Below are 275638 nucleotides of genomic sequence, written 5' to 3'. Positions count from 1 at the left end.
AAGACAATCAAAGACTTTGAGCAGTAATATTAGTCCTCCTCAACCCAACGGCAACCAAACACTTACACCTGGAAAAACACTCTGAATATATTGCTTATTTTGAACTACGTAAATTATACAAAATATATTACATCCTACAAAGTTCTTTGCAGTAATGACAATAGATACTATTTTTGAAGGTTTCTTATGGGGGCGCCTGGGTGGCTCAGTGGGTTAAGGCCTCTGCCTTCAGCTCAGGTCATGATCCTAGAGTCCTGGAATGGAGCCCCACATCGGGCTTTCTGCTCTGCGGGGAGCCTGCTTCCCCCTCTCTCTGCCTGCCTCTCTGCAAACTTGTGATCTCTGTGAACTTGTGATCTCTGTCAAATAAATAAATAAAATAAAATAAAAAAGGTTTCTTATGAGCTATTTGCCCTTTATTTAATATGTAAGCCCCTACCTCCTCTCAGAAAATCAAAGCTGGGAGGGATTTCCTAATTTGGGTAATGTTGCATAGCTACCGGATGTTAGTCAGAATCACTATCTCTTTTTGACTTCAAAATATGATCTCTATTGTTACATAATGCATCCTTGACAAAGGTTGAAGCAACTGCTTCATTTTTTTCTAGGATTTTATTTATTCATCAGAGAGACAGAGAGAGACAAAGAGATTGAGAAGCAGGCTTCCCGCTGAGCAGGGAGCCCAATGTGGGGCTCAATCCCAGGACCCTGGGATCATGACCTGAGCCAAAGGCAGACACTTAACTGACTGAGCTGCCTAGGCATCCCTGAAACAACTGTTTTAATGTGATCAATGCTGGAACCGTCCCAATTGAAGGAAGATAAAAGGAAAAAGAAGGTTATTATTTTTCTCCTTTAGGTGAAGGGGCATAAGGGGCTGATCAATGTGGAAGAAAAACATTAAAATCCTAAAAATGGAGAAATGCATCAAAGGTAATTTTGATGTTTTAGAAGAAAAGATGAATAAGGAGACAATTATATCTACTTCAGGGCTTTCCAAAATTTCTTTTTCAAAAGTAAACATAATTGAGCCACCTGGGTGGCTCAGTTGTTGGGTGTCTGTCTGCCTTTGGCTCCGGTCATGATCGCAGGATCCTGGGACCCAGCCCCACATCCGGCTCCCTATTCAGCAGAGGGCCTGCTTCTCCCTCTCCCATTCCCCCTGCTTGTGTTCCCTCTCTTGCTATGTCTCTGTCAAATTAATTAATTATTTTAAAAAATTTAAAAAGTAAACATAATTAAGTTTGAGCATGAAAATGAATAGGCAGTGTACTATAAACAGTGGATGGTTAAACAAATTCTATGCTTAACCTCATTCAAAATGAACATACATAAATTAAAGTATTTTTAAGATTTCCACTTTCCAGATGGTCATAGTTAGAAATTTTATAATGCCAGCAATTGAAGATGTTGGGGAAAATAGGCGTTTTCTATACCAATGATTTCTAGGAAAATATTTATAGAAGGGCTATTTGGGAATAACTATCAATAACTATATAGCTTTTGGCTCAACAATTCCCCTTCTATAGTTTATCTGACTGATAGGCTTACTCACAAATATCCCGAGATATACTGGCAAGGATGTTCACGGTGACATTGTAAAAATAATGACATTGTAAAAATAACAAATGGAAATACCTAAACTTCCATCAAAGGGAGGATATATGAATTTGATCACATACCTCTCAACTAAAGAAAAAAAAATAGGTGTATATGGTTCTGAATGGAACAAATATGGTGTATATGGGCTAATGAAAGTCTGCAAGATATATTTTAAGGTTTAAAAGGGACACCTGGGTGGCTCGGTTGGTTGGGCAGCTGCCTTCGGCTCAGGTCATGATCCCAGGGTCCTGGGATCGAGTCCCACATCGGGCTCCTTGCTTGGCAGGGAGCCTGCTTCTCCCTCTGCTTCTGCCTGCCACTCTGTCTGCCTGTGCTCGCTCACTCTTTCTCCCTCTGTCTCTGACAAATAAATAAAATCTTTAAAAAAACAAAACAAAACAAAACAAAACAAAAAAAAGCAACTTGAGAGAGGATTTATATAGATTTTATGCATGCAAAGACAGAGACAAAGACTGACATACAGAGATGCAGTCTATGTAAAACACATTTCTACGTATGTAAATGAACTTTAAAGCAGTTTCTCCTGGGAAGTAAAAGTTGGAACTTTGGAAAGTAGCACATAGATAATGGGTGTAATAGAGCAAAGGCCAGAGATGAATACTTCTACATTACACTTGTTCTAACTTTTGATTTTCTTTCACCATTAGCCTGCATTCATTTATAACAATTAGCTTTAAAAAAAATCACTGAAAGTTCACATAATTACATTGTACTAAGAAGGAAGAATTCATCTGGTCCATTTCATCTGTCTACAGGAAAACACTAGACTTCACTCAAGAGATCTGAGATCTAGTTCCAGCTTTATTACAGTTAGAGCACCTCTCTGAATGACCCTTTAGTTTTCTAGGAGTCTACCTTTCATGATTTTAAGAAAGAGTAATGTATATATATTTTTAAATACACTCCATGCCCAGCGTGGGGCTTGATGAGGGGCATGAACTCATTACCCTGAGAGCAAGACCTGAAGTGAGATCAAGAGTTGAACATTTAATGGACTGAGCCACTCAGGTAACTCAGCCCCTTAATTTTTTTTTTTAAGATTTATGATTTTAAATAGTTTGAGTAACATTCCAAATCAGTGGTGAAGTGAAAAATGGCCAACTGAGGAATGTTGACCAGTTGGTAGCTAATACCTTGAATACTAAACTGGAAAGGGTTTGGAAGGAAAGCAGGTGATTGATAAATTTGCGTCAAGGGTCTTAAAGAAGGGTGGGTCCATTCACTCACACCAGATCAGGCACAGCTTGGCCTAACCGGTTCACTAATAGTCACTTAAGAGAGTTATTTGTCAGTGAAGAATTTTAACATATTAAAGTAAGTCTGTTAATGGTCTACTTGTGGAACTCTTGTTTCTATCTGCTTGGTTTTTTTCGTTTTTTTTTTTTTTTATATCACTGCAGTGCTTCCTCTTAACCATATTCTGCCCACTTTCCAAAACAAAGGTCTCCACCCATCTATGTGCTGCCTAGAGAGGCTCACTTCAGATTTAAAGACACATGCAGAATGAAAATGAAGGGACAGAAAAACATTTACCATGCAGATGGCAGTGAAAAGAAAGCTGGGATAGGAATTCATATTGGACAAAATGGACTTTAAAACAAAGACTGTAATGAGACAAAGAAGGACACTACAAAAAAATAAGAACAATCCAACAAAAGGCTATAACAATTGTAAATATTTATGCTTGCAACATGTGAGAACCCAAGCACATAAAGCAACTATCAACAGATAATAAAGGAAGAAGTTAATAGTAATACAGTAATAGTAGGGACTTTAACGTCTCATTTACATCAAGAGATAGACCATCCAGACAGAAAATCAATAAGGAAACAGGGTTTGAATGACACATTAAGACCAGATGGACCTAACAGATAAATTCAGAACACTGAATTTTTCATTTGTTCCATTCAGAACAAATGGAACAATATTCTATATTCATGGATTGGAAGAACTAATATTGTTAAGATGTCCATACTACTTAAAGTAATCCACAGACTTAATGTAATCCCTATCACAATATCCCTATCAAAACCAACATTTTTCACAGAACTAGAATAAATGATACTAAAATGTGTATGGAAAAAACAAAAGACAAATAGCCAAAGACCCCAAATAGCCAACGCAGTCTTGAAAAAGAAGAACAAAGCTGGAGGTATCACAATCCCAGATTTCACGGTTTACTTTAAAGCTACAGTAATCAAAATAGTATGGTACTGGCACAAAAACAGACACATAGATCAATGGAACAAAATAGAGAATCCAGAAATAAACCGATGTTTTATGGTCAATTAATCTACAACAAAGGAGGTAAGAATATACAATAGGGATGCCTGGTGGCTGTCAGTTAAGCATCTGCCTTCTGCTCAGGTCATGATCCCAGGGTCCTGGGAGTGAGTCCCATAGTGGGCTCCTTGCTTAGCAGGGAGGCTGCTTCTCCCTCCATCACTCCCTCTGCTTGTGCTCACTCTCTCTCTCTCTCTGACAAATATATAAATAAAATCTTGAAAAAAAGAATATGCAAAAGAAAAAAGACAGTTTCTTCAAAAAATGGTGCTGGGAAAACTGGACAGCTACATGAAAAGAATTAAACCGAACCATTTTCTTACGCCATACATAAATATAAACTCAAAGTGGATTAAAGACCTAAATGTGAGACACAAAATTCTTTTTTTTTTTAAAAGATTTTATTTATTCATTTGAGAGAGAGAGAGTGAGAAAGAGCATGAGCGAGGTGAAGGTCAGAGGGAGAAGCAGACTCCCCATGGAGCTGGGAGCCCAATGCGGGACTCGATCCCGGAACTCCGGGATCACGACCCGAGCCGAAGGCAGTCGTCCAACCAACCGAGCCACCCAGGCGTCCCGAGACATAAAATTCTTAAAAGAAAACATTAAGCAGTAATCTCTTTGACATCAGCCATAGAAACATTTTTCTAGATAGGTCCCCTCTGGCAAGGGAAACAAAAGCAAAATTAAACTACTGGGACTACACCAAAATAAAAAGCTATTGTACCACAAAGAAAACCATCAACAAAACAAAAATGCAGCCTATTGAATGGGAGATGTTGGCAAATGATGTATCTGATAAGGAGTCAATATCCAAAATACATAAGTAACTTATATAACCCAACACCAAAAAAACCAAATAAACCAATGAAAAATGGGCATTAAGACTTGAATAGACATTTTTCCAAAGATGAAACACAGATGGCCATCAAAAGATTCTCACTGGGCACCTTGGTGGCTCAGTGGGTTAAGCCTCTGCCTTCAGCTCAGGTCATGGGATCAAGTTCCGCATCGGGCTCTCTGCTTGGCAGGGAGTCTGCTTCCTCCTCTCTCTCTGCCTGCCTCTCTGCCTACTTGTGATCTCTGTCAAATAAATAAATAAATAATCTTAAAAAAAAAAAAAAGATGCTATCAGTAATCATCAGGCAAATGCAAATTAAAACATCACTTTACACCCGTCAGAATGGCTAAAGTAAAACACACAGACACACACACATAAACACACACAAATATACAGAATAACAAGTCTCCCCAAAGATGGGGAGAAAAAGAAACCCTTGTATGCTGTTTGTGGAAATGCAAACTGGTGCAGCCATTGTAGAAAAAAGACTCCTCAAAAAATGAAAACATTATTATGGAATGATCTAGTAATCCTACTACTGGGCCTTTACCAAAGAAAATGAAAACACCAATTTGAAAAGATAATATGTACCCCTATGTTTACTGCAGCATTATTTACAATAGCAAAGATATACAAACAACCCAAGTATTTACTGACAGATGAGTGGATGAAGAAGAGGTGATATATATATATATATATATATATATATATATATGCATATATGTGTGTGTGTATATATGTGTGTGTGTGAAATGGAATATTTTATAATATATATAAATAATACATATTATATATGTATGTGATGGAATATTAGTCTTAAAAAATGAAATCTTGCATTTGTAGTAACACAGATGAACTTAGTTGGTATTATTTTTACTAATAATTTTACTATTTTTACTAATTTTATTATTTTTACTAATAATAAAAGTGAAATAAGTGAAGTAAGTCAGGCAGAGAAAGACAAATAGGATACAATTTCACTCATATGTGGAAGCTAAGACAAAAAAAGAAAAGAAGAGACAAAATTAAAATAAATAAATACGGAGAACAAACTGGTGGTTGCAGAGAGGAAGTGGATGGGGGATGGGAGAAATAAAGGGTATAGAGTACACTAATCTTGATGAGAACTGAGAAATGTACAGACTTCTTCTATCACTATATTGCACACCTCACAAACTAATATGTAACACTATATATTAACTATACTTGAATAACAAAAAACAAATACAGTCTCAGTTATCTACATTAATCATTTTGGGATAAAAATGTCCACTACTTAGCAGTCCTCAAAGCAACCTTTTCTAGCTTTTTAAAATATACACAAACCAAAAAATGAAAACTCACAATACCATCACCAACACACTACAATCTAGAAAGAAGTTTAACCAAGTATAGGGCAGAAGGAGCTGGACTGAGAAAAAGCTGTGATGGCTGCTTCTCTGTATAACCAGTCCTAGCTCTGAAGAAAACGCACAAGTACTTTTACTGGGAAACCAATAATATAGTTCAGACAGTTGTCTTAATTTAGAGGTAGACTAAACAGTTGCTCTTACGAAATTCAGAAGAAAGCACAGAAAGGAAACAATGGGAAAATATATGGAGAATTCACAGAAGAGTGTCATAGGCTAGAAGACAAATGTAGATGGAGAGGGAGTTTAAGTTCAGTGATAGTGAGACCACTTGAAAGGAATCCCAAGAGCAAAATGCTAAAAAAGAAGGTCCAGGTTCAAGCTCTTTTTCTTTGGGTATATCACTTTACCCCAAGTGCAGTTTTCTGAAGGCCTGTGCAGACCCTCACTGGCTGCCATCTGTTTTAAAAAGTGCAGCCCACATCACCAAGACATCTAAATGATATTCTTCCTCCTCCTTCTCACATCTGCTTGCTGAAAAGCAAGTTTCATTTCACTGTTACTGAGTATCATTTGTCAATCTAGATCCTCCAACTTCTCTCCTTTCTGATTAATTCTGGCCTTTCAAAATTGTCTAACTCTACCCTTTTACTTTTCCTCTAAAGTCAGTAATTTGGCAACTTCATTGCTCATTATTGCAGGCAAGTTGCACAATTTCGTTTACATTTCATACAATGTGACAGTGCTTAATAAAGAGAATCAGAAGTTTGGAAATCTTAGCGGGTTCCACTTAAAACAAGAACAACTGAATTTTGATGCCTACCATGTTTCCTTCCTCAATCTAAGATTCTATGATGCTGGTGGATAAGCAAAGCAAAACAAAAGAAAATAACCTTACCAGGTGTGACAGAGAGGCTCAGATGGGATGATTTTGTGTTATTTTTAATGCCATAACTTAATTCCTTTATCTAAATGCTAATCGGTTGTCCAAGCACAACCTTCTAGTGGCAGAATCAATTTCAATAATGATGCTGATAGCTGCAATATGATCAACTGAAGCTTCTGCCACTTGGTACAAAAGAAGTTGAAATGATAGGCAGCTCATTAATCATTTATCCCAGAGATGAATGTGTTCAGTTGCTGATACGGGGCTGTGGGTGAATGCTGCCAAAATGAGAAATGTCAATTGTCAGGCCTCATGCATAATAACAGTGGAGCTATTTTTAAGCTTCTTTGAAGATGAAAGTTATGCTCTTTTCCCCTACAGTTCCGTCACATATGCTTGGCAATTTTTTTCTATGAGAATTCATTTTCATTCTGCTCAGATGTCTCTGCTTCAGAAAATATATACCACTCAAAATCTAGCATGAGATATTTGAAAAGTTATTTAGAAATCTGTAGAATTCCACACATCGGGAATGAACTCTAAAAGAATAGATAAGCACAAGAGGCAAACCAAGAGTTACGGAGTAACTTTTTGGCTATTTTTTCCCCCATAGCATATTTTTTATCAGCAAGGATGATACATGATTTTAATTTCTCAGCTCCCCAGAAAGAACATATTCTATAACTGATACGCTTCTGAAGACAGAGATAACAGGATTCAATAAACTAAATTTAAAAAGTATTTGTTTACTAAGTTAGGTGAACAGTGTTACCAAAAGAATTGTCCTACTGAATGACCTCAAGAATCTGCCCCAGCTTATTTGTCTTCAATTTGTCTAATCCTTCCAGGGGAAAATAATGTTTCCAGCTTGGAGCAGTATTCTTTTCTGGAAGCCAGCAGTATCTTAGCATTTGCTGAGAGAGTCATGCTCACTTTTCCAAGAGGAATTTTACATATTTCAGAACTCTATCCATCTTTAAAAAAAAAAATGGTAATTTGTTTGAAGAGTCCCAACTGACCCTACATTCCATTTTTGAAGACTGGGAGCGAAAGATAAGATTTAAGATGCAAAAATGTATTACATTTAAAAGAGACACTTTTCTCAAATCTATTAGGTTGCTGAACGTTTTGCTCCATTAATTACACATCTTCATCTATTTGGGGAACATATATTTATCATAAAGATACATACCCCTAGTTTAGCTAACAAATATTAAGTGTACCTGCTTAATACATAAAACAAATTTTTAAACTGATAGAGAAAATAATATACATAGTACAAGAACTTTGTACCATTCAAATTTTTACTATGAGATAGTTATCAAATTACTTGCTGCTAAAAGGACAATACTAAAAAGGAGAGTTTCACATTTGACACTGGCAACTTCTTAAACTGTCATCTGCAAAATATGTGGCTGCAATGTGATATAATCTGAATAACCATGATTTTTGACATTTGCTATTTCCAGCTCCAGACTTTCTTGCATATACACCCATGCACATCCCCACCTCACACCTATGTTTGTATATGTAAATGAAATAAAAAGATGTACATCCAAATAAAAAGATGTAAGACCAACAGAGTTCTTGAGTTCTTACACAAATGTCTTTTCAAGTTTCTGAGACATTAATGTCTTCAAATGCTCCAGACTGCCCTGTCTTTATGACTTCATATTTTAAGAGCCCAACTAGTTAGATTCCTACATCTGAATTTCCAGTTATGAAATTATGTCAAGTCCACGTGCTCTTCATAAATTGTACTGAATTACCATTATTGTTGTTACCTCTGACACATCATAAAATTACACACATTATCAAACTATAAGAACTTAGAAAAGATGCAAGGTGTCTTTCCTTTCTGTGTGTGGAACCAGCAGTTACAGTATCCTTGTTTTATTCCTGTTTATAACTTTAATCCTAAAGTTATGTTTTTAGTAGGCATTTCAAAACTTTGGACTATTAACAGATCAGTAAGAAAATTACATTTTTAAAAAATGCTATATAGATAAACTCTAATTCATAAAATTATTTCTAACTAGACAACAGTTTTTGAAAGTCCAAAATTGGAAAACTAAGTAAACCTCTTTTTTGTCTTGTAGAGATATTAAACGATAGTTTCCAGCAATGATAAATATTAACCTTAATAGATTTGCATCTGTTGAAAACTATGTCTATGTCTATCTCTTTCATTAGACATACAGCTCCTCCAAGGCAACTTATGGTGTCCATCAATCCTTTGAAATCATAACCTTTCACAGTGTCTGGTACACTGAGGCACACAAATTCTTGCTGGTTAGAGGCATGGACAAGCAGGTGGTTCAGAATTATCACTTAAATATAGGTTATTTGTTAAATTACTGGAAATCAGTAAAACTTACTCTACACTGAATTGGACAATAACCAACTAAGTTCTAAACATAGAGGAGAGGTTTCCTGCCACAGGCCCAGAGCCAAAACAAAGGAGCTAGGAAATCTCAAGAGAAAGATCTAGGAGGGAAAATACTGAAATAGTTATTAATTATGTATCACTACCTCAGGGAAATCAGAATTATTTTATGGGTCTATTTCCCAATGTGTTAAACGGAGGACAAAATGCACTATTTTCAAATATTATGAGAGAGAAATTAAGAGAAATGTCCACATCTTATTATTCCTAAATAATTACTATAAAATAGAAAATCTAGAAAAATGTTTTCCAACTAGTTTTCAGTACTCATTTTCCTAATATCTTGTAGCAAGTTTCTTTACCTCACAGAATAATTCCCAACATTTGATTGTTCATTATCATAACAAGATACCACATTATGGGTAACTTCTGTAAGTCAGTAATGTGTGATATGCACATCCATTTATTTGTACATTTATCATTATTACAGGAAAACTAGGGGATACAGGTAAGTGTCACTTAAAATCTCACTCTTGAGTGATGATTACAGTTAAAATATTTGTAAATATTCCAGTGTTCCATACAAATATGTCTATATGCTATACATAACCTGCTTTTTCCTCCGTTCATTAATATATCATGAATCTTCCTTTGTCAATAAAAATATCTATACTTTTTTGAAGTTTGTTAGTATTCCACTGGAAATAACCATTTCTTTACTCTTATTTACTAGTATTTAGGTTTCCAAGTTTTCATTATAAACAATGCTATGATGAATCACTTCCTAGAAACCTGCATTTTTGTGCACCCATCTGTCTCTCAGAAAATACTCCCAATAATCTGTGTCAAAGGGTCTGAACCTTTTTAAGGGTTTTGATACGTATTGCTCCCAAGTCCTCAAGGACTCCTTACTGATATATACTTTCACAAGTCGTTATCTCAGCAAGCTTCTTTCCAACATCCAGGAAAATGCATATTATTCTTTTTAATCTTCGCAGGCAAGTGAACAGTATCCTATTGTTTTAATCAGCATTAGTTCCTGATTTCACATTTATTCTAATTGGCCATTTTAATTTATTTTCTTTCTACAATTCCTGATCAATATTATCTATTGGTTGTGACTTTTCTTTATGGATTTGAGAATGTTCTTTGTGAGTTAAGGGTATTTGTCATGCATGTTGTAGGTCATCGGTTTATCTGCCTTTAATTGTTGATGGCATTTTTGTAACATGAAACTTAAAGGATTTGGAAAAGCAGCAAGGTGTGTCTCCTGCTTTCTTCTTCTGCACTGCTGTGTGCAAAACCAGTGCTAACAAAGGATCGTTGTTTTATTCTTGCCCATAAATAAGAAGGATTTTACTATTTCTCCACTAGGCACCATGCCAACTGTTTGAGAGTGATAGTGAAATAGCAGCCAGATAATGGAGGAAAGACACTTCCTTTGCATAGTAACTGAATCTAAAAAACAAATTCAAACGCCTTTTACATCCAGTGAGCTATTAACATAGTTTTTCTCTTTTGATGTATTAGTACTAAATATAGTAAACCTTTCTTTGTCATAGTGGATTTTCTAACATACAGCCCATAAACTAGTACACTTAAGTATAAAACAGTAGTTAAAAGTACAGACTGGGAAGTCAGATGACTGGTAGCTCAATCTTTCTTCTGGTATTGGCTAGCTATGTAACCGTGAGTGAGCATGTCATGTCCCTACACCACGACTGCCTCATGTACAGAATGGGAATGGGAATGGTATACCTGCCCCACAGGGCTACTGTGGGGATCAAATGGGATACTGTGCATGGTACTTGGCACATAATAAGCACCAACAGTAATTATTATATATTTTTTTAAGATTTTATTTATTCATTTAAGATTTTATTTATTCATTTTATTTATTCATTTGACTCACAGATCACAAGTAGGTGGAGAGGCAGGCAGAGAGAGAGGAGGAAGCAGGCTCCCCGCTGAGCAGAGAGCCCGATGTGGGGCTCAATCCCAGGACCCTGGGATCACCACCCGAGCCGAAGGCAGAGGCTTTAACCCACTGAGCCACCCAGGTGCCCCCAACAGTAACTATTATTAAAACACTGTTGGGCTTGATATTCATTTTACTTATGAATTTACCAGGTATATTCCCAAGTGAAATCAGTTCTTTGTTCTGGCAATCCATGTTATTTGGTATTTGGGTTACATTAGCTTTTAGGAACTTTTGGGAGGCTTTCTTTCTTTCCAGATACCTGGAAAAATTTATATTTTACAGAAACTAATATTTTTGTAAAGTGCTGCTTTTTCTAATCAGCCAAAAGATCTACAAAATTTTCAGGCAAGAGGGAGAACAAGCAGGTGATGTGATGGGAGAATTAGAGGGGTAGACAGATCAGCTGTCCAGGGAGCCCCATCTCTGCTATAGCCATGTGGATCACAAGCACTTCATGTGAGGACGCTGAACTAAAACTAACATGTCTCTCCCAACTCTATGATGCCTCTGAGCGATGTTTGACATGTAGAACTAATTTGTGTCCAAGTTGTTTTACTTACAGCTATGCCAAGGGAGAAAAAACTCACAGGATGCTTCCTTTCTATTATTACTACTACCACTCCAACATTTTAACTGAAATGAACATCTAGTGTAATGAAATTAAAAAAATGGATTACATAGCAATAATGTTGGATATGTTCTCCTAGAAAAGTAATGACCTGGATTTAAGAGTTGAGTATGGATACAAAAACCTCAAGTTTTCAAGAGTTACTATTCAACTGTCCAGATGCGCTGAAAATTTAATTTTAATCCTTGTGTTCACTCCTCTATCACATCAAACTCCTAGATGGTTGTTTGGAGGATTTCAGCCTAGAGCAAAAAGTAAGTATTATTCTAAAATTAGGATAAACAAGGTAGTTAAGCCCTACCTCAAAAACAAAACAAAACAAAACAAAACCATAATTTATCCAAATTTTGGAAAATAAGCTCTTGGGAAATTTTCACTCATTGGACAAATGTAAATCCTTTGTTTAAATTATAACATATTCAGTTAGAAAGTACTGACAGATGAGCACCAATAAAGATTAAGGCAACAACTAATAACCACTACATTACTTATTATGTGATAGGGATATAGTACTTCCTGTTCATTTCATCACTTAACATTTCTTACTACCCTCTGAGGTTTATTTCTATACTTTTTAACATATGAGGAAATTGAAGCCCACAAAGGTCAGATTACTTGGCCACTGTACTGGGGCTAAGATTACAATTTAAATGTCAAGGCCCATACTTCTAATATTTGCAGTCAAATGAGTAGCTGAAACTAAATGTGGCCATATAATTACATTCAGAACTTTATCCCTTCTAACTCTAGTATCACTGACAATGGAAAATTACTTTTAAAATATACCATTTAAAGAATAACCATTCTGGAAAGCATATTAAACTAAAAAAGAGCCTTAAAAATGTTACTTAGATGTCAAATTTGTCATCAAAATAAGTACTAATATTAGTTTACTGGATTATTTGTCGAGGAGTCAAAGATAATTTTTAAATCAGACATGTGACTGCAACCCAAATTTATTCAATTTTTAAAAAAATAATAAAAACACTTTTATCAAACACTTCTGTTGAACATGTTTAGGTAAAATAACTTGAGTTTATAATCCCAAATATCAGACTAGTAATAAAAATGGAAAAATAATTTGAATCTATTTTCATGGTCCACATACACTGAAATGTAAAACAAATAAAACAGACATCTTATACGACTATTTGGGCTTCAGAGAAAATATCAGGAAGCTAACACATAGGCATAAACAATCTTAAAAATGTCACCCTTTATGAATACAAACAAGCAAATTATATTCTAGACTTTGTTTTTACTATTTCCCAAATTATAAATATTTTAGATATAACCCTATTATAAATATAAATTCAATAATTTTATCAAACTTCAGCTAAGGAGAAATGAGAATGTATTATGATAGTCTGATATCACTTAAAGCTGAGTTTTCATATTTAAGACATAGAAAATTTGAAAGGAACACTTTAACTGAGGCAATTTTAAAGGTAAAGATAAAGGTTCTATTTTAGTAAAATGAAGTCAGGAAGATTCACTTAAAAGAAAACTGGAAAAAAGTCCCCTTTATAGCAATCTTTGTTAAAAAAAAAAAATTCTAACTATTCCAAATTCTTTCAACTTAAAAGAAGACTGCCATCTAGGTGAGATGTTTACAGTAGATATGCAATAGACAGATACACAATGTTTCCCCTGAAAAGTGCTTTTCACATCAGATCTTAAAGTAAAAATAAATTGAATCCACTTTTGCATTTAGGTCACACCTCAAACTAATGTAATTGATATTCTACCGAGTAAAACTGCTAACATGAAAGCTCTTAAAATTATTTAGCTTAAGATATTTCTTTCTCCAAAATCTATACAATAATTTTTATGCTTCCTTTTATTTTATCTATAAATACAACTTCAACTATGAAATTCAGTTCAATACTCTATATATGTCAGGTAACAGAGAAGCATGCCACGAATCCTTTGTATTTCTCTCCTACTTAGCTGTGAAAAGGGAAAAGAATAAAATTTTTAAACAAAGTTCCTGAATTGGCCCAAATATACTTACTTTTAGAAACTTACATTTAAAGCATAACTGTCTCCAAAGTGACCCTGTTCTCCCCAACAGCTCCCAGGTTACCTTCGAAAACAGAGTATTCCACACTATGAGGGAATCTGAGAGTAGGACACACTGATGCAGGTTCAGCTGAATGGTTAGTCCCCTATAATCTTGCATAGGCTTTGTGTTCAGGAAGATGCTCTGAGATGATGCGTGTAAGATGATGAATTAATGGGGAAAGAAAGCTTTGAAGACAAATGAAGACACTGGAAAACAAAAGGCTGAAAAACTGAAAATTTTATAACATGTTCCCCTGAAATGATACATAGCTTTCTCCTCAGAACAGAAGAAGTATTAAGATACATTCTCAATTTTGGCTTTTCTTAGGAAGACAATAATGATCTGTGCCAAAAGATTTCTCATCTTGAAATGAAAGTGTATTAAGAAATTTATACCAACCATACCTTGATGAAATTTATTCCAGTGTGGGGTAGAAGTTCTCCAGTTCTAAAGGTAAAAAACTGGTCATTTTATTCTACTTTAAAAGGCATACAGATTTTACTGAAAAGATAGCCAATTTCAGCTTAGAAGATACAGGTTCAAGGTCTGTTCTTGGTTATTCCAGAAACTCTGCTTGCATAGTGTTCATAATTTCAACAAGCCCTATAAAACTCTTCCAAAATGAACTTTTCAACCTACTGAACAGAATTCATGCCCACACGCTGATGTTCACTTCAGCAGCATTTGTCTCTGTGAAGCACATCAAAATCACTCAAACATCAAATTGCTGATTTGATAGAATGATTTATTTTCCCATTACAGGAAAGTCATGAGTGACTTGCTCTGAGGTACGTTTTTGAGCTATGAAGGACATCTATTAGAAAGCTCCACACTTGAAGGTTTCTCTTTAGATGATAACATTTTATGGCTGGACAGTCTCTGCAGGTACCAGATTTCCTGTCGTATCCAACTGCATACATTTACAAGTGCATGCAGAAACGGGACACTCTGCATGGTCCCTAAAAAAAATAGGTCAAGTAACAGTTAAAAATCTAAATTAAGCATATACATACATACATTTACCTATATACCTATCTCTATGCAGAATGCAATGTTCAAAATGGTATTTGAAAAAAATACAGAAATTAAAACCCAAAGACAAAAAGCATGAAAAGAATTAAATAAAAAATGACTGACAAACTGAATTGGGGAGAAAGTTACTGAAAAGTAAATAGTTTTACCTTTTAAATACATAACAAGATACCTGATCTATAGCTAGGAAAGTGACAGGGATGTGCTTGAAGTTTTAATTAAAATGAACATGACAAACTGGGCATAAAAGTTATAGCAACGAGGAGTAAAGTACCACTAGCACTACTTAAAACAGAACTAAATATGGCTTGAGTCTCTATTGCATGAAGTGCTTACTTACTATACAAGAAGTTTATTTAGATGATAACTGATACAGTTGTTTGGTAAGTATTCGCCATCATTTAATTTCTAATTTCAATTACATACTATGATAGGATATTAGGCTAGTTGTAAAAAAACAAATTAAATATATCCTCTCTCCAAATAATGCTATTCAAACATTTAGCCCATACATAATATTTAAACTATTTCTTCTATATAAGTATTAATTTTATACTTTAAGAATACATTGGATATTTAATGACAGAAATGGTGACACCACCTTTGTGAACTCAAGTGACAGCAAAAAAGAAATTTATTCTTTGGCTGTATACAAATGAACTATTTAAAAGACCATCTGCTCTACCTCCTCCAACTCCAAGCCTATTAAAGAAGAAATGTACTGATTACCTGAACCAACTAAGCATATGACCAGCATGTCCACCATGCCTGCAATTGTGACACCATGTGAACCAGTTGTTAAATTGAGCTAATTTTTTATCCTTGCTCAAGTCTACTTTTTCATCTGATTTGGATCCTCCTATGGGTTAAAGAAAATTATCTTCATTAACTGTCAAAATATTTTATTCAAAGCTTCTTAAAAGGTATTTCTAAAACTACATCAAAATACAAATCACACATCATACTGAAATAGCAATGTTAATGCCATGATCTAGTTTAGTTTGAAAAACCACTGGATAACAGGAGTTTCCTTACATTTTTAAGTCAATAAAAAATGGAAAAATCTCAGTTATCAAATCCAGTAAGAAGCAATCTGAATTAACAACCTTGGAAAAACAATCAGTTTAAAATCTTCCCACAGAGAAAATACCATGTCCAGTTTATAGCTGAGTTCTACCAAACCAAACCCTGAAGGAACAGGTAATTTTCATCTATACAAATTTCTTCAAAAAAACATTGGGGAAAATGCCCCAATGCACTTACGAAGGCTGGCATCACTTGAATAACAAAAGCAGACAAAGATAATATGAGAAAAGTCAGATTATAGGCTAATCTCTCTCCTTGAACAGACATAAAAATCCAAAGGAAAACATGAGCAAACAGTATTATTTAGTAATTTTACTTCTAGGTACATACCACTAGAGAAAATTTTATACGTGCTAAAAGGATTCATATGCAGAAATGTTCACAAGAATATTGTTCATAACATTAAAAATCTGTAAACAACCAAAGTGTCCACAACCATAGCAGAGAGGAAAAAACTGTGTTACAGCCCTGAATGGAATACCAAATACTGGAGTGCTTGGATGGCACAGTTGTTAAGCGTTTGCCTTTGGCTCAGATCATGATCCCAGGATCCTGGGATCAAGTTCTACATTGGACTCCCTAACTCAGTGGGAAGCCTGCTTCTCCCTCTCCCACTCCCCCAGCTTGTGTTCCCTCTCTCCATGTTGCTGTCAAATAAATAAATAAATAAAATATTTTTAAAATTGGGGGGGGATACCAAATACTAATGAAATATGAATAAACTACAGCTACATTCATCAGCATCATTAAAAGTAAAAGAACCCAAAATCAATGTTGAGCAGAAAAAGGTAAGCCAAAGGATATATTCCGTAAGATTCATTCATATGAAACTTAAAACACAGACAAAACTAAATGTGACATAACTATACAGATAATCAAGGAACCAAATAACACCCAATTTAGGGCAGTAATAATCTCTGGGAAAGAGGAAAGAGGTAGTAGTAGGCAGGGAATAATGAGCAAAGGCACTGGTACAGCCAATGTTATCTTAACCAGGACAGAGGCTTCATTGATGTTTGATTTATCATAGTACCTGGTATATATATTCCTGTCTGTATTACAGTTCACCAAGAAGTTAAGGAAAAATGTGTTATTACACATTCATGTTTATATGTGTGTATATTCACATTTATATTTCTATTTAGTGCTCAAAAAACGCTCATTCTATTAATTGTGGCTATCTTAATATGTTTTCTTTTGTTCTAAACCAGACCAATTTAAATATTTTAAAATCATATGTAATTAGGGACAGGAATAGAAAAATGAGTAAGTAAAATATTAAGTTTATTAAGCACATGTATGCCTATTAACACATGATGCTGTGTTCAAAATTTTACCTAGACAATTCCTGGTCATAATTTAAAGACTACAAGGATAGTCTTACAGCATTTTTTTTTAAATACCCATTTGTTTTTGCTAATGATAGTAAAGGATTTATGGGTGATGGAAGATGTAATATGTATAGGTGGTTAAGATGTAAATACACTGAAATTCTTATTAAAAGCTTCATAAAAATGATTCACAATGAAAGGGAAAAGGAAGAAAACAGAAAATACAGACCTTTTAAAGAGGAACTATTTTATATTGTATAGAACTCACTAAGTGATTTTCACTTTGTTTTTTTAACTTCTAACTTTACGAAAAACGGACTGGATCCAGGACAGTTTACTCCTTATGTTTCTCTGATGAAGCTGAAAATATTAAGGTCTACCTCACTGCCACATGAAAAAGGCTTTTTAAAGATCAAAGAGCTTTAGCAAATGATATATCTGATAAGGAGCTAATAACCAAAATATTATATAAAAAACTTACATAACTCAACAAATACATACAAATGGCTCAGACACACGAAGAGATATATATCACTAATCATCACGGAAATACAAGTCAAAACCATAATGAGATATCACCTGACCCCTGTCAGAATGGGTAGAATCAAAAAGACAAGAAACAACACGTGTTGGCAAGGATATGGAGAAAAAGGAACTCTTATGAAGTGTGGGGAATGCAAAGAGAGCAGCCACTGTGGAAAACAATATGAAGGTTCCTCAAGAAATTAAAAACAGAATTACTATATGATTCAGTAATTCCAATATTGGGTATTTACTCAGAGAAAATGAAAACACTAACTCAAAAAGGTATATGCACCCCTATGTTTATTGCAACATTATTTACAATAGCCACGACATGAAAGCAACCTAAGTCTTCATCAATAGACAAATGGATAAGGAAAATGTGGTATACATATACAAGTAATATTACAAAGCCATAAAAAGGATGAGATTGTGTCATTTGAGACAACATGGAAGGACCTAGAGGGTATCATGCTAAATGAAATTAGTCAGACTGTAAAGGACAAATACCATACAATTCCATTCATAAATGGAATTTTTAAAAAACAGACAAAAAGCAGATCAGACCCATAAATACAGAGAACAAACTGATTGATGGTTGCCGGAGGGAAGATGTTGTGGGTTAAGCAAAATGGGTGAAGGGGAGAGGGAAATATAGGCCTCCAATTACGGAATGAGTAAGTAACAAAAGGCAGAGCATAAGGAATACAGTCAATGATACTGTAATAGTGATGTAATAGGACAAATGGTAGCTACACTTGTGGTGAACAAGGCATAGTGTATCAACTTGTCAAATTATTAAGATGTACACCTGAAACTTATGTAACATTGTGTGTCAACTACACTCAAAAAAGTTTAAATAGTTTTAACTTTCATTTTTTAAATTTTAGATAGTTTTAACTTTTAAAAGATTCATACTGAATTACAAAGGTAAGTGCTATAGAACAGTTGAAGGACACTAGGGTTTCATGTGGTCAGTACCTACTACTATACTACTACTACTATTACTGGTACTACTACTACTACTACAAGTAAGAAGGAAACCAGTACATTATCTAACTCTAAAAAAGGCATCACTCCTTTACATTAAGGGCAGGGGTTTTTGTCTGTTTTGTTCACTGTAACATTCCTAGCACGTAGAACAATAGGTGCTAGATACTTGTTGAATAAATAATGTATAAAATGCTAAATATGTTGGGTGGCTCAGTTGGTTAAGCAACTGCCTTCGGCTCAGGTCATGATCCTGGAGTCCTGGGATCGAGTTCCACATCCAGCTCCCTGCTCAGGAGGGAGATTGCTTCTCCCACTGACCTCTCTCCTCTCATGCTCTCTCTCATTCTCTCTCTCTCTCAAATAAATAAATAAAATCTTTTAAAAAACAAAAACGAACAAACAAAAAAAGATTTAAAATGCTAAATATTTATAACAAGCATTATAGTTATAATTATTTATAAATAATTACAAACATTAATAGTTATAAACATTATTTTCAACAGAATTCCAATCTTTAAAGCACAATTGTATAAAAATATGCAACACTCAGTTAAATAAGCTTATGGAAATCCTGGCCATTTGGATCATGAACCATGATGGATGGATGACATCTCTAATTGCAGACAAAGAATCAGGGGGGTTTGATCACCTGCTTTAAACTGTTTCAAGCTAGCATTTTATTTCTATTAGGTCCTGTCTTATTTTGGAACTCAGAACCTCCTGATTTTATATATTAAAAAAGAATACATTTATTACAGCTAACCACTGAAGAACGAGTTTGAACTGTGTGGATCTGCTTGCGTGTGGATTTTCTGCAGTATGGTACTATAAATATATTTTCTTTTCCTTATGATTTTCTTAATATTTTATTTTTCCTAGCTTACTTTAACACAAGAATATAGTATTTAAATACACAAAATATACAATACATGTTAATCAACTGTTTATGTTATTAGTAAGGCTTCAAGTAAACAGCAAACTACTAGTAGTTAAATTTTGGAGGAGTCAAGAGTTATACCTAGATTTTTGACTATTCAGAGGTTGGTGCCACTAATCCTCATGTTATTCAAGGGTAACTGTATTTCACAATTAAGTCAGCTCAGTAATCCTTTAAAGATTATACACAGGTTTCCCTAATTTTCCTAATAAATTTATTTCCTGATAGTCTACTTTCCTAGGCCTTGTCACACCTGGTAGTTCCCATACACTCTCTGTACTTACATTCACCAATCTCTACCCTAGTTCATGCCTTTTATTCCTTGTCCACACCTAGAAAGGCTTCTCTAAAATCTTCACTCCCAAACTTTTTTAAAGGACCTGCTTAAACAGCATCTTCTTTCTGAAGTTATCCAGATATCCTTCAAAAAGAAGTAATGTTTCCCTCTTTCAAATTTCCTGCTACTTTCTTTATACAATATTCCTTATTCACCTCAGGGAGCTAAACATGTTTCAGAATACAGAATGTTTGGGATTTTAGAGAAATAAAGAGCAAATACAACAATTCCAGGAAAGTCTAAGGCAGCATTCTGTAATCAAAGGCCTTAATGTCAATTCTGAACAGGATTTTTGTTTGTTTTTGATCATAGAATTTTCAGATCTTTTTAGAGATTCTGGAATGGCAGGTTAAGGGATTCCAGACCACTAAACATATCATTTCTTATCTTATCCATGCTCATTTTATACTATAAGCTTCACAAGGATCTTTGATTCATCTCAGCATTTCAGTCTTATCTTAACAAGCATTCATATACACAAAAAATTATTACTGAAGCAAATTTCAATAAAATTTCTGAAGCAAATATGAAAAAATGTTAACACTTTATAAACCTGAGTATTGAATATTCATTCATTAACAGCCTCTATAACAGAGAGGTTGAAATGTTTTGTTTTTTCTTCAAATTTTAGAAAACGGATTTTCTCTTTTTTTAACCTATTTTAAAAATAAAAAAGATTGAAAAGTTAAAATCTAGCAAAAAAAGAATAGCACTCAGGCCACTATAGCTTCCTGGGGCTTATGGTCTGAAAGATGTCTTGAATCCAACTATTTTTATGTATCACAGTACATATATAACTTATTTATGCAATATTTTGTCTTTTTCTTTTCCTATAGCAGATTTTTATTCCAAATTATTTTCTATTTACTAGTATCAGGACCATAAAAGTGATCAACATGCAATATATAAAATGCAAATGAAAATTCTTGATTAAAATTTAAATGAGAACTAATAAATAAACTTGAAAACATTACAAATTGCCTTTGTTAAAAAAGGGTATCAAACTTGAAAAATAATTATTCAGGTATAATTATATAATTATATATAATACACAGTATAGTATTATATTATAGTGTATAATATATATTATATAACAAATATTCAGGTGTAATTATTCAGGTATCCAATGATACCAGCAAACCTCCTTCACAGATGTTAATATAATAAAACAAACTATTGATATGAACCAACTGCAGAACAGAATTATAAAATTACATAATTAAAAAGAATCTCCCTCTAACACCTTATATAAATGAGTGCTAAAGTAACTCTGTGTTACAGACTGAATGTCACAGAGCTAGAACTAATACAATAGGCATTCTCACACCATACCAGCTCTTGATTATACCAGTATGCTAAATTCTCAAATATTTTCAATTAAAATTTCTGCCACAGTGTAATTTTCAAGTTAAATAAATAACTCAAATATTTCTAGCCACTGGATAACATTATATTCAACTATCTACTGTTCTCAGAATTTTTTTCTATATGCACCATAAGCAGTAAACAATAATCCTAATATTTCTAACCATTAAAAAAATACGTATATTCACTACATAACTGACAAATATAGAAAAAAGCAGCACCAAAATTTGGAAGTAAAGGGATGTGATTTCTAGACTAACACTTTCTGTACATATTCACAGGTAGATTTTGAAGATTAAAAAAGAGAATATGAAAGTGCTTTGAGAACCAAAAGCTCTTTATGCGTACAAGGTATTTGTTAATAAATGAGGGTGCATTGACTTTTAAACAAAAAACCTGAGGGATCTCCTCTTAGAAAAAGTGGTAAGAAAATAGTGTAGTATAGGATTACTTCATATTTAAGATCTTTTCACAAACTTTAAATGGACTATCATTGTGAGGTTACTTGTGATATCATGAATACAGACTTTACTTTTAATGTATAGATTTTTACAAATTCCAGGAAATACAAAATCTCTGAGCCAGCAGAGTGGCTTATTCTTAGAAATAATATAAACCCAACCTTGTAAGTCTTCTACTGACAACATTAAATCAGTTATGTCGGAACAATTTCAGCTCAGAAAATATATTATAGAATTATGTCATACCGGGACAGCTAGAAACAGGTGTTCCCATATTAATGAGGCAAAGTGCGCATCGAGGAAGGGGTTTTCGACAGCCAGGGCAACTTGTGACTTTAGATTTTGTTGGTGACCCACTGACACCATACTGACTAAAACCTCTGCCCTGATGAGGCACAGTTGAACAGCTGTAGGAGATCGACTTGCCACAAAAATTGCAACTCACAAACACCTATACAACAAATAAAAGGAGGAGTAAGAATAATGCAAACTTTATAAATAAAATTCAAAGTCTGATCCTAACAAACTGTTTTTAAATAATTTTTAAGGTTTACTTTATATTATAAAATAATTTGTTATCTGCTAAATTTGACTAGCTTTCATCTAGGATTTCCACTTAGCAGTGACATTGAGTACTTCTTCTCTGTTACCTCTGTTTAGTTATATCCTTTCTAACACCACTGACATCTGTAGAAAAACTTGGAAACATTAGATAACAACATTTCAGAAATAATAAAGACTTTAGAATTCACACTGGAATATTACAAAATAACCCAGTGTAAGTTCTGATCCAAAGTTCAATGATTGCATCTCCTTGACAAAATTTTCTTATAAAGAAAGCCTTCATTTCCTAAGACAAAAAGGAGTTAAGGACCCTATAATGTCAAATAGCTAGAATTTTAGAATAATAGTAATAGAAAATGTTCATTTTGCTTTTATATTAAATTCCTGGGCTCTTAAACACATACAGATGAATAACAAATATTATCATGTAACGCTATTTTATGAAAACTCAGGTTGTTTTAAAATAATTACTAATTCCTCAACTTTCTAAAACAAGAAAACAGCACCATCCAGTGCTCACATTGAGGATAGACTCGGTATTTAACGTCCAAATTTAGATACAGTGATCTCATGTCGTGTTTCATGTGATAACTGAGCTCATGTTTTTTAAATAGTAAAACAATTTCCATAGTTAATTAGACATATAGTTAGAGAAAAAAAAATCCTGCCTTATTACACCTAAATAATGCAGAAAAATTTAATACATAAATGGGATTTATAAGATAATATAATAGTTTGGATTTGGAAAGGGCTTGGAATAAACTAGAAAAGAACTCTAAGATTGATTTTGGTTTGCCGAAGACCCTCTGGGCCTGCTATTGTTTGCTCTAGCTCAGACTCAAGCGTAAGCCACTGAGATGATTGTTAGGAAGTTGCAGGATTAAAAAAACAAGATGGACAATGATGGAATGACATCTGGGATAAATAAAGACATTAACAGCTACTCATAATCAAAAGGATGAGCTAATAATAATTTATTAAATTGAGCTCTAAATTTACCCAATATAACATGCTGCAAACACTTCTCTTTGAGCTACATTAAACATATGTTACAATTTGATTCTCCAAAATAATGTGCGTACTTACCTGTGCTAAAGGCTTAGAACTGGGATCCAACTTACTCCTATGAATATCAAACTCAGCTCGTTTGTGCCAAAACCTCCAGGCATCTAATAAATTTCTATAATTCTCAATCCAGTACTGAACTCTTTCATCTTTAAGAACATCTAAAGGAGAACCCTAAAAAAGAAAATATGAATTAATACAGTTGTTTAAAATTTTTCTGGCTGAGCCACAGGATTCCAGGTAACATATGAGTCACACAGAAGAAAAAGGCTTCCTTTTTGCCAAAAGCTGATGAGGACAGAGATAAAAAAATGAAGGTAAAAAGATAAAATGAGGATAAAGATAAAATAATTGATGGACGCTTCTGTAATTTCTTTAAGCTGGCCTCTACTAATGACATAAATATGTACTATATATATTATCATTAATCCTGGCCAGGAAAGTATAATTCTCTATCCCTTATTTAAATTAAGGACCCAAGAGTAAACAATTCACTTTCCTACTTGAATACAACAAAAAGTAATGTGAATACTTTGTCCCCAAAATTAAAAACCCTGCATTCATAAAATCTGGTTACTATTTAATAAAAATGCATACCAAAATTACTTCATCGCATTTAAAATAATACTGAACCTCATTCTTTGTGTCTAGCATGTACTGTGAATGGGGATGATCTTTTTGTATATATATTTATCTGAAAGTTAAACCTGTTTATTCTCTCTTTTGCCCTCAACTAAAACATTTATTTATTACCTTAAAAATTAAACTAAAAACAAAAGCAAAAAACAACCCCAAAACCAAAATGTTCTTTCATTTTTTTATCCCTAGGACACAATGAAAAGCAACAATTTCTTTACCTTAAGCTTACTTTAGATTTCTTCCCAATAAGAACTTCAATTTCTTGCCAGTAAGGCTCTTCCTAGAGGTGTATTTTCCCTGGCAGCTGTGACATTTCACATTTCACCTGCACTTGCTTTTGGTTTTCACAGATTGCTTTTATCCCTGTCCAAGATATCTTCCTTAAGTTCACATGATAGAGAAAGTCTCAACTCCCAATGATTCCATGGGCATCAATATGAAGCCCAGTTTTGGGGAACCAGACAGAAAAGTAAAATGTTAGAACTTAATGTGTATCACTTACGGAAAGGGAAGAAACCTGTAATAGCTAACAGACTATCTTTAGACATTCTATCAAAACAGAAGCTTATCTTTCCCCTATTAATTAGGTATTCATTTCTGTTATCAGAGGTAAATCCAGCTAAAAGAACATGTGGAAAACTCATAGCTGATAATTTCACTTCTTAAAAAAAACAAACATCTCTTCTAGTTCTGATAATGACCAACTAGCCAGAACTAAGTATTGAAGTAGAATATAACCCCCGTTTAAAAATTCAAAGAAAAAAAGGAGAAATTTTCATATCCCACCCTTTCTCCTTCCATGGCAGTAAGATAAACTCAGAAAGAATTTGGTCAATTCACATTTGATAAATCTTCCTAGATCTACCCCTAAATAAACCTAAAATTAAGCTGCAACAAAATCTACAGGGGAAAACAGTTCAGAGATCAAGACTGGAAAGGCTTGGGAAATAACTTGGGCTGCCCATAGATCCACAGTAACAAAACTTTAAGACCAAAGTGAGCAGCAACTAACTGAACTTCCAAAAGCATTAACCAACATTCTTCAGAAAAGGGTAAAAGACCCCAGATCTCTATAATGTACTATACATGACATCCAGTTTTTCATTCAAATGAAAAACTATGAGACACAAACAGGTAAATATAGTTGAAAGTCAAGGAAAAAAGGCAGTCAACAGAAACTAAGTCTAAAATAGCCCATGTTAGAGTTAGCAGGTAAAATCCTGAATGCAGCTATTGACATATGCTCAGTCAGTGTGCAGATAGGGATCTGAGTGAAAAATGTAAACTATAAAAAAAACTGAGATTCTAAAACTAAATTGTACAAGAGCTGAAATTAAGAATGTGCAGAGGGGCACGTGGGTGGCTCAGTGGGTTAAAGCCTCTGCCTTTGGCTCAGGTCATGATCTCAGAGTCCTGGGATTGAGCCCCACATCAGGCTCTCTGCTCAGCAGGGAGCCTGCTTCCTTCTCACTCTCTGCCTGCCTCTCTGCCTACCTGTAATCTCTGTCTGTCAAATAAATAAATAAATTCTTAAAAAAAAAAAAAGAATGTGCTGAAAAACTCAACGTCATATGACATAAGAGTCAATGAACAAATCAACAGCATTTGACCAATTTGAAGAACAGAGGAAAAAAGGATGGAAAGAAAACGAGCAAAACCTCAGATACCTATGAACACTATTAAATGGTTTAATATATATGTAATATGAGCCCAAAAGAGAAGCGAATGAGATTGAAACAGAAAATATATATATAAAGAAGAAATAATACACCCAAACTTTGAAAAACTAATGAAAACCACTGACTTGCAGATCCAAGAAGCTCCGTGAACCACAAACAAGGCAGAAAGAAGTACAAGGCATTGAGGGTAAACTGCTGAAAATCAAAAGCAGAAAAGGGAAAATGAAACATTACATAGGAAGACAATAATTATAATAGCTGACTTCTCTCCATAAACAATATAAGGCCACTTGCACTCTGTAGCCACATATCCACAGTTTGATTTAATAGATGCAACTTCATTTCAGTAAGAAAAAAATGATATACTTTATTACAGAATGGGCAGTGGCCTGGTAAGTTGCTAGGTTTATACTGTGGCTCATGGGTCAGGATCTATATTTATTCATAAGAAGGTAGGGTTGGAGGGGGCATTTTACTATGTTTACCCAGTACAGAGCATGCTATCAAGTGTTTGAAAGGAAGGGGATAGAAAAGAGGATACCACGAAAGGAAGGATTAGCTGGAGGGCTATAGGAAATCTCAGCGAAATGTTCTAAATTTTCACCATATTTCTATCAAAAATAAAGAAGGGAACCTTTGTCAGAAATCTCTTTTTAACTGCTGGACAGTAAGAACTAAGAGTAAATTGATGAACTGGTTACCCCAATTCATAAAAAGGGAAAATGAGAGTGAAGAAAATTGCGGTATAACTTGCTTTCCGCACTTCAAGTGAGACTTAGTTCAGATCAGGGAAAGGTAATCTCTGGTAGAAGGTAAAGTTTTGTGAACTGGACAAATTAGAGAGAGGTTCCTCTGCTCTGTTTGAGCTTTATATAAGTTTAAAATAACAATTCCCAAAATGAAAGGAAAAACTGGATAACCCAGTGCAGGAGGCTGATGGACAGTAAGAGAATGTAGAAGACTGCTACAGCTCAACTGATAAGGTTGAAGTTAAATGCCTTCCAATCCAAAGCAATCTACACATTTAATGCATTCCCTATCAAAATACCATCAGCATTTTTCACAGAGCTAGAACAGACAATCCTAAAATTTGTATGGAACCACAAAAGACACTTATATAGAGAAAACAATTCTGAAAAAGAAAAACAAAACTGGAAGCATTACAATTCTAGATTTCAAACTACATTACAAAGCGGTAATCATCAAGACAGTATGGTACTGGCACAAAAACAGACACATAGATCAATGGAACAGAAAACAAAATCCAAAATTGAACCCACAATTATATGGTCAACTAATCTTCAACAAAGCAGGAAAGAATATCCAATGGGAAAAAGACAATTTAACAAATCGTGTCTGGATAGCTATATCGAAAAGAATGAAACTGGACCACTTTCTTATACGATACACAAAAAACAATTCAAAATGGATAAAAGACCTAAATGTAAGACCATCAAAATCCTAGAGGAAAACACAGGCAGAAACCTCTGACCTCAGCCACAGCAACTTCTTACTAGACACGTCTCCTGAGGCAAGGGAAACAAAACCAAAGATACACTGGGACTTCATCAAGATAAAAAAAAGTTTCTGCACAGCAAATGAAACAATCAACAAAACTAAAAGGCAGCCTACAGAATGGGAGAAGATATTTGCAAATGCCTTATCAGATAAAGGGTTGGTATCCAAAAATCTACTAAGAACTTAACAAACTCGATCCCCAAAAAACCAAATAATCCAGTTAAGAAATAGGCAGAAAACATGAATAGACACTTTTCAAAAAAAAAAAAAAAATCCAGATGGCTAAAGACACACGAAAAGATGCTCAACATCACACAGCATCACAAAAATACAAATCAAAACCACAATGAAATACCATCTCATACCTGTCAGGATGGCTAAAATTAACAACACAAGAAATCAGAGGTGTTGGTGAGGATGAGGAGAAAGGGGAATCCTCTTACACTGCTGGTAGGAATGCAAACTGATACAGCCACTCTGGAGAACAGTATGGAGGTTCCCCCGAAAGTTAAAAATAGAATTACCTTATGATCCAGCAATTGCACTACTAGGTATTTACCCAAAGAATACAAAAATACAGATTCAAAGGGACACATGCACCCCAATGTCTATAGCAGCAATTCCACAACCGCTCAACAATGGAAGAGAGCCCAAATGTCCATCGACTGATGAGTGAAGATGTGCTCTTTACAATGGAACATTACTCAACCAGCAAAAGAATGAAATTGTGTCACTTGCCATGACATGGATGGAGCTAGAGTGTACTATGTCAAGTGAAATAAGTCAGCCAGAGAAAGACAAATGCCATTATGATCTCACTTATATGGGGAATTTATGAAAGAAAACAGATGAACTTGTGGGAATGGAGAAGAAAAAAAGGAGAGAGGGAAACAAGCTGTAAGAGACTCTTAAAGGTAGAGAAATGAGGGTTGATGGAGGGACGTGGGTGGGGGATGTGCGTTAAGGAGGGCACTTGTTATGAATAGCACTGGGTGTCATACATAAGTGATGAATCACTGAATTCCTCTAGAAACCAATATTGCACTATATGTTAATTACCTAAAATTTAAATTAAAAAATTAAATTAAATGCTTCCTAGAGATCCTAAGGAAGCAAAAGGCATACCCACGCAATGAAGGAAGAAGGTGGTTAACCACTGTTTTTCTTTAAGTTGCTGCCACACTGCACTAACCTGCAACATGCAGTAACTTGCTGTTTGGACATCTCCAGTTCTATCGACATAACTCTCCATTAAGTCCACTCCATCTTTAGTAAGACCTGTAAGCAGTATTCCTTCCAAATTTCCAGCCTCTTTCATTTCGTTGGTCAACTTTTCAATATATCTATTCAACTAGAAAATTCAAAGTGATTTTTATGAAGCAAACTATTTCACTACATACTCTGTACTTCCAAAACTTATACTTTAGGAAGAGTTTCATTTTTATAGAAAACATTTTAAAATACAGCCCTTGCAAAAAGATCTCTTAAGAAATCTGTATCTATCATAAATTACAATGCAGTATCTGTGATTATTTAAAATATTTTTTAAAAGGCATTTATTATATTTTATTATTCTATAAAATAAGTATAGAGGGTTGACTATTTAAATTTAAAGAGAACTGTCCGTCAGTATTCACAAAGTTCTTGCTATTAAAAGAATCACAGAATTTGAGATGAATGGGAACTTGAAGATTATCAAAAAACAATCACCTCTTGGTAAGGTCTCTGACTTCACTGGACCCCAACCTCTAGCCAAGAGTCCTCAGTGTTCCCCCAGCACTTCCTCATTATTACAGCCCTTAGCACCTTGTATTACAGGTGGTTTCTGGGAATTCCTTTCTCACATACACACAGAATACGCATTCAATACTTTTACTGAATTAAGAAATGAAGGAATTCTTTTATAGCATTGCAAAGGGGTGAGTTCAATGCCTTTATCTGTACACCACAAGCAGAAATAAACTAAAATATTAAGTCAGGATTCTTAAATAATTCTGGTTATGATACACAAGTCTACAGTACCTTGATCTAACAAATTATTACTTTACTTTTTTAGAAGAACTTATATATAAATGTTACATATACATATTTGTACATAAAGAATAGTTGCTTAATCAAGTAAGAGGAACTATTAATTACTTTGAATACAAAATTAAGTTAGTTTTTACCTGACTATCACTAAGGAATTTACAGGCAAATGCCACTCTGTCACGTACGGCAACTTTATTTTCATACTGAAAAGAAGAGCAAGAAATTACTTGTAGATACTATGAGTTTTAAATTCTTGCAGACTACTTTACATACTTAATACACAATTTTATTTTCAAAAGTATTAGTAACATTATTGTGTATATACTGGCAGAGCCACTGGATGCCTAAGATGCCTTTCTTAATGTAACCCTCTAAAAAACTCAGTGCTCAGGTTATTCTTGCAAAGTAAAAATCTACATCTTAAATACTGACCAATTCAGTTTAAAAACACTCCAGTTCAGTCTTATGTAACTGCAACAAAAAATATAAGCAGTGATTTATGTATTTATTTATGTATCAACAGATTTAGATGCCTTCCATCACAGAAATTAATTTTGAGGAAACTGAGAAAATCTTTTCTGGGATGCTAAGTTAATCAGCAAATCCAAGAAATCTGTGAATTATCAGTGAATATACCAGTGTGAACATACCAATACAGAATTTGGAAAAACTGTCAATGCATGTCTGTAAATAGAAAGTTTAAGTCTTAAAATAGACCCTTATAGACACAACTTTTGTGGCTATAGTAAAATACAGTTAAATAGGTGGTTTGCAACAAAATTTTCAGAGGTATTGTGATTAAATTTTTGTAGACCTTTCAATATTGTAAAATAGTATTTTGAATTTCTATAAATGTACAAAGGTAATTAATTTTGTGGTAAGTAATCAACAGTCATAAGGTGGAAAAAAGATTGTATTTCCATTGAAGTCATTCTATGAAAGAGTCTCCCTACTCTAAATGTAAGATCACTTCCCTTGGTACCTATCCTAGCATGTTTTCTCAATTATAAAATATGGTTCTGCCCTTAAGAGGAAACATGTTTGGTACAAATTAGATTTAACTCTTTAGGTTCAGGCAGAGGTGTTACTATTTTGATGGGGAAAGGGTTATAAGTATTAGCTCAGAAAATATTAGCTGTATAGAAAATATTAGAAATAATAGCTGTAAAAATACAGCTCAGAAAACTAAAACCCAAAAAAGTTAACTAGCCAACTGAAGTAACTAAACTGGAGCAAGGACTCAGACCTTCAATCTTCTGATTTCCCAAATGGGTACTTTTCATTAGATTACTACAGCTTAACAATTTTTAACAAAGGATATGTTAATTATAATTATTTACATAATATATAATTAAGTACACTCTCAAGGCAGTTTAAAAATATGAACTTCCTACTCAAGGTAATATATACCTTACCTAATAACCCAAATTTAGGTATAAGAAAATGACGGTATTTATAGTAGGTCATTTAATTTAAAATACAGAAATTAAAAATTTAAAGAATACTTCTCTATCAATTTAAAATTTGAACAATCCACTTCTTTTTCTAGTCTTCACCATACTTTACTACTTCCTGAAAATAATATTTTATTCCTTCAAAATGCAACACTTAAAGTCTTCCATTTAACAAAAGAGTAATAACAGTAAAAACAAAAACACAACATACTCTTGGATATTAGAAAGTTTCTAACTTGGTTAGAAAGTTCAACAGTTCATTTACTAAAAGACAAAATAAACTAAGGAATTGTTAAAATGGACACTAATAACATTTATTAAAATCTTCATTAAGGTATCTCAATAAAATACATTTTTTACAAATTCTTAGGGACTGACACTTAAATTCATTACTCAAGCAATGTGTTTTTTATATTAAGTGCTATAATGGCAAACACAAATGAATTTCATGTTAGAAAGCTCTTCTCAGGTAGAAAGAGGTCCAACAATGCAAAGAAAGTTGTAGTACTAACATGAAGCTTAAAACCCAGTAACTGAAATTTACATCTCATTTTATTCTTCCTTACCCCACTTTGTGATAAAGAACCTATCTGGTGATGTGCTTATAGGTGGTTAAAGCAGGAGAGGTAAAGCAATGAAAGACCAAATGAAAAAAAAAAAAAAAAGAAATAGTTCACTGTAAGTAGAATGATCATACATCTTCCAAACTGGTAAATGTCTGAGAATACAAATACTAACTTGGACAAAATATATAGTCATTCTGATCATAACTGATCATGTATTTGTTTACTTAACTAAAACCCAAATATTTACTTTAAAAAAATTACAGTTTAATATAAAACTTACGCTTATATAGTTGTAGAATTCTAGAGCTGCTCTTAAGCTAAAGGATAAATCCTATGCTGTTTATATTTGTAAATTATATTGTTCAAACTATTTTAAAAATCAAGTTTATTATCAGCTAACTGTAAAATGACATTCAAGAAGAGCTGCTCAAAAATATTTAAGATACTTTCTTTTAATGCAAAATACATAAAAATTTAACCATATTTTATGCAACAGACACTTGAAAATTTTAACAAGGTTAGGTAAAAACGCCTAACTTAAAAGGAGTCTTCTCAAACAGAAATTAGCTTACCAATACTCCATCATAAGATCCTGTCTCACTTGTCAGAAATGCAAACATGACACACAGATATGGGTTATTTAACTGTAGTCGTAGAGTGCTGCACATTTCTCTCCAAAGGGAGTTTTTCTCATCCGTATATCCCGATAAAGCCATTGCCACAACATTGAGATTCAGATCACCTGCACATTAAAAACACTAGGCTGGTCAAAGTGAGCAAAAGCTCAATACTTCCTCTTCCAGTTCTAAACCACAAACAAACATCAGAGGGTGACATTTACCTACAGAAAAATAAGCACACTAGAATTAAGGGTTTTGATCCAGATTGGAAAACTTGGCAAGGACCACAAGCAAAAATTTCCATTCTTATAAAACTTTTGTCCATATTGCTAACCCTGTGCAAGACAAGCACATCTTTAAATTTTCAAGTTCTCATTCCAGGCAGTTCCTATACAGTGTTATTGTTTAGGGCCTAAATGAAGTGAAGTGAAGCCATACCACCAGAATCACTGTCAGCCTTATTAAGTTCACTTATGTTGACATATTTCAAAGCAATGGCAGTAAATAATACAGTATTTCAGTGCTATAACTTTCAAAATTATTTTGTTTTCCTATTCCTAAGTATATAATGCTCATACTTAAGTATATGTTCTGATAACCAGTATTTCAGCATTCTTTTAATAGTTTAACACTTCTAATTTTTCTGGGACAAAATTAACTATCAGCATTCCCAGAGCATTGTATATGGACACATTTGCAACAAAGTATTTGTTATCAATAGTTTTTTTTTTTAATCAATAGTTTTTTAAACATCGGTTTTTAGCAGTCTATATAGTCACTGATAAACTGCTAACCTGACAGTTGGCCCTATGGACTGGCTAGCCTCCTAACATAAGTTCACTTCAAGAAAAAACTAATTTTACTTTTAACTTTTACTCTTAAGTATTTTATACATTTATTATAACAGTTTTCTTATTCTGTTCCTGGATCTTAATCACTTTCTTTCCCAAATAAAAACAGCATTTCCCACTTCCTTATTAAATAGCCTTGTTCTTCATTTCTATAAACACTTTCCCCAAGTTGCTTTGTGCTTGCTTCTTCTGCTTATTCTATTAAATTGGGTTAAAGTCTGTTAAGATTAACAACCACCACCACCACAAAACAGTATCTCCCAAATTCCTGCTCAAAACAATTTGTGTCCAAGTGGAAGGAAGGCTGGATTCAGGGAAATCTTCTCTTTAATCCTTAAAGTTATTGAAATCACTGGAAAGAGAGTTTTCCCCTACTGATAGTATAGGTGTTCAAATCTAAAACTGAACTTTCCAGGTATACATGACAGGGAAGTATCATGTCCCCACGTTGTAGCAAAATTATAATTAGAAATGGCTTTAAATATCAAACTCTTTTTCATCGCCACATTATCTTCTATTGTATTCTCAAATGGGGAAAACTTAAATTAGAGCAAAAGTGAAAGAAAAAAGGCCAATCTGGGCAAAACATTAGCTTTTTCAGCTTTTTTACTGCAAGGAAATATATTACAGTTAATTTCGTGTTTTTCTGTATGGTACAACAGAAGTGTAACAGTTTCAAAATGGACCAGCAAGTGAGAATTAAGTCTTCTGAATACCAGAAATAATTTGCTAGGTGCTTTAAAAATCAATAGCTACATACATCTTACTTATTTTTAAGTGAAATATTCCTGATAAGAAAAAAAAAAAATAAACCTGAATTTCTGGATTGAATTCATTTGCCTGAGTATTCTCTTGCAAAAAATGTAAGAGTAAAAACTTTATTACATTTCATTTTTTCTTTTAAAATAAATATCAAATGGAAACTATGCTTAAATCACCAGACTCAAGTAGAAGCATTTTTGCAGCTCAAAATGATTTTTATAAAACTCTGTATTAGTCTAACTAAAAGTGTCAGTTTCCTAAAAGCCAACCAATAACCATCCAAACGACAAAATAAAAATACTCTCAAATATTTTCCATAAGAATGCTTGCAAACAAACAACAAAAGAATGCTTGCAAATTGAAGCAGTCCTATCTTCAAGAAAATACATTTTTTTAAAAATGTGAATGTCTTTTAAAGAAAAAGCATTAAGACAGATGCATTTGAGCATTCACTGTAATATTATTAGAATGGTACTGAAGACACATTTTGTCTTTAGACACATTATGATCTTTACAGACATAAACCAAGGCACAAACAAAAGGGATTGGGCTAATACTTTAATAGATACATTTATGTGTTCTCTTTCAAAAGAATTTACACAAATATACTGTCTAAATACTTGAAAGTTATCAGTGTCTTCTCTTCAAAGGACTCTACGAACTACGATTATCCTTGACTATAACCTAATACCTTTTTCTGAAGATGCCCCTTCATTCAGGATTTGGATTGCTCGTCGAATATCCAAGTTGAACAATGCCACAGCAGCAGCTCTCTCCCACTCCCCTTCTTGTACAAGGGAATTCAAAAATGGCCCTACATCTATATCCGTTCCTTTCTTTATCCACCCACAAAGCTGTAAAGCTAAGATTCTCTCTTCATTTAAATTTTGAATATCACTTTGCTTATCCAAACTGCTCCAATTATGTCTGCTGCTTTCCACCATTCCTAAAAAGAGAAGTATTTTTATATTAGTTGTTTATTATTTTTTGAAATATATTTAGAAAATAAGTCCATTTTACAAAGATTATCTCAATGTCATATTTTGGATATTTGACTTTTTTTAAAAGATTTTATTTATTTATTTGACAGACAGAAATCACAATTAGGCAGAGAGGCAGGCAGAGAGAGAGGAGGAAGCAGGCTCCCCGCTGAGCAGAAAGCCTGATGCGGGGCTCGATCCCAGGATCCTGGGATCATGACCTGAGCTGAAGGCAGAGGCTTTAACCCACTGAGCCACCCAGGCGCCCCAGATATTTGACTTCTTAACTACAAATTCATGACAGCATAAATGCAAAATATGCCACAAACAAAACATACTTTACATGTTGTTAAGTTAAATAATTCCTTGAGTATCAAAAAGAGCTACAGGAAGAAAGATTAATGTTTGCTAACAGTAAGTTTGACTCCCTGCTTCAGAGCACTTCTCTGACTACCAAATCTAAGAGTGCCATTTTTTACTATCTGCTGTGAAACCGTTTCCTCCATTTCCTCTAGATCTAATGTAAGCTCCCATATTTCATTAATTTTCAGACTTATCTCTTCTCCTGCTAGAACATATGCTCCAAACGGGCAAGCATCTTGTTTCTATTTGAGAGGTTATCCCCAGTGCTTAAGACCCAATACACTCTCTCTCCATCTTCTGTTTTTTCTTTGTATGTATATACAAGAAAAAATGAAATAAATATAAAAGTACTTCAAAAGTTTAAATACTAGGGATGCCTGGGTGGCTCAGTTGGTTAAGCGGCTGCCTTCGGCTCAGGACATGATCCCAGGGTCCTGGGATCGAGTCCTACATGAGGCTCCTTGCTGGACAGGGAGCCTACTTCTCCCTCTGCCTCTGCCTGTCTCTCTGTCTGCCTGTGCTCGCTCGCTCGCTCTCCCTCTGTCTCTGACAAATAAATAAATAAAATCTTTTAAAAAAAAAAAGTTTAAATACTAAAGCTAATACACAATGGCAATGATTTAAGGTTTCTTCCTCTTCACTAAGTCAGAAGACATTACATTCTCATTCTTTTTTTGTAAGGAATCTAATTCATCCAGCATTAGATTGCAATCAAGGTAGATGATCCTAATGGTACTAAATTAAGGTAAAACAAAGATGAAACTTGACTCAATTATAACTCAAATTCTTAAATGTTCTACAAAGTTTTACCATCAAAACTGTCATTGTAGAATTATGTGTTGTTATTTTAACAAAAAGGATTTTCAGAATAAACTAAATTATGAATTAGGCAGCAACAAGGTCCAACATTACAAACATCTTTTATTCGGAGTAACTTACAGTAATTCTATGTTTATCTACTTATATGTAATACAGTAATTATACCTTTATAAATAACTAGATCAATAATAAATGGGTTTTAAGAAATAATTCAACTTGTCTAGGATTGTATAATGGGCTCCATGATTCTAGCCCTCTAGTAACCACACCCTTCATAATCCTCTTCCCTTGAGTACAGGTGAAATCTGTGACTTGCTTCTAAATAATACAAGATTGTACAAGCGAAAGCATTTTGGAGATATAACTAAGGTTGTTATTCCATTGCTCATACTTAATCAAAGGGAAATTATACTGTGTGGGCCTGCTATAACCAGGTGACACCTTTAAAGGAGTCTGGAGGAATGAGAAAGAGTCTCCAGCTGGACTGGAAGTAAAAGCTTTGTTTTGAGACGGTTATGTGGCAAGGAAGCATGCAGCCTCTATGAGGGCAGCCCCTGGTAACAGGCAGGAAGGACACATCTGTCCTGTGGGACAGAAAGAACCAATTCTGTTAACAACCATATGAGCTGGGAAGAGTACTCACATCTTCATTTTAGCAATGTGAGACCCCGAGCAAAAGATCCATGAAGGTATGCCAAGACTCCAGACCATGGAAATGATGGTAATAAATGCATTAATATAAAACTAATATACTGCCCAAAGTTGACTTTAACTATACTCATCGGATAAAGGTATTAAATAAATGAACACAAGCAAAATTGAGAAAATATTAAAAACTGAATCGGGCACCTAGGTAGCTCAGTCAGTTAAGCACCCCACTCTTGATTTCAGCTCAGGCCACGATCTCATGGTTGTGAGATCCAGACTGGCTTCCGGCTCCATGCTCAGCATGAAGTCTACTTAAGCTTCTCTCTCTCCCTCTGCCCCCCCCCCACATGCATGCTCTCTCTCTCCCTCTCTAAATAAAATCTTTTAAAAAACCCAACTGAATCAGTTGTCATTTACAAATCAAATATACACATTTGTAAATAATGCAAAACTAGTTTTTTATTTCTTAAAGTCCATTTATTCTAAATACATGGGTAGAGTAAAATTAGTACATAGCCAAAGTCTAAACTCACCAAACCTAATTCACACTTTCATTTACTTATTAATTTTTTTATTTAAAGATTTTTATTTATTTATTTGACAGACAGAGAGAGAGAGATCACAAGTAGGCAGAGAGGCAGACAGAGAAAGAGGGGGAAGCAGGCTCCCTGCTGAGCAGAGAGCCCGATGAAGGGCTCAATCCCAGGACCCTGACTGAGATCATGACCTGAGCCGAAGGCAGAGGCTTTAACCCACTGAGCCACCCTGGTGCCCCTAATTCGCACTTTTAAATAAACTGTTTCATTATATGATGTTAGGCTACAGCAAAGACCTACAATATTATTCATGTTAGGACATATTTTAAGCTATATATCACTGCTTTATGAAAAGTTTCAAGATGAGTTATTTGTAAAATTCTGGAAATTTAATAAACAGTTAAATAATTACACTTGAAAGTACTTATTTTTAACCCTACTGTTGGAAACTCTTGCCATTTAGGTCAAGGGCTCAGGATGAGACTTCTGACATTTTCTTTCCTTAAGAGAACCACCTGCCCTTTGAAAAGAGGAAGCAAGCTGCTCTGTTTGCAACCATGAGGAAAGTTAGTCACGAAAAATCACTTTTAGCTTTCAAAAGTGAAATTTTAAGAACTATTAGAAAATTCTGAATAATGATTAAGTTAAAACATGTATGTTAAAAAATAAATACATTACTTTTCTGAATAACAAATTTAAATTTAGATAGAATGTACGTATTACATTTCAAGTAGAACAGGCTGTCAATGTATCATAAGGTATTTATTTTTGTATCTCCCCTGTAAGTTTTGGATTCAATGCTGAGGATACTAAAAGGTAAAAATAACAATTTTAAACAGCTGAACAAAAAGCAGCATTTTCAAACAATTCCTCTTAATTTAATAAGATTCCAGTTTCTTAAGAGTTTTTATTTTACAGAAAGTGTGTCATGGAATAAAGATCAATACATATGACTCCAAAGAGTTCATTACTAAGAGATGGAAAATACCCTCTAAGTGAAATACCTGGATATTGTGTCATGTATTTTGGTTGTCTAGAGGCCTTCTTACAGGTTGAGGACTGTATGACAGGTTAATTAGGGTTATCAAATAAGCAATATGACATTGTGCATTTCTAAGTGTATAGTCATTATTTTTAACATGTGGGAATTTTAAAATACACGATTTTAACTACCTCTGAAAAAAATTAAAATCTATTTAAGCATGTTATGCAATACTAAAGTGACAAAACTGTACCCCTTAAGTATGAGATTGCACTACATATAAATAATAGAATTGACATTTTACTGACAGGTGTGAGAGAAACAAGTTCATGTGGAAATTAAAAAACATTTTTCTAAAAAATTGGTTTCAAATACTACACCAAGCAATCAGACATTATGCTATCTGTAGATATTAATTTGTTGCATTTTTACATCTATATAACAAAGCAGTACAATTATACAGTGTATATAAGAACATTTTGTTGTTAAAAACATTAAGTCCTACCTATTCGGTCTATTAAAGTAGTTCCGAATAGACAAGTTCTCTAGATCAGAATTTATCCCTGAAGTATAAAAATATTTTCATCCTATCGGATGGACGGCTGACCAACGTTTATTATGCAATTTTTTGCCACCCTAAAAGGAAAGAACTATAATACTAACAACATTATGAACACTTTCCACAAGACTGTACAAGACATTCCCTTAGAGCATGCATTCTCTTCCTGGTTGACTTTAATACTTGGTCCACCCAATAAACTAGTCTCTCTGTTCCTTTGCTTCCTTATCTCCATTTCACCCACTCCTTTCATAACCTCATAGCCTTCCAGAAATCTCACTTCTAAATTTTTCAAACTCGCAATCTCTTGGTCCCTCATATTTTTATCTATCAGTCTTCTGTCATTTCCCTCCCCAAAACAGCAAATGAATCATTCTCTTCCCAGTGTCCTAATTTTCTCAGCCCACTGTCCTTTATTTTATCTTCGGTAAAACAACACTGTCCCACAATCCTCCCATATTTCTCAAGCTAACCCTGGCTCCTCTTCTGTGTCTCCTCCTCCCTATAGCCTTCCTGGTCCTTCTCAATAAGCAAACCCACTACATTGAAAAAAGAGCCATCAGGGGGAAGCTCCTCAGCCTCCAGTCATCGAACCTTACACAACCTGCATACCTTTCCCCTTCCCCGCTGGCTGGTATGGAGAAACTGTACATTCTCCTACTATTTAATGCTAGTCTTTTCACCTGTGCTCTGGATCCCGTTCTCTCATATTCCTAGGAATTTTGCTCTTCACTATTCCCTTTTTTCTGCATCTCAACCTCTTTGTATGGGCTTCCTCACATTAGCATTTAAGCTAGCTTAAATCAATCCTATGTTAATAACAAAAACAAAGAAACACAAAAACCCTCTTATGATTCCAGATCCACTTGCTGCTTTTACTATATATTCTTTGTGCTCCTTCATTTAGTCAAATTTCTTGGAAGAATTATTTAAAATGGATGACTTTCCTTCTTCAACCTACTCTAAACTTCTTGCCTACTGCACATCTCCACCTAACTATCTCAAAATCAACTTTCTCCAAAACAAACTTTTTTCCTTCTCAAAAGCTCTCTTCCTAAGTTAACCTACATAATTAACTGGTACTGGTATTAATGTACTTTCTTAAGCTATATATATGTGTGTGTGCTGTTTTTCACTCTTCCTTCCCCTCCATCTCCTGTATTCAATCATTACATTTTGTCACACTCTAATTACCCACATTTTTTCTAGCTCCTCTGCCACTAACCTTGATAGGAACACCTTCATGTCTTGCCTAATTACTGTGGCTTTTATTTTAAAAACATTTTATTTATTCATTTGAGAAAGAGAAAGATGTTCAAGCGCACAAGCAGGGGGGAGGGGCAAAGAGAGAAGGAGAAGCAGACTCACCATTGAGCAGGGAGCCGGCCTAGGGGATCGATCCCAGGACCCCGAGATCACTACCTGAGCCGAAGGCAGACACTTGACTGAGCAACCCAGGTGCCCTTAATTACTGTGGCTTTTATCTGAGGTCCCTGTTTGAGCCTCTCCAATTCATTCCATACATAGCAACAGCTCTAAAACACAAATCTAATTCTGTTAATACTCTTTAAAATCTTTCCTTGGTTTCCCTTTGCTACAGGATAAATCTCCCTAAATTCTTCCCATGATTTCTAAGTCCTGAGTTACTTACCCCACTGCTTACCTTTCTAGTCTCCATTCTTCCCTCATTTCCTTTCTCACACTCTGTTCCAACAATACTAAAATGTGCTATGCTCCCTCTCCTCTGGGTTAATTGCATATGCGGCTCCCTGTCTGGACCTTCCTTGCCTTTGTTTTTACCTCTTCCAGGGAACCCTCTTTAATCCTTACACCCAGATTAGGATTCTTCTATACATAATCGTTAGTTCTTCCTCATAGTAAATTGCCGAGTTACTTGTCCATATTCTGAACGAGAATGTAAACCTCCCAAGAACATGGGTAATATCCACCTTCTTCATTCTCTATAAGGGAAGAGACTTAGATTGTTGACAGTTATATATTATTCCAAGAACAATTCTTAGCACATAATAAACAAATAATAAATATTGGCTGAATAAATAAATTTACCTCATATTGTAAGAATTAAAAAATGTAACATGGGGAAAGCAACTAGAATGACATCTAATACACAGTATGCACTCAGTATATATTATTTATCACCAAAGTTAAAATTTCACTGTGTGCTATATAATACAGTGAGTAAGATGGCTCAATGAGTTGACTATATGTTGAATCATAAGAAAGACAATTAAAGAAGTTTGGCCAGATAAAAAACTGAATGACACGTGTGCCATCTTTGACAGTTATTTCTCTACTTTTCACTTTGGGACTGTAGAAACAAAAGTATCAAAACCAAAACAAACAAAAAGCTGAAAGTCTAGCAATGAGGAAATCTTTCTAATGTAGTTTTTAATCTGGGTAAAGACTACTCTTAAGTCAAAACGTTCAGTTTCTCTCTACTACAGTAGAAATATAAAGATATTCTATTTGTCCTCTTGCTTTTCCTCAGAGGCAGTTTGTAGGTTTGCCCCTAAAATATATCAAAATACAACAAAAACAATAATACACCTCAGAATAACTGAGAACATAATGTGGCCTGACCTGCTATATAGCAAAAATACTAAAAATTCTATAAACTGTTTAAATCTTTGCAGTGGCAATTCTGAAGTCATGAGCAGGCTCATTTATAGGGATATTACAGTGTTATCTGCCCTTTTACTTACATTAATAAAATGGAAGTTTCTAATTGGATCCATGTATTTTATTTCTAATAAATTTATTTGTAATAAAATTTACTTTTTTAGTGGAGAGCTAGTGAGAAAATACCAAAATGAAATCTATCAAAGAGTGTCTAGTATAGCAATGTGGAACAAGGTAATAATGCAAAAAGTCCTTTAATTTTTTTAAAAATAGTATCAACAGTTCAATTGAAATACTTAACTTATTCTTATTAAATTAGTATTTTTTATATTTTGTATTATTCGTATAGTACCTACGAAAATCCTATTAAAGACCAAGTTGAATTTATTACTTGAACTGCCATTCTTTGACTAAATATAAACTACTTTTCTAGCAGCTTAACTTGGGCCCAAATTTGACTGCTTTCAAAAGCTAGATACTGAAGGGCGCCTGGGTGGCTCAGTGGGTTAAGGCCTCTGCCTTCAGCTCAGGTCATGATCCCAGGGTCCTGGGATTGAGCCCCGCATCAGGCTTTTTGCTCAGCGGAAAGCCTGCCTCCCCCGCTCTCTCTACCTGCCTCTCTGCTTACTTGTGATCTCTGTCTGTCAAATAAACAAATAAATAAAATCTTTATTAAAAAAAAAAAAAGCTAGATACTGAATCCTAGGTTGGGTAAAGGATTATAGTAAAACGCACAATTTCATTTCAATAAAAAACAGTTAAGAGGGGCGCGTGGGTGGCTCAGTGGGTTGAGCCTCTGCCTTCGGCTCAGGTCATGATCCCAGGGTTCTGGGATCGAGTCCCGCATCGGGCTCTCTGCTCAGTGGAGAGCCTGCTTCCTCCTCTCTTTCTCTCTCTGCCTGCTTGTGATCTCTCTCTGTCAAATAAATAAAATCTTCAAAAAAAAAAAAAAAAAACAGTTAAGAATAACTGCTCAGTGACAAACTAAGTTTGGCTCTTTTGTCATATTTATTCTTAAATAGTTGGTCAATTTCAACCCTGCATTAACTCATACATTCATTTAATCATCAATGACTCAGGTAAGGCTCCTTCAGTTAAGGCCATACTTCATGACATAGTTACCCAGACCTTGCCATTAAATAGCTAAGTGAAAGCATTTAGGCAGCACAATAAAGAGAGATCTCCTTCAATTATGTCATCTTATTTAGCTTTTATAAAAGCAAAATACTGTGATATAACCCAAACAGCCAGGATCCTATAAATCATCTAATGCAAACCTCTCAAAGTGGGTCTTCAAAAAAAAAAAAAAAAATAGCAGTGAATAAATGAATAGATTAGAAAGACTCTATCACTTCAATGAGTCAAGACCCCCTGAAAAAGAATTTTGGATATAAAATATGCATTTAACAATTCACTAAAAGTATCTAACCGGAAACCCTCTAAAATAACAAAAAAAATTTAGGCACATCTATTCTGAAGTAATTAAATGATGGGGATAAAGGGAGAAAAATAAGAGTACAAAAATTATACTTTAGAAAATAAAATATAGAATTTTCTTACCCAAAGAGGATTTTACAATTGATTTAATTCCTGCATAAACCAATGATCCTTTGTTTCCTGGAGATTTCTGATCCATATCTTCTGTATACTGCTTCATAAGTATTTAAATGCATAGGAAATATTAATGATGATGCATAATAACATATTTCAAAGCTAAATTTATTTTGATTTGGAGTGAATTCATAATAGGTATCAGCCAAAGTGAGATGGTCCTACTTTATTGCAGATAAACTTTTCTTCCTTCTACACAATCTGTAAAGCAGTATTTCAAGTTCAACAGTTTTAAATAATTTTACTTTACAATTTTAGCATTATGTAACTGCATTTGCATATAAAACATTCAGAATAAAATTTAGACTGATCTTTCAGCAAACTTTAAGAACAGTTTTACCTGATTCATCTCATGAAATTCATAATAAAAGGATATAGTGCAGGGTATACCAGAGGGACTTGAGCTGTGGATCTTCATTTCCAGCTAAAATATGGTTTCTCCACACCTGTTCTGTATCAAGTCCGTACCTGGATAAAGCCCGAAGGCGCATCTTTGTTGCTATATCTTTTTCTAAAGAATTATCATTTTCTTCTTCTGCACATTCATACAAATGACGACCACAAGCCCACATTAAAGATGTAATTGGGCTCCAGGCAAGAGATATCCTCTCAAAAACAGTGAAGTCAGACATTGTTCGGTTGGGAGTTACAACTATCATTCTATTTTGACTTGTTGGATGCCAAGCAAAGGAAGCAATGTAATTGTCGCAAGGTTGCACACTTCTTTCAATTATTGTGGGTTCAGTTTCATCTCCAATGGGAGTGGGTGTGTGCTGCATATCATATAATCTAATAATGTTACTATCCCTTGTCAAAGTGGCCAGCAAACCAGTCCTAGTTGGACACCATGCTACTTTTGTTAAGGGCTTTGGTTGCTCGGTCAAAGTCAAAACTGGCTTCTCAAATTTCCTTAGATCCCATATGGCAACCTGACCTTCATAGAAGGAAGCAACACGATCATGGAAGTAGGGGTCTACTGTCACCCCCTGAACAGCTTTTGTATTTACAAACATCTTTTGGCTTGTATTCCGAAGATCAAATATGGCTAAGTTACGATGCATACCAGCAAGGAGAAGTTTCTGGTCTCGTGGAAGCCAACAAAGAGAGAGACAAGCATCATTTTGTCCTAATTCATAAAGAGGTTTTGTTACTAATAATGTTGTTTCAGTTTCACCTGCTGAAAGTCTCACTTTCTCCATGGGAACGATATCAGGAGTATATTTGCTGCAAATATCCCAAATCAGCACTGAAAAATCAGCTCTGTGTTTATCAAGCCCAGCAGCAAGCCAGTTACTATCCAATGGATTCCACGCAAGTGTATTACATTGTCGTGCATGTTTTGGAACAAATTCTTTTCCTATCAAATCTTTGAATTTTGAGTTATGATCCTGACCAAGACTTGTAAGTACAACTCGACCATTTGCTTGTCCAACTGCTAGAAGACATTCAGGATCATAATTGAGATACCAGGCAACACATTTCATATATGGCGTATCTGAATTTATTGATAGTAATGTAGCCGCAGAGTCTTCAGATAAACGTAAAGATCCAGCTTTGAGTTCTGAATTCACAGTAGATTCCACATGATAAAGGCTCAGTTCAGAGTCACATACAACAAATCTATCCACCTGGTGTGGTGCCCACAATATATCAGGTTTGGTACCGCTCATGTTTATTGATGTGCTCAAAGAGTCCAGTCAGGTCCATTCACTGAAAATCTGTTTAAAAATAAAGTTTTAAAATCTTAACGAAATATAATTGTAAGATGAATAAACTATTAAGAAAATCAGGAAATCCTCTATTCGAGACTCTCTTTCAATATATTTCTTCTAACTGCTATGAATTCATGACAATATTTATTGATTAAAAAGGGAAAAAGAACTTCCCCCCAATAAGATGAGGTGGTGAGATTCTGAGAAATACATTTTGGCCTTACTTCCCATGATCAATTATTTTAATTGCACTGTTGTTAGTACCTTCATTAACCTTAGGGCTAACAGAACTTCAGTACAGTGAGCAAATTAATAAGCATCATCTCTTTGAAGGGGGTAAAACTTTAAAGGGTTATGAAACATGCTTTTGTGTGTGTGTGGTTTTTTAAGATTTATTTATTTATTTATTTGACATACAGAAATAGCACAAGTTGGGGAGTGGCAGGCAGAGTGAGAAGCAGACCCTCTGCTGAGCAGGGAGCCTAATGTGGGACTTGATCCCAGGATCCTGGGATCATGATCTGAGCTGAAGGCAGACACTTAACCAACTGAGCCACACAGGTGTCCCACGAATCATGTTTTTAAGCAACAGTTTACACCAAAACTATTCAACAGAACTTTCGGCAGTGATAGAAATGTTCTCTGGCTGTACTGTCTACCAGGATAACTACTTGCCACATGTGGCTAACCAAGCACAAGAAATGTTAACTAGTACAAATTTTAAATCTTATTTACTTTTCATTTATTTTTAATATAAATAGCCACATGTGGCCACCAAAACAGAAAATGAAGATTTAAAGTACAATGCCGCTATTAAGACAGAGGTCTCTTCCTCAAGTTTCAAGAATAAGCAGCAGCCCTGTATAGCAGAATAAACAATAACATGGACTGAACAGAGTTAACTTCTATTCCTAGCTCTGACATATATTAGCTATACACCACAGAAGGGCCTTTGTGATTAGGGGTCCTTTTGTTTTCTCACCTACATAACTGAAGAGTTGGTTTAGAGTACTGTTTCCCAAACTTCATTCATGTACCACTTATTTTATTCAATATTTTTATTTAAAGTGACTATTTTTAAAATCAGAAAATTGATCTTAATTTCATCATGAAGTCCATGAATCACAGGTTAAGGTATGCTTAATATTTTTTCTAAGACACATTAAAATAAATATGTAACTATTAAAATGTTTAGTATGTTTTTTAGAAGGTTTTATTTATTTGTGAGAGAGACAAAGAACATGAGAGGTGGGGAGGGGCAGACGGAGAGGGAGAAGCAGGCTCCCCACTGAACAGGGAGCCCAACATGGTGCTCCATCCCAGGGCCCGGGGGATCATGATCTGAGCAAAAGGCAGACACTTAACTTACTGAGCCACCCAGGTGCCCCTAAAATGTTTGATATGTTACTTATATTGGAATTAAAAAAAAATGCTTGATTATGTTTTACCTAAAATCATCCTGTTTACGACCAGTAGTACACACACTGCATTTGGGAAACTGAATTAAGTGATCATTAAAGGCTTTTACAGTTTTTAATTCTATGAACTTTGATTAATACTGACATGGACTTTTGGAAAGATGATAGTTGTTTAAACACAAACGAAAAATAGCCATGTTAAAAATGGTATTTTAGGGACGCCTGGGTGGCTCTTTTGGTTAAAGTGACTAACTCTTGGTTTTGGCTCAGGCCATGATATCATGGGTCATGAGATCAAGTCCCTCTTCAGGCTCCACACTCAGGGGGACATCTGCTTGAAGATTCTCTCCCTCTGCCCCTCACCATACTCACATGTATGTCCATGCACATACTGTCTCTCAAATAAATACATTTTTTTTTAAATTAAAAGAAATGCTATGTTAAGAGCAAAAGCTACTTAACAAAAATTTAAATGTCTGTTTCTAACCAATTCTGGCTAGTGGTTAAAGTCTGGATTTAAAAAGGCAAAAAGTACTTGGAATCTTCATGGCAATTAGAATCCGTACAGCCATGCTGTCAGTACTTAAAAGGTGAAGCTATGATTCATTCACCCCCTGATCCCCTATACCAGATGTAGAGCCAGGCACAGACTCCTAATATAGATACACTAAATAAAATCAGCTCAAACATATTTGTTTTACTTTTTGACCTTGTAAAACTTTCAGTCAGGAATTGTCAGGAATTATCAGTCTAGAATTCAATATACTCATACAACTTTGCAGTCTAATGCTCTACTATATATATATAGTATATATAGCTATACCCCTCACTCGTACAATTTTGTTGACTGGGAAAGACCTCTAAGAATTCTTACACTGGTTTATTTCCTTACTTAAGAGGTCTGATGCACACGATCATCATTTCTATTACATTTCTACTAGACCCTCAATTTCTTCACTTCTTTGCTGTTTTAAGCTTGCCTTCCCCAAGCCTAGATCAACCCAATTATTTTCTCTTCTTTCCTCCACTCAGGCTGCCAAGTCTCACAGCTCTGAGGACTGATTCTGTAAGAAATTAAGGTATGCAACATGCTTAGCCTATGGTGTTGATTTAGCAATTCTTTTACTCATCTGTATATTCAGGCCCTTATGAAATTCATCTTTATGTAATACAACTTGTACATACAGGGACCTTTCTAAAACGCAAAACTAGCCAGGTCATACAATGCCTACTTAAAACCCTCTAATGGTTTCCAACTGCTCTTAGTAGAGAGTTCCAAATATTCAATATAACCTATAAAATCCTAAATGCTTTGGTCTCTACCAACTGCTTTGGCATCAAGGCACACCATTTTCCACCCTGCTGTGTTCTATCTAAACTGTTCTTCTTTTTGGTTCCTAGAATGTAATCTTCCTCTGCCCCCATCCCCATCACCACTACTTTGCAAATGCTGTTTTCTCTCGATGGAGCATTCTTCCCTCCCTTCTAGGCCAAGTTAACACATGCTTGACCATCTCTGAACCATCATGGTCTGAGGCTGACATCAAATATCCCCTATCCCCTTCCTGGTCTGTCAGTTTATTTAGATAGTACTCTCAGTGAACAGTATTCCTTCCTTTGAACACCCTGTCTCTCCTAAATTATAAAAGTTTTAAGAGCAAGAAAAGTATCTTTGCTTTCCATTTATACCTCCAATACCCAGCCTAGGCCTAAACACTTAGTAGATACTTAATAATTATTTATTAAATGCTCCACCTGACATTTCTTACACTGCTCTATCCAAGTTTTACCCATCTCCTCATTCTTCCATGCCTTATCCTTCCTAGTAGAGACTGGCTTCAACCAAGAATGAAGTACCCACTGTTAGGGTTCCAATGATGGGCAAGAGCCCACAGTGAGCCACCCTAAGGGAGGGTCACTCTAATACCTGCCTTTCATTTATTCTGTAAATATTTAGTGTATGTGGTAGAAACTGTTCTAAATGCTAAGAACACGGTAGTGAACAAAGAAAGACAAGCTCCCTGGTTGCTATAATCTAAATTGCTCCCCCCATTCAGGTTGAAACCCTAATCCCCAATGTGACAGTATTAAAGACCCTTTAAGGGGGTGATTAGAGTTAAATGAGATAATGAGGATAGAGTGCTAATCTGACAGAAATGGTGCCCTTATAAAAAGAGGAAGAGACAATAGAGTTCTCTCCCCACCATGAGAACCCAGTGAGAAGGCAGCTACGTACAAGCCAAGAAAAGAACTTTCACCAGAACCAGACCACACTGGAACCCTGATTTTGGACTTCCAACCTTTGAGAACTGTGAGAAAATAAATTTCTGTTATTTAAGCCACCTACTCTGTGATCTTTTACTATGGCAGCCAAAGCAGACTAGTAAACTAATCTAATAAAGACTGCATTCTAATGCTGATATTCAATTTTAAAGAGAATTTAAAAATTCATGAATGAGAAGAGGCACCTCATACAATAGGACATAGCTAAGACAACAAAAAGAAGGAACAGATACTGCCAAGTAAGGGTGCACACTCATGTCTTCACAGAGGAAACCTCCTAAATGGAGGTATCTGGAGATCTGGCCTATCTTCTTATCTTATCAAAAGATAAACACTCAAATAATCACACTTTCAGGCGCCTGGGTGGCTCAGTGGGTTAAGCCACGGCCTTCCGCTCAGGTCATGATCTCAGGGTCCTGGGATCCAGGCCCTCATCGGGCTCTCTGCTCAGCAGGGAGCCTGCTTCCCTCTCTCTCTCTGCCTGCCTCTCCATCTACTTGTGATTTCTCTCTGTTAAATAAATAAATAAAATCTAAAAAAATAAAAATTTAAAAAAAATCACACTTTCAATATAGGCCTCCATCCTATTATCATATTCTTTACATGGATGATCCATAAAAAAATTGGTGGCATGTGGAAAAATCCACCATAAAAAAAATCAAGTACTACTATAGTTTAAAAAATCTTTGATTTGCATAACTCTCAATGGAGGACTGTTAGCATTTCTCCTGATTGTAACTACGTTTGTACAATATTTTATTACTAGCCACAAAATCTGATTACAGTAATTCATACAGAATCACAAAACTGGAGAGAGACTGGCATGCCTCTCACATTTCATAAAGGAGTAAAGTGAAGACCAGGTGATTTAGTTCTTGTCCAACACTTCCCAACTCCCATCCTAGATTACTGCAGAAAAATCACCTACATTATTTGCAAGTTCCAGTGCAAAATGAAAATACAGGGCCCCCTGCCCCCAGTATTTGGGCCTTATACGATGGCATAGGTTGCAAAACACAAAGCTGGCCCTGAATAGAGAGGTACATCCATAAACACCCTTTTAAGAAATGTCTTTCTTTACAGTCCAACACACAATACAGATGGATCTTGGCTCATGAACACAGATGACGAGGAATATGGTGAAGAGCAAAGGAAACAACCTGGAGTCAGAGGACCTCCAACCACTCACTGGCTAGACTCAACTAAGTCTGTTAATACACCACAACTATAAAATAAGAGTAAGAACCCACCCTACCTCCATCTCACAAAGTTGTGAGAAACTGGGTTATTCGCATCACACAGCTATTCGTATCACTATGATTTCCTTCAGCAGCCCTGAAGTTAATGTTCTCAAATGCTGGAGACACTGGAAAGTGGGAGGAGTAGGGGTGAAATCTGCAATAATTAAAGCTTACATTTTACATCCTCACCTTCAAGTGTAACAAGGGTTCACTTCCCATCAAAGGTTTCTGAGCAAAGGAAAGCCATGTTGATTCTGTATTCTTCACCAGAGTATCTGTAACAGCACTGTCTGACAGAAACACTGTGTTAGCCATGATTTAAAAGTTTCTAGTAGCCACATTGCAAAAGAGATGAAATTAAACAATGTTATTTTATTCAACCAAACATCAAAAAAAAATACCCTTTTCCACATAAAACTGATATAAAAAATATTGAGGATTTTTTTTCTTTGGTGCCAAGTCTTGTAAATTCAATGTGTATTTTACATTTACAGCACAGCTCAACCCCGTGGGGCTACTGGACAGTGAAGAGCCATAATACTAAGTATACAAGGTACCCGACTACTCAACTTTCACATCCTTTTGTTGTTGTCTTCTACTTTTCTATGACAGTAACAACAGTACTTTAAAGACATTTTCAGCCTCACCATATTCAAGGAGAGGCACTGCATAAATTTCCTTTAAAATTATATACTTGCTCCTCCTCCCTCTCTACCTGCCTCGTGATCTCTCTCTGTCAAATAAATAAAATTTTTTCTAAAAGATAAAAATATAGCTATACAAAAGGCCTGCAAATGCAGTCATTTGCTAAGCAATTTAGCAATGCTCGTGGCACACGGGAAAGGCTTTATTCATCCTTACACGGAATGTGCACTGGCCCTACAAGAAGAAAGCACAGCTAACCCGGTGACAGGCCCTTCAGGAAATATTAGTAGAGTACAGCTAGAGAGCGTGACTCGTTGCTATTGCTGCAAGTCAGGAACCTGAGGACCACTCCCACGCTCGGCACCTGGCTGACCCTCCCGTCCAACGCCAGGACACCGGGTTCCACACGAACTCTCCGCGCGTGTAGCTGCAGCGCGGATCCAGCGCCCCCGAGGGGTTTCGCCCGCAGCCCCAAGGCTGCCTGCTAGGCCCGGCCCGCGGCCCGACGCGGTTATCCCGCAGCACGAAACGCTACGACCCGCGCCACCACTCCGAGGAGGCCCTCGCGTCGGCCCCGGCCCGGGCCTTTTAACTGGGCTTCCCGGGGCCCCTCACGGCGGCCCCCGCACTCCCGAGCCCGCGCATGGGGGGCCTCCGCATCGGGAATGCTTAGACGCTACCGGAGCCACAACTCACTGACCTGAAGAGGCAGCGCGGCCGTCGCACAGCCACTTCCGGCCTGGTCACCGCCCCTCCCTCCCTGGGAGTCCGCACGCGGGCAAGATGGCGGCCGCGGCGGCGGGGCCGGCAATCTGGGCCACCCGGCCGGGACCCAACACCCCAACACCCCGCGCCTCCGGGACGCGCGGACGCGTCTCGGTCTTGGAAGTTCCCCACCCGTGAGCCCCGCCTTTCGGTCGCCCGGGAGTAGCACCGCCCCGGGGCGGGGCCACTGCTCTGGAGGCCCCGCCTTCCGCCCCCAGCGCTCCTGTGCACCCCCCGGAGGCCCCGCCCCTGCGGCCTGCGGGAGGTATCCCGGGCACGCGCACCTGCGGGAGGTTTCCCGGGCAAGGCCTGTCGGAAATGCGTTGTCTCTAGCACTACAGACGCTTTACCTCATTCGATCACTTTAAATTTCCATTAACAATTTATTGCAGGTTATCGATGTAGTAGAAATTCCAGGGTATGGTTCACGATTTATTCATTCCTTTGCTCATTCCACAAACACATCTTGAGTGTCTGTTGGGTACCTAGCGCCTTGCTGGAATGCTGGGGACACTGGAGTGAACAATAAAGACACGGTACCGGCAGAAAACAGTGATGCCTTGTTAGGACTAATCCAGCGCTCCACCGGAGGGGCGCCCCCTTAGTGTTGGGAGGTCAGGAACGCTTTCTTGTGAATCACTAGGCTGACCCCAGGAAGGATGAATACGGTATTAGATGGGAAAGGGAACAGCGGAGGAGGCTGGGAGAGAAGAGCCCTCCAAGGCAGAGGAAGATCAAGGTCAGGTTGAGGAGGGATTGCATCTCAGAGGGGAAGCTGTGAAGTAGGGATGGATGAGCAGGGGAAGTGGGGAGTGATCAAGATGCTCTGTCAGAAAGGCATTTGGAAACGAGGCTGGTGAGTCTGGGTGAACTTTTTCCTAAAGGCAATGGTGCAGTCATGGAAGGTTTTTAACTAGGCAGGTAGTGTGATCAGTTTTTCAGGAAGAAAAGGGAAGGGCAGGGTAAGTATCCCAGCAAGAGGTCATGGTAATCCGAACTACCATTTGGTATGTGGTCTGGTGAGTGGGGGGTGGGAGGTGGGGCGTGGTGTGTGTGGAGAAGATTTAGAAGATGGAATAAACAGAGCTTGACAATTGACTTAAGAGAGTGAAGGAGAAAGAGGATTCTAGGGTTTTGGTTCCCATAATTCATTCCACCTTCGGAAAAGTGGAGCCCGAAGAAAGTGCTTGTACTGCAGGGAGATACCAGAAGATTCATCACTTCATACACTATCTTCCCAAGCTTCTCAATGGTTCAGGCCCTGGCCCCAAATTTCCAGATCAATACAAGTCTCTTCCTTATCTGTTCTACCATATACATAGTCTGTCCTCAGGAGATGACATTGCTTCCTACTTCAGAAAGAATTTAAGTTATTAGGTAGGAATTCCCCACAACCTCCTACTATTTTCTCTTTCCTGTCCCCAACATCATCATTCATTCCCATTCTCACCTTCTTCTCCTTGACACAGAGGAAGAGGAGGGACCCTATATGTTTCTCATCTTCTGGGACCTTGCACGGTCGATTTCTCCTTTTCTGTGTATCTTAAACCTCTCCATTTCTACTGCTTGTTTACCTTCAATGTATGTTCAAGTCGCTCTCATTTTCCTTCTCAAAGGAGAAGGCCATGCTAGCTCTCTCTCATCCTACATCCTCCTATTTTCCCCTGAATTTACTCTTCTCAGGCTTCATGCCACCTCTTCTCCGAAACTGTTCTTTACTTGCCTATAGTTGTCTTCCCCTTCTCGAATATATGCTCTACATCAACAGTTTTCATTCCATTATACCTCCACCCCTCAATGTTAGCAAGGCACTTGGTGACCCAGTTAGAGAGGACAATTCCTTAAAAGGCCTCCCTTTCAGCTAGGGGCAGCTATATCAAAAAGTTGTGAGCAATGAGATATGAACAGAAACAGATCCTGTCCCTTAAAAGAGAAGCTGCTTGTCATTTACTTCCTCTTCCTCCTTCCAGCTGTCTGGAAAATGACAAAAAGAAACAAGGTATAGAAATGGAGGCCATGTATTATGGGAGACAAAACTGCCCCATCAGTCCAAGCTTCAGTCTAATTGAGAAAGCTGAGCTGCCTCCTCCCCTGGATCAACCATAGACTTCTGGGCCATTACACAAGAGAAGATAAACTGTGTTGTTTAAAAATTGCTCTTTGTGGGGACCTGTTAGAACACCTTGGCCTATTCTCTAATACACAGGGACTCTATCTGTTTTATTCTCTGCTTAATCTCCAGAACCTAAAACAGCACATAGCACAGGTATGCACTCAATAAAAATTTGTTGGATGAATCCTAAAACAATTGTCTTTCTTGACACTCTCCTCCAGCAAATATATTTTCCTCTCCTTCCTTTTCCATCTAAGCTTTTGTGAAAGTGCATTCTTCTGATGGCATCACAAGTTCCTTGCACTCTAGAGTCCCTTGAGCAATAAGTGACACTTTTCTCAGTCTCCTTGGAAATCCATTCCCCTTCTGCACTAAACAGTGTTCCTTGTTAGTCAACCTAGATTCCGTAGAAGAGAAGCTCCTTGCCATTCACTTCCTCTTCTCCCTTTCCCCTGTCTGGAAAATGGCACCTTGTGAGTAGTGAGCTTTTAGTATAGAACTCTGGATTTCCTATAGCTCCTGCTGCATAATATGTATTCAAAAATAGTTACTGAGTGGAAGAGTATATTCTACTTTTTAGAAGACTAAACTGTGTCACAGAACTTAACACACTGCTCTGAGGTTACACTACTTGTCTTTATCAAACGTGCATTTTGTAATGGATGCCAGAGTTGTGTAGTTCAGTCTCATGGTTTTTTGTTTTGTTTTGTTTTTTAATTTAAACTTTTGTGTCATTAACAAGATATTGTTCTTTCTGAGTTCCTTCACGTATGTTGTAGTGATCCAGAATAAGATGTTTGTTGTGGTTTAAAACCAATAAAGGACAACAGCTGAAGAACTGCTATTTCCTTCTTATTTACTGCTGCCTTTAGCAGTAGCTCAGTTTCTATTGGAACATTCTGTAGAGTCCAAACTCCCTTTATTTCCACAAAATCAGGCTGCACAAAATCAGTGTAACTATGAGAGCAAGTTTTGCTTTTAAGCATCAAGGGGAAATTAGGGCCCTGGAAAAATGTTTTATGGCTTAGGTAATCTTTTTAAAAGGTTAGGGTAAGAAGATCTGAGATATCTTAAGATAGTGGTCTTCAAAAAGTATTCAAGCATACTCCCAAATTAGTTTTGTAAATCAGTATACTTATTCATATATTTTGGAGAAATACATCTAACATTGTCGTAATAAATTTACATAGTTCCAAGGATATGATTTTTAATAATTTTAAATACTTAAATTGTAAACAAAACTATTGCATCACACTTTAAATGTAGTTCTTGAAATTTAGATACTTTAGCGAGAGTTTCTTACAATCATTCATTTAAAACTTTTGTGACTAAGCTATTCTTTAATTGTAGGAAATTTCATGTTATTCTCTTTTTCTTCTTGATCTTGTATTTCCATTTTACTTTCTCCCAGAAGTATCTATCTGTTCGATAAGAAACAATTACATAGCATTTGCTATTCCCAGATGCTTTACAACATTGGCTCATTTAATACTGTCTCGGGTTGGGTGCCCTGGAAACATATTTCAAGATGGAGATTGAGAGTAGGATACTTATGAGGGAGGGTTGGGATCAACACCAGTGAGAGGAAGGAAGAAGATGCAGGTCAGGGCAGAGGGAGGAGCTGAGGTGTGATTCATTACCAACAAAGGCCTCAGCCAATCCACGAGAAACTTTGAAACTGGATTGGCCCTCTCGAGTTGTCTTGGGTAGGGACAAGGGATTCAGGACTTCGTACTACCCCACTGATGTGGCTAGGTCACTAATGTGACCTGTCCCTTGAAAAACAAGTGGCTTTGAGTGAGGCCGTTTTCTCTGCCAAGACAGTCCCCAAAGATGGCTGACAGCTGCAGGCCATCTGCTGACAACTTTCCCAGCAGCTGAAGGACTAAACCATTCATTACTGAAGGGGAACACTGGGGAGGTACATCATGGACTTCACGTCTTCATCAATTTTATGAGGATGATACTGTTATTTTTCCCCTTTTACAAATGAGAAAATTGAGGCACAGAAGTGTTAAATAAATTGCCCGAGATCTCGCTTTTTTTTTTTCTTTTTAGAGAGGGAATGGGGCAGGGGCATAGGGAGGAATGAAGGGATAGGCAAAGAGAGTGGGAGAGAGAATCTCTCTCTCTTTTTTTTTTAAGATTTTATTTATTTACTTGAGAGAGAGAGAGAGAGAGAGAGCAAGCACAGGCAGGGGGAGGAGCAGAGGGAGGAAGAGGAAGGAGACTCCAGGCTGAGTAGAGAGCTCAGTGTGGGGCTCTGTCCCAGGATCCCAGGTTCCTGAGCTGAAGGCAGATGCTTCACTGACTGAGCCACCAGGTGCCCCAGAGGGAGAGTATTTTAAGCAGGCTCCACAGCCAACGTGGAGTCCAATGCTGGGCTCTGTCTCCCAACCCTGAGATCATGACCTGAGCCAAAATCAAAAGCCCGATTGAGTGGCTCAGTGGGTTAAGCCGCTGCCTTCGGCTCAGGTCATGATCTCAGGGTCCTGGGATCGAGTCCCGCATCGGGCTCTCTGCTCAGCAGGGAGCCTGCTTCCTCCTCTCTCTCTCTGCCTGCCTCTCTGCCTACTTGTAATCTCTCTCTGTCAAATAAATAAATAAAATCTTTAAAAAAAAAAAAAAAAAGCCGGATTGAGCAACTACGTAACCGGCTGAACCACCCCGGCGCCCCGCCCCAGATACCTCTTAAGTGGTGGAGCAAGGTTAGGTACACAGACCATGTGACCCCAACATTGTGCTTGTAACTATTGAATGGTAGCCACTTGATGTAGTTTTAAGTGTTATTAAAATGATCTTTTAAACAGGAGTTGGCAAACTTGTTTTGTGAAGGGCCAGATGGTAAATATTCCCCGCCTTTCAGGTTTTACTGCCTTGATGACCACTCCTCCCTTCTGCTGTCCTATTACAAAACCAGTCGTCGACATGACATATGCAAAGGAAAACTTTGTTTCTAGAAACAGGTGGCAGGTTGGATTATCGGCTAAACTCTGTTTTAGAAAAAAGCATTTAAAGATACAGGAAACACTCGTGTTTTATGTTATAGGAATAAAATAGTACCGAAAGGAATAAACATCATAATTCTAATCTTATTTTTCAAAGATGGGAAGGAATAATGGTGCTATTTTCTTAGTAGTTTCCCATGTGTGGTAGGTTTAAAAGTGATCATTATTTTCTTCATTACATTCTATGTTTTCTAAAATAAAAATGTAAAAAAGTTTTAATGAGGAAAAAGGTCCAATGAGTATTATTTTAAATAGTATATTTGGAGGAATTGGGATGCTTAATTCCATAATGATGGACAGACACATCATAATCCTGTACCTACGGAGTTAAGGCAGAAATAATGGGGTTTAAGCAGCATCCTAAATGCTTCAGTAACTGGAACTGTTCTAGGATGCTAACATTTCCTGCTTTGCTCATTCCTTCTTCACAGGGTCTCTTTCATTTGTGGGTAACTTGGTGTTATGGATGAATGTGTGTGTTCCCTCCCTCCCAAATTGATATGTTGAAATCCTGCCACCCTATGTGATGATATGAAGAGATGGGGCCTCATATCTTATCATGTGATAAGAGCACATGAATGTGACCTCCGCCCTCATGAGTGGGAGTAATGCCCTCATAAAAGGGACCCCGGAGAGCTCTTGCAGCCCTTTCCTGTCATACATGTGGACATAATGAAGTCGGCAGTCTGAAATCCAGAAGAGGGTCCTCATCAGGACTCCACCATGCTGGCACCCTGATCTCAGACTTCCAGCCTCCAGAACTACGAGAAATAAATGCCTGTTGTTTACAAGCCGTGCCGTCTCTGGTAATTTGTTATAGCATCCTGAACTGACTACGAAACCTGGCTCATCCTTTCTGATGGGTGCTGAAGAAGTAAATCAGCAACCATCAAAATACTATCAGATCAGCACTGTTAATCCTAGTGAAACACAGGCTGTCTTGCTGCCTGGTCTCTTCTCCGTGGATGGGATTTGAAAAAATCACATTTGGGCTTTTGAAACAGACGATGTGGCTAAATTCTGCTAATCTCTCTGTTCCCACAGCCATTGCCCCAGTTTCGGTCTTAATTACTGCTCACCCACACAGCAGTCTCCCAACTGGCCTCTGATTCCCCTGTTCCTACCTTTTCCCTCTAAGCCATCTCCTCTGTGTGGCCAGATTGATCTTCCAGAGCACATCTCAAGTGACCGTCTTAGGTAAGACTCTTCCTTGGTTCATGTTGCCTACAGACCAACAATCAAACTCCTCAGACTGCAGTTAAGATGTCAATGCTGTACGTCTTAACAGTCAATGAGAAAGAAGACTTAAGTTTTCAATGGATCAAATTAATTTTAGAGTTACTTAAAGCAGACAAAGCCCAAAGCAGTTGTAAAGATAGGCTTCTCTTGGTAATAAGATGAGAAAAAGTTTCCTAGAACCACCGCTGGAACTTAGACAGATATCTAACTATGAAGGCGATACATTCAGAATCCGTGCTATTTGAGCCAAAGACCAGGTCCCAGAAAAACCAAAGCATATCTGATTGGCCCAGTCAATGATTTGGAAAGCTTCTAAAGTAATGGGCAATGTGTGACTACAAAATCTTCACATGGATAATAGATTTGATTCTCATGTTCAAGATCTTGGACCATCAGCAGTTTATTTGAGAAGCTAAGCCTGACTTTGTTAGTAAGTGTAATTGCAACCCCAGGAAGACATTCAAGATGTAAGAAATCAGAGGCAGAAAGAGAATCAGAGTTAGAATCAGGATAGAAGTGATAAGGAAACAAATTTACTTCCTAAGCTCTAACCCTTTTGGAACTTTTGAATCAGTCAGTTCTACAATTGCACCGTGGAGTGTATTTTATCTAAAAACATTTTAATTTTATTTTATTTATTTATTTGACAGAGAGAGATCACAAGTAGGCAGAGAGGCAGGCAGAGAGAGAGGGGGAAGCAGGCTCCCCACGGAGCAGAGAGCCCGATACGGGGTTCAATCCCAAAACTCTCGGATCATGACCTGAGCTGAAGGCAGAGGCTTTAATCCACTGAGCCACCCAGGCACCCCAACTGAAAAACATTTAGAGAAATCTGCTACTCTAAACTTGAGAAGAAGTATTTAGTTTGCAACAATGTTTATGAGTTTGAGGAAATCTAGCTTATTAAATTAACACATATTCAAAGTACTCATTGTATAAATGAAGTAAAATATATATATATATATTTTTATGAAGTAAAATATATATTAATGATTTAAAGATTAATCAATAAAATACAATGGTGGATATTCCTTTCCATGTAACATGCACAAAACTTCTGGAATATAAAAAAGAAAGTTATCAACATGAGGATGTCCCCATTCTGGTCCAATATGTTTTCCCACTTGATCCCTTAACCCATGCACAATAATATACTGTGATAATTCTATTACCTATTATATTGCAATATACTTAAATGGTTTGTGAATTTCTCGAGGCTGGGATACGTGTTACAGTCATCATTGTTCTCCTCATTAGTTGTTGAATCAAAGTAAGGAATGCGCAATAAAAAATTACACAAATATATGAATGCTTCCATTCCAACTCAAAATTTCAAATATTATTGTAAGAACATTGAAGGAAATGTTTTAAAATACAGGTAGTCCTACATGCACAACTGTTTTCATTTCTCTGTTCCTCTTTCAGGATTTATCCATGCTCATATAAGATATTTGTTTGAGTAATAAGAGATTAAAATTAGAACTGGCTGTGTCTAACAACGGGCCAAATCCCCACTAGACTGAAACAGGACAATAGGTGATGAATATTTCCATGTTCCAAAGTGAGAAGCTACCATCTGCGGAGCTGGAACAGACTTTGTAGCCTGAAGACCCCAAGCGTTCCTAGAGGGGGTTCTGAACTGAAGTATCTAAGAGGGATTTCTTTGGAGAAATTCATTTCCAGAGTCTTTTTTTTCCCCTTCATTTCCAGAGAGTCTTACTCCTAATCCCCCAGGAGACATCTAAGGGCACTGCTGCCCTGAAGAGCTTGATCTGTGCAAATGGGAACAGAGACATGGGCAGAGACCTTGTTGGTCTGCTGTCTGAGTCGTGCCTGAAAACTTGGAAGGCCAGCTGGTTGTTTTGAAGGTCAAAAGGTGAGAGGTGCATCTGTTGGGAAAACCTTCACTCCTGGGGTTTGTCAGGACAAACGATGTGGCATGCCCTGTGGACAGGATGAGGGCCACAAGCGTGAGAGGCAGCACAGCATAGTCAAATAAGTAGATTTTCTGGCAGATTGAGTTGACTGAGCTGAGAGACCCTGGTGGTGTTCCATTGGTAAGAGGCTGGGGTCAGAGAAGGTGGAGTTGGACACCCGCCAGAGAAGAGACCTGGCTGGCTTAAAAAAAAAAAAAAACATGGGATGAGAGCTCGCCAGGGACGCAGTCTCCAATGAACGAGGGAGAGCTCCAAGGTGGAGAAAGAGATCACTTTAATACATTTCAAAACCAGAACAAGGCGGTTTACTTATGTCGTTCTTTCCTGCTGGTCTTCCTGGAAGAGTCAGACACTTCTTCATGAGTGTGCGAAAGGAAGAGTGGCCCTTTTCCCACTGCAGGAAATTCCAGCCTGAAGGAAGCCCCAGCTGCGGAGGGGAGAATCTTTGAGCTCAGAGTCCTGGCTGTTACATGGGAATAGACATTTTGATGGTAGGAAACACATAGATTTTATGATTAAGTGTGAAAAAGTGATTTTTATGCAAAAGACTGATCCAAGGAATCATGGCACCTGCCTGGGATATCATCCAAGTGGGAAAAAAAAATCCTGCCCTCAAAAATCAAAACAAAAGGACAGTGGGGAGTAAAATAAAGTTTTATAATGCATCCTATGGGGTCCTGTGTCCTGTGTTTTCAATGGATTGACGACATTGACATGAAATCAGAATGAGCAAAATATTGTATGTAACTGAAATTTCTAGCCATTAATAAGTTAACACAAATAATAAAATGTAATAATGAATTACAAAGAAGATTTTGCAACTTTATACCAAAATGTTAATTGCATGAACAGTGTGATACACAGGGCTGAAGCCGACAGTTCTGCGGGTTGTGCATTAAATGCCTGCAGAAGAGTGATCGGCATTGTGATTATTCTAACAGTTGTCAGGCAGTAAAAGCCTTGAGAACAAGGCTTTTATAATATGGGGTATGGTAGTGTATGTTACATGTATAATACTGTAAAGGGAATGATGATAGCATCATTCATATATGTATATATATGTATATTCATATATATATATATATATACATCATGAGGAGCGTGCATGTATAACATGGTGTATAAATTTAGTAAATGCTCAGACTTAAAATCTTATTTTGTGATGATGGATGTTGGGACAGGAAACATGGACCAATGGTTGTTACACTATTATCCCCGTCATTCAGGATAAATCCAATTCCTCCTCCTATGGGGACGTGTGAATTATGGGAGGAAAGAGATACCAAAAGTTATGGACGAACATAAGTACCATAGAGATATGACAACAAGGGCATACTTGCTTGTTAAAGAAAATGGAATTATCAGTCCGCATCCCTGTCAGAACTCCAGTCACGTATCAGCTGCAACCAGAGACTGAGTAAGAATACAAGGATTTGGCAAAAATAAATGAAAACATTCTGTGAGAATCAACTTGGTATGTGGAATTTATAATACAGAAAATTGTATGTGTTGTTTTATCTGTAAATTGCATACCACACACTCTATCAGCGCACTTATAATAAACTTATATAAACCAGTGAACACACACACCTTCTTCCAGAGAACCAATTGTTAAATACTCTTCAGCAAACCACTGGATACTGTGCTTCTTCATTTCCTTCCCTTTCCTAGGCCAGTTAGGTCCTAAGCTCTTTGATTCTGCTTCCTCAGTATTTTTCGAAATTGTTCACTTCTTTCCATCCCCACTGCCGGTACATGAGAGTCTTATCTCTTACTGGTATTTTGCTACATTTGCTAATAGGTCTCTCAGTCTCCAGGCTTGCTTCTCTGCAATTAATTCTCCACATAGTCACAGAGTGATTTTCCTAAAATAAAAACGTGATCATGTGACTCCTCTGCTTAAAACTGTTCAGTGGCTCCTTGGTTTTTTCAAGATAAAGTCTACACCCTTTAACATGGCATTAAAGAATGCCTAATTGTCTTGTGCTCCCTGCATTTCCAGCTTCCATGTCACTGTCTGGACTGGGTACCCACTTCACAGATCTCTTTTATAGATACTATCGCACTACATTGTCATTACCTGGTGGGTTTTTTTTTTTTTTTTGGCCAATATTTTGTTATGAAAAATTTCAAACGTACAAAAAAGTTGACAGAATTATAAACTTATTACCTACCAACTAGTCCGGCTAACATTTGATCTATAACTGATATATTTGTTTTCTCATATATCTATCCGTCTACCCAGGACTTTACCCATCTTCATATATATATATATATATATATATATATATATATATATGTTTCTTTCTTTCTTTTTTTTTTTAAAGGAGTTTTATTTATTTATTTATTTGCAAGAAAGAGAGAGAGAGACAGAGAGAGACAGAGATAGCAAGAGAGCCTGAGCAGGGAGAAGGGAGAAGCAGGCTCTCTGCTGAGCAGGGCGCCCTACAAAAGGCTGGATCGCTGGATCCCAGGATCCCAGGACCACGACCCGAGCTGAAGGCAGACACTTAACCAACTGAGCCACCCAGGTGCCCCTCATGTGATGCACTTAAAACTAGGCTGCAGGTAACTACACTTTTCTTCCAAACACAATAGCATAGTATCATTAACTGGCATTTGTCATTTGATTACTTAAAAAAATATTTTTGGTAAAGTTTGCCATTGTCTTTTACTTCCTTATCTTTTTCACTGGGCTGAAGTGACTGGATCTCATTTGTTTTCTTTCCAATGCCTCACACATAATAGGAGCTATATGTGCATTAATACTTGTTAAATAAATGCATTTGAGATTTCATCAGATGTTAGTTTCTTGATTCGTATATAAGAGTAATTTTGCAGAGCACCTGGGTGGCTCAGTGGGTTAAAGCCTCTGCCTTCAGCTCAGGTCATGATCCCAGGGTCCTGGGATCAAGCCCCACGTCGGGCTCTCTGCTCTGCAGGGAACCTGCTTTCTCCCCTCTCTCTGCCTGCCTCTCTGCCTACTTGTGATTTTTCTCTCTCTGTCAAATAAATAAAATCTTTAAAAAAAAAGAGTAATTTTGCCACCCCCTTTGGCTTATCCTCTTATTCCCCTACCCAGAAAATTTTGTAGAAAGAAATTTACTTTCTACTTGTTCAGAATCATGGGCCGTTAAGAATTTTAAACTGTTAATGATAGTAGACAAGTAGACACTCTCACACTGTGTCTTTCCACAAAGATCCACGGGGTGGTGCCAAAATATCTTTTTTCAACCAATAGTTCCTGAGGACCCAGGGTCAGTCCTAATTTGATTACTTGGCATTTCTGAATTTGGTCAATTAACATAACGGAAATTATATAATTAAATAAAAATTACTTACATTAAAAATTGTATGCATGTAATTTCAGAAGCTACAGTTCTGGATATAAACAATAAATAATGATTATAATAAGGACCTTATATTTGTGTAGAGTTTTATGTTATTAAAAGAGTTCTCATATCCCAAGATAGAAAAAATATTAATTCACCTCAGGTTTCTTTCACTGTAAACTTTGTCCATGAATAGTTTACTTTTAGTAAAGAATTTGTAAAAAGGCAGAAGAAACAACCTATTGCCCAGGAGAAACTATATAATTTAGATGTAACTCAAAAAGCAGATGACTCTCTTACCTCAATTAGGGACAATGTTGTATAAACCAGAGTTGTAATGGGTTGATATAATGTGGGATAATAAGTTACTTAATGTTCTTAAAAACATTTTACTTCCAGAAATTTGATAGTTATTTTAAATTTTTCTTTTGGATATTCTTATTAAATCCCAAATGAACTGACTAGAATATTCAAATGGGTATTGAGTTTCTGAAACTTATTCACACAGATGATGATATCTTCTTATATTACCGGCTATATTTTGATCAGTTATCAATAATATGCATCGGCCACAGATATCTGTGTAATAATCCTCAGCTACCCAGGCAAACCAACCTAAACCTAAAGGAGAAATTTCTTCAACTCAGGGTTCTAGCAATTGGTGTACACTGCCTTTGATGGCCCAGGCATTATAGTGAGATGTGACACTCTTGAAGTGCAGGAATTTAGCCCGTGATAATCTTCCTGAGCCATTTGTCCCTAAAGTAAATCTTCTTTTTCAAGCATAAATTGTTGGCCATAGACCAGCCTCCTTTTTCTCTTGGTATGTGGAATTTACCAAGCCCAGATGGTGTAAAGGCCAAGAATCTTTCTGGGGGTTTTAGAGTTAAGGAAAGATGCCCAGCTGCCTCACGAAGATAAATTCTATTCCCTCACGGACTCATGGCATGGCCTTTGGGTGGTCCTTAACATCAGCCCTCTAGTTTCTCATCTGCAAAATGGAAGAATCAAACAAAAGTATTGTCTAAGTTTTCTTTCAGTTCTGAGATTCCATTCTTTGCCCCCCATATAAGAAAAGCTTAAATACCATCTGGTGGGGGAAATCAATTCACCCAAATACAGTACAACACTTTCTAATACCTGAAAGTAAATTCAACTGAATGAAAAATAGAAAATATTTTCCCTATTAAAACAGTTTGGTCGGGACGCCTGGGTGGCGCAGTTGGTTAAACGACTGCCTCCGGCTCAGGGCGTGATCCTGGAGTCCCGGGATCGAGTCCCACATCAGGCTCCCAGCTCCATGGGGAGTCTGCTTCGCTCTCTGACCTTCTCCTCGCTCATTCTCTCTCTCACTGTCTCTCTCTCTCAAATAAATAAAAAAAAAATAAAAAAAAAAATAAAAAAAAAAATAAAACAGTTTGGTCAAGGCTCATAGAGAGCCAACCTTTGCTTTATGGTGGACTCTGCAGGAAAAGGTTAGGACTACCCTATCCACTGACTCAAAGGAAAAATTTAAAAGAGAAAAAGCCCGAACATTCAAATTTCTTTAAAGAAACGTTTTAGTGATCCTAAGATCGGTACAGTGAGCTGTCACCGTGGTCCAGGCCATTGCATGTTGCATTTGGGATATGATTATTCAAGCTGGGGACCAAACGACAACGAAGCAAGACAGGCAGTAAACAATACAAACACAAGTGAGAGAGGCAAGTGGAACAATCAGCTCAATCAGAATTTGGCTAGGGGAGGGGCCCTGTAGTTACGCTGCTCCAGACTGAAGCAATGCCACAGTGCCTACCTTTTATGATCAGTGATGATTTTCACTCCCTCTTGTCTTTGAATGTTCTCAGTCCTTCCCTTAGTTGATAAATAGGGCCAAATCCAATTTGGCGGTCTTCTCATTTTCTGATGAATGAGGAGAGAGAAGGTCCAAGTCATCCTGCTGGAGCCAAGAAGGGTGGTAAATACAGAACTTTGGAGCTTTGGGAAAGATGTTAGAAATTTTTTTTTTTTTAACTACTATATTAAGATTTTGTACTGAAAAAAAATATATAAGAGGACCTTTAATGACAGATATTTTCCAAGTTGGGTAAAAAAGGTCTTTGATTTCTTTCACAGTTGATAACGTTCTTTTCTATTTGGGTCGGCACTGAGAAAGGGGGCCAAAATTGGGAAGGGAATGTGAAACATTGCCTTCTACCTTGGTCTTGATCCAGGTGTATAACTTCCACTCAAGTTCGAACTGATATGTTACTAGCATTTTAGTATTAAATACTAGTATTTTATAGTATTATTTCTATAGTATAGAAATTATTTAGTATTTCTATACTAGTATTTAATATTTCTATAACCTCATGCAGATAAAACCTTGTGGTATATACAAATCATCCCAGACTTAGATTACTTTTAAATGTCTCTAGACCCCCAAATACCTTCACTATTGAAATGAAGATCTTGGCACTGGTACCAAAACAAATAAAGCCAACATAGACTCTACTATGGTAGAGTAAAATTTTTGAAAAAGTCAAAAAACAGATTTCTTGTCTAGCAGTGCTTTGGAAGAGAGCAACCTAATGTATCACGGTTCTCAAGTGATTGATGAATACTAAAAAATTACTTCGAATAATCACTCATTTCATAAATATTTATTAAGAGATCACTCTAGGACATTACAGTAATAATAGAAAAATAGCGTGCTTCTTTCTTCTATAAAGACTGTGCTACAGCCAGCACTGTGCACTGCATGTAATAAAAACATTAGAGATATTAAGGTAGATATTGTCAAGTGGGTGTATAAAGGAAGTAGGGCCCCTATAAGCAATAATAAAGACATAGTGAAAACTCTAAGCAAAAAACCAAGACTTTGCTACAGAACAACTGTCAGAGGGCATGGGCTCCAAGTTGACTTTTCTAGCCATCACTGTTCTCCATGCACTCTAATTCGGACTGTGTATGTCCAGCTGCGCACTAATTCAAGACCATCCATTAGGATTAAGACTGCAGTCTTCACCCATGGCATCCTGTTTCTCTGGGCAAAGCAAATTGCCTTATATACATGGAGAGGACACAGGATTTTCTTCGGAGTCATCTACCCAATCAACTTAGTGCTGATGGCCACGTCTGGGACTGAAAGGCAGCAAACCCTGTGTCCGGGTTTCTCTACTTGACTTTGGGGGATGGAAGGACAGGGATGAGCAGGCAGGACTCCAACCTGTCCGTGACTTCAGTCAGAACAGTTCTGAAGCAGGGGGGCTTCAGGGTTATCATTTGTTTGCTGCTTATAGGTATATTATTATTCAACAGTGATCATCTGTTTGCTGCTTATAGGTATATTATTCTCTACCCCAGAAAAAAGGGAGGCGACCTTCTGAAAAAAAATGCCACTTCCTTGTCCCCTGAGTCTGAGCTCAGTCAAGCATGGCTGACATCTACAGACGATTTAAGGTATATTTGTGGTTACATCTTGGGAAATTTCATTTGTCCTTCTTCACGGTGCCCCCTGTTTCTTCTCTCTGTTACCAAAGCCTCACAAAACTTCAGTTCTTCAAAAACTGCTTTGTGGTGCAGAGACAATGAAAACACGAACATTCACACAGGTGTGTAACTTAATGATGCAGTAGTTGGTATAAGTGAGGCTCTGGGGTCAGCTACATCTGAGTTGAGATATCGTTCGGGCATTCTCTAGCACTGGTAAGACCACCTCTGCCCCAACATCCACATCCTCAAATGTGTAAAAAACATGTAAACGTGTAAAAATGTGGAAAAAACATGTAAATGTGTAAAACCATATAAACGTGTAAAAACATGTAAACGTGTAAAATCTCCGCATGTCCTGTCCCTCAGTGGTGGCTCCGTGGCAGGGGTAAGTGCCGTAAGGTGTGTGAAGCGCGTAGCACAAGGCCCTGCACCTGGTAAAGTATTTGTGAAAGGGAAGCTATTATTGTTACAGTAAGCAGATTTGTAAATATCAAATGCCTTCCTAAGAAAGCTGGCTGATTTTAAATTATTGGGACGTGAACATTTATATTGCCATCTCTGGTCATTGTGATACTCTCTATCTCTGTGGCAGTTTGTTGAGAAGCCTGACTGTTCATTGTCTAGGAGTCGAGTGGCTTCTTGGCAATAGGTTTTGCACTCAAAATGGGTCATAACTGCAAGGTAAAAACCAGGAAAAAAGAGAATGGACCCACTTGAGTAACTATGTTTTCTGGGACAGAGTGCTCAGAATATTGACCACTGTAAACCTAGCTCTTGTGTTACAGTTTGGATGGATCTCGATCGCTAATTAAATTTACTCCCTCATTTCATAAATGGGAAGCTGAGGTCCCCATAGGAGAGACAGAACCAGGACTAAATTCAGATCACTTTTCCACTGAAGATTATATTGACATTTTACTATGAAAATCTTCAAAAATCCCAGATGTAGAAAAGCTACTGTAATAAACTTCTCTCTACTCTTCATTCAGCTTCAAGAATTATCGATCCATTGCCTCTCCTGAAAAGCCAGTTTTGAGTCTGAGTGTGTTGTCACTTATGCTGCCTGACAAAACTGTTCAGAACCACTAACACACAGAGCACACCCCAGGCAGAGAAAGGAGAAACAGAAGGAGGACATGGTATGAGAAACAGCAGGCTGTCCCTAAATGCCTAAAATGTAGAAAATCTGCTCAAGTGATTTTTATAACAGTCTGGAGAACACAGACTTGTTCTGAGAGGACACTGTTCCTTTAAATGACTTCCTGATCCCACCCAGATCTTGCACCCTGGCTAAATGCCTGACCACTCTTGCTTTAACCTAGGCTAATAAACACAAATGAAAGATTGCAAAACTTCCAAGACCAAAACCATTTTTTATTCCCACAGAACAGAACAATATCAAATAGCCAACTCCATCCCAACCATGGTCCTTGCTGTTGGCATTTGCTTAATCAGTCTTTAATTCCTGTTTGACAAACTTTATAAGGTAAGACATAACTGTTTTATTTTAATCACTTGAAATCAGATGGGACCATCTAGGCACTGTGGAAGACTAAGGGGTTTGCCTATTTTTTATGTGAAGAAAGCTTATCCAAATTTTCTATCCTCTGCCATGGCTCTAAATTAATTATTAGAAAAATAAAAATAATTGTTAAAATGCCAACATTTAAAATTTATTTCAAAGTTTAAAATTGATTTTTAATTTGCAGTCTACTACCTAGCATTGCAATGATGTTAATACCTTTTGGGACCTCTTTTTCTTAACATGGAACATATTTTTATAACTCAGTATTAATTACAGAATATTTTATAATTTGGCTGGTTTGACCATTTGAATAAAGTCTTCTTTTGGTATTTTATCATTCTGTGCAAAAAAGGAGCTGCAAACACTCTGGATACAATTGGCAGACTGTGCTGAAAGTATTCATTTTTGAAATATCACAAAATATACAGTCTCTTGGATTTATTGATTCTGATATTTACCCAAAATAAATTTTAGGCAAAAAAGGCAAATGTATGGCATTTAGTTAAAGATAATCATTGTTTCTGCATTTATAAAATACAAATTATAGTGAACATACAGATTTATGTTTCTTTTATTTAGTTAATGGCATTTCCCCCCAAAACCTATTTTACTTGTTTATGGTATCTAAATGAGAGAAAAGCAAAAATTATTTTTAAAAATGAGGCAGAATAAAACATGGTAAAAATGGTTAGAAATGGGTGTACTCTTAAGATGCCAAACTAATAAGTGAAATAAGTCAAGCGGAGAAAGACAACTATCATATGATCTCCCTGATATGAGGAAGTGGTGATGCAACGTGGGGGCTTAAGTGGGTAGAAGAATCAATGAAACAAGATGGGATTGGGAGGGAGACAAACCATAAGTGACTCTTAATCTCACAAAACAAACTGAGGGTTGCTGGGGGGAGGGGGGTTGGGAGAAGGGGGGGGATTATGGACATTGGGGAGGGTATGTGCTTTGGTGAGTGCTGTGAAGTGTGTAAACCTGGCGATTCACAGACCTGTACCCCTGGGGATAAAAATATATGTTTATAGTAAATAAAAATTTTTTTAAAAAAAAGATGCCAAACTAATAAAAAAAAAAAAGAGAGAGAGATTTTAGGAAGGTAGTGGCACTAAAAATCCAAACGTAGAAGTGTGTGGTCTGGTTAACGTCAGTAAAGAGAAGGGACTAGCAAGACTGCTTTGGGGGTGCTGGGTAAAAAAATACCAGCGCAAACAGTAATGAAATATGAGACATACTGATGAGTGGTAAGGAGTAAGTGTGATAGTGAATGGTGGATATACAAAGCTTCAGGTAAGCATTCATGATTATATCCCCCCTCAAAAAAACCTGTAGGCTCTGGTGCTTCGTTTTAGGAAAGACAAGTGTTTATTTATTTATTTTTAAAATTTTTTATAAAGTTTTTTTGTTTTGTTTTGTTTTGTGTGTTTTTAAAGATTTTATTTATTTATTTGACAGACAGAGATCACAAGTAGGCAGAGAGGCAAGCAGAGAGAGAGAGGAGGAAGCAGGTTCCCCACTGAGCAGAGAGCCTGATGCAGGGCCCCATCCCAGGACCCTGGAATCATGACCTGAGCCGAAGGCAGAGACTTTAACCCACTGAGCCACCCAGGTGCCCCAAGTGTTCATTTAAAGACAACATTTCTAAAGCCCAAAGTGTGGCCTACAAATGAGGGGAATGTGGTTTCCTGCTCAGGATCCTGCAGGGGAATCACCTTCTTTAGATTTTTGAAGAGTTGATCATGGAGCTTGTAAAATCTCTCTTATTTTCAGTGAAATTAAATTCTCAGCCTCTTATTTCCAGAATAGCGGAGACACTTTTTGCAGTATGGGCTCAACAGAAGAGACAGGTTATATGTAATACCAGGGACACGGTGGTTTTCCGCCTGCCTCCCCTCGCACCCCAACCCCGAGAATGCTACATAGCAGCTGTGTTTTGCTACATAGCCTTATTCTTACGCTAGTCTTCAGAGTTAAATGTGTACGTCCTTCTGTATTCTTCTCTTCGGTTAACAAGGAATTACTTTGGGGAGGGATGTCCTTGATGTGTTTTATTTCCTCAGCAAACACCTTGTTCTTTTGTAATGCCCAGGTGTCGTCATGTCTTAGCACACCTTGTCTGAAGAACAGTTGACATTGGTCAATTGCCCCTGATGCCTTTGCCTTGCCCAGAGGTGTTTGGCCCTACTGATACAGAGTCAGCTTCATACATTTCCTGTTAGACGATGTCAGCTGAGGAGCAGATGATGGCGTAGAGCCATCCTTTGGTTCATCCTCAGCCCAACAGCTTTGATTCCTTTTTGGTTTTCTCCATCTGGCATGTATGAAAGGAGCCAGTCATCCATTCCCTTTCTCACTGCCTGTGCGTATATTTCTACCCCCTACTTGAGCCTGGAAAAATCGTGCTCATGATTTCCCAGTTCCCATTCCCTGAAGGCAAAGTGAAGGAAAATGTGACTTCCTTTTCCAGAACTTTTGAAGTCAGTATGGTTTAAGAAAAAAAGCATTTTCAAACTATGCAGAACATTGGTTCAGAAAAAGCTTTCGTGTTCCTTCTCAAGTATACTGGGCTAGCCCCACATGATTCTTCTCTTGCCAGGGAGGCCCATGGGTTTAAAAGTCATTTAGTGTACAGCTGGGCATATTGAGACATGAAGATGGCTGTAGATTTTAAGACAGGATTAGATTTTTCATTGTTAATCTACCCAGAAAAATAGTTCCACAGGAATGGTCAGAGGAAGTGCTTCCTGATTTTAAGTCTTGTTTCTGTCCATCAGTTTTTCACTAGAAGAACAGTGTTGCTGAGCAACTCTATTATTTTTGCTCTCATACTCTCTTGATTCACTGGATATGCATGCAGCCGTAGTGCAGCTTGGATCTCGGTTGTAGATGAAGTTTCCAAGTAAGAGTACAAAAAAGAAGTGGTGTTCTATGGGAATTGGAAGGGCGATTTCATTTTTGACTTGGCTTTTGAGCTAACTGAAGTTGTACATGTAATATTAAGACTGAAATGATGGTGGTTCTCTACTATCCTGTAAAACTATTGAGATTATCAGGAATTAGTTATAATGAAACAACCAAGTAGCAATCTGATATCACCTTGAAGAATGTGACAATTTCGAAACAGACTCTGTATTTGAGCCATTGTCATCATATAGAGTAGGACTAAAGTGTTTTTAAATGGTTTTCACTACTCTCTGCTCCCCATAATAAAACGGGAAATTCAGATTACTTGGATGTAATTCTTTGACTATATAGAAACATTCGCTAATAAATGTTTGGTAGTGGTGCCATGATTTACTTGGATTTGAATCTTTTAAAATCTCGATATAGATGTTTTTCTGTAAATATGAATGAAAATCCTTTGCCCCTGTCACAAGCCAGTTTTCAATTCTGCTGGCTTAAAATTAGAAATAGCAAACACTGTATTTTACGGAAGTATTTACAACTGATTTTTCTATTAAAGGTGTTACAAGACAGATAACTTTCCACCATCTACCATAATGTGGAACAGAAATTTTGTCTTCTCTCTCCTGCTTTTGCCAGCTTTCATGAGTCAAACAATGTATGGACAAAGAAAGAAAGGATCAAAGTCCAACTCACTTGCAAGGAAAAATAATCTCCTGGGTAAAAAAAAAAAAATTTTGGTTTTGTTTTTAATGATTAGTTTTAGCCTGTTAAAACACTAATATGAATTTTTCCAAATAGCAGTTGATGTAAATAACAAACCATATATATAAACATATATGTATCATCCTATTTTAATATACTTACATTATGATAATAATATACCCTCTATACTTATAGAGCGTACTTACAGAAACATCGGGTGTTTCAGAACCCTCGTATATTTATTATCTCATTTGAGCCTCACAGTAGCTTTGTAAAATAGGAGTGACAGAGACTGCCACTGTCATAGATACAAGAAATTGAGGCCCAGAGACGTTAAGTGGTGCATCCAAGGCCATTGGCAAATTAACTAGTAAAAGCTAGAATTCAAACTTAAGTTCTTTGCTTTTATGTTTCTTTCCCCCTCATTGCTACAATGTGATGTGTGTAGTCATTTTCTCCCTTGATTTTAAAAGAAGCTACAAACAAAAAAACCACCCACCCAAAACAAGATAGGATCTCACCAATGTGACACACAACCTGAGAATCAGGCAGAGCATTATTTACTTCTAAAAACTTTTGCCTAATATTTGTTGAATTTTGGGGGTGCCTGGGTGGCTCAATTGGTAAAGCGTCTGACCCTTCATTTTGGTTCAGGTCATGATCTCAGGATCGTGAGACTGAGCCCCATGTCATAAGATCAAGCCCCATGTCTGGCTTCCGGTTCAGTGTGGAATCTGCTTGACATTCTCTCTCCTTCTGCCTCTGCCCCTTCCCCCCACATCTCTCTTTAAGTAAATAAATAAAATTTTGAAAGTATATATTTGTTGATTTTTTTAGACAGTTGGAAAATACTCAAAATAGAATTTTGCTTATTTGTTTGCTTCTGACTTGCATGATTTTACAAGAGGCAAAGAATTTATAGATCTGGAAAGAGATTTAGTACTTTACAACTTAAACCTTACCTGCAAGATGCCTCTTTTCCACTCCCCTCTCCTGTCAGAACAAAACAAAAACAAAAACCCCCGAAGCCCCAAAACCCCCCAAAACAATAAAACAACAGCAAACACATACACATCACACTACACCAGGGCTTTCCTGATGCTAAGTCATTTCATGAGGAGGAACAAATATTTTGCCTAACTTCTTTGTTCTATTTCAGACTCTACTTGCTTCATAGATGTTGTCTTCATTGTGGACAGCTCCGAAAGTTCTAAAATTATTCTCTTCGATAAACAGAAAGATTTTGTGGCTAGACTGAGTGACGAGGTTTTCCAGTTGACCCCGGTTGGCGCCTTGAAATATGACATCAAACTGGCAGCGCTTCAGTTTAGCAGCTCTGTCCAAATTGATCCACCTTTTTCTTCTTGGAAGGATCTGCAGACGTTTAAACAGAGGGTCAAGTCTATGAATTTCATTGGGCAAGGCACCTTCTCTTACTATGCCATCTCCAATGCCACTGGGCTACTTACGAGAGAAGGGCGTAAAGATGGTGTGAAGGTGGCTCTGCTGATGACTGATGGCATTGACCATCCGAAGAATCCAGATGTTCAGAGTCTTTCTGAAGATGCCAGAACTGCAGGAATATTGTTTATCACCATTGGACTTTCGACTGTAGTCAATGAAGCCAAACTTCGTTTGATATCTGGGGATTCATCCCGTGAACCCATTCCACTGTTAAGTGATCCAACCCTTGTAGATAAAATTCGAGATCGCCTGGTAGGTACCAAATGAATTGGTTATATGTATATATTCCCGATCATAATATTGATACCTTACTTACAAATTCTGTAAGGATAGATACTGGGTCAGAAGGATGAAGGAAAAACAATCCACCTGGAAAATAGGTAGGAGAATCTTCCCGAATCTCTCTTTACTTCCTTGATAGTTTAAACCAGATAAACTGGGAGAGAACAAGGCTCATGCTCTGGAATTGCATTCCTAACTTCATCACTAGCCAAATGCTGAGGATTTTGGAAGAATTACTTTCCATTCGTACACTTCAGGATCCTGTTTATACATCCTGGGATCATGAACACTGCTGACTTATATTCAATTTGTGGTCAACTTGTGGTCTGCTATATTTGTACTAAGTTGGTTTTTTTCCCATTTAACATCTGCAGAAATATTTTGACTTGATGTCTTATACCGCTATATTATTCTACTCAAGCAAATTTCATAGACTTCCAATTTTTTTTTATTATGTCCTTGTTCTTAGGTATTAGCAGGCCCACCCATTAAAATCACCTGCAGTCACTCAGTGGTTTCTCCATGCAGATCAATGAGTACCATTTGATTGGTCTGATTAGTCATGTCAACGCTTTTCTTTGTTGATCAGCTGTGTGTGAGATTCTTTTCTTTCTGCTTGGGAAAACACAAGGCAAAGCCATCAAAATAAAATCTCTCTTCACAGTGTTTCTCAAGAAAACTCCCGGAGAAAAAGTGGTTAATTTGTTAAGTGTTAAAAATTGATTTTTCTTAAAAATATTGATTTTTTTTTTCTTTAGAAGAGAGCAGGGCAAATTTGTCCTTTATGGACCGAACATCTCATGTGGCTGTTTTCTATAGGCTGCAAAAAACCCTCACCCTTGTTTTAGAGATTGTTTTGGCCCTTTTGTCCCTTCCCGCAATCCTTTTCCTAACATTATTCTTTTAACTTACAAGTCAATATAAACTATAAGATAATAACTAATAAGTTATTATTATAACTGTTGTTTTCAGCATAAGACATTGACTTTTTGAAAAATCTAAATAATAGTTACCACACCTTGAGTGCTCTGTGTATTAAGCATTTTTCTAAGCACTTTACAGATTTTATTTTATTCAATGTTTACAACAATCTTATGATGTAAGTAATAGTATCCTCATTTTAGAGTTGAAAATGTAAGGACAGGCAAAGGTCCTGGGGTCTTCCTGCTTAATCCTGTGAAGCTATATTGGAAGGGGAAAATAGTTACTGTGTTTTAAGGTTTTCTCAGTCAGAGCTGCCTTGAAACCGTTAAGCAACAACTCTCTTCCAAAGTTCTATTGTTTCTAGCATCTTTTCGTTGGCATTGGGGGTAGATAGGGAGAGCTCTGCCTAGGCTTGAGATGACGAATTTGGCCCCTTGGGGACATAGAATGAGGGTTCATCCTGAGCATCTCTCTCTCTCTTTAAAGATTTTATTTATTTATTTGACAGGAGAGAGACAGCTAGAGAGCGAACACAAGCAGGGGGAGGGGGTGAGGGAGAAGCAGGCTTCACACCGAGTAGGCAGCCTGATGCAGGGCTCAATCCCAGGACTCTGGGATCATGACCCGAGCTGAAGATAGAAGCTTAATGACTGAGCCACCCAGGCACCCCCTGAACATCACTTTTGCATAGAAGGGAAATGTGCAGGGGTGCCTGGTTACCTACCTACCGCTGCCTATGCCATAATTTAAGCAGTCCTGACCACTGAACCCAAAACAGAGGATTCCAGATGTGTAACAGAGAACCTTGGAGTTGAGATAACGAGTCACCAGTTGCTGACTGTAGAAGATACAGGATAGGCAGCTCCTTGTTTGGCCAGTGGTGTAGGCTGAGGAGGTTCCTACTGCTTCCCGATACATCCGCCTCACAGAGAGCTCCTGCCCAACCCAGAACACAGGATCTTGGCAGTACACGTGAAGCAGGACTATTTGTTCGTTTCTGAGGAAACCAGAGAATGACCAAGTGTCCCCACGACCCTGCTCTTCCTTAGCATCCTGTGATTTCAGCTTGTTTGTTCAGATGGAAGCTCTATGAACAAGCCACTTCTTAGGAGAGGCTGCTTTCTAAACACTTTCAACATCCAAAGGGCTTATTAGGCCCTTCAGAGAACAATATACTGTTTCAGTGTTTCAAATCGTCTCTGTGTAGGAGGCAGAACTTGATTCCTGATCAGGCCATTGGAAAAATTCCTCATCTTATCTAGTACATCATTAGGTGAATTCCTAAACTTTTCATTTTGAAATAATTATGTAGTTGACTTTTAACAATAAGTTCATTAGGTATAATTTAAGTACAAAACTGCATCTACTTAAGGTACACAGTTCTCTGAGTTTTGATAGACATATACATTCATGAACCTACCAACGCGGGTAGGATACGGAACATGTCCGTCACCCCCAAACTTCTTCATGCCTCTTTGCAAGACATCCTTCCCTGGCCTCTTAGCTCCTAATCTGATTTTGGCCACTTCAGATTAGTGTACACACTCTAGGCTTGTATGCAAATAAGCTTATGCAGTGTGTACTATGTTTCTGTCACTTCTTACTCCCGGCATAATGATTTTTGGAATTCAGCTGGGCTGTTTTTTTGCATCAGCAATTTATTTTTTGTTGTTGTGGAGTAGACTTCAGTTGAATTTTAATGGACATGAGTGCCTGCAATGAATAGATCTTGCAGGATCCAAGACAAATCAAGAAATCATTCCCAACTCCTTGGCATCTCTAGGAAAAAGGATCATGTAAGAACCCCATGAAAACACTTCAGCTCTGAATAGCCTCAGAGAGACTTGATGACTCCACACTGAAGAGGATATAGACAATGTTTTAATACTATTTTAAAAGTATTTTAGTGTTTTAATACTATTTAGTATTTAACAGTGTTTTAACACTATTATGATTTATGTAACACTATTGAAACCAAAGAAACTGTTTCAACCCAATGTCCATATATATTAGGTGGTCTTTTAGAGGAGATTTATGGAAGCTATGTGGCTACTACGCTAAGCTGCAAATATCTTTTTGTCAAAGAGTTAGTCATCCCCACCTGTTAAGTTCTTTATTCTCATCCCATTTGCTATTGTACCAATGACTTTGACACCTTCCTTACGTTTCCTCTGTCCCTTTCTCATAGCATTGACCTCATACTCATTCACAAAATTGGCAATTCCATTCTAGCCTTCTGCCATTCTTCCTTCATTGATAACATGCACCTTCTTTTGCTTTGGGGAGGTCTTGTCTATTTGTCCTTTCCATTTAGACTGTGGTGTCCACCTAGGTCCTCACTGAACGTGCCCTTCCCTATGCCTTTGACCATGTTCTCCCAGCTGTCCTCCACAAAACCTGCCTCTCTGCTTAAGTAAAAGCACTCACTTCATCCCAAGGTGTACGGCTCTGTCCACACGGGCCCTTTTTGTCTATTCTTTTTAAGCATCCCTCCTCACTGCTTCTTTTGTCTTCCTGCTCACACTGACCTTTATGATTTTTTCCCTCATGACCTTTGATATATAGAACTGCATTCCATCAATGAGTTGGTCCTTTGCATTCTGCTCTTGGAAATTATCCAGAAAACCCACCTATTTCAAGAAAATGTCTTGTTACCCACCTCCCCACCCAGTCTGGGATCTCCTTCCCACGCTGCTTGTTGTGTGCTGTTTTCTGTCACTGGAGCTTATAGACTATAAGTGCCCTTAGGGATAGAGCTTTGTTTTTTGTTTGAAACAATCTTATCTATTGTGAGTCTTGGGTCTGTTTTTGTTTCCATAGGAATACAAATACCAGCAAACACAAAATCAAATGAGTTTCAAAATTAGTTAGTTATGTTGTTATGGTTTTAAGCCCCATGACGCATGTTTTTAAAGAGTTAATATGGCAAAGCAGAAATTAAATTTTCAAAGGAAAGGTTGAAAAATGTATCAAATTATACATCAGGGAAAATAGCTAAATTCATGAGTTTAAAAATTGATATTGGATAATAGAAAAGTGTTGCTTATTATAAAAGATTGTAAGGTAACAAAACTTTGGATTTTTATTTCATCAGTTTTTTTAAAAATATTACAATTTGACTTGAATTATTAGTTGTTTATTGTCTCTTGAACTCTTTTCAAATTCCTTTTTCTCTCTCTCCCTCCTAGAGAAACTAAATGTGTTTAAAATATTTTTAAAATTTGGATCATATTCTATATATCCATCTGCAACTAGCTTTTTCACTTAGTATCTTTGGAAAATTTTTTGTGTTGAAATATGTAGATCCAATGCATTCACCAGAACCACTGAATAATATTTCATTTATTGATCCATTCTATCTTTTTTTTAAAGATTTTGTTTATTTATTTGACAGAGAGAAATCACGAGTAGGCAGAGAGGCAGGCAGAGAGACAGAAAGGGAAGGAGGCCTCCCGCTGAGCAGAAAGCCAGACGCGGGACTCGATCCCAGGACCCTGAGATCATGACCCGAGCCAAAGGCAGCGGCTTAACCCACTGAGCCACCCAGACACCCCTCCTGATCCATTCTAATATTGATGGATATTATTTCCAAATTCCAAAATTATTTCCAAATTTTCACTATTAAAAATAATGACTGCTGAAATATACAGGATCTGCAAGAATTTCCCTAAGACTTGTCTGCAAGGAATGTCAGAATAATAGGTGGGAGCAAGGACATGTCTTGAGCAGCCTAGAAGTAAAGCAAACACATCTTCAGGTTTCTAGGCACGGCCAAATGTTCTGGAGAGGGTAAATGCCATTTTACTCCAAAACTGTCATTATTTCTGAATTCCCACTTCTTCCCATGACCTGCTAGTTCATAAAGATACAAGTATCTCAACTGTGTTCTGCCTGGATTTACATTGGCTGGAACTTTTAAATCACTGGGGTGGGGAGTGGCTGGGAGGGATAGGAGGACAGAGGGCAGGAGGTACGACTCTGAATTTTGTAGACAGGCCCTGTAGCCAGAGTTTTACAACTCCTGAGACCACATAGCCAAACTTTCTTGTTTTTCATGTATGTGGAAAATGACCTTCATGGATTATAGGACTTGCCCAAGGCCACACAGCTAGTTAACAGTGGACACAGGATGAAAACCCTGGATGACACTTAATTCCCAGCCTAATTTTTCCTCCCAATGCATCACAAGGACCACTTAAAGCATTTTGTTGAATCTTTTTTCTGTATTATTAGTTTGTATGGAAATAAAGGTAACGTAAAAATAAAACTAAAGGGATGTGAGGTCCTCCCTAAGGTACAATTCTGACTTCTCTTTAACTTCCTCATTACAACTTTCATTTTTAGTATCTTGCAACAAATATTCTAGTGCTTTTTCCTCCCACTTTTATTTTATCACATGCAAATGAGTCCTTTGGATTCCATCATAAGGCATCAATCTGATCCACAGGTTTTACGTTATGGAAGCAATAATTCTATCTGTAAGCCTAGGTTAATTCCTTTCCTATGATATTTGGCTTCAGACACGGCCCTCAGGACACTTGTCAGAAAATGCCCCACTAAGCCGAAATAGGGTAGGGAGGCTGGCACGTTAGACAAAAACCAGATTGTGAGTTTCTAATTTAAAGGAGTTTTGAAAAAAAATTCTGCTTAATTCATTTCTGTGTGAGTATAACGTAGCACTTTATCTTGGTTAGGTGGTTCAGCCCAGTGTATGACCTTGGGCAAGTCACAGCCTTGAAGACCCACGTTTCCCTAGAGGAAGATGAAAGGTTGAACCTCATTGACTTCAAAAGCTTATTGATATTTCATAAAAAGATCACTCTGAAATTAATGTTTTTTTAAAAGATTTTATTTATTTATTTGACAGAGAGAGATCACAAGTAGACAGAGGGGCAGGCAGAGAGAGAGAGGAGAAAACAGGCTCCCTGCTGAGCAGAGAGCCTGATGCGGGCCTCGATCCCAGGACCCTGAGATCATGACCTAAGCCGAAGGCAGAGGCTTTAACCCACTGAGCCACCCAGGCACCCTGAAATTAATGTTTTAATGCTGAAAAACAAATGCATGCATGTATAGAGATGGAAAAGCAAAAGATGAGAAAACACAATTTTGTATCCTGGCTAAGTCTTTGTACGTAAATGTAAGAAATTTTTATTATGGCTGATTAAGTTTATAGCCAAATTATAGAGTTTAGAGAGCTGATAGACAGAAAGATAGAACATAGGATGCAACAGGATGAAATTCCTAGAAAACAGAATAATTTTTAATGTTAGTGCCCTTCACGTCTCTTATTATATGGCTCAGAGTGTTCCTTGGGTGCTTAGCAGGTAGGCTCTATTGCTTTTACAAGGTTAAAAAGCTGAACTGCTATCCTTCTTGAAAATTGCATATCCCATAGGGAATAATTAAGACTAATAAGAAGCTGGAAGCAGAACTATGAATCGAGTTAATGTTTTACTCTTTTTTTCTCTCCTAGGATATCTTATTCGAAGAGAAGGTAAGCACCACATGCTTTGATTACTATGAATTAACTCTCAAAGTCTGCATAATCAAGTCAGCATTTAATTCGCATTAGAAGATAAGGTGCGTCTACATAGAAATGCTTAATACCTTTAAAAATGAACCACTCTATTCTTTATGTTGCTAGGTCTACTACAGGTTTCAAAATCTGGAAAAAGTAGAAAATATTTTAATATGATTTTAAAGAGTAATTTTAGAAATCATTGATAACCAAATAGCATAGTTGTTTTGTTTTTTAAGATTCTGTTTTTAAGTAACCTCTAACCCAGGCAGGGTTCTAACTCACAACTCCGAGATCAAGAGCTGCACACTCCCCTGAGTCAGCCAGGCACCCCACAAAAGGTGTCGTTTGTGCTTATTTTGATATGACTTCCTTTGTTCTAAGCATGTCTCTGACACCAGCTCCTGATAGGGGCCCTCCACTTCGGGAGGTATGCCTGGGTTTGGCCAGGATCCCTGGCCAAGAGAGATAGCTCAGAGTCTTGCGCTGCTGCCTGGTGACTTGACTTTAAGCTCATTCTCCTTGATGGTAGCAAGCAAACCAAGTAGCAGAGGAAGCTGGCCAGTATCTGTTGGATGGTGCTTAGCACAATAGATGACCACCAGGTTACCAAGGACTTCTATACTGGACGTGTGTTTCTTAAAACAGAGTTTGGAACATGCAAACGTTGTTGGATCAGCTGCTGGTTAAACATCAGGAAATTTACAAGGAGAATTGCATAAAATAATAGGAGCCAATCAAACCCTGCAGAGCACCATGCTTCCTCAAATGGTCAGATGCAATATTACTTTAAGTTCCATTGAGACAGGAAAAGACCCTGCCAATTAAACTATGATATAGCACCTTCTCGTAAGTGACAATTCTTGATTTTATACTTATGGTAAGAGTCCCTTTCGATTTATTTAGATATAGATTGTTAAACCCTCTATCACTTCTGTATATACACATACAGGACAACTGAGGCAAACTAAATTGGTCATTTCTAAAACGTCTTCGCATTCAGAATCTGAATCTTCTGAATCACTTTTTGGCTCTGATGCCCTTCCTACCCCCACCCCCCTCACCCCCTGTCCCCAGTATCGGCTTCTGGGCCATCAAAAACACTGGTGCTACAGCTTTTCTTGAGTGTGCTCCAGGAGCATCTCTGGGGTTTTCTTCCATTCCATTCTGTGAGTTTTGAAGTACATGGACAGATAATAACAACTTTATTATGATCAGGCCTGATTCAAAAAAGACTCATTCTTGATTTTAGACATGTTAAAATAAGGACAAATATATGTCCTAGAATTGATAAGATGTGGTGTGTCACAATGTTTTCCTTTAGGATTAAAGGAGTAGTTGATATTTGTATATTGAGCTTTGATGTGCCGTAGAGAAGAGAAAAAGCAGAAGTTCCCCAAATCCACTGAAAATAGTTATTTTCCCTTTTCACTGGCAACTAGATGTCATACATACATTTTCGATGGGAGGTCTATTTTATCTAACCATGGCAATGTTGACTAGCTTAGATCTGAGGTAGCCTAGAAGAATTGAAAAGGGAGAACAAAACCTCCGTAATTTGAAGGTAAAATTTCATCAGGAGTGTTCTATCTAGTTACATACTGAATAAGATTTGAAATGCTGCATTTTGTTGTGTGTTAATATTGGATTTCATTCTTCATGCAGTGCGAACACAAGATTTGTGAATGTGAAAAGGGGGATCCAGGCGACCCAGGGCCTCCTGTGAGTACATTTCCACTTTGAACGGAAGGTCAAGTCAGGAACCCTAGTCACGATTGTTCTACTTGCCTTGGAAATGCCAGGGCTGGTTTGCGCAGCTCAACCAGTCGTGTGCAAAGAGCAGCAAACAGGGAAATGCTGTTTCTTTCTTTTATTCCTAAAGGGATACACTCTATCCTTAGGAATAAGCCTGGGATTTTGCTGACTGAGCAGAGGGCAGATTTGGTTTAAAATGATGAAATTGTTCTCATAAAGGTAGTTCCAGCATCCCTTCTGATGTGACAATTGGGGCCAGAATTTCTCAACACTGAAGCGAAAGTATAGGAAAAGAGATCATACAAACCCTTGGTGCTTTAGGGAAAGCTTTAGCCTACCCCGCCTAGAAAGAAGTGACACAGACCTCCTCGCTAGAAGCTGGAAGTGTGTGTGTCTTCACATGTATCCAAGAACAACACCAGGTGGCCTCTCGGGGAGGAAGCTGGTGAGAAAGCTTTGGGGATTAGTGTGAATTCTGTGAAATGGAACTTGGCAACTAAAGGTTAAAGGCAGGATTTATTACGATGACTCAACTCTTGATAAAATAATCCCCAAAGAAGTGCTTCCTTTATATTCTGGTCTAACATCTGGGAGGAGCCATGTATGCACTGGGAAGGTACTTGCAACAGCATTGCCGTGACTGGAGATACTGTATATTTCTCTAACATATATCATGAAAGGCATCCATGCTGCTTAGTCAGTATTCCATTTACTTATATGGTTTCAAACCCTATAGGCCAAAAGCCCAGTGGATATATTTCACAAAAATTGTGGATACAGTTTTTGAACAAATGTTTGTATTTGGGCACAGAGAAGAGATTGTGTACTATGAATTTCTTAGACTATGCCACATTTTCTCTTGAGACTCAGGTCCAAAGACTATACTTTTCAAACCATTCTACCAATTAGGGCATTAGAAAGTGGGGATGTTTGTCTTTTTTTCCCTTTTCTTAAAATGTTTCGTTAGATACTTTACAGAACAGTGAGGCAGCCAGTTGAAGCTGATTATGGCTAAATTAAAGTTTTAACGTTCCCTTCTTATAAAGTCTTAATTTATATTTCTTACACCAAGAAATTGCTGGGTGGGAAGGTTTACTTGGGATATTCAATTGTGTTTTAGGATAAACAGTAAGAAAATTCACAGTTGCTGAGCTAATCTGACAATTTCAGTCACTCAGTATTGTTTGAGATTAGTTTAGCACTTTCAAAGTAATATATATATATTTTTTTTTAAAAAGATTTTATATATTTATTAGAAAGAGAGAGAGAGAGCATAGGAGTGGGGAAGAGGAGTAGCAGGAGAAGGAAAGCAGGCTCCCTGCTTACCAGGAAGCAAAATGTGGGGCTCGATCCCAGGACCCTAGGATCATGACCAGAGCCAGAGGCAAACATTTAACCACACGGACACACCAAACGTATCATTTTTTTTTTTTAAGATTTTATTTATTTATTCTAGAGAGAGACAGAGGGAGAGCCCAAGCATGGGGAGGGACTGAGGGAAAGAGAGAATCTCAAGCAAATGCCCTACCGAATAAGGAACCCAACACGGGTCTCAATCCCAGGACCCGGAAATCATGACCTCAGCTGAAATCAAGATTCGGTTGCTTGACCAACTGAGCCACCCAGGCATTTTGCCATATCTTTTTTTAAACCGAAATATAGTGGACACACAATGCTATATTAATTTCAGGTGTTCAACATACTGACTATACAAGTTTATATGTTATGCTGTGTTCCCCCCGAGTGGAGCTACCCTCTGTCACTGAGCAGTGCGATTACAATACCATTGACTCTATTCCCTATGCTGCACCATACTATGTTTGAACTGGAATAGACATAAAACTAGCATTTACTGGGGCACCTGGGTGGCTCAGTGGGTTGAAGCATCTGCCTTCAGCTCAGGTCATGATCCCAGAGTCATGGGATCGAGCCCCGCATCGGGCTCTCTGCTCAGCGGGGAGCCTGCTTCCCTTCCTCTCTCTCTGCCTACCTCTCTGCCTACTTGTAGTCTCTGTCTGTCAAATAAATAAATAAAATTCTTTAATAAAAAAACAAAAACAACAACAAAAACCTAGCATTTACTGCGTGTCCCTAAAACCAGTTCTCAGAAAAGCCAGGTTCCTGGGGTCTGAGAGTTGGAAAACATAACACCTTTCTGGAACAGGACTGGAACACTCTCTTCTCTCATCTTGAAAAGATCCTTTGGATATCAGGCAAAGACAGTATCCTCTTTTGAGCAAATCTTGAGAATTTACCTGTTCAAGACAGTGCAGTCTTCCTGGTGTGTAGTAAAGGAGAGAATACAGTTGATTCTCTGCTTGGCAGGTTAAGTCTGTTTACAGTCTTCACGCCTTTTATGGGATGAAGCTGATCAGAAATTATTATAATGTGTAAAAAACCAATAGGATGTGAGCTCAGTATAATCTTTTTCCCCTTTGCCTTCAGGGTACACATGGAAACCCAGGTATCAAAGGTGAACGAGGACCAAAAGGAAACCCGGTAAGTGAACAGCTTTCTTTATAAACCACTGTATCTCTTTCTAGATTTATTTAAAGAACAAAAATGAAGAAAACAAAGAGCACTTTAGTTTATGTCAATGCCAAAAATACGATGATTTCTGTGAAGATTATAGGAAGCTTACTTCCTGTATTTTCTAATTGGGTTGTTTTAGCTTGCAAATCCTAAGTAATATATGACCATTTTAGTCAATAAGTCTAGGAAACCTAGGAATACCGAACAAATTGCAATCGTACTTAAATAGCATTGGCTCAAATTGATTGCTACAATGTTCCATGAATTACTAATACATAGTTCATATCAGATTGACAATGACACTTAATGTTTTTTATGGATCCATTTTATGGAAAGCTATCAGACCATCTTCAGGCATTTTCCCAATTCTTTTCTTTGTGTACCCATAAAAAAAAAAAAAAAGATTAATTCTAAAAAAATCAGATAATATTTCAGATGATGATCTTCCAAGTTCAAGAGTGACTAAAAGAATCATAGGGGAGACAGATAACTATGTGAAAGATTTATGGCGGAATTCTATGTAATGAAAAATAATAATTAAAATAAAGAGGAAAACAGAAATATTTGCATCAAATACAATGAACATTGGTTAATTTATATAGTATATAAAGACTCTATAAAATGGATGAGAAAATATCAAGCTGCTAATAGTCAGTTGGTCAAAGGACCCAAACAATTTTCAAGAGAGGAAATAAAACCAGTAAATAAAGAAATAGAAAAACACTTAATTTCACTAGATAATTACTGAAATTTAGATAAGGAAAATGAGATACCCTTCAATACTAATTATTCACACTTTAGAAACTTTGTAGTCCAGGATTGTTGGGTGGTTTTTTGCATGGGGAGGGGAGCGGTTTTCTAGTTCACATAGTTTGGATTTTTTTGTGCATGTGTATGCTTCAGATTTTTTTTTAAAAAATGACCGTTTTTGGTAGCAGTTAACAGCAATAACATGAAAGCAATAATAATCAGTGAGAGCAATGAGGTGGTGAAACTGGTTTGCTCTTCATTGCAAAGGTAACTTGGTGCAAACATTTTGGAAAGCAATTAGACATTACATAAGAAGTATTCAAATATTCAAATTTTAACCCAATAGCTTCTCCTCTGAAACTGTGCTTAGGGAGGTAATGAAAAACAGAATAAGTTAGATGCATGAAAGTATTTTATTTATTTATTTTTAAAGATTTTATTTATTTATTTGACAGAGAGAGATCACAAGTAGGCAGAGAGGCAGGCAGAGAGAGAGAGAGAGGAGGAAGCAGGCTCCCCGCTGAGCAGAGGGACCGACGTGGGACTTGATCCCAGGATCCCGAGATCATGACCCGAGCCGAAGGCAGCGGCTCAACCCACTGAGCCACCCAGGCGCCCCGCATGAAAGTATTTTAGATCCATGAAAGCCAATTGCTTGCTTGCCAAAGAAAAGGAATATGATGCATCCTTGGGTGTCCTTACAATACAAACACACACAATCCTACCCACTCATTGTTTAGGTCCAAACTGATGCCATCATGTCTTCTTTTTTGTTTTGTTAAATACCTGTTTTGAATCTAAGTTTACATTTCATTTATTTAGCTTGTAATTTTGGGCCACATAATATATTTTCCTAAGTCTTGCTGAAATCAAGCAATTACTCTTAAGAACATTTTGGAAAACATTCCAAAACCCCTTGGAGGAAAGCCAAAATGGCTGGCTCTGATGGGGTACAAGGCTGTATTTGAGAACAATGGCTGTGTTGTTAAACTGGGATGCAAAACTTGTCCTAAGCTGAGCAAATATACCTGGATCGTGCTGTACACATCCAGCTTCGTTTCAAAGGGCAAAGGCTATCTGAGCTGCTATTTTCTTCTCTAGATGGCATGGTGAAATGTCAATGGTAAAGGCCAAAGATTTTTTTTCCCCATGGGGTTAACCTGTTAATCTGGGAATTCTGAATTATGCATTTTATTGAACAGTCACTGTGCAAGCTGTGGAATTTTGACTGAGTTTCATTTGTTTATTTGTCTCAGGGTGATGCTCAAAAAGGGGAACCTGGAGAAAGAGGCCCAGGGGTATGTATACAACTGGAATGTCATCCTAAGGAAGTAATCCAAGATGCTAGGATTCTGTAATTGATCATTGTGATCCCTGTAGCGCGAGTGCAAAAATGATTTCTATGTACCTGTGCTCTCGATGGCTCAGACAGGCAATCAGACAGATAGGATCTTAGAACTGGAGATGTGGGGAGAGAATGCTCTGCGCAGCAGGAGTGAAGACAGACCGGGAAGTCAACCACAGGACGTTCTCTGATGCTTAAGTGAGATTTGTGGGAGACTCAAATAAGAAAAATATCTTTCTTTGTGTCTTGTGGTTTTTTTTTTTCCAATAAAGAATGATTTAAAAATTCTGTGAGCACAGAATTATATAATCTAAACTATGCTTCTGTAAATTGGATCCACAGACCCCCCCCAAAAGCCATCATTCTAGCTGATTTATTATTTTTAAAATTAGAAGATGTTAGAGATTGTCTGAGAAATAGTCACAGTAAATTTCTTCTTTTGCATTTTTCTGGGCAGTTTCAGTAAAGCAGCAAAGAGTAGGGAAGCATGTACGATGAATTTTTTTTAAAAAGGCCATGTCACATTGTTCCTCCTGGCTGTCCCCTTTGTGAAAGCCCAGGGGTTGGACCCAGAGGTTTTAAAAACTGATCTCTTGGTGTTTTTAATCAACTTTATGAACAATGGAAATTCATTCAGAAATGTTAGCTATTCATTTAGGAAATATTTCTTATGGGAAGCATATTATTATTATTTATTAAAATAAAATTAAGACAAAATGCTTATTTTTTCAAAAAGTTTATTATGGGAGAGATTAAGATATTTAAAATAGCTACAATATTGGTTGCCAGAAGGGAGGCGGGAGGGGTAGGCAAATGGGTGAAGGGGAGTAAGAGATACAGGCGTCCAGTTATGGAATGAGTAAGTCACCAGGATAAAAGGTACAACATACAAACCATAAAAGACTCTCAATCACAAAAAAACAAACTGAGGGTTGCCAGTGGGAGAGAGGTAGGGAAAGGGTGGTGGGGTTATGGACATTGGGGAGGGTATGTGCTGTGGTGAGTGCTGTGAACTGTGTAAACCTGGTGATTCACAGACCTGTACCCCTGGGGCTAATAATACATTATATGTTAACAAATAGAATTTTGAAAACTTGTATGTGCTATCATGAACTTTTTTGATGAGTCTGGTGGCGATATTATTGAATGTGCTTCTAAAAATAGTATTGTATAATAAAATCTGTTAAAATTGGAAGGAAAAAAAGGTACAGCATAGGGACTATAGTCAATGGTATTGTAATAGGGCTGTGGGGAGACAGATTATAGCTACACTTGTGGCGAACAGAACATAATGTAGAGAGAAATTGAATCACTATGCTTATACCTGAAACAAATGTAACATTGTGTATCAAGTATACCTTAATTAAAAAAATAGCTACACTATGAGGCAGAATGTAAAAATATTATAAATATTGCATGCACAAATTATTATAGGCACTCAGAAGATAGTGAAACCAGGGTAGGTTTTACAGGATGACTCCTGGCGAGTGAAGGACCGTGACAGGCAAGGACAGAACAGAAGGGTGGAAGACAACAGGCATTGCAGCTAGACGGTGTCATGAGCAGTGACCTGCGGGAAGGCAATGTGTTGGAAAATGGTGAGGGGGGATGCCTGAAGATGAGTGTTGCCAGAAACAGTTGAAGGTCAAAGTGGGTGTTCCATGCTCTGCTAGGTGAGCGATTTATATGAGATGAAGCTCACAACCCAAGAGCCGTGTACTTGGAAGATTAATCTGGCATGACTAAAGCAGAAATTGAAGGGGGAATAAGCAGAAGAAAGGAGCACTTAGAAGGTTTTCTGTTACAGTTTGTATAAGAACAGGGACCCTGGCTAAGGCTGCTCTGGACACTGTGAAAGTCTCTAGCCATATGTGATCACTGAATGGCTAGCCTGAATGGGGGTGTGCTGTAGGAGTAAAATACACAATGAATTTTGATGACTTAGTGCCAAAGAAAATGTAAAATATTTCAGTAATAACTTTTATACTGTTCATATGTTGAAACGTATTTCAGAACTATGGGAATCAGTAAAAAATATTATTATTGTTGTTGTTGTTGTTGTTGTTGTTTTAGAGAGAGTGCATATGCATGCGAGAGTTGGAGGGAGGGGAAGGGGCAGAGGAGAGAGGGAATCTTAAGCAGGCTCCATGCCCAGCACAGAGCCGGACGTGGGGCTCAATCTCACAACTCTGAGATCATGACCTGAGCCAAAATCAGGCGTGGGACACTTAACCTGCTGAACCACCCAGGGAGTCCCTCAGTAAAATATATTGTTAAAAATTTGTTTCCACTTGTTCATTGTTGCTTTTTTAATGTGGCTATTAAGGAATTAAATTACATATGAGGCTCACATTCTATTGGACAGAATTGGGCACAGTGATGATAGAATAGAAAAGAGACCATTGTAAGAGCCATGAAAAGGCTTTGGGGACTGACTCTGATTCATATAGTCAGCAAACATTTATTGAGCACGTGCTATATGCTCGGCCCTCTGCTTCACTCCTGGGGAGACCAGAGTGAGCAAAATAGTTCCTATTTCATACAGTCTTCTAGCAGGGGGAGCAATAAACATGCGGACAAATGAGATTTCGTTAGTGAGTGTGTTCTGGAAACATAAAACAAGGTCATGAGAGTGTTCTAGGCCAAGAGAGCAGTAGGTACAAAGACTCTTGAGTGGGAATAAGCCTGGCAGCCTGGAGAAAAGGAAAAAAAGCCAGGACTTGGCAGAGTGGTGGTAGACAGGTTATGGAGATAGGCAGGGGTGGGTTACGGAGGGCCCTACTGACTGACAGGGGTAGGTAGGATGGATTTAAAACTAAATGCAGTGAAAGCTGATGGAGAATTTTAACTGGTTGGATTAGAGGAATGCAAGGAGCAGGTAGAGAGAAAAGATAATTACAAACTTTTGATTCTGTGTGATTTCAAATACGATGGTACCATTAATAGAAACAGGAAAGTCAGAAGAAAATTTGGCAGACTGATGAGTTCAGTTTTGGATATTTTAAATTTGAATGGTTTAGAACTAGTAATTAAGATGTCCTGAAAGGCAGGAAGGAGGCTGATAGCCACCAAACAGTAAATTGACCAGAGATTTCAGAAAGAAAAATGGGGAAGGGGGGAAGAGGAGCTATAAAAAAATAGGGTTTCTAGGCACCCCAAGTCTATACTTTTTTTAAAGTTTTAAACTTGCCTCTATTGACTTAAAATGTTTTAAACCTGAAAAAAAGAGTAAGGTTTCTACTCATAAGCTATGTTGTCTCCTTCCTACATACAGTCTGAACTCTTTTAACATAAAATAATGACAGGATTTTAGCATAGTTGTGTGCCGTCAGGGTTGGAGTTCCTGAGGCCAGAAGTCTAGCATTTCTTAGTTGCTGCGAATGTAAGTTGTCTTCATAAAGAACCCCAATTTGGCTGTCTATAATGTGGCCTTTAATTTTAAGCCCAGGACGAAAACTCAAACCCTTTCTGCTAATAAATATTTCCAAGATGAATTAAATTATAGTGTAACAATATTTTTGACTGTAGTTCTATTTTTATGTCCCATTTCTCAGTGACCACTCATTTGGAGAGACATGTTAGTTCCTTCCCCAAGGTTTTCCTTTTTTGCCTTTTGTAAGAAAAGTCACACAAAACAGAATTCTCTAGTCTGACACGTGTAACTGCGATAATAGCTTATTTATCCCGTTGGTTTCTGCAGCTCACTTAAACTATGTCTTACAATTCTATTTTCATACTTAAAAGCTATTGTTGTAGGAGAAAAACATGACACCCTATTTGGAAAAGGCTTGCTGTTGCTGAAAGTTGGTAATTTCGCAGTTCACTTAATATTTAGTAGCGTATTACTTAGAGGGCTCTTGGGCAGGGACACAATGGAGGAGGCTGTGTGGGATTCCCCGGAGTGACACAGAAGAGGAGCAGAGGCACCGGCCCTGTAGTTAGCGGGAGATAAAATATAGGAACTTAAAGGTCACTGTCTCATTAGCGTTGATAAAGGAACCATTTATTTCGTTGATGCTCTATATTCCAGGCCGAATTTGAAAGGAGGACCATAATGGATATAAATATTTATATACATTGGAAAGGCCATTATCTTAGCTCATTTTCAAAGCCCATTTCTCCAACAGCCTCTGTGGAACATTCTCAGCTGGGATGGTTCGTAGTTTAAAAGTCAATACAACAATTCTGAAAGGAGCATTATCGGTTGTCCCTTCTGCAACAAGTTTCAGTGTCTAGTTTCTCCTTCAGCTGTGGGCCCAAGGGTAAGGAACCGGGTTTGAAAAAAATATGTGGAACTGAGAATAGAATGTAATTAAGGGAAAAGTGGGTTCTTTTCTTCTCCCTTGTGTCAGTGCACATTCCCTAAGCTCAAAGAGAAGGAACATCGCTTAACATTTCTGTATGTGGTCTTAGTTTCCTTGACTTAAAAATGTGCTTTGTTATACTTTGTAAATGAAAAATATAAAATACTCCCTCCAACAATGTCTTCTAATATGTTTTACTCTTTCTTTTTTCAACTAGGGAATTCCTGGGTACAAGGGTGAGAAGGTAAGTTGGTAACAGCCAATAGGGAGACCAGGATTTCAGAAAGAAAAAGAAACCTAACTGTATTTATGTACTTAATAGAAGTTGTTTTCCTTTATTTTTGTAAGTCTGGATTCCCTAAGTCCTAGATGTACTCAACTCTGTTAATACAAAATAAGAGTAGAACTTAAGGTACAGGACATATTGTAGGGGTGAAAGGCACCCTAAGATTCTTGAGATCAGGATCCAGTCTCTTTCAGCTCTGCAAACATGAGAACCCCAATCTAACAGGCATGCAACACAGATATCCAGACTCCAAGTTTCTACATACACATGGATTCAGCAACATGATGGTTAGGTTTCTTTCATGCTGCCTCACTTCCTACAACATCTAGACACCAGACCCTCTCACAGAATCAAGAAGATTTATCCTGGAGAAGAAATTAGGAACTGCTTATTTCATAAAGTCAGACATCTGGGTAGAGCTGGGTAGGGGTCTTGTAGGCTGGGGCGTAAATTTGACAAACAAATAAAAGTTATGGGCTGATAGGTTATTTTAGGATTCTTTGCCAATTACAGGTTTGGAAACTGGAGGGGGAGCTCCAGAACCTTTGAGTGTGTTCAATGGTTCGTTCATAGGTTCATGCTACTGTTCGGTTAGCAGATTGTCTATCTGAAAGCAGAGTGTGCCTCTCTTCTTCAGTCTGTCTACAACCTCAGACCCGGGCCAGTGATCTTGCTCTGGGTCTCCTCTGGCCCAGCCCCCATTGGAGCCAGGAAGTTGTAGGGCAAGAGACTTGTGCCCCCTTGAATCTAGATCATGTGTTAGGTAACCAAGATCCCAGAAGTCCCTGCAAAATGGCCTGGGCCTGCTTTGAAGGTAGATACAAACTTCTTTCCTCTGTCTATCTTTTTTCTGGGTCTGGGGGGAAACAAAATGCAAGTTGTTTGTTGAGGCTGGAGGGGGCCCTGGTGGGAGCTTTGTCATACTGCTGCCTGGGGCACCTTCGTGTGCATCGGTTCCACCTATGGTGGAGGAAACCAGAAGTGGGGTGGAGTCAAGTGGGAGCAGGGCTGTAGGCTGTGGGCATGGGGCTCTACTTGCACATGGACCTCTGAAGAACATAAAAACTCTTTCATTTTGTATTCCTTTTGAAGGTATATTTGTTGAAAGGGAAGTTAGAACATTAGTCATTTACTAGCTTCATATATAGCTTTCAACAGTTTTGATACAGAGTATGTAGGCCTTTCCTTGCACTCTTGCCCTGGGCCCTGCATATATTAGAGGGGGGGTCTACATGCAGGCAAATAAATACATCCCCAGTCACTGGGCAGGTTAAGTGCCCGTTCCTTCATCTACATAGAACTGGATTAATGTAGGCTTCCTGAGTTTACAAGGTAGTTGGAGAATCAAATGGAATTATGGATGCAACAATGTATTATAAACTCTTTTCTGGTCTATAAATGTAAGGTACTATTACGAAGAAGCAGGGAACAAATGTTAATAAAGGAGAGTCACGAATGTTTCAGGACCATAAAATTGTCCTCTATACAGCTGGAGAAAATTATCCAGGTCCTCCCATCTTGATTTATAATGTGAGTTACCCACAAACACTATATATCTCACACACACACACACACACACACACACACATTCATGTATATTTGTATATATGAAAAAACTTGTTTAACCTTCTGGGAAATTACAGAATCACTGGTGGGGTTCTCATTTGGATAATACAAGCTGTCAGAGTAAAGTGACCCTGAACCATTGACATTCAAACCAGAATTTGACCAGGAAAAGCAGCATCAGAAATCGGAGGCTGGAAACAGAGCTGATCTGTTCATAGCTTTCTGAAGCACTTGCTCTCTGAAACTGTGTAATTGTGGCCATTCCACAGGGATTACTGAGCCCACCAAAAAAGAAAACGCCTTTGCAGAGGCAAATAACATGAGTACAATATTTTCATTGATGGAAGTCTGCCCCCAAAACAAATGCTGGTCCTCAGGACCCTATAGCTAACAAATCTGTCTGGACAAATGGAATGTGAATCCAGGCCAAAAGAATTTTGAGTGTATTTATGGTACTTTTCTGCTTTATATTTTGGTGCTTGACTCATTTTATTCCCATCCAACATTATTAAATTAATTGCTTTCTAACGGATTCTTTAAGAGTGATTTTCCATTTGCATTCAGAAATAAATGTTCAACTTGTTCTAAGTGAAAGCTCAGGTTTTCCTGGGTCAGATTGACTCAGTTTGATGTGCCGAGAGAGCAGATTGCTTTTGAACAGAGGCATAGCTGGATCGAGGAATTGCACCTCCTTCTTTCCTGCTCCTGATGCCAGCAACACCCCATGGTTCCACTACCCTAGGCTAGTGGAAAGTAACTTGCAGACCACGGCAGGGTGGTTGATGAACACGGACCTGGGAATCTAACAGACTCAAGCCTGTGATCATGGGCAAGCTATTTAATCTCTCTGAATATCCTTTGCCTCTTTCTCTCTCTCTCTCTCTAATCTAAAATAATCTGTTATGGGGATTAGCAGTAATGTAAAGGCTTTGGACTTGGACCCCTGGTTGGTGTTTACAATTGCTATTTCCCTTCTTTAGAGCAGTACTATTCCAAGTGTGGTCTGCCCGCATGTTGTTGGTCTGTGAACTGCTTGCTGGTATATTGTAATGAGATAAAGCTTGCATCAGAATAGAAATCCACTGTATCACTAAATACACTCTTCAGCTGACATGCATTTTTCACCGTGTGAATCCTTTAATGGAGGCAGGGCACTGATGTTCACTGAGTCCAAGCTTCTTATGTCACGGTGTGGTGGCGCTTTGCGTAGCGTGCCTTATGGCTTGTGGACTCTACAGCAGCAGCAGAAAGACAGTAGTGAGGGCACTAGACTAGGAGTCACTGGCTGGCATGTACATGTAAGTAACTCATCTAACCTCTCCAGCTGAGTTGCCAGAGCTTAAAGATATGTATTGCTTTTAGGCAACAGGGTCAGTGATATTGTAATAGTGTCGTATGGTTACAGATAGTCACTACATGGGGGTGAGCACCGTGTCCTATATAGAGAAGTTGAATCACCGTGATGTACACCTGAAACCAATGTAACCCTGTGTGTCAGTTATGCTCAGATAAAAGAAGATTTTAAAAGGAATTGCTTTGAGGTTCAGAAAAAAAAATGTGAAAGCAGTTGAACATTCTATCTTTAGTTGTTTTTCTAATTGCCTTTTATACCTTTTAGTTCTAATTACTCAAAGTCTTAGAAGTCTGATACAATGGATTGGTATTCAGAGGTCCCAATTCTCATTCTACATGAGCAAGTTACTTAACCTTTGGAATCACAAATTCTCAGTCTATAAACTTGGGCTAATAATAGCTACGTCAGACAGTTAATGGCAGCTTAACCGAGATAAGGTCTGCAAAATAACATTGATCATAAACCGCAAAACATAATTTAAATGTTAGTTCTTTTTTCCATCGCTATTCCAGGAAAGGCAGGACTGGAGAGTGAGATGATGGGAAGTAACAGCGTGCTGGCCACGCTGCCTGTCCCCTCTTGTTAATTCCTCATGGCTCCTTTTCTCACCAACCCATGGCATGGTCTCAGGACCTTGCTCTTACTACTAACTGATCAAAGTTGGTACTCAGGATGGGGTATCATGTTGTGGAAAAAAACAGGGACTGTGAGTCTGAGCTACTTGATAGAGGGAAGTCATCTTGTTGAGCCTAAATTTTCTCATCTCCAAAACAAAAGTGTAAACGGATCTCACTGAGCTGTGATATGGACTCAGTTAAATCACACATGCAAAGAGCGTATGTTAGATGCTCAGTAAACCTTAGTTTCTGTCCTTTTAATTTCATCCACCACTCCACAACGTTAAGCCTCACTAGGTGGTGTCATGGATTTGATTCTGTTGAGTTAAGGATGACTCCTGGGTAAAACTTTTCAGAGGGCAATGCCCAAACAACCCACAATTGAGGATAAACATGCGTATGACCCAGCAAAGTGCTTATGTCACAAGAAATCTTTTTTAAAAATCCTAACCCTGAATGACTGCAAATGTCCTCTTATTTATTTCATTTATTTATTTTTCAGGGAGAAAGTGGACAATGTGGCAAACCAGGAATAAAAGGCGACAAAGTAAGGAACAAGTTTTTAAAATACTAACAACTGATCCCTTTGGGTCTGAGTTTCCTTAAGAGGAAATTCCTGGGATTCATTACCTTGCTCTCACTACTGGAGTTGCAAAGTCATTGGTTCCATTTTCAAATCTGTAAAACGTGAAGCAGAAAACAAAGCCATACCTAACGTTAGCTAATGGAGCCCCCACATGCCTTTCTTAGGGACCTTTAAGACCTTGCTTTGTGGCCCCCTAACCTTTAAGGCCAGACCTACAGAACGTTTTGGGGAAAAGAATAATTTAACCTGCAAAGTCAACCCAAGCTCCAATCTGGTTTAAGTGGAATTGTTTTTCAGATGTAAACACTGACAGCAAGCACTTTCCAAAATAGAGAGAAGAACTCTATGGTATAAGTTAATGAAATAATTATAAATAATGTGGCAGAACTAGGTAAGGCAGGGGTTTGAAATTTTGAAATTGCAGCAAGCCACAAGCAATTGGAATGGTATTTACCTTTCGCTAAAAAATGAATATGAATAAAGTATTTAAACTGGATACAACATTAAATATGGTAAGCAGTTCCTTAATGGACCAGAAATATACAGAGAGCACTTTGAAATGTAATGACAAAGGATCCAAAAATGTACAGAGTAAAAAAAATTTTCATTATAGTTAAGAACTATGAACAGCATGCTACCAAGACACTCAACTCTTTCAATATCTGTAACTTAATTACGGGAGAAAGACAAGGGGGAAAAATGGGCAAAAGGTGAAAAGCAGAGAATAAGATAATGACACCGGCCTATGTAACTAACCATTTTAAATAGCCTGAGACTTTGTGAAAGCTTTTAAAGTACTATGGAGTTAAAGGCCAGATGGATCTGAAAAATGTAGCCTTGGTAATTATCTCTGGGCAAAATGAAACTGTAGTAATGAATAGATTCTGCCCAGAGGATAATTGAAAATGGGAGACAGACATGGACTTGAAAGTATAAAAGGAGGGACACAGAAGAACAAAAATGAGAATGAAACAGTAACCATGAAAACTATTTGAAATGAAAATGGCTGAAAAAGAGTTAATATCATATTTCGTTGACTAAGATGTCAGGGATTGTTAAATGTCCTATTATTTTCTGTGCCAAAAAGAAGGAAAAAGTGCTGTCAATTATAAACAGAAGACGGAATTGATGGTAAGACACATCTTAGTGTCAGAGATGTAAAAATCTGGAAAAAAAAAAAAAAGGCATGACTAGAGTCAGGGAAATAGTGTCCTTGACATGAGGAGTTCATATAAGTTCATAAGTCAAACATGCAAAGAACTTGAAGAGACATAAACGAAGGAATATAAATGAAAAAAAAATCCAAATATATTAGCCATCAAATAAGTGAAATTAACACATGAAAATATTATTTCACTTATCAAACTAGCCAACCCTGAGACAATACATAATACTCAGCACTGATGGGGAGTGTGTAAGGTGAAGACATACGTTCTCTACTCAGGGAGTAAGAATGGAAATCTGAACAAACTCTGTGGAGGGAAGTTTTGCTTTATCTTTCCATGTGTGGTGCGAGACATAAAAGAGAATGAGAGAGCCTTGAATGTGCTCATTGTCTCTGTGTCTGTCATCCTCTTCCAGAACATCATCTTTAGGAATCCATCAGAAGAGGGACATGACTTATATACAAAGATGTTCGTTAAAATATTATTTAAAATAGTAATCATCAGAAACAATTTTAATGTCAATACTAGGGAAATGAGTAAGTAAAGTGTGATAGATTCATATTCTTGAATATTAGTACATTACGTTTTTAATGACATGGAAAAATATTTTTGATACAGTGGAAGACCAGATAAGAACGACACAAAGTTGCATATGCCCTTCAATTAAATTATTTAAAGAAACGTAATTATTGCATAGATGGCCTAAAAAGTTAACGGCGGTTGCTTCTATGTGATTTTTCCTCCCCTGTTTCTTTGCTTTTTTCTATAATTGCTAAGGTTCATCTGTTATGAACAGGTTATATTTTGGTAAGAAAAAAAAAGTGAGAAAAGAGAAACTAGACTTTATTATATTCTCATAAAAATAAATTTTAAAGGGGTTCCTAGTTATGGAACATATCAAAATACTTTCCATTAAAAGAGGGTTGAGTATAAACACTGTTCTGTTAAGTTGCATGTCTTGAAGATGGGCAGAAGAGTGATCTTATGGGGAAACTTACTACATTGTTAGTTGAACTGACTTCGCCTTGTTGGAAAGAAACAATATTCCACTAAGTGTACTGCTTTCTAAAGAATCTTAAGAAATAAATTCTTTACTCTGATCAAATTTTCAATATACAGGTGAAGGACTTACATCTAAAATTGTGTTTTCATGGAGTTTACTAAAGGGAAACTTGACCTCAAGTTGATCCTATTAATTAGGATCATTTTGTTAATAATGCATCTGCATCTGTTGGCTTTCCTGTTTGGTTAATCTGGGAAGATTGGCCATTACTGAGAACACAGTCCCTTCTCCTCCACCTAAAATCATTGCAGTTTGATGATGGATATTTAGAGCAACTTGCCATTCATTTTATTCCACAGGGATCCTTAGGACCACATGGACCAAAGGGACCCAGAGGACTTCAGGTAAGTCTGCGTTTGATTAGATTAGATTAAAATAATAGGATTAGAATCACCAGGGAAGCTCTTAAAACCCACTGTGGGGGTTTGCTGTCTCTGATAATTCAATCAGAATGTCTAGGGATTGAAGCCAGGCATCGGTAGTTTTAAAGATTCCCAGGTGATTCCAATGTTTAACAAAATTTGGCAATCACTGCCCTAATGTTGTGAATAACTAATTCAGGTTCTCCAAAGATAGGTACCAGCAGATGGCTTTACTTAGTAGAGGGATAAAAGTGTAAAAATTTGGGTCTAGGAATACTGATAAATCCAAAGCAATTAAAAACAGGATGTAACTATTTTTGCCTTGCTGCTGCAATATAGTTGGAAGAACTATGCATTTTATTTACATTACAGTATTTGTTCTGTTCCATCTTTATAAGTACTTAATGCTCGATAACATGGAAAAATTATTTAAGGCATTTATTTAAGTTAAATATATTCCAAGGATTTCGAAAAATAATTTAGATCAGATTTTTTGTTTTTGTTCTTGTTTTTAACCCCAGTCTGGGTAGTGACCTGCTCTAAAGTTTTGATGGGGTGAGGGTATGTGTTAATTGCAGTATTTCAAAAAGTCTTCTAAAAATTATAACTTGACCCAAAATTTTCTAGACAGCATCTAGTTAACCATCAACTCCTTTGCTTTGGCCTAGAATTGTCTTGGGGCAGGGCAGTAACTCTGGTTATCCTGGAGTCATTAGAAACTCCAACTTTCAGTTATAAACTGAATTTTTATTTATATTGAATATTAATATTTAAAAATATTTTTTAAAGTATTCATTCAAAATTTTTTGAAAAGAGTGTCCAGTAAGGTTGGCAACACAGAAAGCAAACACCTCGTGAATAAATGTTCGCTCTGAGCTTAAGTACTATTTTAGAAACAGCCTATAAGACATGAGCAATTTTATCTCATTCCACTTCCCAGTCACATGCAACCCCAAGGTAACCAGATCTATAGTCTGACTTCTAACTTCAGCATTCCTAGGGACCCTAATGAACAATTCCTTCCTGGTTGGCTTTTTGTATACAGAACTAATTCCTGGTTTTCACCTTGGAGCAGGGCATTAGTGGACCTCCAGGGGAACCAGGCCCGAAGGGATTTCAAGGCAATAAGGTAATCATACCCTTTGATTAAAGACAGGCAGAGTTCCTTTCCCCTAGTGAGCTATAGGGGTGTGTGTTTTTATTAAGCAGAAGGTAATGGGCTCTTTGAGGATGTATCTTTGGCAATTAGAATGACCTGTAGGTGTAGACACAGAATTGGGTTCAAGTACATGCAGAAAAGTCAGTGGCATAGATTTATCTATTATTATGTTACTCAAAGGTGCATTTATTAAATACGAGCCATTATTAAGAATCTTTGCAGTATTTCCTTCTTACTCCTGCTTTTCAGTCATTTTATGGTTCACTAGAAACTGAAAAGCAGTAACAAATAACCAGTTCAAATCACTGTTTTTCCCCATATTTGATGTCAACTCAATATATAGTTTATAAAAGAAGGAAATTTGTAAGGGTCATGCCAACAAAAATCAAGCTTTTAGAAATCTTTACAGGAGTGTAACCTCAACCATCAGTACTGGGCTTGTGATGTCATTCCACAGATAAGCAGGCGAGATAGCAGAAGGGGTTGAGGAAGAGCCAAATAGAACCCAAAGATGGTATGCCTGGAATATTTAACAGATCTAGTTATAAGGCTCTGGTTTTTAATGAGGGTGGTCATTAATTTGCTGAAAACAAGCTTTTTAGTATCTTTTAAACTCTTCTCAGTGCTCAGTAAATTTCATGGATATAGTAAATATCCAATAGTGTTGTTAGTGACCAGAGATCTGTGGAATTTGTGGCACCAAGAACAGCAGAAGGTGCCCTCCCCAGTGGACACTAGATAGAGCCAGTCTTTTAAGGGGGCTGTCAGATGGAAGCTGTGGGAAGCAGCTGGGCTACTTGCGTGTTCTTTTTCCAGAGAGAGGAAAGAGAGTGACAAGTATAGCATTTTTAATGAGATAACGATAATGTGTGATTTCCCAGGCCACTTTTAATTGGCAAATTAAAATAGAATGAGCTTCTCAGTGGGAGTGTGCTTAAGCTTCATCTGGGGAAACTGCCTTTTCCAGTCCTTGCCTATGATTAATTCTCTCTGGGGAAAAGAAATGTATCTCTTGAATACTGAGTAGAAGTTTTTATAAAATTACTTTGGCTGTGGTAAGATTCTGAAGCAAGAAAAAAATATTTTGACAATCAACACTTACTTCTAGGATTCTTTAGTTACCTAAGATGGAAATTTTCATGTTTGTGAAAAAGAGGCTTAAAATCAGGGATCGGGGTTGGAGTTTGCAACAGTGACAGAATTATAGAATGTTTGAGCCACCAGAGATGTTTGAGATCATCCTGGCCCAAAGTTTTCATTTTGGGAAAAGAGAAGTGAAGTCTGGAAATCATGTGGCTGGCCTGAGGCAGAGGCTCAACTGGGCTCATCAGCTTTGGAGATCACCCGTGGAGGGCTGGGAGCAGGGCGCTTTGGGAGATGGTTAGTTGCAGTCCATCGAAAGATGCCATGATTGCTCCTTCTATTCATGTTCCATACAATTACTATTTAGGTTTTCCTTTTAATATAAACTTACTTACTTACTTATTTTTAAGATTTTATTTATTTTTATTTGAGAGCGGGAGCGAGAGAGATAGCACACAGGGAGAGGAAGAATTAGACTCCTTGCTGAGCAGAAGATCATGAACTGAGCTGAAGGTAGACTCTTAACTGACTGAGCCACCCAGGTGCCCCACATACACTTATTTAAACAAAATTTAGCTTTTAATTCCAACAGTGCATTAAGTCTTAGAATAAATATAGTTGAGTGTTTAGGGGAAGTTACAATTATCTGAGGTGATAACATTTCATGCTTGAAAATTTCATGCTGTTACATCACCCTAAGTATTTGAATACTTTTTATGAATTTTCCAAGGTCTTCTTAAAAAATTTTTTTTTTAAATTGTGGTTAAGGGGACACCAGGATGTTTCAGGTGGTTAAGTGTCCGATTCTTGGTTTCAGCTCAGGTCATGATCTCAGGGTCATGAGATTGAGCCTCAGTAGGGCTCCATGCTCAACCTGGAGTCTGCTTGGGATTCTCTCCCTCTGCCCCTCTCCCTGTTCTGTATATCAAATAAAATAAATAAATAATATCTTGAAAAAATAAAAACAAATTGTGGTAAAGAATACATAATAGAAAATTATCCCTTGGGTTTTAATCACACAATTCACTGCCAGGTGAATGCACAAAGCTCACTGTCAATTGAAAAGATGTCCTTATCTAGAAAATCTTCAAAATGAAGTGGGAATGGATTTTTCTTTTTCCTTTTGGTAATATTTCTGGTTTAAGGTCACAAATTATGTAGTCTCTTGACACATACTTTAAGACTAATTTCTACCTTTCTTTGGGTCTGTCAACCAGAGATGCATGCTGCATTGATCATTAATTTTTAAAAAATTTTATACATTCATTAGTATATTATCTTAAAAGTCAGAATTCAGGGAATGATTTCATCTTGTGTCTCAGAATGTACTTCTACATCTTGAATATAAATATAAAGACTTAATATACTCTTTTTTCCTCAATCTGGAAATAATGTTATGTTTATAATGACATTTCTTTTTATGCATTACTATCTAATTATAAAATGTTTTAAAGAAATTGCTATTATAGGGGTGCCTGGGTGGCTCAGTGGTTTAAAGCCTCTGCCTTCGGCTCAGGTCATGATCTCAGGGTCCTGGGATTGAGCCCTGCATCAGACTCTCTGCTCGGCAGGGAGCCTGCTTCCTCCTCTCTCTCTGCCTGCCTCTCTGCCTACTTGTGCTCTCTGTCTGGCAAATAAATAAATAAAATCTTTAAAAAAAAAAAAAAGAAATTGCTATTATAAATTGTGCAAAAAATTCTCTAAAACCTAGTAATTGTGTATTTTCTAGTGGGCATGGGAGGATTACTTATTTTGAAACTTCTATAATAATCAATAGCATTTATTATATATTTACTATTTACAGGTAAATAGTTCTAAATACTCACTTAACATAATACCACCTTTTGAAGCATGACCTAGTCTTATCCCCATGATACAGATTAGGCTACTCAAGGAAAAAGAGGTTAGGCAATGGGTTCTAATCTATATAGTTGATAAGGTATAGAGCCAGGATTCAAACCCAGACAGTCTGCTCTAAACCACCATATTATATTTATCTTCTTAGGAATATTGCTGAATCTCCTGAGTATTTGACCTGAGATAAATGCATTTCTTTTGGACAGTATGAAAATTGCCTCTGTCCCCTTTCTCTTGTACTCTGGCTGGAAACAACAGTCTGTTGAGAGGTGCATTTCTATTTGGTTATAATGTTCATCTGAAAATGCAGGAAGAGAAGGATGGGAATTGCATGGGAAAAAGAAACCAGTAATGTGCATTTCAAATATTTTGTTTCTTAGGAAACTTTCAAACAGAAAACCTTTAGGCTTGTAACATTTGCAAAGATTCCATAAGAGTTTCTAGATGGGGACTGTCTATGTTTTTGAATTTATGAATGGTTTCTCTCATGAGCTACAGTCCTATTCTATTGGTCTAGTAGTTGGGTTTTCTTCATCAAAGCATTTGTAGAAAGGTGGTCAAAGAACAAAAGGAAAAAATAGCGTGTGATAAATCAAGGAAAAATGTGATGCTGGCCCAGTTTCACAAATCATTTCTGTCATTAATATTTTCCACATGTAAAATAGCGCCTATTTTGCCCTGAATGACCTTGTTGTCTTAGAAACAAAACATAGATGTTTCTCAGAATGATGCTGTGGCTCTCCGGCCACTTCAGCCTCCCCCATAAAAGAAGGTCATGCAGTGGCACCCACAAGAAGACCATCCCATCAGTCTCTAAAATCAATTAGCGTAATAATCACACAAGGGCCTTATTCCTAGGACCAAAGGGAAAATGCGGTAACTCTGGAGAGAGCACAGTGCTCTTTCTGAGGAAAAAATGAGTACCTAAGAACCCTACCGCCAACTTCCAAGGCTATGGTGATGGTTCAGTTGCAATCCCATTTTGTCCTAGAATGGGCCCTCTCATAATGAGAAAAAATGGCTCAAGACTGGTAGGGCTTTCAAATCACAGAGAACAAATTACAAAATTCGTTTTGTACAAGTAAACACAGTAGAATGCTGGGTGTGCCCAACCCGCATTAGGTAATTTTTGCCATTTCTTGATGTCTTTCTGAGGTTATTTTGGAAGGGTATTTCCTTCTCAGATCTCATGCAGATTGGCTCTTTCCAAGACCCTCTTTGTGCTCCTGGGAAGAGGGCCTGCTCACTGTAGCATGAGCAGAAAATAGCCTGTGACATGTTGGAGTATTCTAGTATTAGAGCTTTAGTGCTAGGGCCAAAGAGCGCTAGGAAATATCCCTGACAGGCTTTCCCAAGTCAAAGTACCACATGTTAATCCTCCAACAATTGGAAAGTCCATGATATTATATTCTGTATTAGCTCATCTTAATGAATGAATTACCTTGCTTCTCATAACCTTTTACATTGTTTTACTCCAGGACATTTATATATTTCTGCAGGGCTTTTATCCCCTAAGATTTTTCTTCTTGTACTACAAGCAAGTGTGAGAAATTCAGAGTCCTTTTATGTATGAGACTTTGTCTTAACTCACTTTTACTTCTGAGGTGACAAAACAAACAAACAAACAAAAACAACAACAACAAAATGAACAAACAAAAAAACCAACAGAGTAGTAGCGCCAGTCCTGTCCAGTTTAATAAATAGATATAATGAGGGTAAATAATCTCCAGTGAATCAAGCATTGATCCATCCATCCAAAATGAACAAAGGACCTCATATCCATGAATAAATGGGATCCACACTTCAAGAGGAGTGTGGGCACATCAGTTAGACCAATCCATGGCTCTGCACCACACCATGATTCTTGGACCCCTATTCCTCCTTCTCTAATTCTGCCAAGGTTTCACCTAATTTCTTGAGGTTTCCAAGTACAGTATGTATTTTTCCATGTAGCTAGTATTCTTCTGAAAAAGGTTAACAAATAAACTTGAAAAAGAGGTCAATTTTAAAAAGAGGGCTGGAAAAAAAATAAAAATAAAAAGAGGGTTGGTTGTCAACCTTTATAATAGCTACTGGGAGAGCCCATGCACATATTTTTGGTAGCTGGTAGTTTCCTGTTAGTTTCTATGCATTATTCCTTTAAACACTGCTAGCCTTCTTTCAGATATGAACCATTGACAGGAGAATTGAACAAATACATGCAGGTCCTTCACTGCTTAAAAACAAAATCCAAGGCAGAAGATCCAGTGACAATGCAGGTCTGGAGCACCACTGTCACATCTGAGAGAAAAAATTATTATATGCAACAAAGAAATATTTGCTGAATGAATGAGTGAATGAGTATTTACATGGAATGAGTTGTCAACACCTACTATAGAGAAGTCAAACAGGCAAAAACCTAAAAGAGTCATTTAGTTTGTCATCTTTGAAATTATTAGGAATCTTTAAGGAAGTTGTTTGGATAAGAGAGCTTGGGGAGGTGACAGAGGAAAAGGACACCATAGCTAGGAATTCTGACCATTTTTCCAAGATATTGGGATAATAAAGGGAAAGAGAAAAGTGTTGACGTAACCCATTAAAATCTTCTTGCATTCAATAACTGAATGTTTTCTTATACTTCCATTTTTTAAAAAAGGTTTTATTTATTTATTTGAGTCAGAGACGGAGACAGAGACAGAGAGAGCCCAAGAGGGTGGAGGGGCAGGCAGAGGGAAAAACAGACTCCTCACTGAGGAGGGAGCCCAGCACAGGGCTCAATCCCAGGACCCTGAGATCATGACCCGAGGCGAAGGCAGCTACTTCACCAACTGAGCCACCCAGGCGCCCCTATACTTCCACTTTTTTTTAAGAGAGGCAAGAAGACTTGGGACTTATTATTTATTTATTTATTTATTTTTACAGTTTCAAATATACAACTTAAACTCTCATGTTTTCTATAACTCACTATTTTTGCTGGAACAGAATTGCCATTAATGAAGATTTAGTAGTTTTAAAAATACACTCTCGTTTTGTTCATTATTTAAATACCTGATTCGACTCAACATTAGTTTCGCAACTTTAGAAGGTCAACTCACTAAATGTACCCAATATTTCAGTTATGGTTTGGAAATAGTTCAACACTACAGATATGAACAACTATGAAGAATTTTAAACTTCCTCCTCAAACAAACAGGCTGTGTAGTTTTATTTCAGCTCTCACACAATTGAGAAATCTAACAATCTCCTGACATCATGATGTTGCTTTCAACCGTTAAAAAAAAAAAATCATGATTTTAAATAGGATATAATTCCTTTTAACTTGATGGGATGCAAACCAAGTGAAACATACATAGGAATCAACAATTCCTAGTATAGAGAATTAATCAAGGAGAAAAACTTTAAAGTTATGGATCTCTTCACAGAATGACTATTTTTTTTGCTTCACTAAAGCATTTTAAGTCCGAGTACTTGAACGTGTCCGTTTTTCCAATTGTCTCAAACCAATGATGGGCCTTCTGGCTCCCTGGGCAGCTAACAACTTTGAACAAGGTTGTGACTGCTCAGTATTGATGCCCTTGTAAAGGGAAGAGTCCCTTTACAATTTTAATTATACATATCTGTTGAATGAAGATTGGAGCCAAGCTGCCAAACTATGTGAATGTTTTCTCTTTGGAGATGTCAAAGTTTAAATGCTATTTCTGTCCTGGGCCTAATTAAAGGGGAAAAAATCATTAGTAATCCAGCAATTGTTGTTGTGGAAAGGGCTTTGACCTACATGCACATCTGCCCACCAGGACTCTAAATGAGCTTATTAACTCATTTGACATGAGAAAACTGATAGTGACAACTTGAACTGGCTGCCAGAACATGTGGGATGTCAGCCAATGGCTTCAAGGAAGATGATTTTCATTCCCAAATCTCTGATGCATATGGTTCTCAGCAGGAGGGGTACACCGCTGTGTGTGTGCATGTGCACATGCGTGCATACAGGCATGTGCACAGAGACTGCCAAGGTAAAAACTCTGATGGATCAAGAAGCCCCAAATACTGCTAACGTAAAGGTGTTGAGTCTAACCCACATGCCCAGTCAAGCTGGGCACTAACATGGAACTGAATCAGTTACTGCAGGGTCTTCAGAGGGATGTCAGAATTTAAAAAAAAAAAAAATCACACGAATGTCCCCAATTCAAGTAAATTGCAAAAGCATCGCAATAGGGAATATTAAGTTTATTCCAAGGGTAAGGCTTTTTTATTGCGATAAAAGTCCAAGGAGTGTCCACCCGAGCTGAGAGTCTTAAAAACTCTCCTGATGGGCTTCTAAGCAGTCCTTCCTTTTAGGGACAATGACACACAGTTCCTTAGATTTTATTATATATGAAGTATGACTTTCCTAATAGATTGACCATATGAATATCATTTTTATGCGTTGATCATGGTTGAATGCTATCAACTTCATGTGGTTTAATCTAATAGCAATCAAGAAAATGAGTTGAGTTATTAAAATCTGGTATAATACTACAATTTTCATTACAATTTCACCTAGTTCCAGCTAAGACTGTATCTTGGCCATACTCAAATCATTCCACACCTATCCTTCAAATCTTATTTTAAGCAGCATGCTCATCCACCGTTTTCCTCCATTTGGAAAGTATGAGAATATTTGTCACAAGACTTAAAATATTAAAGTTGGTGCTACACTTACTTGGGAAGGAATAAAAAAAGAAGTTCCTAAAATGTCTTTCTAATGTTAAGACCCCAAAGTGTGATTACATTGTTCATAATTGTATTTTTCAAGAAGAGGTAAATTCTGTCCTCAAAAAATTCAGAGTCTTGGACAACCATTCATTACTTGTTATCTTAGGGCAAGGAAAGATGTTGACTTTGGTTAGAGCTGATGCCCGGAATAAGCCATGCTGTGTTCTCCTAGCTGAATTCCCATACAGTGTAACCTTAAGAATTTTTATTCCTTCAGTTGAAAAGAAAATATTTAATTTTATTTGGGTAAGTTTGCAGGAGACACTCTGTGTAATAGGTACTTGATATCACTATGTAATTTATATATAGCTACTTTTGGTTGAAAACCAAACTAAATCAGAGGGAACTCCAAAGGAGCATCTCCAGGTTCCCAACCCCCTCAGCTGAGAACTGTTTTGTTTCCAGTTTCCTCCAGCAGCTAGCATGGTACCAGCTCCCAAGCTGCTGCTCAGTATGTGTTTGCTGCCTGAATGGTGGAGGGAATGTTATCAATTAGCTAAGTATTGACAGTGCAAAACTAAGCAAAGTCACAGGACATCCTCCCAACAATCTAGGGGAAGTTGTAATTATAATGAATACTTAGAAAAAGAGGAAAATGGTGCTATCAATACCTCTAGGATAGGAATTTCACCTGATTGGAGAGGCCCTCTCTGAAGCTGTGCTGCTTAAAATAAGATTTGAAGGATGAGTAAGGGTTGACCAGGAAAAAGGGAAGGTAAGAACACCTCCATATAGATAGAATAGCATGTGCTATGACCATATGACAGAAGGGAGCCTAGCAAGTACAAGGAACTGAACAAAGGTTAATGCTGCTACGGTGGTGAGTGAAGAAGCAACTAGTTACAGAAGGGACTGGAAAGCCCATGGGACTACACCATGCAGGGGCTCACAAGTCATAAAGAGCTCTGTCTTTCCCCCAGGAGCAAAGGGAAGGTCCTTGAATGGTTTCACTTGGATTAAAGATAAAACTAAAATTAAGGGTTGCCTGGTTGGCTCAGTCATTTAAGCATCTGTCTTTGGCTCAGGTATGACCTCAGGATCCTGGGATTGAGCCCTGCATCAGGAATAAAAAAAACAAGTTACTAAAGTGTCTTTCTAATGTTAAGACCCCAAAGTGTGATTACATCGTTTATAATTGTATTATTCAAGAAAGGTAAATTCTGTCCCTGCTCAGCAGTGGAGGCTGCGTCTCCCTCTCCCCACTGCTCAGGCTCTCTCTCTGGCTCTCTCTCTCTCTGTCATATAAATAAATAAAATATTTGTAAAAAAATTTTAAAAACTTAAATTAAAAGATTGCGTTGGCAGCAATGGGAGGAATAAATTAAAGCGTGCTATGATGGATGTGTGTAGCGTACTAAAGACTTTGTTGTAGTCTGAACAAGAGGTGATTCTTACTTTGAGGTCTTACTTACTCTTTAGTCTTAAAGAGGCATGAGGACTAAAGAGGTAGATGGATTTGAGAGAGATTTAGAAGACATATGGAAAAGCGGTGGCGATGCATTACACATGGTGGGTAAGGGAGTGAGAGGTGTCAAGAATGATTCCTTCTGGCTTGAATCATGGAGGGATTGTGCTCTTCACTGAGACAGAATGCTGGAAGGTGATCAGGTCTGTGAGGGGAAGAGGAGGAGTTTGTCTTTGGAGATGATGAGTTTCTTTTGAAATTCTCTTTCCTGACTTCTATCACACTATTTTTGGAGTTCCCATTTCTTTTTCTCAGCCACTCTCTTCCTCAACTCCCCACAGGACATTTCTTTGGTCTTCCACTCCCACCCCACTTAATTGTTGGTACTCTCCATGGTTCTGACCCGAGCCTCTGGCCTCCTCAAACACATTTAATACAGTAGCCACATGTGGTTACTGAGTCCTTGAAATGTGGCTGGTCTAAATGGAAATGTGCTATAATTGTTAAATACACAAAGGATTTCAAAGACACATGTTAAATGATAAATAAAATCACTAATAAGATTTTTTATATTGATTATATGCTGAAATGATAATATTTTGGATATATTGAGTTAAATAAAAAGTTATTACTTCCTTAATGTGGCTAGAAAATTTAAAATTACATATGTGGCTCATTGTATATTTCTAGCGGACAGTGCTACTCTAAACAGTGACCCTATTGTTGCCTTATTTTTGTCCATTTGAGCCCACAGAGCTGCTTATTGTCCCCAGAACTTTTCATATCATTTTATGCCTCATACTCTTTCGTTTTCCTGAACTTCTGTTCCTCTTCTTTTCTATCAGATTAGATATGATTCCTAATTTTTTTTTGTTCAGAGCAAATATCTCCCCTGCTGTACGAAATTTTTCAATTCCTTAAGGTAGAAATTAAACATTTGTGCCTCACAGTCTTACATTCTCCCTTAATATCTTTATCATAACTAATTCACATGCTCATATTTACTTCTATATTGATTTGTCTTTCCAGCCAGATTGTAAATGTCTACAAAGTGCAGGTGTAATCTGATTTATGTCAATAATTATGTAACTGGGTACTCAGTACCAGGGTGGTGCTCAATGAAAGTCTGGTGAATAACAGTTGAATCTATGCATGTCAAACAACTATCATGTGATTAGTTATGACTTAGATGTTTTATAGACAATATCTCACATCCTCTCAGCAGCCCTGCAAGGTAGATATAATTATCCTCATTTTGCATATGGGGGTCTTGCAGAACTCAAACTGTTAGTAAATTATAGAGCCAGGATTCAACTAGATTGAATGGGAAAAAAGCCATTTTTCCCCCCCTGTGATTCCATGCATGGTGAAAAATGGATTAAAAAGTGATGGTTATATCCCACACCATAAAATAAGGAAATAAACCCATTTCCTAAGATGATTAGAAGACTGAGTGACATAATATACACAAAGTGTCAGGGCAGTGCTTGGAAATATTAGGTTTTATTAAACATTGGCTTCCTTCAATGTTAAGGCCCATAGCACAAACATCCTTAATTTCTGAGGAAATGGTGGTTTTCCTAAACTCCTCAATATCCCTACCTATGCTTATACTCATATAAAGGTCATGAGAAACAAACCCCCTCCAGGGCTATCCACTTTAACTCAGTCCTCTTTGGATATGCTTCTGATGGTTAAAGAAAGTGAAGTAGAGAAATAACAAGTAACACTGGGGCCATTCAACCTCTCTCTGTGTGTTTGTACTTACTGGTGAAGGTTGGGGTATGAATAATGGGCAATGTGGCCTTGGTGAACTTCTAGAAAATCATTGTGAGTAGAGTGTGATTCTTCTCTTCCTCTTCTGTCTTACCAAGTGATGGTATGTTACAATCAGGACCACTTTCTTTATCACTTGGGGAATCTTTGTAGGAAAGGGAAGGGAGAAGTCTGAACGGGATAAAGATTAATTGTAGGCCAATGCTGGTCTGTAGGCCTTATGTGGAGATGCTAAGCTCCTGAGAAAGAAATTTAAACAACTGAAAGGTGAAGATATGTTGCTACTGAGATGTGCTAAGGTAGGGAAATTGATCCCTTTATAACCCTTAGATCCTATACCTTCTCTAAAAAGCAGTATTGAAAAATCGCTCCATGGCTATTGGTGCTTGACCAAAGGTAAAGGAAGCTCATGGGCTTAAGAGCAAGACAGTTGCTTCTCCTACTGATTTTGCTGATTAACATATTTCAAGTTAACAAAAGAACGAGTTCCTTGTCCATATTTAGAGGAAAACTTCTCACCAACCTGTGCTCTTGTTTGTTTTAGATCAAGCATACAGAAAAGTACTAAGTAGGGCAGAGCTTCCACTATTTAAAAAACTCAAACTCTCCTCCAAATATATACTATGTATATATAATATAATATAATATAATATAATATAATACTTAAAAGCCTCTGATCCATTACAGAACCAAACTAATATAAAAGGGACAGGGAATGAATACAATAAGGAACTTAAGGCCTTGTGTTATTATTATTTTAATGGTGTGTTTTATCTCTTAAACCGGTCCTTTGAGGTTAGGGGTGATGTCATAAACTTCTCTGTATTTACTTCATTACTGGTCACAGAGTAAGTGCTTGGTGTTCCTTGAGCGATGGAAACAGTCACCCACACACAATATAACTGACAAGACTGTGGCACAGGAAATTATAAGGAAAAGTTTCTTTGAAGTAAAAATTTGGAATCTAAATTAGGAAACTAAATATTCTCTAGCACTTAAACTTTGAGATCAAGAAAACAGCTTCACATTTGGGAGAATCTTTATGTCTGATACTATTTGTGGAGAAAGTCCATGGCCAAGAACCTGTGAAAAAGAAGAAGGGCAACTATCTGGCTGCTCCAGAAAATTTAACATACATAGAAAAATAAGTACAACTTTGAATTTTATTTATTTTTATTTATTTTTTTTTAAAGATTTTATTTATTTATTTGACAGAGAGAGATTACATGTAGGCAGAGAGGCAGGCAGAGAGAAAGAGGAGGAAACAGGCTGCCTGCTGAGCAGAGAGCCCTATGTGGGACTCGATCCCAGGACCCTGGGATCATGACCTGAGCTGAAGGCAGTGGATTAACCCACTGAGCCACCTAGGCGTCCCACAACTTTGAATTTTAAAAAGAAAATTCAAGTTGATTTATCTACCAGATTGACTTATACTTAAAATAATGAACTGAATGTAACTTTAGCTCCAATTCACCCAAGTGCCAAGCTGTCCTAAAATCATAATCAAGTGATTTTGAGACAGGTTTTCTTTGTTATAATTTTGAGCCTGGGCATATCTTTTGGGGAGCTGATTTGACTCTGACCCTTCTCTTTCCCCTCTGTAACTGAATAAAGTCCACAGACTTCCTTAAAGTAATGCGCTTACCATATCAATAGGACATTACTAAGAGTCCTCTTCAAAATCAGAAGCCTCCAGGGAAAACTGAGGCTTTACCATTGGTGAAAATCCTTTTGTTCCCCTCAATCTGGAGAAGGTTTGTCTCAACTTCTTATCTCATTTTACTGTTGATTAATATAAGGATGAAGAGAAATCTCTAAGTTGGATGAAAATTTAAATACCAAGAATTCATTAACTCAAACAAGAGAGTATTCAGAAAACTTCCTTCACATAAATTAGAGGTATGTGTGTACATAAAGAACTAGAAGGAAATGCACCAGAAATTAGTAGTAGTTATAGATAGATCATTTAAAATTTTCTCTGTGTGCATGTTTTTCAATATATGGCAAATTTTCTGTAATGAAGGTATATTATTTTGGTAAACAGAAAAAATTAAAAAAAAAAAAAAGAAACTGTAATCAATAATCACTCTCCTTTCTCCTATCAACATGACACATGACTGGAAATTTGAGAAACCTGCCATGTACCTGTGGGTGATATTGAGGTGTGAGTTTGGGCAGGCCACATAACCTCTCTGGGACTCAGGTTCCTCACCTATGAAATGTAGTAGTTTGAGTGCTTCCGTCTCATTTAGTTCTGTGATGCTTGAATTCTAGGATGGGCCTGCCACATAGCAGACTATTAACTGAAAATACTTCTGGATTCTTGTAACTGATATCTTCATTAATTGTGGCTTATGCCATAAGAGTTTTTTTTGTTTAGTAAACAGAAGACTTGAAGGTAGGTAGCTCAATGAGGTTTTGTTTGATTAAGTTCAGTGAGGTTTCCCGGAGTTAGGACATTTCAGAATCTTTTTCTGCATAGTCCTCTTCAATGGTTGGCAGTCATCTGAGAGACTGTTATCTCATGGTTACAAGATAGCTATCATATCTCCAACTAGCAAAGAAGAGGCAGAGGTAAAACTTTCTCTTTGCACTGAATAACGTCCCTGTATCTCATTTGTTGGAACTGAGCCACAAGGCCAACCAGTGGCAAAGGAAAGGAGATTCTAGACTTGCATGGAACCAATTATCATTCATCCTACAGCCCTGAGTGTAAAGACTACCTTTCTATTGATGTGAACAGCTCAGGTTTCTAATAGCAGGAAAAGAAAGAGGAGAGGGGATGGTCATTGGGTAGGAAACAAAGATGTCTGTCAGAAGCACATAATAAAGACCTGTTGAGCAAACAAGTGAGGGCTGCAGGATCCTAAAACTTTTGTTTTTGTGGGCTTCTTTCTCCATAAAACAATGTTAAAAATTATGTATTACTACTGAGTTGGCAGAAAGACAAATTTGATCCAGACTGGATTCATTGTTATATATTTTTTAAAAAAATTTTATTCTGATTTTAAACATTAATATGGAAACATTTTCATGGACCCTAGATATTGTGCCCACTGTGTGCAGTGGTTAATTCAATTCTGGGTCTATATTGTCCTCCCAGCTGGATTGTAAGCAATTTGAGGGCCGTGACTATGTCCTAGATTTCACTGTTGCCCTCAAAACTCCTACAGCATCACTATACATCTAAGAGCTGTTGAACAAATACTGTTGAGTTGACCTAATGCATAACTGTTTCTTCCTCCAGGGTGAACCAGGTCCCCCTGGTCCTTATGGTCCTCCAGGAGCCCCTGGTGTTGGACAGCAAGGAATTAAGGTAACAATTCTTGTCTTTTTCCCCATTGATGAGTACTGAATTTATTGCGGGGACTGGGGAAGCTGTGATGTGAACTCTGCTCAGCTTTGCCCTCTAGAGGCAAGGAGGCTGCCTGTAGAAGGTATTTACAGTCTGGGGTGGTTGGCTTGGACACTGGGGCAGTTACCACAAGAATAATCAATGTATTTTTTTTTATTTGATGAAAATGAAAAATTTGTCTTGCCTCCAAATGCCCACCCTCTCGCCAACATACATCTAGTTCTGTTGAGTTTTCATGGAATTTAAATGTTAAATTTAAATGCAAAATGCAAATGCAAAAGTGATATTGGGATGAGAAATATCTTAACATATGAACTATCACCTGTTCATGTTAAAGAAGCAGAGAGGGCGCAGAAACCAGAAAGACATAACACTGAATAGGTAGGTGTTGATAGAAAGGTTTGTAGGGAACTAGAAAGTGCAACGACACCCAACACCCTGGAGTGCTCTGGGTATATCATGCAGGATGTCACAGAGTGTAAGTGCTTACTTTAAATGGCTTTTCTACGTCATTGGGACAGTAAGAGTTTGGTGCAGGACTAAGACAGAGAGCAGTACAAAAAAGGCTGTTCTGGTATTATCAAGTATCACTCATGGATAGAGTTGAAACAATAAGCATGATGAGACTCCAGGGAAGGTGGAGTCGTATTGGCAGAGCAATTGGACAAAGATTCTGAAGGAGACGAAGGGTGAAACGGAACTGAAAGGAGGGGTAAAATGGAACAGGAGAGGTGGCAATCCAGGATGGTGGTGAGAGGAGCAGGGAGCAGCACAAGCTTTGTTAGCTTGGTCCTCTCAGTGAACTCAATGGAATCTAACGCAGTCCAGCCTGCCAATCGCTACACACACAATAGTTTCTGAAAGCTGAAATTGGTGTATTGCCCTTACACAAGAAGGGATGATGAGCATTTTAGAGTAATTTGTTCACTTAAATTCGAGCTATTTCTCCTCCTCCAGAATGTTTTTTTTATCTTTATGAATGTGAAAAGCTTGAGTATTTTAGAATATATCTTTGTTGAAATCTCCAGAGTATCTTGTGCTATGTATATACTTAATCTAAAAACTCAAACTTTCATTGGATTATTTCTTTCTCTTAGGGGGAAAGAGGTCAGGAAGGAAGAACAGGGGCTCCAGGACCGATTGGCATTGGGGAGCCAGGCCAGCCAGTAAGTAGCAAGAAACTCTAGATGGAATAAAAAGGACACATATAGTTCTTATGTACCCTTTGTGCTTAGACTAAATGGTTAAATTAAGCCCATGTTGCATCTTTGGGGATTACAAAAGACAATAATTATGCAAGGACCAGATCCAAGTGTTATTTTTCATAACACTTGAAATAGAAACCGCCCCCCACCACACACATGATATGTACAACTGGCTGTCTCTTACTGAAATCTCCTACAAGATTAATCAGCTTGTCCAAGAAGAAAAGAGATCTCATGTGTCAAAATCTCCTGGTGGGGTAGGAGAACTGGATTTAGGCCTAAGGTCTATACTTTGTACCGACTTTCCTGGAGCCATGAGAAAATCATCGAGAATAAGGATGTTGCTCATTACCTAGCTTATGAGTATACTCTCAAACTAGGACTGATGAAGGTAGACAGGTAATACCTGTGTTATTTGCAGCTTCTAGCCTATGTAGCTGGGAAGTTCACTATTTTTGCAGAAGAGAATGAAAGTGTTTCTATCAAAAGAGATCTGAAGAAGAAATGAATAAAACATGACTATCCTAGTATAGAAATGCTCTTAACTTTTCAAGTAATCATTACTCTCCCAGAAAAGAACAGTAAGTTACTCACAGAGATACATATAAAAACAACTAGATTGGATCAGAAAAATTAATATTGTTAAAATGTCCATACTACCTGAAACAATCTACAGATTCTATGGAATTCCTATCAAAATTCCAATGGCATTTTTCATGGGAACAGAACAAACAACCTTAAAGTTTGTATAGAGCCACAAAAGAACATGAATACCCAAAGCAACCTTGAGAAAGAAGAACAAAAGTGGAGGCGTCATACTTCCTGATTTCTAAATATACTACAAAACTATAGCAATCAGAAGAGTATTGTATTGGCACAAAAACAGACACAGACCAGTGGAACAGAGAGCCCAGAAGTAAACTCATACATGTATTGTCAATTAATTTACAACAAAGAAGCCAAGAACATACAATGGGGAAAGGAGAGTCTTACTTTAATAAATGGTGTTGGGTAAACTGGACCACTATCTTATGCTATATACAAAAATTAACTCAAAATAGATTTGAGTCTTGAATGTAAGACCTGAAACTATTCTTTCTTAAAAGAAAACTTAAGCAGTAAGCTCCTTGATATAGGTCTTAGCAATGATGTCTTAAATACCCAAAGTAAAAGGAATAAAATAAAAAATGAACAAGTTGGGACTACATCAAACTAAAAAGCTTCTGCACATCAAAGAAAACCCTCAATAAAATAGAAAGGCAATCTACTGAATGGTAGAAAATATTTTCAAATCATATATATGATAATATCCAAAATATATAAAGAACTCAAAAAACTCAATAATAACAACAAAATTCAATTAAAAATCAGGCAGAAGACTCAAATAGATATTTTGCAAAGGTGTACAGATGACCAACAGGTACATGAAAAGATGCTCAACATCATTAGTTACCAGGAAAATGCAAACCAAAATCAAAATGAGGTATCACTTCATACCTGTTAGAATGGCTATTATCAAAAATACAAGAATAACAAGTGTTGCTGATGATGTGAAGAAGAGGGACTACTCATGATTGTTGGTGGAAATGTAATTTGTATAGCTACTGTGGAAAACAATATGGAGGTTCTTCAAAAATTAAAAATAGAATTACTATATGATCCAGCCATTATACTTTTGGGTCTTTATTCAAAGAAAATAAAAGCACTAACTTGATAACATTTATGCACTCCCATGTTCATTGCTATTCATAATAGCCAATATAGGAGATCAGACTATATGTTCATTGATGGATAAGTGGATAAAGAAATTGAGATCTATATATATATATTTGAGATATATATATAAAATATATATATAATTGAATACTATTGATATAGATATCATTTTATATATGTATATATATATAAATATATAATGGTTTACTATTTAGTCATAAAAAAGTATGCAGTCTTGCCATTTGCAACAACATGATGGACTCTAAAGACATTATACTAACTGAACAAAGTCAGAGAAAAGCAAATACTATTTGCTCTCTCTTACATGTGGAGCCTTAAAAACAAAAAAGCCAAACCAACTCCATATAGACAAAGAACAAACAAAATCAATTTTATTTCTATACTCTAGTAACAGACACTTAGAAATAAAAATTTTAAATGTAATAGCATTTATAGTCATTAAGAAATAGAAATACTTGGGTGAAAATCTAATAAAACATGTGTAGGACTTGTATCCTAAAAACTACAAAGCACTAATGTATGATATAAAGGAATATTTAATAAATTGAGAGACACACCATGTTCATGGATTGAATATGTGATATAAAGCTGTCAATCCCCTTAAATTGATATAAGGTTTAATGTAAGTCTTTTAAATGTTCTAATAAAATTTTGTATAGATACAGAAAAGGTTATTTTAAGATTTACATGAAAAGTCAAAGGAATTAGAATAGTTAAAAACATTTTGCAAAAAGAATAAATTTGAGGAAAGTATTTTATTCACATCACTGTAGTAATCAAGATTGTGCAGTTCTGGTAGATCAGAGAAATATGATCAGTGGGATAGAATAGAGAATCCAGATACAGACCACACACTGATTTTTTGATAAAGGTGCAAAAATAATTCGATGGAGAAAGGATAACTTTTTCAGCAAATAGTGCTGGATCGATTGGATATCCATACACCAAGAAAATGAACCTCAATTTAAGTAAGTTTCACACACATTTTATAAAAAATTAACTCAAAATGGCTCACAAACTTAAATGTGAAATGTAAAACTATGAAACTTTTGAATAAAACATAAAAGAAAATCTTTGGGACCTGCAGCTTGGTGGATTTCTTGGACATATTATGAAAAACATGATCCAAAAAAGAAAAAAGTTGATTAGTTGGACTCCTGAAAATGAGAAATGTTTGTTCTATGACTCTGTTAAAAGGTTGAAAAGACAAGCTACTGACCAGGAAAAAGTATTTGCAAACCACATATCTGATGAAGGATTTATATTGAGATGGTATAAATTGCTCTCAAAAGTCAGTATTTTAAAAATCTGATTAGAGGGGCGCCTGGGTGGCTCAGTGGGTTAAGCCGCTGCCTTCGGCTCAGGTCATGATCTCAGAGTCCTGGGATTGAGCCCCGCATCGGGCTCTCTGCTCAGCGGGGAGCCTGCTTCCTCCTCTCTCTCTGCCTGCCTCTCTGCCTGCTTGTGATCTCCGTCTGTCAAATAAATAAAAATAAAATCTTAAAAATCTGATTAGAAAGCACATATGTATTATACATATGTGTGTATTTTTATATACACATGTATATATACATATATCAACATGTATGTATATACAGTTATTGAGTTAATGAACTATTTAAAAAAAGATATTATTTATTTGAGAGAGAGAGAGCACGTGTGCACAAGGTGTGGGAGAGGCAGAGGGACAAGCAGACTCCCTGCTGAGCACTGAGCCCACTGGGGGACCAAAGCAGCCCATGTGGGGCTTGATATGGTCCATGTGGGACTGGATTCCAGGATCCTGAGATCATGACCTGAGCTGACGTCAGATGCTTAACCAACAAAGCCACCCAGGTTATTGAACTTTTAACATACGTCTTCTTAGCTAACAAGCTCAAGATATCATCTGTATTGGCACCTAATCCTAAGAATAATGCACTGACCGTAGACTCTTTTAGAGAGAGAGAGAGAGACAGAGCTCAAGCATGCGCGCAGGGGTACTGTGGTACAGAGGGAGAGAGAGAATCTTAAGCAGGTTCTATGCTCAGCACAGAACCTAGGTTTATGAGCTTTATCTCAGCTTTAAATCTCTCCTTACTTTCCATGGAGTGAGCCAAAATTCTTGTTCCTCTTATATTTTTCTCGATGTGTTTCTGCCACACAACCACACTCTTTCACCCAGGGCAGCCCCAAGCATCAGCTTCTATGAGTACCACCCCTTAGTGGTGCCTTTATTTATTTATTTATTTATTTATTTTTGGGCTTCCAGTATGCCTTTAAAATTCGTGTTAAAGAAAAATTTGTATTGCTCTCCTTTTTGTTTGTAGCTAGAGAGTTTTCTCAATACTGCCAGAACATGGAGTTCTTGTTTGTTTACTCTCCAAGCTACAATTATACAACTCAGAGTGACACTGTGATGCCTGTGGTTTAGTTGGGAACTGAAATCATAACAAAGGTGGGGCAGATCACAAGTAATGTATGAAAATGTTTTGCACCAAACTGTCATAATAAAAACCTGACATTGCAAGTTTTTAATTACTTAGAAGTAACACAAAGAGGGGTGCCTGGGTGGCTCAGTGGGTTAAGCCTCTGCCTTCGGCTCAGGTCCTGATCCCAGGGTCCTGGGATCGAGACCCACATCAGACTCTCTGCTCCGCAGGGAGCCTGCTTCCCCCACCCCCTCTGCCTGCCTCTCTGCCTATTTGTGATCTCTCTGTGTCCAATAAATAAATAAAATATTTTAAAAAAAGTAACATGAAGAGTTACTTTGGGACTAAAAAAGGTTCTGCTGAAAGTTCTTTTTGTTTGTTTGTTTGAATGATTTCAAGTAGTTTCCAGGTTGTGGGTTTTTTTTTATTAGAGGCATTCGTGAGTAGTCAGATAAGTCTGCCATAATTATGATTGCTTCTCAAGACTTTTGAAAAGGACACCGTGCGTTTATATGGAAGCATTTCTGTCTTTTAAAAAGAATCCCTCAGTATCCACCCCAAGTACCTGCCCTTTCTCATCTTCCCTTCTGTTCAGCTGGAACATATGAGAACGTACTGATGATGTGGGACATTACTCCTACAGTTCATAGTAATTAAACCTTGATTCACTGCTCTTTTTTAATGCCTTTAAGTGATTGCTCTTGAGCATTAGTTCTCTGTTCTCAACAGTGTGAAACACACAGCTCCTCAGAGCCACCATTGTCTTCTCTCTCACCTTGGCTGGTCGACTCTACAAATGCAGGGACGGAGGGAGAGTTTGGTGTTGATGCTGTGCAGCGGCCCATTCTCCATGTTGCCGTACTGCGTCCCGTAAACCGTCACTCTGAGGCTACCCTATTCATAAACATGCCCTGAAAGGACATTCTTGGCAATCACAAGATTCAATTAAAATAATTTTTAATTATTTTAAATAATTAAAATAGGGATAGCCGATATTTATTGAGTGCTCAGTGTGTAAGAGCTTTTAATCTCTCTGATCTACCCCTCGTATTAACACCTGTGCTTGAGGTAGGTGCTATTGTTACCACCATTATCACGAGGATGCTGAACTTTAGAGAGATTTAACTCTTTGTTGGAGATCATGCTGCTAACACACGACAGAGCTGGGACTTGAACCCTGGTCCATATGACACCACAGTAATATGCTTTCAATTACCATGAAAGACTGTAAGCTCTGTGAGACAAAGGAGCAGGTCTACCTGCCGTTCCTAGAACTTAGCACAGTGCCTTGCACCCACTAGGCATTTGCTGAATGAATGGGAAAAAAATTGAGTGAACCGGGAAAAGACTTCTTTGCATTTAATGTAAATTGTGTTATTTTCATTCGTTTTATCATTGGGAAAGAGGAATAATTTGTCAATTTTTTGTTGTTGTTGTTAAATTACATGGTGTTAACTAGACACTTGCCTTTTTAGTTTGCAATCTAGTTTTCCTGCTTATATTTATTTTTCCGCTAGTTAATTGCTTTAACATTAGAGCAAGCTGTCATGGATATTAGTGCATTGATGAAGGTCTTGAGTTGTTAAAAGCTACGTTTCCCATCAGCATAGCAATTTAAATGGAATTAAATGTCAGCTTTTTCCTTTAATTAAAGTTTTTATGAAATGGGTAATGTATAAAACTGAAGAAGACTGTGTTTAAAATATATAATATTTAGGGAAAGGAAAAAAATTAACATGGCATACAATTAGCTTTTTGTTTACAAATCTAAAACTATGATCGGTCACTGATTAACAAATGTTGCAGCCTACGTCTGCTACAAGGCTTCCTGAGAAATCACCTCTCAAATTACCCTGGATTATTGCATATTGAGCCCCAGATCATTTAGAGTGTCTGCAGTGTGCTGGCTTTGGAGTTTCTGGGCAACTCAGTAGACTTTATATCATCTTGGGTTCACTTCCGTGCCAAGCAAACCCTAAATATCTTTTTAGATCCCTCAGAGGAAAAGCTCCAGTTTCTGCTTCTAAGATTCTCATTCGTTTCTTTTTCTTTTCTTTCTTTCTTTCTTTTTTTTTTTTTGCTTTGTGACCTTCTGGCCAAGAATAAAGAGAGGGAGAATTTGTAGCCTTTTTAAAATTCCTACTTCAAGTGAATATCTTGCTGTTGTCTTTTATTTTTCAACTAGTATGTTTCCTGCCTGTCCACTTCAAAGCCCAAGGCTCTTGTTTTTCTTTCCTTCTGTGAGAAGCTGTCACCTCCTGAGTGCCCTTCTGAGCAAGTTACCTGAACTTCTTAAATTGAATCACTGAGATCGAAAACCGTGCTGTCGTGCTCGCTTCGGCAGCACATATACTAAAATTGGAACGAAAACCGTGCTGTCCCTGAATGATGCTATCAAGATTCCCATTTGCAAATAAACCTCCAGCAGAGTCCAGCAGTCCTTGAAAGAATTCAGGTTTGAATCCAAATGTATCAGGATAGAAATTAAAGATGTGTAAACAGAATTCAGTGCTTTCAAGCAGCTGTGCACTGATTTCTTCACAGAGCTCCCCTGATACTTTTCAATTATTTAATCACTCTGCATCCTTGTCCAGACCACACAGCCCTAGATTTTTAGACTTTCCTCAGAGGATTTATCTCCTAATCCTTATTCTGAAGCATCGCTTAATTCCCATTTTCCTCTAATTTGAGGACACCAGAATAGGACATCTTGTGCTAATTAAGTGGAATGAGCTATGCAACAGGAATATTATTCTTCTCCATTCTACGATTCTACTAATCAGTGTGGAGTTTACTAGAAGGATTCCCACTAATAACTTAAGTAGGACTATATCACTGCATCCAGTGTGAACCAAAATATAACCACTCCTCTCTTCCTTCCTTCTCCCTTCTCTCGCTGCCCCCCGACCCCATTCTCTCTTTCTCGCTCTTTTCCTGCTCCTCATTCCCTTGTCTACACAGGGTCCCCGTGGTCCTGAGGGAGCACCAGGAGAGAGGGGATTACCAGGAGAAGGATTTCCAGGGCCAAAGGTAACAATACCTTCTGTACTATGAAAAAAAATGCTTTGCCTTGCATGGTCATGATTTCCAACTTAAAAACAAAATGTTTTATATCATACTTTATAATTATCACAAGTAAGTATTTTCTTGACCATCTTCACCCCATTAAATAAAGGAATATGTACCTTTCTCTTAACATGAAACTATAGTGAAATTTGCAGTTATAGTTATAATAAGTTATAACTAGAAGTTATAATAGTTATAAATAACTATTTGGCAGACTTATACCTCATATAATTATGGTGTATGAAAGGAGAAATCTCTCTTACTTTGTAGTCCTTAAACCATAGTGATAAGTAGTGTCTTCGTGTCCAGAAGAGAAGTTATGGAGCACAGCAATGCCAGAAGTTTCCTCACAGCTTTGTTTTGTGAAACACAGATAAGAAACTAATAAACCAGTTTGTAATCATATGGTCACTAGTACAATAAGAAGGAAATACAGGTGGGCGGACAGAACAGGGATTACCTTGTTATCATAAGGGGCAAAATGCTGTGAGAAACTTACCTTTTACCCGGCAATTGAGGATTTAAATGTTTCTACTGCTTCCCATGTATAATTCTGGGCACTCAAGTTCCTCTGGACCAGGTTGGCAAACTTCTGTAAAGGGCCAGATGATAAATAATTAGGCTGTGTGAGCAATGTGGTATCTGTCAGGGCTATACTTTGCTGACCTATGGTCTGGGCTGGTTTCCCGCATCTACCAAAGACCACACAGGAAATGATTTTCCAAGACATTTTGAGCAGCATCAACATTTCAGAGTAAGTGAGAATACATTTTGCGGTCCTTTTCCCTTCTTTTCTAAATTCTTTCTCCCAAATACACATGCATGTGAACACACACACTGCCCTGAGAGGCACATGCTGTTTTCTAAGTGTCTAAGAACTTCTACTTCAGCCGTTTGGTCAGGTCACTAAGATCTGGCCTTCTCCTGCCATCCTCATGCTCTAAAATATCATCTCATTCTTATCCTCTTCAGCCATGATCCATATAGAATATGGATTCTGTGAAAAACCTGAGTCTCAACTACAGGGAGATCAATTAGTTAAAACGTAGTTTATACTAAGCTGTGAATGACTACGGGCTTGGATTTTAAAAGAAGCCCTTGTTAACTGAGTAACTTTAATTTGTCATCATCAAAGGGAATAACCTGTAGGATAAAGGGGACAGTCCAAATGCCCTGACCTAACCAGAGTGTCACTATTGGAAGACAGGCCAGCAGTTAGTGCTACATTTCAGTAAGTTTTTTTTTTCCAATTTATTTATTTTCAGAAAAACAGTATTCATTATTTTTTCACCACACCCAGTGCTCCATGCAAGCCGTGCCCTCTATAATACCCACCACCTGGTACCCCAACCTCCCACCCCCCCCCACCACTTCAAACCCCTCAGATTGTTTTTCAGAGTCCATAGTCTCTCATGGTTCACCTCCCCTTCCATTTTACCCAAAAGCACATACTCTCCCCAAAGTCCATAACCCTACCCCCTCAGTAAGTTTTTAAATACATAATTTCTTAAGGGTTTTTTGGTGTGTGTGCCATATAATAAATTTCTGTTTATGTGTAGTCAAAACAACCTGGGAAATTCAAATAGCCAAGGTTATTTCTCTTTATAATCTGTGAGGATTTTTAACATAAGTAAATGAGAAGTGAATAAATGAAAGACTAAGAAGCAGACTGAGGGCGAGTCTTAGTGACAGGTTCAACTGTACATCATAATGACACAGTCTCACTCATAATAACCCACAGCACCGCACCGCCCTGCATTTCATCACAGAAAGAATCCATTATATTCAGCATTACTTTAGGGTTGACTTATATGATTATACTCTGTGGTAATTATCAGAAGAACCTATTAGTCACAATACTTCATTCCCCATCCAGCAGGGTCGATGGGCGTTTTCTCTATGTGCTATTTGAAGTTACTTTCCATTGATGTAGAGCCAAAGTGAATAAGTTACGAGTAAAGAGGTACTTAAAGATATATTTTCCATTTTCCTAGGTTTCTTGCAAGTGTTCTCTGATTTTACTCTAGGTTTAAATAAACTCATGAAATGAATGCTATTCCTAATTAATTATATGGTTTACTTTTCACACAAATGCACAAAATGTCATGACTTCATTGAGTTTTACATTACAACCAGAGCTATTCACATAGGTCGTGTGACTTAGGAGAACTTCCTAGAAGATTTTCTATGAATTATTTTAAAACCAAATTTTCAAAGAACATTTATAAAGTATGATATAAAACATTGAGTAAGTAACTCAATATTAGCAAGTATTAGCTCATATGCTAATATGAGAGGAAGTTTTCATTCTGTGAGGAATCTAGTCAAGCAGTGTCAAGGAAATGGAGGATTGATTCAGTTTGTTGTACAATACGATTAGTTAGGTTCCCCATTTCCAGATATTTCTATCAGGAATGGAGCTCTTTTCCAACTTTAGTGATGCTGTGTATGTATTCTGTTTGGACAGATTCTTTCCTATCTAGGAGTATTAAAACTACATATTTTTTGCAAGTTAACAAATGTTTGGATCAGCTAGAATTACCCATTTGTAACGAGCAGTGAATTTGGATGCTTTTGATGCTTCCACTATTTTTAAAATCCTGATTTTAATAAATATGCTGATATTTCTCTCACACACTTTCAGGGTGAAAAAGGCTCTGAAGGACCAATTGGCCCACAAGGATTACAAGGCCTGTCAATCAAAGGGGACAAGGTACTGCATATAGAGTATACAATAGGAAGCATGCCAATAAAATTATTTATGTCCATTGTTCTTTATGCATTTACATTTATGGACTGTATTCAGCCTAATGACCATATCACATAGGTATCCAGTTAATTATAAATCAAGTATATGCAAGGTATATTATTATGTAGGATGAATTATGATCGAAAATATTCCATCATGTTTACTTACAATAATGTCTCATTTATTTGGGTTTTTGACTTCCAGTAAAACTATCTTCAGCTAAGCAGATTTAAAGTCGAACAATAGCAAAACAGACCTCTTCTGAGTAAAGAAAGTAGTTTTTTAAAATGTATTGGCTTGACCCTGTTACAGAACGTGTATGTCCATCCTTAGATGTTTGCTCAAAAAATATTACCCTAAAATGGGACTAAAATAGGAGGACTTATTCAAGAAAGCTAGCACTGATGCTCTCTAATAAGGAACAAAAGGGATCCACCTATAGTTGAACAAAGTTAGGTTTATAGATTCATTGCTCTTAGGGAGACCACATGCTATGGGGAACCCATCACTATTCAGTAAGAAGATCAAAGATTTTTTTTATAGGATTTGGGCTTTTGTTAGGTGATTTGGGGACATGTCTAAGAAGGTAAGGGTTGGCTTTGGATTGGATGCTGTTAGACGCCATATCCATTTGGAGTCATTTATATGTTAATCTCTGAGCATATCATCACACTATATTATATTAGAATAATGATTTATATTCATGATTATAGGTGTTGTGTATCAATTTTGAATTACTTATTTCTTTTATTTATTGGAAGCTGTCTCTCTTAGACATCTGTATTTAAATAGCAGAGATACTGGTAAATAATGAATTATACAAATTTTAGTAGTAATGTAGTTCTTGATTGAAACAGTTCAGCTCCAGCTCAAAAATACCCTAAAAATACATAAGACTTTCTTCCTTTGGAGCAGTGAGAACTGAGTACAACAGATCTATTGTTTTATGAGTTTAGTCAATTAACTTTTTCAGGTGTTGTTGTCACGGCATTTTTGTTTTTACACCTGGAGCTTATGCAAAGAAAATACATTGAAATATCGGACATTATCACATAGTAATCACAAGGCTTTCATTTGCTACTCCCTCACCAAATCCTCACCCTTCCCTCTCTCTTCCTTTCCTGTTCTTTTCTATTTAACATTAGGTTTAAGCACTTTGGTGTAATTCAACTGATAAGATAAGGGCTCTCAAAATACATAATTAGTAAAACACAAAGAAGTGGTTTTGATACAGATATTAAATGTATATAATAATGCACAAAAGAGGATCCTTCTTATGTGATCATTGAATATTTGCAGAATAGTGGTTATGAGTGGGTTCTGGATTCAGAGAGAGTGAACTTGAATCTTGCCTTTGTCATCTAATGGTTGTGTGATACAAGGTACTTAACCTCATCTGGAAGATAGGGATGCTTACTTTCAGAGGGTTCTTGTGAGGACTGAGTGAGATAAAGCATGAAAAACATTTAGCACAGGGCCTGCCATGTGACACACAATCCAATTCTGAATCAGAATAATCCAGCTCTGAACTAGAACTTGAGTCCAGTATATTTTTCCTTCTAAGATATTTATTTAGACTGGGGATTGACACATATTTCCTTTTAAGATATTTATTTAGACTGGGGTTGACACAAAGTAAAACACTAAGAGGCATATTCCAGGGCATGTCTTAATGATGGGATCAGCTTGCTTGCTCGCTCCTTCCTTCTTTCCTTCCTTCCTTCCTTTCTCTCTCTCTTTCTTTCTTTTCTTTCTCTCTCTCTTCCTTCCTTCCTTCCTTCCTTCCTTCCTTCCTTCCTTCCTTCCTCTTCTCCAGGTTCCACGCTAAGCAGAGAGCACAATGCAGAGCTGAAGCTCACGATCCTGAGATCAAGACATGAGCTGAGATTAAGAGTCGAATGCTTAACAAACAGCCACCCAGACTCCTCTAATATTATGTGAAGTATGATCTAATGATACGGTTTTGTTCATAAAAACATTTATTTAGCCCAGGCATTGGCAAACCATGGGGCTGGCTGTTATTCTTAGAAATAGTGTTTTTATTTTTTATTTATTTTTTAAAGATTTTATTTATTTATTGGACAGAGATCACAAGTAGGCAGAGAGGCAGGCAGGGCGGGGGAGGGGAAGCAGACTCCTCGCTGAGCAGAGAGCCCGACGTGGGGCTCCATCCCAGGACCCTGGGATCATGACCTGAGCCGAAGGCAGAGGCTTAACCCACTGAGCCACCCAGGTGCCCCAGAAATAGTGTTTTTAGAATGCAGGCACATCTGTGCATTTAGGTATTGTCTGTGGTTGCTTTTGCTTGACCAAAGCAGTGTTCATGACTTATTATGATAGAGACCTTAGTATGGCCCTCAAGAACAAAATGTTTATTGTCCAGCTGTTTAAGAACAAGTTCATGGATCCTGATGGAGCCTAAATACGACTGACATTTAAATGTCTAGGATGCTTAGTTAGCTCAGTTGGTAGAGCACATGACTCTTAATCTCAGGGCTGTGAGCTCAAACCCCATGTTGGGCATGGAAATTTCTTCAAAATATAAAAATTAAAACATGCATCTCTTTGTCTCTTTGCTGTTCTGAGATGTGCGAGGTGTCATTCTCACACTGGATGTTAGATCTGCTTAAAGTGCTTTTCCTCTGTGATTCTACCTGGTTCTTTCCCTCTCCTCAGTGAGGCCATCCCTGTCCGGATTATTTATGCAAAACTATAGCTTTCTCCACTTTCCCTGGTTTATTGTTCTCCTTAGCACTTATCCATATTCAACATATTACTTATTTTATCTATTTTTCTTGTTACCATCTTCTGATTTTTCCTTTTAAAATGTAAGCTCTGTGAGAAGAGAGATTTTTGGCTGTTTAGGTCACTGTTGTTTCCCTAGCATTTGGAAGATTTCCTGGCACATAATGGGCACTCGCAAGTATTTGTTGAAAGACACAATGAATGAATGAATGATAGTGTTCTTTTTACTGATAACTCTCACTTTGTTTCCCAAATTTGCATGGAAGGGAAAGGTGAGATTCTTTAATTCTGTTGCATTTACCTTAGATAATTTCTTAATTTTTAACCTGTATTTTAGCAAGATGTGGAGGGGAGAAGTTATTCAGAAAATAGTCACACATTTCTCTCTCAAGTCCTGACTTTCTTGGACCCTATGAATATTAGACTTTTAAATATTTCTACTATAAACCTAATAGGAAGTGTTTGTATCATTATAACAACCATTTGGGAATTTTTGGTCCTTCTGAGAAAAATGATTGATAAATATAAACTGGTCCAAATATTCACCAGTTAAGACTGCACAGTGAAAATATCATTCACTCTTTTGGCAAACTTGAGCTACAAACTGTAAAGAAATAGAGCTTTCTAACTTTTTATGTTGAATCCTATTATGGTATAGATAGATTTTAATTTAGCATAATTCAAGATTAGCAAAATATGGAAGAATGAGGTTTATTGTTATATTTCTGATTTATTTTCTATACAGGGGGATTTGGGACCTGTGGGACCCCAGGGACCAATGGGCATCCCTGGAATCGGGAGTCAAGGGGAACAGGTAATCAGAACTTTCTCTCTTTCCAGTCGGTACAGAGAACTCTGACCCAGTCCTGGTGTTCACTGAAATCCAGTCCTGCAAACACCTATTAGTATATTGATAGTCAAATTGCAATGGAATATACAACCAAAAGTGAATGTAGGGAAGGAGAAGATGATTCTGTGAGATTTTATTTTTTAGAACTTCCAAAGATTAAAAAAATAAAATATGTGTTTCTTGGGGCCGTGGCTTTTAGCATTCATGCCTAATTAATAGGATAAGAGTTTGAGAGTCATTTTATATTTTTAGGTTTCCTTAGGAGCAGTGGTTTATTTATCTGTTGATTTATGTCTTTTCCCCTTAAGGCTTTGCGAATGATTAAATCTCACTCTCTTCCAATGGCAAGGGAGTAGTATTTCCCACCCCCTAGTCATGGACCAATCTAAAAAAAGTATTAAACTTAAAACAAGGACCAGAATCAGAGGTAACTATTGAACTTAAAGGGCACTGTTCCTGAACAGAAGAAAATCAGAGATAAGGTTTATTAACGACAATTGGCTTCTCTTAGTCAGAAAGAAGGAAAGCTCTCTAAGGATGTCTCTACACTCATGGTTCCAACTGCTTCCAAAATCTTCTGACCATAACTTTTGGAAAAGGGCAATTTTGTTAGATCTAAATAATATAAAGATAATGTAACAGTACTATCTACCTACAGAATCTTGTTTAATCAAAGTGATGAACAAATCCAAATTTATGCTGACTGTCCTCCTACATAGAAAGTAGACAGTTTGACTAAGATTTATGATTAAGGTGTGAACTATTCTGTTGCTAGAGAATGAATAGTGCTTCCTTTATCTAGGACAGTGGGAAAAGAAGATTTTAAAAAAGAGAGAGAGAGAGAATTCCAAATCTCATTGTTGACATTAACTCTGAGTTTATTTCTAACCATCTTGAAATTAATTAGTGGTGTTGTTGTTGTTGTTGTTGTAGTTAATCCAAGCAACAGCAAAGTTGGATATTTCTCCTTTTTCTATTGCCTTTCTCTTGATAGATACCCTAGTGGTAATATATTAGGAGGATTAAGATGCAGGAAAAGCCAAGATAAGTCTGTATATAACTGTTTAGATAATAATTAAGAGCTGGATATTTCGATTATGCAAGGATTGTGATTTGAGTATAGCACCAGGCAGTCTCAGACTTTGCAGTTTGCTTGCTGATTTCAGCCAGGCTTACATTTTGATCCTGGAAGTGGCTGGACAGTCCTAGGTCTTGTGGTCCTGGTGCTGAGTCACCACTATAGCGCTGAAAATGAGGTTCAAAGAAAGCCAAATCTTTCCAGATGGTCTGCAAATTCTGGACCTCCCACCTGCAACTTCCTGTTGCCTTTAATGCTGGTTCTTGGTGGGAGTTGTTGTTCTTCAGCCTTAAAAAATATCTCTTTGACTTCTTTTGTTTTCTTACCTTTTTCTCTCCAAATTTCCAGGAGAAAATTATTTTTAAGGTAGACGTGACCATATGGAGCTGACCCCTACTGGATAGGAGACTGAATAGAATGCATCATTTCTAAACTACTCTGAACAAGAAAGGAATTTGTTTGCCCTTTTAAGACAGATGATTAATTCCTACTTAAATGTAACCTCTGTTTATATAGTTATTCATTTTTCTTCTTATCCTTAATTTGACATGTTTACCCATTGAATTACTGTTGTTATTAGATCTTCCTAATTCTCTTACAGAAATGATTTCCCCCACTCATCTGTTTTGGGGGAGCTCCTGTTTTCAGGAACATGTTGTTAACATGCCTCAAGGGGCCTGTAGATTTTCATGAAATGTTTGGTGGCTTGACCACTTCAACGCTGTTATAAATTGGAGTGAAAATACAAATGATCACATTTACATGTGTGCACACATATATGCATGGATCTCTGAATTTTTTTGGTTCCTTGTTATGTATCATGTTACTTATAGATGATTGTAAAAGATTTTTTCTAATAACATTATGATTTCTTCTCATAATAACCTTAGCTTTATTAAACTGTTTAGACTGCTTCATCTTCATTAACCAGAGAAAATGATATTTACAATTAAAAAGTAAACAAACAGTTGTATCTTCCAGCTGGAAAAAAGGGGATTATCACTTGTAATAAAATAATCGTGTATCTGTCACCATTATTTACACAATCATGGCTTGTGGGGTGTGAGCAAAATAAAACTTTAGTCTTTCCTCATCAACCCTTTAAGTATTTTTTTCAGGGGGGAAAGTTTTTTCAGGGGGAAAAGTTTTTTCATTTTCTTCCTGTGGAAGAAAATATTAATGAGTTACACACTTTTCCTATCACTTTTAGGAAATAAAAAGTTATAGTGTCACCTCTAAGTTGTAACTCATGGCTTTAATTGTATAATAAAAATTATCTAATCAATATATTAACTTTCCTTTAAATATTCATTTATCTGGTATGAGTTATAGGGAGAACCAGCAGTCCATGGGAAGGAATGTGTTTCTCATCCCTGCCAGGTCGAATCAAGGATGAGAGTAGAGGGGGAGGTTCTTTCTTGGCTTATCTATTGTCACACAGCTTTGGATCCTCTAGTCTTGACAGATGTTTGACAGTGAGTTTCCTTGTGGGGCTCCTACATTGCTCCTGTGACTGCCACTCTTGGGACATGGATGATAGACTCTCTTCCTCCAGCTGTTTCTCCCCCATCAGCCTCTGTTTTTCTGGCAGCCTATTCTATACCGATTCTCTCTGTTGGATTCCACTGCTCCTCCAGGTCCTCTTGGACAGGATTCCAAACGATTCCAGGCCAAACCTGTCTCTCACATAGGGTATATCTAGCCCACAGAAAAAAAAACTTGCTTGGCCTTTGCCCTGACCAACCCTGGATAGATGGGCTGATCCAACCCCAGCCCTCTCTTGGCCATCACCATCCATTTTGGCTTTCGCAGGTGTGAGTCAGACACAGGTCCCTTGTGTTGCCAAGGCAGAAATCAAAGCCAACAAGTGGTTTCACAGAAGCTCTTTCTAGAATGCAGTAAAGAGAGAAGCAACCCAAACCCCTCCCATTTTCTTCAAAGAAAACACTTCATAAGATTACTTTCTCCAAAAAAGAACTTATTAATCCTATCTTCTTCCTTTTTTTTACTCACAATGTGGGAATCTAGTGTTTGGACATTCTTTAGTCCGGTGTCTACAGACTATTGCTTCTTAGAACCTGAGGTCAAATCTTTGATTTAACATCCTGATATATTGTGATTGAGACAGCTAGACTATATGTTTACCTGCATAGGACTAAAATGTAAAATAGGTTAACGAGAAGGAATTTTGTCTGATTTGGAACTCCAAGTTGGCATGGTGTCCCTGTTCATCGGGGTCTTCAGAGGTTCTGTCTTCATTCTTGGATGTCTGTCCTTCTCAGGGTGTTTTCCTCACCCACATGATCCAGAATAGCCACTGTGTCTTTACTTCAGTCACTGCGGAAGGAGAATAGGGGAGGGAAATGCATGCCTCTTCCTTTAACATGAATCTGCAATTGCACACATCACTTCCGTTTGTATCCCAGTGGCCCGAATCCAGTCCATTTGGCAACACTTGGCTGCACCAGGAACTGGGAAACATGGTCATTATTCTAGGCAGCTATGCAGGTGAGCTGCAATTCTCTTACTATGGAAGAAGGGGAGAATGCATATTATGGTTTTACTAGCAGCCTCCGCCATGCCATTCAACAAATACCGAGTATAACTAATATATGTTGGGATGTGAATTCCATTTTCACTTTAAAGGGTCTGAAATCACTTTTATCCAAATTTCTTAATTTCACTAATGCTATTTTTTAAACATTTTATTTTAAAGGGAATCCAGGGTCCTATGGGTCCACCTGGTCCACAAGGACCTCCAGGACAAGGCTTGCCTGGTTCCAAGGTAAATTTCAGAATGGGAGTAGAGTTTAATATATCTATGGTCTAGTTGCTATTTCCTGGCCAGTAGCTAGTGCATTGGGAAAGCAGCAGATGAAATGAACTTAAAAATCAGATTCCTACTAAATGCAAATGGTACTAATATTTTTGGTGGTTTAGTTAATGTAATATATAATCTTTACACTTTTAGAAGCATTTATTTAGACAATCTTAATTTATTGTTTTCTTTATTACTTTGTTTCAAGAGACCCTCTTCTCGAAATGGAAGCTACCTGTGGGCTGGCTAACCCATTCTCACCAACAGTCCCACAGTCGGCCTACCTCCTGACACATTTAATTAAAGAGATGGAGTCAGAAATAAAGAAAAACTTTCTCTGAATGTGGGAATCATCTTATGTCCTAAATTAAAACCATTATTTATCCCTTAGGAAGAGGCATGGCCCTTCTTATTTAACAAACTGTCCTTAATGCTGCTTCAAATGATCACTAACCATTGTGAAATAAATACTACCCTGACTGTAGTCACCTTCCAGCATACTCCTTAGGGATAGCCAAGTAAGAAGTAGTTAAGCAGCAGAAAGTTACTGTCCTTGAGGTTTTTGCATTGGGCTCATCATTGGAAGCTTGGGTTTTTCTCTCTGCTTATGATAGTACCCTTGATTTACAGTCATTCTGACTTCTCATGTGTCAATTTCAGTTGTTGTGGGATATAATTGCCTATCTTCCAGGTGCCCTACACCTTTTGAGTATGCTACCTAGCCTATATATAACGTTTTAGATTTTATTTACTTATTTGAGAGAGAGAGAGAGTGAGTGAGGTTGGTGGGGGGGGGAGGGAGAAAGCACAAGTTGGGGGAGGGGCAGAGAGGGAGAGGGAGAAGCAGTCTCCCCACTGAACAAGGATCCTGACATGGGGCTCGATCCCAGGACCCTGAGATCATGACTTGAGTTGAAGGCAGATGCTTAACTGACTGAGCCACCCAGGTGCCTCTACCTAGCCTATATTTTAAGCCAGACCATTATATATTCCAAATTTGGTAAACCTCCATCCACCTGAAGAGATGTTAGGCAAATACATATATTTGAATTATAAACAGACATATACTGAAATAATATATATTAAAAATATTTTTTCATGTTTTATATTACTATATATCATGAGTATTAATATCAGTAATATATTAACATCTATCTATTATGTATATATTTGAACTTATATATATGAATTGAGCACATAAAGCTTGGTTTTAATCTTATTTTGTTGATACAAGAGAGTGCTTAGCTCTTAAGGCAGGAATATGTTATTTTTATTTTGTTGCTATAATGACATACTCTTTAAATACTTTCCTCACTAGGGAGAAGTAGGCCAGACAGGAGCTACAGGACCTAGAGGACCAGTGGGAGTTGGAGTACAAGGCCCAAAGGTGAGCTGACCATACAGATCAGAAACAATTAGATAACTTACGTTATATTATGTAAAGTTTCATTGGTATCCAAATGCAATACAGGTCATGCATGTGTCATCTGTTATTTCATCAGAGAAGAATATTTATTCAGAAAAGTGTTTGATGCTCTGTGTAACTCTTATTGTTTAAGAAGAATCAAAAATCTTATTTTATTTTGAGGACTGCTACTGGATTTTATTCATATATTTATTAGTATCAAAGGCCCTCTTTTGACACAGAGCAATTCTTTTTCTTTAAGAACATTCTTGTCTGCATATTATAAAACAGAGCACCTAGCTCAGTAGGAGTTCAGCAAACAGTGCTTCCCTTGTTTTGTTTTGCGGTGGGCTCACGTTTCAGGTCTCGGTTCAAAAGCTACCTACTCAGAAAATTGTTCCCTAACCCTAAAGTACGTCTCCCCCATTCCCACGACACAATGATTTTTTTATCTCAGCATGCTCTTGCCTTTGCTTTTCCCCTTCACCTCAACTGGCATGTTTTCTGCAATACTTTTCATCTTACTAATCACTCAAGAAATGCAGTGCCCAACATTGGAGCCACCAGCCACATGTGTTTCCTGAACACCGGGAATGTGACAAGAGTAAAGTGACATGCGTGGTTAGCGTGAAACACACGCTTGATCACAGAGCTCGACACAAAAAATGTGAACTACATCCCTAGTACATTTGCAGATTGGTTACATACTGAAATGACATCATTTCAGACTTACTGAGGTAAGTAAAATACATTATTAGGATTATTTTCACCTGTGTCTTTTAACAGGTGTGGCTGTTAAAGAAGAATAGGCATGTTACATGTGCATAAAACATATAATTACAAATTATAAATATAATATTATATTATTATAATATATAATATTCTTTATGTTAGTAATTATATTATAATATATAATAATATAATATAATTACTAACATAAAGAACAAATACTAATATAAATAGTAATAAATAGTAATAATAGCTGCCACTATTGGTTTTGATGTGCCATGTAATATGCTAACTATGACATATATGTCACTGTACATATATTCAGTGTACATATACATATGCACACATATGTTGTCATATGTGTGCCGATTTCAGAGAAACAACATAGGATAGTAAGGCTCAGCAATTAGACTACCTAAGCCTAAATCCCAGTTTTGCCATTAACTAGATGTGTAATTGTAAGCTTCTCTGACTTTAGAAAACGAAATATTTCAAACATACTCAGTAGCGTGGAGGAAAGCACAAAGACCCCCATGTATTCCACAGCTAGCTTTATTATATGTTGAGATTTTGCCATGTGTATTCTAGCTATTTTTCTAAAAAGCATTACAGATATAGCTAGAGGCTCTGCCTCTGCTTCTGCCACCCATGACCCTGTGCTCCCTCACCAGACATAATTATTACCACAACTTGGGTGTTTAGCATTCTTTTGATGTTTTTATAATTTTCTCATGTATGTTTTTATCCATAAGCTACATATAGCCTTTGTGTGTTAAAGTTCTTAAACTTTACATAATGCATCATTCTGCCTTATATTTATATTCAGCCTCATGTCTTGTTTTCATATACCTTTTTTAAAAAGATTTTATTTCTTTAAATTTTTTTTTAGATTTTATTTATTTATTTGACAGACAGAGATCACAAGTAGGCAGAGAGGCAGGCAGAGAGAGAGGAGGAAGCAGGCTCCCCGCTGAGCAAAGAGCCCAATGCGGGGCTCGATCCCAGGATCCTGGGATCATAACCTGAGCTGAAGGCAGAGGCTTTAACCCACTGAGCCACTCAGGCACCCCAAAAAGATTTTATTTATTTATTTGAGAGAGAAAATGAGAGAGGGAAAGAGAGTATGAGAGGAGAGAGGGTCAGAGGGAGAAGCAGACTCCCCACTGAGCAGGGCGCCTGATGCGGGACTCCATCCTGCGACTCGAGGATCATGACCTGAGCTGAAGGGAGTTGCTTAACCAACTGAGCCACCCAGGCACCCTTCATATACCTTTAATTCATTCATTTTCATTGCTCTATGGTAGTCTATTGTATAAAAATCTCATTTAAAATTTATCCGTTTTCCTATCGACGGACGTTTAAATTGCTTCCCATTTTTTGCGTTTGCCAACAATGTTGCCATAAACATTCTATGAGTTTCCTTTTGTGTAAGTCAGACTACACGTTTCTCTCACTAGTTGGTAATAGATGCTACAAGTAGAATTGAAAGATCATAGGGTATGGGCAAGTTTCCAATTTTGATACCATGAAAATCCTGTCCAAAGTGGACAATGCACAAAATGGTTCTGCCCATTCATCCTCCTTCTAACGGTATGTGAAAATGTTCTTTTCTCTACTTTCTTGCCAACATGAAGCATGTAAAATACATCTCATTATTTTAATTTCTATTCCCTGGTAACTGAACAGTTTCTGGACGCTTAATGGACCTTCAGCTTTTCTCTTTTGCAAATTCCTGTAAATATTCATTCTTTTTTTAGGTTTGGTCTTCCTTTCTTATTAAAGTTCTTTCTATATCTGGGTATTAATCCTTTGTTACTTGCAGATATCTCCCGGGCTATGGCTTATCTTTTTTACTTAGGGTACCTTTTACTATACAAAAGTTGTAAGTTCTGATGTATTGCTATCCCATTATGGTCTGAGCTTTTTAAATATTATTTAGAGACATTTGTTGGCTCCAAAGTCACAAAGATACTCATATATTTTCTTCTTAAAATTTGGGGTTCTTGATTTTTAATGTTTTGGTCTTTAGTCCACTTACCATTTCTTTTTTGCATTTAGTATAACATAGCGACCTTTTTTTACCCAGATGGACAACCAGATGTCCCTGTGCGGGTTACTGAATAGTCCGTCCTTGCTGCACTGTTGTATATCAAGCTTCTCTATACGTGAGGATCCATGCCTGAGCTCTCTTTTTGGTTCCATTTTCTATTTATGTCTTTTAGTGCTATGATTTCTCTGTCTTGATTATGATAGATTTGTAATAAGTTTTATCATCAATAGGGAAAAATACTCTCAACTTCTTTCCTGGTTACTCTTGACTCTAACATACTGCTTTTAGGATTGACTTGTCAAATCTGATGGAATATCCCATTGGGATATACTCTTGGGATTGCATTGAATCTTTAGATTAAATATTGAGTCTTTCAAACCACAGCATAAAACTAATTTTTCAAGAAAATATTTGTCATTTTATCCACAAAGATCTTCTAGTTTTTCAGTTAAAAATGTACATTGGAGAAATTTTTTTGCAATTGTCAGTTGCTTCTTTTTCTACATCTTTTAATTAACTATTGCAGGTCTGTTAGGAGAAGTATTTTGTTCGTGGTGGGGTTTTGCTTTGTTTTGGTATATTGATTTTTGTATTCAGGTAGCTGATAATATCTCTTATTATTTATAATTGTTTGTAAAGTCTAGCTTTTTTATTCCCTGTGTACATAGTCATATTGTGTGAAAATAAAAAACTGTTTTCTTTTTAGTTCTTTTTCTTATTTTTTTAAAATTTTACAGTGCTAGGATCTCCAGTGCAATGCTTAAAGGAAATGACTTCAAAGGAAGTGCTTCTGAAATTTTACTTTAAAAAATATATATATTTTATTTATTTATTTGGGAGAGTGAGAGAGAGAGCACATTCAGAGAGGAGGGGAAGGGGACAAGTAGATTCTCTGCTGAGCAGGGAGCCTGAAGCAGTGCTCGATCCCAGGACCCCAAGATCATGACCTGAGCTAAAGGCAGATGCTTTTGAGCCACCCAGGTGCTCCTAAAACTTCACTTTTAAGTGTAACATTTGCTGTAGGTTTTTGCTAGACAACCTCTATTAGGTTAAGATAATTACCTACTGCTTCAATTGGACCAAAAGTTTCTTATTACTTATAAATGAGTATTGGATCTTATCCGATTCTGCATCCACTAAGATAATTGTTTTATGTTTCCCTTTTAACTTGTTCATAATGGCATATTAACATTTCCAGAATTTTTAGTTGTTGAACCTTCCTGGCATTCTTGAGATAAACCCAACTGGTCATGATATATAACTTGTTTATGATAGCAACTTAATCGACTAATCTTTTATTCAGGATTTTTGTTTCCATTTTAAATAATTTTATTTATTATGTGGTTGACATACAATAAAAGCACATGGTTAAAGTGTACGCTTTGATAAAACATATATGTGTATATATGTTCTTGAAACCATCACCAAAACCAAATAATTAAAGTATTCATCATCTCCCCCACAGCAAATTATTATGTGTCCCTTTGTAATACCATCCTTCCATCTCTCCCTAACTTCTACTGATCTGCTTTGCAATCTCTGGTAACTATTGGTCTGCTTTATGTCATTATAAATTCATTTGTATTCATTTGTAGAATTTTATGTAAGTGGAATAACATGCCAAATAGTCTTTTTTTTTCTGTCTTCTCTTTTACTCAGAAAAATTACTTTGAGGCCCATGTTTAACATTTAGGATAGCTTTTTTGTTATTGTTCTTTTTATTGCTGAATAGTATTCCACTGTAGGAACATTTGTTCATCCATTCCTATGTTGAGGGAAATTTGATTGTTTTTAGCTTTGGGATATTATAAAGCTATTTTGAACAATTATGTACATTTCTTTGTATGGACATAGGTTTTCATTTTTGGGGGTAAGTGCCTAGAAGTGAAATGGCTGGGTCATATGGTAAGTATCTATTTAGCTTTTCAAGAAATTGTCAAATTCGTTTCCAAAACACCCTTTATTTTGTCTGTATTTTCATTGGGTATGGAATTCTGGGTTGATGGCTGTTTTTGTTCTGTTTTTTCTCTTTCTTTTGTTTTTCCTGTTTCTTTTAGTATGTTTGAAATGTTGTTCTATTTTCTTCTCACTTGCATTGTTTCTGATGAGAAATCCATTAGAATCTGCACATTCATTTCCCTACTTGTTTCTGTCTGGCTACCTTTGAGATTTTCTCTGTATCACTAGTTTTACACCATGTGATTATAATGTACCTTATTTTTGTTTTCTTCATACTTCTTGTGCTCAGGATTCATTGATTTTCTTGGATCTGTGGGTTATTGATTTCATCAAATTTGGAAATATTAGGCCATTGTTTCTTGAAATATTTCCCACTCTCTGCCTTCCCCCAGACAATGCCATGTTATTTAAATTTGGCTGCTTCACTGATATTCTGCTCATTCTTTTTTGGTCTCTTTTCTCTCTGTTTCATTTTAAATTGTTTTTATTACTGTATTTTTTCAGTTCATTAACCTGCTATGATGTCTAATTTTCTTTTAATTTTATCCAGCGTATAGTTTATCTCATACTTTGCAATTTTCAACTCTAGAAGTTCAATTCGTATCTTTCTATAACTTCATGTCTCTCTTTAATATATCTCAACTTTCCTCTGGTTTCTTGAATGTATGGAACATATGAATGCAGTACAATAACATTTAGGGTTCTTTTCTACTCTTCTATCACCTATAATTTTCTTGGTAATTTTTTTTCCAGTTTCATTGACTTCCTGATAATTTTTGGCAAGATGCCAAATTTGTGGATTTTTTACCTTTGGGGGGTTAAACATTTTTATATGGCTACATATAACTTTGAATTTCTTTACATGTCCTTGTTTCTGGATTTTTTTAAGTCACTTGAAAACAGTTTGCACCTCTTGGTCTTGCTTTTAATTTTCCTTAGGTAAGAGTATTTGGTCTTGGGTTCATTTTTCTTGACTACTGAAGCAAGACATTTCTTAGAACTCTAATCTATGCCTTCAGAATTGTGAGATTTCCTTTCTTGTCACTGGAAGCGGGTGCTATTTCTGGCCTGTTGCCAGTGGGTTGTTTTCTGGGTATTGGGTAGTTTCTTTGCACTGTGCTGAACAGTATTTACTTGACTACATGAGGGGGATACTCATCAGAGCTTCACCATTCTCTCTGTGTACCTTCTTCATATCAGGTAATCTAGTCCGTGAATTTTTGATACCTGGCTTATCTAGATTCCTATCTTTGTCTCCTTAAACTGGAGAGATTTCTGAACTTTCCCTGGGTTCTCTCTCCCTGCACCATGGCCAGGAAACTCTACCCAGTCAGTAAATTAGGTAAATTGCAGTATTTACCTGATTTGTTTCCCTGCCCCCAGGTATTATTATCCTTCATTACTTGGTATCTAGTGTCTTGAAAGATATTGTTTCATGTATTTTGTTTCGTTTTTAGGTGTGTCAGGGAAGAAATTGAATCTGGTCCCCATTCCTCCACTTGACAAGAAACTTACATGATATCTACATTCATGGGTAGTCTGATCTACAATTTAGTTTCCTTGTCCTACTATTGTATGACTTTAATTGAACTTTTGTTAACCTCATGAAATAAATTGGGTAGACTTCCCTCTTTTACTATTTTTTGGAACTATTTGTATGATAGGGAATACCTGTTCTTCAAAGAATAAAGAATTTGTAAGGCGTGCCTGTGGAACCAGCAGACCTGTGATCTTGGAAGGAGAGGAAATTAGAGACTTTCAATTGCTGATTCAATTTTTTAATGCTTCTGGTTTATTTAGCTTGCCCATTTCTCCTTATGTCATTTAAGTAATTCACATTTTTCTTAAAAGTTATTTATTAACGTTCTCCAATTGAAATTGTCACAGAAATTTTCTATGATTTTAAAAAATCTTTACTATTCATATACTTATATTTCCCTTTAATTCTTAATAGCATTTATCTGGGACTTTTCTTTTTTAGTATTTGTAATTCCTGTTAGAGGTTTATTTATTAGTTTTTTAAAGATACTACTACCCTTTAATTTTGTTACTTTTCTTATTTTCAGTTTTCAAATTTATTACTTTCTGCTCTCATATTCACCATATCCTTCTACTTATTTTTAGGTTTACTGTTCTTTTTATTTTCACTAGTTTCTCTCACTCTCTCTCTCTCTCTTTTTTTTTCTCTTAATAAATACAGTAAGGATACTCTGGCACTGTTAGAAAGTAGCACATGTCATCTCTAAACATTTTACAGGGCATATTCTTAAATACAAATGAACTTGAAATCAAGTAGCATGACTGAGTATCAGATTTGACATTGCACTTCTATGTTAGTTTCTTGGGGTTGCTGTAACAAAGAACCACAAACTGTGGTGCAACACAACAGAAATTTGTCATGTCACAATTCCAGAGGAAGTGGAGAATCAAAGTGTTTGCAGAGTCATGCTTTCTCTAAAACCTGTAGGGAAGAATCTTTCCTTGCCTCTTCCTAGCTTCTGGTGCTAGCTCCCCATGCTTGGCATTCCGGGGCTTGTAGCTACTCTTCTGCCGTCACATGGAGTCCCCCACTCCATGTGTCTGCCTTTACATGGCTTTGCTGCTTCTTCTTCTTTTGTAACAAATGCATTTTTTTTTTTAGATTTATTTATTCAACAGAGAGAGAAAGCACAAGTATGGGGAGCAGCAGGCAGAGGGAAAGGGAAAAGGAGAAGCAGACTCCCTCATGTGGGGTTTGATCCCAGGACTCTGGGATCATGATCTGCACTGATGGCAGATACTTAACTAACTGAGCCACCCAGGTGCCCCAATGTTTGTTGCTGCTTCTTCTTCTTCTTTTTAAAAGATTTTATTTATTTATTTGACAAAGGGAGAGGGATCACAAGTAGGTAGAGCAGCAGGCAGAGAGAGAGGGGGAAGCAGGCTCCCCGCCTAGCAGAGAGCCCAATGTGGGGCTCCATCCCAGGACCCTGAGATCATGACCTGAGCTGAAGGCAGAAGCTTAACCCACTTAGCCACCCAAATGCTCCTGTTTGCTTCTTTTTATTTTTATAAGGACAGCAGTCATGTTGAATTAGAACCTACTCTCATCATCTCATCTTGGTTATGTCTACAAAGACCCTATTTCCAAATGAGGTCACATTCACAGGTACCAGTGGTTAGAACATCAACATCCCATTTTTGAGTTTTCAGTTCAACGCGAAAGAACATAATCCAAAACTGAGATCCAAAGAGATTAAGTAACTTGCCCAAGGTCAAAGAGTTTAACTACTACTGGCTACTACTCAGATTTCTCCACTAATAGACTGGTCCAAATATTGTAAGATACACTCCATTGACAAGTACCTCAAAACGGTGGTGCATAAGTATGAATTTAAATCACAATAAATATGACACAGACAAATACGAATTTCTGGGAAATAAAATCTTTGCTTAGGCAGCAACCTCTTCGACCTCAGCCGCAGCAACTTCTTCCTAGGTGCATTTCCAAAGGCAAGGGAAGCAAGGGCAAAAATGAACTATTGGGATTTCATCAAGATCAAAAGCTTTTGCACAGCAAAGGAAACAGTTAACAAAACCAAAAGACAACTGGCAGAATGGGAGAAGATATTTGAAAACAACATATCAGATAAAGGGCTAGTATCCGAAATCTATAAAGGACTTCTCAAACTCAGTACACAAAGAACAAATAATCCAATCAAGAAATGGGCAGAAGACATGAACAGACATTTCTGCAAAGAAAAAATGGATCCATCTGGATAGATGGCCAACAGACACATGAAAAAGAGCTTCACATCACTTGGCATCAAGGAAATACAAATCAAAACCACAATGAGATACCACCTCACACCAGTCAGAATGGCTAATATTAACAAGTCAGGAAATGACAGATTCTGGCGAGGATGTGGAGAAAGGGGAACCCTCCTACACTGTTGGTGGCAATGCAAGCTGGTGCAACCACTCTGGAAAACAGCATGGAGGTGCCTCAAAAAGTTGAAAATAGAGCTACCCTATGACTCAGCAATTGCACTACTGGGTATTTACCCTAAAGATACAAATGTAGTGATCTGAAGGGGCACGTGCACTTGAATGTTTATAGCGGCAATGTCCACAATAGCCAAACTATGGAAAGAACCTAGATGCTCATCAACAGATGAATGGATAAAGAAGATGTGGAGATACACACACACACACACACACACACACACACACACAGGAATACTATGCAGCCATCAAAAGAAGTGAAATCTTGCCATTCTCAATGACGTGGGTGTAACTAGAGGGTATTATGCTTAGCGAAATAAGTCAAGTGGAGAAGGACAACTATCATATGATCTCCCTGATATGAGGAAGTGGAGATGCAACGTGGGCGGTTTGGGGGTAGGAAAAGAATAAATGAAACAAGATGGGATCGGGAGGGAGACAAACCATCAGGGAGCCTTAATGTCACAAAACAAACTGAGGGTTGCTGGGGGGAGGGAGGTCAGGAGAGGGTGGTGGGGTTATGGACATTGGGGAGGGTATGTGCTATGGTGAGTGCTGTGAAGTGTGTAAACCTGGCGATTCACAGACCTGTACCCCTGGGGCTAAAAATACATTATATGTTTATTAAAAAAATTTTTTTAATTAAATTAAAAAGAAAATCTTGGCTTATCCACCAGGGGGAGCCAGGCTCCATAGGGCTTCCAGGACAACCAGGAGTACCCGGAGAGGATGGAGCTGCAGGGAAGAAGGTAACACTTGTTTTTCATGTTACTGGAGTGAAAACTGTGGAACCTCACTGATAACTTGGTCCCACAGGATTTCAAATTAGACCATCCAGGACAAACTTAGTCATTTTAAGCAAACATCTCACAACTCTTAAGTTTCCTTTTTTACTTATTTTAGAGAGAAAAAGCACCAGTTTAATGGCTGAATAGTGTCTCATGCTCTCTACTTTCTCTCTGGCATTTCAACCACGGCATTCTCCAGTGACCTAGTCCCTTTGTGATTTCTAGAAAGCACTTTAATTGAAACCTTGAGAAAAACACTTTTTGCGCTCCAAAAAGAGAGTCTGTAAATCCATTCAGGAAGTAATTATAATGATTTTTTGAAGTATTATGAGTTGACATTTGAAATACTCATTTTTCAAGATAAGTAGAGAAAAACAGCAGATGGAAAGGCTGAAGGTCTTTCTCATTTTTTTTTTTAAACCAAACCATCAAATGAGAATTATGAGCCAAAGGAAAGTGAGCTTATCCTTTGAAAATTGGCTGAGAAATTGGACTTTTTCCTATTTCAGCTGCTCTGGGCTCAACTAGAGTTTGATATGAATTTATTAAAGTTGGTTAACTCCAAAATTAATTTTAAGACATTATTCTGGAGGGGCTCAGCAGAGAATCCACTGGCCGTAAAAGGAGACAAGGTGGGCTTGTACAAACTGTCCATGGAGGGTTCACTCACACATCAGTGTCATTTCCTTTAGGGAGAAGCAGGTCTTCCAGGAACGAGAGGCCCAGAAGGACCACCTGGAAAAGGACAGCCTGGCCCCAAGGTATGGAACTGACAAGGTGTTGGGGAAAGCAGACTGCTCAAGAGACAGTTTAAGAGAAATTTGATTGCTATTCCTGCTATGTCTAATATGTTTACTTTTGGCTTAAAATTATGGCTCCAACTTGTGCATTTTCAGAAGACAGCAAGTATGTATTATTCATTTTTATTTTCCTAAGATCTATCATAAAATCTATCGTAAGACCCGGCAACTAGGAAGAGTTCAACACAGGTTTTCTCAATAAATGGTCAGACTGACATTTTAAAACACATAGAAAAGAAGCCTTGAGATATATCCTTGAGACTGGAAAGTCCATACATTTTCTTCAAATATTGATAGTATCTCACACAGTAATAAGAAATATCAATTTATCGAAGGGAGGTTTCATTTTCACAACTTGGCATACATCTATCTTATACATCATAGAAATGCTGGTTGAATAAGATCTTTATAAAGATGAGAATATCCAAATTCATTAATAGATCACTAGTGACATAACCTACGGCTTCTAAGATACCAGATGTTCCTGCAGTTTTCATGTACAGTCATCAGTGTCCGTATAAAGATTCTGCAGAATTATATATGAGCAAAGTAAAAATAATATCTGCATACTTATTAGAGTTGTATTTATAATTGCATTGAAATGATCAGTGAAAGCTTAAGAAGTCTATGTCTTGTGCAAATATTGAGTCCTTAACCTTAAATGTGAGAATTTGACATTTAACTATATTTGCGGAATTTCAAACCTTTTATTGATTTATCAGACTATGAGATCTCCCCCTCTCTTTTCTTTGTGAACGTGGACAGAGAATACCTTTTTTGTGTCCCCCCAAAATACTTTTAGAAATGTGTGTCTATTAACAGTCAGGAGAACTGATGTTTTCCAGAATATACTTTTAGAAACCAGACCCCTTGGAGTTAATCATTGAAGCTGGAAGAACGAATGATGTCTCTGGGAAAGAGAGCTGAGTCTTCAATTCCACATTGTACAGTAGTTGGAGAAAAAAGTATTCAGGAGAGCATGAAGATAAGCAGAATAGTTACCATGTTAGGGAAGCGAAGGTGAGAGGGTTTCAAGAGGAAAGCACTTGGTGTTGTCAGATGCTACCCACAGAGCAAGAAGAATGTGCTGGAAAGAGAGGGCACGGGATGTGTAGCTCTGAATGTGGCTTGTGGAAAGTTATGGGGAAGAGTGATAGGAAGACGCTATGTGGCCCAGATATGCTACGGTTCAGCGCAGGCACTTTATTACCTTTAACTGGGTTCCCACTGTTGTCTTCTGGGTTATTTAGGTCAGTAAATTAAGTTTGGGAGTGAATGGAGGAAAATAACTAGTTTGCGGTTAGATTTTGCTTCTGCTGGCAGATGATAATGATATGATAAGTTAAGGATACAATAGCTGAGTGTTGTGCTTTTCTTTCTTTCTTTTTTTAATCACCTGTGTCACTGCTCTTCATTAGTTTGACCTTGGGGAGTTAATTACAATCTATAGGTAGGAGTTCACCTCTTCTGGAGGGAGTGTCTGCTTTGCTGATGACCTTGGGAACATGTCAGAAATGTGAATTCTTGGAACTCAATGCAGACCTACTAAATCAGAAACTGTGGATGTGGGGCTCAGCGATCTGTGGGCTAACAAGCCCTCCACATGATTCTGAAGCATGCTTAAGTTTGAAAATAGTAGGATAGTCATTTATGTCATAAAGGTTTTAATGGCCTCATCAGCAAACCTCCAAATGTTATTCCTTCCTTTAGCCACATTTGGATATACTACCTTGCAGTTGAGCCCTGATTTAAGGATAGTTTTGTAATGCTGTGAAGGCCCTGCTGGAACATAAGAAAATTCCTTCAGGGAAGTACTAGCTTACACAACCAGGCTGAGGAACAGCCAGGGGGCAGTTTTTAACTGAGCTCCAGGTTAATACCCATGCATCTTTCTACCAATAAAATTATTGATCTCATTTGGGAGACAGAGCTAGATTCCTTAGTGAGGAAGAAATGGGGATGGATTTGAAAAATCTGGAGTTTTTTAGTGGTAACATTTAGTATAGCTAGCTCTTTAATGCTTCCCTTCCTTGTCGCCATCTTTACAATCTGTAGATGTAAAATTAAAAATTTTTTTCTTATTCAAGTACAATTCATGCAGTGTCTTAATAATTTCGGGGATAAAATATAGTGATTCAACAATCTGACACATTTCTCAGTGCTCAAGATACATGTACTCTTCATGACTTCCACCGAGTTCACCCATCCTGCCACCCACCTCCCCTCTGGCAAATGCCCGTTTGTTCTCGCTCTTGGAAAATATCTCATTTTATGTCTTAAAACTCAAGCAGCATTAAAGCTGAAAAAGCACAGGTACTAGCTGTCTTTTCTGAAACTGTGAACGTCTCAGAAGTATGTGTTAATAAACCAATGCTGCAAAAGAACTGTGTTATTAATAAACCAATGCTGCAAAAGAACTGGGAATTCCAATTCAAGTCCTCAAAAGAGATACTGAACTTAGATTTAAAAAAAAAAAAATCAAATCATATTCAATAAGTGGTAAAGACTGAACAATTCTGAAGTCATCCAGTCTGCTCAAGAACATTGACAAATCCTGTACAGCTGAGCTGGACTTGGGACACATGGCTTGGAAATCAGTGTGAGTTGAAAACATGATCCTGATAGGGTTGCTGTTAAGAGCAAGGAGGGCTTGTTCATACAACTGTATTTTTATCATTATTTTGTCAGGGTGATGAAGGAAAGAAAGGAAGCAAAGGAAATCAAGGACAGAGGGGATTTCCAGGGCCTGAAGGGCCAAAGGTATGTTTCTTATATTCTCATGTATGCTTTGGGGAGATTGTAATTGCATCTGGTTTTAATAGAACATTAGCTTCCCACCACAAATTGGACAAACCAGTTCCTTCTCAACAAATCCAAATGAAAAAAAGGCTTTAGAAAACATACTATTTTGGGCCAAACAGAATGGAATAAAGAGTCCATAAAATATGTGATCTTCACTGAAGCATTTATGATACATAGAGACCTTCTGTATGTCCATTCTTTCAAGTGACCACCAAATATTCAGAAGTTGGGATAAAGTTAAGACGGTCGGAGGTACTGATTCTCTTCCATTTTGTTTTGTGAAATAACAACATGGTTCCAGACTGAGAGGCAAGGTTGGGGGTAGTGATGAGCAGGGCTTCAGAATGCAGGAGAGTAGGATTTTCCTGTTCTACCTGGAACCTTTTGGGACCAGTCACCTCAATAGAAAGCAATAACAGTGTCTGTTTCCCAGGATGTCTGTAAAGACTGAAAGAGTTAATAAAGCACTGAGCACTGCTCCTGGCACATAGCAAGTGTTCGGTACATGAAGCTATTCAGAGAGGAAAAAAATCACTAAGGTGCAGTGAAAAGTAGGGGATCTATGACCTGATAAACTGACCAGGACCAGAAGATGAGGATGAAGTAAAGGAAATTGCAAGATAGGCAATCAAGTGTGTGTCCTGACTTAGCCAAAGAGAATATTGAGGTCATCTGGATGTGTCAGGAAACAGAAATTGCAAACCTAAGAGAGTTAAGGCTTCTAGGAAGATGCTAATTGTAAGGAGACATGGAGTATGTTGAAGGACTATTAAAGAGACAAACAAATGTACAAAAACAGTACTGGCAAGATAAGAGCAGGTAGAAAACAAATCACCCCCTGTCCACAAGCCATTAAGCTTCAGTGTCTGTCAGTATCACCTGGGAGTTTGTTACAAATTGGTATTTCTTGGTGCCGTGCCCAGACAGTGGGATTTTAGAAAGTTGGTGGGTCCTAGAAATCTATGTTTCTTAAAAAAGTGTCTTGTATGTTTCTTAAATAAGCGTCCCGTGCTACAGGTAATTCAAGGAGCATAAGATGAGAAATGCCATTATATAAGGAAAGTGTTATATCAGTATTAATAACAACGGTTAGGGGCGCCTGGGTGGCTCCGTGGGTTAAGCCGCTGCCTTTGGCTCAGGTCACAGTCTCAGGGTCCTGGGATTGAGCCCCACATTGGGGCAGGGAGCCTGCTTCCCCCTCTCTCTCTCTGCCTGCTGCTCTGCCTACTTGTGATCTCTCTCTGTGTGTCAAATAAATAAAATATTAAAAAAAAAAACGACAGTTATTCCTTATATCTTACTCTCTTCTTCAAAGAGTATTTTCCTGTATTTTGAAATAAAGCTTTTTTGATGAAGAACTGCCATATTTTAAAGCATAGTCACAATTTAATAAAGGGTCTTTAAAAGAATTATATACTATCTATATATATTTTCGTATTTTTAAAAAGTAATTGACTTTAAAAAAAGAAGAGTAGAATAGATGAAATCTAGAAGCATAATTTTGGTTAACCTGGTTTAATGAGAGTTTTAACAGGTTGATAGTGTTTTTCCTTTGCCATAGGATTGAATTGCGTGGTTATCTGTCGCCAGAATCCTGGCTCTGTCATGTGCCAGTGCCTTACAGATTTGGCATGTACATGTGTGGCAGGAGCTGAGCCCCGGTGGGCTGGGGTGCTCAGCCTGTGGGTCTTACTGGATAATCAACACAGTGGGAGGCCTCAGCTGTGAAGGCGACTGTGGTCCAGGGCAAGAGTCATCAGGGAAGTGTCTGATTGATGGAGTCCCTCTCAGAGGAAACAGGGGGCCAAGTGAGCAGCTCCCACCACAGAGGTCAGTTCAGCCTCTAAAGCAAGGGGAAGGCACATTTCTTGGAAAGGCACAGATAATATTTCAGGCCTTGTGGTCAAAGAGCCACAAGGTATAATGTGGTCACTTAAATAACAATGATTTAAAATTCGGAAAATTGGGGCACCTGGCTGACTCACTCAGTAGGTAAAGTATGTGACTCTGGATCTTGAGGTCATGAGTTGAAGCCTCACACTGGTGTGGAGCTTACTTAAAAAACAAAACAAAATATGAAAACCATTTTTAGCCCAAGGCTGTGTGAAACCTGGCAGAGGGCCATATTTAGTCTGAAGGTGGCACTTTGTCACACCTGTCCTACATCAGTAGTTTCCAAACTGATTGATAACAAATCCCTAACTAGTCAAAATAAATTTCACCACACTTCAATATAGGTTTATTCTTTAATTGTAGTTTTAACTCATAAATTATAATAATATGCCATGAAATTTACATAAATAGTTGAAAATTTAGAAGAGAAAAAATTTATAATGAAGCCCTAATATTTTCTTCTAGTATCCCAAATGGGTCATTTTGAATACCTGTGGTTGTGTGTACCCTTTTTTAATGACAATTGCTTTGGATAGTGTCTTGAAGTGAGATAATTGTACCTATATCAGAATTTCCAGAGAGGCCTCATAAAACTCATATTCCTGGGCCAAGCTCCTAGACCTATTGAATTAAAATCTCTGGGGCTGAGACCTGACCCTATATTTTATCAAATTCCTCTGATGATTTGAGGATCACTGGTCCAGAACCAGATGGGACAGAGATATTGTTTGAGTCTTTCTTGAGACTCAATATTCACACACACACACACACACACACACACACACACACACAGACACACGACATTTTTTAATTTGAAATTCCATCGTTTTTACCATAAACTCCCTAGTTCTAAAAAAGTGATATGAGCTAAGATACAATGGAAGACGGATATACCATGGGTTTTAAAATAAAATAACAAAGGAAAAGATTAGAAGGAACTACAGGAAACATTATTTACTTACCAAGTATACCCAAGAACTTATGTTGAAGAAAACTGTTGTAATTGAACAAACATTTCCCTCTGAGTTTCCTGACATGCAATACAAAAAGGAAGCACCATGAATTGCATAATTTTATTAACTAATAAAAGAATGCACAAGGGATAAAAATTTCCTAATATTGAGAAACTAATCGAATGCATTTATTAAAGGCCCTGAAATGTTCATCATCAAAAACTTTAGCAGTGATTTAGCAAAAATGTTCAAATATTTTCACATTGATCTGTGAAACAGCTCATAATATTTTAAAATGCTGGAAATACATTTCTATGTTTTTCCTAATATAATTCTTATATATGGTTTCTTTGATTGTAATGTAATGAGTATTTTGCTCTTTTCTTTTTAGGGTGAACCAGGAATTATGGGCCCTTTTGGGATGCCCGGAGCATCAATCCCTGGACCACCTGGGCCAAAGGTATGCATTTTTGGGAGTGAGTGAGTGAATCAATGAATGAATGATTGATTGAGTTATAACTTGGATCTTTGGCAGTTGGCGTGGGGAACATTCATGATATCAGTAAACTAGAATTTTAGTTTTGGAAGAACCCCAAGATTTTATCTGGTTCAACCCTGACATTTCACAAGTAAGCAAACTAAAGGCTAGCAGGAAATTGAAGATTAGAAACAGGTTTCTTGCTCCTGGTCTTGAAGTTGTCACTTCACCATGAGCTACCTCTACCAAATTCTAGACCCTAATGCAGGTAAAAATTTATTGTGTTTATTCAGAAGAATCTAGTAGGATTAATAATCAGAGAGTCTGGCAGAAAAGAAAACCACTCAGATTTAAGAGCTTTCCTGGGTATTCGTATAGTCTAAATATTTGAGTCTAGATAGCCACTTATTTCAGTGGCCTTTCTATAAACAGTTGTCACAGTCCTCACTGACAGCTTTTATTTGCTTGGTATTTGAAATCCCCCTCAAATATATTAGAGGAAGCTACTTCCTCAAGATCCGAGACTGATAGATTAAGCCCTTTATAAATTGCCTCACTCTTTGGTGTTTTATGCTATTATGGTTTCTCCCACCATTTAAAGCCTGAAACTGAACATTATTTGAAATGTGCAGGGAGATAGAGGAGGACCGGGGATGCCTGGATTTAAAGGAGAACCAGGAATTGCTGTTCGAGGACCAAAGGTAGGCTTTATTTGTGTTCTTTTTTCCCCTCTATAAGAGAGAAGGGAGGGGCACCTGGGTGGCTCAGTGGTTAGGGTGTCTGCCTTCGGCTCAGGTCATGATCTCAGGGTCCTGGGATCGAGCCCCAAATCGGGCTCCCTGCTCGGCAGGGAGCCTGCTTCCCTCTTTCTCTCTATCTGCCTGCCTCTCTGCCTACTTGTGATCTTTATCTGTCAAATAAATAAATAAAATCTTTTAAAAATATATAAAAAGAGAAAGAGAAAGAGAGAGAAGGGAAAGGGGGATTAATGCACAGAAAATTGATAGTTGAGACTTTTCTCCTCACTCCACAATGATGGACTCTAATGCGAAAGTACACTATCATTGTTTTTAAAAATCAAACCATCAGATGATCCATTTTTCATGAATGTGGAGGGATGATAGCTCCTATGGTTAGATTGTAGATGACTAAACATTTGTTTGAAAATGCTTCTTTTGTAATGTCTGTGAAATAAGAGATTATATGACCCGTAGCTTCCTTATTTACATATTAACAGCCTAGGTATCTCTTTTGCAAAACATTGTCCAAGAAGTTCATGTTTGGGACCTTTACTGAATTCAATTTCTCTGCTTTGTTTTCCATCTTTCAGAGTTGTTTTAAATGAAAATGCAAATAATCATAGGAGATGACAGTTTTAAGTAATCATATCTATTTTCCATGGCAACAAAGCACCATTTCCCTGCTTACACAAAACTCAGCATGACAGCAAAATTTAACATTCCAAATGTCACAAACACATCCCATCCCTGTTTATGAGAACGGGCTTCGGGGCTCCATATTCAGCACTGTATCAAATTAGTAGCATGTTTTTATGTGGTTTTGAAACCGGCTTTCGTTCTGTCAGATTGCCTCTTCTGGATAAAAAGGATCCATCCAGTACTAATAGCAGTGATTTTCAAAACTTCAGAAAAGAAAACTTAGAACCCTCTTTGAAATACAATGTGAAATCTCCTATATACTGTTATTAAGTTGGAGAGAGCTCCTTTTAAAGTTGGAGGGAGGATCCTCACCTCCATTGTTCCTAATCACTTTTTAAAAATTTTTTATTTATTTTTTAAATTTCTTTTCAGTGTTCCAGAATTCATTGTCCATGCACCACACCCAGTGTTCCAGGCAATCCATGCCCTCCATAATACCCACCACCAGGCTCACCCAACCTCCCACCTCTCGCCCCTCCAAAACTGTCAGATTGTTTTTCAGAGTCCATCATGGTTCATCTCCCCTTCCAATTTTCCCCAACTCCCTTCTCCTCTCCATCTCCCCATGTCCTCCATGTTATTCCTTATGCTCCACAAGAAAGTGAAACCATATGATACTTGACTCTCTCTGCTTGACTTATTCCTAATCACTTTAACAGTTGTTCTTGCTAGAGTGACAGTTTACTGGTTTACTGGGGACACAGAAGGTTCTGGGATGTGGGATTTTCAAGCTAAAACAGAGCCAGTCCTGGGCAAACTAGAACAAGATGGTCATCCCACTCGCCTGACTCTGAGGCACATGGCAACCCAAGCTATGTAGGAGGCAAGGAGAAAATTCCAAATTTCCTCATGCTAAAACTATAGCTATGGCCTTTATCAAGAATGTTTGGATGGCAATTTTCATATAGTTTGATAACTTCCTGAATCTGCATATTCCTAGTTCCATGATTTAAAGCTACTTCTCTCTACTTATACTTTTCTTTACAATAAAAGTAAAATCCAGTTAAATGTGCGGCCTAGATTTATAAAGATCCCCACCCTGTTTTTTACTGATCATTATTGGCATTGTTGGTGATGTATTTAATTGATGTGTTCCGACTCCTTACTCCACAATTTTTCTAATCCCTTGGCCTCTAACGATACTCCTTCTGTCATTCTTCCCTAATGCACTACTTTTTAAGCCTTTCAAAGGTTAAATGTCAGATGGAAGTCTTGGCACGTAATTCAGTTTTGCATATGACTTCAGGGAGCTCCCAGGCCCTCCCCTAAAGTCTGTTATGAAACACCAGATTAAGATTTCTACCTTAATTTCTGCTGAATGAGAGAGACGTTTCAAATCACTCTGCAGGACATTTTCTTGAATCCAGTGCATCAAGGCCAAGGGACAAAAATTCTCCCTATAAAAATATTATGAGGAGTCCAAATGAAAATCTGACACAAATTTAAAATCTGACACAGAATAAAAACTGAGACAGAGCAGTGCCCTCTCCCTGGCCCCTGATATTTCCTATGAACATGAGAAGTAACAAGCTAACTGAAATTTTTACAGAACGCAGGACCCAGATCTCTAGGGAAAAAAAAATGTGTAGTTGTAAACTATAAATATTTTAACATTTTTTTCCTCCCAATATGGGTGCCAGTGGATAAACAGTAGCAGCTGCTGATAATCTGTTATAGTCTTGAAATTTAGGAATAAAAACTGAAAATGAATTTTGATTCTGGTTTTCTTTTCCTTCCAGCTTAACCAGGGAGCAGTTCCTGCTTTGTTTGGTTGGGGCCCTGTTCCTTGTGTGAGCATGGAAAGAAAGGGGCATCTTATCTGGGGACATGTCCATGTGGAATGTTTAGGGCTTTAATCTGAAATATGGTTGGACTAGCACAAGAAATCCTTCTGAGATGTGATTGGTTAGTTTGCTGTGGCTAAGGATACACCAAGATTCACCGCTCCCAAAGAACTTTTTTTGCTCTCCATCACTTAACTGGAAGGGATCATCCTGTGTTTTTGTTGATGATAAACAGTCCATTAAGTTTTATAAGGGGTCTCCTGTTTTCTAAAGATCATTCTTAAGAAGGTTCATCACGCAAAACCAGTCTCAGATTTAATAGGAAAAAAGCAGCTATTGTATTCCTGGTTTTCTAAATAAACTTAACTTTTTTATTGCTTAAGGAGTATGCAAGTTTCCTCACCACCTCCCCCTGCCTCTGGCAGGTATTCATTCCTAGAAGTAGAGCTAGGAACAACTTTGGGAAGTTGGGTTTGGGGCTACATTTGGCTTGGAATACTGGCAGTATGATCAGAATGTGAGCTCCTTGCATATAAGGAAAGCGTGGAGAATTCTGCTACTTTTTCCAAAACACAGGTCTGCCAATGATCAGTTTCTCCCAACCATAAATATTTAGAAATAAGAACAGCCTTAAATCAAAATAATTTATATGTGTTGACAAGGGCCATTAGAAGAAGAGTTATCACAGTAACAGAACCGAATGTGATACAGAAAGAATTACATGTTTTATATATAGCAAAATAGATTTATATTTTCTAAGCCTGAGAGTCTTCTTCATTTTTTTATTTCCTCTCTCTCCATTTTACTTTAGTCAGAAATTTCTTTGATCCGTGGGGCACCTGGGTGGCTTGGTCAGTTAAGTGACTGAGCCTTGGTTTCTGCTCAAGTCATGATCTCAGGATCAGGAGATGGAGCCCCAAGTTGGGCTCTGAGCTCCGCAGGGAGTCTGATTGAGGTTCTCCCTCCCTTCCTCTCTAGCCCTCCCCACTTTGCCTGCAATTGCGCTCTCAAAAAAAAAAAAAAAAAAAAAGCCTTTGATTTCCATCTGAAGGAGAGTTACACATCTCAGAAAATTCTGTTATTCAAAAGGCAGTAATCATGCTTCCCAATCCTCTGTATAGGATGCCAATTATAGCTACTATAGTTTTTGATGCTAAAGGTTACCATGTAAAGCAATATTTAGGACTTCTTTCTAGGTCTCAAGATACGAATCATAAACTGTGTGTCCTATCTATTTATAACTTTTTTTTAATCTGTTTTTAATTTTCATATGGGCTTATTTATTCACTGTGTGACTCAGGCCCCATTGGAGAGGAAATTAGGTGTAACATTAACAATAGGTAGTGTATAATTATGTAATTTGACATTCAAAATTTTACACTTGAGATTTTGCTACGTATTCTTTCCTTCTCTTCTCCTCACACTATATGTATTAAAATTTCTTATTTTAATACTTGTCTACAATTTATGATATGAAAAATATAATTTTATTTTTTATTTTTTTAAAAGATTTTATTTATTTATTTGACAGACAGAGATCACAGGTAGGCAGAGAGGCAGGCAGAGAGAGAGAGGAGGAAGCAGGCTCCCTGCCAAGCAGAGAGCTCGATGCAGGGCTTGATCCCAGGATCCTGGGATCATGACCTGAGCCGAAGGCAGAGGCTTTAACACACTGGGCCACCTAGACACCCCAGAAAAAAATGTAATTTTAAAAATTAAAATATCACTGATCAGTCATTTTTTAATTCCTATGAATATGTTTCCTATAGAGGATTTTGTAAGGTTCACATATATTCCCTGTATTCATTCCACGCTTCCCACCAAACACAAGTAGGTAAGACTTATGAAAAGATACTTAAAACAAGTTGTCATATGTGGCAGACTTCCCTTCTAAAATTTTTAAAATCATTCAAACATCAAGTGCATGTTTGCCATAGAGAGTTGGTATTGTGCTTAAGTTTTGCCAGATGTTTCATCATTTAGTCTTGTGATGTCACCCAGTGTTGAATTTACGCAGGGGGCCCAAGGACCTCGAGGACCAGTGGGTGCTCCAGGACTCAAAGGGGATGGCTATCCTGGCGTGGCTGTAAGTGTGGATATCACTACAATTTCCTTCATTGCCCCCCCTCCTTTTTTTTCTTTCTTTTATTTTCTTTTCCTTTCCCTCCCTCCCTTCCTTCCTTCCTTCCTTCCTTCTTAATAAATACTGCGCATGACAAGGATGTTCACCCTCTTCCTTATTATATCATCTCAGGGACCTCGGGGACTACCAGGACCCCCTGGGCCCATGGGCTTACGTGGAGTGGGAGACACCGGAGCAAAGGTAAGATTTTAAAGTAGGCAACATAGTAGCTTCTAAGAAGATGTTTTGTAGGTAAGTGACTTTGGTAATGGTGAAGTCTTTTTATCAGACATAATAGAGGAGCAGTGGCGTCTAAAGAATTGATAGTTATTTATCTTCACCTATGGACTTCCTGGGGGAATTTACACAAATTTGAACATGGATTAATTTAGTGGATTTTCTCCTTCTTCTCTGGTAGCAACTCTCAGATTCCTTTGATGCTTTGTTTTCTGTACCAAAGGCAGAATTACGTCCAGAGCCCTCCTTCTCCTTTAGACATCTCTTCCCTGATCTCCTCCAGCCCCATGGTTTTAGCCACTACTCACATGCTGATGCCTTTCAGATTTCTGTCTTTCCCCCTAAGCTCTGGTTGTACACATCTAGTTTCTTACCATATAACTTCTCTTGGATTTCTCACAGACATCTCTAACCTAAAGCCCAAAATTTAATTTAATTTTGATTTTCACCTCATGAGCCTATAAATGGCACCACCCATCTCATCCATGCCCAAGCCAGGAGACTTGAGTCATTTTTGCCCCTTCCTTTTCCTCTCCCTCCATGTCTAGTCTTTTGGTAAATGTTGTCAGTTCTCTTTTCAAAATACATTTTGATTCTAGCTGCTTTTCTTCTTCTGCTTCACCAGGGCAGACCACCATCATCCCTTGTCTGGGCCATTAAAATAACCCCTCCATGGGCTTTCCCTCTTCAACCTCGGCCCTTCTGTTACCTGTCAGGCAGAGCTGTCTTCAATCAGATCGGAATACTTTCCTTCTCAAAAAACACTCTGATGGATTCTCTCTGCACTTAAAACAAGATCCTACTGCTTCCTATGACCTATGTATTCCTTCACGACCTGATTATAGTTCCTACCCCCTTCTCCTTGTTGCCTTCTGTGGGCTACACTGGCCCACTCTATTTCAGTTCATTCTTGCTTCTGGGTCTTGGCTCTGTCAAGATGGTTCATTCTTACGGCCACAGCTCAAATCTCGCCTAACCTGAGCCTGATCACCTAAACAAAGGACAACCGTCTCTCCCTTCACTCATCACACTCACATGCCCCTGTGGATGTCCTCCATAGCAAAACCACTTTTTCAAACCATCTTGCTCATTTACTGTTCTGTGGGTCCCACCAGAGTGTAGTTTTCCTGAAGGTAGGCTCTTTGTCTTGATCCCTGCCAAATTCCTGGCACCAGAAGTAGCCGCGCCACCCAGTAGGGGCTGTGAAACATGTTGAGTGAGTGGAAAGTGAATGAACGATTACTACTACCCTAAAGAGAAAACATGTCTGTAGAAACATATCTACTTAGTTTTTCCAGTGCTTCTGGGTCATTAGAGAGAGATGTTCTAATTGCTCAATGTCAGCTTCTTGTTTTGATTTTTTGGTCTCTGCCCCAGCCTGTGGGAGAGACATCACCTTGCCGATACTTCTGTACAGTGAGGCAGGGGCCCTTTTGCCTTCTCGTTGGGACAGTGAAAGGTGGGAAACCCATGGCGCTAAGTATTGTCTGTAAAGGACAGCTTGACTCCTCCATCTCTGTTAGCGTAATCACGAGAGCCCAGGGAGAGGCTGTGTCTGAAAGTACTATGTAAACTATATGTAAACTATACAGAGGAGCACACGTGAGATACTTTTATCGAGGTTCTGGCTTGGTCTGACTCAGAACTGAATCCAATCCTCTAACATATCTTGACAGTGTCAATAAACCATACTGAAGGTATGGAGATAAGGAAGCATACTTGGGTATGGTAGTATTCTTTTTTTTTCCTTAAAGCATAGTCATCTGTCAAATGTTAAAATTTAAAAATTGGAAGACATTTCAATATGTAAACTTTGCTGTTTTCTGCTCTGAGTGGAGCATGGATGAAAACTTTTGCTATTATATAAATTATTAAGTAAATATTCCTTTAGTGAGGAAAGTAGAAACTTATTTAATTTATGGCATGAAATAAAATGTATTAAATAAATTAAATTAAATGTATTAAATGTATATTGGAATGTGTTTGTATTCTAATGGAAACATGATCATTTATACTTCCACTGAATAGGTTATTATATTTTAGATAATATACATAGTATATACCTATGATAATACCTCTATAGATGTATATAGACAGACAATATCTATATATTTAGGTAAGTATACATAGTATATACATATACATATAAATTACACTATTAAGTTACTGCTCTACATTTAGCAATGATTATAAAGGCAGGCAATTATACATAGAAAACATTTTTTTTTAATTTGCTTCTTGTGAGTATTCTATTATGTCAGGTCATTTAACATACAAACTAAAACGTTTAGTAAATGATTCCATATACTGGTTTTCTCTGAAAGTCCCCTGTATTCACTATCATGTACATTTTAGGCAGAGGGAAGTCAAGAAAAAGCTTGTTCCTTCAAAATTTTACATTGCCTATTTTACTTTTTGAAACAACCAACATATTGCCATAGATGTGTATTAAGGGAGACTCATTATCTCTGTTGGCCCACACGGAAGGCTGAGGGGAGGCAGCATCAGACAGCTCATTCTTAGCTGAGGGGAGGAGAGAATATTGGCTAGGATCTGCCTCCCCCCTCCCCCAGCCTACTCTCAGCTGCCTTTCCTTTCTCTCTTTGACCTCATCCTGTGGCTTCTGAGAAAAAGTTTTATCCTGGAAATCATGCACGCTGGTCTTAGAATTAATGAACTTGGATCACAAACTTGGAAATAAAGGAAATCCTAAAAGCAAACACCAGCTTTTAAATAATTTTCAATATCATCTCTCGTCTTTGGTAGGGGCCTTAAAGTCTTTATGTCGTCTTTTTCTCTGAAGAAAACTTTTGGAAACCACACACACACACACACAGAGAGAGAGAGAGAAGTAAAGAAAGAGAGATATTTAGAAAAGTTTAATTCCACCTAACTTTGTTCTTCTGGTTTGGTAAAGTGGAGGTGAGACCCTCAAAGTACCTAAAGGTATCAATGGTAGTGAAAGCATTGGTCTCAAAGGTATGCAAAATTCACCTCCTTTCATTCTGACTTAAAATACCAGAGAAATTGTAAGTATGTGGGAGTATGTCTGTGTGTGTGTATAATTGTATAGAGATACATATCAGATATGTTTTTCATTTAAACTCTGTGTAGTCACCTTAAAATTCTGGCCTAAAAGCACATTAACTTACAAAACAAATGTGTTTTGAAATGAGGAAACCATTAGGGTTGACAATTTATGGTAGGTTTTGGTGCTATTTAGTTAATGGTGCTATTTAGGCACATGTGTTTAGCATACGACACAGACATTAGAATCAAAGCTTCTATGTTTCAAAACCTATCAGAAGCAGTCCCTGACATCTTGCACCCTTGTGGTGCTCTCTGGCTTTTTTTCCAAGGGGAAGAATTCCATATGACATCAGTGGTTATAGTACTTTTATATATAGTTACCTTCAATTGCATCTGAATTTTGACAAGGCTTCTGAAAGACTTCTAAAATTCTTATAAAAACTACATTTCTAAGTAGATAGGAGATACAGTTTTAAAATCTGCTTTTGACACATGCCTGGAAGAGAAACTGACAACTTACTTTCTTGCTGAATGGGAAGCACTCACCTAGTGCCCAGTTCCCCGGACCCAGACTTGTTTGTTGATGGGGAAAGCAAGCTCAAGGATCTTTTTTCGTGCTGCCTGTACTTTTTCACTGAACCCCTATAGACAAAAAAGATGCTTTGTGATTTGGGGACTATCATTATGTGACCCTCACCTGCCTTTGGGAAGCTCACTTGACTCTTTGCTCCTGTATTTTCACCTGCAAAGGCTCAAGAGGTACATGGGACCCAGGGCTGAGCCACTGATATCTCTGAGTGTGAGAGTTTACTCTTGGCCTCCTAGAAGAGGCATGCAAGGAGTGCCTCTCCTGAGCTCAGTAAGGGCAGGTACATCCTGCCACGTACCTCTCTCAGCTCTTTTAGCCCCCTTCGGCATGGTAGTTCATCAGAGAAGGAGCCATTTCTTCCCTGAAACTTCGGAGGAGGTGAGCTGGGACCAGGAAAGACAGTAAGCACAGAGGGGCTCTAACCTGACTGTTAGGGCCCTCAAGGGGCCTCTTCACCATCAAGTGGTTGGAATAAAATCTGTGGGCGGGAAGCATATGTTGGGTTGTTGCTATTATTATTGCATACTATGTCAATAGACATTATATACTACCTAAATATTTCCAGGATATCATTGCATTTTAAACTACCCCCTTGTTTTATAGGTAAGGAGATAAGGAAGCAGAAAGGTTGAACACCTTGCCCCTTTACAAGAGAAACAGTGTTGATACTATATTGTGTCATGTGTAAGAGGGAGACTATGAATATGGATGAATGAATGCAGATGAAATGAATGAATAAATCAGAGCAGAGAAACTGACTTGCCCTGATCTGCAGATGCTTCATTTTCAAAGCTATCTTCTAGATATCTCGGCATATAGTGAGATTGTTTTTCCTTTCCAGCCAGCCAACCTTTCCCATCATCCAAACTTAAATTACATAAACATTAATAAGAGGCACAAACCCAAACCCAGAGGAGTTAAACATTTTTTAAAAGCTTTAAATATTTGCGTATTGTAAATACATGCTTTATTTGACAAAATTGGTCCATAGTCATAAATTAAAATGCAAGGCTCTGTGAAATTCCACCGAGTGTCATTATTCTAAAAACATTCCCAGCATTTGAATTGCCCCTCTGTTCTCTGCAATGGCTCACATATGTGCACACCACCAACAGGCCATGGCAGAACAGAGGAGCGATTCACACAGAGCTGCATTAGGAATTTGTGAATTCCGTTGGTGGACATGGACTGGACAAGAAACTCCATTTTGAACAGTCTCTGACAAGGAGGGCTGGCCTCGGATACAGACTTCATGACAGTGACGTTAAGCATCTGCGACTACAGGTTGGAGCAGGAGAAACCCACCTCCCATAACAGGACTGCAAAATTGTGACAGGCAAGATAATCAGCTCAAAACCAGGACTAATTAGAGCCAGAGCCATATCAAGTTGAAATACCAAGCAACTTGACCTTTAAATTTCAGAAAAGGTCACATTCAAGACCAGGAAAACTTGACTAGGTGACTTTTCAAGGTTATTCCCCAATTCAGTTCCATGCACGTTCTTTAAAATCAGAGCTATATTTGGTCTGTGTTGTGACCTTCAAGGCTACTTTCATCTCTCTTTGCTGTTTTCCTAGCTCTGCATTTCTCTCTCCAGCAGTACATACATACCACCTCTCCCTTCAGCCCTGGAGACACACAATAAATCCTCCTAGCACTGGCCACCCATCAACACATTTTTATTTTCAGTCATTCAGACTAGAGAAGCTCTCCCTCTGTGGGAAACTATATTAAATATCATTATAAGAGAGCCTTCTCTTCTCTCTGTCATTAGGAACAATATCAGAATTTCTTTTTTTTTTTTTAAAGATTTTATTTATTTATCAGAGAGAGAGAGGGAGAGCGAGCGAGCACAGGCAGACAGAATGGCAGGCAGAGGCAGAGGGAGAAGCAGGCTCCCCGCTCAGCAAGGAGCCCGATGTGGGACTCGATCCCAGAACGCTGGGATCATGACCTGAGCTGAAGGCAGCTGCTTAACCAACTGAGCCACCCAGGTGTCCCCAATATAAGAATTTCTATTTTCAAGATTCCCAATGTAGCTAAATAAGAAAGACTCTACCTCTTCAATGAGATTCTCAGCACCTTGGCAAAGGGGAATCTTTTGTTCATCTTTGATGAGTTGATTTTGAGAAAAGAAACAATCAAATTGTTGACTGTCTCCTCCTCTTCCAACACCCCCCCAACCATCCCTAAGCAAGTTTTTAAGTTATCATGGACTTTGAGACACTGAAGCTTGAGGGTGAATATTAAAGCTCTAGGAGAGAAATTAGTTGGAAGAATGGAAATTATTTAAAATATTTTGAAAATACATTGGGAAAATATGCTGCAAATGTTATTATGATCTGAGTGCTTGTTTTCTAGCACCTTCTTCATTATTTTCACATCTCCCTGATAATTGGGCTGGTAACTGTTCCTGTCTCCCTTTTCACATTAAAGGGTGTTGGTGAAAAGTGGCTGAGTGCTGTGACAAAGTCCAGTCAACAACCAATACGCATTCTCAGTATCAAGCTGTCTATTCAGAAGCTTACAAAAAGCTAAATTTCTATGGCCATCCTGGCAGGTACGGCAGAGTTACCAGACCAGTGCCTAAGTTCATTACAGAATCCACTCCAGAGCGGTGCTTATGTTTGCGGTAACTAAAGCCTTTGTAGTTAGATCTTAATTTTATTTAGAAGCCAGAAATGATGGCGCCCGGGTGGCTTATTTGGTTAAGTGACTGCCTTCATCTCAGATCATGGTCCTGGAGTCCTGGGGTGGAGTCCTACATCAGGCTCCCTGCTCAATGGGGAGTCTCCTTCTCCCTCTGACCCTCCCCCTTCTCATGCTCTCTCTCTCATTCTTTGTCTCTCAAATAAATAGATAAAATCTTAAAAAATACAAAACCCGAAAGGAAGAAACATGAGGCAGTTGTTAATCATCACGTTGACTTATGAGTTATTTTGAAACTCAGTCATTCCCTGGTTCCATTTGGTAGAATCTTGAGTACTATTCCTGGGGAAATTTTTTAGCAGCTCATTCTTTTAATAGTGAATTCAGTTTGCTTTTCATTATCCCCCAAGTAGAAAAGCATGAAATCCCTTTTAGAACAACTGTAACCTGCTTCCACAGTCCTCCCAAAGAGTGGCAGGGACCTAACAGGCATAGACTAAGGGCAAAGCAGGGATTAGAGCCTCATCTATCCGTGTGGTGGGGGTGGGGGAAGGCAGTCTCATTGGGCTACTTTGTCTTGAAGAGCACTATCTTCTCAAATATCTTATTTAAATCTTATAAAATCCAGAAGGTATAATAGATTGTTTCCTAAATAGATTGTTTCCCCCTCCCTCTGAGGGGACCTCTGTTACTTACTAGCTGTGTGACCTCAGCAAGTTACTTACTCTCCCTGGGACTTAGCCTCCTCCTCTGTGGTCTGGATAATGATGCCCACCTCACAGGCTTATTCTGAGAAATTAATGGAAGAATGTCTATAAAACATTTGAATGAATTCTAACACACTGATGTTCTAGTAGTCATCACAGTGTGCCTTACTCTGCCAAATCAAGTGTATCACAGTATGGATACAGAAAGAAAATAAGAATTGGTATAGGTAGAAGATCTGGAAAGAGATTAAGAAAGACATTGGGGTAAACCACAAAACTGAGCAGTGGCAACGATGGGGAGAGGGAGAGGCTAGTCTTAGACAGCTGGGCACTGTACATGTGGTGAGGTCCTCTCAGGGATGTGGTTTTGAGGATGCTTTCTTTCCACTCCTTGAGAGAGTGTGTGTGACCAACTGAATGTAGGAAAAGGACTTTCACAGCCACAGACCCATGGTCTTTGCATTAAATGGTAGCTGGAAGAAAGTCTATGGAGACTTTAGTGTTTTGCCTCCAGCTCTCACCAACACCAAGAAGGGAGGTGGGACATGGAGTCTGACCTGGGTTTGGATTGCTGCTGGCTGCATGGTTTCTAGGAAATTGTGTATCCTTATCTGGAAGTCTCAGTTTCCTTTCTATAAAATGAAGTAAGCTGATGTTGGGATAATGAATGAAAAGTACCTGCCACATAATACATTTAATAAATGTTAATTATTATTTATTTTATTATTAATTATTGTAATTTTAGTGTTACCAAAGCAAAGGTTTGCCAATGAGAAAAAAAGAATGAATGTGATAGTGCGTTTGGTTTCTTTTCCTTTCGATTAAAAAGTGAAGTTTGCGGTATTAATGGTTCCCAGGGCCATCATAAGATTATGTATGATTTTTAAAGGTGTTGAAATCAACCACTCTACAAAGTTATGGTCTAGGGGAAACTTTCACTGAATCATTTGTTAAATTCACATGTACAAGTACTACAGGGAGTTAGTTCTAAAGTTGGCCATTTCCTGTGGAAACGGAAGGAGTATCTCAAGTCTAGAATTCCTTTTGTGGGCCAAGAGGAAGCTCTGGGCGATCTAAATAGTTTTGTTTGTTTGTTTGTTTGTTTTGTGGATGGTAGAGGTAGGACTTAGACTATGTGGTCTTACAAAATTGGTGGATATAGTCCAAAAGGGCAACTCCAGAATTAGCTTTCAGGGCTGTTTATTATCTCCTGATGCAAGGGCTCCCTCTGCAGGCTCCAGTAACTCTCAGCTCTTGCATGGGAAGCTAAGTCCAGCTGTGCAAGTGCCTGTCGTAATTCCTTTTATTTGCGATTGTCATGCCAACCACTGACAATAAAATCATACCTCTGAAAGTGTCATTGTGAATGTATTTCCTAGGTACCACTGGTGCTGCATTGTGGCAGACCAGGTGCTATCAAATGGTGAAGTGAGTCCGGACCATGGTCCTCTTGTAGGTCCTCACTGGGTTTTGTGGCCTTCTAGGGGCACATGGCCAAAGGAACCAAAGACAGAATACATCTTCAAGACCACACCATATAGGGAGACACTGTTTCTGTGGATTCCCATAGCTCATTAAGTACTCGATATTCCCATCTATTAAAAAGTATGGTACATGGGGCACCTGGGTGGTTCAGTGGGTTAAGTCTCTGCCTTCAGCTCAGGTCATGATCCCAGGGTCCTAGGATAGAGCCCCACATGGGGCTCTCTGCTCAGCAGGGAGCCTGCTTCCCTCTCTCTCTCTGCCTGCCTCTTTGCCTATTTGCGATCTCTGTCTGTCAAATAAATAAAATCTTTATCTTAAAAAAAAAAAGTATGGTACAGAAACACCAAAGGACAACCCTAAACCATGTTACAGACCAACTGTAACGTTTGCAGAGTATGTTAAGCTAAGACTTGATTTAAAGTCCATCAGGTAAATAAATGCATATATCAGATTCTATTTTCCTAGGTCAAAAGATCATAAAAGATTATTTGGATAGATAAAACACAGCTATATGTCAACAATTATATGGATAAAGATAAACAGCTTATTTGAGGGAAACACTGTAGCACCATAGATGATATGAGAAACATGCTATCAAAGTTCATTGGCCAAGGTTCAAGGACAGAAAGGGCAATAAGGAGTCCACAAGGTCTGCACTCAGGGAAACTGAGTAAGAGAGAGAATGAATAGCACTAATAAACCCAGACAAGGCTGGCTTGAAGTACATTCACTCGCAACTTATTTCAACTATTTTTCCCACTTGCTTTCCCACCTGAGCTCAGTGTGTGTGTGGGTGTGTGTGTATATGTGTGTGTGTATTAATATGACTGATACTAATAGAGAATGAAGTTTTAACTAAAATCTTCACAATATCATGGATTATAGAGTGTCGAATTCTTTCTTAAGAGAAATATTACTCAATAAAAAAATCTCCTACCCTGTCTCCATATTCTAAATTTTTAAAAGGTATGTAACGTTTGGGACATAACCAAGAATGCATGAAAGATATGTAAGTTCTAATGATACTGAATCCATCTGTGTGCTTTCATCCTTTGCCAATCTTTCTATCTCTAAAATCTTATATTCTTCTCCTTATTAACAGTGAACATCATGGCAGCCTTTCCTCACCTTTACTGGTGAGGTTTTTATTGGATGTCATTCACGGATCTAAAAAAATACTGTTACAAACATTTTATTATGAAGATTATTATGTACATGTAGAAGTAGAAAGGCTAGTAAAATGAACTCCTATTTACCCATCACACTTGAGCTACTATCAGTGTGTGGTCAATCCTGTTCTACCATCCTCTTCCCCTTCTTCCACTGCATTCCTCCGAAGCAAATCCCAGACATCTCCCATATAAAGGTTTAGCATTTATCTCTCAAATATAAAAGCTCTTTTTAAAAAAACATAACTGCAGTACCATTAGCAAACTTAAAAAACATTAGTAATTCTTTTGTATCATCAAACATCCAGTGTTCAGATTTATCAGCTTGTCTTACAAATTTGTTATAGTTGGCTTGTCTGAATTGGGCTCCACATGATGTCCACACATTGCATTCTATTGAGATGCTTCTTAAATCTCTTTTAAGCAAAGGTTAGTCATCCTTTGTTTTTCCCTTGTGCTTTCTGTGTGTATGAGCTCCTTGTCCTTGAGGGTCTTGTCGATGCTATTCCTACGGTGTCGACATGTTTCTATGTCCTGTGGTTGTCAGATTTAGAGACCTGCTCAAATACAGGTCCTAATTTTCTTAGCAGAAGGCTTTCCAGGTGGGGTTGTGGACTCCCCATTGTGCCACATCCACCATATCCATTTGGGGCCCAGTGCTTCCAACCTCATCAGGCAAGGGCCGAGGTGAATAGCAACACAAGAGGGAGCCATTGTATCTGGGGTGGGGTTCACAGTAACCAGGCAAAGAATTCTTTTTGACAAAACATCAAATGGTTCTCGGTAGACTCTATTGAAATATGTTTACCTGGGTTCTGTTTGGCTGGTGGGCGTCAAAATGAAGCAAGTGTGTGAATCAGTCAGGGATAACTGGAGACTCTCCCCCAGTGAATTTATGCTCCCTCTGAAGGTACGTATCTCAAGAAAGGAGAGACAACAGAAATGTACAGGAACATGTTCTCTACTTGGAGCTCTTGATAAGTGATCATTTCAGCTGGGAGAAACTTGGGGTCACTCAAAGTTGGGAATCAGAAGGAGAGAGGTGTTAGGGAGATAATTAGTACCTGCAGTCACAAAAGCAGCTGTGGACTATGAGGGAGAGATGGAGACAGGTGACCAGAATCATAAAAGTGGCTTGCGGGCACAAGGGAAATAGGTAATTACGAAATTAGAGATAAGAGGGGCACCTGGGTGGCTCAGTGGGTTAAGCCGCTGCCTTTAGCTCGGGTCATGATCTCAGGATCCTGGGATCGAGCCCCCCATTGGGCTCTCTGCTTGGCAGGGAGCCTGCTTCCTCCTCTCTCTGCCTGCCTCTCTGCCTACTTGTGATCTCTGTCTGTCAAATAAATAAATGAAATCTTTAAAAAACAAAACAAAACAAAACAAAAAGAAATTAGAGATAAGAAGCATTAAGTTGGCAATGAAGTTTACATCTTTTCCTTTTCTTTTAAGGCCTTGTTTTCTCTTTAGGATTTATAAGTAGAAAGCAAAGTTAAATGAGGATGGGCTGTTTTGCTAGATAAACAATTTCATCGTTTCTTATAATCCATGATTTTGCACTGTTGCAATCTAGAAGCTATTTAGCTCCAAACAGAACATGAATGAAACGGGACCTCAGGCAAAGAGCTTGGGAGATTTACCTTCAAAGCCTGGCTGGCTTTGGCTTCTTTCTTCCTCTTCTACTTCTTCTTCTTTTTTTTCTTTATAATTTTGTTGAGACATATTTTATATATCCTAGAACTCACACACTCCAATTATGTTTCAATGATTTTTAAAGGAAATTTAGCAAGTTGTAGGCCTTACTATAAATCGGTTTTAGAACATTTTCTTCCCCCCAATAAAATCCCTTGTGCCCATTTACAGTTAATCTTGTCCTAGTTCCTGTTCCTCATCCCAGGCAATCATGGATTTATTTTCTGTTTCTATAGATTTGCCTTTTCTGGACATTTCATACAAATGGAATAAAATATGTGGTCTCATAGATCAGGCTTCTTCCACTGAGAATAATGTTTTTGAGGTTCGTGCATGTTGTAGCTTGTAGCTGTGGTCCATTCCTTTTTATTGCTGAATATATCACCTTTTATGGTTGATAGGCATTTAGGTTGTTTCTAGTTTTTAGCTATTAAGTCTTTGTGTGGACATATGTTTTCATTACCCTTGGGTACAGGAGTGAAATTACTAGTATACAGTAAATTGATGTTGAACATTTTTTTTTAAAGATTTTATTTATTTATTGGACAGACAGAGATCACAAGTAGTCAGAGCAGCAGGCAGAGAGAGAGGAGGAAGCAGGCTCCCTGCTGAGCAGAGAGCCCAATGTGGGCCTCAATCCCAGGACCCTGGGATCATGACCTGAGCCAAAGGCAGAGGCTTTAATCCACTGAGCCAGGCGCCTGATGTTGAACTTTTTAAGGAATTGCCAAACTGTTTTCCAAAGTGGCTGTACCAATAACTTGTGAGCGTTCCTCCTTCTCCACATCCTCCTAGTTCTGCTTGTCAATAGCACAGCTATTGACAAGTAAGTCTTTAGACTTACTTTAGTTTTATCTTTAATAAAACAGCTGGGGTGGGGGGCCTGAGTGGCTCAGTCAATGAGCGTCTGACTCTTGGTTTCAGCTTAGGTCATGATCTTAGGGTTCTGGGATCAAGCCCCACATTGGGTTCTGTTCTCAGCCTGGAGTCTGCTTGAGTTTCTCTCTTCCCTCTGCCCTTCCCGCTCCTGCTCTCTTTCTTTCTCTAAAACAAATAAATAAATAAATCCTTAAAACAACAACAACACACAGCTGGGGTGAGGCATTAATATTTCCCAAGTGCCTCCTCAGCTAGATAGGCACAATGGCACAAAAGAAGGAGCCATTTTATCTGGGGTGGGCTTCACAGGACCCAGGCAAAGAAGACAATTATTTCTGGTAAAACATTGAATGGTTCTGGGTAAAATCTATTGAACTGTGTTTACACATAGTTAATAGATTTGTGTATTGTGTATTATGTGGTCACGATACAATAGAGTGTGTGTCTCTATCACAGTCTCTAGACATTGTGATCGAGACACTCGTATTCTTTGTCTTACTTCCCTGTCATCCTCAGGAAACCTACGTGTGATTTTGTGTATATCTGATGAATGTACTGAGGTTCAGAAATGTTAGATGAGTTAGTCATCGCTGTAACACAGGGTTGTCATGAGTACTGAATTACATCCAGTAACCTGTACGAACATGCAGGGCAGAGTTCTGGGTACACAGAGGTGGCTAATGAAGAGATTGTAATTTCTGTACTTCTTCCTGTCGTTCACATCTCACACAGATCCAACCACAGGGCCTGAGCTACCCTAATCAGGCCCCACCACTCTTCTGGGCTAGTTGCCTGTTCTAAAAGGCTTTAGGGGATCTGCAAAGCTTGCATAGAACTTATTTTGTAACCACAACTGCTTCTAGGGCAGAAATATCTCAAAACTCATCCTTGACCCCTAGTAGCATAATTTTTGTTGCATAAAATACTAAAAGCAACTAGTTCAGGATGAGGTTACAGCTTTCAATGGTTTCTTTTTATTCTCCTCTCTTCTTTCTCCCTCCGCTCACAGTGGGGGCGCTTCTCCAAATTCCAGGGAAGGGAGTTATGAAAAAGTACACTGAGGTTGTCAAAAGTTAACTAACTTGATTGCTTTGAAATGGACCCATATCAGTTGGCTGGAAGGTTACTTAAATGGCAATAAGAAATGAAAACAGAAGGTAATAACACTCCCTTTGTCAAGTAGAGGAAAGTGATCTGCAAGAAAAGGGCTCAATATCTTAGTCAAAATCAAGGATTTGGGTTTTAAAATATATTTTTATATATGAAAGTTTGTACAAAATATTTTTAACATGAAATACAGCATTTTATATAAACTATACAACATAAAGGGTTTTTTCTTGTTGTTGTTTGTTTCAAATCAGTAACTTGTCATTCATTGTGTGTTTTCAGGGAGAGCCTGGTGTCAGAGGTCCCCCAGGCCCCTCTGGGCCTCGGGGCATAGGAACCCAAGGGCCAAAGGTGAGTCTTTAAGTCTGTGCTCTGTGTGAAGTTCAGGTACCATCCGTGCCAAACGAGTGAACATTAACTTTCTAGCACATGTTTATTTTAGTGTTGACTTGTTTTTTCTGGAGTGCTGATGAGAAGTCTTATTTTCTCATATTATGTAGCTTTCAAAAAAATTGTTTAAGTGTGTAAAGGCATTTACTTCCCCCAAAGAAATTAGAAAGTGTCTCTTTAGAAAGTGGTTGCAAAATGCTCAAAATATTTCCAGTTTTCTTAGACGCTGTGCCATCATTAAGGAGCACATTTTCCCTCTAGTCAGAGGGACCTCAGCTGGCCCTTCAACAGAATGCCTGCTAATGTCTGTTGTGTCAAATGTGCATAGTACACTCTGTCAGGGCCGCAGGGCCAGGGTCTAGATTTACTGTCCCCATGGAAGGTGAGAGAAACTTCCTCATACTCCCTTTGCTCTCGTTTCTATTTCCCTTTCTTTTGTTGTCTCCAATCTGGTGGTTATTCATCCTTTCCTTCTCACAGTCCAGGGTTTTTCAAAGAGGGAGACCTTGTCCTCCCTGGTTTGCCCTAGGGGGACATTCAGCGATGTCTGGAATCATTTCTGGGAGTCACAGCAGCGGGAGGAGGGCTGCTGGAATCTAGTGGGAAGGGGCCAGAGATGCTGCTAAACATCCTAAGAGCCCCCAGCTCAACGTGGGAATAGCGCAGAGGTCGAAGAGCTGTGTTAACCCTTGATTCACGTGCTCAACAAATAATTCTTTGATTTGTTCAGAAACTAAAATGAAGAGGTATCAGGTATGTTCATAGGGAAAACAGGTGTCAATGAGCCACATGTTACAAATTCAAATTTCAAATACCTATGTTCGTGACCAGAACGCACAGAAGTGAATTAGAGCCCCACATCAGAGAGGGCAGGGCAAAGGCCTTATGAATCAAAGATTTTACTGAGGATCCTAGAATTACCAAGATTCTTAGTTTATCTTTTTTTGTCCATTGACTTCATTTTGGCAGTTGGTTTCTTTTCATTCCTAACTTTCTGGATCACTTCACATGGATAAAAATCCTCCCAAGATGTTCATAGTTATTATCACTGGGTGGTGGAAAGAGGGGTCTATTTTTTCTTTGTTGTTGTCCTCTTTATTTCTGTTCTTAATTTTATTTTTTCAATGAGCAGGTGTTCCTCCATTAGAAAAAATAAATAGAAAAAATAATAATTAGAAAAAAATAAAGCTTTTTCTGTAGTGGAAAGGAAAAAAAAGGCTGTCTTATACAGTAACTTCTATGAATCCAGCATTTCTCAAAGCTTGTTCCATCAAAATTTAATTAGCAATCTTCTGAAATAAAAAAGGTTAAGCTTATCTCTCTATTGTGGGACTTCTTAGAGGCTTTAATATATTTCTATGGGCATAGTTGGAGACATTGTAGGTTCAGGTCAAGACGACCACAATAAAGAGAGTCCAGTGAATTTTTTGATTTCGCAGTGCATATAAAAGTTATGTTGCCATTATATTCTAGTCTATTAAGAGTGCAATAGCATTATGTCTAAAAAAAAAAAACCCAGTGATTATATCTTCACTAAAAATGCTTTATTGCTAAAAATGTTAACCATCATCCGAGCTTTTGGCAAGTTGCCATCTTTTTGCCGATGGAGGGTCTTGCCTCCCTGCTGATGGCTGCTGACTGAGGAAGAGTGTGGTTGTTGGAGGTCGGGGTGGCTGTGGCAATTTCTGACAATAAGACCACAGTGAAGTTTGCCATCTTGGTTGACTTTTCCTTTCACAAATGATTTCTTTGTGGCATGCGTTTGACAGCATTTTACCCAGAATAAAACTTCTTTCAAAATTGGAGTCATTCCTCCCAAACCCTGCCACTGCTTTATCAACTAAGTTTATGTAATTCTAAATCCTTTGTTATCCTTTCAGTGAATCTTCACATTTCTTGCAAAACGTATTTCTTAAGTAAGAACTTGAAAGTCAGATTCACTCCTTGATCCACGAGCTGAGGAATGGATGCTGGCTTAGCAGCCATGGAAACGTTAATCTCATCATCCTCTTCCACCAAGAACTCTGGAGTTACTACGTGCACTGTCGATATTTTGAAAGCAATCTTCTGAGCAGCAGGTCTCCACAGTGGGCTTAAAATATTCAGTAAACGATACTGTAAGCAGAGGTGCTACCATCAGGCTTTGTTGTTCATTTATAAATCATAGAGTAGACTTAGCACACTTTTTAAGGGCCCCAGGATTTATGAGATGGTAAATCAGCACAGGCTTCGACTTAAGTCCCCATCTGCATCAGCCCCTGACAAGACGGTCAGCCTGTCCTTTGAATCTTTCAAGCCAGCCCCTGACCTCTTCCTAGCTATCAAAGTCCTAGACAGCATCTTCTTCCAATCCAAGGCCGTTTCATCTACGCTGAAAGTCTGTTGTTTAGCGCGGTCACCGGTCACTTACTCTCTGAGCTTGACCTTCCATTCACCTTGCTGCAGCTTCAGAAGCCCCTGCCGTTCACCTCGTACTTTCACGTTACGAAGAGGACTTCCTTCCTCGGGAACCAAACTCTGCTAGCTTCCAGGCTTCTTCTGCAGCTTCCTCACCTCTCCCAGCCTCCAGAAAATGAAGAGAGTGGGGGCCTTGCTCTGCATTAGGCTTTGGCATACAGGAAAGTTATGGCTGGTTTGATCTGCCTAGACCACTAGAACGTTCTTCATCTCAGCAGGGAGGCTGTTCTGCTTTCTCAAACCTCATGAGTTCACCGGAGGAGCACTTTTCATTTCCTTCACGAACTTTTTCTTTGCATTCACAATTTTGCTAAATGTTCAGAGCAAGAGGCCTACCTTTGGGCCTATCTTGCCTTTCGACATGCCTTCCTCACTAAGCTGAATCACGTTTAATTAATTACTTAATTTTTAAAAAGATTTTTATTTATTTGACAGACAGATCACAAGGAGGCAGAGAGAGAAAGGAGGAAGCAGGCTCCCTGCTGAGCAGAGATTCCCGATGCAGGGCTCAGTCCCAGGACCCTGAGATCATGGCCCGAGCCAAAGGCGGAGGCTTTAACCCACTGAGCCACCCAGGCTCCCTTCTAGCTTTTAATTTAAAGTGAGAGATGTGTGACTCTTCCTTCCACTTGAACACTTAGAGGACACTGTAGGGTTATTAATTGGTCTTATTTCAGTATTATTGTGCATAAGGGTGTAGGGAGGCCTGAGGGGAGGGAGAGAGAGAGGGGAATGCTATGGAACATAGGGGAACGGCTGATGGAACAATCAGAACAGTACTACGTTTATCGTTAACTTAGATATCTTAAATGGGTACAGTTTGTGGTGCCATAAAACAATTATAATAATACCATCAAAGATCACTGATCAGAGATCACCATAAGCAATATAAGAACAACGAAAAAGTCTGAAATATTGTGAGAATTACCAAAATGTGACACGGGGACAGAAAGTGAGCAAATGCTATTGGAAAAATAGCATGGCTAGACTTGCCTGACACAGCATGGCCACAAACCTTCAGTCTGTAAAAAAGCAGTATGTGGGGAGCCAAATAGGAAAGCGCCAGGAAACAAGGTAGGCCTGTATGCACTTGGGGTCTCCAAGGAGAGGCACACACATGGTATACAACACTTTCCAATCTCATTTGACCACAGAAGTCTTTCCTCAAGAAGCATGGAGTTCACTTATGTTGTAGAAAACACTTACTGGGAAATGAGGTACTTTTGCTTTATTGACCTATTTTCGTATCTGCTGAATCTTTAACTGCAACCTCAGGGAATAGCTCTCCATATGGAAATGGAGAAACATAGGAGAGGCTACACAGAATTATGTGTGAGCGGTCTTCACAGCCCTAGTGTTCTTGGGGTTGGTGGTAGGGCAGCTAGAGGAGCCCAAAGAGACAAGGATACTGGACCAAATGCTTCTGCTTAGGCCAAGCAGCTCTGCCTTGCCTTTTTACTTGAATCTGGATTATGCATAATATTTTTGCAAGGGTTCTGTGGCTTAAAATTGGGGGGAAAAACACTGAGTTTTTTTGTTTTGTTTTGTTTTTTGTTTGTTTGTTTGTTTTTAAAGATTTTATTTATTTGACAGAGAGAGAGATCACACATAGGCAGAGAGGTAGGCAGAGAGAGAGAGGGGGAAGCAGGCTCCCTGCTGAGCAGACAGCCCAATGCGGGGCTCGATCCCAGGACTCTGAGATCATGACCTGAGCCGAAGGCAGAGGCTTAACACACTGAGCCACCCAGGCGCCCTTGGAAAACACTGTTTTATATAAGATACGATATAGCTTCATGGGGCACATGGATGTTGGTCCTGATCTGACCAAAGTAAGAAGGACGCCAAGAGCAGTAATACATTGTTCCTTCCTAACCTTCTCATACTTCTCTTCAATTTCTCTTCATCTTCCAACAGGGAGACATTGGGCAGAAAGGCTTGCCTGGCCCTCCTGGTGCCCCTGGCTATGGATTACAAGGAATTAAAGTAAGTGGATGCGATAGCTTGAGTCACGTCTCAGTTCATGAAAATGATGAGATTGTGGATAATATCAAACGTGGCTACTTTGAAATGAATTTAAATTTAATATGAGCTTAGCAGTTAAAATTGCTTCCAGTACTTAGAGACACAATCCAGAAGTGTAAAAATGCTCTAAGTGCATTCATTTCATGAACAGGAGACATTACCTAAATTGGTTGGTGAGACATTTAGGGGTTACAGTGGGTTTGTCACCCTTGCTGGTCTCTGAGCCGAGTGGAGAACATATACCCAGCTGTGTGTTTGCTCCCTGTCCCTGTCTTTGTCTCCATCTCTCACCTTCCTCGCCGGTAGCTTCCAGGAAGCCGGGACTTCCTAGTCTTAGCTCGCAGTGGAACCGCCTGGAGAGCACTATGAATAATACAGGTGACCTACCCCAGAAAAATGAGATCCGAATCTCCAGCGCTAGCGCTTGAACACTGTGGGTGTTCCATATGGGTGAAAGCCCAGGTGATTCTCCTGCACATCCAGGGTGAGAACTCCGGCTCTGGGTGCTGAGTCTGTGTCATTGGAATTCACAGCTCCCTGGGTTCCTCACTCTTCCTATCTCAACAGCCATAGCCCATCCAGCAGTGAGGGACTGCCGGGGTGGCCCAGACCACTATAGACAAAATATGGCATCTGAAGGCTCCTAGGCAACCTCAAACAATATCCTCTTCTACATCTCCTGTGTTGACTGATTTTTAATTTTTATTTCTTACTTGCTCATTCTCCTTCTATTTTCTCCCAAATAAACTTCTATGGTTTTTTTACCACATGGAAGCTTCGAAACACAGTAATTCATTTGCTAGATAATTGATATTGACTCTTAAAAAGTGGAAACATTCACAATCAATTCTTTTTCAAATAGAATGTCCTAGGAAGTAGGAGACAGTAGGAGCTTGAGATAATAATTGTGAAAAATCCCGTGTTGAAAATAAATCACCTTTTCCTCTTCCTGCATAGAGAGTGAGCTTAGTCAAGAGCAAAAGTCATGTAATCTGTGTTAGATCTTTCCCTCTACCACACAGCATCTAGGGCTTCCACAGCTGGTCTTCTGAACAACAGCTGCCCATCGGTGGGGCTGAAGATCAAGGGAATGCCCGACAGTTAGCATGTTGCTGATATACCAGCTCTGGAAAATACAGCAAAAAAACTGCTTCCTTATAAACAACATTACTCTCATGCTTAGTCTTAAAATTCTACAGTTAAAAGATGGTAACATTCTATAGATGCCTTTGCATAAGTCTGTGAAGACAATGAACCCGTGCTTGGCCACCGGTCTTTTCACCATTAGCTTAACTCACACGTGCTGGTAGTTCCTTATCATAACTGTTCAATCCAGGGCCAGCGTTGTCCTTTTCATTATCAGGGGAAAATCTTCCTTATTCCACAAGCAGCACCATGGGTAGCACTTAATCCTCACCAACTCTGACTCTGGTGCCCTCCCCTCCTCACCACTTGTCCTTTTTTTATGATCCTCCCCACCCCCAGGGTATGCTATGTTCAATGTCTGTCTTGAGGGAGATTCTGGGGTGAAGCCTACCACGACAGGGAGAGGGCCAAAATTAAAACTGTCACATATCCAGGGTGAGCAGAAATTAGATCATCTTTTCTTCCGCTGAGGGCTGTGACCCGATCCTACTTGGCAGGAAGCCCTGACCAAGGCTGTCTCATAAAACCTCTCTAGACTTATTGGATCACTTGGCTTCCTGTCAACAGAGGGCAAACCTATTTTACTCAAGACTGCCACCTCATTTTCTTGACCCTGGGTCATACCACTGCTGTAAAAGGGAGGGAACTGAAAGATCTAGTTGTTGGTGTTCCTCTGAGTCATTTTAAGTATAAGTGATGAGGGAAATGTCATTTCTTATGTTCATTTGTTGACCTATTTCCCACCTCTTTCTAAACCCATCTGAATTAGTAAAACACTTCTGTTGGTATGTCGGTTGCTAAGTCTCTGATGGAAGGCCTTGTTGCTGTTGACCTTTAACACTGGGGTCTGATCCATGCCCCGTCTCTCATGCTGTCCCAACCCTGGGGAAAATAAGGGCTTGGGCTACAATCACAGAAGTGATTTGTTCCAGCACTTGCCTAACTTTGCTGCTCAAATATTGTGTCTTCAGGCCATCACTTGTCAACCAACCAACCCATCAACAATCAATACTGGTTGAGCACCATCTATGTCAAGCAAATAGCCTAAATGCAATATAAAATGGTGAATGAAGAGACATGAATTTAGTCATGGCATTTATAGACTATAGGATAATCATACTCTGAACTCTGAGAGTATGGAGGGGAGGCACATAGAATAAACTGGGTTTACAGTAGGCCAAAGTCATAAGTGTAGTCTGAATCCCAAGAGCAACTGAAAGTCAGGGAAGGATGACATGACCAGACAGGTATTAGAAAAGACTCACTCTGTCTACCGCCTGTGGAATGGATGTGCATGACTGCAAGGAATGTGGGTGCTGCTCTTCCCATGACCCCATGTATTCTTCTGATTCTCCAAGCAGAAGAGGGTGGCCTTCTGGCAACCCTCTCTTCCCACCTCTCCTGAAGCTCTGGGACCATACATGGGAAACATGAGGACATGATGAACCCACTCTCCTTGGGCACCAGGGCAGTGTCCTGCAGTTTCTCTGCAGTCCCCACTGTGACTCGGCAGGCTCTGCACTACAGAGAAGCTCTGGCTCCTTTAGAGACTTCAGTGCTTTCTTTCAACTACTGATGTCTGTTGATTGAATGGATGACTATGGGATTATGGCTCCTTGGCCTTGGTCTTTAAGGTTCATGGCATATAGGCTGGGAGGTGATTTGATGCCACCATCTTGTCCCATTGTGAACACTGACCATTCCCCTAGATATGGACTGTAGATCTGCTGGGAATCCTCCATGTGAAGTCAGGAGGGAGAAGAAATGGGGTGGGGTCTCAAGGGATTCCTTGTTCTGTCAACTAGCCCTTCTAGGGGCCAGGTAGGATATAATGAGAGGGTGGGCCGGTGTCCCTCTCTCCAGCTTTGTTGAAGTCAGTTCTGGTGTCCTGCTCAGCCCTGACATTGCTGTTGGTACTTCTTCTCAGAGGATCAAAAGGTGGTTATACAAATAAGATTCCTGGTGGCGCTCCTTGACTTTAGAAGTTTCTGAGATAGGCTTGTGGATTGGGCTCTAATATAACTCCTACCCACAAACTGTCTATTTATTTAAAAAACATGCTTCCATGCCACTGGCTTCCATTCTGCATTTAGGCCTGAACATGACCGATCCAGCCCTGGCTAAAGGAACTGTCCCTGTAGTCAGGCTGGGTGAGCGGATGGGCTAATGTGTGGGTTAATGGTAATTTAGGCCAACCAGTGTGAGAAGTAGACTCAGTGACGTGCTGGGGGAATCTGTTGAATGTTATCTGGCAGAAATCCCAGTATCTCCAAAGTGGATAAATAGTGATGATTAGAGTGGTCACATGGTGTTAGAGTAAAGGATTAACCTCTAAAATGACTGGAACCCAGAAATGGAGAGAAACTCAATCCAGATGACCTCTCCCCTCTATATGGTGATCTCAAGGCATGATAGAAAGAAAATGAGCTTTAGAGTCTCACAGACCTTGGCCTGAATCTTGCTAGTTGTGTAAGCTTGGCTGAAGCCTTGAACTTCAGCTTTTGCATTTTTAAAATGGAGATAAGACAGACTATTTGACAAGACACTGTGAAGATAGAATTGTACAAAGTGCCCAATACATGGTACTGAGTACACTACCAGAGCTGGAGCTATGGAGTCAACAGATTGGAATCATGGCTTCCTGAGTACTATAACCTGGCCTCAGTTTTCACATTTGAGTAATGGGGATAATAATAGTACTATTACTTAAAGTTGTCATGAGAAAGAAATGAAATTAAATGCGACTGTATGTGTAACACCTTAACATGGGGCTTGGCACATGGTTCCATATGCAGTATATGTTTGTATTATTCACATTATTGTTCCTTTCTGCTTCCCTCCATTTCTACTAGTCCCTCTTGTATTTTCCAGGATGAAGGCCCAGCATCCTGGCATACGAATGATTTATGCTCTAAAAACACGAAATACTGGTTGCATAACTTAGTGTAGGCCTGACTTTAGTACTAAATAAACCCCAGAATGAATAATGGCTCAAAAACAGTAGAGGTTTTTGCTCACTTAATGGGACAATGTAGGTGTTCCTTTTGGTTGGCAATTTTCCTTCATGTAGAATTTCAGAGAATTTCACCCTCCATTTATGCTTCCTCCTTGTGCAGGGCCCCTTTACCACTTAGACCCAGCAGGCAGACAGGGAGAGCATGAAAGAGGCACATGTGCTTCTCCCAAGTCTTGATCAAGTGTTGACAACATGTCACCTCTGTTCCATCTTACTGGCTGGAACCAGTATCAGGGAGAGGCCGACCAGCTGTGCGCCCAGGAAGAAGAACCAGAGGTCTGGTGAAGGGCTGGCATTAATGCCACACATAATTTGTTTCTAGGAAGGATGGCAACTTTAAAAAGTATCTGTTGTTCTGAAGCATATTGCTGCTTCCAGAGGTGAACAGAAGACAAGAGTGGTCTCCATGGCAACTTCCAGAATGCTTCGTCACTGTCCTGAAACTGTGGGGGTGCTGTTAACCGGGCTTCCAAAGACTGGGTTCAGCTTCATCATGCCTTTCATCCTAACTTCAAAAGAAGACCTTAGAGCCTTGATACTGTCTTACTTATTTCATGCAGCCTCAGGAGCGCCAAAGAATGATTTAGAAATTTGTCTTGAGCAGGCAGACTGAGTATCAGCCACAGAGCTGGAGGAGGCTGGGGCTTTTTGGGACCAGGAAAGGAACAGAGAAAGCTCATTCCAGTCTGTGACCTGGAAGCTGGTGGCAGAGCCGTGGTTCCAAAGTTGGGAGAGATGGTTCCATCAGAGGTGGAGGCAGAGGTGGCACAAAGAACTGATGTGAGGAATAAAGAAGAGCTAGCAGTATAAGGGAGGGGTCCGAGCCTTAGATGATTATCCAGGATACAATAGCATCTGAAAGTCAGCTTGGGTGTGGTGGTGGCTGAGTTAGCCCAGCTTGCAGGACCCAGCGTGGGGACAGCCAGAAAGAAAATGGCTTCTTCCTCCAAAGCTCTCTGATTAGAAATCCAGGGTACAACCCAGAACTTTGTAAGATTCTTCCTTCCGTGTTTAGGGTTAATGTCATTTCTTAGGTACGTTTTTGTTTGTTTTGGCTGCATCAAAGTAACTGGTTCTCTAAACTCCCAGAGCCATTTTAACTGCAGCAAGTACTTTCTCCACCTTCTGAGATCCCTTCACCAGAAAGGCTAAAGCTTGAAAGAATGTGAGTGTACTGTGTTGGAAGTCTCACACATTCTGGCAGCCTTCTGGGGGGCTCCTACCTATACCCGATCACTTTGAAAGTGTTTCCAAAATCTATTTGACTAGACTTTTGGTTAGAGTGGACCTATTATTGCATGGAAAACTGCCCCCACTCAAAGGACAAATAGAAATGATTTGTTGAAATGAAATTGACTTAAGGAGAAAAAAATGAGACCTAATAAAAGTCAGGGGTAGATTCAATACACAACAAAGTTGCAAATATCTACAGAAAGGTTAATAGGTATTGACATTTAGTCTTCCAAACTCATATGTGTATGATGGTGTTAATACTACAAAAAGAGCAGTAGGCTTGGGTGGCTCAGTTGGTTAAGTGTCTACCTTCAGCTCAGGTCATGATCCTAGGGTCCTGCTCCACAGGAAGCCTGCCTCTCCCTCTGCCTTCTGCTCCCCCTGCTTGTGCTCTCTTTTTCTCTCTCTCTTTGATAAATAAACAAACAAACAAATAAATAAAATCTTTATGAAGAAAGATTATATTCCATGTATTATGCACACAGATGTTAAGTAACGTATCCAACGTCACTCACCGGCGCTCCTCATGTGCCTCCCTGAGTTATAACAATCAAGTCAGGGTCAGTGTCCAAAGGAGGAAAATGACTGGTTTGACAAGTTTGAGACTTGTCATTCAAAATTTTTATTTGCATCCTGAAATTAAAAGTTGGCCCTTCAAAATGGGAGACAGAGGGACGCCTGGGTGGCTCAGTTGGTTGGACGACTGCCTTCGGCTCAGGGCGTGATCCTGGAGTCCCGGGATCGAGTCCCACATCGGGCTCCCAGGTTCATGGGGAGTCTGCTTCGCTCTCTGACCTTCTCCTCGCTCATGCTCTCTCTCACTGTCTCTCTCTCTCAAATAAACAAAATCTTAAAAAAAAAAAATGGGAGACAGAGGTAGTGAGGTTTCTTGTCCTGATATACTAAATTTTTTAAAAGCTAGAGAGATTACAAAGCTTTCTTTCCCCCTGAGAGCATAAGCCGGAGATTGGATTTAGTAAACTTAGTGAACTTCTGAGATCGGTGGCGGGGCCTCTGACTAGGAATTCCAGCAGGCTCTGGGCTGGCAGGGGGGCTGCCAGGGAGGCTCTAATGACGCACCCTGCCCTACACACAGGCAGAGGCTGATGGAGTCCCACCCAGTTGGCTCGTTGGGTGGGCAGACCTACTCTTTCCTTCTGCAAATCTCTGTGACAAATCAGTGAGGGCCAACTAGTATGTAATTTAAACTGTCTTTATGGTTTTACAGACGTCTAAAGGACTTCACAATTATTGACTTTTTATTATCAACAACTTTGCTTATCTAGTTGTAAATAGGACTATCTCATTTTAAATATAAGATGTAACAGGAAATGAGGCGATTACCTGTTCAAGTCCGGAAAAGCTCTAACAAAGCCAAGAGTACAGTTTGTGGCTCGAACAGATAGGCAATAAAGTCAGCTTCCACATGATCTTTCTTTCATCTGAAGAGCAGTTCTTCCATCAGCGATTCTTCAAAACTACTTCTCACATCAGAAGGGTGGGAATCTGTGTTCCTTTCTAAAAATCTCTTCCCCTTTTTAGGATTTACTCATTTTTAACTATTGTATTTTCCCTTTACTTTTCTGGAATCTACTCATTTTTATCGCTCTTTTTCAGTATTTACTTTTGAAAAATACTCACTTTTAACTTTGAAAATACCCTTATTAACTTTTCTGATTCCTACAATAATTTCAAACACTGATTCCATCTCCTCTACCCTATCATTATTTCTTCTCAGACTGGAACCACTCTCCTTCTGCCTGATATGGATTCTTCAGAATTTCCTTTGGTTAAGGAGCCCCTAGAGCAACCTCTTCATTCTTTTTGCCTGAAACTAACTTTCTTTCTTTATCGCTTTCTTTATTTAAAGATTTATTTATTTATTTGAGAGGAGGGTGTGGTAGGGAGGGGCAAGAAGTAGGGGGAGAGAGAGAATGTCAAGCAGACTCCATGCTGAGCTCAGGCCCCAGGACAAGAGCTCCATCCCACAACACTGAGATCAGAACCTGAGCCGATATCAAGAGTCAGATGCTTAACCAACTGAGCCACCCAGGTGCCCCAAATCTATATTTATTTCTCCTTAATCTCTTCTTAAAAGATGTTTTTCTGAGTATAGAATTCTAGGTACATAGCACTTCCTCTCAGTGCAGGGAAGATTTTCCCATCAGTTGGTCCCCATTGTTGCTCTTGAGAAGTTACCCGTCATTCTAACGATTCCTTTGATGATAATTTGTCCCTGTGTCTGTGACTTTAAGTGCTTTCTCCTGTTATTTGGTGTTATCCAGTTTCACTATGATGTATCTGTTGTAGATTCTTCTTTATGTATCTTGCTTAATCTTAATTTGTTAGAACTTTTAATTTTGAGGACAAGTGTTGTTGTTGTTTTTTCTAATCATTTCTGGGAGGCTCTCATCATCCCATTCTCAATCATTCTATAACATTGTCCCTTTTTATTGTTTTCATAGCACTATCACCATCTGAAAATATTTGTGTTTTTTTTGTTTGTTTTATTATCTGTCTTCTTTTGGTTAAAAAAATTATTTTTTGAGAGCAGGGACTTTGTTTCTTTCATCCGTGCCTAATTTCCCAGCACCTAGCAGAGTGTCTGGCATATAGGAGGCACTTAATAAATATTTGTTTAATGAATGAACAAAGTAATAAACAGTTGAATGGATGTAAGAAGGTTATATGGTGGATGACGGTAAAGTTCCACCTGTAATCATACTGTTGACCCACAAAATGACTCATTTATATATACTTTAACTCAATAAGCAATGACTAAATTCCATTATTAGGAGAACTCTAAACTTGTGAAATGAGAAATTCTTTTTAAAATCCTAGTGTTTAACAGTGAGAGTACCTTACACTTACAGGCTGGTATACTTGATTGGCCTAACAGATAGAAGAAGCTTACTTGAAATGCTGTATTTGGCTTTCTTGAAAATACATCTTTGTGACCAGATTATCTATTACTACAGTGCAACAGGATCAGAGGGAATGCTATGAAAGTAAAAGTACTCGTTTGATACAAAGGAACCTGAGGTGTTGTGTCTGGTGGTTCTTCTGTATGCTCAGGGGGTTCTGCCTAGTGGATAAACAGAGTATATATTCAGTAATTCTTGATTGATCTGATTTGGTTCTACTTTAAAGACCCTGAGTAATATATTAAGGAGATAAAGAGGAGGAAATTTAATTCATCATTACCTGTCACCAGACCAGACAATATTGGCAATATCATTACATTTCCCATGGTCCTCCTTTTTTTTAAGATTTTATTTATTTATTTGACAGACAGAGATCACAAGTAGGCAGAAAGGCAGGCAGAGAGAGAGAGGAGGTAGCAGGCTCCCTGCTGAGCAGAGAGCCTGATGTGGGGCTCAATCCCAGGACCCTGAAATCATGACCTGAGCCAAAGGCAGAGGCTTTAACCCACTGAGCCACCCAGGCACCCCTCCCATGATCCTCTTAAGATAATAATCAAGTCAGAAATAAACGAAAGACCCAGTGCCATCCAGTTGTTACATTTTCACAACTTTACCAGGAAGTAATTTTTACCAGGAAGTTTTAGCCTTGAAAATGGACAGATTTTCCTATGAGCTCATAGTCATAGTGATGACATTTCAAGAATACTAATACATTCATTATCAATTCCTATTCATCAGTATAAGGACAGTGAGCTTTTTTGGAAAACTATTTATTGGGCATATGCAATTATGCCTTTAAATAGTAGCTCTTATATTGCAAAGAAGAAAATAGATTTTTAAGTTATTAGAATACTGGCCTTCTGAAAATTCTCCAGTTGGCGTCTGTCTGTTTTGAAAAGTGAAATCTGATGAGTCAGTAGTTCCCACTGTGATTATTATGCCAATTTTAGAAAGAAATAAATCTTCCAGAGACCTCAGTCTGTCCTTTCCTCTTAAAACACCTTGCTGAGGTAATTTTGTGAAGTCAACACGTTTGTTGTGTTTTCCCGCTACACAGAAAATATATGCTACACATATACTTAAATAATAGTGCACACACACTCTTTGCCAGGATTGTGAGATGAGTAACACTAACATGTCCTTCAAATAGGATCTCTTTTTATTCTGCATCTAAGTTTTAAAATCAGATGTTCTTTCTGCTCAAACTTAAAGATATTAACTCCAATATTTAGTCCTAGCTAGTTATACAAAATTTTATTTTCACAGTTCATTCAATAAAAATCTATTAAGCATATCTAAATATGCCAGACTCTGTTCTAGGTGGTTGGGGGTGTATCATAAGCAAAAGAGACAAAGATTCTTGACTCATGGAAATTGCATTCTATTGCCAATAAATACAATAAATAAGTTATATAGTATGTTTGAAGATGAAACTGACATGGCAAAGAAAGGGAGAGCAGGGTAGGTGGGATGTGAGGAAGTTTTAAGTGGGATGAAGTCATGAGAAGGTGACATTTGGACAAAGATCTGAAGTAGGTGAAGGAGGGGCTCTTGAGGATTTCTGAGGAAAGAGCATCCCAGGCAAAGAGAATAGCTTGTGCAAAGGCCCTGTTCTTGTGGGAAGGTGCCAGGCAGATTCAAAAGAAGAGTGAAAGGACCTGTGTGACTGGAGGTGACGTCAGGAAGGTAACAACAGGAGGGCTGGAGTGGGCCAATTCATATCTAGCCAGGTAGGCCCTTGTAAGGACTTTGACTCTTATTCAGAGTCTTGGGAGTTGTTTCTGGGTTCCAGCCAACACTATGATTTGGTCTGACTTATTTTGTAAAAGAATGACTGTGACTGGTAGGCTGAGAATAGACTGTCTGAGGACCAAGACTGAACTAAGGAGGCTATTTAGGAATCCAGGCAATTACAAATGATATTTGAAAATCTGGGTTTTATAATCTAGTTCACATAAATTTAACTTCCTTGGAAAGGATTTATATCTAGTTGCCTGTATCTGAAAGTAGAAACATGTGACAAGAAACATTCTGTCACAATTGATGCCACACACATAAATCAGGTTGCAGATCTACCAACTGAGTTTAAGCTACTGAACCAAACTGAACTGTATTTTATATCTGGACTGTGTGCGAATATAAGGAATCTTAACCCTAAAGATGTGTTTTCATTACGTTTCTAGAAAAAACAAAGGTGGAATTTTCCTCTTGCCTTTTGACTTTCTCCCTTCCCTTTTTTTCTTTCTCCTCAGTCTATGATAACCATCTGCTGAAAACATGAGTGGTGAAATTATGAGGCTTAGGTCGTGGATGTGACAGAAATACCACTTGTTGCCTGACTTCCCTGCCAAATTCCAGTAAAAGAGGCTTCTGTCTCCTATTGGCTATTAGAAATCATTCTAGAATATACTTCTTAATAAACAAAACCCTCATCCATAGTAAAGATCTATAATTTTTTTCTATAAAGATTCTATAATTTTACTATATATACACTATTTTACTCTCTATATAATTTTTCTATGAAGAATTTCTATAAGCATTCTGTAATTTTACTATTTTAAAAGATTTTATTTATTTGAGGGCAAAAGAGAGAGAGAGAGAGAAGCAGACTCTCCACTGAGCAGGGAGAACATGCAGGGCTCCATCCCAGGACCTTGGGATCATGACCTGAAACTGAAGGCAGACATTTAACCAACTGAGCCACCCAGGCACCCCTGTTCTGTAATTTTAAAAACCTTCACATAATTATATATCAAGAAAATAAATCTAAAGAGTTTTTAGTGTATACCTAAAGACATAGCTTCAAAAGTTAGAAAGACTGAAAAATAGTAATAATAATAAGTTAGCAAGACTATATAATCTGGGCATCCAATCTTAAGTCTTCTCAACCCCTCAGTTCTGAAAGTCTTTCAGTTCCTGTGTACCCTGGCCCCAGTGCTTCTGTGTATGCTCTCTCTCTTCCTGGAGAGATCCCTTTCACTCCCTACCTACTTAAAGAAGCTCATGCTTTTTTTTTTTTTTTTTTAATGTTGAAAGTATACAGCATAATGACTTTACCTACATACATGATTATTGCAATTACCATAATTAAAACCCATATCTCATATAGATAAAAAAATATAAAGTAAATGAAAAAGACATAAAAGGTTTTCCCTTTTGGTGAGAACGCTAAGGATTTACTCTCTTAACACCTTTCTAATATATCATAAAGCAGTATTAACTGTGATCATGTTGTACATTATATCCCTGATTCTTATCTCTCTTACAGCTGGATCTTTATACCTTTTGACCACATTTATTCACTCTTCCTACCTTTACTCCTTGCCTCTGGTTTTCCATGAGTTTTTTTTTTTTCCTTTTCTTCTTCTATTTTTTTGAAGGTTCCATATAAATGAAAAAAAATATAGTATTTTTTTTCTCTTTCTGAATTATTTCACTTAGCACAGTGCCCTCCAAATCCATCACTGTTGTCACAAATGGCAGGATTTCCTTTTTTATGGCTGATTAATATTCCCATGTATATAACACAACTTCCTTATTCATTTATCAGTTGGTGGGCGTTCAGGTTTTCTGTCTTGCCTATTAAAAATAATGCCTCCATGAACATGGAGTGCACATATCTCTTTGACATTTTGTTTTCTATGGATATGTTCCTAGAAGTAGAATTTCTGCATCATGTAATTGTATTTTTTAATTTTTAAAGGAAACTCCATACTGCTTTTCATAGTGACTGTACCAATCTGCAGTCCTACCGACAATGGTTGAGGTGTCCCTTTGCTCTAGCTCCTTGCCAGGATTTGTTATCACTTGTCTTTTTGATGATAGCTTTCTAACCAAGGTAAGGTGATATCTTATTGTGGTTTTTATTTGCATTTCCCCGATAAACACTGAGTAATGTGTAGAATTGCTGAATCATTTTATTGTATATCTGAAACTAATAGAACACTGTATGTTAACTATATTGGAATTAAAATTAAGAACTGAGTAAAAAAATTACCATTGACTAAACAATAATAAATTAATCTGAAAATGTATTGATTTTCAGAGGTAAAGAAATGATCAACAAGATGCAAGGACATCCTACAGAACTAAAAATAATTGCAAACCATACATTTGATAAGTGGTTAATATCATAAATATAGAAAGAACGTATACAATTCAATAGCAAAGAAAAAAACAAATAATGGAATTAAACAATAAACAAAAGTCCTGAATGGACATTTTCCCAAAGAACATATATGAACAGCTAGCAGGTAGAGGAAAAGGTGCTGGACATTACTAACCATCAGAGAAGGAGGCTCACTCTTATTCCCATTTCAAGGTTCACATTAGGTAGCACTTCTCCCAGAAGCCTTCCCTTACACACCAAAATGAGCTCATTCCTTCTGAGCCATAGAATAAATATATTTATAATTTACCACTTCTTATTGTATGAGATAATGGCATTGCAACCAGACTTGACAAGAAGCAGCAAAATATCCTCAGGGTTAACTCTATTTACTTTGTTGATGATATCATACACTAGAAGTAAATCTTTTTTTTAGATTTTATTTATTTTATTTGTCAGAGAGAGAGAGAGCACAAGCAGGCAGAGTGGCAGGCAGAGGTAGAGGAAGAAGCGGGCTCCCCACTGAGCAAGGAGTCCAATGGGGATTCGATCCCAGGACCCTGGGATCATGACCTGAGCCAAAGGCAGTCACTTAACTGACTGAGCCATCCAGGCCCCAGGAATCTCTGAAAGTAAATCTTAATAATGTCCACCAATGTGGAAAACAAACAGTTCTCCAGATTATTCAGCTGTATTGGTAGTAGATTCTCAAGTATGAATGAAAGGAACAGAGGGCTCAGGGCAATATGTCTCCCACTGGGAGAATCTCTTTACCACCTGTTTTTGCGTATTTTGTCAAAAACACTTTTTTGGGGCCATGTCCTTTGTCCTTCTTCACTCTGCATTCCTAGCCCATGACATTTCATTCTCCATGTTAAAAAGTGGGGTAGGATGCACCTAGGTGGCTCAGTCAGTTAAATGACCAACTCTTGATTTTGGCTTGGGTCATGATCTTGGTTCCTGGATCAAGCCCCCCTTTGGGCACCATGCTCAGTGGGACATCTACTTGATGATTCTCTCCCAATCTCCCTCCCCTGCTTGCATGCTCTCTCTCTAAAATAAAGAAATAAGTGTTAAAAAAATAAGTGGGATAGAAGCTTGGGCAGTGGGTAGGAGGAATTGGGCATTCTTAATTAGGGATTTGTAATAAGAATCCAGGCCTGACACACTCAAGGAGCATCAGTGACAGAATGACCAGACTAGAGTGGGTCATGAACGAGATTATATTTGCATAGTGGAGCAACCTGATATAAGTCATGTTTTAAAAGGACATTTCCAGCAGCATGTGGCAAATAGACTGTGGGGGTACAAAGACAAAAGAGTTGAGATAGGAAGATATCGCCAAAGTGCACATGAGGGCTGGTGGTGGTTCAGTTGAACATGGTAATGGTATAAATGGGAAGGGGTGGTTGGATTCTTGCATAGATGTAGGGTATAAGATAAAGGAGTCAAGGATGACTAAGATTTTTGACGTGAGCCACTGAAAGGATAGGCTTGCCATTTTCTGAGCTGGGAGAGACTATAAGAAAATGGGGATCACTAAGTGTGGAGGAAATCAATTCACATAATCTGAAATTGAAATTTGAACATGTGAAGCTAAATCTTTAGTGGAGCTGTTAGATAGTTATCTGGGAATAGAAATCTAGAGTTCAGAGGAGAGATCATCAACATAGGAGATATAAATTTGGTTTATCCGTCTATTGATAGTGAAGTCTTGAGCATGAATGGGAACATGTGGGGAGTGAATATAGAGAGATAGAGAAGAAAAGAGATCCAAGGAGTGGGCATGGGCCCTCGAGCCCTTGGTGGTTTGTATGATGAAGAGGACACAGCAAAGGAGACTGCGAAGTGGTAGGCAGAAAACCAAGAGGAAGTGGGTCCTAGAAGCCAAGTGAGGAAGTATCTCAAGGAGCACATGGTCATCTAGTTTCAATGCTGCTGATTATTTGAGAGGTGAAAAGTGGTCATTAGATTTGACAACACGGAAGTCATTAGTAACCTTGACAAGAGCCATGTATGTGTACACACACGCACACACATGCACACACACACACCCCATACTCATAGAGTAAAACATGGAAAAAAATCTTAACAATTGATGAGTTGGGGTGAAGGGAATATGGGATATCTTTGTATTATTATTGTAACTTTTCTGTAGTTTGAATTAAAATTAAAAAGCATAAAAATGAGACAATGGTAAGAAAGTAAAGGAAAATAGAGCACATCAGCAAGACTTTGAAAATAATGTCCCTAGAGATGGAGTAGGAGAGTGATATGTGTGATTAAGGAAGTTTCTAAAGAATTATTTATTTATTTGAGAGAAAAGGGGCACTGGTTCAGTCTGTAAAGCATCTGCCTTCAGCTCAGTTGATGATCTCAGGGTCCTGGGATTGAGTCCTGGCATCAGGCTCCCTGCTCAGTGGGGTGTCTGCTTCTCTCTCTCCCTCTGCCTGCCACACCTCCTGTTTGTGCACTTTCTCTCTCTGACAAATAAATAAATAAATATTTATTTGAGGGGGGAGGAGAAGAGGAAGAGAGAGAGAAAAACTTAAGCAGACTCTGCTCACTCGGGGCTAGATCTCATGACCCTGAGATGACGACCTGAGCTGAAACCAGGAGTTGGACACTTAACAACTGTGCCACTCAGGTGTCCTAAGGAAGTTTTTCTTAAAGATGGGAGAGATTGTATGTATGTATATATGTATGTATGTATGTATATACACTGTATGCTGATAGAAAAGATGTAGCGAATAGGGCAATATTCATGATGTCAAAGAGAAAGCAGGTACTAGAGACATGCCTGTGATTTTTTTAAACTGGAAGAGGCTTCTACTAATTCCTTCCCCATCTCAAACAAGAATATATTCTGCAACATTCTAAAGGGCATCTGGCCATTCACACCCTGCTTGGACACTCCAAGGATGGAAGCTTTGTACCTCTCTTATATGTTTCCCAATGGCCCTGTAGCAAATTCAAGAAACTTTGTTACTTTTTAAAAAAGAAAATAATGCAGACTGTATCTTTTTAAAATTAATGTAATTTTCTTTATTTTACTTAAAAATATACGTGGATATCTTTGTCCTTCCCATTTTTTGAAAAAAAATCATTATTTTCAGCTATTCTTTTAATTTTGATTGTGGTAAGAATACTTAGCATGAGATCTACCTACTTAACAAATTTCTGCCTGCACGGTACAGTATTGTTAACTGTTGGCATTACGTTGTGCAGTCCATCTTTAGAACCTACTCATCTTGCATAACTAAAACTTTGACGTCCATCACACGACAGCCCGTTCTCGCCCTCGCCCCTGGCAACTACTATTCTACTCTGCGCGACTTGGACCATTGGGTCAGCTCATGTTGTACAATCATGCAGTGTTTGTCCTTGCAGGTTTCAAACCATTTTTAGGAACAGACTCAAAATCCGTCCCTGCATCTGTAAAAAGTAAACCATTTCTCCACCTCTCACTGGGCACAATGGGACTAGATCACCATGGGAATGAAAATCAAGTATAATGAAGCCACGTTGTTCCACGTAAGCCCATTAGGCCCATATCCTGGCCAGGTAGCAAGTGAGCCTGGGCTGCACTCCAGCGGAAGGCTCGCCTGCTAACACGTACCTTACACATTGATTCTACTCCCAGCCGAATGGGCTGCTTTACTGAAAGAGCATTAATTATGCGGCCCTAGCCATGTTAGAGAAGGCCAACATGTCAAAATGGGACATTAAATTAGAGGAATTCAATTCCACAAAGGAAAGGATTTTAAGAAACTGGAGGCTCCTGATTTTCAGACTAGAGATAGAGAAACTGCCTGGCTTCTACTCTGTGCCAAGACAGAACTGAGGACAGAAAATCAGCAGAGCCTTCTAGATCAAGAGAGTCCATACTCTCTCTTTGAAGAGAATTATTGGGTGTGAAATCAAATATAATCTGAGGAGTTGGGGAAGGTTTGCAAAAGCCTCGATTTTATCATTTACATACTTGCCCCCAGGTTATTCTAGCAATTTCCTTAAAGTATGGCTAGCTCTTTCATTACCTGGCTCAGTCCTTCACACAAGGGCACACCATCAAAAACAGTTGCTAGTTATAACAGGAGAATGTGACGAAAGGGATTCAGGAGGAAGGGGCTAGGCGCCAATGCCAGACCATTGCATTGTTCTAGGGGTCTCTGGGTAAGCACCTTCCATCTGCATGCACAATTATATGCACTCCATAGGCCACGAGCAAAATGTCATTTTCCTTCCAAAGTGAATTAGCTGTGTCCGTGAAGCCTAAGAAAAGAATTCCTTTCAATACAGGATGGTTCCCAGATTTGAAGTCAAATACTTAGATAACTATTCAGGCAGGTCACCGTGTCTTGCTGACTCTGCCATTTACCCATGAACTCAACATCTTAATATAGCACCGGCTTCTTCCTTTGAGTTGCTTTTCATTTGAAGGCCTGCTTCAGTAATCTTGTACTCCCCACTTCCAAAATTTATCAACATTTGTATTCTCTTACATGACACCATAAAATTTTCAGCATCAGAAAATTATCATTGCTATACTACTGTTTACTCTATAGACCCTATTCATTTTGCCATTCTATTTATTCGTTGTGTTTTCTAAAATACTTATTTTATTCTTTAGTCAAAGATTATTTATATACAGCAAAATTCACCCTTTTAAATGTACAGTGTTACGAGTTCCAGCAAAAATAGGAGGCCTCTACTGATCTGGGCTAAGGAAGTTTTCCTGACCCTTCCCCAGGAGTGGACATCTTCTTTCCCGAGTAGTGGGACATCTCTAACGGTTTGGGATCCATGCCTGCAAGTTTATTCTGTTTCTTTTCCCCAGCTCCCATGGGTCATCTTTGCCCTAAAGGCAACAGTGCTAGCTATACCTCTCTGGCAGCTTAAGACTTTTGTCGTACAGGAGGCTTTGTGCCTTTTTCTGGGGTCCACCATGTCCCTCCCCAGGTCCTGAACTCTTAGGGAAGCTTTGGGACTCACCTTGTCCCCAGCCTTTCTTATGAGCATTGGTGAGGTCCCCAAAGAGTCTGTGAGTGGGTATAAATTCCTCTGTGTCTGAAGCTTCCAGGGGTCCTGTCCTCTCCCAAGAGCCCACACTCAGCCTTTAGCAACTGATCAAAAATTTTAGCTGAATTCTTCCAGCTTGTATGACATTGGTGTTTCCAGCATAGAAGTGCCAATGTCCTGTCTCTCCTTAGAGGATCCTGTGTTTCCTTAGATTTTGAATCACAGGGTTGCCCCACAGCCACAGTTCTATGATGCACTCAAAAAAAAAAAAAAAAAAGCTGGACTTCCCTAGATTGTTTACCATTTTTTGGGTTGTGAATTTAAGAGCAAAAGCAGCCTTTTCTAGTTTCTACACCCTAAAGGGAATAGAGAAGTTCACTTTATAGTTTGGGATCATCATGAATCATGAATTTGATTTCTTTCTTTACGGTACCAGAATTATCTGGAAAATGAAAATGATCACATCTGCAGCATGTGGGATCTAAGGGGGAGATAGAGTGGTGGAGAAGCTGGGCTTGAAATGTGGATTTAATTATACCTTCAGATAGACACGTTCTTTCCTGTAGCAGCTTCTGATCCAGGTTGAAATAATTGCATCTCATCTTCCTGAGACTTGTAAGGAAGAGTATGATGGGCTAGCACTCGGCTCTGCCAAATTAAGGGGTTTGCTTGCTATCAGCCTGGTAGCACACTCTGAAAGTTAGAGGAAGACTTCCAAGTATTTTGAAGGGAAGCTGACAATTAAAGAGGGGAAAAAAAAAAAAAAAGCTTTCGTATAGGGAAACACAGCTGCCTGGAATAGCTACATGTGGTACAATTATATAGAAAATGTCTATAATGTGAAGTGGTGCCAAATAAATTCCTGACCCTGGAGATGATCCTAACATGCCAAGTGGCTACTTGGAGGTTTTCCCCTCAGGACATAGCATTGAAGCCACAGTAGCTTTTAAGTTTGCTAGGAAATTGTGTAATTTCTTAAAGGAAGCTAATTAGTCACAAACATTTATTGGACATCTATATTAGCCATTGCAGGGCATGTAAAAGAGATAATTATTCTGGATAATTGTCAGAAAGGTATCAAGTTCTTTCTGGACCCACTTTGTCTGAGGGTATGGTTCTCAGGGACCATTCCCATCACACCCCAGGTCCTGCAGGAGGGAACAAAGCCAGTTATACAGCCGCTCCTAGTGCTCTCTCCTGAACCTTTAATCCCCTTCCACTTGGCTTCGAAACATCCTGACAGCACCCCTACCCCCCCAAACTCAGGTCCCAGGCATCTCAAGGATCTCCCTGACAACCTCACACCACCTTTCAACCAGGTACCTGGTCCAATAAAGATGTCCTGCTTCGCCTCTGTAAACAAAACAAAACAAAACAAAAACCTCAGAAAACGAATTTACGCCAAGATGTCATTTACGGACACATCTTTCTTAAGAGGATATCTTTCTTATAGATTTTGGTTTTTATTTTCTTTTTAATTAGAACAGAGAATGGCTGATTCTCAGGCAGGTTTCTCGCGACCATCCTCCGTACAACTCTGGGAGCTGACCAGCCAGTCTGTATGTAGACAGACCCCTCTGGCCTTTATTTTCTCGATGAGGCCGCATACCCACTCTCAGAGCACAGTTTTCAGCAACTGTAATGGGTTTGATCTGTGTTCCACATATTCTTGTCTGTTTCTCTTCACACCCATGTTAGCTGGGCCATCTTTGGAAATAGAACAGGTTTTTGCCTCCTCCCCGTTCTCCTGCTTGAATATCTAGCTTGCACAAGCTGCACATTGATGTACCATCTCTGGCATATTCCACAGGCACCAATCCCTATCCAGGGTTCTGGGGATCTCTGTACCACCATGTTTCCTGGTGGGAAAAAACTATTCTCTCTTGACTGTGAACTGAATAGGGAAGACCACTGATCCCTGTCTATCTCCCATTATCACTGAGGCAAATAACAGAGGGGGCACTTTTTCGGCAGTGAGCCTCCTCAGATGGGCCTGAGACATCCATGCACAATGCCGCAGAAACCCTCACCGTGGGACCACTATGCCATGGCACTGTGCCTGCCTCAAGAGTCACCAAGGTGAAAAAGACTGTCTACAAATGAGTTCTCAGCAATCTGATCTTTGTAAGAAACTTGGTCTGAGCCGATTTGAGGAGGCAAAACTGTAACCCCATACCTGCCTTCCATTTAGAAGTACAACATGGCAGAGATGATTAAGTATCTAAAAGTTCAACCGAGTCAGCCTACTGAGAGGGGCTAGTGATGGGTCCAGCAAGAGCTGAACACTTCATTTCAACAAGAGTCTCCAATTATATTCATCCTATGTTGTACCCATCTGTGTAAGATTTGTTTTAAGGAAATGTTCCCCCCTAGGGAGGTATGCAAGTGTGCAAAGATATGTAACAGTCTTCACTGAAGCATTATTTGTAATGGGGAAATACTGGAAACAACATAAATGTCCATCACTAGGATAATGAATAAATTGTCTAGTTATTTAATAGCATACTGTACAGCAGAGAAAATTAACAAACTAGAACTATGTATATGTACCCAGGTCTACTTCAAATAGATAATGCTGAGATTTCAAATACAAGTTGGATGCAGAGATATATCACTTACTTGAGGTTTAAACTATTAAATATTGTCCATGATCTTAGATTATATATATGTAGTTAAAACATAAAAACATAGATATGGGGAGTGATGCATGTCAATTTCAGAAAGAGATTTCCCCTTCTTAGGTGAAGGGGATTGGGTACATCAGGGGTTTCAGGGGTATCTGCACCCCTGAATTTCATTTTTAAATATAGGTGAGTGTTTGCCTTTTATAATATACGTTTTATGTGTCTGAAATATTTTATTATAATACTTTGAAAAAGAAAGCGTTTTGTTGATTTTTTTAAAGTTTGAAAGCCAGTGAGCTAGGAAGGGGGGGTTGAGGAATGCTGATACTCAAAGTTACAGTGGTCTCCAAGCAAGCCTCTGTGACTCCCTCAAGACTCCCTTCTAAAGCCCATCCTCCCTCCTGGAACAGTGGTTCTCAAGCCCTAGCAGGCCTATGGCAAAAGGAATATTTTACCCCAACCCCCATCCTGGATTCTCATTTCAGTGTCTGAGGTTTTCATTAAGCATTCACTGGTAAGTGAATCTAGTAGGTGTGGTCAGGGTCCCTTTGAGAAAGATGTTCAAGGTAAACAAATGAAGTCTCAGCAGCTCATGGTCCCACAAACCTTTGTCATAGACTTATTGCTAACAATGACTTAGAGTTAAGTAGCATCAGAATGATGACTTTGTATACCCAACAGGGATTATTTCTGTTTCAAGCTATTTCAGTTTTGGGGGTTGGGGAGCAGGAGAAAAAGTTAAGGTAAGGGAGAGAGCAGTTAAAAACCTTACAATGAAAAACATTTTTATTTTCTGAATTAGGGAATTACTAAATCAATAGATTCATGGTACTAATTATCAGGGCTGGAACTAACAGTATATGGTAATTATATAAACAGCTCCTTGGCATTCATTGGGGAGAGATGCTGTTATATCCTCTTTTCCTCCATTATTAAGACAACACATGCTTTTAGCATATCAAAAAAAACATAGGAAAATGTAGAGGAGATTATAAAAATCACCATTAATATCACAACTGAAATAACAGCTAGTTGTCATTTGTGAACCGGTTGACATAATGTTCATAGTTTGAAAATTGGCCAAGTGGGAGTAATTATACCACAGAAATAGGCAAATGCTGTAAACCAGCTCCTTCACTTCTACCCCAGACTCAGAAGTTCAGCTTTTACTAGCAAAGCATCTAGCCCATCCGACATATACATTTCCCCCAAAATTTAGATAATGCTACAGTGCAGTTTTGGAACCACAAGTATATATCTGACTCAAAGAATTTTCTGAGTTATCTTGGGAAATTAATGGGCTGAACCCTTTTTTGTATTGTGTAGGGGGAGCAAGGACCTCAAGGCTTTCCAGGGCCAAAGGGCATGACAGGCCGTGGCCTCCCTGGACAGAAGGTAAGTTATTTTAAGACCTTAGAAAAATGCTTGGGTTTGGGTTTTCAATAGCTTTTTGTGAGCTTTGGAAGAGCTCTCATACTGGTTATTCATCCTTATAGCTTTCAGAGGAAAAAACCCATTTAGAAGCAAATCCTTATGGATTTCCTTTCCTAACTAGAAACATGCTTACTTTATAAATCTTGTTTTCTTCATCCTTGAAAGCCAGCTGCTAAAGGAATGAATCCTTACAACATACCATGTAGAAGACACCAGAGAACTCTGCTATAAAATTTTATAATAGTTGCACTTCCTGAAAGCAGTGAGCTGTTCTTATCATATCTCAAGGTCTCCTCGTCTTGAGATCTCTGGTTCGTCATGAATTAGATTATGGTAACTGCGGGGGGAAGGTAAATATAATGATTTTTTCCCTGTAGTATATTTTTATCAACTAGAACCACAGGTCTTCAAAAGAAACCACTGGCAAATGAACTAAATTTTAGAGTTTTTTCTTCTTTGGCCTCAATATTTACATTCTAAACTTCTCTTTTCACTATATTCTAAAGGGAGAACATGGAGAACAGGGCGCTATGGGAAAGAAAGGTGATAAAGGGGAAATTGGGGAGCCCGGATCTCCAGGAAGACAGGCAAGGAGTGATTTCTTAAAGTATTACTGTAGTTTTTATACATTAACTAGCTCCAACCTATATTGACTGTTATTCTTCTTCCATTAAGTAGGGGTTACAAGGACCAAAGGGAGATGTAGGACTCACGGTGAGTATCCATCCTAGGGGATAATTGAGGGTTGGTGCTTGCAAAATTATTGCATTCATGTTTTAGCTTCAGAAATATGAATTCTTTGACACAGTTACAGGTGCTATATAATGAAAGCACAGCTATAAGCCCAGTGTTGACTTAGGTGCATGAGGTAATTGATCTGAACCTGAGGGAAGAAGAACGCCAGGCAGGCTTCACCCAGCCCAGTGATGGGGTGTGACTACTGCCCTCTGACCCCTGGTAGACAGGGTAACAAGGAGGTGAACTGTTTAAAAAATGATTTCCAATTTACATGATCTTCCACATTTTCAAATGGGGAGAGAGTTCTGTTTCCTGGAACTAGCTCCTTTAGGAAGTGACTCGGAGAACAGCCATCACAAAATGGAGATTATGTACTAATTCACTTATTCCACAAAACTTGCAAGGCATCGGCAAACTTTTCCCTATGTTCCCTACACCGCTACAAATAAAGAGCTGACTCTACAAAGCCTTACAGGGTGGGAAAGTTCTAGAATTTCTATAGCAAAGTCTATTTCTTCCTTTCTTGCTGGAGGGCACTACATCTCCTGGAGTGGAGAAGCAATAGGAACCTTCTCGTTTTCCCCCTTTTGATTTTTCAGTGGGTCTTGGTCTGGGGATGCTGATCCTATGTGCTGTGCTAAGCAAATCCAGGCATCAGGGGTGGGAGTTCAGGTAGTTTAGGTAAGACACAAGACCTGGGCATATAACAAACAGAACACACACTTTTTTCTTATGTCCTGTTTGCCTTTTCATCTTTGTTCTTCCTTACCACAAGTCAGATACCTCCAGATGCCTGTGGCATATGAAAGAGCTGCATACACATTAATTCCTCCTCCAAAGTAGCAGGGAGAGTGTCTGTAGCTCAGAGAAGCAATCCCGTAGGTTTATACCCTCCCTCTTACCCCAGCATGTGGAGAGGGCCTGCCTTCTTCCATCCATTAATTTGTTCACTCAGTTTACCAACATTTTTGGGTGCATATTCTGGGTCAGGCTCTGAGACAGACAGGGGAGCAGTAGAGATTAAGAAACTGTGTCTGTGGACTCAAGGAGCTCACAGCCCATTAGAAAGAAAGACAAACTAAGGATCTTCACCTGTCATTTGATAAATGCCATGATAGGAGTCAGATATGTGGACCCAGAACAGACAAAAGGATGTATGATGATGTTTGGGGCCAAGTTAGGCTTTTATCGCTTGAGCAGAAGATTTTTAATGCAGAGGCAGAGATCTTAGAAATGAGGATGTCATTCTGCTGACCTAGGCTTTCTAGATTCTAGAAGAGGGACTAGCAGGGAAGGACGAGTGAAGGAAGAGCGAATTTGCTTTCAGTGAGAATCTAGTTTGTGACCGGTTCTGTGTTAGGCTCCTTCACCTCATACCACCCTTACTTAGTACTGCTGGGTGCCTGAGGGCTCAAGGTTTAGAGCGCCCACACGAGACCCTTAGTGCTTCTTCTGCCTCACTCCTTCCCCTGGGTGAGGAGTCCTCAGGGCCAAAGAGACTGAGCATCCTGAGCACATGCCTGCTGTATTCTACACGCTAGATACACAGGATCCCCAGGTTGCCTGCCTAAGTGACAGCACTGGCCTGCATGCTTGGGTCCCCCCAGAAGGTGGGCAAGGGGCAGCTGTTTTCAGGGAATCTGGACAGAGCTCAGAGGTGAGGACTGTTGACCCCACGAATGATGGCCCAGTCCCCGTGCAGTGTAGCAATGGTAGGGACAGGGTGCAATGAGAAGAGGACAGGCTGGAGGCCATAGCCCTCTCTTGCCCAAGACTCCATGCTAATATATGTGATAGCTCCATGAGATAGCTACTATTATCTCTGCTTCCATGAAAGACATGCTAAATCAGAAAAGTTTTGAGCAATACGCCTGAAGTCACCTTGCTAGCAAGTAGCAGAGCCCTTGTAGCCAGAGTTGGCTTGGCTGGGACCAAATCCTAGATACTCCCCCATGAATGCTGTTCTTAGAAGGCCTCTTTCCTCTCCCCACCCACGTTCTCTCCCTGGTCAAATATATCCCCAAACGGCTGTCAGTTGTAGATTCATTCCAGAGTAGCAAACTACTCTTTTAGAAAATACCATCGACAGAGTTCAGTGTCACAATAATTCACGCCAAACTGCTTCCAAAAGGCTGTTCCTCCACCTGTCCCTTACATGTTGGCATTTCTCAGTGTCTGCCCTCAGTCTTCTTTCTCCTGGTCTTCCAACTCTAAGGCAGGGACAGCCATGAAAGGGAGGATGTATAGTTTGAAAAGGCTAATTTAATATCATAGCAAAGCTTATGGAGAATGAAAACATAATGTCTCTATGTCATAAACATGGAAAGGAATATGTTTAACCAGTGGAGGTGCAGGGATACACAGGTTTCAAAAGACTGAGACGCTCTGCTCTAGGCAATCTCATCTGCCTCTGCTATTTCCGCAGCCGTCTGTAGGCTGGCCTTCCTGACATCCACCTCCAGTCTGCTGCACTGCTCTCTTGAGCACCAAACCCTACGTCTTACTGCCTACTGGACATCCCTAGCTGGACGTCCCATCGATGCATCAGACTCAGCCACACCCAAGCAGAGCCTAGTGATCTTCATCAGCCCCACCCTGCTTCTGTTCCACTCCTCCCTGTCTCAGAGAGTGGGCCAACATCATTTGCCTTTTCTGAGACTCTTTCCTCCCCCATCCTTCCAATTACTCACCAACCCCCTTCATTTTCTCTCTGGAAGTTCCTTCCAGACCAGTCCTTCCTTGCCATCACTACCGCTACTCCCTTCTGGCGTCACTTTCCCCCCTGAACTATTTAGAAACCTCGAACCCCTCCATTGGCAGCCATGATCACCTTTTTTTTTTTTTTTTTTTAAGATTTCATTTATTTATTTGACAGAGAGAGAGATCAGAGAGAGAGGCAGGCAGAGACAGAGAGGGAAGCAGGCTCCCCACCGAGCAAAGAGCCCGATGTGGGGCTTGATCCCAGAATCCTGAGATCATGACCTGAGCTGAAGGCAGAGGCTTAACCCACTGAGCCACCCAGGTGCCCCCCATGATCACCATTTTTAAAATAAAAGTGTGATCAGATCTCTTCTCAGCTTAGGGACTATGCCTCTTCTCACCACCCAGGATAAAGTTCACACTCTTCACCATGACACAAAGACCTTCTAGAGTTCATCTGTCTTCCACATTTCCTGTCATTCTTTCTGCCACGTCCGTGTCCTAAGTTTATTCAAGTACTGTAAGGCACTGTGTTTGTGTAATTTGTGCCCTGCCTGGAATGCTCCTCCCATTCCCCTTCTGTCCTCCCCAAGCCGCTCATAATCTACCTTCCGGGACCACGGCCCCACCCTCAGGTTCCCGCACCTGGAATTCCCAGCAGACCAGCGTGGTTCCTTGGCGCCGATCTAATAGTATAGCCCTGACAAAAGTATTTATTTGTCTACTGCTTACTAGACTATGAATCTTTTGATAGGTATAAATTTGATGCCTTCATCATTGGCAAAAATAGCCAAAGTAGTCATTGAGCAATTTGAGAGGGAAAAATAAAACTATTTTAGTCAAGTAAAAGCAAAGAAGAGGAGGAAAAGATTGATATATGTGAGTACTTAAAGCATTTTAGACCTGGTTAGACCATAAAAGCACATTAAAAAGAATTTAAATGCAACTTTGATATATAAATCCACAAGTAGATGGAGAGGCAGGCAGAGAGAGAGAGAGAGAGGGAAGCAGATTCCCTGCTGAGCAGAGAGCCCGATGCGGGACTCGATCCCAGGACCCTGGGTTCATGACCTGAGCTGGAGGCAGCGGCTTAACCCACTGAGCCACCCAGGCGCCCGATATATAAATTATTCTTAACAAGTCAATGAAAGATAAACATCTTAATAGAAAGAAATGAACAAAGGACATACAAAGAATTTGCACAAGAGGATACAACTTGGAAACATGCATGTGAAATAGAATTTAGCCTTACCAAGAATTACATAAGTATAATTTAAATCAATGTGATATCTTGTTCTATCAAATGGCAAAGATTATATAATAATAATAACCAGCATTGTGTGTCTAAAATAAAAGAGGTTTTCTTATACGCTGATGTTAGAAGTGTCAGTTACAATCTTTCTGAAGGTCACTTTGGCAATAATGCATCGAGAACCTTAAAACAGCCATGCATCCGACTTCAGTAATCCAGTTTTTCAGAATACTGAATCATATGGGAAATTCAGTATGATACAGGGTTAAGTGAAAAACTATAACCATAAACTTGGTGTCTAGTATTTTCTCCTTTCTAAAAACATAATGTAAATATATAAATATATACATTTTCCCTTTCTAGACACATCCTAGTTTGCGATTTCTTAAATGCCTCTCTAAATGTGGAAAAACATGACAAGGTGCCCCCCCCAAAAGATGACTGTTGACTTCCTCCTTTTATATAATTGTATTGTTTTGAGAGTTCTTTTTATTTTTATTTAATTTTTTAAAGATTTCATTTATTTATTAGGGAGAGAGAGAGGATGCCCGAGAGAGAGAGAGAGAGAGAGGAGAGGCAAAGGGAGAGGAAGAAGGAAACTCCTCACTGAGCAAGGAACCCAATGTGGGACTTGATCCCAGGACCCGAGCTGAAGGCAGACGCTTAAACCAACTAAGCCAGGCACCCCGAGAGAGTCCTTTTTGAGTAGCCACTTGGAATTAGTGGCTTTTTCTCGGTTTACAAAAAATACAATTTAATTAAAATGCCCTGAGTATTTTCTGTATATGCTTCTGTGAAGGCACATCACCAGCAATGCCATCTTTACCCCAATTCTATCATTATGGATATTTTTTTCTTTAAAACTTTACTTTTGCAACTGCTAACTTTTATCTTCTTGGATCTTCTTTGGTTTTGCCTCCTTCCCATTGAGATTTTCTGGGCTTCTCCTACGTTCATCATTCTGGTCAGCTTCTTGTCTTCAGCAAATACAGAATTCTGTTTTCCAGCGTCCCATCCCAGTTATTTGTGAACGGGCTGCTCAGGGCAGGGTCGTTGGCACATTGACTTCCCCTGCCCGCCTCATCCCGGGTCTCTGCTGGAGCTGATGACAGCAGGACCAGGGAGGAGCATTCAGGAGCACCGGGGCATTTCCGGGAAGTGCTGAAGTGAGAGTATTAGGAACCTGGGGAGGGGACTTGCAGAACTAGACGTCAGTAGAGAAAAGGAGGGAATACAGCATGGAATGAAATCTCTTTTGGCCCTGGTATCTGTCTTGGTTGCTCAGTGCCTGTGGGTTAAATTGAGTTAATGTGGGTTAACCTGATGGCATACCTTGCCCACTCCTCTGTACGTAGTACTTTATGGAGTTGGACCCTATCCTAAGAGTTTTATGTGCGTAGCCTCATTTGGCCTGCACCCCTGCCCTGAGACACAGATACTATTAGGTCATCTCATGCCAAGGTCACACAGCTGATAGATGCTGGAGCCGCAGTGTGAACCCTGGAAGTCCGAGCTCTGACATTTCACAACTCACACACACTTCGGTTATGATACATTCTAGCCACCTTTTAACCTCCATGCCTTTTATTTTCCTCAGCGAAAGAATAAAAGCAAATGGCTCCACCCTGATTGTAATAAGACATAGGTTTTGTGATGATAGGAAAAAATATCACGGTCATATAAATAATAACATTTTCCTTTTGTCCTCCAGAGAGAAGAAATTATCAAAATTATTTTTGAAATATGTGGTAAGCTTTGACCGTCAAGAAAAGAACCATCGCTTCAAAATACCACAGCCACTGTGTTCTGGGTTGGTCGAGATAAATGCGGTCACCCAGAGATACAGGAGAGAGCGCTCTTGAGAAAGTCTGAAGCTCGTTTGGAAAGTCAATGGGAAACTGAAAGATGTGGAGAGAGGGGCTGTGGGAATCCTGATTTTAAGAAAAAGAAGTCCTCTTCCCAGGGTGGTTAAGAGGAGTGAAGACACAGGCCCTGGAGTCGGCGGGCAGCCAGGCCTTTTGTGAGCACAGAGCTCATTTGTATTCAGTGACATTTACCTGAGCTTGAGAAGGAAAAAAACAACAAAGGAAATATGACCACAGGGGCCTAACTGGCATTTGAGTCCAGCCTGGCTGGTGATTATAATGTCTGTGTTTCTCCTGAAGGAAGAAGTCTTTCTGAATTGAGTTTTGAGCACAATTTCTAGAGTGCATTTCGAAGAAAGGAAGACACAGTCAGGAGGTCGTTGTGCTTCATAGTTCTATCTAAATGCTTCTGTGGCTAAATCTGCTAGACTTAAAATAGAGCTAGCAGAAAGAGGGGAAAAAAAGAGATTAGCCCAAAGGCAAGAGATTAATAGAATAATGGTGATAAGAGAACCATGGCAGAAATGTCACTGTTCTTCCATACAGGGAACCCCTGAACTGGCTTGTCCCCCAAAAGACCTCTGGATTTTAAGAACCCATCTGGGACTCTGCACAGTGACAGGCCAGTTTAGAAGTGGCTTCTGAGTTCTGGAAGCCTGGTAAAAATAGCACAAAGTTTCCTCATGATTTTTTCAGGGAGGGCTGTTGGGCAACATGAAGGTAAGAATAAACCGATGGAGCCCGGATAAGTCTTATTTCCTGGTAGCTTGAATGATTGCATTGAATGGTAAACCTTACACAAAAGTTGTTTATTAACCAGCATTCTGAGCTCATTCTCCTGAAGAGATGTTATAGTATGGAGGGACTGCTGGCCTCACTGAGCCACCTTCGTCATCGTTGTGAGCAACTGGGCACACAAACTAGGTTTGGGGCAGCTGTATAGTATATTCTTCTGTATAGCTATGGGCCCTCATCCTTTCCCCACAATTAACCATTTCCAGTTTCATTCCATTTCTAATCCATCACTTTACCCCCATGGTCATTCTAATGAGCAAATATCAATTTTCACATAAGGATATGGTAGAAGACTGGAAGGTTAGCTTTCGGATTCAGATTAAATACAAATGCTGGAAGGATAAAGAGCACATTGAGGCTAGGGTTATCTTTTAGGGACAGGGAGAGCCATGGAATCAGGAAGGTGCACATTGGGATGCTGACCCTTCTAAAAATATATTTTTCCTAATCTGAGAAATTGGCACATAGGTGTTTGTTATTTTATCCTCTACAGTGTTTTGGTGGGTTTGTGTGGGGGGGGTAATTTTTTTAATATATTGTTTCTTAAAAAGTCAGATATAGAAACCAGAAGGGGGATAGCTGTTAGCTATTAACTCTCCCAGAAAGGGAAGGTTATAGTTCAGGTCTCTAGTGGTTTGCTGCCCCTCTCACACCAATCCGACACCAACCAGTGATGTTATGATTTTCATTCATTCATGCAATGTTTCTATCTCAACATTCATCTTTCAGGGTGTGGGCCCAAATGCAAAGAGACTCCTCTAGAACTATTGTTTGTGATTGACAGCTCCGAAAGCGTGGGGCCAGAGAACTTTGAGATCATCAAAAGTCTTGTGAAGACTCTGTCTGACCAGGTTGCTCTGGACCTCGCGACGGCCCGCATCGGCATAATCAATTATAGCCATAAGGTGGAGAAGGTGGCTCATCTGACTCAGTTCTCCAACAAGGATGACTTCAAGCTGGCTGTGGACAACATGCAGTACCTGGGGGAAGGCACCTACACTGCCTTAGCTCTCCATGAGGCCAACCACATGTTTGAAGCCGCAAGGCCAGGTGTGAAGAAGGTGGCCTTGGTCATCACTGATGGGCAGACTGATACCCGAGATGAAAAGAATCTGACTGAAGTGGTGAAGAAAGCCAGTGACATCAATGTGGAAATATTTGTGATTGGGGTAGTGAAGAGAAACGATCCCAACTTCGAAATGTTCCACAAAGAAATGAATCTCATCGCTACCGACCCAGATAGCGAGCACGTTTATCTGTTTGATGACTTCATTACCCTGCAAGGTAAGACTCAGGGCCAGGAGAAAAGAATTTATGTTATTCTTCCAAGAACTGCCTCACTGGATTATTTGGCCAAAAATAGAAATCGGGAAGAGGCTAATGAGGCTTATGCCAACACTAAATTAAACACATACACTCCAGAAGGCAAAAAATGTTCAGTATGTGTCCAGTTTAGAGAGTACAATCTCTTATCTTTATTCACTTGCAATAAGTGCTGAGTTGGCCTTGGATCTGATTAACTGGGCCATCTATGGTCGAGGACATAGTTAAAAAGAAAGTGTAGGATCTGGGGTATTGCTAAGCCTAGTTAAAGTTCAAAAAGTGACTTAACCTGCATAAGAGGTGCAGGAAGCCAGCAGCAAGGCAGAAAATAACCATGGAATCGAAGTGCATTAAGAAGTACATAATGAATGAAAAAAAGTTATGGTAATCTAAAGAGAGGAGAAACACAGGTAATGGGGATTATTCTGTTCCCATCTCTGTTCTATTCTCCATTAGCTGCTCTTACAAAATATGAGGCTAATGAAGAATAGACAGGTTGACATTGGGAGTTTATCTTATAGTTCCACATTGTGAATATTCATCTACAGTCAGTGCTAACCTTCCCTTTGCTACTTTGCCCTGTCACATGAGCTGATGTTTCCCAGGGAGACATTCTAAGAGACTGACTCCTCTGTAAGTGTGGTCAGTATCGCTTCCCAGTGAAACACACTCCAATTCTTTGGCAACTGAGAACTCATTCTGGCAGGGGTCACATCCAGTGAGCTTGGGAAGTAGGTGAAATGTATGCTTCACGTGTTTGCAGGCTTCCATTTGGCTCCATCATTCCTTGTCCATCCATCCGGGGGTGGGGGCTGAAATGGCCTAGCACGGCCCCTCCTTGCCCTCATGCTGCTCCCCGCCTACTCAGACTGGCTGCCGGCCCCTCTGGCCTGAAGAGTAGCATGCCCCGCCCACAACCTTCTCACTTGTCATTTCCCCTTTCTCCAGGCCTTTCTAACTGGGGTTTCATTTGCTGAACACCATGCAGGATGACTGGTAGACTTATCAGACAAACCCTATTCACTGGGCTGTTACTGTGTTACAATGTCCAGAAATATTCAACATTTCAGAGACATTATACTTTAATAATTAAAGAGCTTTATCTAATCTTAACCAAAGGAGTTAGTGATTCATCCCAGCTAATGAGGGATATATTTTTGAACTGGTTGGCCTTTGGCTCCCTCTGGAACCAGAGATAAAGACCCATTATTCTCCTCTTGGGTGGGACCTGCCCCTTCCACAGAGTAGTTCAGTTAATGGACACTCTGGATAATAAGGATTTAAGTAGTTCTTTTGCCTCCATAGGCTGTTGTACATGATTAAATTCAATTGAATTATTTTAGATGGCCTCTTCTAGATGATCCCCAAAATGCTTTAAAACTTAGTTCACCAAGCGGTTGACCTTAAGTGATGGGAAAATGCTTAAGAAGAGCATGGAAGAGCTCTTTAAACAGGTTTTGCCCCTACTATTCTCCTTTTCTATTTTTCTTTTAAAAGACACCCTGAAGAAAAAATTGTTTAAAAAAACATGTGAGGATTTTGATTCCTACCTCATTCAAGTTTTGGGTTCACCGGCACTTCAACCTGGATTTGGGATATCAGGGGGAAAAGTTGATGAATCCACTCCAGAGCCTCAGAAAGAGATTTCGGAGTCTGTAAGTAACTCTCTTGTTTAATTTGTGAGCTTAAAATTATGTATTCTGTCTAACGTCAAAGACCATCTTGGACTGCCCTGTCAAGAACCAACTGAGAGGAGTGTATTTTCAAGTCCTTGACTATAAATAGTGGTGTTTTTGTCCTCAGATTTCTAGTTCTGAAATGGTACTAGGGCTAGTGAGCACAAATATGAGATTTTTCAATATTTCCATATTTTATTTTTTTTAATATTTCCATATTTTATAAGTAATTATTTATTGAACATTGCAAATAATATTTTTTATAGTATGCCCCGGCTACCACCGAACAAATCACGTACAGTAAAATGGATTAACATGACACTATTTGAGTCATTCCCTTGCCATGCTCCACAGATCCTTTCATACTAGGTCACAACTCCCCCTCAACCATCTGGGTCTATGCTCCCTACTTTGCACCCTCTCAAGTTTCTTCAAAGTGTGCACATGCTCAACCTGCCATTTTCCATGTTCCAAGCCATGGTCTTGCTCATTTAGCTTCCACCTCCTGTGCTCAGAGTGGAGACTGGGTGGGAGGCTATGCATATGCATATGGTACAAGGTAGATTGCTCGGTTTCAAAGCTCCTCAAGTACACGTGCGTGAGGAAACTACCTCCCAAAGGCATTGAGACAAATGTGACTGTACCCATAGCAAGCTCCTGGGCAACGACCTCAGGCCAAGGGCAACAAGTATTGGGTTCTTTTAGGTGAAAATTGGAAAGCCTCCCATGATTCCTGGTAAGGGAGTGCTGTGGTCTCTTCCCCATCAAGTTACAACCTGAGTAGGTCTAGACTGATCTCTACCACGCATATGGAAATCCTTTGGCAAGCAGGCACACAGGAGTCATGGCCTTATTCTGTAAGCTCAGTGAAGTCCCTGTGCTGTCCTTTTATGAAAAAACATGAAAGATTCCTTATAAGCAAGAGCAATAATATTCTAGCATCAGGATTGAGTTAACTGTCTATCTGGACTAAGGACCTGAGAAACCTCCAGCTGGGTAGTTGGATGCAGGGCCACTCAGGCATTGGGCCTAGGTTGCCATTCCTAAGGGAATAAACTGTAGGACTCACTGGATTTTGATATTCTGTCCAAAAGAGGGTAATAAAGTATTGTTCTTATTTGATTAAATACTGACTAATTCCTGGATTATAGATTGAAATTCACATATACATTCATACCACATGGTCTATATCATGGGTCAGCAAACTCTTTCTGGAAAGGGTCACGTAGTACCTTTTGTTGTGTGTGTGTGGGGGGGGGGTATTTCAGGTCATTTCATCTCTGTTGCAATTACTCAGCTCTGCCTTTGAAGGACAAAAGCAGCCACAGCCAACATTTACCTGAACAAACATGGCTACATTCAGATACATCTTGTTTCTAAAAACAGATGAAAGCTTGGATTTGGCCCATGGGGTTTGCTGATCCCGGTCCTCACTGAGCATTTAAAAGTAATTACAGACAATGAAGTATACAGTTTATTTCCTCCCGAGTATGGAGTGCTCCTGGGTCCTTGCCTGCTTGTGTGACTTATCCCTCTGTCCCTCTCCTATTCGACCTGTCACTTCCTGAAGATTTCCTAGATGAGAGCAGACTCAGGTTCCATCCAACAAGTGGCACTTCTACTCTGAACTCTCCCTATAATCAGTGCATTCCATACTGTGTACTGACAATTGATTGGTATACTAGCAGGTGGTTCTTAGGACACAGTCCCTGTCCAGGAGAAGTCCATGGCCTCTCAGGAAGACGGATGCACACAAGAATTATTAAGAACTTTAACAGAGCTGTGAACAAAGCACAAGAGATGTTGCAGTTAATTTCAGAGTCAAGGAAGGCTTTCCAGAAGAGGTAGCATTGAGCTGAGTTTTAAGATTAAGTAGGAGTTTCTCACGACAAAAGTAAGGAGAGGTGTATTTCCAGCAGAGGGAACATGTAGGCAAAGGGGGATTCCAAAATGGATGGCATTTCAAGATATTAGGAAAAGTTCAGTCTCCCTGGAGCCTAAGGTGTGTGCAGCAGGATGGTGAGGGTTACAGCTGGACGGACAGTCTGCAGACTAACTATACATGCTTCCCAGGCTGCGTGAAGGGGCTTGAACTTCATGGGTAAGCCAGGCAGCCTGGAGGAAGCAGAGGAGTTTCTAAAGCGAGAGTCCTATGGTCATATTTGGTTTGGGGGTGGAATAACCCTGTAGTAGGGCAAAGGATAAATAGGAGAAAGACAGGTGACTGGGGCTGAGCTGGGAGGTCTTGCAGTAGTCTGGGTAATCAGAATGAAAGCAGGTGTGGACTGGAAGCCACTTCCAGAGTAGAATGAACAGGATTTCGTGATGGGATGAGTTGGAGGTCAGGGAGAGGTTAGCTAGCTGGGTTTCTAACTCAGATTTAGAGTGAACTGAAACACCATCTGCTGAGATGGAGATTAGAGGAGGCAGGGAAGCATTATTTTGAAGGAAAATAATGAGTTTGGTTTATTCCAGGTAAAGTGAGGGTGCCAGGGACCACCGTGGCGCTCATGACACAGCATGAGGAGAAGCCTTGCCTCTGGTATCATGACACATGAAGTTAGACAGCGGCGGGAAATGAGTGATATTAACAGATTATGACAGAGGGGAGGGCATAAGAAAAGTACATCCAAAACAGTTTGGATTTAGAACACAAAGAGCCACATAGAGGGAAACTGAGCCCCCTCTAGGTCTCCTTGGGTGCCTCTGAGATAGCAAAGCTTACAATGGACTTGAGCTTCCTGGATAACCCTCATCTCCAGAACATCTCACCCCGACTCTCTCTGCAGAAGCGCCAAGGCAAGACTGAATTTTAAGCAGCGAGTGTTCCTGACAGATTTTAGTCTGAACAAACATATATGCACTGATATTCACAGTTATCTCTGCCATATGTATATACAATGTAGACACACAAATACAAAAACATACTTACATACACACCTTTATCTAGAAGTATGATTACAGTCTCCAAACACATTAAGTGTCTCTCCAAAATTTTCAATTCTCAGCTTTTCCCCAAGCCCACCCTAGGCAGTACTGTAAAACAAATCATCTCAAAAGTCCTAGGAGTCCTATTTCTCTTACTGTGTCTCCCTTTCCTTTCTCTGTTGCCTCTGTCACTCCTTATGGCATCTAGTGCTGGCCTTCCTTCTTTGTCATCTTTCTATGAAATCTGTTCTTAGAGAAAAATCTAGTTATTTATACTTTTGTGTGAAATCTAAGTCAATGGGTTTCCACCTCCAAGGACTTACATATTAAGCATTTTAGCTTATCGTGGAATGAACTTGAGGTTCACTAAACATTTATGCATGGGTATGTTGGGAAATACAGAGAGCAGACGAATTTCCCAGCTTCTACTAAATTCATAACTTCTTGGTAACCCCCTCCTCTATTACTCTTTCAGGCCAGTCTTAGGAAGCTAAACATGCACATCCATTCTGTTCTTCTCCTGAAATCTCAGGACCAACAGTACTTGCTTTGGGATTTGTAACGTTCTACATTGTTACTAATTTATGTACATACCTCAACTCTCCTAATGGATTTGATTTCCTTGAGAACTTGATCTGGGTCTAATTAAACTGGTGTCCCACTCGTGACTGAAAATGTGTTTCATCTTTTACACAGTAGATGCTCAGTAAATACTTAGTGATCCAATGAGTCCTATACCAAATAATAGGCTAAAAGGATGTTCCTCAGTGAAAGTCATCAATTATACTGTTTTTAAAAAATCCTTCTCTTTCCGGGTTTAGCCAGTTAGGTTAAGATTTCTAAGATAAAAAAAAAAAAAAGATTTCTAAGATATAAATGGGAGTGGGGCAATAAAATCAAGTAAACACCATTTAGTCAGACTAATTGGTTATTTCCATTAATGGTCCATTAAGCAAATAAACATATCAATTTCCTACTTGAAATAACTTTTTGTCATTCTAAATACATTAATAAAGTCATGGCAGCACACAGCTGGTTTGTTCACTGGAACTTGTTTCTTGTGACAATATTTTAGATTTCTTTTTCCAGTTGAAAGAATAAGAAAGAAAGAGGCCCTGTCTAACTTTTCCATAAAGCTTCTTTTTGTATTATGAAAATTTGTTCCCTGATTGCAAGTAATTTAGATAATTGGCCTCAGAGACATATTCATCTTGGTGGAAAGAAGGCTGTGGGGTTTCTGTGCAGTGATTCCCCAACAAGCCAGTGAAGGGGAGAGTAAAGCAAGTATGGGAAGAGTCCCTGTGGGTAGCTCTGCACCAGTTGGAGAAGGTGGTGGAGGAAGTGGGAAGTTGAGTCTTCTCCTTGCCTGTTATTATCAGGACACATAGGCCAATGCTCACTTCCATGGAGGAAATGTACACCTTATTGATGTAAATGACAGGAAACGAACACAGCGGGCTGACTGCTGGCGTCCCACGCTCTCTATGTACCCCTTCTCACTTAGTAGACCCTATCCCTAGTCCCCATGCCACCTGCCTCATTTCTCCCCTCCTGTCATTATCACATAGCTGCTGCAAGGTCTTTATCTCATTTTCACTCTTGCTAGCTCTCCCAGGTCTCACCCTCCTTTCCCTGCAATATTTACTCATTCTTACTTCACCCCGCGATCGGTCTAGAGAAGGCCACTTCTGAAATGGGTTCCCCTGGCAAGATTTTAAAAAACGAGAGCCCTGAGAGACTATGGACTCTGAAAAACAGTCTGAGGGGTTTGAAGTGGCGGGGGGGGGGGAGGTTAGGGTACCAGGTGGTGGGTATTATAGAGGGCACGGCTTGCATGGAGCACTGGGTGTGGTGAAAAAATAATGAATACTGTTTTTCTGAAAATAAATAAATTGGAAAAAAAAAACACTCACTTTACAGAATTTGTAAATCTGGAAAATAAATGTTAAGTTTCTTCAGATGTAAAAAAAAAAAAAAAATGAGAGCCCTGGACAAGTTCTGACTTGATACTGGAACTGGATGTGTCTTGTGTCCCTTCATCCTAAAATATGACCATAGGCTCTATCCTCAGTTCTGTTGTGGTAACTTTTAGTCTCCTGCCTGTGCTCTGAGGCCCATTCTCTTCTGCCTCTTCCAAAACTCAGACCTTGCTTCATTTTCGTGCCATTATTTCCTTTCCTGCCAATATTTCTGACTCCTTCCCTATAGCTAGTAAATAAGCTTCAGATTCTCCCATCTGAAAAGATCCTTTAACCCTCTCTTAGTTCAAGTCCTTCTTGCTACTCTCCTTTCTCTATCTTTTTATAATAAAATTATTCCATAGGCCAGTCTCTGCTGTCTCTGCCTCTTTGTCACACACACACATACACACACACACACACACATTTTCCTTTCTTCCCTCTCAACTTCCTCAGTTCCCTTTACTTGGGAAAACCTCTGACGTCAGGCTACTGCCTCTGATATGCCACTGAACCTCTGCTGGAAGAATGACCAACAATACCTTAATTGCCACATCCTTATTGCTGTCCTCTTATTTTCTCTTTTGCATCAAACATGCCACTCCTTTCTTTCGTTTTGAGAGTCCTCTTTCTCCTTGTTCCCCTCCCAACCACCTTAGCATTCTTTCTCATTTGCTTCTGGGGTTTCACTTTCTCTGTTTACTCCTTAAATATTAAACTCTTTACTTAGTTCTAAGATTGGCCCTTAACCTTCTTCTCTTCCTTATGTTAACAACTCTCCAGTCTGCCTCCCCAGTCCAGACTTTTCTCCTGGACCCCAGATTCACGTTTTTGATCATGCAGATCTTATTCTGGGTGTTTCGCAGGCATTCAACATGAAATATGTTCACAAAGCAACTTCTCCTGATTGCCGTCCGTAGGGGTAGAGTCCCGCCAGGCACCTGGCAAGAAACCTGGAACACGTCTGTAGTTCTATTGTTACATTATCTTCCACACTTGTTGGTATCTTCGTCTTTGGTCTGTTTTTATCATCTCTCTATCCATGCCATCAACTCTTTTCTCCTCATCCATCCTCTACTATCTGAGACTGAGGTCTGATCATTTCTTGTCTATATGAATAATATGGTCTCAAAACTCTTGTCCTATTTTACTTTTCTTCTTTTTTTTTTTGAAATATTTTATTTATTTATTTGACAGACAGAGATCACAAGTAGGCAGAGAGGCAGGCAGAGAGAGGAGGAAGCAGGCTCCCTGCTGAGTGGAGAGGCCAATGCAGGGCTCTATCCGAGGACCCTGGGATCATGACCTGAGCCGAATGCAGAGGCTTTAACCCACTGAGCCACCCAGGTGCCCCCTATTTTACTTTCCTACAAGTTTTCCTGTTTATTCATTTCTTGTTGATAGCATCATTTCATTTCATTTATTTTTTACTCTTAAAAATAACATCATTGAATTATTCCTCCTATATATAATTCCATTTTGGCCAAATTACCTTTAAAAAACCTGTGTGTAATACAATGGCATATATTTTAACTAGGTATTAAGCCTTTATGACAGTACATTAGGAAAAATAATAAAAACGTTTGAGTACATCTGTATTTTCTCCTAATATCTTGTTCGAGTAAAATTCTATGAGTTGTCCAGTCATACTATACTCATTCTTAAAGGAAATATCCTATTCGCATTTGTTCATGCACTCTTGCGGGGATAAATTTCAAGTCTGTGTTTGTGTGTCTTCAGTCTGATCCTCCTCCCCCTTCTCTTCTCTCCAGAGGCAGTGACTGTGGTGTGCGTTCTGCCAGTCAGGTTTGGGGCTGCTTAGATCCCACTTTTAGAGATAGAAGTATGTTAGGGTCTAGTTTTTTATTTTAAAACTATGACATAAAACCTAAAGGAATAGAATAATTAATCCAAATACCCCTCTTACAAGCCAATCTCAGGAAATAAACTGAGGGTTGCTGGAGGGGAGGTTGGGAAAGGGATGGGGTGGCTGGGGGTGGACACTGGGAAGGGTATATGCTACGGTGAGTGCTGTGAAGTGTGTAAGACTGATGAATCACAGGGGCGTCCGGGTGGCTCAGTGGTTAAGCCTCTGCCTTCAGCTCAGGTCATGATCTCAGGGTCCTGGGATCAAGTCCCGCATCGGGCTCCCTGCTCCGCGGAGAACCTGCTTCCTCCTCTCTCTCTCTCTCTGCCTACTTGTGATCTCTGTCAAATAAATAAATAAAATCTTCTTAAAGAAAAAAAAAAAAAAAGACTGATGAATCACAGACCTGTACCCCTGAAACAAATAATACATTATATGTTAATAAAAATTATTTAAAAAGTAATAATAAGTAAATGACACAAACATACTGTGTAACTACTAAAAAAAAAACAAAACAAAAAAAATTGAAAAAACAAAGTCCCCTCTTTCCTTCTCTCTCCCTCTAGCCCTTTCTGAATTTATCTAGTGGCTACTACTTGCTGGTCTATGCTATAAAGATTTTTAGAAAGAAGACAGAAAGGAAGGAAAAAGGGGTAGAAAAAAAGGAGAGAGATGAAAATGGAAAATGTGACACAGTTTAACTTCGTTTATCAGGGAGGTGATAGTTAACATGTGTGAAACTGGAAATGATAGACAGTGTCAGAGTAAAGGCTAACTTCTCTATGACTGGGGGCCAAACAGAGCCTTAGGACGTGCTATGCACTAACTGGAAGGAGAACGTAAGTACTGACTGGTTACAGGGCAAAGTCTTGCCCTCGGGGGATGGTTGACTTTGAGGGCCTGAGGCAGAATAAAGAGGAAGGAATGAAAGGTCATCACCTGGGATGCCGGGAAGTTGTTCATGTGTGTAGGAGGCAGATTATGGATGGCCTTTGTACCACCATTGAAGAATTTCTCACCTATCAAAGTAGTAACTATCTCTCTTTGCATTCAAAATAGCTAATAAATGGTGGTCCTTTAAGAAAAATCACTTAACTGGTGAGAGTGGAAATTGTAAGATTTTTCTGGAGAAGACCATGTCTTCAGAAGCCTCGAATATGTGTGTTCCTTAATCCAACCATCAGCCCAGTGGTTTCCAACAGGAAAAAAAGAGCAAAGAAATTGAATGTTTAAAAAAGGGTATTGTTGTTATATATTTAAATATAGTTATGTAATTACATGGTACTTTATGGTCACAGTAGAATATATGGAACCATAATATAGTAAATTAAAAAAAAAATTAAAAACCCGAGCACTACAGGGTATTTTTCATTTAAAAAAATGCACATAGGAAACAAATTGAGGTAAAATGGATAAAGTTGAATATCAACAATGATTATTTCTGGGAGATGGGATCCCTTGTGATTTTTATTTTCTTCTTGTTGCTTGTCCAAATTTTCTAAATTCCCTTCAATGAATGTTTTTGTAATAAGAAAATTATAAAAATGGCAAATCATGGTAATTATACCATTGTTTAAATAATCTGAGATCTCATGTAACCAAAAGATAAAACTGTTCTCCTTTATGAAAAAAAATATTTTTACTTTTGCTAAAACCTGAGGTAGCAGTAGTAGTCAAAATTCTCAAATGCCATGATCGAGAAAGCAAACACACACTCCTAAACTCACAAGAAGTCAAGAATAGCTTATGAGGCCTTAAGTCTTGAACAAGGCAATTTTTTTTTAAGATTTTATTTATTTATTTGACAGAGATCATAAGTGAGCAGAGAGGCAGGCAGAGACGGGATTAGGGCGGGGGGTTTGTGTGTGTGGCGGGCAGCAGGCTCCCTGCTGAGTAGGAAGCCCAATGTGGGGCTTAATCCCAGGACCCTGGGATCATGACCTGAGCTGAAGGCAGAGGCTTTAACCCACTGAGCCACTCAGGGGCCCCAAGGTAGTGGTTTTAAGGCCAAGGTAATTCCTTGAAGGAAACAGCTGTCTGGTACACTTCCTCAAAGGAATCTTCTCACCTGACAGGGTACCTAAATTGGAGCCTCATAGCTGTTGGCTTTTTTTATGTTTGATAAACTATTCCTTAGTCAAGCTTTTAACTTATTTTTCCTTAACAAAATATGTGCAAGCAAATGAAACAACACCAAAACAACAACAACAACAACAACACCTGTATTTCTTTCTTGAAACAAGCATTTCTCAAATTTCACTGATAGCTTACCAATGATTTGGGGCAAGTTCTTCAATAATTTGGAGCTTTAGATTTCCCTATAGGAAATGAAGTACTCACAAAACTTTCCTTTAGCCTTCAACTTGTTTTGTTCAAGGATGATTACAAAAGCTCACATTGAAATCAATATACGTACACCCAAGGTCATTCTCAAAGAAAGAAGAATGCCAAGTGGCCCACAGTTCTACCTCCATTTGTCCCAAAAGTTGAGTTTTGGGGCTAGTGAAAAGTCACGACTATATTTGAATTGAGTGCCTTTTCTATCAGGCTGAATACCAGACTAGTACCAACAGAAATGTTTACTCTTATTTACCTGGTAGTACTTTAATCACTGTAAAAATCTGCACACATGAGTGACAGAATTGATTAGCCCTTCCTCACGTATGCATGCACGTGTGCATGTGCGTGTGTGTGTGTGTGTGTGTGTAGAGAATCAAAAGCACAGTAGCTTAGCGGATCCCAGAAATAATCATTGTTGATATTCAAGTGTAATTTTACCTCAATTTGTTTCCTATGTTGGGTCCCCCCAAATTGGGTACCCCAATAATGGGTCCATGATTAAAGGAGCAAGACTGATACAAAGCGAAGGTCAAGCAGAGCTTTATTTCTTTTTTTTTTTTAATTTTTTTTTTTTTAATTTATTTGAGAGAGAGAGACAGTGAGAGAGAGAATGAGCGAGGAGAAGGTCAGAGAGCGAAGCAGACCCCATGGAGCTGGGAGCCTGATGTGGGACTCGATCCCGGGACTCCAGGATCACGCCCTGAGCCGGAGGCAGTCGTTTTAACCAACTGCGCCACCCAGGCGTCCCAAGCAGAGCTTTATTTCACGCCAAGCATCAGGAATCAGACCCACCATCAAACAAACCAGTCGAGGCCACCCCTCTAGAGAGGATGACCCCTCCCTGCTTTCCAGACTAACTTTTATAGAGCAAAGGCCATGTGGTTGGGCCTGGCCATACACAGGTGGCCAATGAGATTGTAACACACACAGGAAACTCCACAGTGATGGTAGGTGACCAACTGAATTACAATTTACCCTAGTAGACATTTGAACCAGCCTATCACACCTTGGTTAAGATTGGCGCCGAAAGACTTCCAAAGGGCGGGGGCCCATACTCCTTGATAGCTAGGAGACAGTATGCGCCCCCACTGATTGAATACCTCCACCTGGCCCAACCCACCCTTATACTTGGTCTTTGTTACCTGGGACTGGTTTCCAGGACTTACTTTTAAATAAGTTCCCCTGGGGGGGCGGGAGGGGGGTTGCGCAAGGTCAATTTAAGCTTTACAGCAAAATGGCAGTTCAACCGGGGTGGGGCTGCTCTGGCTGAATAGGACCTTACACCTATGTGCATTTTTTTTAAATGAAAAATATGCTGTAGTGTTGGGGTTTTTATTTTTTTAATTTAATATATTATGGTTCCATATATTTTACTGTGACCATAAAATACCATGGTGACAGCTGGCTCTGGTCACAGGATAGGATGATAGGAACTACAGGCAAGAAGGCATCAAAAATGACTTTAAATAGTTCACAGATTTGCCTATTTAAATAATTAAACAAAAAGGAAAAAAAAAAGAGGGTCTTGAAAGGATAAATGACCATCCTGTGCCAAGAACAAGATGAACAATTGATTCCATTCCCTGTAGCTGGAGGCCAAGGGAAAAAAGGTAAAAGAACTTAATTGGTCCCATAAAAGATTGACCTTGCCCCTGGCAATGGTAGATAAGAATAACTGACATGACTTTTTCTTTTTTTTGAAGCAAAATACCTTTTTTTCCTTGTCTCATTACATATCATAAATTTTGATAAAACATGGGAACTTGGGTCCAGAAAACTTGTTTTTGAAATTATATCCCTTTGTTCCTTAGCTAACACACATTTCTAGAACTTCTTAGGAGCCAAGCATCCTGCACCATTGACATTTGCTGGAGTCCAGATAGAAAAATGAGATGAAAAGTGATTGCTACTGTTTTTATTTCAGCTGCCTCTGCCGCCCCATTCCCAATCTCAAAATCAACTAAGAGTTGATTTTGTAGATATTTTGGAATATATTGTTAATTTCTCTAGTGTTAATAAATGGAGAAGGAAAGGCTATTTTTTAAAAAAGGTCAAAAATCTAGTGGCTATTTCCCCTTCCTCATGCCAATAACTATGAAAAAAATGAAGATTAACTAATCCTGAGCTCATACCTTTCATACCCTGCATGCAGATCTCTCTGGAAGGCCCAGCACAAAAGCATCAGTGCCCGGCAGTGGGAGAGTCCATAACTTAGGTAGTCGGCATTGCATGACATAAAAGAGGAGCGTCATTTCCTGAGCTTTGATTGAAATAATATTGCGGATTTGGGGAGAAGAAGCAATGCTGAATTTTTCCTTAAATGTTCCCCAAAGCAAACTAGCTTTCCTGACTTGATATCACCAGAAACAAAAATGTGATTTTTTTTTTTTTTTTCCCCACTTAGGTCAGTGTCTCTGGAGCCCAGGACAAAGAGAATGAGTCTCCAGAGCCTATCTGGGCTAACAGCCAGACCACCAGTCCTTCACCTGAGGCCACTACCACCGAGAGGCCATTGCTTGGTCTCCCTGAGAATAGGGCAGAGGGTCTGGAAACCAGAATTCCAAGCCCCATCTTGGACTTCCAGCCAGAAAAGCTGGTGCACAAAGGTAAGAGACACCTGCCAATCAGCTGCTGTGTCTACAATGTCAAGGCCCAGACAGGGCAGGCTCTTAAATCTCGTTCAGAAAGAACATGTTTGACTCTAAAGAGGGAGGACAAAAGACACTTTTCATTTTATTGTATGTCGAATTATAACACTGGCTATAGAACAAATTTGGTCAGTAAGCAATTTTAAAGTTCTTATAATGTTTATTGTTTTTTAAAATGTAAATGCCTTTATGGAGCACCTGGGTGGCTCAGTGGGTTAGGCCACTGCCTTCAGCTCAGGTCATGTTCTCGGGATCCTGGGATCGAGCCCCGCATTGGGCTCTCTGCTCAGCGGGGAGCCTGCTTCCTTCTCTCTCTCTCTGCCTGCCTCTCTGCCTGCTTGTGATCTCTCTCTGTCAAATAAATAAATAAAATCTTTTTAAAAAATGTAAATTCCTTTAGAGAGGCTTGTATTCTCATTTTCCCACAGTCTACCACTCCCTATTGTCTTACATGTGGCCTTGACACATGCAAACATTTGAATTTTTTGACCCCTAGATTGTAGAAGAGAAAAAAGCTAGACTCTAGATTTCCCCTCCTCAACATATCTTCTATAAAGTTACTATCTATAGAAATTAATCATTATATACAGAGTTTCTGAAGGACATGCCAGAGGGACAAGGTCCTTGCCCAAAAGAAGCTCAGAGATTAGCTTGACAAGTTACACAATATACATTGTTTAGTTATTATTTTTAAGAGTGGAGATAGTGAAAGTCTACTGCTTTCCATTTGGTCTAAGGAGTCTTCAGAGGAGAAGTGGACTTGAAGGTTAGTTTTAGAAAATAAAGGAATTGAGATATGCTCCCTGTCTGGGGAAGTGATTCTGGGAGATGGAGAGAGGACTTGTTTTGTTTGAGAAATGAAGCTTGCAGCACATAAACTGTCTCACAGAACACAAGTCTCAGGCAGCAAGTACCTATTTGGTTTTTGTGGCTTTTTTCACCTTAGAATCACTTCTTTAGGTAAGAAGAATACTAATCAAACACAAAGAATACCACGAAATAAAAATGGATTTAATGAATGGCTTCATTATTGTAGTTCTCCTTTTTGTTTTTTTCTTTACAGTGGAAGTATTTCTTAGATTTATTCATAAATAGACATTAAAAGCTCATGTTTTTATTGTCTTGTAGGAACAGCTCTTTTTTTTTTTTAAAAGATTTTATTTATTTATTTGACAGACAGAGATCACAAGTAGGCAGAGAGGCAGGCAGAGAGAGAGAGGAGGAAGCAGGCTCCCTGCTGAGCAGAGAGCCCGACGCGGGACTCGATCCCAGGACCCTGAGACCACAACCAGAGCCGAAGGCAGCGGCCCAACCCACTGAGCCACCCAGGCGCCCCGGAACAGCTCTTTTTAAAGAATTTTTTTTTTTAAATTTAGAGAGAGTGGGGAGAGAGACAGAGGGAAAGGAAGAGAGAGGATCGGATCTGAAGCAGGTTCCCTGCTGAGCATAGAGCCCAACACGAGGCTTCATCCACACCCTGAGAACATGACCTGAGCTTAAATCAAAGAGTTGGACCCTTAACCGAATGAGTCACTCAGGCACCCCAAGAACTCCTCTTTTAAAAAGAGGATTGGGGCCCCTGGGTGGCTCAGTGGGTTAAGCCGCTGCCTTCGGCTCAGGTCATGATCTCAGGGTTCTGGGATCGAGTCCCTCATCGGGCTCTCTGCTCATCAGGGAGCTTGCTTCCTCCTCTCTCTCTGCCTGCCTCTCTGCCTACTTGTGATCTCTCTCTGTCAAATAAATAAATAAAATCTTTTTTAAAAAAAAAGAGGATTGCAATATAAAGGGAGCCCTTCATTTTATTTATTTATATTTTGGTAACATAAAAGCGTTTTCCTTTTTCAGTAGGTACAATTACATGTGATCACAGTGGCACTTCCTCTGAACATACTGAGAATGAATGGGTACCGAAGGCTAGGATCATCTTTATTCCAAATGTTTATCTGGTTTGAAATCAAGTCCAAAGTAAATGAAGAAATTCTATTTTTCTCTTGTCGACTAATTCCCGCAAGAGTATTAGCTAATGAAGGCTCACCATGCTATGCTTCCAGGGAAATAAACACTTTTAATAAGGTTTCATGAAGATCAAAACCTTTATGTTTTCAAAGGAGCACTTAATGGTGACGTGGCAGGTAGTGGAGGAAGTATTTTAGGTAGCAGGGAATCTGTTTTAACTTGGAACCACATTTTCTTAGTTGGCGCATTAGGGTGCATGGGGAATAAACTTCATGAAACTCTCACTTTTCATCTTTTCAGGGAAAGAGAAACCTATAATAACACACTATCCTTTTCTCACTCTAGATCCTAGATGCTTGGAAGCCCTGAAGCCAGGAAACTGTGGCGAATACGTGGTTCGGTGGTATTATGACAAACAGGTCAACTCCTGTGCCCGCTTTTGGTTCAGTGGCTGTAATGGCTCAGGAAACAGATTCAACAGTGAACACGAATGTCAAGAAATCTGCGTTCAAGGATGAGTAAGTGAACCAACCCCTAATGAGTCAAGGTTGTGTCTTCATCAGCAAACCGAGAAAGAACCTCTATAATTTCAACATATTCACCCAATACGAATAAAACACCACATTTGAGGGTGCCTGGGCGACTCAGTGAGTTAAGCCGCTGCCTTCTGCTCAGGTCATGATCTCAGGGTCCTGGGATCGAGTCGCGCATCGGGCTCTCTGTTCAGCAGGGAGCCTGCTTTCCTCTCTCTCTCTGACTGCCTCGCTGCCTACTTGTGATCTCTCTCTGTCAAATAAATAAATTAAACAAACAAACAAACAAAAAACAAACACCACATTTGAGTCTATACTGAATACTTATAACTTATAAGCATAGTTGCTTCCTTATAAATACCCTAGGATATAGGTAGTAATCACTGTTATCGGCAAAGAAACTGAGGCTCTGAGAAGTTCAGGGACTCCTGAACAGTTACCCGCCTAACAAGGGGCATAACAGGGGGATTTGAATCAGGGATGTGTAACCTTAATGCACAAGGTCTAGCTATATCACAGCCTGTGATGTGATTCTGACAGCCATTAATTCTTATTCAATACATTATGTTGGATTAAATTCTTGTCCTGTCCCAACCTCCTCATCCCTGCCAACCTCCAGTCCCTCTCACTGGCCTCAGGGCCCACCCCCTTAGAGCCCTGCTTATAGCAAAGGAGATGGTAGGGAAGCATTTGAGTTTGGGAATTAGAAGGGATGGGAACATGTCTGTGCATAGCAGGTGGTGAGATAAGAAAGACATCCTACTTGGAGGAATCCCAGCAAGATGGTGACTCTGGGAGATGAGAGGCACTGGAATGGGAGTGAGGTGCTGAGGGTGGTTAGATTTTTGCCCTGCTAGCTGTGAAAGGGATAGAGAAACCAACCTGAATGAAAATTACTTAACTCAAATTTATTAACAATTATTACTCCCCATTCCTCCAACATGTTTGGTAACAAAGGCTTTGTTGTGTGTTTAAACTCCATATGTAAAACAAAACTTGTAGGGCGCCTGGGTGGCTCAGTGGGTTAAGCCGCTGCCTTTGGCTCAGATCATGATCTCAGGGTCCTGGAATCGAGTCCCGCATCGGGCTCTCTGCTCAGCAGGGAGCCTGCTTCCTCCTCTCTCTCTGCCTGCCTCTCTGCCTACTTGTGATCTCTCTCTGTCAAATAAATAAATAAAATCTTAAAACAAAAAACAAAAAACAAACTTGTAATTTAAATATAGGAATTCTTTCCACAAGGCACTTGATAGTCAGGCACTTCTTGAAGCCCACATCCACTCTTAAACAGGGTATTTTTTTTTAATATTTTATTTATTTATTTGACAGACAGAGATCACAAGTAGGCAGAGCAGCAGGCAGAGAGAGAGGGGGAAGCAGGCTCCCTGCAGAGCAGAGAGCCCGATGCGGAGCTCAATCCCAGGACCCTGAGATCATGGCCTGAGCTGAAGGCAGAGGCTTTAACCCACTGAGCCACCCAGGTGCCCTAAACAGGGTATTTTAAAGACAAGACTTCCACTGGAAAATGAGCCACCATATTGAAATACAATCCAACAGAGAATTGGCTCTGTCACTTTATAACAATTTGGGGACATCCAGCCAGGAAAGATCATTAGCTCTGAGCTATGCTGAGATAGCATTTTTGTATATGTCATCTTCAACACACTTTTTTCTTCTTTCAGGCCTATGACCCTCATTCAAGTTTGACAGTACAAAACAGGGCACTCAAGGAAGAGGGAGCTGGAAGAACAGCCATCTGAACAAACCAATTTTGTGTGGCTTAATTAAGATTTTATTAGATAATATTTGGTACCACAAAAGAATATGTGCAATATTCTTGTAAGTTACCAAAATGATAATAAAATTAAACATCAATGAACATATCCCAGCGACAGTGAACCAAACACAATCAATTCTATTGAAGTTGTTTCCTGTGTGGACCTTTCCAATCCCAACCCCCCTGTTTACTGCCAGGGATAACCCTTCTTGAATTTTGTGTTTACCATTTCACTTTGCTATTGGGTTTTTGTATGTAATTTTACATGGAAAATCACATATATCTCTATGTTTCTCTCCATAATACATAGTCTTGTTTATTTTAGACCTTTATAAAAATGGGGTCATATTCTAGTCTTCTGCAATTTGCTATTATCATTCAATATTATCATTAATCCATGTGTTCTACCATATCTAATGTATTCCTAAATAACTTATATCAGTTAGCTTTTTTTGAACTTTAGAAAATTTGTTTCATGAAATTCTTTGCAATTTGGTGTGTCATTACATTATAATTCACACATGTCCATTTACTTTCAAAGTTGTATCATATTCATGTGACTATATCACAACATATTTAACCATTACCTTGTCTATGATTAAATTGTTTCTATTTAATTTTCTCCCCCTGGTCCATCAGTGTTGCTATGAATGCTCTTAGATGGTTTTGGGTGCATGTGTACTAGTGTTTGTCCAGAATATATACCCTAAGGTGGAATTGTAGGGTTGCAGGACATATAAACATTCAAAACTAGTATATTACACCAATTTTTTCCCCAGACTGTTTAAACCAGTTCATTACAAAGTCCTAACAGTTGTATATAAGAGTTTCCATTATTTGATACAACACTTAGTATTGTCAGACTTCTTCATTTTGCTAATAATGGGTATAAAATGGTGTTTTATTTTAAACCGACTTTCTCTGGAGGCATTTTAGCATATTCGTTTACTATCTGTACTAAGGCTTCTGTGAAGTATCTATTGGTATTTGGAGATTTTTCTTTTTTTTTTTTTTAAGATTTTATTTATTTATTTCACAGAGAGATCACAAGTAGGTAGAGAGGCAGGCAGAAAGAGAGGGGGAAGTAGGCTCCCTGCTGAGCGGAGAGTCCGATGTGGGGCTTGATCCCAGGACCCTGAGATCATGACCTGAGCTAAAGGCAGAGGCTTAACACACTAAGTCACCCAGGCACCCTGGAGAAGATTTTTCTATTGGATTGTTTGTATTTTTCTTTTTGAATTTCTGGCGTTCCTTATAGATTTCTGGAATTGAATTCCTTGTTCATTATTTGTGTCCTCCTATCTTTGGGGTTGGTCTTTTAATCTTACCTTTCTTTTTCTTAAATGAGCAGAAGTTCTCAATTTTAATGCAGTCAAATTTACCCATCTTTTCTCTTGGGGTTAGCACACTTTTTTTCTTGTTTATGCTGCTCAGCCTCTTAAGCCCCTTTCTTGGGTAGGAAACTCCCCTAGGACAGAAAAAACCCCTCTGGGTACTGGGTGTATGTCTCTGGATTTTCATCTGCATGCATGATAATTCCTTATGATCCTATTAGCACTGTGGTTATTTTAGGTGGTGGTTTTTCCTTCATCTTTTTTAAGCTATTCTCAGCATGAAAGTGGCTCTGAGCCATCCTGAGCTACGTGGATGGCCATTAACATATTTATTTGTTGTAGGATGGAGGGTTTTGGGTATATTCTTATTTCCTGGAAGCTCAGCAGTGCATTAAAAGGCATGTATTAGGGCGCCTGGGTGGCTCAGTGGGTTAAGCCTCTGCCTTCAGCTCAGGTCATGATCTCAGGGTCCTGGGATCGAGCCCCACATCAGGCTCTGTGCTCAGCGGGGAGCCTACTTCCCCCTCTCAATCTCTGCCTGCCTCTCTGCCTACTTGTGATTTCTCTCTGTCAAATAAATAAATAAAATAAAATAAAAGGCAAGTATTAGTCACTATATGGGTATTGTAAAGTAGAAAGACCATTTAGAATGTTCAGCCTCCTCTTTTGTCAGAAGCAGAAGTATTTACATTCCTTCTCCAAGCGCTTCACAACTTCGCCCAGTTAGAAAATTGATACGCAAACATGTTATAATGTTGACTTGGGTGTTTATCCCATTGTCTGAAATGTTTTTCTCCCCTTTCATGACTGACTGACTCCTATCACTACAAGGACAATTGGCAGGTCTCCTTTGCACTCCTTGCTCATCTTTATCAGTTGGGCTATGCACAACACTGAGTATCCAAAGCCCTTGACTTACACCTCCATTCTGACCTTCCTCCTGATTGCAGTCTGATCTGCCTTGCACTTAGAGCACCTGCACTAATTTGCTTTTGCTACTCTTACAGATTACCACAAATGAGGTCACTTAATCACAAATGTATTATCCTATAGTTCTACAGGTTAGAAGCCCAGTGGGCTAAAATCATGGTATCAGTAGGGCTGAGTTTCTTCTGGAGGATCTAGGGAAGAATCTGTTTCCTTATTTTTTCCAATTTCTAGAGGCTACCCAGAATCCTTGGCTGGTGGCCCCTTCCTCTGTTTTCAAAGCCAACAACAGCAGGTTGAATTCTTCTCATGCTGCTATCTCTCTGGATCTCTGAGTACAGCTGGGAAAGTTCTCTGCTTTAAGGACTCGTGATTAGAATGAGTCCACCTGGATGTCCCAAATACTTTCCCCTTCTCAAGGTCCTTAACCTTAACCACATTTACAAAGTCCTTTTCATCATGTAAAGCAATAGTCACAGGTTCTGGGGATCAGGGAAAAGACATGGTCATTATTCCATGGACCCCAGCACCTATATCCTTTACTGATTTTCTGAGCTTAAGAGCAATGCAGGCTTTGTTTATCTCTGTGTCCCTAGTTCCTGGTACATAGGAAGAACTCAATACATTTGAAAAAATACTAGAATTCACTTTATAAAAGTCATTACAGAAATAATTAACTGCTAGGGAGAAAAGGGATCAAAAATACCAAAGGAGAATTAGACGGGTGTCTGGGTGTCTCAGTTGGTTAAATGTCCCGACTCTTGATTTCAGCTCAGGTCAGGATCTCAGGGTCATCAGATCAAGCTCTGAGTCAGGTTCCATACCTTAAGATTCTCTCTCCCTCTCCCTCTGCCCCCAAACCACTGGGCACATCCTCTCTCTCTTAAAAAAAAAAAAATAATAGGGACGTGCTAGTTTGCTAGTTTTCACCTCTCTCCATCATCCCAGGCTCAAGGACATGTTCGAAATTAGAGGACAGAATGATGAAAGAGCCATGGAAATAGGGCAAACTACTGAAAACAGCTAGAATGAAAAAGGACATATCGACTATTTCAAAATAATAACACAACCATTCTGAAAGGCTCCACAAGGTCAGAGTAAGAGTCATTAGGACAGAAGCCACAGAAGACACCCAGGTCAAGTTGCATCAGTGGGAGTCAGAGTTGTCTAAAGAATGGGCTGCCTCGAAAGGAAATAATTGTCCTATGTTCAGCCACTGCTCAGGCACTTAGGGTAATTGTCTAAAGTATATAAGAAATTGAGGAGACACAAAACTAGAAGACTCTAAGGATCCTTGACAATTTTAAGAGCCTGATTAAAGCAAGATTTCAAATTTCCTAAATTTCAGAGTCTGATGAGACTTTAGTTTAAATGAATTTTTCAAAGATATTAATTTATATAAAATGATAACAAAATAATGAATGCTTCTAGAAATCAAATCAGTCCCACATTTAAAAAAAAAAACTTAATGCCATAAATATGTGTGTGAAATGATTTGGGACTATTCTTATTTTGATGATCACATACACACACAATATTCTGAAACATCTTATTTTAGTGACATTTTGCAAAAAGGTATAGGAGGGGGGAAAATCTTGCACACCAAGAGCATTAATCCACCTTTTCATTGCTATTCCCAACAAGACATTGCATTATAGTTTTGCAGAGAAAAGAGGCATAAATAGTTTAACATCTAAAAATCCCAAGTCAGATACTAGACTTTCTCCTAAAACTGGCATCATCTAGATGTCCCTCACTTCTCAGCTAGAACTGCTGAGCAGAATCACCTGTGGGTGCCCAGCCTCCTCCTCAATCAAGCCAAGCATCTTGGGGTACCTGGTGGCTCAGTCATTAAGCATTCCACTCGTAGTTTCAGCTTGGGTCATGATCTCAGGGTCCTGAGATCCAGCCCCTCATCAGCTAGTGCCAAGTCTGCTTATCCCTCTCCCTCCCTCTCTGAGCCTCCCCATTTGCTCCTTTTCTTCGGCCCCTCTCCTCCTCTCTCAGTAAATAAATAAAATCTTTAAATAAAGCTGGGCATCTCTTCATGTTTATTGGCCATCTTCTTTGAATTACCAATCTCTATCATTTTCCTATTTTTATTCTTTTTGACTTATAACAGCTGTGAAAATTCTCTTACAGGTTGCATATAGGCTACACACACAGGTGAATCTTTTTCTCTCATTGTATTATTTACTTTTTGTTTAGGATAAACACTGAGACTAAAATTGCCAGTCATCAAAAACATGATTAGGACATTTCTTGCAGTTAACAAAGCTAAGGTTTCAGATGAATGAGAATGACAGAAATGATCTAACATATTTCAACATTTTGGTAGGGTCTTTTTTAATTGTTAAAATTCTTGAACAGCATAGTTCTTAATAAAATACTAAAAATTTCTTAATGCCTTAATTTAAAATGAAGACTTTTTTAGATACACATATATAGCCTCTGAACTTTTCATTTGAGAATGGAGAAACAGAATGTCCTATATTATACTGGCTTCCTAACTAGCTTAAAATGAGAACATAAATCATCATTTTTTCCCCAGAATTCTCAGATCCTTAAATTCAGCCTCTTAGATCCTTTGCTAGACAACACTCTCTCTGTCTTTACCCTTTGTTTTGCTAATCATGGGAGGAGGTCCTGAATCTCAAAGTGGATGAGAGAGTGATACTTTTCACTCACTGACATATCATGTTTCTCTAATTCTCATTTTTATTTATTTGGGAGGGAGCAGAGAGAGAGAGCATCCTAAGCCACCCAGGCACCCCTAGCACATCCCCATTCTAAATATTCTATCGCTGTGGAATATGACAAACCTAAGATGACTATCATGTCAAGAGGAAACATGGGAAAATGTCCTTCCACCTTGGAAGCAAAAAGAAGCAAGAATTACCTTGTAGGAATTCTAAATAGCAAATAGGACTTCAGATTGCAAAGACAGAAAAATTAAAGACTTCTTCCCCTTTTTCCCTCTGCAATAGACGAAACAGAGGCTATTATTTTCACCATCCTTCAGATTTGCCCTTAAACTCCATACTCACAGTTTCTTGACATCATTTTTAAGAACTGAAAGAATTTTCCAGTTATTTGCTCCTTAGCATATTAGTTGGTGCTACCTTAAATTTATCATTTGGCTGTTTTCCCTCTCCTGCATTTTAATGAAGAATGCTATGGTTTTATCAGTATCTGCAGCTTGGTTGGAATTTTTCTCAAATTGATTCTATTCTGAATAATTGGTTGCTCAAACTTATTTTCAGTTGTTTAAAACACATCTCCGATGGGGGAAAAAAAAATAAAACCCAACAACCACTGCCTTTATGTGATTGTCTCATCTCTAGTCTTCTAAGAAATAAGTATTGGAATTTGTATAGATTTTTTTCTGTGGTATATGACATACTTTACTATTTAAAAAATAGTGACAAATGCAGCAAAATGAACTACAATGGTGCCTATTCCAATGTTAGACTGATACTCAAATTTGTTCCCATATAGAAAGTTAGAAGCCAAGTCTATTAAATTTCCTTCTTGGGACCCTCCACCTTCACCACAAACCAGGAGTCCCTCTACTCCGTGTCTCTGTGAATGTTGCAATCACATAGTCAGTGACCTTGTCTGGCCTCTGAGAAACATCCCAGATCTTTCCTCTCCCATATCCCCAGATCCAGTTGGCCGTGCATGTAGCGCCATCTTCCTCCTTGCTCTCTCCACCATGAGTCTGTCGTTGCTTCCACGCTGGCCTCCCTCCTATCCCTCATCACCGGTCTTTGCCCACCCAGTGCTGTGGAGTCCCAGGGAGTCTGACCCCCTCATTCTCCTCCTTCAAATGCCTTAGCGGCTCTCCATCTTCTTCAAGACACACAGCAAACATCTCAGCCTAGTATTCGAGGGCCCTCCAGACATTTCTGTTGTTTACATTTCTAGCTTATTTCCCTCTAGGTCCTTATACATGTTCTTCAGTTCAGCTACACTCAAACATTTGCTTCATTTTGAGAACACTATCTATTTCCCTGTGGAGTTTCCCCTTCTTCACTGCCTCCCTGACTGCCTGCCTCTCCAGCTTCTTCACGTAGCATTATGGAATTCATCCCATATCAGTAGATAAAGAGCTAATTTATTTTCAAGAACTTCACAGTTGCTCATTTTATTTAATCAATCCATCTTTGCTGAGTCTTTAAACATTCCCAATCTCTTATTATTATGACCAAAACCTCATTGAATATCCTTGTATATAGTATTAGTTTTTGTGTAAGTATATCTATAGAATAGATTCACAGAGCAAAATTATAAGGAAAATTATAAGGACAAAGAGAATGTACTTTTGGTAAGTATGTCAAAGTGCCCTCCTTCAAGACTGTGCCAATTTATATTCCTCTGACATTAGAATGTGCCTGCTTTTTCATCTCCTTGCCATCATCAAGTGCTAGCCATTATTTGATTTTTACTCATCTGATGGCTAAAACTGGAACCTCAGTTTTGTTTTATTTATTTGACATGCAGAGATCACAAGTAGGCAGAGAGGCAGGCAGAGAGAGAGAGGAGGAAGCAGGCTCCCTGCTGAGCAGAGAGCCCAATGCAGAGCTTGATCCCAGGACCCGAGATCATGACCTGAGCGGAAGGCAGAGGCTTTAACCCACTGAGCCACCCGTGTGCCACACCTCACTTTTGTCTTAATCTGTATTTCTCTTTCATTTTGCGGGGAATGTTGCTCCCAAGTGCAGCACCCCATGCCCACAAGAATATGTATAGAGAGCAATACAAAGGAAAGCAAAACTCAACATCACTTTCTATACTTTGAGACAAGTGCCAGGGCTGAATTCTCTGCCAAGAATGGCTGGACCATGTGGCATCAACTGGTCCTAGGTTAGTTTGTCCTAAACAGTTTGTAACCAAATGCCATCTAGCATCTAGCATATATATTTTTTTAATGCTTTGGGGAAGAAAGCAGAGAAAGACATTCATTCATTCATTCACTCACTCACTCAACAGCTACTTACTATGCACCAAGAACCATCTCTGCATTTATGAAGCTTATTTTCCAGGGGAAGAGAGAGAAAAGAGTCACATAAATACTAAATTGAACCTAATATGTGAAATACTACGATGTGCTAGTACACTTGGTAATTACAGTAAGAGAGAGAAAGTCTTCAATGCTATGGAAGATTATAATTGTTCCCAACTATTTGTTTTTTCTTTATCAATGCCATGCTTCCTGTGGGTAGGTCTACTTTCCCATACATTTAACTTTGGGCTTCGGTATTGACTTGCTTTGGTCTACAGAATGTGTACAGATGTGAGGTAGGCCAGGACTGAGCAAAAGTTTTAAATGTGTTGCATGCTTTGGCCTTGGATCTCTTGCTCTGGACATTCACCAAGGAAATATCATGCCTTCACCTTGGTTCTGGAATAACAAGATGCATAGAGCTGAAATGAGTCCAGACAACCCAGTTAGACCAAGCAAAGCTAGCTGAGCCCAGCAGAGCTGGAGTCAACTGCAGCCCTCATGTCATGTAAGCAAAAAAGAAATGTTTGCTGTCATCAGCTATTTAGATTTTGGACTGTTACAACTGTAACAGTGGATAAATACAAATTCCTATTCCCAAGCTTGTCCTCGTGTGTAGGTGTATGGAAGGCTGTAGCTTCTGACCTGGCTGACCTGAGTGAGAAGAGTGAATCTATAGGAGATGGCAGGGTCTCTTTCCTTGTAGGAAGAGGTTCTGACATCTCTAGGATTGCAGCTTCTTGGAAGAAGAAAGAAAAAGAGAGGGACAATTTTGCTTCCAACCAAGACGAAGTAACAGTTTTATCCTTATTTACAGATTTATCCTTATTCCTCCCACAACAACCAAACCAGACAATATATAGGAAATAAGAGTTTGCAGAACACTGTAAATCAGTCAAGGAAGAGCAGTGGTCCCCATAGGCAGGAAGGAAAAATGAAGTGAGCCATGCGACTGCCACAGCCTACTGCTCTGAGATCATTTCCAAGCCACAGTGCAAAGAAGATGAACAAAAGTGAAACTGGCAGATTCCCTGGTTGAGCGAATGAGCTGAGTCCAGGTAGGTCAAGGTGACTAGAATTCTGAGGAGAAGTTCTCACTCTGTGAACTTCTCTCTTTTCTAGCCTTCTGTCAAGGGAAGGAAAATAGAGAAGTTCACAGAGTGAGAACTTGGAAAATAAATGGATGGTTCCACTTGAGTATTCACTAATGACTGCATAGGAAGAAGCTACCTAAAGCTGGAAACAAAACCAACTGAAAGATCTGAGGTAGAAGTGCTAGGTGCTAATGTTGGGCCAGGAACAGTGCCTGTCACTCACACCAGCCACACTGGAAAACCTCAAGTTTCACAAAATATTGGGCAGAGTACATGTTCTGAGCCATAAAATAAGTGCCATTAAACTGAAAAGAACCCAGATCATATAAAGTACATTCTTTTATCACAATGAATTATAATGATTATAAATTATAATCCAGTGACAAAAATATATTTTGAAAAATCTCAAATTTGAAATATCTCAAAATATTTCCAAACCACATAAAACACATCTAAATCCATAGGTCAAAAAAGAAAGGAAAGAGGAAATTAGAAAGTGTTTTGAATTGAATGAAAAAAATATACAATGTATCATAATTTGTGGGATGCTACTAAAGCAGTGCTTAAGGGGAAATTCATAGCACTAAATGACCACCACACAAAAATCTCAAATGAATGACTTAAATATCCACCTTAAGAAAATAGAAAGGAAGAATAAATTAAACCTAAAATAAGTAGAAGAAAGGAAACAATAAAGACCAGAATGGAAACTAATGAAAGAGAAAGTAGAAAATAAATGGGTATGTAATATTATAAAATTTATCAAATTCTTTAATTTAAATAGATGCAGTTTACTATATGTCAATTACACCTCAATAAAGCTGTTAAGTATTTTTACAGTGTCTTGTAGGGAGAAAGAGAGAATAAAGGAGATGACCCTTCTGCAGCTTAAAAGTGAGAGAGAAAACTCTCCAGAGTCTAGAAATTCCTATGTACCTAGTGTTTTAATATTTTAAAACATTGCCCTTGTCTAGAGTTAAATGTAGCTACTTTGGTGACCTGTGATCAATCAAGTTTACATCCCCTATTCTGTTTTTATTTGAGAGAGAGAGAGAGAGAGAACATGTGAGTGCAAGTGAGAGGGGAAGAGGGAGAGGGAGAATTCCAAGCAGGCTCCACGGTCAGTGTGAGCCTGATGCCACACTCCATCTCAAAACCTCGAGTTCATGATTCGAGCCAAAATCAAGAGTCAGGATGCTTAACTGACTGAGGCACCCAGGCAACCTGCACATTCCTTATTTTTAAGGGAAGAAGCCAAGGGTTTGAGAGGAGGGTAGAGATCTTGACCTCCATGTATACTACTTAATACATAAGTGACCTGGCATAGTTCCCATGACAACTCAAGTCCTTCTGAACCCCAGCTTTACTTCTGTTGTCCCCATCTCTGTTAATAGCATCACCATGTCACCAATCTTGCACATTTATTTTCAATTCTTACTTTCCTTTCACATTCTATAAATCATTGAGTCCTCCCAATCAGACCTCAGAAATTTCTCTTAAATCTACCTCCTTTTCTTTTATTTATTTATTTAACATATAATGTATTTTTATCTCCAGGGGTACAGGTCTGTGAATCGCCAGGTTTACACACTTCACAGCACTCACCATAGCACATACCCTCCCCAATGTCCATAACCCCACCCCCCTCTCCCAAACCCCCTCCCCCCAGCAACCCAGTTTGTTTGTGAGATTAAGAGTCACTTATGGTTTGTCTCCCTTCTAATCCCATCTTGTTTCATTCATTCTTCTTCTACCCACTTAACCCCCCATGTTGCATCTCCACTTCTTCATATCAGGGAGATCATATGATAGGTGTCTTTCTCCGATTGACTTATTTCGCTAAGCATGATACCTCTAGTTCCATCCATGTCATTGCAAATGGTAAGATTTCATTTCTTTTGATGGCTGCATAGTATTCCATTGTGTATATATACCACCTCTTCTTTATCCATTCATCTGTTGATGGACATCCAGGTTCTTTCCATAGTTAGGCTATTGTAGACATTGCTGCTATAAGACATTCAGGTGCACATACCCCTTAGGATCACTACATTTGTATCTTTAGGGTAAATACCTAGTAGTGCAATTGCTGGGTCATAGGGTAGCTCTATTTTCAACTTTTTGAGGAACCTCCAAGCTGTTTTCCAGAGTGGTTGCACCAGCTTGCATTGCCACCAACAGTGTAGGAGGGTTCCCCTTTCTCCGCATCCTCGCCAGCATCTGTCATTTCCTGATTTGTTAATTTTAGCCATTCTAACTGGTGTGAGGTGATATCTCATTGTGGTTTTGATTTGTATTTCCCTGATGCTGAGTGACGTGGAGCACTTTTTCATGTGTCTGTTGGCCATCTGGATGTCTTCTTTGCAGAAATGTCTGTTCATGTCTTCTGCCCATTTCTTGATTGGATTGTTTGTTCTTTGGGTATTGAGTTTGCTAAGTTCTTTATAGATTTTGGACTAGCCCTTTATCTGATATGTCATTTGCAAATATCTTCTCCCATTCTGTCAGCTGTCTTTTGGTTTTGTTAACTGTTTCCTTTGCTGTGCAAAAGCTTTTGATCTTGATGAAATCCCAATAGTTCATTATTGCCCTTGCTTCCCTTGCCTTTGGAAATGTTTCTAGGAAGATGTTGCTGTGGCTGAGGTCGAAGAGGTTGCTGCCTGTGTTCTCCTCAAGGATTTTGATGGATTCCTTTCTCACATTGAGGTCCTTCATCCATTTTGAGTCTATTTTCGTGTGTGGTGTAAGGAAATGGTCCAATTTCATTTTTCTGCATGTGGCTGTCCAATTTTCCCAACACCATTTATTGAAGAAGCTGTCTTTTTTCCATTGGACATTCTTTCCTGCTTTGTCAAAGATTAGTTGACCACAGAGTTGAGGGTCTATTTCTGGGCTCTCTATTCTGTTCCATTGATCTATGTGTCTGTTTTTGTGCCAGTACCATGCTATTTTGATGATGACAGCTTTGTAATAGAGCTTGAAGTACGGAATTGTGATGCCACCAACTTTGCTTTCTTTTTCAATATTCCTTTGGCTATTCAAGGTCTTTTCTGGTTCCATATAAATTTTAGGGTTATTTGTTCTATTTCTTTGAAAAAAATGGATGGTATTTTGATAGGAATTGCATTAAATATGTAGATTGCTTTAGGTAGCACAGACATTTTCACAATATTTGTTCTTCCAATCCAGGAGCATGGAACATTTTTCCATTTCTTTGTGTCTTCCTCAATTTCTTTCATGAGTACTTTATAGTTTTCTGAGAATAGATTCTTAGCCTCTTTGGTTAGGTTTATTCTTAGGTATCTTATAGTTTTGGGTACAATTGTAAATGGGATTGACTCCTTAATTTATCTTTCTTCTGTCTTGTTGTTGGTGTAGAGAAATGCAACTGATTTATGTGCATTGATTTTATATCCTGACACTTTACTGAATTCCTGTATAAGTTCTAGCAGTTTTGGAGTGGAGTCTTTTGGGTTTTCCTACCTCCTTTTCTAAGTGCTAACGTCTATTATCTTTGAGTGTTCTCCTTACTGGTTTTAGTTGCCATGTCAATTAATACTTCATAGAATCAACAGAAATATTCTAAGATACAAATCAGATTATTTTTAAAGTACTACTCCCCTTAAATTCCTTTCACCTTAAATTTCCTTCACAATCCAGCCTTCATGCTCTTCCACCATTCCCTCCCACCTTCTGCCTCAGCCATTCTGCTTAATAATCTCAAGCATACTAGGTAGGATTTGTTTTTAGTATTTTTGACTTTGTGCCTTCATACCTACTGTTTCCTCTATCTTTTATCTGCATGGCACACTCCTACATAGCCTATAAGTCTTACTTTAAACATTATATCTGATGAAGTCTTCCTCAACTTCTCATAAAAATGGTCCCCTTTTATTGACCTCCAAATAAAATGATTACTAACTGTAACCTGGGGACTTGGATTTCCACAATGGTTTGGGCTGGGAGCTATCACAGAAATGCTAGCATAAGAAGGAACTAAAAGGAAGAAAGAGGGACTAAAGAGGTCAGAGGTTGCAGTACTGCCTTTCTTGTAATCAGTTAGAGACAAAGATTATTTTTAGAAATACAGCAATAAAAAATGAAGAATTTTTTTTTCTTAGAATAGACATTAGAAGAGGAAAGATCTATGTTATGGGCATTTAGAAACTTGCACTTACTAACTCCACCCACCTGAAAAAGAAATAATTTACTTTCTGACAGAAGGACATGTGTAATTCCAATGGAGACTATAAAGAGGGATTTTATATGGGACTGATCCACCAGGAACAAGGAGGAGAGTGGCCATTTCTTTCCACTGGCCAGTGTGGCCAAATTCTAATCGAAAGCCCATGTGCATGCTTGTCTGTTAGTGTGAATATTAGAATTGATTTTTATAAATATCCATCACGGTGAGAAAAGCAACATGGTGTAAGAAGTGGAAGTCAGGAGACAAGTATCTTAATTCATTTCTGTGCCTGATTTATCTGTTTGATAAAGGAGAAAACCTTATATATTTTAAGATAATGAAGCTTTGAAACTCAACTCTATAGATAATATTTATATTTCCAGTATCAAAAGGCTCTGGCAAACGATTTTTAAGTAGAGTTTTGGCACAAAGAGGTGGAAAGTTTTTCAGTGATATGTTCATTATCTGCACTTTCCTAGAACTGTTAGTTCCCAATGAATGACAATCCCTCACCAAACTCTTTTCCAATACAAATCCTACCGTTCCTCTGGTCCTTCTGTTTTACATAAAGCTTAAGTGAGTTTCCAAAGTAAATGCATTTTCCATTATTTTATTTTGAGAAAAGCCTCCCAAATTAATTACTACAGGATATTGAATGATGCAGTTTGATTTCCTGAGGCATAAAATATAACATAGTCATGAGCGCATTAAAAGCCTTGAGTAGGTTTCCGATACTTTCTGTACCCTTTCTTTAGTTTCTACTTCCTATAATGGGAAATCTTTGGTTTTTTTTTTCCAATTCAAACAACATTGTACAGCCTTTGATAGGAAGAGCTTTTTTATTCTCTAGATTCTCATCATTTTAGAAAGAATCCATGTCTTTCCAGGAGAGTTTCTTAGTAAATATATGTTCTTTTTTTAAGAATCAAAAAATATTTGAACCTTTCTAAAATTAGAGAATTTTATTCCTGGTAACAGTAAGGGCTATTTTGGTTGGACAAATCTGCTTGCTGGAAATAATGAAATTGTTTAAAAGAGTAGAAGAAATTTCTTGAAAGTATTAAACTTCTGATGAGATATTGAGCGATACCAAAGCTAAAATCTAAGCAGAAATTAGAAATGTTCATAAAACACTAGAGGTGGTTTTGCCATACAACACTTATTTCAGAATATCATAAGCCTTAACTTTGGCAGATTCTGAGAATGAAAGGGACAATACTTTTAGATCTGGAACACATGAGATAGAGAATTTAATAGAAAGGGGATAATTACTGTAAAGGGATATGAAGAAGATTTAAAGTTGATGAAACTATTCTATATTTGAAGATAAAGTGGTAATCTCAAATTAGGCCAAAAAACCCTCAAAAGACAAAAACACACACTCAGTAACTTAGATAACTAATAAGCCAATCCCTAGTGGGATAAATACAAAGAAAAACACACTCAGCCACAAGAGAGTCAAACTGATGAAAGGCAAAAATGGAAGGAAAATCTTAAAAGCAATAGGAGAAAAATGTCACATTACATACAGAACAACAATATGATTAATAACTAACTTCTCCACAAAAATAATGGAGGTCAGAAGACATTGTCACAACATTTTCAAAATGCTAAAATCTCTCTTCGTATAGATATGATAGAAACAATCTATAAGTTTAAAGATGTACCTAATTTCAACAAGCCAAGAAAAAATTCAGTTTTCTTATATTAAATATGCCACTTCTTAACCACCTATAATGTAGTTAAATTTGGTGAGCAAAATAGCAGGGTGATTCTCATGTGGTTTTTAAATAATGTACTTAAAAATTTTTTTATTAGAAATAAAATTATAAAAGTAACAGTTCTATGAAAGAAAATGAGTGCATGAGATCTTCAGGCAGGATTCGAAGGTAGGAAGTGTAGAACCCTAAGACACATTTCTCAAGTAACAGCAATGTTTGAGAGCTGGAAATCAAAGAGAATCCTGCTAAGGATAACCAGAAGGAGAGACCTGAAAGTCACAAATGAGATGTCTAAGCAGAAAAGACAAAGCAGGAGAGACACCGATAATAACTGCCTTTAAAAAGTTTGGTAAGATTTACATCAAGTGTTCACTATATTTAGCAATAAGACAGTCATGGATATCTTGGCAAAAATATCTGCAGGAGAGTGAACGTTAGGGTTGAAGTAAGACTGGGGTGCCTAAAGGAGAGAATGGGAAGGAAGCAAGACAGGAAATGTAGTTAGATGGGAATTCAGAGGAAAAAGACTAGATGGCAGTTGAAAGGGGACACAGGCTCTATCAGGTAGCTACTGCTTTGTAACAAATAGCCCTAAAACTCAGTATCTTAAAACAAGGATTTATTATCACCTCTAGGTCTATAAGTGAATTGGATGGTTCTTCTGGCTGGGCCTGGCTAGACCCACTCATGCATCTGGGGTCAGTTAAGGGCTGACAGATCTAGAATGGTCTTACTCACAGTTTAGAAAGTTGGTTTTCTGTTATCTGGGGCAGAGGAGGAGGTTTTCTATTATCCAGGAGGTGTGCCTGGACCACGTTTCAGAACTTAGCATGCTAGCTCACATAGTATTGGCAGAGTTCTAAGACAGAGCATGAGCCTGCAAGATCTCTTGAGGTCTAGTCATGAATTGGCACTCCATTCTGCCACATTGGACTATCCAAAGTGAGTCACAAAATCAACCAAGATTCAAGATACAAGGAAAGAGATCTACTTCTTGATAAGAGGATTTGCAAAGTTCCATTACAAAGCTCACTGGTAGAGGTAAAGAATTGGGGCCATTTTTGGAAATCAGAACCAGTGAAAGTTGACTCACAGGATGAAGGTTTTGTTTTTAACAGAACAGACTTGATTATATTTAAATGATGTTGGAAAAGAGCTATATAGAGGGAGAAGTCGAATATATGAAAGCAAAGATATAATTAAAAGAAGGAAGTTTTTGAGGTTACATGGAGACCACATGATCTACAGTAAAGTAGAAGGATTAGTCAGAGACACCAGTTCCATTGCAACATGTAGGAAAGTGGAAAAGATAGATAGATAGCAGATAGATTGATTTGATGGTAGAAAGTTGAGTAAATTATTGTCTGATGGCTCCTTTCAAATGAGAAGAAGGATGCAAAATAATTTATCAAGAGTGAGAAGAGAAGTGGAAAGCTTTCATGTCTATAGATATAAAAGGGAAACTAGGGTAATAGTACCTCTGATTGAGACTGAGACCATGGCTTTGAAGTTTTACCAGTTCACATGGTATGATTCTCTCCAATCACATTAAGGTGCCTAGGTGCAGGCATTCATGGGGCAGACTATTACATTCATCCAGGGTTGACATTCTGCTAGGCCAAAGAACTGGAAGGACTATGGAGCAAGGATGTAGAAAGAGGGTGGTGGATGGCTCATGAGATCAAATCAGACTGAGAGAAAAGCAAATATGGTAGGTGATTGTACTGGTTTGCTAGGGCTACCATGACAATACTATAACCTGGGTGTCTTAAACAAGGAAATTAATTTTCTCCTAGTACTGGAGACTTGAAGTCCAGGATCAAGGTGTCAGGAGATTTGGTTTCTTCTGAGGCTTCCCTCATTGGCTTGCAAGTGGCCACCTTCTCACTGTTTCTCACATGGCCTTTTCTCTGTGCATACACATGTCTGTGACCCAGTCTCTTCTTTTGATAAAGACTTGTTATTTGGGATTAGGGCCCATCTATAGGACCTCAGTTTACCTCTTTGAAAGCCCTATCTCCAAACAGAGCTGCATGTTGAGCTATTGAGGGTAGCACCTCAACACACGAATTTGGAGGAACAGAATTCACTTGGAAACAGTGGTGATAGTTGGAAAATGAAGAGATTCAATGACTGGTGCCCTTGTTGAAGTCAAAGAGCTAGTGTCATTGGGATAGATAAGAAAGAACTGGAAGAACACAGTTTTGTGTTTAAAGAGTAGCATGCCTGAATTTATAACTTCACGTTATATGGTCATGAACTCAAGAGGCCAGGATTCTGAAGAGATTTTCCACATGAAAATGGAAGTCACTTAGGTCAACTTGAGGTGGAGGGTAGGTACCAATAACAGGGGTACAGCTTATGGGGATGGCAAGACTGTGAGAGAATGAGTCCTCAAAGCCCTTTGGTAGATGTGGGGACAGAGTCCCACCTTCCAGAAGGCCTTAAGAGAGATCAGATACAAAGTAATGGGGAGCCTCTGGTCCCTCTGGAGGTTCAGACTGCCTTGAGTATGAGGACTCAGGAGAGAGACCCTGAACTCAGGATTTTGAGATGGGAGGCTTTGTGAGGCTTGGAGGTACTCCAGGAACGACAGGTCTATGAGGTGGTTGTGATGCCCATGGAAGGGGTGGGGGAGGGGGAGCATGCTTTACTCCTTGAGCTGAATTAGATTATAACATTACTGCTCACTTTACATCCTTCCCATTGGCACACGGCAATAGAAAGCAGTGAGTAAATACTGAAACACCGGGAAAATAAATATTCCTCTCCATGGTTGTCGAATCATATATTTTGAATCCTAGTCTATAGATTTACTTTTCTAGTGCCTTATTACTATGGTTACCATGTTTGTCAAACCAAAACCTGAGACCCTCAGGCTGGCAACAGACAGAAATGCAAAACAGGAGAGTCCTGAACCTTTGTTCAGACTCATAATAAAAACAATAGCATATAGGAAGTGAATGTATATTATGAGCCAAATTCTTCTTTAAACCTGTATTAGTATATTTAAATTTCATAACAATCTGTTTTTTCAAATTGACTTTTAGGCGTTCTGTAATTTGATTGGAGTCATCCTTATGTTTTGCACACATCTTTTTCTTCTCTACTGTGGGTTACCTATTCTCTCTCTTAATAGTGTCTTATATCCTGTTTGTAATACTTTTCCTGTTGTGCTTAAGAAATCTTTGCTTAAAAAAAATAAAAATGTTCTCCTATTATTATAAAAATTTTAACCACTTGAAATTGACTTTGAGACATAGTTTGAAGTAGAGACCAAGCTCCCCACCCCCAATATTTCTACCCAGTTAACTGAGCCTCATTTAATGAAGGATGATCTCTTCTGCAGTGCCCCCTTTGTCATCTGGTGAGCAGACCTGGGTGAAAGGATTGTTTATTCTGTTCCATTGCTTTATTTGTTGTTGTGAGGTTACATTAGCCTAATTTTACAGATGAGGAAATGTATGCACAGGAAGGTGAAGTAACATTAGGCCCTAGGTCACATTACTCAGTAAGGCCACCCCACGAATCATATTATACGTGCACTGTATGTCCCTCAATTGATTCTTGAAAGACTACTCCCCCACCTTGGTAACTGGTATTAGGAATTAATGGAAGGTTCAAGTCAGAGACATGGGTTTGCAAAACCATTCCAACGTTCATTACAGTTGAACTCTGAAATGTTTCTACATCTGTAAAATGAGAATATGATACCTACTGAGCAAGTTTGGACAAAACCCAAATCAGACCATGGATAATCTAGCATGCAGTTACTTGTTTCCTAGTCTCTTGACAATAATGCCTAAACCTATAGAAATTTATAGATGAGTTTTCTGGCATTCTATGTTCCCGGCAATTTTGGTATTTCATTGGCTAGTGTTTTGTTTGCTTTGGAGGTTGTCTCTACAGCTAAATAGGGGGGGTGCCAATACTTCAAGGCAAATAAAGACAGAGAAGATGGACACAGCTGAGAAAGGCAACCAGCAATTTGGCCAGACACCATCATGGCCAGTCATGTCTCTACTGTCATTTCACTTCCCAAGTGTTAGTTATCTCGAGATTACATTGAAATACACACAGAAAAGTAGCAACTTGCCTAAGGCATTCATGTTAGATCAACCTGGAATTAGGATGGTGGTTTGTTCTTCAGCTCATACTGATGGAGCCTGAGCTGCTGGGAGGAAATCGCAATTCCTGGAGCAGTTTTTAAAGGACATTTCTACCTCCCATGAAAACAGGTTCTCCTACAAAATATTTCTTCTCCCCTTTCCCGCTTCTCACCTTCTTACCTTTTCTCATCCTACTTTCTCCCATCTCAGTATTTCCCACTTCATCTTTGTCTCCTGCCGCAGACGGTGCAACAAATCGACCAGGAAACTTGAGGGTAAGAGGATGGTGAAAAGAAATTAAGAGACGAAGAGATGGGGGCAGGAGGAGCACTGAGGAGGATGTCCAACAGTGCCGATTTTATTCCACATCTTACAAGAATGTATAAGGCAGATCACAATAGAAGGGGTAACCGCAAGTTCCTATAACAGGTTTTATTTTATTTATTTATTTATTTTTTGATCTGGAACTTTCTTTTTTTTTTTTTTTATTTAAATCTAATACTTTTTTTTTTTTTTTAAATGTATAACAGGTTTTACATTAGCTACAAGCAAACCTCGTGATGCCAGGTAGTCTCCGCTAAAGCCATTAGCAAGACAATCAACCAGGGAGTGGGTTATGGGGAGGTACAGGAACAACAAGGACCAACTAAGAATTCATGACCCTGACCACTTGTTCCCTTCTGTAGGGAGAGTGTGTGTGAAGTCATGTAGGCGAGCACACGACACATAGCACAAACCCTTTCTCAGTGCTACTCAACCTTTCCTGGCTGTAACCCTTTATTAAGGTATTTGGACTTAAAGGGAGACACAAGTCAGGGCCTGGTTTGGTCCTCATCTCAAGCCTTATCGTGGCCTCCAACAGTCTCCTTCATACAGTTTAGACCTACCTGATAGGGTAACCCTGTGCCATTTCCCTGAAGCCTAATGAGATGCTGCTCCCTCTTGCACCAGCATCAAGAGTGTTTGGGATGAATTAATCGCTGACCAGAGAGAGGTACTCACATAGCAGCCTTTAGTCCTGCTGGGTGCAGCTGCTGAAGAATCTCGATGCATAAAATTGTTCACAATGCTTCAGATATTTGCAGAACGAATGTATTTTAAATTTACCTTGAAACTGCACATGGTGGTGCCCAGCCCGCCCTGCTAGACAAGGTGAGGATATACCTGCTCCAGGTCCTGTCTGGGGCCCAGACTCACCCCCGTCCCCTGTGAACAGGTGCCTCAAGCTGCCAAACACTAGCATTAGCAGACATCTGCATCCCACTAAGGCTCCTTGTTCTGATTCAAAGCTCCTAAAGCATCTCCCTAATTATGATTCCCCCTGAGACGGGCCCATGGGGAGAAATGGAACTAAACATGCATTTATTTGCCCAGTGTAGAATATGACATGTCTTAATTTCAGTAATTTTTTTAAATGATGTGAGCTAATGCAATTCCTCTGAAGAGCTGGGATAACAAAATGTAGACAAAAAACAAAAATAAAACAACAGAAATAGCACAATGGATTGGTCCTGAAGTCACATGTCAAATGGATGGTTAATGTGCATAAGTCATCTAAATGGAATAATCAACATTTATTTCCAGAATGTGTAAAGAATGTGTGAAGATCATTTAGGAAAAAAACAGAGCATAAGTCTTATACTAACCATTTTTCCCCCTACTTGCAGAATCTGAGGTTGTTCTGTAGCTTTATTAAATGGTATATGCCTCAGGCTCTGCTTTTAATAATTCCATTTTCCCTGGAATTCTCACACAGAGCCATTCTAGGATCTAATAGTACACTGGCATTTTAAGCACATGACGAGGAGGACTGAGAAGCTTTGGCTCTGTTTGCTTCCCCCAAAAACCTCAGAAAGCATTTATAGAACTGTCTGGCACCATCTAAAACCCAGAACCTTCCACACTTTGAGCAGAATGCAGGATTTCTTAACCTTTGTGTTGTGGCCACAGACCATAAATAGGATGTATACCTTGGAGCAAAGAAAAATACGAAAAGAGAAATGGAAGGGATGATAGCTTTCTTCAATCTCTTGGAGGGGTCTAGAACACAGAGCTAGGGAAACAAAGGTGCTATCTATGGTCTAGAACTGGACATCTCTGAAAGGTTCCATCCATGGGCCTATATGCCCCTTCAGCCTCTCTGTCCCTGCCCTCCCAGTGATGTCAACGAGGCCAAGGGAAGTCTGCCCAAACCGCTTTCGGGTGCTCAGAGTTCCAGGATGTGTGTTTGCTATCATGCCAGTCTCTAGAACACTTCCTGTTGGCAGTGGCTCCAGGCAGAGACTGGAGGATAAAGGCTCATTCAAAGTCTGGGCTTATTTAACTCCCTGCTGGCTCTGAGCTGCATCATCAAAATCCTAGTGGCCCTGTGGGGAAAGGACATTTGCCTCGGATTCAGTGACCTAGGCCTGCACATCATCCCCTCTATCACCAGACATGGCCTCATTGACTCCATATGTCGTTCTACAGCGTTTTTCAAAATTTGGAGTTTAATCACAGTCACAAAAAAGAGAAATACTATTTTATTCCGCTTAGATGATGGAGTGGTCAAAATCTTAAAGACAGAAGGGAGCTGGGACTGAGAGAAGGGAGGAGGCTGGGGAGGGAAGGGGACTGGGGGAAAGGAGACTGGGAAGTTGTTTCTTGAGACAGAGTTTCACATTTACAAGATGAAAAGAGTCCCCGGCATGATTGCGAAATATGAGTGAACCATACAGTTGAAAAGGTGTTCCGTGTATTTTAACACAATGAAAAAAAATCTGGAGCTTAATTAACATAAAGTTGGGAGTGAAAATTAAAGTTGCAAATGGAAGTGAAGAGAAACTGCCACCAAGGTGATGTCCTTTCTTCAGACAACAAGTTCTACTGAGAGAATAAATTTTTTTTTAAGATTTTATTTATTTATTTGACAGACAGAGATCACAAGTAAGCAGAGAGGCAGACAGAGAGAGAGAGGAGGAAGCAGGCTCCCCGCTGAGCAGAGAGCCCAATGTGGGGCTCGATCCCAGGACCCTGGGATCATGACCTGAGCCGAAGGCAGAGGCTTTAACCCACTGAGCCACTCAGGTGCCCCGAGAGAATAAATTTATTTAGTTGAATGTGTCCTAGAGAAATGAGAAATGAATGAGTTTACAAAACTTTCTGGGTCACATGCCCTCAGACTCAACTCCAGGGGAAATCCAATTTTGAACCATTATACAGGAAGGAGGCACGTAGCACATGAGAGAAAACCAACAGGACTTAGATATGTGAGCACTGCCAACATGTTGAATGTACTTATTAAACTCTTCCTTCCTCTCCTGCCCTTGGGTAACTCAGAGCAGCAAGTAGATAGCTGGCAATAGTCTGTACACTCTTCTCTTCTCAGACTATAACTCCATGAGAGTTGGAAATCATGCTCTTTCTTCCATGTATCCTGAGCACTCATGTATGATAATTATGGAGGCTATGAACACAATTTGAAGAGGATTCAGTAGAAAGAAGCAACAAAAGAACTGAAAAAAAAATTTTCCCTTCTAAAATTAAAAAAAAAAAAAGGCACCAACATGAGAACTATTTATTATTTGTGAACTATTTTAAATAATGAAAGAAATTAGTGAACTTTTAAAAGATAACTGCAAGGGGCCCAAATCCTTTCATCTGCTTTCATGTGTGTGATGGTTAATTTTGTGTGTCAGTTTAGCTTGGCTTTGGAGCTCAGATGTTTAGTCAAACACCAATCTAGGTGTTGTTGCTAAAGGTTGTTTTTTTTTTAAAGATGTGATTAATATTTAATTAAATCAATAGACTTTAAGGGAAACATTATTCTCTATAATGTGGGTGAGCCTCATCTAATCAGTTGAAGACCTTAAGAGAAAAGACTGAGGTTGCTTGAGGAAGAAAGAATTTACCTCCAGACTTGAGCTGCAATGCCTCCCTGGGCTACCTGGTCCACCTTGCAAATTTTGGATTTACCAGCCCCCACAATCAGTGAGCCAATTTTTGAAAATAAATCTCTCTATGTGTAACACATCCTATTGGTTCTGTTTCTCTGAAGGACCCTAATACAAGATGAACCTTTTGCAAACATCTTTGGGAAGTGACAATGAATGTGTTGGTGTTACTCTTGAAAGGTTGGGACTGTAAGAACAAGTTCTAAGGGGAATCATGGGAGGCACCTGGACATTTAACCTCCTTAATGGAGTACACATAAAAATCCTTCTAATATGATGGTGCTGGATCTCATTTTTAGCCACTGACCTTCTCTAAGGGAGAAGAAGGTCAAATGTGCACCACACTTAGTTAACTGACTGATTAGCTAGAAAGGCAAAATTGGCATTTAATCAGAGAGGCATGTCCAAACAAGGAGCAATGTCCTTTTCCCCCCGACAGCCTAGATTCAGTCAATAATTAAATTCTTATTGAATGTGGACTATATTTAGAGTACTGAATTTGGTGTTGCTGGGTCTGAAAAAGAAGAAAAAGATGTTGCACTCTCCTTGAGCCTATGTACTAAAGGAGAAAGTTTAAGCCCACGTGTAGACAGCAAGTCAATTACAATAATATTTCAGAAAACTGTCATTATTAGGGAATGTCAGGTGCTACCCTAAATAAATTTTTGTATAATGTAAACTTTTTCATCCAATACCAAATTTTATTCTAACTTTAAAAAAAATGGAGGTTTTTGTTAAGTGTGTACATGATCCATTATTAAGGAAATCTGAAAAGGCTTCTCTATCAGTTAAACACCTCTATTTTTAACTCCAAGATTGATTTAATTGTATCATTTGAGAAATATGAGTTCCAGACGAACCAGGTCTAGACTTTTCTTCTTAAGACTTATATCTTAGCTTATATAAAATGCATATTTCTTATCATAATAGAAGTTTACCATCTACTGGATAGAGTCCCCAGCCATCATTTTATAAATACCAGACTCAGTTCCTGGAGGTGAAATGATTTGCTCACAGTCACTCAGCTAGTTATTTAAGCCAGTTACATGGTTCACTTACTACTACCCAATTCCTCTAACTCCAAGAAATGTGTTCTGTTGTTGGAACTGCCCCAGGTTGCCTCTCAGGGCGCCTAGAAATGGGGTGAGTTGCCTGGGAGTCATCCTTCACACAGCCCATTCCCGAAGATTGGCCCGGCTCAGGGTGCAGGCCATTGTGGGGTTTAGTAAGGCCTCTGAGTCTGATAGTGAAGAAAGTCATTTCCAGACTCTCTGGCTCTGGGTCTTCTTAGGTTACAGATATTCAAAAGGGCGGGATCAGCTACAAGTCAGACCTGTGGGGTTAATTGACTTTGGGCAACCCAATTACCATAACAGAAACTCGGCCTCTTTTTTGCACAGGGCAAATAGGAAACGCGTGTGAGAAATATGAGTCAGACAGCAGTAGCTGCTTGCAAAACTGCCTGTGGGCTGATAATAGAGTGTCACTTAAAGCTCAGTCAAAATTAAAGAGCGTTGAGAGGAACTCTCAAACCAAGTATCTCTAAATTTTAAATTCACACTTGATCAAACTTTTATCTGTTTTCCCCACAATCTCAGTTGAGATCCACAGAGTCCCTTCTCCAGTCCTCTGTGCTCTGGAAGCAGACTGTAAACTTCAGAGGAGTCTGGGGCAAGTTTCATTAGGCTTTATACCCATCTCCATGCACAATGCTATAAATATTGTTAACAATTACCACTGGCTATTATCTATAAAGTATTAAATTCTCCTGTAAGTTGCAAAATACAATTTCTTCTAATTCAGCAGTAACTCCAGACCCCTGAGGAATTAGCCTAGAGGCACACGCTGCCGTGTCAGGGAGCGACCCTGATACATCTCAGCAGGGAACTCAAAGGCCCTGGTGGGCATTAACGTAGTCTGTGAGCACAGGCAAGGGTGGCCCTGGAAGCATTTCCCATCCCCGTCCCCCGCCCAGGATATAGAATGAAGGGCCAAAACCCTGCTCTGTGTGGACATAGGTTGGATATTCCCTGAGAAAGCATATCCTAGAAGAAACAAGGGGTTCCATGGAACAGACCAGACTGAATCCCGACTGTCACACTTGTTAGCAGTGTTTCTGTCTGAATGGGACTGATCTTTTTAAAAAAACTTTTTTTCTAAGATTTTACTTATTCATTTGACACAGAGGGAGAAAGAGCACAGGCAGGGGGAGGAGCAGAGGGAGAGGGAGAAGCAAGCTCCCCGCTGAGCAGAAAGCCTGATGTGGGGCTGCATCCCAGGACCCCAGGACCATGACTCAAGTTGAAGGAAGATGGTTAATCGACTAAGCCACCCAGGGGCCCCTGAATGGCGCTAATCTTCAAGTGAGTGCAGCACCGCTGGCCCTGATCAGCTCATTGCTCTGGGCACTACCTGGCCCCTGGGGCTCAGTCTAACTCCAGGGCAGCGCCTCCTACAGAGGTCCATGCTGCCTTCTGTCCTCACGAGACAGAACCCAGGTGTCCTTGACCTCAGCCCAGTCTTCTTTCCACGCTGCCTCAATGCACCATGCTCAGTCACCATTCCCTCAGTGACCCAAACGAGAAGAGAATGCCACGACTCCTAGCATACAAATGCGTCTGTTCAACAACACACTTGTATCATCATGTTCTTCTGGCAAAAGACATTGGGGTTTCTTCAATGAATCTGGATCTTTTAAAATGTTATTTATTTCCCATGCCCTTCTAGTCCTATTTCCCTCAGGTCCCCTCTAATGATAAAGGCGTGAACTGACGTGTTCCTCAACACTTCTGAGAAAAACAAAGAACAAACCCCCCAAATGACACCCTTGGAATTGCTGCTTCCTCTTGCATCCCAATGGAAAGAGCTAACCTCTCAGAGTCATAACTTCCCTTCTGACCCCACATACAGGGAGGAGATCGATCATGTGATGGATTGGTTCCTAGCCTCATAAAGAGCAGGAGAGTCATGCCTGCTTTGGCTAAATGTTTCTTTTTCATCACAGACTTCGACTCTTTCAAGTCTCAAGGAGGAAGCCAGCTGGTATAATTTAGGTGACGATATCCACAGGGAGGGGAGGGCAGGTATGTAGGAAGCCCAGCATGTGCTCCCATCCCAGCACTACTGAGACCCAGATGTCCAGAAAGCCAGAGGGAGAACAGCAACTTCACCATTTACGATACAGTGGGTGGGCAAGTGATTCCGAGGTGGTACTCTCTGCTCACCTATTTCAATAGCTGTCTGAATAGCATCTTGTGTTGAAGTTCAAAGTATAAGGCAATTAGTGGTATTTGAAAAATGATGGTGAAGACATTAGGCTGCTTTCACAAGCCATGGGTTCTCACACATTCTTTTTACATGTGTGAGATGAAGGTCACAGCTTAGATCAAGTTAGGATGCCTGCCATGGGAATTTTAGAACACCAGGGCCAGCTGTGAGTATAATTTGTCAGAAGACGTACACGGGCTCCTGTGAGAAAATTCCCAGGGGGTGGAGGGTTTCAGTGGGATAGAGGATTCAATCAGGTAGCCCCCAGGCCTCTCTCATGCAGAACCGGGGGGAGGGGAGGTCAGGTAAAAAGCTGGGGCTACCTGGAGTTTCCAGAATGGCAAAGAAGTGGAAGAACAAACCAGGTCAGGAGGAAAAGCCAAGGGTGAAAAGCTGAGAACACCATCCACCAATGGTCCTTATCAAGGACAACAGGTACACAGAGTCTAGGGTTAGAATTCTGCTAGATAAGATTGAGAGCAGGATGGGACCAGACAAAGAGATCATAATGGCCGCCCATGTAACTCTGGAGTATTGGTTGTTAGCAGGAAGGTAGAAAGTGGCTTGGTTGGAACCACTCAAAGAACCAGATACAGGGCAGCTCAACAGCAGAACACTGAAAGGTCTGTTCTATGTGGCAGCTGGTAATGACCTTCAAATGCCCTCTGACTTGATTTTTTTTCTTCCCTGCACATTCCAGCCAAGTGGAACTTCTTTAATCCTGAAGCAATGTTTCCAGCACTCCCTGTCCATGAATAGTTTTTGCCACAGCAGGACAGCAAGTGGTAGCAAAACTAGAAGAGAAAATATAGATGTACAGATGGCTGCAGAAGTTGATAGGTGATCAGGAAACAATGATGAGGATGTGGCCACAATCCCCCAGCCTCAAAGACACAATAGCTACTAAGGAAAACCAAACAAACCTGAAAAGAACCAGGGACTGCATTCAGATGGGAATGAAAAATATGCATGTGAGCCTGAGCACAGACACTCAGGTACCACAGCCCTGTGAAGGCCCAGAGGGACCTCCTTGCACTCCCACAATCCTGGGACACCCCCTCCCCTCCAGCTCCAGCACACAATACAGTTGACCCTTGAACCCTGTGGAGGTTAGGGGCACTGACCCTTGGCACCATAAAAAAAAAAAACTATATATGACTTTTGGTTCCCTTGAAACTTTATTATAAGTTTACTATCAACCAGATGCCATAATGAGAACATAAACAGTCCATTAAGTCCATATTTTATGTGTCACATGTATTATATACAATATTTCTTATGATAAAGTAAGGTAGAGAAAAGAGCTATTTAAAAAATCGGAAGGCACAGGCTTTGGGAAGATGGCAGAGGAGTAGCAGACTGAAATGACATCAAATCCCAGAAGTTCAGCTAGACAGATATCAAACCATTCCAAACACCTACAAACTCAACAGGAGATAGAAGAGAAGAAGAGCAGCAATTCTAGGAGCAGAAAATCGACCACTTTCTGAAAGGTAGGAAGAGAAGTGAATCCGAAGCAACAGGAAGATAGACTGTGGGGAGAGGGGCCAGCTCCTGTCAAGTGGTGGAGCAGTAGAGCACAAAATCAGAAATTTTAGAAGTCTGCTCCACTGAGGAACATCGCCCCAGAGGCTAAGCGGGAGTGGAACACTTGTGGGGACAGTGTGGTCTCAGGTCCCTCGGGGTCACAGAATGATTGGGGGTGTCTGAGTGTGGCAGAGCTGCCAGGTATCAGAGCAGGGAAGCCGACTACAGAGACAGAGCTGAGGAGTGAACTTTCAGATCGAGGTTACATTAAACTGTGATCCAAGGCACAGTCGGGCCACTGCTCTTCGAGCAGGGACTCCACAAGCGGCAGATCCAGGGAGACTCACCTTCCTCCTCTGGAAGGAGCAGTGCAGCAGGAATCTGCTGGGTTTCAAGACTCCAAATGGGGCTGTGCACCAGAGATAGAAACACTCGGTCCCAGGCTGGGTGAGCTTGGAGTGTAGCTGGACACCAGAGAGATGGGGAGGGATTGACTGCTTATGTCTGAGGGTGCACTGAGGAGTAAGGCCTCAAGCTCTCAACTCCTCCAGGCCAGAGATTGGGAGGCCGCCATTTTCATTCCCATCCTCCAAAGCAGTACAGAAAGTGTTCAGGGAACAAAAACTCTGAGAGTGAAAGCAGATTACTTAGCCTGGCCCCTGGCAAGGGTGGTACAATTCCACCTTGGGCAAAGACATTTGAGAATCGCCACAACAGGCCCCTTCTGCAGAAGATCAGCAAACATCCAGCCAGGACCAAGCTAACCTATCAAGGAGAACAGCAGAACTCCAAAGCTAGGGGAAAGCAACACATAAAATTCATGGCTTTTCTCCCATGAACCTTTAGTCTTGCAAAGTTAAATTTTTTTTTTTTTAAGATTTTATTTATTTATTTGACAGAGAGAGATCACAAGTAGGCATAGAGGCAGGCAGAGAGAGAGAGAGAGAGAGGAGGAAGCAGGCTCCCTGCTGAGCAGAGAGCCCAATTTGGGGCTCGATCCCAGGACCCTGAGATCATGACCTGAGCCGAAGGCAGCGGCTTAACCCACTGAGCCACCCAGGTGCCCCTTAAATTTTTTTTAATATTATTTTTTTCTCATTCTATTTTTTTTAACTTTTCCTCTTTCCTCTTTTAATGCTTTTTAACTAGGTTACCTTAATACCTTTCTAAAAAAAAATCTTTTTAAACCTTCATTGTTATAGTCCTATTTTATCCCTTCATTGTATTTAACCTTATTTTTTGTATACATACAGGGGTTTTTTTTTTCCCTAAAAAATTTTGGGATAAAATTTCTACTAATAGATCAAAATATACCCTAATCTAGCACATGGCTTTGTTCTAGTCTCCAGCCTGAGCACATTCCCGCCTCCTTTTTTTTTTTTTTCTTTTTCCAACCAATTTATCAATTCCTTTTTTAGAATTTCTTTCTACTTTTCATCTTTACAGCAATATTCTATCCCTTCATCTTGTTTACCCTCATTTTTGCATATATATGTTTTTCTTTCTTTAAAATTTTGGGAGGTAGTTTCTTCTAGGAGACCAAAATACACCCCAAATCAAGTGGGTGGCTTGGTTCTATTCACCAATCTAACATATATAGATATATATATAGATATATAGATGTATATATACATATATCTATATCTATATATATGTGTTTGGTTTTTTTTTTATTTTTTCTTTTTTCCCCCTTTCTTCTCCCCTCAGTTTTGGATCTCTTCTGATTTGGTTAGCATACAATTTTCTGTGGTCTTTCTCACCCTTTCAGTACTTTATTCTCTCGTTCATATATTCTTATCTGGATAAAATGACAAGGTGGAAAAACTCACCACAAAAAAAAAGAACAAGAGGCAGTACCAAAGGCTAGGGATCTAATCAATACAGACACTTGTAATATGTTGATACTAAAGTTTAGAATGACCATTCCTAGAGACGTGCTAGCCAGGCTCGAAAAAGGCATGGAAGATATTAGAGAAACCCTTTCTGGAGAAAGAAAATCCCTTTTTGGAGAAATAAAAGAACTAAAATCTATGAAACAGTATTAGAATAATTGGGATTCCAGAAGAAGAAAGCAGGAGAGGGGCAGAAAGTATATTGGAGTGATTTATAGTAGAGAATTTCCCTAATATGGCAAAGGGAACAAGCATCAAAATCCAGGAGACACAGAGAACCCCCCTCAAAATCAATAAAAATAGGTTCACATCCTGTCATCTAATAGTAAAACTTACAAGTTTTAGTAACAAAGAGAAAATCCTGAAAGCAGCTTAGGACAAGAAGTCTATAACGTACAATGATAGAAATATTAGATTGGCAGCAGACTTATCCACAGAGACCTGGCAGGCCAGAAAGAACTGGCATGATATATTCAGAGCACTAAATGAGAAAAATATGCAGTCAAGAATACTATATCAGTGATATATCAGTGATATAAAATACTATATCAGTGATAGCTAGGCTATCATTGAAAATGATAGGAATTGATTTTTATTTTGAAAATGACTGCAAACACCAAAGCGGCCCTATAGGAAATATTGAAAAGGGTCCTCTAAGCAAAGAGAGAGCCTAAAAGTAGATCAGAAAGGAACAGAGACAATATACAGTGACAGTCACCTTACAGGCAATACAATGGCACTAAATTCATATCTTTCAATAGTTACTCTGAATGTAAATGGGCTGAATGCCCCCAATCAAAAGACACAAGGTATCAGAATGGATAAAAAACCAAAACCTATCAATATGCTGTCTATAAGAAACTCATTTTAGACCCAAAGACACCTCCGGATTTAAAGTGAGGGGGATGGAAAACACTTTACCATGCTAATGGACATCAAAAGAAAGCTGGAGTGGCAATCCTTATATCAGATAAATTAAATTAGATTTTAAGCCAACGACTATACTAAGATATGAGGAAAGACACTATATCACACTTAAAGGGTCTGTTCAACAAGAAGATTTAACTATTTTATTTTATTTTATTTTTAAAGATTTTATTTATTTATTTGACAAACAGAGAGTACAAGTAGGCAGAGAGGCAGGCAGAGAGAGAGAGGAGGAAGGAAGCTCCCCACTGAGCAGAGAGCCTGATGCAGGACTTGATCCCAGGAGCCTGGGATCATGACCTGAGCCAAAGGCAGAGGCTTTAACCCACTGAGCCACCCAGGAGCCCCAGATTTAACCATTTTAAATATCTATGCCCCTAACATGGGATCAGCCAACTATATAAAACATTTAATAACAAAATTAAAGAAACACATTGACAATAATACAATAATAGTAGGAGACTTTAACACCCCCTCAATGAAATGGACAGATCATCTAAGCAAAAGATCAACAAGGAAATAAAGGCCTTAAATGACACACTGAACCAGATGGACATCACAGATGTATTCAGAACATCCCATCCCAAAGCAACAGAATGCACATTCTTCTCTAGTGCACATGGAACATTCTCCAGAATAGATCACAACCCAGGTCACAAATCAGTTCTCAACCGGTACCAAAAGATTGGGATCATCCCCTGCATATTTTCAGACCACAATACTCTGAAGATAGAACTCAATCACAAGAGAAAAGTTGGAAAGAACTCCAATACATGGAGGCTAAAGAGCATCCTACTAAAGAATGAATGGGTCAACCAGGAAATTAAAGAAGAATTGAAAAAATTCATGGAAACAAATGAAAATGAAAACACAACTGTTCAAAATCTGTGGGACACAGCAAAGGCAGTCCTGAGAGGAAAGTATATAGTGATAAAAGCCTTTTTCAAGAAACAAGAAAGGTCTCAAGTACACAACCTAACCCTACACCTAAAGGAGCTGGAGAAAGAACAGCAAAGGAAGCCTAAACCCAACTGAAGAAGAGAAATAATAAAGATCAGAGCAGAAAAAATGAAATAGAAACCAAAAGGGCAGGAGAACAGATCAATAAAACTAGGATCTGGTTTTTGAAAGAATTAATAAGATTGATAAACCCCTGGCCAGACTTATCAAAAAGAAAAGAGAAAGGATCCAAATAAATAAAATCATAAAAATGAAATAAAAATGAAAGAGGAGAGATCACAACCAACACCAAAGAAATATAAACAATTATAAGAACATATTATGAATAACTTTATGCCAGCAAATTTGACAATCTGGAAGAAATGGATGCTTTCCTAGAGATGTACAAACTTCCAAAACTGAACCGGGAAAAAAATACAAAACCTGAACAGACACATAACCAATAAGGATATTGAAATAGTCATCAAAAATCTACCAACAAAAAAGAGCCCAGGGCCAGACAGCTTCCAAGGGGAATTCTACCAAACATTTAAAGAAGAATTAATACCTAGTCTCCTGAAACTGTTTGCAAAAATAGAAATGGAAGGAAAACTCCCAAACTCATTTTATGAGGCCAGCATTACTGTGATCCCAAAACCAGACAAAGACCCCATCAAAAAGAAGAATTACAGACCAATATCCTTGATGAACACAGACACAAAAATTTTCATCAAAATACTAGCCAATAGGATCCAATAGTACATTAAAAGGATTATTCTCCACAACCAAGTGGGATTTATTCCTGGGCTGCAAGGTTGGTTCAACATCCGCAAATCAATGTGATATGATACATTAATAAAAGAAAGAATGAGAACCATATGATACTCTCAATAGATGCTGAAAAGCATTTGACAGAGTACAGTATCCTTTCTTGATCAAAACCCTTCAAAGTGTAGGGATGGAGTGTACATACCTCAATATCATCAAAGCCATCTATGAAAAACCCACAATGTATATCATCTCAATGGGGAAAAACTAAGAGCTTTTCCCCTAAGGCCAGGGACAGGGCAGAGATGTCCACTATCACCACTGCTATTCAACATAGTACTAGAAGTCCTAGTCCCAGCATCAGACAACAAAAAGAAATAAAGGCATCTGAATTGGTAAAGAAGAAGTCAAACTCTTACTCGTTGCAGATGATGTGATACTTTATGTGGAAAACCCAAAAAACACTACTCCAAAACTGCTAGAACTCATATAGGAATTCATAAAGTGTCAGGATATAAAATCAATGCACAAAAATCAGTTGCATTTCTATACACCAACAGCAAGACTGAAGAAAGAGAAATTAAGGAATCAATCCCATTTATAATTGCACTCAAAACAATAAGATACCTAGGAATAAACCTATCCAAAAAAGCAATGGTACTCAGAAAACTATAAAGTACTCATGAAAGAAAAAGACACAAATAAATGGAAAAACCTTCCGTGCTCATGGATTAGAAGAACAAATATTGTGAAAATGTCTATACTACCTAAAGCAACGTATACATTTAATGCAATCCCTATCAAAATGCCATCAACTTTTTTCAAAGAAATGGAACATATAATCCTAAAATTTATATGGAACCAGTAAAGACCCTGAATAGCCAGGGGAATGTTGAAAAAGAAAAGCAAAGCTGTTGGCCTCACAATTCTGTACTTCAAGCTCTATTACAGAGCTGTCCTCATCAAGACAGTATGGTACTGCACAAAAACAGACACACGGATCAGTGGAACAGAATAGAGAGCCCAGAAATGGACCCCCAACTCTATGGTCAACTAATCTTTGACAAAGCAGGAAAGAATGTCCAATGGAAAAAAGACAGTCTCTTCAACAAATGGTGTTGGGAAAATTGGACAGCCACGTGCAGAAGAATGAAACTGGACCATTTCCTTACACCATGCACAAAAAAAGACTCAAAATGGATGAAAGACCTCATGTGAGTCAGGAATCCATCAAAATCCTTGAGGAGAACACAGGCAGGAACCTCGGTGACCTTGGCTTCAGCAACTTCTTGCTGGACATGTCTCCAAAGGCAAGGGAAACAAAGACAAAAATGAACTATTGGGATTTCATCAAGATCAAAAGCTTTTGTACAGCAAAGGAAACAGTCAAGAAAACCAAAAGACAACTGAAAGAATGAGAGAAGATATTTGCAAGTGACATATCAGATAAAGGGCTAATACCCAAAATCTCTAAAGAACTTACCAAACTCCATACCCAAAGAACAAATAACCCAATCAAGAAGTGGGCAGAAGACACAAACAGACATTTTTGCAAAGAAGACATCCAGATGGCCAACAGACACATGAGAAAGAGCTCCATATCACTCGGCATCAGGGAAATACAAATCAAAACCACAATGAGATACCACCTCACGCCAGTCAGAATGGCTAAAATTACCAAGTCAGGAAATGACAGATGTTGGCAAGGATGCAAAGAAAGGGGAACCCTCCTACACTGTTGGTGGGAATGCAAGCTGGGGCAGCCACTCTGGAAAACAGCATGGATGTTCCTCAGAAAGTTGAAAATAGAAGCTACCCTATGACCCAGCAATCGCACTACTGGGTATATACCCTAAAGATACAAATGTAGTGATCCGAAGAGGCACGTGCACCAGAATGTTTATAGCAGCAATGTCCACAACAGCCCAACTGTGGAAAGAACCTAAATATCCAACAGATGTATGGACAAAGAAGATGTGGTGTATACACACACACACACACACACACACAATGGAATACTATGCAGCCATCGAAAGAAATGAAATCTTCCCACTTGCAACAACATGGATGGAACTAGAGGGTATTATGCTGAGAAAAATAAGTCAATCAGAGAAAGATAATTATCATATGATCTTCCTGATATGAGGAATTTGAGAGGCAGAGTTGGGGGTTTGGGGGGTAGGGAAGGAAAAAATGAAACAAGATGGGATCGGGAGGGAGACAAACCATAAGAGTCTCTTAATCTCACAAAACAAACTGAGGGTTGCTGGGGGGGAAAGGGGGTAGGGAGAGGGTGATTGGATTATGGACATTGGAGAGGGTATGTGATATGGTGAGTGCTGTGACATGTGTAAGCCTGACAATTCACAGACCTGTACCCTGGGGCAAATAATACATTTTATGTTAATAAAAATAATTAATTTTTTTAAAAAAGAAAATTCTAAGACAGAGAAGGTACGTGTGCAGTACTGTGTTGTGTTTATGGAAAACAACCTCGTAGAAGGGGACTGGCGCAGTTCTAACCTGCATGGTTCGGGGTTCACTCTCCCTCAGCTGTCCCTGGGGTCTTGGCTCACAGACATGACATGGAGCTATTCTCCCACCACATATCACTCAGCGGGTTCTCTCGACCCACACCACAGAGTCCAGCAGACTTGGGCTCCTGCCCCCCTACCTGGGCCATTCCCACCTCTTCCTGGTCACTTCCTGGCACTGCAGCCACATGGACCCCCTTCCTGGACCCCCACAAACAAGATTCACCCCATCACAGGCTCTCTGTGCAGGCTGCCCCAGCAAGGGAAGGTCTTCTCACCAGTTCTTTGAGTGGCCCCTTCAGCCTCCATCTCTGGGGTCTGGCTCAGAGGTGGCCCTTGACCTGTGTTCACCCTCCCCTACTGAGTCCGTATTACATTCGTCCACCTTCCCACAAGGTCTTTTTATGATCTCTTCTGAGGGTGTGCGCCTTCATGTCCACTCACAGTATTGCTAGAACCCAGTGTGGGGTCTTGTGCATAACAGGTACTCAGATAAATTTGTGTATGTGAATGGATAAATGGAAGAATTCTCAGGAGGTGGGGGTCAGGACGGGAAGAGGACCAGCACGTCTCTGCTTTGTTCAGGAGATTCTGAACCGCCCCTTCATTCTTCATCTCCTCAGGCCGTCCCTCCTTCACCTCCCCCCCAACCCCAACCCTTGACTCGACACCCTTTTCCTAGTATCTGAGATGATCACGTTACCAAGAGGTCACAGACAGCCACACAGTCTTGGCACATATATGGAGCAGTTCCGAGGTGCTGGGTTAGAGAGGGATTGGCAAGTGCTCTCTGACCCCAAAATATCTCTTCCATCTTCTTGCCATGTTGTCTTTTTTTAAAAAATTGAAATGTAATTGACGTCACATTGTCTGAAATCCTTCCATTAGCATCACAGTCCCACTTTTCACCTTTTAACTAAGACATTGCCTCCTGAGTCTTCCTTTTTCCAAATGAGAACGACTCCAGGCAGGACAACACAAAAAAGGTGTCACCACCTCCTTACCATTCATGTCACAGAACCCTGTCTAGAGCTGCCCATCCCGGCTGCTCCCGCCTAGGAATGAAGCAGAGTCAGGTGGCTCTCCTTTACCTGATTTTTAAAAAACAAACAAAACAGTCCCAAGAGACCTCTGCCCTAACAACAAGCCTGATAGACACGGTACAAAATGATTGTTTGCAAAGAAAACATTTGAAGCAAGTGGAGAATAGACTCCAACTGAAGCCCGGGAAAGCTTCAGCACCAGCCTAACTACAGTTCAGACTGATGGGCCTCCCCATGGTGAGGCCCCCTCGAAAGCAGTTAATGGGCTGTGAGAGTGGAGCCTCCTCGAACTTCTCCTGGAGGCCTCCTCCTCCACAAAGGTAAGAAGGACAGCACTGGACCAGATAACAGCCCTGAACCTGCTCAACCTGCCTCACAAGGTCATTATGAAGATAGACGATGATAAAGGCTGTAATCTGTCCTGAGTTGTATAAACATAAGCATTGATATTGACTTGAGCAGCTCTGCCCCTCGGGGCAGTTCCTTCCTCTCTCAAATTGCTCTGAAGCATTTCCAACAAGGAAAAAAAAAACAACAACACACAAAACCTCCACCCAGATGGACACCACTCTTGCAATCCAGCACGGGGTAGGCTGGCCCATTAGGTTTGTGACCATCAGTGTTTGTACGCGGATTTGAAAATCACTCTTTGGAAGAGGTAATGCTTTTCCCCCTCCTGCTCTTGGGCTTCTCATTTCTCCTTCACCCCACCCCCGCCCCCTCTCCCGTTCTCTCCTCTCTGGTGGGTTCCAGAGTCAGCCCCACTGACCTGAAGAAGCATCAGTCTTGAGCATGAAGCCAGTTCCTATCCAGGCCGACCTCCGGGCACCTCCCCATGCCCTGGGGCACTGGGCTTCTGCCAGCACCTCTAGGAGTTCTTACTGGCATCTTTGGCAAGCCCAGGCTTGTGCGAACCAGCCAGCCCGTCCACACAGGTTTTTTCAGTCTGTGATACAAACGAGCCCTTCAAGTGCCTCAAGCCTAGCTTTCATTTACGCCTGAAGTTTTTTGTTCTTGCTTTTCTTGCTTTATCAGGCTTGGTTTTCAAGCCACTAAAAAACACAAGCTTTGGGGCACCTGGGTGGCTCAGTGGGTTAAGCCGCTGCCTTAGGCTCAGGTCATGATCTCAGGGTCTTGGGATCGAGTCCCGCATCGGACTCTCTGCTCGGCAGGGAGCCTGCTTCCTCCTCTCTCTCTGCCTGCCACTCTTCCTACTTGTGATCTCTCTCTGTCAAATAAATAAAATCTTTAAAAAAAAAAAAAAAACACAAGCTTTCTTTCAAAGTGAAGCTCTGTGAGAGTTTATTTTATTTTATTTTTTGTAGCCCATGGATTCTCTCCCACAGCCTTGATGAAATCTGAGTCCTGGAGATGGACTACATTCATGGTTACTTTAAGCAGCATCACCTGCACAGATCACTATGAGAAACAGTTAAATCTGAATTTAAAAATACAAAGTCATAAAATGAAGGCAGGGACTAGCTCTTCTAACGTGCCCATTTTACAGATGAGGAAGGTGAAGTGTGAAGATTTCTCCAGTGATTTGCCCACGGGCTCACCGCTATAGAAGACTGGCAGAGATGGTTCTAGAAACATGACCTGTGCCTCTGGCCCTGTGTTGTTTTTACTGTGTGAGGTGACAGGCTGCTTCTGCAGGGAGGGCCAAGGTGACTGCTGCACAACTAGCGTATCTCTCTGGATTAAGTTCAGTTGTCAAATAACAGAAAATAAGTGCAAGACAGTAAATCTATATACTTCAAAAAAAGAAAAGCAAAAGGTACAAAGTCCAAGATTGGTATGGAGGCTCCATAATGTCCTTAGACAAACTGGGGCTCTGTCCAGCTCTTCTGTCCACCTTCTTCAGAGTGTGCTCATAGTCCTTTTGTTGTCAGGATGACTGCGAGTTTTCCAGCCATCATATCCATGCTTCAGCCAGGAAGAGAGGGAGCAACAAAGGGAAACTGATGCTCATGCTAATGGAGCACAGTCGTAGAAAGGCAGGAAGGGGCAAGGGCTGAGCCTGCTTCCCACCGCCCCCCCCACCAAGATGAAAGTACCCTTAAAAGGCAAAAGAGGAAAAAGATCCCATCCTGTTATTCTATACGACCCCGAAAGGAGCCCTCCACACTTTCCCACATGAACAACTATCTGGGAGGTAGATGAGCATCTGGACAAAAACCTGACCGGGTTAACACAGCCCTCCAACAAGCCTGTAGAACCCCCTAGACTTAGAAACTCCTATGGCAACCCTCTCAGGTCCCCTCCCCCTTCAGGAGCTTTGTACAGTCGCTCAGTGAGCTTTGCTTAGCTGCCCGTCAGTCTTCATCTGGTCTCCCTCTTCATTCTTCCCAGAGATGTGACCAAATGTCACGGGCACTAAGGATGAGAAATCCTGCAACAGTGTTGGCTGAGTTAGTCCACTTTAAAGGACTCTCCAAAAACGTCCATTCCATGCCTTCTGTTTGCCCTTAATTGACTAGTCCTGTGCCATATGACTATTTCTAGCTTCAGACGAGGTAGATAAATTATGGCCTTGGATAAAACTGGGGTTCTGTAAGGAAGGGGAAACCATCTTTAAGAGGCAACTAGCAGTCTCCCTGAACTGGGACAGTTGGCTTTGGGTGCCAGGAGGGATCAATCCGATTCTCTCACCTGGGAAGAAATGTGGTGGAAGGAGCCAAAACCAGTGGAAAACCTCCAGGCCTTGTTTTACTTGAATCTCTTGGCAGCCTTTCAAACACTTGATCACTCACTCCTTGTTAAGCCCCCTATTTTTCCTTTGGTTTCCAGGAAATCAAGTTTCCTCCTCTGACACTGGCCATTTCTTCTTGGTGTCCTTGGCTAGATCTTTTCGCTTCCTGATCTCTGATACTGGAGACACCCAGGGCTCAGACCTTAGATGGCTTCTCCATCTAGTCGTCTCTTTGGAGGTCTCTTCCAGCCCCTGATTGTATTCTCTTGATACACCAAAGACTCCCTGATTCTTATTTCTAACCCTATCCTCGACCTTCTCGTCTCCTCTTTCTGGTGGCCTGAAATCTCCACTTAGATGCTAGTAGGCTTCTCAAAACTAATAGGCCCAAAGTCAAATTGTGTATTCAGCTCCCCAAACTGATGTCTTCCCCAGTGTTCTCCACCTCTGTAACAACACCACCATTTACATGTGCATGCTGAAACTTCAGAGTCACCCTTTTGCCCCTAATGCCAGGCCTTTAAAGTCCATCCAGAATCTGACCAACTCTCACCAAGTTCAGTGCTGCATTCCTGGTCCAAGATCCTATCCCATCATCTCTGGCCAGGTCTATGCAATTGCCGCTCAACTGGTCTCCTTGTGTGATGGTTAATTTTGTGTGTCCTCTTGACTGGGCTATGGGGCCCAGGTATTTGGTTAAACATTTTTCTAGGTTTGTCTGTGACAGTAATTCTGGATGAGATTTATATTTAAATCATAAACTGAATACAGCACATTTTTCTCCACAGTGTGGGTGGGCCTCATCCAATCCACTGGAGGCCAGAATAGAACAAAAGAGGCTGAACAAGGGAGAGTTCACACTCTCTGCCTGACTGCCACTGAGCAGGTCTTTGGTCTTCTCTTGACTGTGGACTTGGACTTGGAGCTTCTGGCCTGAGACAATAGATTGGGGGCTTCTCAACTTCCATAACTGTGTGTGAGCCAAGTCCTTAAATAAATACATAAATGAATAAATAAGTAAATTACAAACAAATAAATTCTATTTTTTCTGTTTCTCTGAAGAACCAGGCTAACACACCTTGCTTCCATCCTGCCTCTTCTGTAGTCTGTTCTAAACACAGCAGCCAGAGTGAGCCTTGCTAAATAACAAAAATTCAACTGAGTAGATTCTAAAGATCTAATTGGCTTTATTAATTGATTCATATTTCGAGGAGCACCTCACCTAGCAAGTAGAGGGGAGCTCCATCAAGCTGCAGCAAAGGGAAAGGTGTTTAAAGGTAGAAAGGGAGTGGGAAAAAGGAAATGATTAGCAAGGAATCCACTGTTTTAGGTATGGTTGCCCTCCTAAGGGGGAGGGAAGGGGTCCAGCAGGAAACTTCCTAGTGCTGAGCAGGAAATCCCCAGGTTGACTGGTTAGATGTTACATTCCTGAGAAACTGAAACTGCAGTTAGATTTGGGATTAAGTCTTGGTTTACTGACTTGGGGCCTAACCTAAGTGACACCGTTTTGGGCCTATGGTTTTCCTCTTAACAGCCTTAATGTCAAACAGGTTATGCTCAATACTTTTGCTCAATATTAGCCAATGGCTTATGGGATCTTCATTATCCTCTCTAACCATATCTTGGTTCTTCCCCTCACTACTACTTCTCCAGCCTCACGTGTCCCTGATTGCTGTTTCTTATACACACCAAGCATATTCCTGCTGATAAGTGTTTGCACCTGCTCCCATATTTTTCTGCTCTGTGTTTATGCAACTCTGCTCCAATATGTTTCTTCCACCTGCCAGCCTGGTTCTTATGCTTCATCCTCTTACTCTGCCTCATTTTATTTTCATAGCATCTATCACTACCTAATACTATGGTACATATTGATTTACTTACTTGGTATTTCTTTTCTTTCTTCCTCCCTCCCTTCTCCCTCCTTTCCTTCCTTTCTCTTTTTCTTTTTTTTCTTTTCTTTTCTTTCTTTGCTTCCCCTCTCTTTTTTTCTTTCTTTCTTTCCTTCTCTTCTCCATGAGAATGTATAATATGTGTAAGTAGCAATTTGGTTTTGTTCAACACTACTTTATCCCCCGTGCCTTGTTACACAGTAGGTTGTAATGAATGGAATATTTGTGTCCCCCAGCCCTCCAAGGTCATATGCTGAAGCCATAATGTCTAATGTAATGAATGGTTAGGAGGTGAAATCTTCAGTATAACAAGGGGGGAGCTCCCATGAATGGGATTAGTGCTCTTATAAAAGGGAGAGACCCAGAGCTGTCTCTCATCCTTTCTGCCATCCACGGATACAAGAGGATGGCTGTCTGTGAACCAGGAAGCAGGCTTTCATCAGAACCCAACCCTGTTAGCACTCTGATATTAGACTCCTACTCTCCAGAACTGTGAGAAATAAATGTTTATTCTTTAAGCCATCCAGGCTCTGGCAATTTGTTACAACAACCTAAACTCACTAAGACAGTGGCACTCGATGAAGATTCCTGGAATGAGTGAGTGAGTTTACACTAGGGGGAAAAAAAAAAAAAACATTCAGGAGACACTAATCATAATATGGCTTTTGAGTCTTTCTTAGGGAGACTTATCTAGGGCTTTAGAACATCATTCTTTAACCTACACAGAAATCCCAAGAGACAGGTGAATCAAGTAGGCAAAAATTCTCTGACGAAAGATATAATGGGCCCTATTTACATTAATACCAATTCCTTCCATCTTATAATAAGCACTGCTGCCTTTTGACAATATAATCCCTAAGCTGCAGGTGCTAGAAATTCTGGAAAATAGAATGCAAAGGTGTTGCTTTATCTTTCCAGTGGCACTGAAAGCATAACCCAAGTATAAGCCCAAGAAACTAGAGAGAGGGTTATGTTCAAATCCACTGAGGCTGTTGCTGATCTTCAATTTTAGGAACTGACCAGGTTCCTAACGTCAAACTCTCTCTAGCAGAAGGGATAAGGATACCACCGGGCTTCTGATCAAGCTGCTTCTTGAACGAAGATTTAGGGTAATTGTAAGAAGGGTACATATATAGAGTAGGAATTGGTCTTCATGGAGCAATTAACCTGATGTGGCATGTGCAGAGCAAGCAGCCTGATGGTTATTGTTCTAGAAAGGTCAATAGACCACAGGAAGTCAGGATCTGAATCACAGTGAAAAGCATACCCAAGCATGAGCAGAAAAGTGCTAGGGAAAAAAAAAAGTCACAAAAGATTCATTGTTGTCAGAGCAAAATGAGTGCTCTCTCTTTTTTTTTTTTAATTTTAAATTTTTAATTTTTTATAAACATATAATATATTTTTATCCCCAGGCGTACAGGTCTGTGAATCGCCAGGTTTACACACTTCACAGCATGAGTGCTCTCTTTTAAAGGCTAGTTCACATTTCTCAGAATGGCATTTATAAACATGAGAAGAAAGTACTAGAAGAAATAATAAATGACTTTTTTTTTTTTACTGTTATCTTAGGGTGAGGAATGCTCTTCTTAGAAAGATACAAATCCCAGAATCTACAAAGGAAAATAATGACAAGTTAATTGTGTAAAAAATACCATAAGAAGAAAACTTGTTAAAAGGTATAACGCAAATCACAAACTGGGAAAAAAAACTTTTGTCCAACCTATGATCAAACATGAATTTCCTTAGTGTATAATACATACCTACTAATTAATTAATAGATAAAGAGAACAGCCCATAGAAAAACAAACCAAGGACAAAAAATTAAACCTAATAAACCATAATTATTTTTAATGAGCAAGCTCAACTCATAGGTGTATAAACAAAATCTAATTTTTATTTTTCCAACAGCTGTGAATTGTACTGTCTTGATCACCTCCCCCTTCCCTTGTCTGCCACCCTACCTGTTCATAGTTGGGCTAACTTAGCACTATCTCAATTTAAATCCTCAACTTCTCTGGCATTAAAACAATCTCATTTGAGTTCTTATATTTTGGTCATGTTCATTTAGCAAACTTCAATCTCCTATGCAGTGAAAATCTTGAGTGTCCTGTTCAACCTGCCCCTCCCCCTCAGGGGCAGGCTGAGTGGAGGCTGGGAAGGGAGGAGGGTGTGACCTGCTCTCTCCCACACCCTGCTCCCGGACTTCTGCTCTGTGACTGGATGGAGGCAGACAGAAATGCTTCTGCCCAGGGCAGGGTTGTCCCTTCCTCTGGATAGCTACTGCCTACCACTGATTGGCTTTGTTTCCGTAAAAGGGGAAGATGGCCGGAGCTGGACCTCAAGGGGACAATCATTTATCTTCTAAGGAAACCCCTGTCAGGGGCCTCCTCTAAGAATCAGGACTCTGGGAGGTCTAGAGAAGGCCTGACCTCTTTCTCACGTACACACCCTTCACATCACCCTTGACCGAGTACTTTACCTGCCTCCATTTTAACCTCAGGCTTTCTAGTTGGGTTCTCTCTAGCTTGTCTCTCAGCTCTGGAGGAAGACCCTACTGGTATAATGTCGCCTGGTTGGAAGTGAAACTACCCCCTCAAGCAGTAAGGACTGCCCTAAGCCTGTGTGATTGACTCCAAGACAATGATGGCTTTGATGTTCACCACTCACCTGCAGGGACCCACTGGCCTTTGTTACATATTTTCCTTATATAAATCTCGAAGTATTTTCCTCACTCGGAAGGCAACCTTTGAGATGTTAGTTCACTGTCTTTCCAGTGTGGGCCTCACCGAACTAAATTCCTTTCTTGTTTTACCACCACTGCTGCATTCTGTCAGCAGCAATTGGCCAATCCTGGTCTGTTTGAGTCCTCAGGAGCCACGTGCTCTTGAAGCCCTGTGCCCCGGTGACAGCCTCGGGGACACTAGGTCCATCTCAACTGCCCTTCCTGATAAGGCTTCCTATGCTGCACCTTCCTCCTCCAAAGTTCCAAGGGAGCTTTCAGAGAAATGAGATGATAGAAAATCTTACCCACTCTGGTGAGGATCTTTTTACTAAATTTTTATTTTGAAATTTAGTCTTTGAAAGCTTGAAATCAAGAACAAAATGTATTAACTATTCATTAGCAGTCAGGAAATGGCATAGGTAATGTTCTGGAAAGGAGCTCTCCCTTCTCCCATGCATCCTTCCAGTCAAGTGTGGCTGGGCCACTCCCTACTCCAAAAGAAAAAACAAAAACAAAAACAAAATGAAACTGTTTTTTTTAGTTGACCGGTCAGTAGTCTTGAAAATAATTCTCTGATTGTAACCTGCTTTCTTTCCTTACCTCTATCAGAAATTTTCATAGTAAGACCCCTACCATACTCCCAAAGCCTCAAGCTTTCCATTTGTATCTAGAGAAGAATATACCTATACATTGACATAAACCTCAGTTCACAAAGTTTATGGGAAATCTCATCTCTGGATTAAAACTGTATTAATTTAGTTTTCCTTCTGAGTCCTTATGAAGCTAACCTGGCATTAAAGTCAAGCTTGGCCCTTCTCTTTACTTCCATCCTGCTCCTAAGCTGTAGGAGTCTTTTTAATGCTCCTGTCTCTCTCCCTACTATGGCCTTGCTCCCACTCCCCAAGCCCTAATCACCTCAACTGATAAAATCTTATCAGAGACAAACCCAAGAAGTCCCCAAGCTTCCACAGGCCTCTGTTTTCCATGCTTCTTCCTGCCCCTTTGGAGGCACTGACCACAAAGCCTGTTAGGAGAGGGATGGAGGTGGAGAAGATAAGAAGAAAGGAAAGAGTGAAGTAAATAACAAGTCACCCAAATATAACAAGGCTCCAACCAAGATGGTAAAAAGGACCCCATTTATTTATTTATTTTTAAAGATTTTATTTATTTGACACACACACACAGAGATCACAAATAGGCACAGTAGCAGGCAGGGAGTTGGGGGAAGAAGGCTCCCCACTGAGCAGAAAGCCCGATGCAGGGCTCGATCCCATGACCCTGGGATTATGACCTGAGCTGGAGGCAGAGGCTTAACCCACTGAGCCACCCAGGCACCCCAGAAGGACCCCACTTTAAATAACCTTTACTTCTGAGGTGTGACTAAAGCCACTAATGTATCTACTTTGAAGCTTTCTCTTTGGTCGGATTCATAGGCATTTAATAGTGAAATAATTAGATATGGGTAGATTGTCTAAGTGCTCAGTTAATGGAGTTTAAATACTTCTTTTACGTTCTCTTTTCAGCTTACCTGTCTAGCTGCCATTCTTGGCTCAGGACAGGACTTATCTATGAATAAGCAAGTTATAGCATAATCTATTTGTGTGATCTAAGGAGTTCAAAAGTTTCACCCCAAAGAAAAAAATGATCTATCATCATTGCTGTTTGAATTTCGGCTAGTTAACCATCTATTTCCTTGTAATGAGCAATGTCTCTGGGAGAGCTAAAGTGTCCTTTAAAAATGCTGTTATTAACCTTGGGAAAGAGTACACTTTTATGTGATGTGATTTTATCTGATTACTTTTAATTCGAAAGGAGCAGCTAATACACTAACTCCACTGGTACCCTGGGAAATGTAGATAGTGATTATTGGGAAGATGGTGTGTAACTAATATGTCCTGTCTTGACGTGCCTGAGGTTATCAAATAGGGCCACTTTTTTTTTTTTTCAGGTACACATAACTCAAAGACATAGACCCTTCATCCATTAGATTCTAGAAATTTCTTCCTTTTTTTTTTTTAATCCCAGAAAGAGGGTGACTTAAATTAGAGCTCTCCAGTGACTTAGGGTGAAAATGTTACGTGAGTAAAAAACTTTTGGATTTGTTACTGGGACCTAACTCTAACCTCTTCTTTTTTTTTCTTTCTCCCAAGTTTCCCTCCCTAAGGGAACCTTTGGAAACCACTGAGGAATGCTTACATGGTCCACAGACTCTGACTGTTGCTTGCCACCTTTGCTATACCCTGTACCAAGGTTACTTCTTGATATCTTGTAATTCTGCCATTCTGCCTCTGTGTGTTACTGCTTCTCCTTCTCTTGTTCTTTACCACTTTTCATCATGCCCCTTCATTAGCTCTCCACAATACAGCTAAAAACAGGATGAAGGTTTCAAAAAATATACTGAAGATGGAGGACAACAATAAAGAATTACTGTCCAAAAAGAAAACTTAAAACTGTATGCGGGCTATTGCTCCTATAGTGTGAGACCATATGGCTCCACAAGGAGTTTCCTCCTAGTGACTGTCTCTCTCCTCAGCTTCCTCCAATGTTAAAGTAGCTATTTTATCTTCCACCAAGATAAGGGCCATACAGCATGTCTAAACACTGCTAGACATCAACATAAAATCATCTCTAGAAGTTCAGCTCTGCCCTTCTTTAAACTGTTCAGAATCTCATCTCTTAGATGAGATAGACAAATGTGTATAAAGATACAAATTACCCAAATTACAAATTACACAAAAAGAAACAAAATCTGGGGGCACCTGTGTGGCTCAGTGGGTTAAGCGTCTACCTTCAGCTCATGTCATGATCTCAGGGTCCTAGGATCAAGCCCTGCATCAGGCTTTCTACTCAGCAGGGAACCTGTTTCCTCCCTCTGCCTCTCTGCCTACTTGTGATCTCTCTCTCTCTGTCAAATAAATAAATAAAATCTTTTAAAAAATCTGAATAGACCTGTAACAAGCAAAAACACCAAACCAAAACAAAACAAAAAAAACCCCAAAAGTCAAATTAACAAACATGTTTTCCACAAAGAAAAGCGTAGGCCCATTTGGGCTATACTGGTGAATTCTACTAAATATTTAAGGGAGAAATAATACCAACACCAGCAAACTCTTAGAAAATAGGCAAGGACAGAACAATTCTCAATTAATTTTATTAGGTAAGTATTAGCCTGATACCAAAGCCAAGTTAAAGGCATCACAAGAAAAGAAAACTAGGCTCACAAACAAATATGTAAAAAATCTTTAATAAAATATGAACAAAATAAAGGAAAATATAAAAAATAATTATATGCTATGAATAAGTGAGGTGTATCCCAGAATGCAAGGTTGGTTTAACACTCAAAAATCAATTAATGTAATATACTATGTAAATAGAAGAAAAGAGAGAAAACAAGATCATCACAATGAAGCAGAAAAATCACTTGACAAATGTACTCATTCATGACCAAAAACTTTTAACACATTAGGAATAGGAAAAAACCTCCTTAATCTGATAAAGGGCTTCTATAAAAACCTACAAGTAACAACATTCTTAATGTGAAAGGTTGAATATTTCCCCTAAGATTAGGAGGACAAGGACATACACTGCAACCACATGTGGCAGTTAATTTTATGTTAACTTGACTGGGTCACAAGGTGTCAAAATTAAACATTATTTTGGGGTGTGTCTGTGAGGGTCTTTCCAGAAGAGATCAACATTTGAATTGGTGGAATAAAGTATATTGTGTCTCCCTCCCTCCAAGGCAGGCTTGCATCATGCAATCTGTTGAGCACCTGAACAGAACAGAAAGTGGAGGAAGTGAGGTGTCATTCATTTCTTGCCTACCTGCTTGAGCTGGGACATAGGTCTTCTCCTGCCCTGGAGCTGGGATTTATATTCTCAATTCCTCTGGTTCTCAGGCCTTTGGACTCAGGAATGACATTCTTGGCTTTCCCAGGTCTTCAGTTTACAGATGGCAGATCATAGGACTTTTCAGCCTCCATAATCATGGGAAGAAATTCTTTATAATAAATCATCTAACTATATTTATATCTCTTTTATCTACATATCTTTTATCTATAGGTCTTCTCTCTATACGTATCCAAATGTATGGCAAGAAGACAAGAAAACGAGGTGCCTGGGTGGCTCAGTGGGTTAAAGCCTCTGCCTTCAGCTCAGGTCATGATCCCAGGGATCCCTGGGATCAAGCCCTGCATTGGCTCTCTGCTCAGCAGGGAGCCTACCTCCCCCTCTCTCTGTGCCTGCCTCTCTGCCTACTTGTGATCTCTGTCTGTGAAATAAACAAATAAAATCTTTTAAAAAGAAAAAAAGGCAAGAAAACTAATGTAAAGAGCATATATATTGGAAGATAAAAGCATACAGATTGGAAAAAAAGAGGTAAATTATAGGTATTCACAGATGACATGATCTTTTGTGTAGAAAGCCACAAAGAACCCATAAAATCCATTAGATCTTATAGGTGAGCTTAGCAATGTCATAGGACTATAAGATTCATATACAATAAAAAAAATTATATTTCTATTTACTAGCAACCAACAATCTGAAAATGAAATTAAGAAAACAAGAATACTCATAATGGCATCAAAAAGAATAAAATCCCTAGGAATCAATTTAACAAAAGAAATGGAAGACCTAAGGAAAACAAAATAACACTATGTAAAAACTTTAAAAGATCTATATAAATGGGAAGATAAATCATGCTCATGGAATGGAAGATTCCATATTATGAGGATTGCAATTCTCCTTAAATTGATCCATACATTCAACACAATCTCCACTAAAATCCCAGCAAGTTTTTTTTTCTTTCCTTATATCTTTCTTTCTTTTTTTGATAAATTGACAAGCTGATTCTAAACTGTGTGTTTAAATGCAAAGGCTCTAGAATAGCCAAATATTTTTTTGTAAAAGGAACAAATTTCAAACTCAATGTAAAGCTATAGTCATCAACGCAATGTGGTATTGGTGAAAGTACGGGCATATTAGGAATATAATAGAGAGTTCAGAAATGAGGCCACACATTTATGGTAAATTAATAATTGGCAACTGTGTCATGGCAACTCCATGTTGAAAAGATAATATTTTTAGCTCTCTGTACTGCACAATGGGATATACATACCCAACAAAAACCCCAAAGAGTACCAACAAAGAGCCATACCTGAGACCTTTACCACACACACTATATACAAAAATTAGCTAACTATGAATTATAGACCTAAATGTAAGAGCCGGAACTAGCGATCTCCTAGAAGACAATGGGAAAAACCTACATTATCCTGGGATAGATAAGGGTTTCTTAGATATTAAAAACATGATCTATAAAAGAAGAAAAAAGGGATTAAATGAATTCCATCAAAATGGAAAACTTTGTTTTCATAGGATAGCATTAAGAGAATGAAAATATAGACAATGCTGGGAGACCTATTTATAAATCATATGTGTGATTAAGGACTTGCTTCTAATAAAGAGAATTTTTCAGTTTTATAATAAAATAACAATATATTTTTTAAAATGAGCAAAATATTGGAAAAGGCATTTTACCAAAGAAAAAAATCCATATGGATAATAAGCACATGAGAATATTCTCCATATCATTAGTCATTAGGTAATGCGAATTAAAATCAGGAGATACCACTACACAGCCATGAGATCTGCTAGAGTAAAAACAACTTTCAATACTCAGTGTCAGTGAGGTTATGGAGAAACTGGAGCTGGTTAGAATGTAAATGGGCATAGCCACTTTGGAAAATAGTCTGACAGTTTCTTAAAAAGTTAAACACAGACATATCATTTGACTCTGTAATTCCATTTCTAGGTATTGACCAAAGGGAGATTAGAACATATGTCTACACAAAAACTTGTACGTGAATGTGACAATGACATTATTCATAATAGCCCCAAAGTGGAAGGAATCAGTCCTGGCATCTGGTAAATAAATAGACAAATGGTGGAACACCCATGCATGGAATACCAATAACTCAGCAGTAAAAATGAAACAAACAAACAAACAAACAAACAAACCAACCAGACTGCTTATACTTGTGGCAATATGGATGAACCTCAAAAACATTATGATAAATAAAAAAAACCAACATAAATTGTGCATGATTCCATTTACCTGAAATTTCTAGAGAAGGCAAAATGATAGAGATAGAAAGTAGATGGGAGTAAGAATGAGACTGCCATGAGCATGATGGAAATGTTTAGGGTGATGGAAATATTCTAAAACTCAGTTTTATGGAGCACAACTGGATACATTTACTAACACTCAGGGATTCTATGACACCTGTGCGAGTGGGGCATAGTTTGTGGCACCACTCACTGGCCTTGACAGAAGATTCTACCCGGTTGTTCCCCACCACATCTGGGTCCCCTAGAAGGCCTCCTACTCTGCCATGTTACAGGGTCACATTGCTTAGACTTGCATGACCCTGTAAGTAAAGTCATGCAAGACAGTGAAGTCTTGCATGAAAAGACAAAGTTTGTTATTGTCCAGTGCCCTTCAAGGTGAAGAAAGAGAGGCCTCTCCCAGATCCCAGCAAGCTGCTGTAGGACAACCTGTGTCTGCTTGGTCAGAGATAGCTTTACCAGCAGATTTTAGTCTGAGATTGGTCTTCATTAATTTTTACTACCTGATGGTGCAGTTCCTGACTTAATGGTTGACTTCATGCCTCTGAACTACCTCTACCTGGCTGTCTGATTCTATAGAAGGTCTAAAAAGAAACTGACATCTGCCAAGTGACCAGATTGACCTAGGGGTGTTCTGCCTAGACAGCACGTGAAGACTGACACCACCCTGAGAGCTGCTAGCAGTGGTCCCAAGGCCAGATCACCTCTAAGAGGCATTTGCCCCTCCTCATGTAAGTGTTACTTCCTGTTTCCTCTGCTCCTTTCTCTTCTGAGACAGATCTTGTGGACTCCTAGATTAACCTCTTACTTTACCTTTTTCCTCCTATTTTCATTTATTTGCCTGCTTCTCCTTCTCTCCTGACTAACCCTCCTTGTTAATTTTGAACTATAGAGGAAAATATAGAAGGTTTCCCCTACCCTTGGCAATGAATCATCCTTGAGACATAGCTTAGAATTCAATAGAAATTTTTCTATATCACAATTATTTCTAATGCAGAGGAAATAATTATTAATTTATGATCAATATACTGATCAATTATCTTGATGAAGAATGGCGCAAAAGACTAGGAGTGAAAATACTGGTGAGAAACCAATTTCATTCTCCCACGCCAAAGGGAATGAATGCTAAAACAAAAGTTAGCAACCTTTCAAAGGGGGGAGGATTCAGGAACTTTGGAATAGGGAGGAAGAAAAAAAATATCTCTAGTCACCATCAAACTAGGAAAGCCCACAGTAGCATTTTGGGTAACAGTGGAAGATGGGAGTAGTAAGATATGGGTTTAATGGTAGATTCAGTTTTAAGTTTGTCCAGTTTGAATGACCATGAAGACATCAGGGAAGAGCTTTCTCATGGGCAGATGGAAATGCAAATCTGAAGTTCAGAAGAGGGGTCAATACTGACTTACTTATGAATAAATAAAAAACACACAAACACATGAACAGAGCTAATGAAGGAAAAGAGAAAGGGGGGAAAATAACAGGAGTAGAACTCAGACTATGAGAAATTAATATAGGTGGGTAGAGAGGCTATGAATTATCTCTTCAATAAGGGTGATGATGAAAAGAAAGTACATTGGTATGGTCGCTCACTAGGATAGAAGTCAAAAGGACTACACCAGAAAAGGAGAACTCAACTGTGTAAATAGAGAGGGAAAGATTGAGCATACAAAAAAGATAAAGAATGACTAATCAGATATTATGAGATCAAGGTCATAGACCACGGAATTATTCTTACAAAGAAACTGTGTCACTTCTTTCTTCCAAGAATGATGAATGAAGATAGGGTGAAGGTAAGGTGTGGGAGGCCTTGGGCAAACATTTTCTTCAAGGTCTCTGTCTACGTAAGCATTTTGATTGAGAAATGTCTTACAAAATTCATGGATCCATGTAAGGTATCATTATTAATCTATCAATGAAGATTTGGAATAATGGTAAAGAAGTATTTATCCATTCATTTGTTATTCAATCAGTGCACATGAAGATTCTTTGTACTATCTCTCCCTGTTTAGATCCAGGAATCATTCCTTTGTGCTCTTTACAGCCAAATGCACAATTCCTGGCCAATTTCTTACAATGCTATAACTCTTCAGAACCTCTCGGTATTGAAACAATATAGCTGTTCTGGCCTGTGCAGTTCTCTGATACCAATGATTTAATGTTTCCATCATTACTCATGATGTAGCATCGTCCATCATACCTGAATACCGTCTTCCAATAGCTCTCTCAAAGGTTGTTACCATGCTTTGCTAATGATGACCACAAATGCAAGTCTCGGGCAGAGTATGAAGGAAAATGTGAGTGATAAACTCATTTTCTGGTCATATTAAATTTATCATTTGGAATTGTATAGCACAAGAGTAGAACACGTCTTTCAACTACATCTTCTCTTGAACTTTTTCAGGCTATAATCACTACATTTCTAGAATATGAGGTTTTTCAGCGTTGACTTCACCATTTCTTTCCATACACTACCACCAAAAAGAAGGATGGGAGAAGGACCTATGGGCAAAGCTGGAAATGTCGCAAAGAATGTCCTTTACTTACCTGATCAACCCAGTAGAGTATGATGTCATCACATTAATGGAAGACAAGAAAGGACCTTGATTAGAAAGACTCTTTGGGAAGGTGGGCAAAAATCTCAGAAGGCAGTTGTAGTCATCCCTAGAGTTGACTGGCACAGGGTGCAAAACCCTGTAGAGGAGATAGGGTGACTACCCTGGGTGCACTTGGAGAACATACACAGGAGAAGAAGAACTGCCACCACCACCTACCCTCAGCTTTGGAGCCTGGAGGCCGAATCACAGTCACAACGTCATAACACTGATGGGCAGGAGCCTACATGTGGGCTCATATAAGTGGCTCAAGGTGAGCAGATTTTCACAACCCCAAGGATCCCAGTTGTCCACCAGCTACAGCCATGCCTCTGTGGGGGTAAATAAGTGACTAGAGGAAAAGGTCAGAGTGAAAAATACTACAATCTTCTTATTGCCTTCACCAGGGCCATGATGATAAAAATCTCTTGCCTTATATGAGGCATTGTATAGACAGTTTTTCCTCTATTTTTAAGGGAAAACATTAAAGGTAAGTAAGGACTGTTCCTAAATAAAGAGGGACTCTCATGCTATAAATTTGCAGCATGACATCTTCTCTCTTTCACAGAAATGCAGTCATGTCTAAGAGGTGGCCCTGATCTTACTGTACCTTGCCTAAGAACCAGAGATAAATAATCAGAGTTTACTAATGTCATCTATTTTCCAGAGAATAGGAAGCATGGCTGTGAGGTCAAAGTATCTCCAACTCCATATGGGAATCTTTCCCAAGGTTCTTCATAAGAGGTATGCAAAGACAATGTAAGATATTCTATAAGTTGACAGATTTTACTAGAAGTTGTCTTAGTAGAGGAACTAGGATGAGTAAAAACAGTGCTTTCCAGGGTGGGGGTAGGGCTGGGGAGATAATACTAAGTTTTGAGCAAAGCTAGAGTTTCAGGGAGTGAAAAGAAAGAAACACTAACAGGGACACACCCTAAGCAGAGATCTGGTTGGAAGAACCATTTCTAAATCACTTCTGGCATCAGACCCTAAACCTTTTCTAAAACAAGTTTCTATTGTAAATCTCTACAGTGAATAGGTGTAACTTTCACATTCATGAAAACAAGTTATATATAGCAGATCATATTTAGATAAGTGGCAAAGCTAAGCTCTAGTCAACCCTGTCAGTAACTTACAGTCTCTGCTATTGTTCTTAAATTAAGAACAGGTTTTTTGAACAGATATTCAGGGCAATCATCATAAATACAGAGTCCTAATATGTCAAAATGGCTTATTCACGAGAACAAAAGTTAACTTCATAGAAAAAGCATTTTTTAAGAGTAGAGAGTCTTATAATGTCTACTCTGGGCTAAGATACCACATCCACCCTGGGTTGCACGCTGGTGAAGCAGGAAAGAGAAAATCCTGCATATGCTCATCATTTATGCTCTTGGTTTTAAACTGCTTTCTTCCTCATTCTTGTCACCTGGGTCCATCAAGCTTTCAAGCCCTTAGGCTTTGGACAATGCTTCTTGTTTCTCTTTATCTCACTTGACATGACTGTTGGCACTATCCAATTTTCTGGGTCAGATCCTTAGTTCTCCTTAAGACAGTAACTACCTCTGGCTATACCAGCTAAACATGCCTTCAAGGTTGGCCTAGAACTGTTCTGCTTCAACGCTGGCCAGAGTGGGTGGCACTGCCACTGGGCTCACCTGGGACCAAGAGCAGGTCTGGACAGTCATCAATATACCTTCTATTGGAAGAAACTCTCCGTTGGGAGTTGCAGATGGGAAAATAACTTATATTACGAACACTGCTTTGGCAAATAAAGACAATAACAGAAATAACCCTTGGGCTGGACTATAGCCAGAGGAGGCATGCAATCCTGGGCAGTGTGTGCCTTTAGAAAGGCAGATTCACTTAAAAGCCACCTAGTTGGTACTGGAGAGGCCACACGAGCAAAACCCTATGCATGGTCATGTCTCCTTCTCCAGGATACGACTCTATCCACAGTCTTGCTGCCTAGGTGGCCACAATTGGATGACATCACTCTGACTCTCTGGCCACGGCTGACTAGGCAAAGAGTGAATATCCCCTCTGAGATGGCCATATCCTGAGGCTGGCCAGGTAGATACCCAAACCCAGGCTGAATGTATAAGTTTCCTAGGGTTGCTTTAACAACTTACCACAAACTTAAAATAATAGAAATAATAGAAATGTATTAAAATAATACAAATATTTAAAATATTAGATAAAAATAATAAATAATATTAAAATAATAGAAATGTATTCTATTAAATAATAGAATAATATTAGAATAATAGAAATATTAAATAATAGAAATGTATTCTTTTATTGTTCTGAGGCTGGATGTCTAAAATCAAGCTCCAAAGGCTCTAGGGAAGGTTCTGTCCTTGCCTCTTGTGTTTTTGGGTCCAAAAATCCTTTTTCTTGGCTCTTAGGTGCATCACTTCAGTCCCTGTCTCTGTTATCACATGGGGCTCTCCCCAAGCATCTTTTCTCCTGTATCCAAATATGACTTCTTTTAAGGACACCACTCATATTAGCCTTAGGACCCACTCTAATCAGTATGATGTCCTCTTAACTTGATTACATCTGCAAAGATCCTATTTCCAGATAAGGTCACATTCACAGGTACCAGGGCCGGGACTGAGTATATCCTTTGTTGAAGGGGGGGGGACACAATTCAATCCCCAAATACTGGGTCCATCAAAGTGCTCGTCTTGGGCCTAAGAAGGAAGAGACACATAGAACTAAGCAGCACATAGTGGAGGTCACAGTGAAACGATGTGGTGGGCTGCCGGAAAGCCGTGTGCCAGCAGCAGTCATCTGGATGGAAGCCAAGTCAGCGAGAAGGAGAGAGAGGAGCCTGGAGCCATCATAGAGAGGGAAGGGTTGCTGCCGGTGGCGGGGGGGCAGGGGGTGTCCAGACCTGCCTTGCATTCCTGACTTTTACCTCCAGAACCCCTCTGGCTATCTTTTACCCTTTTCTTCTTCACATAGCTGCTTTAACAGTTTGTTCCACAAAACTACAAGAACGAAGGTAAAAGAGTCCAGGGAGAATGTTCTTTTAGTGGTGAGAAAACAGACCAGCCCAGGAGGCACAAGGTGGCACCATCACTGCCTGTTTCTCTCCTGGATTCCTGGCCATTACAGGGGAGCATGTGCAGATAGGCTAGGATATGCTAGCGGCTGCTTGCCTTGTCCATCAGTCTCTCGCATAAACAGGAAGCTAGCACAGGGCCTGGAAGTGTCCAGAATGACTCGGTCAAGAATTGCCCTTTTCACCTTCAACCTGGGATTCCTCTGAACTTGTCTCTCCCTCAGCTGGCACAGAACAGCCTACTGCCTCATTTCTTACCACAAGTGGAGATGTAATTAGCAGAGCCCATGAAAGAAGGGGGGTAGGCGGGGAAGAAATTTATTCTGGGATTATATGATGCTCTACCCCACTTGTTCCCTGATTTCTGCCACCCCCAACCAAAAAATGTTGTCTACGTGCAAAACAACTCCTCAGTTCCAGAGATCATGGAATAGATGCTTATCAAGAATTTCCTTATAAAGCTCTCAACTGTGAATATCTGAATGACTGATAAATTCATTTTCATTTCAATTTAAATGCCAGAGAAGAGGAGAAGTCCCAGTTGGAAGTCAGAGCAGTGGCTCCGCGAAGCCAGGGAGCCCTGAGCCCGGTTTTGACCTGACCAGCAAGAAGGGGATGTGGAAAGTCTTGGAGGTTGTCACAAGCATGGTAGGAAGGCGCACACACCAGCTGTGTCCTTCCACAGCG

At 39.0% G+C, this 275638-nt stretch overlaps 2 protein-coding genes across 3 annotated transcripts; one reads left to right on the top strand and one right to left on the bottom strand.

Moving 5' to 3' along the window:
• Positions 1-14264: 14264 nt before the first annotated feature.
• Positions 14265-51179, bottom strand: MIOS (meiosis regulator for oocyte development). Its single transcript, XM_044246094.1, has 12 exons — positions 50993-51179; positions 49837-49933; positions 43370-44711; positions 42943-43041; positions 34547-34801; positions 32195-32364; positions 29740-29805; positions 28764-28922; positions 23757-23909; positions 22353-22557; positions 15804-15933; positions 14265-15001 (listed from the first exon to the last, which is right to left on the bottom strand). The coding sequence occupies exons 3-12, from the start codon at positions 44661-44663 to the stop codon at positions 14905-14907; spliced, it is 2628 nt and encodes an 875-aa protein (XP_044102029.1). The 5' UTR covers positions 44664-44711; positions 49837-49933; positions 50993-51179; the 3' UTR covers positions 14265-14904.
• Positions 51180-67562: 16383 nt separating this feature from the next.
• On the top strand, positions 67563-220831 carry COL28A1 (collagen type XXVIII alpha 1 chain). 2 transcript variants are annotated; one of them, XM_044246092.1, is made up of 36 exons: positions 67563-67646; positions 71155-71315; positions 72460-73016; positions 79444-79464; positions 81154-81210; positions 83689-83742; positions 85782-85823; positions 90392-90418; positions 94500-94544; positions 97112-97156; positions 98250-98303; positions 112436-112504; positions 113641-113709; positions 120858-120926; positions 123607-123675; positions 127202-127270; positions 131101-131169; positions 132521-132589; positions 142007-142078; positions 142810-142878; positions 145606-145677; positions 148957-149025; positions 149676-149744; positions 154284-154352; positions 154521-154589; positions 168216-168284; positions 172695-172763; positions 194199-194267; positions 194813-194893; positions 194985-195020; positions 200708-200744; positions 202386-202940; positions 204477-204634; positions 216153-216354; positions 218698-218870; positions 220565-220831. In XM_044246092.1, exons 2-35 carry the CDS (start codon positions 71192-71194, stop codon positions 218868-218870), a joined length of 3447 nt encoding a protein of 1148 aa, XP_044102027.1. In that variant the 5' UTR covers positions 67563-67646; positions 71155-71191; the 3' UTR covers positions 220565-220831. The 2 variants fall into 2 exon arrangements, with proteins under 2 accessions (XP_044102027.1, XP_044102028.1); XM_044246093.1 differs by lacking the exons at positions 67563-67646; positions 71155-71315; positions 98250-98303 and having other exon boundaries at positions 72692-73016.
• The last annotated feature ends 54807 nt before the right edge of the window (positions 220832-275638 follow it).

This window comes from Neovison vison, chromosome 4 (genome assembly GCF_020171115.1).
Source record: "Neovison vison isolate M4711 chromosome 4, ASM_NN_V1, whole genome shotgun sequence".
Classification (NCBI taxonomy): Eukaryota; Metazoa; Chordata; class Mammalia; order Carnivora; family Mustelidae; genus Neogale; species Neogale vison.
This window is presented reverse-complemented; position numbering and strand designations above follow the sequence as displayed.

What these genes read in the sequence shown, in the direction of transcription:
- MIOS (XM_044246094.1), bottom strand. Translation starts at nt 44,663, where the DNA reads ATGAGCGGTACCAAACCTGATATATTGTGGGCACCACACCAGGTGGAT. An exon ending in AGGGGCATCTTCAGAAAAAG is followed by an intron (nt 32,365 to 34,546) that starts GTATTAGGTTAT and finishes TTTAATGTGCAG; the next exon opens with GTGATCTGAATCTCAATGTT. An exon ending in GTTCTAAGCCTTTAGCACAG is followed by an intron (nt 22,558 to 23,756) that starts GTAAGTACGCAC and finishes TTTGTTGTATAG; the next exon opens with GTGTTTGTGAGTTGCAATTT.
- COL28A1 (XM_044246092.1), top strand. Translation starts at nt 71,192, where the DNA reads ATGTGGAACAGAAATTTTGTCTTCTCTCTCCTGCTTTTGCCAGCTTTC. An exon ending in CTGGGTACAAGGGTGAGAAG is followed by an intron (nt 90,419 to 94,499) that starts GTAAGTTGGTAA and finishes TTTATTTTTCAG; the next exon opens with GGAGAAAGTGGACAATGTGG. An exon ending in AAGGACAGCCTGGCCCCAAG is followed by an intron (nt 142,879 to 145,605) that starts GTATGGAACTGA and finishes TTATTTTGTCAG; the next exon opens with GGTGATGAAGGAAAGAAAGG.